Source organism: Ranitomeya variabilis, chromosome 1 (assembly GCF_051348905.1).
Source record: "Ranitomeya variabilis isolate aRanVar5 chromosome 1, aRanVar5.hap1, whole genome shotgun sequence".
Lineage (NCBI taxonomy): Eukaryota > Metazoa > Chordata > Amphibia > Anura > Dendrobatidae > Ranitomeya > Ranitomeya variabilis.
Window position 1 is genome coordinate 902,671,759 of NC_135232.1, and position 288,358 is coordinate 902,960,116.

Here is a 288,358-nt window from a genome sequence, read left to right on the forward strand (position 1 = left end):
TTATTTCTTTTTTTTAACAGGGATATGATGCCCACATTGCTATATACTACGTGGGCTGTGCTATATACTACATGGGCTGGGCAATATACTACGTGGCTGGGCAATATACTACATGGGCTGTGCTATATACTACGTGGCTGGGCAATATACTACATGGGCTGTGCTATATACTACATGGCTGGGCAATATACTACATGGGCTGGGCAATATACTACATGGGCTGTGCTATATGCTACGTGGCTGTGCTATATACTATGTGACTATACAACGTGGGCTGCACAATATACTACGTGGGCTGCGCAATATACAACGTGGGCTGCGCAATATACAACGTGGGCTGCGCAATATACAGTGTGGGCTGCGCAATATACAACATGGGCTGCGCAATATACTACGTGGGCTGCGCAATATACTATGTGGGCTGCGCAATATACTACGTGGGCTGCGCAATATACAACTTGGGCTGCGCAATGTACTACATGGGCTGCGCAATGTACTACATGGGCTGCGAAATATACTACGTGGGCTGCGCAATGTACTACTTGGGCTGCGCAATGTACTACGTGGGCTGCGCAATGTACAACGTGGGCTGCACAATGTACTACATGGGCTGCGCAATGTACTACGTGAGCTGCACAATGTACTACGTGGGCTGCGCAATATACTACGTGGGCTGCGCAATGTACTACGTGGGCTGCGCAATGTACAACATGGGCTGCGCAATGTACTACGTGGGCTGCGCAATGTACTACGTGGGCTGCGCAATATACAACGTGGGCTGTGGAATGTACTACGTGGGCTGCGCAATGTACTGCGTTGGCTGCGCAATGTACTGCGTTGGCTGCGCAATGTACTATGTGGGCTGCGCAATGTACTACGTGGGCTGCGCAATGTACTACGTGGGCTGCGCAATGTACTACGTGGGCTGCGCAATGTACTGCGTTGGCTGCGCAATGTACTGCGTTGGCTGCGCAATGTACTGCGTTGGCTGCACAATGTACTGCGTTGGCTTCGCAATGTACAACGTGGGCTGTGCAATGTACTACGTGGGCTGCGCAATGTACTGTGTGGCTGTGCAATATACTACGTGGGCTGTGCTATACACTATGCATACATATTCTAGAATACCCGATGCGTTAGAATCGGGCCACTATCTAGTGAAATTATAAAGGCTATGATGTCTGTCATGATCTCTGCAGGCAGAGATCATAGCAAGCCTATAGAGGGACAAGCTCTCGGAAGATGGAACTATACTGACCATGAACTAAGCCTGCCGCGCAACTAGAAATAGCCAGGTAGCATTTCCTATTTATCGCTAGATGCCCAGCTCTGGCCTAAGACCTAAATAGCTAGCAGAGGGAAATATAAGACCTGGCTCACCTCTAGAGAAATATTCAAAAGAAGACAGTAGCCACCCACATATAATGACGGTGAGTTCAGATGAAACTACAAACGCAGCAGGAAAATAGTCTTAGCAAATTTGAGGTCCGCTTACTAGATAGCAGAAGACAGATAGTATACTTTCATGGTCAGCAGAAAAACACTAACAAAACACCATCCAGAGATTACCTTAAACTCTGGCATTAACTCATAACGCCAGAGTAGCAATCCCTGATCAACGAGAGCTTTCCAGACACAGTAACAAAACTTCAGCTGTGAACTGGAACAAATAGGCAAAACAAAACATGGACAAAAGTCCAACTTATCTAGTAGTTGTCTAGAAGCAGGAACAAGCACTGAGAGGCATCAGATAACATTGTTGACCGGCAAGAAACCACCAGAGAAATGAGCTTAAATAGCGACACCCACTACTGATGGAACCAGGTGAAACAGGAAAGAGGATGACAAGTCCAATTCCACAAGCGGCCACCGGGGGAGCCCAGAATCCAAATTCACAACAGTACCCCCCCCTCAAGGAGGGGGCACCGAACCCTCACCAGATCCACCAGGGCGACCAGGATGAGCCCTATGGAAGGCACGAACAAGATCAGAAGCATGAACATCAGATGCATTGACCCAAGAATTATCCTCCTGGCCGTAACCCTTCCAGTTAACCAGATACTGGAGTTTCCGTCTGGAAACACGAGAGTCCAAAATTTTCTCCACAACGTACTCCAACTCACCCTCAACCAACACCGGAGCAGGAGGCTCAACTGAAGGTACAACAGGTACCTCATACCTGCGCAATAACGACCGATGAAAAACGTTATGAATGGAAAAGGACGCAGGGAGGTCCAAACGGAAAGAAACAGGATTAAGAATCTCCAATATTCTATAAGGGCCGATGAACCGAGGTTTAAACTTAGGAGAAGAGACCCTCATAGGGACAAAACGAGAAGACAACCACACTAAATCTCCAACACAAAGCCGAGAACCAACACGACGATGACGGTTGGTAAAACGCTGAGTCTTCTCCTGGGACAACTTCAAATTGTCCATAACCTGCCCCCAGATGTGATGCAATCTCTCCACCACCGCATCCACTCCAGGACAATCCGAGGATTCCACCTGACCGGAGGAAAATCGAGGGTGAAACCCCGAATTACAGAAAAACGGGGACACCAAGGTGGAAGAACTGGCCCGATTATTGAGGGCGAACTCTGCCAATGGCAAAAAAGCAACCCAATCATCCTGGTCAGCAGAGACAAAACACCTCAGATATGTCTCAAGGGTCTGATTAGTCCGCTCGGTCTGGCCATTAGTCTGAGGGTGAAAAGCAGATGAAAAAGACAAATCTATGCCCATCCTAGCACAGAATGCCCGCCAAAATCTAGACACAAATTGGGTACCTCTGTCAGAAACAATATTCTCAGGAATACCGTGCAATCGGACAACATTCTGAAAAAACAGAGGAACCAACTCAGAAGAAGAAGGCAACTTGGGCAGAGGAACCAAATGGACCATTTTAGAGAAACGGTCACAGACCACCCAGATGACAGACATCTTCTGGGAAACAGGCAGATCTGAAATAAAATCCATCGAGATGTGTGTCCAAGGCCTCTTAGGAACAGGCAAGGGCAACAGCAGTCCGCTAGCCCGAGAACTACAAGACTTGGCCCGAGCACAAACGTCACATGACTGCACAAAGACTCGCACATCTCGTGACAGGGAAGGCCACCAGAAGGATCTCGCCACCAAATCCCTGGTACCAAAAATTCCGGGATGACCTGCCAATGCAGAAGAATGTACCTCAGAGATGACTCTGCTGGTCCAATCATCCGGAACAAACAGTCTATCAGGTGGACAACGATCCGGTCTATCCGCCTGAAACTCTTGCAAGGACCGCCGCAGATCAGGAGAAACGGCCGACAAAATTACTCCCTCCCTAAGGATACCTGTGGGTTCAGAATTACCAGGAGAGTCCGGGTCAAAACTCCTAGAAAGGGCATCTGCCTTAACATTCTTAGAACCCGGTAGGTACGACACCACAAAATTAAAGCGAGAAAAAAAATAAAGACCAGCGCGCCTGTCTAGGATTCAGGCGTCTGGCAGTCTCAAGATAAATCAAATTTTTGTGGTCAGTCAATACCACCACCTGATGCCTAGCCCCCTCGAGCCAATGGCGCCACTCCTCAAACGCCCACTTCATGGCCAAAAGCTCCCGATTCCCAACATCATAATTCCGCTCTGCGGGCGAAAATTTGCGAGAAAAGAAGGCACAAGGCCTAATGACGGAGCAGTCGGAACCTTTCTGCGACAACACTGCCCCAGCTCCGATCTCCGAAGCGTCAACCTCAACCTGAAAAGGCAGATTCACATCAGGCTGACGCAACACAGGGGCAGAGGCAAAACGGCGCTTAAGCTCCTGAAAGGCCTCCACAGCATGAGGGGACCAATTAGCAACATCAGCGCCTTGTCTGGTCAAATCAGTCAGTGGTTTAACGACATCCGAAAAACCAGCAATAAATCGGCGGTAAAAGTTGGCAAAGCCCAAAAATCTCTGAAGACCCTTAAGAGAGGAGGGCTGAGTCCAGTCACAAATAGCTTGCACCTTGACGGGATCCATCTCAATGGAAGAGGGAGAAAAAATATACCCCAAAAAGGAAATTTTCTGGACCCCAAAAACGCACTTAGACCCCTTCACACATAAAGAATTAGACCGCAGAACCTGAAAAACTCTCCTGACCTGCTGGACATGAGAGTCCCAGTCATCAGAAAAAATCAGAATATCATCCAGATATATTATCATAAATTTATCCAGAAAATCGCGGAAAATATCATGCATAAAAGACTGGAAAACTGAAGGGGCATTAGAAAGACCAAAAGGCATGACCAAATACTCAAAGTGGCCCTCGGGCGTATTAAATGCGGTCTTCCACTCATCCCCCTGCCTAATCCGCACCAAATTATACGCCCCACGAAGATCAATTTTAGAGAACCACTTAGCACCCTCTATACGAGCAAACAAATCAGTAAGCAATGGCAATGGGTATTGATACTTAACAGTGATCTTATTCAGAAGCCGATAATCAATACATGGTCTCAAAGAGCCGTCTTTTTTTGAGACAAAGAAAAACCCAGCTCCCAAGGGAGAAGAAGATGGACGAATATGTCCCTTTTCCAAAGACTCCTTTATATATTCCCGCATAGCAGCATGTTCCGGCACAGACAAATTAAACAGACGACCCTTTGGATATTTACAACCCGGTATCAAATCTATGGCACAATCGCACTCACGGTGCGGAGGTAACGACCCAAGCTTGGGTTCGTCAAAGACGTCTTGATAATCAGAGAGGAACTCAGGGACTTCAGAGGGAATGGACGACGAAATAGAAACCAAAGGTACGTCCCCATGAATACCCTTACATCCCCAGCTCAACACAGACATTGCTCTCCAGTCCAAGACTGGGTTGTGAGACTGCAACCATGGCAATCCCAGTACCAAATCGTCATGTAAATTATACAGCACCAGGAAACGAATAATCTCCTGGTGATCCGGATTGATACGCATGGTTACTTGTGTCCAGTATTGTGGTTTATTATTAGCCAATGGGGTGGAGTCAATCCCCTTCAGAGGAATAAGAGTCTCCAAAGGCTCTAAACTAAAACCACAACGATTGGCAAAGGACCAATCCATAAGACTCAGAGCGGCGCCAGAGTCAACATAGGCGTCCGTGGCAATGGATGACAAAGAGCAAATCAGGGTTACAGACAAAATAAACTTAGACTGAATGGTGCCAATGGAAACAGACTTATCAAGCTTCTTTGTACGCCTAGAGCATGCTGATATAACATGAGTAGAATCCCCACAATAGAAACACAATCCATTCTTCCGTCTAAAATTCTGTCGCTCGCTCCTGGACAGAATTCTATCACACTGCATACTTTCTGGCGTCTTTTCCATAGACACCGCCAGATGGTGCACCGGTTTGCGCTCCCGCAGACGCCTATCAATCTGAATAGCCATTGTCATGGACTCATTCAGACCTGCAGGCAAAGGGAACCCCACCATAACATCCTTAACGGCATCAGAGAGACCCTCTCTGAAAGTTGCCGCCAAGGCGCACTCATTCCACTGAGTAAGCACAGACCATTTACGGAATTTTTGGCAGAAAACTTCAGCTTCGTCTTGCCCCTGAGATAGTGCCATCAAAGTTTTTTCTGCCTGAAGTTCCAAATGAGGTTCCTCATAAAGCAAGCCCAAGGCCAGAAAAAACGCATCCACATCGCGTAACGCAGGATCCCCTGCTGGCAATGAGAAGGCCCAATCTTGAGGGTCACCCCTGAGCAAGGAAATCACAATCCTAACCTGCTGAGCAGGGTCTCCAGCTGAACGAGACTTCAGGGACAAATAAAGCTTACAATTATTTCGGAAATTCTGGAAGCTAGCTCTATTCCCTGTGAAGAACTCCGGCAAAGGAATTCTCGGCTCAGATACCGGAGCATGTACCACAAAATCTTGTAAATTTTGTACTTTCGTGATGAGACTATTCAAACCCGCAGTTACACTCTGGAGATCCATTATTGTCAGGTGCACACAGAGATTAGGAGGAGAGAGAGAAAAAAGACTGCAGCAAGGCAGACTGGAGGGAAAAAAAAAAAAAAAAAAATTCCAGCAGACTTCTTATAACTCTCCTTTCTCAACCTGGGTCTTTAACACTTTATTGGCCGGTCAAACTGTCATGATCTCTGCAGGCAGAGATCATAGCAAGCCTATAGAGGGACAAGCTCTCGGAAGATGGAACTATACTGACCATGAACTAAGCCTGCCGCGCAACTAGAAATAGCCAGGTAGCATTTCCTATTTATCGCTAGATGCCCAGCTCTGGCCTAAGACCTAAATAGCTAGCAGAGGGAAATATAAGACCTGGCTCACCTCTAGAGAAATATTCAAAAGAAGACAGTAGCCCCCCACATATAATGACGGTGAGTTCAGATGAAACTACAAACGCAGCAGGAAAATAGTCTTAGCAAATTTGAGGTCCGCTTACTAGATAGCAGAAGACAGATAGTATACTTTCATGGTCAGCAGAAAAACACTAACAAAACACCATCCAGAGATTACCTTAAACTCTGGCATTAACTCATAACGCCAGAGTAGCAATCCCTGATCAACGAGAGCTTTCCAGACACAGTAACAAAACTTCAGCTGTGAACTGGAACAAATAGGCAAAACAAAACATGGACAAAAGTCCAACTTATCTAGTAGTTGTCTAGAAGCAGGAACAAGCACTGAGAGGCATCAGATAACATTGTTGACCGGCAAGAAACCACCAGAGAAATGAGCTTAAATAGCGACACCCACTACTGATGGAACCAGGTGAAACAGGAAAGAGGATGACAAGTCCAATTCCACAAGCGGCCACCGGGGGAGCCCAGAATCCAAATTCACAACAGATGTCACTATGGATGGTATAAATGGTGGCATGTATTAGTAAGTTTGTATTCGGCTGATGGAAGAGCTGGACTGGCTCTGTAACGCGTAGCTCAATAAATGATAACTTTTTTTTAATGAGAAAACTTCTTACGTATCTTTGGCAGAGCTTTTTCAAGCCCATATTTTAGTGTTTTTTTCCCCCTGAATTCTTAATCTGAAGCTCTATGGAGGTTCAGAGGGTGTAGCTGTGGCCATGGAGGATCTGTCCCAAAACTACCAGGGTTGTGCTTGAGTTGTACAACTGATCTAGGTGACTAGCAATCAATCAACTTCAAACCACACTATATCAGGTGACCTAAACAAGGAGCGCTTTCTATTTGTTTCTCCGTAGATGTAGCATGAAGCGGAGCTCAGAAAGCTAACCCTTCCCCTCACTACAGCTCTCTATGTACATTGTCTATTGACAGTGAGGTGCTTATCACAGCAGGGGCATGGTCAGTCTAGCTGTCACATGAGCTGTAGTTTGGGCACTGATTGTCTCCTGATGATAAAACCTTCATTGTAAGTAAACAACAGCACACAGCCTAATAAATGACACATCGCTGAAGTCGTCTGTGTTTCAGCCCCTATCTGTCTTCAGATTTCATAGCAAAAACCTGCTGACAGCTTTCCTTCAAAGGTTTGCAGAAATGACGCTGACGTACGTGCCTCATTTTTAAAGCACAAGACACTTTAGGAAAATTCCAGCAGTGTGTATATATTCTATATGTAAATCAGTGATGGCTTTCAAGCAGAAGCCGCCTGAAGAATGGTCAGGCCACTTCTTTTATTCTTTTAAAACTTGTAACTGTTAAAAAAATAGATAAAAAAGATGCAACATATGCACAGTAAGTTTTTTTTACATTGCTATGCATAAATTCATTTTTTGAGCTCTTATTCCAGGCAGAATCTACCTGAAAAAGACAATGTGTGCACTTAGCCTTAAAGGGGTTTCTCCTAGTGACTGATTCAATTTAGTTGAATTGCACTTGGGTTATCTAGAGTTCACTAAAAAAAAAATGGGTACAAAATGGGTATAAAAAAGTCTTAAAGTTTTCCAAGCATCAGCATCAACATCAATGTGCTGAGTATTCAGAAATATGTCTCATAAAAAGTCTACTGAACCCTTATCTCCAATAATGTACAATATATTTAGCTGCTCTGAGAAATGTTTTGCAAGCACATTTAGATTTCATTTTAACAAACTCGTGCTAGTGTCTTCTTTATATGATGACTCTCTAGTTTCTACAAATGGCATAAAACCCTAATGCAACTTAATCAATTGATATCCTTTTATAGCCCATTGTACGCTGCTGTTCTGCGAGCACATCTGACACAGGGACAGTTGGTTCCTGAAACATAATGCATAGCTAAGTGTTTTTGCTGCTACTATTAATAACGGCGTACTGTCTGTACTACATGTGTGCCATGTTCAAGATATCAAACTAGTCCCAGAGGACTTTTTTTTTATTATATTGTTACTAAAGTAGTAAGCAATCATTGCCACCTATAGGCAGTTACTATATTGTCTACCACAGTCACAGTTCTGAGCTTATTTCTTTTATCAAAACTTGGCTTCATCTAAACGGCTAACATAATTTTAGATTGATCAGTGCATTTTATTCGCTAAGAGACTTACAAGTGCTTATAAGTAGGGTTGAGCGACCTTTACATTTATAGGATCGGGTCGGGTTTCACGAAACGCGACTTTTTCAAAAGTCGGGTCGAGTGAAATCGGCCGATCCTATAAAAAAAGTCGGGGTCGGGGTCGGCCGAAACTCGAAACCCAATGCAGTGCATTGGGTTTCCAATGGTTCCCAGGGTCTGAAGGAGCGGAAACTCTCCTTCAGGCCCTGGGATCCATATTTAAGTGTAAAATAAAGAATTAAAATAAAAAATATCGCTATACTTACTCTCTGATGCGCCCTGGTACTAAGCGGGAACCTTCCTTCCTTAGAATCAGCCTTCCAGGACCTTGCGGTGACGTCGCGGCTTGTGATTGGTCGCGCGGCTGCCCATGTGACCACTCACGCGACCAATCACAAGCCGCGACGTCACCGTGACGTCACCGAAGGTCCTGGAAGGGCTGATTCTTAGGAAGGAAGGCTGCCGGAAAGAAGCCGAGGGTGAGTATATTCCTATTAGGTATATACTCACCCTCGGACGCGCCCTGCTTCTTTCCTGCAGCATCAGAGGGTAAGTATAGCGATATTTTTTATTTTAATTCTTTATTTTACACTTAAATCTGAATTCCGATACCAATTCCCGATATCTTAAACATATCGGGAATCGGTATCGGAATTCCGATTCCAGATTCAGAAGATCGCCGACTTCATGGCCGACCCCACACAGGGGTCGGGTCGGTTTCATGAAACCCGACTTTGCCAAAAGTCGGCGACTTCTGAAAATTGCCGACCCGTTTCGCTCAGCCCTACTTATAAGCATTGTCATAGCACCATTCATTGTACATCTATAACAGTATAAGCTAGTACCCCACAATAATTTAGTTATCGTAGCATAACTTGAAGAAACACATTTATTAACTTTTTTGTTAGATGACTTATTTTGTCTCTTGTATTTTTAGCCTGCTTAACCACTCACAACAACTTTTAATCACCATAATCCAAGTTTTATGAAAATGTCCATACATTATATGAAGTTATTGTACCAGGCTGTGGCTGCCAGGTAAAGTTCCAAAGTGTCAACTGTGGTTTCTGATGTCATCACTGAGCACATGATTAAAAGGTTGTCATAAATGGGAGCAACTGGCTTCCCCTGTAAGGTAGGCTAAATGTGCATATGTGAAGATGTCAAAGGTGCTTCTTCAGGCTCCTGGTAGCAGCAGATACTAAGATGGAATCTTTAAAACATGCTCTACCAAAGCCTGAGGAAGGGCTAACATTGGTCTGAAAAGTTTCAGTGCTAAAATATTACTGTTGACCTTATGCGTCATTTCATAGGTACGAATACCGCTGCACGAATAGTGAGGCCACAAGATGTTGAAAAGTTATTAAATTGGATGGCTGAGAGTGCCTCCACTTCCGTTGCATTATCTTCCACCCGGTCCAGTGCAGAAAGTACACAGTAGGCACTTGAGGACCATGGTCATCCAGCTTCCACCTCACCCCCTTGCAAGTCAGCCAAGCAGTCTGAGCCCCAAGTCATGCAGCAGTCTTTTCTGCTTTTTGATGACTCTGCTGGCTGGGTTCTTTGGCCCATCCACCTGCCCCTGCTCCAGACATGGAAGAGAATGAGTGCACTGATGCCCAACCACTTTTGTGGTTGGATGATGCGTACGTGGGAGGGCTAGTGCACACGGTCAGTGTACCGCCACAGCACATGTCAGATGATGCAGAGTCTTTATGCAGTCTGCAGACTGGCGAGGAGGGCAGGGTTATGGAGTCGGTGGAAGATGATGCGGGGGATGATGAGGTCCTAGACCCCACATGGAGCAGAGGCCATCCTAGTGACGTGCGCAGTTTGGACGAAGAAGAGGTGACCATTTGGCATAACAGCACAGCAAAAGAGGGAGCAGGGTGCAAAGGCACAATGGGCAGCTCCTAGCCAGTACATCAGATGCTACTGCACACCATTGTCTTAGTGTGAAATTCATTATTAGTTTCTGTGGAAAAAATTTGGAAACGTGCTCTGTTGGTGTAATTTTAAACTGGACTGCCGGTTACAAGCCTCACTGCGGACTGCCAGTTTGATCCAAGATCATACTACAAGCTTTTCATCGGTGCATATGATACTGGAGCAGACATTTTGGAGCTGTGGGGGTACTCTGCCCCATGCTCTTTGTAAACTGCTTTTTAGGGGGTACTCTTCCCCATTGTCTGTGGGTGAAATTTGTAAGCTGCTAATGTAGGGGTACTGTGCCCAATGCTCTGTGGGTGACATTTTTAACTGGACTGGAAGTAGCTAGCCTCAGTCTCTGTGAGGGCACTGTTAAAATTTTTATGTTCTTAATTTATTTCCTATGTTTCCAATGATTGTTATGGTGATAGAACCCATTTAAATAATTTCCCTATTTACATTTTTTCACCCTCTTGGCATTTTTGATGTTTTGCTACTTCACAACCTGAAATTTCCCCTTTTTTTAGGGTTTGCATCAGTTCATGCAAAGAACATGCCTACAACTGTGATCATTTTCAAGCAAACAATGAATAGGACAAAATAACTGAAAATGCCAGTGTGTGTAATACTATTGTAGGAACTCGAAGATTCTGATAGCGTGGGGCAATGACCAGACAGAGACGGGTTTCTTTGGTGCAAGTAGTGTATTTGTACAACAGCAATAACACCCAAAACAATATACTGATAACCCGCAGTGACCTGCAATGAAACAAGTCCTTGAAACATATACAGCAAATCAGCAGAGTTCTTAAGGCAGATTCCTCAGCAAGGTGATCAAAAGGTGAGTATGGATGTGGTGCAGATCCAAAACACTGTCGGTGCAGAAAGAGTCAAATCCAGGTATGAAGTAAACACAGGGAAGTCCAGAACAAGTCCACAAGTTAATCCCAGGTGTGGCATGAACACGGGTAAGTCCAGAAACTAGTTCACAAGTTGATCCCAGATGTGGCATAAACATGGGTAAGTCCTGAAACGGGTTCACATTAAAGTATTGTGCTGGTGTTGTTTCCAACAGCTCCCACAGGGGGGAGTAAATGAAGGATTAAGTAGCAACACGCAGTCCAGAACATAGTCCAGAAACATAGTTCAAAAACACAGTTCTTAACAGGAGGCGTGAACCAAGGGTTAAGACTAATGAACAGACTAATGATAACATGGAGAGTGTAGCTTACATATGCAAAGAATGTCCAGAGCCAGAGGTAGAGGCACACTCAGAACAAGCAGCTGAGCTGAAGGGGAACAGAAGCAGAATACTCCAGCAAGGAAGCTGACTCCTGAACCGGGTTCAAAAATGAATGAACAGGAAGTAGGGCAGACGAAAACAGCAAACACCATCTTAAAAAAGGGCAAGGTCATTAACAAGGTGATTTAGAAAACCCGGAATACTGACAGTGTGTATAATTATTCACGCAACTAAAGTCAGTACTTTGTAGAGCCTCCTTTTGTGGCAATTAAAGCTGCGCGCTTTCCACATCTTCCCAATGGGATTTTTGCCCATTCCTCAAGGTAAAACTGCTACAGCTCATTCAAGTTAGATGGTTTCCTCTTGTGAACGGCAATCTTCGAGTCTGACCACAGATTCTCAATTGGATTAAGGTCTGGGCTTTGACTAGGCCACTTCAAAACATTTCTACGTTTCCATTTAAAACACTCGAGAGTTACTTTGGCAGTATGTTTTGAGTCATTGTCTTGTTGGAAGGTAAACCTTCATTCCAGTTTCAAATCACTGACAGACTGAAACAGGTTTTGCTCAAGAATATCCCTGAATTTCACACCATTCATCTTCCCCTTGATTCGGACCATTTTCTCTGCTGCTGAAAAATCTCCCTTCACAATGATGTTGCCACCACCATGTTTCACTCTGGGGATGGTATTCTTGGGTTGATGAGCTAAAAAGTGGCCAAAAAGTTCAATTTTGGTCTCATCTGACCACAGCACCTTCTTCTATACATTTGGGGAGTCTCCCATGTCTTTTGGCAAATTCAAAATGAGCCTTACAATTTTTATGTTTAAGTAGAGGCTATTCTCTGCCCACCCTTCCATAAAGGCCACCTCTAAGGAGTGCACGGCTTATTGTGGTCATATGGACAGATACTCCAGTCTCTACTTGGGAACTCTGCAGCTCCTTAAGGGTTACCTTTGGTCTCTGTGCTGTCTCTCTGATTAATGCCCTTCTTACTGGGCCTGAGAGTTTTGGCTCTTGGCTGATTTGCTGTGGTACCAAAGTTACATAGGTTGAAAAAAGACCTAGGTCCATCAAGTTCAACCTTTCTCCACCAATTGTACATTTCATCACTAATTTTACTATAAATGTTATTTGTATCAAGAAAATCATCCGGCTCTTTCTAAAAGCTGTTATAGTGTTTGCCATTACTACCTCATGTTCTTTCCATTTGCTGATAATGGATTTGATAGTGATCTGGGGGATCATCAGATATTGGGATTTTTTATAACCCTACCCTGACTTGTATTTCTCAATAACTTTGTCCCTGACTGGTTTGGAGATCTTCACTAAGCATGTGACTTATGAAGGTAATTGTTTGCACCCAAAATTTTTAGGGGCTTCTTAGCAAAAGGGGTGAATACATATGCCAATTTTTAGTTATTTGATCCCATAATTTTAATTTATGCCTATATTTTTCTTACTTTCCTTCACCAACTTAAACTAATTAGTGCTGCTGATGCATCACAATCAAATCAGATTACAAAATATTTAAACATGGGTTGTAATTAGTGTTGAGCGATACCGTCCGATACTTGAAAGTATCGGTATCGGAAAGTATCGGCCGATACCGGCAAAGTATCGGATCTGATCCGATACCAATACCCGATACCAATACAAGTCAATGGGACTCAAGTATCGGAAGGTATCCCTGATGGTTCCCAGGGTCTGAAGGAGAGGAAACTCTCCTTCAGGCCCTGGGATCCATATTAATGTGTAAAATAAAGAATTAAAATAAAAAATATTGATATACTCACCTCTCCGACGCAGCCTGGACCTTACCGCTGTGAACCGGCAGCCTTCTTTGCTTAAAATGAGCACGTTCAGCACCTTCCATGACGTCACGGCTTCTGATTGGTCGCGTGCCGCTCATGTGACCGCCACGCGACCAATCAGAAGCCGCGACGTCATCCCTCAGGTCCTAAATTCCTAGAAGGGAATTTGGGACCTGAGGGATGACGTCGCGGCTTGTGATTGGTCGCGTGGTGGCCACATGAGCGGCACGCGACCAATCAGAAGCCGTGACGTCATGGAAGGTGCTGAACGCGCTCATTTTAAGCAAAGAAGGCTGCCGGTTACCAGCGGTGATGTCCAGGGGCCTCCGGACAGGTGAGTATATCAATATTTTTTATTTTAATTCTTTATTTTACACATTCATATGGATCCCAGGGCCTGAAGGAGAGTTTCCTCTCCTTCAGACCCTGGGAACCATACACTGGAAACTTCCGATTCCGATTCCCGATACCACAAAAGTATCGGATCTCGGTATCGGAATTCCGATACCGCAAGTATCGGCCGATACCCGATACTTGCGGTATCGGAATGCTCAACACTAGATGTAATGTAACAAAATAGGTAAAAAGCCAAGTGGTGAATTCTTTTGCAAGCCACTTCAGCTGCTAATGCTGCCCTTTTGTCTATATGGCATTTTCAGTTTCACATAACTAATTTCTCTGCAGCAGGCAACAAACCCTGCTCATTTAACCCCTTCACCCCCAAGGGTGGTTTGCACGTTAATGACCAGGCCAATTTTTACAATTCTGACCACTGTCCCTTTATGAGGTTATAACTCTGGAACTCTTCAACGGATCTTGGCGATTCTGACATTGTTTTCTCGTGACATATTGTACTTCATGTTAGTGGTAAAATTTATTCGATATAACTTGCGTTTATTTGTGAAAAAAACGGAAATTTGGCGAAAATTTAGAAAATTTCACAATTTTCCAACTTTGAATTTTTATGCCCTTAAATCACAGAGATATGTCACGCAAAATACTTAATAAGTAACATTCCCCACATGTCTACTTTACATCAGCACAAGTTTGGAAACAAAATTTTTTTTTGTTAGGGAGTTATAAGGGTTAAAAGTTGACCAGAAATTTCTCATTTTTACAACACAATTTTTTTTTAGGGACCACATCTCATTTGAAGTCATTTTGAGGGGTCAATATGATAGAAAATAACCAAGTGTGACACCATTCTAAAAACTGCACCTCTCAAGGTGCTCAAAACCACATTCAAGAAGTTTATTAACCCTTCAGGTGGTTCACAGGAAGTTTTGGAATGTTTAAATAAAAATGAACATTTAACTTTCTTTCACACAAAATTTATTTTTAGCTCCAATTTGTTTTATTTTACCAAGGGTAACAGGAGAAAATGGACCCCAAAAGTTGTTGTACAATTTGTCCTGAGTACGCTGATACCCAATATGTGGGGGTAAACCACTGTTTGGGCGCATGGCAGAGCTCGGAAGGAAAGGAGCGCCATTTTACTTTTCAATGCAAAATTGACTGGAATTGAGATGGGACGCCATGTTGCGTTTGGAGAGCCCCTGATGTGCCTAAACATTGAAACCCCCCACAAGTGACACCATTTTGGAAAGTAGACCCCCTAAGGAACTTATCTAGATGTGTGGTGAGCACTTTGACCTACCAAGTGCTTCACAGAAGATTATAATGCAGAGCCGTAAAAATAAAAAATCATATTTTATTCACAAAAATGATCTTTTTGCCCCCAATTTTTTATTTTCCCAAGGGTAAGAGAAGAAATTAGACCTCAAAAGTTGTTGTGCAATTTGTCCTGAGTACGACGATACCCCATATGTGGGGGTAAACCACTGTTTGGGTGCATAGCAGAGCTCGGAAGGGAAGGAGCGCCATTTTACTTTTCAATGCAAAATTGACTGGAATTGAGATGGGACGCCATGTTGGGTTTGGAGAGCCCCTCATGTGCCTAAACATTGAAACCCCCCACAAGTGACACCATTTTGGAAAGTAGACCCCTTAAGGAACTTATCTAGATGTGTGGTGAGCACTTTTACCCAACAAGTGCTTCACAGAAGTTTATAATGCAGAGCCGTAAAAATAAAAAATCATATTTTTTCACAAAAGTAATCTTTTTGTCCCCAATTTTTTGTTTTCCCAAGGGTAAGAGAAGAAATTAGACCACGGAAGTTGTTGTGCAATTTGTCCTGAGTACGACGATACCCCATATGTGGGGGTAAACCACTGTTTGGGCGCATAGCAGAGCTCGGAAGGGAAGGAGTGCCATTTTACTTTTCAATGCAAAATTGACTGGAATTAAGATGGGACGCCATGTTGCGTTTGGAGAGCCCCTGATGTGCCTATACATTGAAACCCCCCACAAGTGACACCATTTTGGAAAGTAGACCCCCTAAGGAACTTATCTAGATGTGTTTTTTTAGAGCTTTGATCCCCCAAGTGTTTCACTACAGTTTATAACGCAGAGCCATGAAAATAAAAATTCTTTTTTTTTTCACAAAAATTATTTTTTAGCCCCCAGTTTTGTATTTTCACAAGGGTAACAGGATAAATTGGACACCAAAAGTTGTTGTCCAATTTTTCCTGAGTACGCTGATACCCCATATGTGAGGGGGAACCACTGTTTGGGCGCATGGCAGAGCTCGGAAGGGAAGGAGCGCCATTTGGAATGCAGACTTAGATGGATTGGTCTGCAGGCGTCACGTTGCATTTGCAGAGCCTCTGATGTACCCAAACAGTAGAAACCCCCCACAAGTGACCCCATATTGGAAACTAGACCTCCTACGGAACTTATCTAGATGTGTTGTGAGAACTTTGAACCCCCAAGTGTTTCACTACAGTTTACAACGCAGAGCCGTGAAAATAAAAAATCTTTTTTTTCCCACAAAAATGATTTTTAGCCCCCCAAATTTTTATTTTCCCAAGGATAACAAGAGAAGTTCGACCCCAAAAGTTGTTATCCAATTTGTCCCGAGTACTCTGATACCCCATATGTTGGGGTAAACCCCTGTTTGGGTGCACGGGAGAGCTCGGAAGGGAAGGAGCACTGTTTTACTTTTTCAATGCGGAATTGGCTGGAATTGAGATCGGACGCCATGTCGCGTTTGGAGAGCCCCTGGTGTGCCTAAACAGTGGAAACCCCCCAATTCTACCTGAAACCCTAATCCAAACACACCCCTAACCCTAATCCCAACGGTAACCCTAACCACACCCCTAACCCTGACACACCCCTAACTCTAATCCCAACCCTAATCCCAACCGTAAATGTAATCCAAACCCTAACCCTAACTTTAGCCCCAACCCTAACCCTAACTTTAGCCCCAACCCTAACTTTAGCCCCAACCCTAGCCCTAACCCTAACCCTAGCTCTAACCCTAGCCCTAACCCTAGCTCTAACCCTAGCCCTAGCCCTAACCCTAGCCCTAACCCTAACCCTAGCTCTAACCCTAGCCCTAGCCCTAACCCTAGCCCTAACCCTAGCTCTAACCCTAACCCTAGCCCTAACCCTAGCCCTAACCCTAGCCCTAACCCTAGCCCTATCCCTGACCCTAGCCCTAATGGGAAAATGGAAATAAATACATTTTTTAAATTTTTTTATTTTTCGCTAACTAAGGGGGTGATGAAGAGGGGTTTGATTTACTTTTATAGCGGGTTTTTTAGCGGATTTTTATGATTGGCAGCCGTCACACACTGAAAGACGCTTTTTATTGCAAAAAATATTTTTTGCATTACCATATTTTGAGACCTATAATTTTTCTATATTTTGGTCCACAGAGTTATGTGAGGTCTTGTTTTTTGCGGGACGAGTTAACGTTTTTATTGGTAGCATTTTCGGACACGTGACAGTTTTTGATCACTTTTTATTTTGATTTTTGTGAGGCAGAATGACCAAAAACCAGCTATTCATGAATTTCTTTTGGGGGAGGCGTTTATACCGTTCCACGTTTGGTAAAATTGATAAAGCAGTTTTATTCGTTGGGTCAGTACGATTACAGCGATATCTCATTTATATCATTTTTTTATGTTTTGGCGCTTTTATACGATAAAAGCTATTTTATAGAAAAAATAATTATTTTGGCATCGCTTTATTCTGAGAACTATAACTTTTTTATTTTTTTGCTTATGATACTGTTTGGTGGCTCGTTTTTTGCAGGACAAGATGACGTTTTCAGCGGTACCATGCTTATTTATATCTGTCTTTTTGATCGCGTGTTATTCCACTTTTTGTTTGGCGGTATGATAATAAAGCGTTGTTTTTTGGTTCGTTTTTTTTTTTTTTCTTACGGTGTTCACTGAAGGGGTTAACTAGTGGGACAGTTTTATAGGTTGGGTCATTACGGACGCGGCGATACTAAATATGTGTACTTTTATTGTTTTTTTTTGGTTTTTTTAGATAAAGAAATGTATTTATGGGAATAATATATATATTTTTTTCTTTATTTAGGAATTTTTTTTTTTTTTTTTTTTACACTTGTGGAATTTTTTTTTTAAACTTTTTTACTTTGTCCCAGGGGGGGACATCACAGATCGCCCATCTGACAGTTTGCACAGCACTCTGTCAGCTGGGCGATCTTACTTTCATCGGAGCAGGCTGCTCTGCAGCCGGCTCCGGACCCTGACCCGGAAGTACTCCCTGCAGGACCCGGATGCAGCCCCGCGGCCATTTTGGATCCGGGGACTGCAGGGAGAAGACGCTCGGTACAAGGTGAGTACATCACCTTGTACCGATCGTCTCAGGGAAGCCCGCAGGGAGCCCCCCCCCCCTGCGCGATGCTTCCCTGTACCGCCGGTACACCGCGATCATGTTTGATCGCGGTGTGCCGGGGGTTAATGTGCCGGGGGCGGTCCGTGACCGCTCCTGGCACATAGTGCCGGATGTCAGCTGCGATAGGCAGCTGACACCCGGCCGCGATCGGCCGCGCTCCCCCCGTGAGCGCGGCCGATCGCATATGACGTACTATCCCATCGGTGGTCATACGGGCCCACCCCACCTCGACGGGATAGTACGTCAGATGTCAGAAAGGGGTTAATCTCAAGCCCTATATACAACCCCATTATTCTTTACATCACTCCTTTAAGACCCTGTATACAGAGCCTCATCATGCAGTACATCATTCCTTTCAGCCCCATTTTGCATTTCATCTCTCCTTTTAGTGCCTTTATATTGAGTCTCATCCAACAGTTTATCTCCCTTTTAAGCCACTTTATACACAGCACCATCCTGTAGTACATCACCCTTCATGCAAAATATGTCTCCTCTCATCTATATACAATAAAGAAGGGCAAGGCGCACAACTGTAAACCAGGTAGCAGGGAGGTGCCAGAAGGCCGGTAGTAAAAACTACATGGACAAAAAAGAAACAGACACTACCGTAAAGCCTGCACACTACACCAAATTTGAACAATGTATTAAATTTTATTGGATATACCAAAACAGCAGACAAAACACATAAAACATAAGTAAAAACAGAGCAATCGCCCCCCACTCCTAGGACCCCCTCAAGGCACTGTATCTATATATACTATGGTTAATAAAATGATGACAATAAATATGTGATAGCAAAAATGCCAATATAAATATACAATAATTATAATCAACATATGAAGCAATACCAATGTACCTAGATAGACAAAAGGGGAGGACCTCCTATAAAAATCATGCAATTTTCATGAGCATAGGCCACCACTGGTTTAGTGGCCAATGTGAGTCCTGCTTGGACTAATATGTCACTATGACAGGATTAAATTGAAATGGCCATGGTCTCAAATAGACTCATAAGCCAAACACCATGGCCCATGAAAGACAGGTAGCGAGGCCAGCACAAATGAATGGCTGTGGGTCACAAACCTGTCATATGTGCAAATAAAAGAACACAAAGCTAGATATATAGGCCATGATGTGAATCAAAGCCCGACCGGGCTAAAGGAGGATACCAACCAGAAGGGGGCCCCAGATGAAAATGAGAGCGGGGTGCGACCCAACGCGTATCGCCGTAACCCGTACGGCTTCGTCAGGGGAAGGTGGACTCGAATGAGCGCAACACCCATAAATACCTGTCCGCTGATAGGTGCATCGGGCGCTGGTGTGGGGCACAGGTGCACAGGAGAGGTACGGACCCAGGGGCCGGAAGTAAGCTGCATGAAGCGGCATAAGAATGCGCATGGGCATAGGAGTGCAGAAAAACAGCGCCTGCGTAGAACGGTCAAGAGCAAAAGCAGCCAAAATGCACTATGGGCAGTAGCGCAGGTCCGCGCATAAGCATAAGAGCCTAGAACCACAGCGCTTGCGTGGAAGGCTCAGAGACCTAAAATTATGCCCGGCCAATAAAGCCGTAATGCTATTGAAGTAATAGGTGCAAAGACAAGGGGCACACCTGGCCAGCCTGTATAGCATGGAACGGCGCCTGGTCAGTAAAATTATAGTGCAGTGGCACCAATAAAAAAGGCACAGATCTACCGATCTACACAGGTTAGCCAGAGAGCCTAGAATCACCGATATGAAGGGGCAGAAAGAGAAGAAAGTGTCACACAACGAGCCCGTTTAAAAAGTAGCAGCAAACATGATGCATATAAATGAAGAGAACCTGTTTAATAAATCATGCATGAACAAAACAAGACAAGGCGCCACAACATGAAAGAGACATACACAACCATAAACATGCAAACATGTACCACACATACCCATGTGAGCCCACATATATATATAATATCACAAAACTACAATAAAGAAAACAAAAGCAAATACAAAACACACACATATATAAAAAACATAATAACAAAAACCCGAAGAGGCCCAAAGAAACATGCCCTAAAAAGACCACCATAGATCAAGGAAATAAAAAGTAACAAGCACCGCTAGTAACATGACGGATGTATCACATATCGTTACTCTATATACCCTTGGATTTTATTATTTTTCTTGGAATCTCATGGAGGCATATATCTATTCACATTGGTCATTATTGTATCTTCTTTTGGACTGTTCATTTTGCTGTTCTCTTTGGATATGTTCTATTTTTCTACTAATGTCCTGGACAATTACTCACTACTGTTTAGGTCCCGCTTTTCTGGACCTAGCGGTGCTTGTTACTTTTTATTTCCTTGATCTATGGTGGTCTTTTTAGGGCATGTTTCTTTGGGCCTCTTCGGGTTTTTGTTATTATGTTTTTTATATATGTGTGTGTTTTGTATTTGCTTTTGTTTTCTTTATTGTAGTTTTGTGATATTATATATATATGTGGGCTCACATGGGTATGTGTGGTACATGTTTGCATGTTTATGGTTGTGTATGTCTCTTTCATGTTGTGGCGCCTTGTCTTGTTTTGTTCATGCATGATTTATTAAATAGGTTCTCTTCATTTATATGCATCATGTTTGCTGCTACTTTTTAAACGGGCTCGTTGTGTGACACTTTCTTCTCTTTCTGCCCCTTCATATCGGTGATTCTAGGCTCTCTGGCTAACCTGTGTAGATCGGTAGATCTGTGCCTTTTTTATTGGTGCCACTGCACTATAATTTTACTGACCAGGCGCCGTTCCATGCTATACAGGCTGGCCAGGTGTGCCCCTTGTCTTTGCACCTATTACTTCAATAGCATTACGGCTTTATTGGCCGGGCATAATTTTAGGTCTCTGAGCCTTCCACGCAAGCGCTGTGGTTCTAGGCTCTTATGCTTATGCGTGGACCTGCGCTACTGCCCATAGTGCATTTTGGCTGCTTTTGCTCTTGACCGTTCTACGCAGGCGCTGTTTTTCTGCACTCCTATGCCCATGCGCGTTCTTATGCCGCTTCATGCAGCTTACTTCCGGCCCCTGGGTCCGTACCTCTCCTGTGCACCTGTGCCCCACACCAGCGCCCGATGCACCTATCAGCGGACAGGTATTTATGGGTGTTGCGCTCATTCGAGTCCACCTTCCCCTGACGAAGCCGTACGGGTTACGGCGATACGCGTTGGGTCGCACCCCACTCTCATTTTCATCTGGGGCCCCCTTCTGGTTGGTATCCTCCTTTAGCCCGGTCGGGCTTTGATTCACATCATGGCCTATACATCTAGCTTTGTGTTCTTTTATTTGCACATATGACAGGTTTGTGACCCACAGCCATTCATTTGTGCTGGCCTCGCTACCTGTCTTTCATGGGCCATGGTGTTTGGCTTATGAGTCTATTTGAGACCATGGCCATTTCAATTTAATCCTGTCATAGTGACATATTAGTCCAAGCAGGACTCACATTGGCCACTAAACCAGTGGTGGCCTATGCTCATGAAAATTGCATGATTTTTATAGGAGGTCCTCCCCTTTTGTCTATCTAGGTACATTGGTATTGCTTCATATGTTGATTGTAATTATTGTATATTTATATTGGCATTTTTGCTATCACATATTTATTGTCATCATTTTATTAACCATAGTATATATAGATACAGTGCCTTGAGGGGGTCCTAGGAGTGGGGGGCGATTGCTCTGTTTTTACTTATGTTTTATGTGTTTTGTCTGCTGTTTTGGTATATCCAATAAAATTTAATACATTGTTCAAATTTGGTGTAGTGTGCAGGCTTTACGGTAGTGTCTGTTTCTTTTTTGTCCTCTCATCTATATACAGCCCCATTCTGCAGTACATTGCTCCCTAGTTGCCAGCATACAGTCACACTGTATGGCCATCACCGTGAGAAAAACTCTCACGGTTCTAGCGGAGATCTCACCGAGGTCATGGCAGTTCAGTCTGGCTGGGAGCTCAGCCTCAGTGACCAGAAGTAACCTCGATGACGTCATCGCCGGTCACCGAGGCTGTGCTCACAGTAGTTCAGTCACCAGTAGTTCTCAGCCTGGACGGTCACATTTTGGCCCCATCCAGGTTGAAAACTGTTTTTTCCCCAGACAAGGATTATTGCATAGGACAGAACAAAGGATAGGTGGGGGATATTGTTTTTTTATTTTTGTTTTATTACAGAAGATGAGGTCTTTGGTGGAATAGGTGTTAAGTGAGTATAACTGTGTTTGTTATTTTTAAATAAAAAAGTAAAAGTGTGTTTTGTTTTAATTCTAATAAAGGACTTTATTTTGTCTGTGTCTTTATTTACCATACAACTATAGGATTAGTAATGGATAGGTGTCTTATAGATGCCTCTCCATTACTAAGCCGTGAGCTTGATGTCACCTGACAATACAAAGGTGACATCAACCCCTCAAATATGAATCCCACTTGCCACCACTACAGTGCAAGTGGTAAGAGCCGGGTAAAGCACCAGAATTGGTGCATCTAATAGATGCGCCTTTTTTGGGCAGCTGCGGGCTGCTATTTTTAGGCTGGGGGCCTATATCAAAGGCCCCTTACCAGCCTGAGAATACCAGCCCACAGCTGTCGGCTTTAACATGGCCGGTTGTCAAAAATGGGGAGGACCACAAGCCATTTTTTTAAATTATTTATTTAAATAATTAAAAAAACAGCATGGGGGCCCCTGTATTCTTGATAACCGGCCTTGCTGAAACTGACAGCTGAGGGTTGCAGCCTACAGCTGTGACTTTTTCCTGGCTGGTAATCCAAAATAAAATAAGTAAATATCAAAATTATCTATTTACAGAGCAGGCGTCGGCTAATGAATACTCCCATCGGTGGCTCGTCCTCTTTCTGTTATTAGTGGCAGCAGGCATCGGATGATGGGAGCTGTAGTCTCATCAGCTGACACCAGTGACCGGAAATAAACTAAATACCTCTGATCACAGCTGAGCGCTCACACTGTCTTTTAACAGTGTGGGAACCGTGGCTCTCTGACCGGTGGGGATGATTTCACCGCCAATCAGAAGCGGTGTTAGCCAAACCCACAGTAACACAGATTTCCTGGTGAAGTCTTTGTTCGGTGTCCATGCCTGAAAAGTAGGTGTTCGGTACAGACGCCGAACTTTACTGTTCGGGTTTACCCATCTCTACTCAGCAGATATCCCAAGACTCAGTCCATCCTCTTTAATGGTACAACTAAATATCATCGCCATTACTATGGTCCTGGTGGCGGCAAGCTGGGGCTGCAGGGCCTGGAGAAGCTCCAGGTGCTAACTCCTGTCAGTAGAATCATACATGTAGAACATTAATGGGCACCTCTAACTATAAATACACCTCTGGCAAAATTTAAGAGACCACTGCAAAATGTTCAGTTTGTCTGATTTTTCTCTTTATAGGTATGTTTTTGAGTAAAATGTAAATTGTTAATTTCTTCTATAAACTTCTGACAACAAGTCTCCGAATTTTCGAAGAAATAAATTTTGTATTTTTTTCTGACAAAGAAAAATGATCAAAATTAAAAAAACAAACAAACAGTGCTTTCATACCTCAAATAATGCAAAGAAAACAAGTTCATAATCATTTAGAAACAACAATACTAGTGTTTTAACTCAGCAAGAGTTCAGAAATCAATATTTTGTGGAATAACCATGATTTTTAATCACAGCTTTCATGCGTCTTGGCATGCTTTCCACCAGTCTTTCACACTGCTTCTGGCGCAAACATTTATGCAGTTCTTTTTTGTTTGATGGCTTGTGACTATCCATCATCCTTTTGATTATATTCCAGATGTTTTCAATGGGGTTCAGGTCTGGAGATTGGGCTGCCCATGACAGGGTTTTGATGTGGTGGTCTCTTAATTTTTGACAGAGCTGTAAGTATTTTTCAGCAAACAAGTGCATTCAGTGTAACTGCAGGATTCTTTATATGTTTACCATATAACACATGAGAACAAGCAAACTGCAGCAGCAAAGCAGAACATAATTTCCAATCAGCAGTCCTATCTCACTTTCTTTAGCCCTAAACCCAATAAAATTGTATTCTGTCATCATACATAAATCGTTAAAATAACAAACAAAAACATTACTCTTTCAGTTTACCTATCTAAGCACTTTAGCATATTAGCACAATTTCTACTTTTAAGAGCTCACCACAATTCACTTGCAAAAAAACCTAAAAATACTTTGAAAACAACTTTTATTGAAAGTTGCAAGAGCAAATGAACCCACATAAATTATAGACTATGGTGTATTTTGCTGTGTTTTTAGGATCATTATTCATTTGTAGAAGACATCTTTCTATCAACTTCAGCTTTTTTTACTGATGGTGTTATGTTTACATCAAGAATTTGTTGTAATTTCTTTGAATCCATTCTTCCCATTCTGCAACACAACGTGAAAAGCATGATTTATCAACCCACATGCTTAATGGTTGGCGACTGGCGAGATGTTTTTTTCCTGAAATTGTGTGCCCTTTTTTCTCCACACATACCTTTGATCATTGTGGCCAAACAGTTCTATTTTAACCTCATCGGTCCACAGGACTTGTTTCCAAAATGCATCAGTCGTGTTTTGATGTTCTTTTGCATACTTTTGGCACTGACATTTGTGGTGAGAATGTAGGAGAGGTATTCTTCTGACAACTCTTCCATGAAGGCCATATTTGTACAGGTGTCTCTGAACAGTGCAACAATGTACCACAAATCCAGAGTCTGATCTTTCTAAAGGTCTTTTGCAGTCAAGCGTAGGTTCTGATTTGCTTCTCTTTCAAGCCTACGAGCGTTTCTCACTGAAACTTTGCTTGGTCTTCCAGACCAAATCTTGACCTCCACTGTTCCTGTTAACTGCTATTTCTTAAAGGGAACCTGTCATCAGTTTTGGCCGATATAAGTTTCGGCCATCACCTTTCAGGACTGATATACAGCATTCTATAATGCTGTATATCGGCCCCCAACCCAACCTGTAAGAGTAGAAAAATAACTTTTATTATACTCACCTGCAGGGCGATCCTGTCCAAGGTATGTCGCTCTTCTTGGTCCGGCGCCTCCCATCTTCATGCAATACCATCCTCCTGCTTGCGTCATGTCACGCTATTGTGCAGGCGTACTTCTATGTCTTATTGAGGGCAGAGCTAAGTACTTCAGTGTGCAGGAGCCAGGAAAGGTCAGAGAGGCCCAGCGCCTGCGCACGGCAGTACTTTGCTCTGCACTCAACAGGGCAGAGAATTACGCCAGCGCAGGAGTGCGATGCCGAGGAGACTGTGTAGGTGATGCAGGGATGCATCATCTACACGAAGCAAGAATGAAGGCAGCATTGCATGAAGATGGGAGGAGCCAGACCAGGACCAGCGACAGCCCTTGGACTGGACTACCCCGCAGGTGAGTATAATAAAAATTATTTTTATTCTCTTCCAGGTCAGGTTGGGGGCAGATATACAGCATTATAGAATGCTGTATATCAGTCCGGAAAGGTGATGGCCATAATTTATATCAGCCAAAACTGATGACAGGTTCCCTTTAATTAAATTTTGAACTGAGAAAAGGACAACTTGAAAACACTTGCTATGTTCTTATAGCCTTCTTCTGCTTTTTGGGCCTCCACCATTTTCATTTTCAGAGTGATAGACAGCTGCTTAGAAGAACCAATGGCTGCTTTTTTTGGGCACAAGGTTAGAGGAGGCTGAGTTATTATAAAGCTTGGAAGTTTGCATCTCCTGCCCTTTTCTAACAATGATAGTGAACAAGCCATAATCCTAACTGATGAAGGTTATCTGAACACACAAAAGGTGACCAAAGTTTTGCATCGACCCATTTTCTTTTTTGTAATTTTTAAAATATAAAAGATGACAATATACAGTACTACGTTTACCAATTGCTTGGCCTACTTTATTAATTATAGATTACTTTTTTGCTTCAGGAAGCAGACATTTTTGACTCACTGAGTCCAGATGAAGGCCTCGGAACATCTGGCAGGTGACAGGACGTAGTCTAGATTTTTCACAATTAATCAACCAGCCGAGCGCCTGTAAGGAAGAAACTATATCCCCTAGTCTTTGTTCACATTGAAGGTAAAAATTGCCTACTATTAGAAGGTCATCTAGGTATGGAATAATTAAGGCATCTTTAACCCTTAAATACGTTACCTCCAACATTAATTTAGTAAACACGTGGGGTGCCATAGATAAACCAAAGGGCAGATGGTAGTACGCATCTTTAAGATCTAATACCGCCATATAACAACCAGGAAATAACACCTTTATGCAGTGGCGTAACTACAAAGTTATGGGCCCCGATGCGAACTTCCAAATGGGCCCCCCCCCCGCCATAAAATTAAATGTAACCCCCATAGAATACAATGCAGCCCCCCTCATAGTATAATGCAGCCCCTCCATACAGGGGCAGTGAGAAAGACACGAGCAAATGGTGACGAGGGGGCAGGGGAGAGGGCACAAGGGGGCAAGGAAGACAGGCACAAGGGGACACATGGGGGCTAGGAGGCAGGGGAGAAGGTTACAAGGGGACTAGTGGGCAAGGGAGACTGACACAAGGGGACAATGGAGACTTGACACAAGGGGCACACGGGGACAAGGGAGACTGACACAAAGGGCACACGGGGACTAGTGGACAAGGGAGACTGACACACAGGGAATAGTGGGCAAGGGAGACTGATACAAGGGGACTAGTGGGCAATGGAGACTGACACAAGGGGACAAGGGACAAGCACAAGGGGACACACAGGGACTAGTGGGCAAGAGACTGACACAAGGGGACAAGGGATACAAGCACAAGGGGACACACAGGGACAAGTGGGAAAGGGAGACTGACACACAGGGACTAGTGGGCAAAGGAGACTGACACAAGCACAAGGGGACATAGGAGACATTCACATGGGGACACACAGGGACTAATGGGCAAGGGAGACTGGCACATGGGGACACAAGCATAAGGGAGACAGGCTCAAGGGGACACACGGCCCCCTGACCTGCCAGAGCCGCACGCCGCTGCCTCACACACACACATACTACAGATATCACACACACACATCAGTTGTCACACACACACTACAGATATCACACACGCACATCATACTACAGATATCACACACACACACACATCAGTTATCACACACACACTACAGATATCACACACGCACATCATACTACAGATATCACACACACACATCAGTTATCACACACACACTACAGATATCACACACACACATCATACTACAGATATCACACACACACATCAGTTATCACACACACACTACAGATATCACACACACACACACATACATACTACAGATATCACACACACACACTACAGATATCACACACACACACACATATTACAGATATCACACACATACTAGTCATCACACACACACTACAGATATCACACACACATCATACTACAGATATCACACACACATACTACAGTTATCACACACACACACACACATCATACTACAGATATCACACACACACACATACTACAGATATCACACACACACACACACACACACACACACACACACACACACACACACACACACACACACACACACACACACACACACCAGAGATACCAGCTCATATACACAACTCACAATCTCATCTCTGGTACAGGGGTGGCTGATGTACACCGGCTACAGCTCCTCAGCTTCTCCTGACTAAAGCGTCTCAGTCCCGCACCTCCCCCCTGCTCTCGCCTTCTGTCCCGGGGTTATTTTGGCTTTCTCTTAAATACGATCTCTTTCAGACGTACATGAGATGTATGAGGGGGGAAAAATACAGACTGAGAAGCTGTCTCATCGTGATGACTGGAGCTGCTTCCTGTCTGTCACGTGCCCCGGCTGCCCCCTTCCCCTAGATATGCCTCTGACTGTTGCCGTGCAGGAGGAATCTCCTGCACTGCAACATGGTGTTGGGTGCCAGCACAGCCCGCACAGTGGTCTATCCAGCACAGCCCGCACAGTGGTCTATCCAGCACAGCCCGCACAGTGGTCTATCCAGCACAGCCCGCACAGTGGTCTATCCAGCACAGCCCGCACAGTGGTCTATCCAGCACAGCCTGCACAGTGGTCTATCCAGCACAGCCCGCACAGTGGTATATACAGCACAGCCCGCACAGTGGTATATACAGCACAGCCCGCATCTCTCGCCCCCCCCGAGAATGCCCCCACAGTCCAGTAAAAAAAAAACACTCTCCTTACCTTTCCTCTTGCCAGCGTTGCTTCCTGCTCCGGTCTCAGGCTCGGCTGCAGTCTGCCCGGGACACAGCAGGTGCGCGATGTTATGACGTCATCGTGCACCCGCAGTGTCAGAGGCAGAGCGGGGAATGATGGGAGAGGGAGCGTCTGTAGACGCTCTCTCCTCCGTCATTGCATTCAACTGTACCGGCGTCACGCTGGTATAGTTGAATGCGGCGGCAGGGGGGTGAGTCGGCGGCGGCGGGGGGAGGCGGATCGAGTGGCCCATGACTGGCACCGGCTCTTCTGGCATTTGCCAGAAGTGCCCGATGGCCAATCCGGCCCTGCTCTGACCTGCCGGCCCCCTGACCTGCCAAGCCCGGTCGCAATGGCGACCGCTGCAACCGCGGTAGTTACGCCCCTGTCCATACTGTACAATGGCTACACATAGTGCTCTATACTGTACAATGGCCACACACATGATGCTCCACACTGTACAATGGCCACACATGATATTGCCTACAGTATAATGGCCACACATAGTTACTCCTACACATGCGGCTGAGCTCCGTACACATTGCACATGCGGCTCCCCTCCGTACACCTCGTACACACCCGGCTCCGCTCCGTACACCTTGCACACACGGCTCCGCTCCGTATACCTCGTACACACACGGCTACGCTCCGTACACCTCGTACACACGGCTCCGCTCCGTACACCTCAAACACACGCTGCTCCGGTCCGTACACATCGTACACACCCGGCTCCGCTCCGTACACCTCATACACACCTGGCTCCACTCCGTACACCTCATACACACCGAGCTCCGCTCCGTACACCTCGTACACACCCAGCTCCGCTCCGTACACCTCGTACACACCCAGCTCCGCTCCGTACACCTCGTACACACCCAGCTCCGCTCCGTACACCTCGTACACACCCAGCTCCGCTCCGTACACCTCGTACACACCCAGCTCCGCTCTGTACACCTCGTACACACCCAGCTCCGCTCCGTACACCTCGTACACACCCAGCTCCGCTCCGTACACCTCGTACACACCCAGCTCCGCCTTGTACACCTCATACACACACGGCTCTGCACCATACACCTCATACACACACGGCTCCGCTCCGTACACCTCATACACACACGGCTCTGCACCATACACCGCATACACACACGGCTCCGCTCCGTACACCTCGTACACACCCGGCTCCGCTCCGTACACCTCATACACACCCAGCTCCGCCTTGTACACCTCATACACACACGGCTCCGCTCTGTACACCTCATACACACCCAGCTCCGCCTTGTACACCTCATACACACACGGCTCCGCTCTGTACACCTCATACACACCCAGCTCCGCCTTGTACACCTCATACACACACGGCTCCGCTCCGTACACCTCATACACACACGGCTCTGCACCATACACCGCATACACACCCGGCTCCGCTCCGTACACCTCATACACACACGGCTCCGCTCCGTACACCTCATACACACACAGCTCCGCTCCGTACACCTCATACACACACGGCTCCGCTCTGTACACCTCATACACACACTGCTCCGCTACATCCACACAAACCCCTCCTGACCTCACACAAAAGCTTACCCTCCTCCGGCACGATGACAACCAGCACTGCACTACTGTCCTGCACTACACGGAAGCTCTTGATCATGTGACTCCGACTCCTCCCCTCCTGTGACCTCATCACAGGTCCTGTGCGCACAGAGCAGCTGCAGCCATAGTTGTGGTGTGCGGCTCTCTGCGGTGGAGGGGCTCTGCTGCGGGACAAGTGCAGTCCCACCCGTGATCGCGCATGCACTGAGAGAGTGCACGCGCACCAGGGCCTGTAAAGAAGATTTATTTAAAGGGCCGGCGGCCCATTTTGTAGCTCAGAGTTCTTAGGGGCCCCTAAGCACTGCGGGCCCCGTCGCAATTGCGACCCCTGCGACCGCGGTAGTTACGCCCCTGCCTTTATGGCTGAATGTACAGATTCCATTTTAAAGGTTTTTGATCTTAAAAAGGTATTTAATTTTCTTAGATTAATCATACCTCCCAACTTTTGAAGATGGGAAAGAGGGACAAAGTTAGCGGCGCGCAAAGCGCGCCGCGGCAAATTTTAGGCCACGCCTCTGACCACACCCATTCATAATTAGTCACACCCATATCCACGTCCCAACTACACCCATTTAGCACTGCTGATCACACTGTTTCATATACAATAGTTATAAACAAAAAAATATGGCCACACAGTGCTCCATACTGTATAATGACCGCACATGACGCTCCATACTGTATAATGGCCACACATGACGCTCCATACTGTATAATGGCCACACATGACGCTCCATACTGTATAATGGCTGCACATGATGCTCCAGACCGTATAATGACCACACATGATGCTCCATACTGTATAATGGCCACACATGACGCTCCATACTGTATAATGGCCACACATGATGCTCCATACTGTATAATGACCGCACATGATGCTCCGTATTGTATATTGACCGCACATGATGCTGCATACTGTATACTGGCTGCACATGATGCTCCATATTGTATAATGACTGCACATGATGCCCCATACTGTATAATGGCCACACATGACGCTCCATACTGTATAATGGCCGCACATGATGCTCCATACTGTATAATGACCGCACATGATGCTCCATACTGTATAATGGCCGCACATGATGCTCCATACTGTATAATGACCGCACATGATGCTCCGTATTGTATATTGACCGCACATGATGCTGCATACTGTATACTGGCTGCACATGATGCTCCATATTGTATAATGACTGCACATGATGCTCCATACTGTATAATGGCCGCACATGATGCTCCATACTGTATAATGACCGCACATGATGCTCCATACTGTATAATGACCGCACATGATGCCCCATACTGTATAATTGCCACACATGACGCTCCATACTGTATAATGACCGCACATGATGCCCCATACTGTATAATTGCCACACATGACGCTCCATACTGTATAATGAACACACATGACGCTCCATACTGTATAATGACGGCATGCATACCGTATAATGGCCCCACATGATGCTCCATACCGTATAATGGCCGCACATGACGCTCCATACTGTATAATGACCGCACATGATGCTCCATACTGTATGATGACCACACATGATGCTCCATACTGTATAATGACCGCACATGATGCTCCATACTGTATGATGACCACACATGATGCTCCATACTGTATGCTGGGTGCACATGATGCTTCATACTGTATAATGACCACACATGATGCTCCATACTGTATAATGACCGCACATGATGCTGCATACTGTATAATGACCGCACATGATGCTCCATACTGTATAATGGCCACAGTTCTCCATACTGTATAATGACATACAGGCACGCAGCTCACACACACACGCTCACACACATGCACACGCACACAGCTCACACACACGGCCCACACACACGCAGCACACACACAGCTCACACACGCACGCAGCTCACACACATGCAGCATCACACACACAGTATCACACATACACACGCAGCATCACAAACGCAGCTCACAAACACATGCAGCTTTGACACAAATGCATCACATACGCAGCCTTCACACACACACCCATCACACACACACGCAGTCATCACACACACACACGCAGTCATCACACACACACACGCAGCCATCACACACACACACACACACGCAGCCATCACACACACACACGCAGCCATCACACACACACACCCAGCCATCACACACACGCAGCCATCACACACACACACGCAGCCATCACACACACACACCCAGCCATCACACACACGCAGCCATCACACACACACACCCAGCCATCACACACACACACACCCAGCCATCACACACACACCCAGCCATCACACACACACCCAGCCATCACACACACACACCCACCCACAGCCAGGTTGGCACTAGGAGGGTGCTGGCTGGCACTGTTAGAGGTGTTACAGTGCTACCTGTGGATGGAGAGGTGCATGGACACACTGCACTATCTGGTTTGCAGGCTTCTCCCTGCCGCCCCTTATCCGCCATACACAATGCATGCCGGTGTGTGCCGGTAATGATGACCGCCTCCCTCCCCCTCACACGCCGCTGCCGCCTCCGAGTGACACAAGGACCAGACTCTGCGCCTCAGCATCGGGTACGTACCACAGATTCCCGCGCATGCGCGTTGCGGTGCGTGGTGGGGGAGACACCAGGCTGGAGTCGGCGCCGCGCACGCAGCTGGTCCCTCCTTCCCCGATCTCCTGGCCCAGATTTACTAAACAAAGGCTGCAGAGTGTGATCATGCCGGCCGCTTACGTCACTGACCCCGCCCGGAGTGCGGGACTAGTCCTAATCGTCTCTACGTCCCGGAAGTGGGCGGGGCTTCACCGGCGGCCGCAAATTCGGGATTTTAAATGCCCGAAGCGGGACAGCGGGACCCCGGTGCCAAAGCGGGACTGTCCCGCTGAAATCGGGACGGTTGGGAGGTATGGATTAATTATGGTTCCGAATGAACCATCAGGTTTGGGAATTAGAAACAAGGGAGAGTAAAACCCTTTCTCTTTTTGGTGTGCCGGAACTTCCACTAACACCTGGTTAGATAAAAGGTTCTTAATTTCCACCTCTAATGCTTCCTGCTGTGCTTGGAATTTTAATGAAGTCAATAGGAGTCCGGACAAAGTCTAAGAGTACCGTCACACAGTGCAATTTTGATCGCTACGACGGTACGATTCGTGACGTTCTAGCGATATCGTTACGATATCGCAGTGTCTGACACGCAGCAGCGATCAGGGACCCTGCTGAGAATCGTACGTCGTAGCAGATCGTTTGGAACTTTCTTTCGTCGCTGGATCACCCGCTGACATCGCTGGATCGTTGTGTGTGACAGCGATCCAGCGATGAGTTCGCTGGTAACCAGGGTAAACATCGGGTAACTAAGCGCAGGGCCGCGCTTAGTAACCCGATGTTTACCGTGGTTACCAGCGTAAAAGTAAAAAAAAAAAACCGTACATACTCACCATGTGATGTCCGTCAGGTCCCTTGCAGTCTGCTTCCCGCTCTGACTGTGAGCGCCGGCCGGAAAGTGAGAGCAGATCACAGCGGTGACGTCACCGCTGCGCTCTGCTCTCAGTGTACGGCCGGCACTGTCAGAGCAGGAAGCAGACTGCAAGGGACCTGACAGACATCAGATGGTGAGTATGTACGGTTTGTTTTTTTTTACTTTTACGCTGGTAACCACGGTAAACATCGGGTTACTAAGCGCGGCCCTGCGCTTAGTAACCCGATGTTTACCCTGGTTACCAGCGAACCTCGGCATCGCTCCAGCGCTGTGATTGCAAAGTGTGACCGCAGTCTACGACGCTGGAGCGATAGTCATACGACGCTGTGACGTCACGGATCGTGCCGTCGTAGCGATCGTAATTGCACGGTGTGACGGTACCCTAAGGATAGGCTCGATGTTATGATGTTAATGGCCCAAGAGTTAACAGTTATTTTCCTCCATTGATGACCCTACAGGTAAAGCGGAACTAGCGGAACCTATCCGCCGGCTTGAAGGGACGTCTGCTAAAGAGGTTTCCCTTCTGCCTGAAATCTTTATTATTCCAACGGTCCTTATAGTCCTTTTTCCTGCTAAATGTCGGCTTCCTGAATGTTCTTCTGTAGGAAGGAATGAACGGATTAAGAAACCCTTTTTTCCTTTCTCCCGCTTTAGTCAGGATATCATCTAATACTTTTCCAAATAAGTACTCACCCTGACAGGGTATAGAGCAGAGTTTAGATCGGATTGGGCATCACCCTTCCAATTCTTCAACCATAGAGCTCTGCGGGCTGTATTGTTTAAACTCGCCGTTCTAGCTGCCAGACGAAGAGAGTCTATAGAAGCGTCAGATAGAAATGCTGCTGCTCCTTAATTAAGGAAATGGAGGAATGTAACCTGTCCCTAGACATGCCATTTTTTATATTTTGGTCCAGCTGGTCCAGCCAAACAAGCATAGATCTCCTCGTGCAAGTGGCTGAAATTGCTGGTTTGAACACAGCTATGCAAGATTCCCAAGATCTTTTTAACAGTGCGTCTGATTTATGATCCATTGGATCAGATAGGGTTCAAGCGTCCTCTACCGGCAAGGAGGATCGACACGAGGTGGAGGCCACAGCTGCATCAACTTTGGGTACTTTAGCCCAGGAGGTTAGATCCTCATCATCAAAGGGGTATTGTCTTTTTGATGTTACGGGCACAAAACCTTTTTGTCCTTGTTTGCCCCACTCTTTTTCACAAGATCTTTAATTGTTTGTATGACTGGAAAAACTCTACCCTTCTGCTGGGAAAGACCCCCGAACATGATCTCTTGAGGAGTCTGAGGTTCTTTTGATTCTGATAGGCCCATCGTGTCTCTTACTGATTTAACTAAATTGTTGATACCATCAGTTGGAAAACATAGATATTCCTCCTCCTCTGAGGATACGGACCCCTGTGAAATATCCAAGTTAATTTTACCACTCTCAGAAGAGGATTCTGCTCTGGGAGAGGACATTTTCCTGCTGGATTTCCTATCTTACCACTTGAATGGCCTAAGGACTGTAGTTCTTCATGGATCATTAAGCGTATATCCTCCATCTTAACCGAACCTTCCTCCTGAAGGGTAGAACTGATACAAAATTGGCATAATCTTTTGACATAAGTATCTGGAAGGGGTTCAGAACACAAAGCACATTGTTTGCGCTTGGTTTTCCCACTTTTTTTAGCCTATAAATATATAAAACAAGAAAATAGGCTCTTATTAGCTTATAGAAATCTTATCAACCACTCACCCCGGTGAAAGATCATGAACAAAAAATAACGGCTGTAGGGATGGCTGCTCAGATTGAGGTGTGGAACGGGCTGATTTTCTTTCTTTTCCCTTCTTATCCATGGAAACACTCCGTTTAGAGTGTCCACTATCAACTTTCTTGCTGTTGTCATGAGTAGGTGACTCTAGCTCCTCCAGTGGGCGCACAATACTGTCACTAGGAGATGACATGGTAGCGCACACACCTATACTCCCTCAGTCTGTGTTTATATATAGCCTTAGATATTGGAGGCAGACCTCTACAAACCCCCTTTTTTTTGCAGCCAATGGAACTGTGAGCTGGTCGGAGCGCAGGAGGCAATTACTGCGTGTGTCATGTGACACCTAGCCGCCTCCTCCGGAATAGCAGCCTCTACAGGATGCGTCACCGCATTCCCCATACCGCCCCCGGAAGTATACACAACTACTTCTGGGGCGCTCCCACGACTGCGCATGCGCGTGATCACACGCAGCTACTCACCGCTGCGACTCCTGCAGCATCCCCCGGGCCTGCTGACAATTCAGGTAGGTGCTTGCGATCAATCCATACAGCGCACGCCTTACCTTCTGGCCCTCGATGCAGTGCTTCCATGGTAGGGTATACCCACAATCAGCGTCCCCACCGGGAACTGTTGCCTTAACGTGCCCATAAGGAATCTCCATTCCAGAGACTTTGGCAAGCAATGACTCCTGTCATTCAACCAGAGGAGGGGGGAGCCACACATGAACATTCCCCCGACCCTGTCACCCACACTGGAGCCCCTGACGCTCTTATAAGAGACTGCACAGGCGGCAATCCAGGCAGGCATTCCTCTTATTAGATCCAAACTTCAGAGAATAATCTCTGCAGGTTCCCGTCTAGGAACAGGAAACCAACTGAGGAGCGAGGGGGGCCGTCCCTTTTATCTCTCTGTAGGTTTCCTGCTCCTAGGGGCAGATCCCCTCTCAGTGGGTGCTGTCGTGGCGAAGAGAAAAAAATGCACATTTTTGATATTTTCATTAATAAACATAAATCATATCAACCAAAATTTACCACCAAACATGAGGTACAACAGGTCACAATTAAAAGCAATCTCAGACTCATTAGGATCCATTGAAGCATTTGAGAGTTATTATCTCATAAATTGACACTGATCATAATTAAGAAAATTGACCTGGTCAGGAAGGTGAAAACAAGCTTGGCGGTGAAGAGATTAAGGGATATATAATATTGTATAGCAATCAGGGTGATATCATTATTCATTCTCCTTTTGTATGTAATTTCAGTTGAAACCATGGGTGGCATTCACTTTTAAATGAAAAATGATTTAAAGTTTTTTTTTAATTGAGCAATCAAACTTTTTCCTCAGAAATACAGTATACTCAGTTTGTCAGCCATTATTTTCCATGATTATAGTTGAGTGTTTGCTTTGCTACTGATTGAAATACAGCAGAGGGAGCTCCAAGTCCTGTTAGGATTAGTTCTCTGAATACTGTACTACTAAGAAAGTCAAGAAGAAAGAACATATTGCAATTATTTTACTTGCAAGGTGCTATTTATTTCCACATCACTTTAGAGACATTATCTTTACTGTATTTTGTAAATTAATCTTTGGCTTTCAACAGTGCCTGAATCCTTCTGGGCATGTTCTCCATCAGATTCAAACATGTCTCACTCTCTACTGAAATCTGATTCCAGGTCTCTTCTACACATTCCCAAATTTGGTGCATACCGGTCGACTCACTTGGGCATGGGTTTGAGGCCTAGTGACTGTGGGGGCTAATCCAGCAAGTTGCCTCCATTGTCATTGACCCATTTCTTCACCAATCATGACGTATGCTACCAGTCATTGTCCTGCTGGAACACTATGTTGTCCTTTTCATACCTATAGTACTCGAGTGTAACATGCGACATGGACATAAACTTCTTTTATCTCACTGTTACAAAGCATGCAAGCCACCTCCACTGCCGTGTTTGTTGTGCCAGAACTGATACACTTTGTTATTAGCCAACTTGTTGACGCCGATATTTTGCCAGGACGTTCATCTCTTGGCTTTTGATGGTCTGACTTAATTTAGTATTCTTCCAACTGACTGGCACTACTATGAAGCAGTTTGGTAATTTTCTTGGCCAATAGACTGCTACCGATGAGCTGGATGAAGCTGTTTCTCTTTTCTTGGGAATCGTCTTCATGGCTTCTCCTTGATTCGAATCAGTGACCTTTCTCTTGGGAATCAACCTAATAACTCTGTGAGCTTTAGGTAATGTGAAAACAGGTTGTATTTTGTAGTATACAGAAAGAAAAAGATTTTTCCACCACCAGGAGCAAAACAGTAACATTGCAGTGACATGACAAGAATCTGCATAACTAATCAAATGCTAAATTTTTTCAAGTCAAATTTATGTATGAGATAGCCATGATGATTGTCTATAAAATGCTGGTAGTCTCACATTCGAAGCAGGAGTGGCTGGTGAGAAAAGGAGCCTGAAAGTCAAAAGGTAAAAATATTGTTACCCTTATTTTTTGGACACGCAGAATTGCATCAAATCCGTAGTGTAGTGCACAAGCAATGTTAGTCAATGGGAAATTGACAACTGGTGTGCACATGCTAAGGAAAAAAATGTGCGGATTTGCAGCGTTTTATTTTCTGCAGTATGTCAATTCTTTTTGCGGATCTGCAGTGTTTCTGCACCCATTGACTTCCATTGATTCAGTTAAATCTGCAGCAAAACCGCAGGTTTAAAAAGATCTGCAGTTTTGCTGCAGAGTTGGGTGTGAGAAACGCTGCAGATCAGGAGGAGGAAGAGTGTGTGGGCGGAGACTGTGTGTGTGGGCGGAGTCCGTGTGTGTGTGCAGAAAAGATGTGCCTGTCTGTGGGCTGGTGTTTGTGTGTATCTGTGTGTCTGTGTGTGTGCGGGGGTCTGTGGGTGTGTGCGGGGCTGTGTGTGTGTATGGGGTCTGCGGGTGTGTGCGGGGCTGTGTCTGTGTGTGTGTGCGGGTCTGTATGTAGGCAGGCATCGTCTGATGGGACTACTAGTCCCATTCGGCTATGCCTGCTACAGTGACAGCTAGCCAATGATGGGAGAGCAGTAGTCCCATCATCCGGCTACTGTGCTCAAGTGTTAAAAAAACCCAAAACACAAACACATATACAGTACATACATAGAGACATACAGTACATAGATATACATACAGTACATACATATACAGTACATACTCACCATACAACTAATCCCCGACGCCCTCAATCACCTGTAAAAAAATAAATAAACCAACAGTATACTCCCTGTTCCGACGTAATCCATTTAATAATGAGTGTCCCACAACGATCTCCGCCTCCAGTGATACAATAATGGAAGTTATACTCCCGCACTGTATCACTCCCCCGTCAGAGGTTGCTGTCACTTGCAGCACCGCTGCATGGGAAAATTCTCACATAGTGTTGCCGTAAAGTGAGAGTCTGAACTCAGGTAACCTGTTCAGTTATGCACTGCAGGAGCCATTACTTCCTGTCAATGCATCATGGGATGCCTATAGAGCAGTCACATCTCCTGATGTGACTGCTCTATAGGGGAGATCTTTGTGGGGTACTCGTTATTAAATGGGCTACATCATACCAGGGAGTATTTGTGTTGGTTTATTATTTTAATTTTTTTGCAGGAGATCGAGGGCGTCGCAGGAATTAGGCGTACAATAAAGATGGGAAAATGTGTAGAGTTTTATTTCATTAAAATACTTTTTTTCTGGCTGTGTCTTTATTTAACCCTTTAACATGTATAGGATTAGTAATGGATAGGTGTCTTATTGATGCCTCTCCATTACTAAGCAGGCTTGATGTCACCTTACAATACAAAGGTGACATCAACCCCACAAATATTACCCATATGCAACTGCTACAGGGTAGTGGGAAGAGAGAGGCTAAGTGCCGGAATTGGCGCATCTTAGACATGCGCCATTTCTGGGGTGGCTGTGAGCTAGTGTTTGTAGCCAGGGGGACCAATATCCATGGCCCCTTCCTAGGCTATGAATATCAGCCCCACAGCTGTCTGCATAGCCTTTTCTGGCTATTAATTATAGGGGGACCCCAAGTCATTTTTTTGAGGGGTCCCCCTATTTTAACAGCCAGTAAAGGCTAAATATACAGCTGTGGGCTGATATTTATAGCCTGGGTAGATCCATGGGTATTAACCCCTTCCTAGGCTATAAACATCGGCCCCCAGTCACTGGCTTTCCGTCTCTGGTGCAGAAAATTGCGCAGGAGCCCACGCCTTTTTTAATTTTTTTTTTAATTAAACAGATACTGCGCTTAAGGCCGGGGTTACACTTGCGAGAAACTCACACGAGTCTCTCGCATCAATACCCGGCATTGCTGCCGGAACTCAGGATCGGAGTGTGAGGCTGCATGTATTTCTATGCATCTGAATGCTCAGGTCCCAATTGCCGGCGGCAGTGCCGAGGAAATTGATGCACGAGACCCAGGCTAACGCAGATTTTGTGTGTGTATGTGTGTGTCTTTATTTAATTCTTTATGCACCATTTTATTATGTTTATTACGAAACATCGGGCTTGGTATTATCTATCTATCTATAGATATATCTATCCATCTATCTATAGATATATCTATCCATCTATCTATCTATAGATCTATTTTTCAATCTATAGATCTATCAATCAATCAATCAATCTATATATCTATCTATCTATAGATCTATCTATCTATCTATCTATCTATCTATCTATCTAAATCTAGAAAAATTGGAGGCAGCACACCGTTTTGTAGTGAAAATGAGCTATTTAATCAGCCCAGAAAGCGACGTTTTGGTCCCAACAGGAACCTTTCTCAAGCAGTGAACATGTGAAAGTGCCAGGTATATAAAGAGTATACATGATTATAATTATTTGCATTAATCATCATTGAAAGAGCATTTACATTTTAATTGACATGCATAAAGTGCAGACAGTGATGCAGGAATTATTCATCACATAAAGTGCAGTGCATAAATATAAATAGAGAAGGCATTGAAAAATATGCATTTAGACATCAATTGGTAATGCAACAACACCTAATAATATCCATGCATTAAAGCCATGAAGCAAAAAATCAGAAAAACACCAAGTAGTAAACTTCACACTAGGCAAATGTATATGAATATGAATAATTTTATTAAATACAAAAGAACATCTTTATAGTAGCAGTGAGGGCATACTCCCAAATACAGGAACATGGAGAGCTATCCAAACAGGATTTACCATCATTATAACAACATCATAATACAGACATAAGTATGACCACACAATAAGGTCACTGTGCCAGTGATCACATGTAATACCGCCAAATAGCAACATACATAGATATACACAAAGAGAAGTAATGGTATAGTTACCGATGGAAAAACACTGCAGGAAGGCCCACCAACACCCGACGCGCGTTTCGCACCGAAATGCTTCGTCTGGGGGATGGTTTGGGCACTGGCCGGATGGTATATAAGTATAAGGGACCCAATCAGAGACTGCCTGCTAACGGACTGATAGGAATCTGCTGTGCGCGCATGCGAAAAGGCACCAAAACAGCCCTGAAACAATCAACAGATACTCACATGTGCCACCGAACCGCATATAGCCAGTGGAAGGTACGGGAAGCCATTACGGCACTTACCCGCACACTACAGCATAACCGGAAAGAAGCCGGAAGTCATGTGAGTGTGTTCATCACAGGGTGCTAGCGTCACATCCGGCAAGTCCCGAGATGTAGTCAGGACAACCAACGACGCATGGAGCATGCGCAGAAGACCAAAAGACAAGGAAAACAAACGCCAGCAACAAATCGTGTAGGCCGACCAACGGTAACGTTACTGGTCTAATACACAAAAAAGTGAGTGACTAATGCAACACCGTGCACCAACAATATGGTACAAAAGAAGAAATTCCTTTATTATTAATAAGAAAAAAGTGAAATAGTGCGCAGTGAAAAACCGAAAATAACACCTAATGAAGAAAAATATTAATAGACAACAAAGAACAAGTATAATGCATACAATAATATACAACAAGCAAATTCATACCAATTACATTATATAATAACAACATACAAGAAGGACAAACATATAATAGAAGGGATGGAAATAACACATCCCGTATATAAAGGTGTAAACAGTAATATACATATTCAAAACGCCATGATAATAATATTTAATAGAAGGGATAAAAATAACACATCCCATATATAAAAATATAAATAGTGATATGTATATTCAAAATGCCATAAGAGTAGTATGAATAAATAGTTAATCAAAGGGATGGAAAAAATGCATCCCATATATAAAGTGTACACAGTGATAAGCATATTCAGAGTGCCATAAGAGCGGTGCTTAATACTGAACATTAAAATTGATATAAATATAAAATTAATACCAATATTATAACAATTCATAAAGACAAGACTGATAGTGAATATAAAACACTATACTACATACAATATAAAACAAGACAACATTAAGAAGAACAAACACCGAATTTATACATGGACACTATTTAGAATTGAGAGTCCTCAGTGGTTGATACCTTTTAATGGCTAACTGAAAAGATGGTAACAAATTGCAAGCTTTCGAGACTACATACGTCTCTTCATCAGGCAAAGACTAAAACAAATTCTGAAGAATCACATATTTATGCACAACATAGTATAGAGAAAAAAAAAAAAAAAGGGAGGGGAAAAAAACCCATGGATAAGCTAGGTGACATGAAGCAGAATTACCATGGGTGATAAACAGTTACGTCCATAAATATTGGGCCAATTCTTAGATAAGGATTGTTTTATTGTCCTGTGATTAGGGTCTCGTTCTGTTGTGATGACCCCACATGGTCTGAGGGGCAAGTTCATTAGTTGATGTAAAAAGACATAAATCCGTGTGACACATTCATTCCTGCAGTTAGAGTGTCAAAGGTCGTCATCAGTTTATACTCCCAGACTCTTCTGTCTCTCTGAGTTTTGAAGTTACTTTTCAATACAAGTAATTTCATGTCCATAATGCTATGATTTGGGAGACAGAAATGTATTGCCACAGGTATATCCATTCTTTTTTCTTTTATTGTATGGCGATGAGAGTTCATCCTTGTTCTCAGTTTCTGCCCTGTCTCCCCCACATACAGACCCCCAGTTGGACATTTAGTACAAATAATTAGGTACACCACATTAGAAGTGACGCAGCTGAATGTACCTGGTATCTTGTAGTCCTGGTGTGAATTGGGGATCTTTATCTTGTCCGTGGTCATTATAAATGGACAGGTTTTACATTTTTTCTGATTGCAGGGAAAGGTACCTGCAGCTGTTGGAGAGGACAGGGAGCTTCTGACAATGATGCTTCTTAGATTTGGGGGCTGCCGAAAACACAGTAGTGGGGGGTCTGGAAAAATGGATTGTAAGCGGGCATCTTTTTGCAGTAAAGGTTGTAATTTCCGTGCAGCTCCCCTTAGCGCCTCCAGATTTGGATTGTAGGTGACCACTAGAGGCACCCGGTTATTTTCTTCTTTAGTTTTGTAATGTAGCAGGTGATTCCTTGATATTCTGGTGGCTCTTGTAATCTGATTTTCAATTGTTCTTGGATGGTAGCCCTGATTCAAAAAGGTCTTTCTGAGGCGACCCAGGTGTTCATCTCTATCCATTGGATAGATTCAGAAAACACTCAGACTGAAGGAAAAGGGATTCTAACAACCAAAAAGAGGTCAGACTGGACACCTCCACCGGGACGCAACCCTCATTTGGATAACTATATAGACTCCTTCAGACATTTGATAAAATCCACCATCATAGATACTAACAGGACACAAGCATTCAACATCAGTGCCCAGGAGAGAAAGGCCATACAGTCTCTGAAAACCAACAAAGAAATCATCATCAAACCTGCTGACAAGGGAGGTGCAATAGTCATGATGAACACATCAGACTATATGAGGGAAGCAAACAGACAACTTATGGACACACGCTACTACAAAACATTGGAGTCGGATCCTACACAGGACTATTACAAGGAACTAAACAAGTTAGTATCTTGTCTGCCTGACGTATCCATAAGAGCCAATGACCTGATACCAGAAAGTCCAAGAACAGGGACATTCTACATGCTTCCCAAAATCCACAAATCTGGAAACCCAGGAAGACCAATTATTTCATGTGTGGGCACCCTTACTGAGCAGGTATCTGGATGGGTAGAGGGTGTTCTTAAACCCTTGGTAAAGGACACACCCAGCTTCATTCAGGACACAACTGACCTACTGAATAAACTATCAGCAATAGGTCCTCTACCAGAAGGAACCATCCTGGTCACCATGGATGTGGAATCTTTGTACTCCAATATCCCACATCAGGATGGATTAAATGCCTGCAAATTCTTCCTGGAAAACACAGGGACTGATGCAAATTCTGTGGTGAAACTTATAAAATTTATCCTCACCCACAATTACTTTGAGTTTGACAAGAAGATCTATCTACAGGAGACTGGCACAGCAATGGGAAGTAAAATGGCCTCACAGTATGCAAATCTGTTCATGGCCAAGCTTGAAAGCGACTTTTTGTCCTCATGTCCCATCAGGCCTCTGGCGTACTACCGCTACATTGATGACATTTTAATCATCTGGACGGAGTCTGAGCCACAGCTAAAGTCGTTCCATGAACAGTTTAATCAATTTCATCCTACCATCAACTTGACACTCAACTACTCCTGCACTGAAATTAACTTTCTGGACACCATCATTAAGCTGCAGAACAATAAAATAGAGACATCCCTGTATCAGAAGCCAATCGACCGTCCAACATACCTTAAATGGGACAGTTTCCATCCAAAACACATAAAAAACTCCATTGTCTACAGCCAAGCCATCAGATACAATACCTAATTATTTGTACTAAATGTCCAACTGGGGGTCTGTATGTGGGGGAGACAGGGCAGAAACTGAGAACAAGGATGAACTCTCATCGCCACACAATAAAAGAAAAAAGAATGGATATACCTGTGGCAATACATTTCTGTCTCCCAAATCATAGCATTATGGACATGAAATTACTTGTATTGAAAAGTAACTTCAAAACTCAGAGAGACAGAAGAGTCTGGGAGTATAAACTGATGACGACCTTTGACACTCTAACTGCAGGAATGAATGTGTCACACGGATTTATGTCTTTTTACATCAACTAATGAACTTGCCCCTCAGACCATGTGGGGTCATCACAACAGAACGAGACCCTAATCACAGGACAATAAAACAATCCTTATCTAAGAATTGGCCCAATATTTATGGACGTAACTGTTTATCACCCATGGTAATTCTGCTTCATGTCACCTAGCTTATCCATGGGTTTTTTTCCCCTCCCTTTTTTTTTTTTTTTTCTCTATACTATGTTGTGCATAAATATGTGATTCTTCAGAATTTGTTTTAGTCTTTGCCTGATGAAGAGACGTATGTAGTCTCGAAAGCTTGCAATTTGTTACCATCTTTTCAGTTAGCCATTAAAAGGTATCAACCACTGAGGACTCTCAATTCTAAATATTTTTCTATCTACTGGCTAACACGGTACCAAGATATATTTCTTTCCTGTATCTACATGGACACTGGCACAGTAACAACCACCACAGTAAGATTACAAAAGTCACTAAATCCAACAAAGATGATACAATAAAAACTTGTCCTTGGAAGATCACATGATGCACATCCAGATAAGAGAAAACACAGTCCTAAGGAGAAATATATAAACATATTATAAAAACAACCTAAAACCAGTTAAAACCAGAGCGTAACCAAACAATTACTATAAAAATTAAAAACAAAAAGACTGCACTGAATACTATGATATATAACCAAAAGAAAACCCCCCACACACACATGAGTGTGCCAAGCACGGGAACACTAGACCGGTAAGAATGGAATAAAACTATTGTGGTCATTAAGACCCATGGGGGCAATGGTATCCAACTTGAAAATCCATCTGGCCTCTCTCTGGGCCAGCAACCTCTTCCAATTGCCCCCCCTCGGTCCAATAAATACCCGGTCAATGCCCTTGACCAATAAACCCTTGGGGTCACATCCATGTAGGGCCTTGAAATGCCTAGGAATAGGTTTAAGCTTGTTCACATCAGTTTCCGTGGCTGCCCCTTCGATGTCAAGTACATGTTCCCGTATCCTCCTACGAAGCTCCCGTGTGGTCATTCCAATATAGATAAGACCACACGGGCAGGTAGCATGGTACACTACGGCCTTAGTAGTACAGGTGATAGTGTGTGTGATACGGTAAGTTCTATCTCCCTTTGAGTTGGGGAAGTCAGTGGCTGTTTGGATGTTACAACACGCAACACATTTGCCACAACTGGTACATCCCCATTTTGGTCTTTTAGCTCCGAAGATAAAACTGGGGCCAGGTCCTCTATGGTAGCTATGTACCAACTGGTCACGTAAATTTTGTGATCGCCTATAGGCGATAGAAGGGCATGATCCAACAAATTTAGCAATAGTTTGGTCCAGTTGAAGTATGGACCAATGTTTAGTGATGGCTCTCCTAATGTCCTCACTCCTAGAATTAAAATCTAGAATACAACGTACCTGGTCCGTATCATTATTTCTTTTCTGTTTTTGAAGGAGGGCATTCCGTTGACTATGACGAGCTCTTTGATAGGAACGACAGATGCTCTGATTAAAACCTTGTTAATCACATCCATGACTTGTCCCACTCTCTTAGCTAAAAGGCAAAAAGATCCAAGTAAACAGCATGTTACAAAGGAACGAAACCTCAGTGCTACTAAGTCACAGCGCGTTTTAAAAAAAAAATCTATATATAAACAGAAAAATGAATTGTTTTTAGCACGTGTTATAGCACGATTATAATTCAGTTTTCATCTTGTGTTAGTATAAAACACCATGGTCGTAAATCTATCATTTTCAAGCATGTTACAAAGGAACAAAACCTCAGCGCTACAATATATTCATATAATGACTGATATGCTACAACATCTTTATAAATATAAACAGAGAAACTAAATATACAGCACATAAAGTTTTAATGTAGTAGCACTTTTATATAATGACACAAATATTGTTCAATAAATATAATGCTCATAAAATCAAATCGCACCATACATATAAGAATCATTTTCAAGCATGTTTCAAATTGGATTCCCATTAAAATTAGATATTAGAAGGGCTGGGAAAAATCCATAAGGGTAAGAACACCCCCCATTAGCTGGGGCTGGCAACTCACCACACGAACAATGCGTGTCTTTAATTCTTTATGTACCATTTTAATATGTTTATTACTAAACATCGGGCATGGTAATATCTATCTATCTGTCTATAGATATATTTATCCATCTATCTACGTATAGATCTATCCATCTATCTATGGATATATCTATCTATCCATCTATCTATAGATATATCTATCCATCTATAGATCTATCTATCTATATTAGATCTACCGTATTTTTCTGACCATAAGACACACTTTTTTCCTCCAAATTTGGGAGGAAAGTGTGGGTGCGTCTTATGGTAGGGATGTAGCATGTTTGGAGAGGGGCAGCAGCGAGTGGGATCGCACTGTTATCCCACTTCAGGAGGCAGAAAAATGTCCCCACTGCCTGGAATCAGTGCTGGGGAAACCATGTGGTCCCGATGATTAAGTGCAGTGAATATTCATTAGCTACTCCCCGCCCACCTATCAGCTGAGCGGTGAGCCGGGAGCAGCAAATGAATACTGCACTTAAGCAGCAACACACATGGCTTCCTCAGCGCTGATTCCTGCAGCAGCTGGGGAGATCCATGTGTCCGGGGGAGGAGGAGGCAGCAGCAGCAGGGTCCGGGGGAGAGGAGATCGCTGGTACCTTCCTGGGCTGGAGCTGAGTGCTGTGCAGGAGGACCTGTGATGATGTCAGAAGTGGGCGGGCTGGAGCATCACATGGCAGCACAGAGCCCTCCCTCTTCTTGACATCATCACAGGTCCTTCAGACTCCAACACTAGAATCTGCTGGCTTCCATTACCTGTGCTGTGGAAAGGCAACAAGAGGGAGGGCTCTGTGTGCAGCCATGGGATGCTTTTCACCTCACCACAGGCTGGCTGGCTGCTACAATTAAGAGGTTAGTCTTTCCAAAACACAATAAAGCACTCTGCCACTCCTTTGGTGAACTATAACTCCCAGCATGCCATATGATCTGCAGGACATGCTGGGAGTTATAGTTCTCCCATGGGATTTTAAAGCAGCACTCCAGTGTTATTTTGCAGTGCTGGAGTGGTGCTTTCACTATAAGCCCTGCGCCCCCATTCTTATACTCACCCTCCAGCATCTTCATATAGTACTTCAGAGACACCACACTGGTCCCGCAGCTTCCAACATAATAACATACTATTATATATAATAACACCACATATAATAGTATGTTATTAAATATTTTACCACATTTTTTTGCTTCAAATATTTTTTTTCCTATTTTCCACCTCTAAAACCTGGGTGCGCCTTATAGTCCGGTGCGTCTTATAGTCTGAAAAATACGGTATCTACCAATCTATAGATCTATCAATCAATCTATCTATCTATAGATCTATCTATCTGTTATCTATCTATCTATCTGTTATCTATCTATCTATGTGTGTAAACATTATTCTTCAATGGAGTATGTAAATGAATTGGTTGGACAAGAAATGACATCAAAATTCTTTTTTTGTTGTTAAATAATTGATCTTTATTTAGCCTACAAAAATGCATAAAAATCCGCATGAAATTCCACATCAAAAACGCATAAAAACCACATTAAATCCGCACAGGTCTTTACCTGCATTTTCTGCCTGGAGGTGCAGAATCGCAGGTACGCAGAAAATTCCACAGGCAAATCTGCAACGTGTGCACATAGCCTTACGCTTGTCAGTGTATGTGGCACTATCCACCCTGAACTAAGTGTACACATAATACATGTAAAGTCAGCAAAATCTTCCATTACATTGCATTGAAGCAATGTACACAATACAGAGTTGAGACTGGAAATTAATATTTTGACTTAATATTTAACACACACAGTTCTGAAGGGAAATCAGTGTGGAGAGAAGACTGTCTGTAAGGATTCGCTCAAACACTAGCGTATAAATCGGACAAGTGCAATCCAGGAGAACATTACATTGCACCAATGTTACTAAATGAGTCAGTGCACTTCTGTTTTTCCTCAGCTCTAATCGGACTGGGGAAAAAATTTCAGCATGCTATGATTGACTGCATATATCTGATGAGACTCACCAATGCAAGGCTATGGATGTGAGAAAAAAATCGGACTGCACACGGACCATTCGTATGCCCCCAGATTTTTACGTACATATCTCAAAGGAATCCTGAAATTTCATCAGCCTAGTACAGTAAATTCACAGCCAGATCCATCAGGATAGAGTGGTGTGAAAAAGTGTTTGCCCCTTCCTGATTTCCTATTCTTTTGCATATTTGCCACATTTAAATGTTTCAGATCCACAAACACATTTAAATAATGGACAAACAAAACACAAGTAAACACAAAATGCAGTTTTTTATTGAAGGTCTTTATTATTAAGGGAAAAATAAATCCAAAAGTTCAGGACCCTGGGTGAAAAAATGATTGCACCCTAAACCTTATAACTGGTTGGGCCACACATAGTAGCAACAACTGCAATCAAGCATTTGTGATAACTGACAATCAGGGCCGGGTTTAGGGGCAGGCAGACCAGGCAGCTGCCTAGGGCCTTTGCTCCCTCTGGGGCCCCCAGCTAGCAGCACATCATGCAGCCGCTATGGGGCCACTATGAGGCAGAGGGGGCCCGCCTGCCACCAGTGCCGACTCCCCCGCTGCCACATTGAACTATACCGGTGTCTGCCGGTACAGTTCAAAGCAATGATGGAGGAGAGAGAGTCAGCTGATACTCCCTCTCCCATCATTCCCCGCTCTGCCTCTGACTCCGTGGGTGAGCGATGACGTCATCGTGCACTCACTGTGTGCCAAGCAATGCAGCCACTGAGACAGGAGCAGGGAGCAATGCGAGCACGAGGAGAGGTGAGGAGTGTGATTTTTTACTATAACAGTGAGTACTGGACTGTGGGACCATTCTCGAGGGGGGAGATGTGGGCTATGCTATATACTACGCAGGCTGTGCTATATACTATGCAGGCTGTGTTATATACTATGCGGGCTGTGTTATATACTATGCGGGCTGTGCTATATACTATGCGGGCTGTGCTCTATATTATGGGGGTATATTATATTCTATGGGGGAGGCTGTGTTATATACTACATGGCTGTGTTATATACTTTGGGGGTACATTATATTCTATGGGCAGGCTGCGCTGCATGCTATGGGGGTATATTATATTCTATGAGGGAGGCTGTGTTATATACTATGTGGCTGTGTTATATACTACTGGGGGTATATTATATTCTATGCGGGAGGCTGTGTTATATACTAGGGGGTATATTATATTCTATGGGGGAAGCTGTGTTATATACTATGTGGCTGTTATATACTATGGGGGGTACATTATACATTATATTCTATGGGGAGGCTGTGTTATATACTATGGGGGGTACATTATATTCTATGGGGGAGGCTGTGTTATATAATATGGGGGGCTACATTACATACTATGAGGAGGTGGGCTGTATTATATTCTATTCGGGGCTACATTATATTCTATGGGGCTGTATTATATTTATATTCTATGAGGGGGCTACATTATACTATATGAGGGGGGCTGCATTATATTCTATGGGGGAGTTACATTATATTCTATGGGGGTTACATTATTGGAGCGCCCCCAGACGCAGAGCCGCGGGGTACTCGGTACCGGGCTTCTCTGTCTCAGTCCTGGGGTTGTCACGGTGGCTAGACCTGGTCCGAGACCCTGTTAAGGGGCGTCCAATAAAAGGGGTGATGGTGCGTGGTGCAAGTTGCGATGAATAACGAGGACACAGGGTTGCAGTCTCTTTACATCTTTACTGAAGGCTTCGGGATCCGCAATCCAGAGCACTGTTAACAGGGCTGGCTGAGACCGGCCGGTCCGAAGGCACATCCAGAGTTCCCTTTTCAGGTGGAAATCAGTGCCTACCTACTAGCGCCTGGGTGTTGTAGTACTTCCCTGCTGAGCACCACGGGATAGTCCTCAAAACTGTCGTGTCTGTTTCTGATGTTGTTTCTCTCTCCGTCCCCCAGATGATATGGCTAGGACGCACCCGTATGATGGGGTAGGCCTGGAGTTATTTTATAGGGACCCTAGAGATGCCCCTCTCCCACAATTGCCTCCGTTGTCTGCTTAGGTGAATTAGGTGAGACAGCCAACCTAAAGTTAACTGTCCTGCCGTTGGTTTAAAGTAATGCTTGGAGCCCTATACTTCCTCGGCGTTCCGGCCACCGGCTACGCGCCTCAGTAGGATGTTGCCACAATCTTAGGGGCACGACTCCTACTGGTTCTATTCTCCTTTGTGCTGTGATCTCGTTTCTCACTTCTCCACCATAAACCTCGCTTTGTGTCCTTTCTTAAGATGCCACCACAATGAAGTGCAGGCGCGGCTCCGTAACGATCTGTCCTTTTCGCTAGGACACTGTCAGGATCCCACCCCTGACAGAGACCCCCCTGAATCTTCCCAGTAACTCCCTCTCTCACAGGATGTTGCCTGGGCAAAATCCAGTCAGCTTCTCCCTAACTTCCTATCCAACCCCCAGTTTTACCAGAGTGTGAGGAGTGGCCTAATACATAGAACCCTTTGCTCCCCCTGGTGGCCAGAGTGTGAAGTGTAATGTGTGACTGTGATACCTGGTCAGGTGAACTCCTTTAGTGCAATCAGACGTAGCATCACTCCCCTTAGTGGCAGAGCGACATTACTGCAACGACCAGGACTCTGGGGCGCTGCACTATACTCTGTGGGGTGGTTGCATTATACTCTGAGGGGTGGCTGCACTATGCCCTATGGGGTGGCTGCATTATGCTATATGTGGGCTGCATTATACTGTATCGAGGACTATAGGGAGTACATTATACGATATGAAGAACTATGGGTTGCATTATACTATGGAAAGTGAATTGTACTACATGGATGACTATGGCGGTACATTATACTATATGGAGCACTATGAGGAGTTTATTATACTATGTGGAGGACTGAGCAGTGTATTTTAATATATGGAGGACTATGAGGAGTGTGTTATACTTACATGGAGGACCGAGGAGTGTATTATAGGAGTGTATTATACTATAATTATAATTATTATAGGAGTGTATTATTCTATATGGAGGACTATGGGGCATATTATATTATATGGAGGACTATGGGGTGTGCATTTTACAATATGGAGGATTGTGGTGCACATTATAGTATATGGAGGACTATGGGGTGTATTATACTAAACAAGCAAAATGCTGCATATTCATCAAGTGATTGGATTGTTTATGCCGGAACAAAAATCATTGTTCTCAGCAGCACATCGCCGGTGTAAACTGTAGATGTGCTACTAATAACATGATACTGTATGGTGATCTGTTAGTGATCATTCTGTCCCCATCATTCTTTCTCAGACGGTGGAAAGAGGCCGGCAAACAAGCGGTGAATGATTTCAATATTGTCGATCACACTCATTTAGCGGCCTGAACTCAGTGTATGTAAATAGAACCGAAATGCTTCTGTGTGATGTGCAATATGTTAGCATTTGGGGCCCCATTTTAAACTTTGCCTAGGGCTCCACTTTGCATAAAACTGGCCATGCTGACAATGAGTCTTTTACAGCGCCCTGGAGGAATTTTGGGCCATTCATCTTTGCAGAATTGTTGCAATTCAGCTACATTTGGAGGGTTTCCAAGCATGAACAGCCTTTTTAAGGTCATGCCACAGCATTTCAGTCGGATTAAGGTCAAGAGTTTGATTAGGCCACTCCTAAGACTTAATTTTGTTTTTCTTAAGCCTTTCAGTGGTGGACTTGCTGGTGTGTTTTGGATCATTGTCCTGCTGCATAACCCAAGTGCGCTTCAGCTTGAGGTCAGGAACAGATGTCTGGACATTCTCCTTCAGTATGTTTTGTAGACTGTAGAATTCATGGTTCTACCACAGCAAGTCTTTCAGGTCCTGAAGAAGCAAAACAGCCCCAGGCCATCACACTACCACCACCATATTTTACTGTTGGTGTGATGTTCCTTTTCTGAAATGCTGTATTACTTCTATGCAAGATGTAATGGGACATACACCTTACAAAAAGATCAATTTTTGTCTCATCAGTCCACAGAGTATTCTCCCAAAAGTCTCTGTGATCAACAAGATGTTTTCTGACAAAATTAAGATGAGCCTTTATGTTCTTATTGCTTAGCAGTGGTTTTTGTCTTGGAATTCTGGCTTGCAAGCCATTTTTGCCTAGACTCTTTCTTATGGTGGAGTCATGAACATAATCCAGCTCTGAGGGACCTATATAAATATCACTAAAATATAATCTTTATTGATTACCATTAAAATTAGTTCTGGACCATCCACATAGGTGACACAAATAACCAATATATAAAGTGCGCGTGTTCAACAGTGCTCAATAAAAAATGGTTTGGTCTCACCAAGTCTCGTCCCATATCGAATCCATCATGAACAGGAGGAAAAATATGTACCTTCCTAAATTTAATAACCTGGGTGGAGGAGGTCTATTTTTCCCTGTCGTGCCCCTGCATTGCTCCCATCCTGACAAGGACAGTCCCCAGGTTTATGCTATTTGGGGTACACACCACCACTCAAAATATATATGTATATTTTCCCTACACATTTCCTCCCCAATAAGGGGGATTCATCAGGGGAATCTAATAATAAATATCAAAGAGCTCTCTATAAATAATTTTGCAGTTCAAACAAACTAAAAAATGATAGTGTTGGCCCCCTTAAAAATAGTCTGGGTGAAATGGTGGATGAGGATGAGGAAAAAGCCAATATGCTAAGTGACTTTTTTTCATCAGTATTTACACAAGAAAATTCCATGGCAGACAATATGATCAGTGATAACAAAAATTCCCCATTAAGTGTCACCTGCTTAACCCAGCAGGAATTACGTTGGTGTCTAAAAATCACTAAAATTGACAAATCTCCGGGCCCGGATGGGATACACCCCCGAGTACTGCAGGAATTAAGTTCAGTCATTGATAGACCATTATTTTTAATCTTTAAAGAGTCCATAATAACAGGGTCTGTACCACAGGACTGGCTTATAGCAAATGTGGTGCCAATATTCAAAAAGGGGACAAAAACTGAACTCGGAAATTATAGGTCAGTAAGCTTAAACTTCTACTGTGGGTAAAATCCTGGAGGGCATTCTAAGGGATGCTATACTGGAGTATCTGAAGAGGAATAACCTCATGACCCAATACCAACATGGGTTTACTAGGGACTGTTCCTGTCAGAGTAATCTCATCAATTTCTATGAAGAGGTAAGTTACGGACTGGACCAAGGGAACCCAATGGACGTAGTGTATATGGACTTTTCAAAAGCTTTTAGTACCACACAAAAGGTTGATACATAAAATGAGAATAATGGGGATAGGGGAAAATATGTGTAAGTGGGTTAAGAGCTGGCTCAGGGATAGGAAACAAAGGGTGGTTATTAATGGAGCACACTCGGACTGGGTCGCGGTTAACAGTGGGGTACCAGAGGGGTCAGTATTGGGCCCTCTTCTTTTTAACATATTTATTAATGATCTTGTAGGGGGCATACAGAGTGGAATTTCAATATTTGCAGATGACACTAAACTCTGCAGGGTAATCAATACAGAGGAGGACAATTTTATATTACAGGATGATTTATGTAAACTAGAAGCTTGGGCTGATAAATGGCAAATGAGCTTTAATGGGGATAAATGTAAGGTCATGCACTTGGGTAGAAGTAATAAGATGTATAACTATGTGCTTAATTCTAAAACTCTGGGCAAAATCGTCAATGAAAATGATCTGGGAGTATGGGTGGATGACAAACTCACATTTAGTGGCCAGTGTCAGGCAGCTGCTACAAAGGTAAATAAAATAATTGGATGCATTAAAAGAGGCATACATGCTCATGAGAAGAACATAACTTTACCTCTATACAAGTCACTAGTTCGACCACACTTAGAATACTATGCACAGTTCTGATCTTCAGTGTATAAGAAAGACATAGCTGAACTAGAGCGGGTGCAGAGAAGAGCGACCAAGGTTATTAGAGGACTGGGGGTCTGCAATACCAAGATAGGTTATTACACTTGGGGCTATTTAGTTTGGAAAAACGAAGGCTAAGGGGTGATTTTATGTTAATGTATAAATATATGAGGGGACAGTACAAAGACCTTTCTGATGATCTTTTTAATCATAGACCTGAGACAGGGACAAGGGGGCATCCTCCACGTCTGGAGGAAAGAAGGTTTAAGCATAATAACAGACGCAGATTCTTTACTGTAAGAGCAGTGAGACTATGAAACTCTCTGCCATATGATGTTGTAATGAGTGATTCATTACTTAAATTTAAGAGGGGACTGGATGCCTTTCTTGAAAAGTATAATGTTACAGGGTATATATACTAAATTCCTTGTTGGTGTGTTGATCCAGGGAACTAGTCTGATTGCCGTATGTGGAGTCGGGAAGGAATTTTTTTCCCCAATGTGGAGCTTACTCTTTGCCACATGGGTTTTTTTTGCCTTCCTCTGGATCAACATGATAGGGCATGTTAGGTTAGGCTATGGGTTGAACTAGATGGACTTAAAGTCTTCCTTCAACCTTAAAAACTATGTTACTATATAGAAGGGAGACCTGTGTGGCAGATATCCCCCTCTCATGGTGTGAGCGTTTGCATCACCAAACTTATTCTGAATGTGGCATAAGGCAGTTATTGAAGAGTCACTTTAAAGAGAAGGTCCTTCATTACTCCTCCCCCGGCATCTGAACTCATATCTGGTCATTCACCGGTCTGCCCCGTTGCTAAGTGTCCATATTAAAATATCAGCGTTATTTCCCCCATGACGTTCCTTGCGGTTCACAGTTTGGAACACATAGGGGGCGGAACTATAGGCAACATCTTTCCTACCTCACATCCACGTTTGCGATCAGCATTACATATGTATCCCCCCTATCGCGTTCCTTGCGGTTCAAGCCTGGGACGCACAGGGGGCGGAAATCCAGGTGCCATCTTTATTACCTCATATCCGGTTTAGCCACCCGTGGAACGCATGGGGGACGGAAGTATACCACCATCTTTATTTCATTACCTCCGGTTTTCTCGCCCGTGGAGCGCATATGGAGGTGGGAGTGTCTCAAGCGCTCGCTCCTGTACAGTCACATGACTGATTGGCAGGAGAGACATCATATCCCCATGCCCCAAGTGCCAGTTAGAGGTAAAGAATGTGCAGCGATCCCCCGTATATTGCAGATGCCCTCAGGTTATAGCTGCGTATACCCACCAATTACCGATCCTCAATATCTCAAATAATTTATCCTCTCTTATTTTATTGCAGAGACAAATCTTCACAAGTACTTATATAAGCAAAAAAGGGGGGGGGGGGGAAGAGGACCCTACAGACTCATACAAAATAATCATTAAATATTATAGATCCTTGATCTAAACAAAATAGGGGGAGGAAGGAAGGTTCCAGAAGCTCAGAAAAGAGGCAGATATCTCCCATTCCAAGTCAGTTCCTTACTCAGTGACCAATAGAGTGCCTCATATTTCTAATTAGGGAGAATAGTCCATGTATCCCTTCTCATTCATGGTGCTTATCTCGATAGATAAAAGCTTACATCTGCTTATTCGGTAGCCTCCAACGGCAGTAAATACTTACGACGTGACCTGCTTGTACCAAAAAACATACCCTCCAATAGTTCACCCCATTAGACATGTTACTCCTTAGAAATGAGAAGTGGGGGCTCAAAAAATGTGGGAGGGGGGAAGAGGGTTTAGCAGAGCGAGAGCCCCTTGGGAGACACCCAGAGGACCTGTGGAAAGGAGAGGGGAGACAAAAGAAACTACAAAACATATAAATACCACTTTATTGGTGCCAACAGCGGTACCTATCCAATATTTTTAGCCAGTTAAATAAATAACTATATTTAGAGAAACCGGGGGACATTGATCAATGTATGTGGAGAAAGGGGGGGGGGGGGAGAGAGAGACTGTGGCAAGGGGTATTTGTGCAGCAAGTGCACATATTGCACAAAGCACCCATAGTTTAACGAGTGCACATATTACAGAAAGCATCCATAGTTTAAGTATTCATTGAGTCCACAGGGGTGGCATGTGTCCAACCTAAAAATCCACCTAATTTCCCTTTGTATGATCATCATAGTTACCTCCCCTCTTCGGTACCTTATCTTTACCAATGCCCATGAATTTGACCACCCCTTCATTGCCACCATGAAACATGTTCACATGCCTGGCGAGTGGTGTGTCCCCCAGATGTCCCCCCACCCTTCTCCTTAATTCCCTTGTTGTCTTTCCAATATAGGTCATATTGCATTCACAAGTTATCTGGTATATTACCCCTTTAGTTTTGCAGTTAATAATGGAGCGCCCCCACACCGCCGCAGGGCCTAGGGGTACCCGGAGCCGGGCCTCTAGGTCTCAGTCCTGGGGTTGTCAGTCACGGTGGCTAGACCCGGTCCGTGGCCCTGTCTGTCAGTGGGGGACGTCTGGTGCAATAAGTGGTGTTGTAACGGTGCAGTTGTGGGGTGCAGGTCGCGGTAAATAATGAGGACACCAGGTTGCAGTCTCTTTACCTCTTTACTGAAGATCTCTGAGTCCTCAGTCCAGAATACGGTTCACCAGGCTGCGCAAGTCCGGCCGGTCCAATGGCACTTCCAGAGTTCTCTTCACAGGAGGAAATCTGTGCCTTCCCCCTAGCGCTATGTGTTGTAGTCCTTCCCTGCTGTGCTTACGGAAAGTACCCCACAACTGTTGTGTCTGTTTCTGATGTTCCCTCACAACTCGACTAGATGATGTTCTGCTAATCTTCCGTCCCTCCCTGAGGTTCGGGTAGGAACGGCACCCGTATGACGGGTAGGCCTGGAGTTCTTCCGGGACCCTAGAGACGCCCCTCTCCCGCAATTGCCTCCCAAGACTTCATAGGTGATTTGAGTTAGACAGCCCGCCTGAGACTGACTGTCCTGCCGCTGTTTGGAGTATTGCTTGAAGCTGAATGTTATTCTACTCCCTCAGCGTTCCGGCCACCGGTAGTGCGCCTCAGTAGGATGTTGCTTCGGTCTTAACAGCATGACTCCTACTGGTATTTCTCCTTTTGCGTGATCCCGTTTCTCACTCAGCACAATCTATCTCTCTTCTAATCCTTTCTTGGGCACCGCCGCTACCCGGAGCAGGCACGGTCCCGTTACGTTCGTTCTCGTTGCCAAGCCTCTGTCAGGATCCCACCCCTGACAGAGACCCTACTGTATCTTCCCCTACAACACCCTCTGCCACAAGGTGTTGCCTGGTTCCAACCCAGTCAGCTTTCTGATCTAACTTCCTGCCTGACCCCCAGTTTACCCACTATGGTGGGGAGTGGCCTAATGAATAGCACCCTTAGCTCCCCCCGGAGGCCCGGCTGTGAAATGTATTGGTGTCTGTGATACCTGATCAGATGAACTCCTTCAGTGCCATCGGACGCACCATAGCTCCCCATAGTGGCGGAGCCACAGTACTGCAACGACCAGGACTCTGGGGCGCTGCACTCCCCCCTGGTTAAACACAGTACTCCGGGACTGGGAAGAAAACAACAATACAAGTTTAGTAAAAAGACATACAGTTTTGTTTGAGTGCAAAAATAATAAGTATACTTGAACAGGCTTCCCTTTATGGGAGGTAAGGACACTTGAACGTTACAAACATGGTTAAATAACATAGCAACATGCTATAAATAACTCTTCTTACCCAACCGGGTATTCTACTAAGTGCAAAAATTGCTAAACAATACTTTAACGTTGCCTTTAAGGACATACACTCTGTATCCACTAAAGACCTTCCTATAATCACATTATAAGGTAATTTAACTTTTTCATTCTCCTTCTTTGAATCTGCAGGACCGCCTGTCCTATCGGCACCAGACCTACTGCCTCTCCTTTCGGTTACAGGACCGCCCCGTTCAACCAGGGCCTACTGCCTTTTCAACTTCTATACACAGTACAGATCATAACATTACTTTCAGTTTTAGAAGCACTGAGCCATCTACGTATGGCTCTTAGGAGGACTCTCTACCTAACCCCTACGGGTTCACTTTCTGTCCTCTGTAACACATTATTAACTCTTTCTTTACAATAACCAACTTACTATGGAGGACTCAGGGTTTACCTTCTATCCCCACTTTCTAGCAACATTATCAATCATTCCTTTTCTTCCGAGAAACATCATCATCATTTCTTCACAATTAACTGGTTGGATACATATAACTTTCTCATGTACACATTATCATTACTTTCTTTCATCAAACATTATTGCTACCCGTCTTAAAGCAATATCACCGTTTAAGTGCAACAATTGAACATCCCCTTTAAGAAGGGACCAAGTCTCTATGAGGTAGCATTTCTTCTCAAGCTACCAGTCCTTACTCAGCAAAGGTTCCAGTGTGGTATCTTCACAAAGAGTCCTTCTTTAAGTAAAACCAGTAGGAAGCGCCTTTAATAAGGTGCTAACTATATACAAAAAGTTCCCATCATGCACTGTTCATGATTGCGGCAGTTCTTGATAACAGGAAACAAAAAGTGGAAAAACAAACCAAACAATTGGGATCCCGGGTCAACAAAGGGATCCCTTTAAAAGTTAACCCTAGACGGGTTCAGCAGCAAAACAGGAACAAACAGTAAAAGGGAAGAACTATTTACATTATCATGGTTTCGAGGTTTATTCTTACTCAGGTGGCCTTGGCTCTGGGCCCCCGACTACTGTGGCACGGATACCAGCGGCAGGCCCCGCAGGGACCACCAGGTCACCCGGTGTCTGAATTTGAAGACTGACCCTACTGGCGAGTTCGGGAGCTACTACAAAGCACACAGTGGAGACAGTAACGAGATCTGGCAAATCTGGATCAACCATAATTGGGGCCACAGGTGACACTCCCTCAGGCTCACATCACTGAACATTCCGGGCACGCCATCCTTGTGCGTTCCAGTGACGGGTGTACGTCACCTGATCCCCTTCTCGCAATGGTTCGCCATCCCGATCACAGCAGGGAGTTTCCACGTCATAACTAGCAACGAAGACGTCAGTCGATAGACCCAGTTCCTGTATAGAGCCCCATCCTTTCCTTGGGTGGAAGGCCGACACCATTCCTCGCTTCACCACGTCTTTCCTGCCAGGCTCAGACTTCTTGCGTTGTGTCTCCCGTTGTTCAACTCCATCTCGCTGTTTCCAGTGCTGGAGCACGCATTGATTGTACTGGTCCCATGTAAGTATCGCGATGGTGAGACCATCCACCGGAACCCCATCCTGCTCAACCCAGGGGGTGTCCCACCGGAACATCACTCCGTCCGGGCCCATCTCTATGGGCTCCCCCCACCTGGTTGGTAGTGGCGGCAACAACTTCCCGATCGCGCTGGGGCCGAGGACCACCCGCTCGATGGTGAACGAAGGATTACTGCTGCGGGGAGGATCGGTCGCGGGAGCGGGATCGAGCGTGGGGGCAGGGGTACCTGTCGTACCTGCGCCTGATGTGGTTCCACTGGTGTCGATCCGGTCCGCTGACAAGAACGCTGGAGTCGGCTGCTGCTCGGACTGCGGCTCTTCCAATACGGTCCCCGGACGCGGCTCCGCTCGCTGTGGTTCCTCCTCCGCTGGCTCCGAGGTCGGGATTGGTGGACTCAGCTCCGCTATCTGTTCCAGGGGCTTCGAATCCTCCGGCTGCAGGGGACACGGGTCCGCCTCCGGTGAACGAGGGCAAACCGGGACTGCTCCTTCCCCGTTCCGGCACTCGCTGTTCTTCGTCATGGTCCGCTGATCGGTGGCAATGCATGCATCGGACTCTGCCATTTCTCCGGGGCCGAGCTTCATCTTCTGCTTCCCGCTGTTGCAAATCAGGGGGTCGTCCTCTGCTTGAGGGCAGGTCCTCACTCTGGTGGTCTCCTCCCATGGCACGCCCTCCTTCTTCTCTGGCGTAGCAATGGCGGCGGCTTTTGGCGGGAACTTCTCTGGTCAATGGCAATACACAATCTCTCAATAAAGTACAGTCCAAGCACAATAAATCACAGTTCCAAGGCACACATGACCTGATTCTTCAGGCTTAAGTAGATCCTGTTCGTGACGCCAAGTTTTGGAGCGCCCCCACACCGCCGCAGGGCCTAGGGGTACCCGGAGCCGGGCCTCTAGGTCTCAGTCCTGGGGTTGTCACGGTGGCTAGACCCGGTCCGTGGCCCTGTCTGTCAGTGGGGGACGTCCGGTGCAATAAGTGGTGTTGTAACGGTGCAGTTGTGGGGTGCAGGTCGCGGTAAATAATGAGGACACCAGGTTGCAGTCTCTTTACCTCTTTACTGAAGATCTCTGAGTCCTCAGTCCAGAATACGGTTCACCAGGCTGCGCAAGTCCGGCCGGTCCAATGGCACTTCCAGAGTTCTCTTCACAGGAGGAAATCTGTGCCTTCCCCCTAGCGCTATGTGTTGTAGTCCTTCCCTGCTGTGCTTACGGAAAGTACCCCACAACTGTTGTGTCTGTTTCTGATGTTCCCTCACAACTCGACTAGATGATGTTCTGCTAATCTTCCGTCCCTCCCTGAGGTTCGGGTAGGAACGGCACCCGTTTGACGGGTAGGCCTGGAGTTCTTCCGGGACCCTAGAGACGCCCCTCTCCCGCAATTGCCTCCCAAGACTTCATAGGTGATTTGAGTTAGACAGCCCGCCTGAGACTGACTGTCCTGCCGCTGTTTGGAGTATTGCGTGAAGCTGAATGTTATTCTACTCCCTCGGCGTTCCGGCCACCTGTAGTGCGCCTCAGTAGGATGTTGCTTCGGTCTTAACAGCACGACTCCTACTGGTATTTCTCCTTTTGTGTGATCCCGTTTCTCACTCAGCACAATCTATCTCTCTTCTAATCCTTTCTTGGGCACCGCCGCTACCCGGAGCAGGCACGGTCCCGTTACGTTCGTTCTCATTGCCAAGCCTCTGTCAGGATCCCACCCCTGACAGAGACCCTACTGTATCTTCCCCTACAACACCCTCTGCCACAAGGTGTTGCCTGGTTCCAACCCAGTCAGCTTTCTGATCTAACTTCCTGCCTGACCCCCAGTTTACCCACTATGGTGGGGAGTGGCCTAATGAATAGCACCCTTAGCTCCCCCCGGAGGCCCGGCTGTGAAATGTATTGGTGTCTGTGATACCTGATCAGATGAACTCCTTCAGTGCCATCGGACGCACCATAGCTCCCCATAGTGGCGAGCCACAGTACTGCAACGACCAGGACTCTGGGGCGCTGCAATAACACTACCATGAATTGCGGCAAATGAAGCCTGCAGTTCTTTGGATGTCATTGTTGGGTCTTTTGTGACCACTTGGATAAGTCATCGCTGCACTCTTGGGATAATTTTGGTCTGCCGGCCACTCCTGGGAAGGTTCACCAATGTTCCACGTTTTTGCCATTTGTGGATAATGGCACTCATTGTGGTTTGCTGGTGTCCCAAAGCTTTAGAAATGGCTTTATAACATTTTCCAGACTGAAAGATCTCAGTTCCTTTGTTCCTCATTTGTTCCAGAATTTAGTTGGATCGTGGCATGATGTCTAGCTTTTGATCAGGTAGGCACTATTTAAGTGATTTCTTGATTGAGAACAAGTGTGGCAGTAATCGGGCCTGGGTGTGGCTATGGAATTTTAACTCAGCTTCCCACAGATGTGATAAACCACAGTTAATTTATGTTTTAAGGAGGGGGGACACTTTTTCACACAGTGCCCTGTAGGTTTGGATTTTTTCCCCTTTATAATAAAGACCTTCTATTAAAAACTGCATTTTGTGTTTACGTGTGTTGTCTTTGTATAATATTTAAATTTGTTTTGTGATCTGCAACATTTAAGGGTGACAAACATGCAGGAGAACAGGAAATCAGGAAAGGGCAAACACTTTTTCACACCAGTGTAGACAGACAGACAGACAGTTAGAATAGCTAGATGTCCTATAGATATATAATGTCACAATACCCCTACATATAATAATTTTGCAACCTATAATGCCTTTCGTGTTGCTCTAAAGCAGTGTTCCCCAACTCCGGTCCTCAAGAGCCACCAACAGGTCATGTTTTCAGGATTTCCTTAGTATTGCACAGGTGATTGAATGCTTTCCTGTCCAGGTGATGCAATCATCACCTGTGCAATACAAAGAAAATCCTGAAAACATGACCTGTTGGTGGCTCTTGAGGACCGGAGTTGGGGAACACTGCTCTAAAGGGTGTTTGGCTTTATTTAAACTATTAAATAAATAATAAAATATGACCAGGGGTTAACTCTTTCTGGTAAGCAGTTGGCATTAGGCCTTAGGTAACGTTCACACAGGCAGGGAGGTTTTGGTCCAAACACATCAGCGAGACCCGGTGGCTCTAATGACCCTGTGAATAGAGATGGCAACTACCATTAACCCGATTTTCACCACTGCAGGGCAAGCACAACAGCGAGACCCAGTGGCTCTAATGACCCTGTGAATAGAGATGGCAACTACCATTAACCCGATTTTCACCACCGCAGGGCAAGCACAACAGCAAGACCCAGTGGCTCTAATGACCCTGTGAATAGAGATGGCAACTACCATTATCCCGATTGTCACCGCCCCAGGGCAAACGGGAAGAGCCAGGCAAGCTGCCAGAATTGGAGCATCTAATGTGATGCGCCAATTCTGGTATGGCTGCGGGCTTGTATTTTTAGGCTAGGAGGGGCCCAATAACCAGGGACCTTCCCAACCTTATAATATAAGCCCACAGCTGCCTGCTTTACCTTTGCTGGTTATCAAAAAATAGAGGGAACCCCTATAGAAGGTATCCGAAGCAAGAAAATGTTACGGAGCTTGGAAAATGGTGACACAAATTTATTTTTTTTACAAATTTCAGATTTTTTTTCAGTACTAAAATGATAAAAACACTGATTACATTTGCTATCACCGTAATTCTACTGATGAGGAAAATCATATTGCCAGGCCATATTTACCACACAATGCACAGCGTAAAACAATTTCCATAAAACAATGTTAGAATAGTGTTTTCTTTCGCAATTTCACTGCAGTTGGAACTTTTTCCCCCATTTTCCAGTACACTCTATGGTAAAATGAATAGCGTAATTTAAAATCACAGCTGATCCCAAGCTGAAAACAAATGAACTCGCACGGAATTGGTCATGTCGGGAACAGTTGAAAGGGCTGTTTTGGGCATTATTATTTCTTAACTATTTCATAATCTGGCAATTTTTTGTATTTCCTCTTTCATTTTTTCCTACTGTTCTCTCAAGGCCATTAACTTTTTATTTTACTTTTGAACTAGCATTGTGAGGGTTTATTTTTTGCAGGAGCAGTTGTAGTTTTGAATGAAACCATTCAATTCATCTTATAATGTACCGAAAACCAGAGCAAAAATACAAAATAAGACATAATGGTGAAAAAAAATCTTCAATTTTGCCATCATATTTTTTGTTTTTGTTTTTCCAAAATGAACTACTAATAATATTCTTCAGGTCTTCACCATTTTGGCAATTAGAAACTGTTAGGATTGGCAGATCGCACTAAATATAAATAATGATGAAGTGCGATCGCAACCTGGGGTCCACCATGCAGAGATGGACAACTGCAGCTAATGTGAATAATGACGTAACACACAGCGAGTGATAGCTAGCTCGCACTGAGTTAAACGCCACTCAGTGTATAGCACACGAGGCTGTGTCAGTCGCACACAGTAACGATAATGATGCTCTGCAGTAGAGCTGTGTCAGTCGCACACAGTAACAGAGCAGGTATGGCAGTATACACGATCCCTGTTAATCTCACAGGAGAACACACAGTCACAGGGGAAAGAGAACAAGTAGTGGACACAGACGCAGTGTATGCATGCACACAAACTCCTCTCCGGAGGTGCCAGAATTCTAAAGGCTATACACCTGCCCTGAATTCACTCAAACTCCTCTCCGGAGGTTCTGCAATTCTAAAGGCTATATGCCTGCCCTGAGCACACACAGACAAGTCCACACTACAGTTATGTTCACACACTCATAAGGTATAAATGATCTTAGCGCGCCGGCGTGTGCTCCAGGAAACCTTTTATACGTACCTGTTCAAGTTCAGTCAGACAGGACCTTGCTCGTGGACCAATTCGGAACTGCCACATCACTCGAGCAGCTGACGACCGACCACCAATAAGAGGCCGCTACCTCACGAGCATGCTCAGTAGGGAGATTTCTGGACTTAGCCTCTGGAAGGCCTATTCGCTGCTGCCTATTGCTAGTTACTATAGCTTTGGCTGGAGAGCCCACAGTAACCAAGCAAACAGCACTAGTCTGGGCAACATGCTGAGACCAACGTCTTTGCTGAGCAGCTCCCACTGTATCCAAACCAGGATGGGAGGCAGACAAGGCTTGGGATCTACCCCGTGCAATGGGAGAATCCTGGCGCCTAACAGAAACATTTTTATATTATAGTGGTAAAAACATTAATACAATAATACATACGGTACATAAAATACATTTTTTGTGTCCCCACAAACCAGAATCATTACAACTTTTTAATTGGCACAATAGTTCTCATTATTACTTTGTGGGGCCCAAAACATGACGCTTTTACTTTGTCATTCACAATATTGAACACTGTTTATCACTACTATTTTTCAGGGCATTGTCTGGTACTATATTTTATGAGTAATTATATGAATGACAACGATCATTCTGAAGTACATTATTTAGAACATTTTGTACCACAAGTAGAGCAGTATTAGGATATGCTTACACAAGCAAACTGAGTTTTCCAAGATGCTTCAGGAAACGTCAGTGCTTTTTTGTCCTGGAGTTTCATTGTTGGGTTTTTTTTTTAAAGCATTTTTCCAGTGTTTTTTGGTCTTTTTCTGCGCTAGCGTTTCAGTTGTTTTTTTCTCCATTCAACAATGACTGCCCTCACAAAGCTGTTATGAAGCTGAAAATCTATATCCCATAAATATCAGATCGATACAAACCCCAATATTCCTATCTGACCACTGGCACCGAACCATCTAGTTGCTGTTGTCCAGTTTCCTCTGAAGAGAACAAGAGTTACCTGTAAAGATGTTAGATTTTCCAGTTCTTTGCCTCTTGAATCTGCAAACTCCAGTTTTTCTGACTCTTCCCCACAATAGATATCCTCATATCCTGCTTTAACCATTTCGTCACCGCAGGAAGACCAAACTTCAAAAGAAGTTTGAATCTGGAGCTTCCTGCATTTAATTAGTATTCCTTACTACATCATATGTTCAATATTGTTCTATTTTAATAAAGTGTAAGCTCTTTTTACTTCTGGAGAGTTTAATTTTTCTATGACATGCCATTACTGGTATATCTTTACTTTACATTACAAAATTGCGTCGACAGGTTCTCTGTAATAAACAGCTACTTTTATAATAATTTAAAAATAATATTACATAAATATTCTACCACAAATTGATGAATATTGTGACTTTAGGATAGGGTTTATCCAGTTACTTACACAATAACGCTAACAATAAATGTAATGCCTTATTCTGCCTAGTACATACATACAATGCTTCTCCCAAATTTAGAATATCATCCAAAAGTTAATTTATTTCAGTTCTTCAATACAAAAAGTGAAACTCATATATTATATAGAGTCATTGCAAACAGAGTGATCTATTCCAAGTGTTTATTTCTGTTAATGTTGATGATTATGGCTTACAGCCAATGAAAACCCAAAAGACATTATCTCAGTAAATTAGAATAATTAACAAAAACACCTGCAACGGCTTCCTACGCATTTTAAAAAGTCCCTTAGTCTGTTTCAGTAGGCTCCACAATCATGGGGAAGACTGCTGACTTGACAGATGTCCAGAAGGCAGTCATTGACACATTCCACAAGGAGGGTAAGCCACAACAGGTCATTGCTAAAGAAGCTGACTGTTCACAGAGTGCTGTATCCAAGCATATTAATGGAAAGTTGAGTGGAAGGAAAAAGTATAGGACAAAAAGGTGCACAGGCAACTGGGATAACCTCAGCCTTGAAAGGATTGTTAAGAAAATGCTGATCAAAAATTTTTGGGAGATTCACAAGGAGTGGACTGCTGCTGGAGTCATTGCTTGAAGAGCCACCACACACAGACTTATTCAGGACATGGGCTACAAGTGTCGCAGCGCCAGAAGCGTCTTACCTCGGCTAAGGATAAAAACAACTGGACTGTTGTTCAGTGTTCCAAGGTGTTGTTTTCAGATTAAAGTAAATTTTGCATTTAATTTGGAAATCAAGATCCCAGAGTCTGGAGAAAGAGTGGAGAGGCCACAATCCAAGCTGCTTGAGGTTCAGTGTGAAGTTTCCACAATCAGTGATGGTTTGGGGAGCCATGTCATCTGCTGGTGTACGTCAACTGTGTCTTATCAAGACCGAAGTCAGCGCAGCCGTCTACCAGGAAATTTTAGAACACTTCATGCTTCTTTCTGCCGACAAGCTTTTTGGAGATGGAAATTTCATTCTCCAGCAGGACTTGGCACCTGTCCACACTGCCAAAAGTACACATATTTGGTTTAAAAACAACAGTATCACTGTGCTTTATTAGCCAGCAAACTCGACTGACCTTAACCCTGTAGAGAATCTGTGGGGTATTGTCAAGAGGAAGATGAGAGACACCAGACCCAACAATGCAGACGAGCTGAAGGCTGCTATCAAAACAATCTGGGCTTCCATAATACCTCAGCAGTGCAACAGTCCACGCCGCATTGATGCAGTAATTAATACAAAAGGAGCCCCGTCCAAATATTGAGTGCATTTACTGAACATACATTTCAGTAGGCCAACATTTTGGATTTTAAAATCTTTTTTCAAGCTGGTGTTATAACATATTCTAATTTATCGAGATAATGACTTTTGGGCTTTCATTGGCTGTAAGCCATAATCATCAACATTAACAGAAATAAACACTTGAAATAAATCACTGTTTGCAATGATTCTATTTAATGAGTTTCACTTTTTATATTGAAGAACTGAAATAAATTAACTTTTTGATGATATTCTAATTTTGTGAGAAGCACTTGTACATATCCAGGTTTATCTAGTTCATTAGATTCAAATATAGATATACTTTATATACTAGTGACACGCAATTCTAAATGAGTAAATTAGATTTAATGATATGATAATGCTACAAACCATTAACCCCTTAATGACCAGAGGTATTTTTGGTTTTGCATTTTCATTTTTTGCTCCCCTTCTTCCTAAAGCCATAACTTTTTTTTTTTAAATGGCCATGCGAAGGCTTGTTTTTTGCAAGACAAGCTGTGTTTTGAATGACATATCGTGTACTGGAAAACTGGAAAACATATCGTGTACTGGAAAACTGGAAAAAAATTCCAAGTGCAGTGAAATTGCAAAAAGTGCAATCCCACAGTTGTTTTTTTTTTTACCATGTTCACTAAATGCTAAAAATGACCTGCCATTATGATTCTCCAGGTCATTACGAGTTCATAGACACCAGAAATGTAAAGGTTCGTTTTTATTTAAGTGGTAAAAAAATCCAAAATATTGCGCCATTTTCTGATACCCATGGCGTCTCTTTTTTTCGTGACCTCAGGTTGGGTGAGGGCTTATTATTTGCGTGCCAAGCTGACGTTTTCAATGATACCATTTTGGTGCAGATACGATCTTTTGATCGCCCGTTATTGCATTTTAATGCAATGTTGCGGCGACCAAAAAAACGGAATTCTGACGATTCCACCCGTGGTTGTTAGAGGCACATGTCAGCTGTTCAAAACAGCTGACATGTGACAGGATAGATGTGGGCTCAGCGCCGGAGCCCACATCAAAGGGAGGGAGTCCAACATCGGAGTACTATTATGCCCGATGTCAGAAAGGGGTTAAATGGAGTCTTGTCAGCAGGATTTATACGCCATACAATTTATATGTGCATGTAGCGCTTTCAAAGACAAGTGTAGTAATTTCTTTACATGGCCACTCAGTTTCTCCATTACTGAAAAATCGGTGTTTGAATTGGGATGCAAATAACAATGAAGGACTGTTTGTAGATCTGAAGAGTTTGTCATTCCAGCTCTTTTCCTCACCCAGCACTTCCTTCTTCTGCTTGCTTGATTGACTACCTCTTTGCTGTGTGACTTTAAGTAAAGGAGCCATCAGTCAAACAGCAGGATTCACCAATGGGTGTGCCCAAGGAACAGCACAACTGAGTCGGCAGACGGGCACTTTGGAGTAGCTGAGTTTTGATCATCATTTAGACTTTGGTGATGGATTTCGTGAAGCACCTGTTTTGACATGTTTTTGGTCATTGTTGCAGTTGCTTCAACCCTGGCATGTTTTTTTTTAGTTGTATATATAAAATAGTGAGAGGCTTTTGGAAGCCACCAAAAGAATGATCAGGTCACTTCTTTTAGCCACTTCATGGCTTTTGAAACTTGAAGCAGTTAAAAGAAACACAGAAAGATTGAAGACATGCACAGCAAGTTGTTTTTACGTTGCTATGCGTATGTTCATTCTTTTTGACTTTTTTTAGCACTTTATCAGGTGGGTTCCTGGCAGTATCCACCTGAAAAAGACATCATATCCTAGGAGAGAACAAACACACAGTAGAAGGTACTATACTCAGGCTCCGAGCAGCTGCCTGCGAGGACCCTAAGAGGTTTTGGGAGAAAAAGTCAGGGATGTGCATGGGGTTATTATAGTAACATGACACGCACAAGAGCAGAGGGAAAATATGTAGACTGTTATTATGGTTCCAGTAAAAGTCTTAAAGACACTTTTGGTGAATTGAAAGTACTTCAAGAATCGGGCAAGGTGGTTATTGGTGGTTTTAGGTTCACATACAAAACTAAGAGTTCTCCCGATTGTTTTGTCATATTTTGGGGCCACTAGATGAATTTTCTGTGATAGCATGATACTTGTCTTAAATGCCTGGCAAGTTATGTATCACTGTACCTTTGTTGTTGGTGAATTGTTCAAGACGTTCTTTAGGAAAAACGAAATACTTTATGAAGTTTGGCTCAACAATGCCAGTGCTGGAAGATACTGAAAAATGAAGTGTGTCGAAAATTCCAGACATTGATGGATACACCAGTAAATGTAATTTGCTGTAAATTTTTACTTTAATCAGTTTTTTTTTATTGAGTTACAAATATTTCTGGAGAATATCCTTCAGGCAGATGAGTTATCTCCATAACAACTTTTTTGTTTTAAGATTTTCCAAATGTTACTTTATGATGGTAATAAATGCTTATCAAATTGAAGAAAGTTATTTATTACTTTAGAAATCGTAATTGCTGTTTATGCACAAATGTTTATGGTGGCCTTTTAATGTTTAATCTATTCAACATCAAATCTACATTAAAGATTATTTAAACAAGGGTAAAGAGTTTTTCCCTTGGACAATGACTATTTGAGTTTGATTCTAGAATTCAAGAGTGTTTAGAAATATTACATTCTCCATTGAAATCAATGGGTGTTCCATGTAAAGGAGGACCTTTAGTTTATTTAAAGGGATATTGCATCATCATAAATAGATATTGAAGTAAACAAAATGAAATAGCGGGCACCACATTAAATATCAAATAAGGGATCAACCATATGCATATAGGTAAGTAGTAAACAAAGGAAAGAGAAAAAGATATGCAGACTAATGGGATCAACCTTCAATAAATTTTATTAGATACAATGGTACAAAAAAAGGCAAAGCGAAACACACAATTAAAACCATTTAAAAGGCTAAAAGAGCCATGAGAAAATCCCCATTAGACAATAAACAGGACGGGTTGTGGAGTGTCAAGTAAATATATAAACATTGGTACACATCCAGTTGAAAAAGTATCAGCACTAACACCACATCTCACCCACCTCGAACCATAATACACCATTATATTCAGTTATATTCAGTTATACTGGACAGTAGGGGAGGACATCCACCACCACCAGTATAACTGAATATAATGGTGTATTATGGTTCGAGGCGGGTGAGATCGTTCTATATTATTATTATTTTTCCATACCAGCCATAACTGATGGATTCTTAAATGGGCCTAATAAGGTTGACGAACAGTCTCAGGTAGACTGAATATTATGCAATTTTGGCAAGTTTGAATTCATTGGTTTACCCCAGACTGCAGTGTATATGTGTATACGGTTTCCGCTGCTGTACTGGGACCACAAAATCTTCTAGTGGCGCTATGAGTTTAATGTTCCCAGTAGGCTATTTTAAAGTGGTTTTCCACACCTATGTTATAAGGTATCAGTAACCACTGCACCATGACCAGACGCCATATTACCACCACCTAGTGACCTATAATACCGCATACAAGGAACAAATACCGCCACACCATGTCCAGACCACATATTACCACCACAGTGACCGAATAATATCACATACAAGGAACAAATACTACCACACCTTGTCCAGACCATCTGTCCTATGATCCTGCCCTATCTGTCCCATGATCCTGCCCCATCTGCCCCATCGTATCCATCCTGTCCCATGATTCTTTACGATCTGTCTCCATCATGCCCCATGATCCTGCACCAGGTGTCTCCATCCTGCCCCATAAGGCTACTTTCACACTAGCGTCGTACGACACACGTCGCAATGCGACGTGCCGACGTACCGACGCATACTGTGACAAAAAAACACAACGGGGACAGCGGATGCAGTTTTACAACGCATCCGCTGCCCCATTGTAATGTCCAGGGAGGAGGGGGCGGAGATTTGGCCGCGCATGTGCGGTCGTAAATGGACGACATGACGCACAAAAAAAGTTACATGTAATGTTTTTCTGTGCCGACGGTCCGCAACGACACGATGCATCCGTCGCACGACGGATGCAACGTGTGGCAATCCGTCACAATGCGTCGCTAATGCAAGTGTATGGAGAAAAAACGCATCCTGCAGGCAATTTTGCAGGATGCGTTTTTTCTCCAAAACGACGCATTGCGACGTGCGTCGTACGATGCTAGTGTGAAAGTACCCTAATCCTGCTCCATCTGTCTCCATCCTGCCCCATGATCCTGCCCCATCTGTCCCCATTCTTGCCCCATGTCTCCATTCTTGCCTCCTGGGTTTCCATTCTTGCCCCCTGTGTTTCCAGTCTTGCCCCCTGTGTCTCCATTCTTGCCCCCTGTGTCTCCATTCTTTCCCCCTGTGTCTCCATTCTTGCCCTGTGTCTCCATTCTTGCCCCCTTCGTCTCCATTCTTGCCCCGTGTCTCCATTCTCCCTGTGTCTCCATTCTTGCCCCCTGTGTCTCCATTCTTGCCCCTGTCTCCATTCTTACCCCCTGTGTCTCTATTCTTGCCCCTGTCTCCATTCTTACCCCCTGTGTCTCTATTCTTGCCCCTGTGTCTCCATTCTTGCCCCTGTGTTTCCATTCTTGCCCCCTGTGTCTCCATTCTTGCCTCCTGTGTCTACATTCCTGCCCCCTGTGTCTCCATTCTTGCCCCTGTATCCCCATTCTTTCCCCCTGTGTCTCCATTCTTGCCCCTGTATCCCCATTCTTTCCCCCTGTGTCTCCATTCTTGCCCCGTGTCTCCATTTTTGTCCCTGTCTCCATTCTTGCCCCTGTGTCTCCATTCTTGCCCCTGTGTCTCCATTCTTGCCCCCTGTGTCTCTATTCTTCTCTCTGTGTCTCCATTCTTGCCCCCTGTGCCTCCATTCTAGCTCCCTGTGTCTCTATTCTTCCCCCCTTGTCTCCATTCTTGCCCCGTGTCTCTATTCTTCCCCCTGTGTCTCCATTCTTGCCCCCTGTGTCTCCATTCTTGCCCCTGTGTCTCCATTGTTGCCCCTGTGTCTCCATTCTTGCCCCTGTGTCTCCATTCTTGACTGAAAAGGCCGTTTATTTTCCTTTGCTTGTGGCATGGTTTATGAAGTAACAATAAATCAGCCTGAACATTTTAAGTGCAAACGGTTCCTCAACACGTGCCCAAGTGAATAGCATTCCCACAGTGTGCACATACCCTTAATCCTAAGAATGTGTGTGCCTTAGTGGGTCTTAAATAGGCATAGGAAGATTATGTCATTGAGCCATGCCAAGCAACTTGCTAAACTCGATGTGGAGCACAACAGATGACAGTGGACCCAGTTGAAAGAAGTGGAGCCTGTCACACCCGGGACAAAAATTATAAATTATTTATCTTCTGTTCTTTGGTTGACAGAATTCAATGTAAGCAAATATGTAAAAGTATATGTGGAAGTATATGAAACCATGTGGAAGTATCTGAAATTCTGAGAGTCCTACAAAGAAGTAATTAACCAACCAACCAGCTAATTTACAAAAAAAAAACAGTTTAATCTGTTGGGCTTGGTTCATCAAGGTGTTTACATCAGTGTTCTGCTGTAAAACAACTTGAAATGTAAAATGTTTGCACAACTCACACAACTTTGGGCCATGTTTGACACAGTGGTAGACTTGTGGATGAACAGGGTGTCGAAGCCTACCTGAAAAATACTTACAGTACAGTAGTGGTGTAAATTATGTCAAAAATATATGACAGTCTCGGACTGGAGTAACATTTCTGGTGACAGTGCACTGCTTTCTAGAATGTGGGTTAATTAAGATATACAGTACATGTGTCCAACAGATCCGATCCAGTGTTTTAAGATCCATAGATCAGAATTTTCAAACCTTATCTTAAAACAATTTCCTTTCCTATTGCTTTTCTAGATCTACCATTAAGTTAATAGCTCTAGTACCCATAATCAAGTTCTAGGAATCTCCTAGATTCCAAGGCACCCTTTTTTCAAAATACTACTATAGAGAGACTGAAAATGCAGCTACTGACCAGTCAGTATAATCTGCAGCTGATATGCTCCAATAACTAGGAAATGAAGTGGAAAACAATCCATTGTGCTTTTGCATGTCACAGTACAAAACAAATTCCAAAATATATTTTAAAACAATAAAAAGACAAAACCAAAGTATGTCTCATCTACCGTATTTTGCGGACTATAAGATGCACCCCAAATTTTGGGGTGGAAAATAGAAAAAAAATGTATAACAAAATTGTGGCGCATCTTATATTCCCTTTTAACAGTAGCTTACCTGGGGGGGCGGCTGCGGTGGAGTGGGGTCACAGGAGGCAGTGTCTCTGCTTTAGGAGGCCATCTCCCAAGATCTCACTCTGCAAATGCATTGCATTGGGCCGCCATTTTCCTGAAGCCTACTACAGGAATATCATAGGGAAAACAGACTCTGCTCACATACCTTCTGAGATCCCAGGCACTGCAGCAACCTGCTGGGTCCGCCATCCTCCTTAGCAGCAACCCTGCCTCCTGTGATCCTGCTCCCGGTAAGTTCACTTCGGATTATAAAACGCACCTCCATTTTAATCCCAAATTTGGAGAACAAAAAGTATGTTTTTAACCCCTTCACCCCCAAGGGTGGTTTGCACGTTATGGACCGGGCCAATTTTTACAATTCTGACCACTGTCCCTTTATGAGGTTATAACTCTGGAACGCTTCAACGGATCCTGGTGATTCTGACATTGTTTTCTCGTGACATATTGTACTTCATGATAGTGGTAAAATTTCTTTGATATTACCTGCGTTTATTTGTGAAAAAAATGGAAATTTGGTGAAAATTTTGAAAATTTCGCAATTTTCCAAATTTGAATTTTTATGCAATTAAATCAGTGATATGTCACACAAAATACTTAATAAGTAACATTTCCCACACGTCTACTTTACATCAGCATCATTTTGGAACCAAAATTTTTTTTTGTTAGGGAGTTATAAGGGTTAAAAGTTGACCAGCAATTTCTCATTTTTACAACACCATTTTTTTTTAGGGACCACATCTCATTTGAAGTCATTTTGAGGGGTCTATATGATAGAAAATACCCAAGTGTGACACCATTCTAAAAACTGCACCCCTCAAGGTGCTCAAAACCACATTCAAAAAGTTTATTAACCCTTCAGGTGTTTCACAGGAATTTTTGGAATGTTTAAATAAAAATGAACATTTAACTTTTTTTCACACAAAATTTAATTCAGCTCCAATTTGTTTTATTTTACCAAGGGTAACAGGAGAAAATGGACCCCAAAAGATGTTACGCAATTTGTCCTGAGTACGCCGATACCCCATATGTGTGGGTAAACCACTGTTTGGGCGCATGACAGAGCTCGGAAGCGAAGGAGCGCCATTTGACTTTTCAATGCAAAATTGACTGGAATTGAGATGGGACGCCATGTTGCGTTTGGAGAGCCACTGATGTGCCTAAACATTGAAACCCCCCACAAGTGACACCATTTTGGAAAGTAGACCCCCTAAGGAACTTATCTAGAGGTGTGGTGAGCACTTTGACCCATCAAGTGCTTCACAGAAGTTTATAATGCAGAACCGTAAAAATAAAAAATCATATTTTTTCACAAAAATGATCTTTTCGCCCCCAATTTTTTATTTTCCCAAGGGTAAGAGAAGAAATTGGACCACAAAAGTTGTTGTGCAATTTGTCCTGAGTACGCTGATACCCCATATGTGGGGGTAAACCACTGTTTGGGCGCATGGGAGAGCTCGGAAGGGAAGGAGCGCCGTTTGACTTTTCACTGCAAAATTGACAGGAATTGAGATGGGACGCCATGTTGCGTTTGGAGAGCCACTGATGTGCCTAAACATTGAAACCCCCCACAAGTGACACCATTTTGGAAAGTAGACCCCCTAAGAAACTTATCTAGATGTGTGGTGAGCACTTTGACCCACCAAGTGCTTCACAGAAGTTTATAATGCAGGACCGTAAAAATAAAAAATCATATTTTTTCACAAAAATGATCTTTTTGCCCCCAATTTTTTATTTTCCCAAGGGTAAGAGAAGAAATTGGACCACAAAAGTTGTTGTGCAATTTGTCCTGAGTACGCTGATACCCCATATGTGGGGGTAAACCACTGTTTGGGCGCATGGGAGAGCTCGGAAGGGAAGGAGCGCCGTTTGACTTTTCACTGCAAAATTGACAGGAATTGAGATGGGACGCCATGTTGCGTTTGGAGAGCCACTGATGTGCCTAAACATTGAAACCCCCCCACAAGTGACACCATTTTGGAAAGTAGACCCCCTAAGGAACTTATCTAGAGGTGTGGTGAGCATTTTGACCCACCAAGTGCTTCACAGAAGTTTATAATGCAGAGCCGTAAAAATAAAACAAAAATTTTTTCCCACAAAAATTATATTTTAGCCCCCAGTTTTGTATTTTCCCGAGGGTAACAGGAGAAATTGGACCCCAAAAGTTGTTGTCCAATTTGTCCTGAGTACGCTGATACCCCATATGTGGGGGGGAACCACCGTTTGGGCGCATGGGAGGGCTCGGAAGGGATGGAGCGCCATTTGGAATGCAGACTTAGATGGAATGGTCTGCAGGCGTCACATTGCGTTTGCAGAGCCCCTAATGTACCTAAACAGTAAAAAAAAAACCACAAGTGACACCATTTTGGAAAGTAGACCCCCTAAGGAACTCATCTAGATGTGTTGTGAGAGATTTGAACCCCTAAGTGTTTCACTACAGTTTATAACGCAGAGCCGTGCAAATAAAAAATATTTTTTTTTCCACAAAAATTATTTTTTAGCCCCCAGTTTTGTATTTTTCCAAGGGTAACAGGAGAAATTAGACCCTATATATTGTTGTCCAATTTGTCCTGAGTACGCTGATACCTGATATCTGGGGGGAAACCACCGTTTGAGCGCATGGCAGAGCTCGGAAGGGAAGGAGCATCATTTGCAATGCAGACTTAGATGGATTGGTCTGCAGGCGTCACATTGCGTTTGCAGAGCCCCTAATGTTCCTAAACAGTAGAAACCCCCCACAAGTGACCCAATATTGGAAACTATACCCCCCACGGAACTTATCTAGTTGTGTTATGAGAACTTTGAACCCCCAAGTGTTTCACTACAGTTTATAACGCAGAGCCGTGAAAATAAAAAAATAAAAAATTTCCCCCCAAAATTATTTTTTAGCCCCCAGTTTTGTATTTTCCCAATGGTAACAGGAGAAATTGGACCCCAAAAGTTGTTGTCCAATTTGTCTTGAGTACGCTGATACCCCATATGTTGGGGAGAACCACCGTTTGGGCGCATGGGAGGGCTCGGAAGGGAAGGAGCGCCATTTGGAATGCAGACTTAGATGGAATGGTCTGCAGGCGTCACATTGCGTTTGCAGAGCCCCTAATGTACCTAAACAGTAGAAACCCCCCACAAGTGACACCATTTTGGAAAGTAGACCCCCTAAGGAACTCATCTAGATGTGTTTTGAGAGCTTTGAACCCCCTAGTGTTTCACTACAGTTTATAACGCAGAGCCATGCAAATAAAAATTTTTTATTTTTTCCACAAAAATTATTTTTTAGCCCCAGTTTTGTATTTTCCCAAGGGTAACAGGAGAAATTGGACCCCAAAAGTTGTTCTCCAATGTGTTCCGAGTACGCTGATACCCCATATGTTGGGGTAAACCCCTGTTTGGGCGCACGGGAGAGCTTGGAAGGGAAGGAGCACTGTTTTACTTTTTCAACGCAGAATTGGCTGGAATTGAAATGGGACGCCATGTCACGTTTGGAGAGCCCCTGATGTGCCTAAACAGTGGAAATCCCCCAATTATAACTGAAACCCTAATCCACACACACCCCTAACCCTAATCCCAACGGTAACCCTAACCACACCTCTAACCCAGACACACCCCTAACCCTAATCCCAACCCTATTCGCAACCGTAAATGTAATCCAAACCCTAACCCTAACTTTAGCCCCAACCCTAACCCTAACTTTAGCCCCAACCCTAAATGTAGCCCTAACCCTAGCCCTAACCCTAGCCCTAACCCTAGCCCTAACCCTAGCCCTAACCCTAACCCTAACCCTAGCCCTAACCCTAACCCTAGCCCTAACCCTAATGGGAAAATGGAAATAAATAAATTTTTTAAATTTTTTTAATTTTTCCCTAACTAAGGCTACGTTCACATTAGCGTTCTGCGCCGCAGCATCGGGCGCCGCAGCGTCGCCGCATGCGTCACGCGCCCCTATATTTAACATGGGGGCGCATGGACATGCGTTGCACTTGCGTTTTGCGACGCATGCGTCACTGCGGCGCACGCGTCATGGCGCAGAGGACGCAGCAAGTTGCATTTTTTGTGCGTACAAAATCAAGCAAAAAAAGGACGCATGCGTCGCAAAACGCAGCGTTGTGCATGCGGTGTTCCTGCGTTGTGTGTTGCGTCGCCGACGCTGCGGCGCACAACGCAAATGTGAACGCAGCCTAAGCGGGTGATGAAGAGGGGTTTGATTTACTTTTATAGCGGGTTATTTAGCGGATTTTTATGATTGGCAGCCATCACACACTGAAAGACGCTTTTTATTGCAAATAATATTTTTTGCATTACCACATTTTGAGAGCTATAATTTTTCCATATTTGAGTCCACAGAGTCATGTGAGGTCTTGTTTTTTGCGGGACGAGTTGACGTTTTTATTGGTAACATGTTCGGGCACGGGAGATTTTTTGATCGCTTTTTATTCCGATTTTTGTGAGGCAGAATGACCAAAAACCAGCTATTCATTAATTTCTTTTGGGGGAGGCGTTTATACCGTTCCGCGTTTGGTAAAATTGATAAAGCAGTTTTATTCTTCGGGTCAGTACGATTACAGCGATATCTCATTTACATCATTTTTTTATGCTTTGGCGCTTTTATACGATAAAAGCTATTTTATAGAAAAAATAATTATTTTGGCATCGCTTTATTCTGAGGACTATAACTTTTTTATTTTTTCGCTGATGATGGTGTATGGCACCTCGTTTTTTGCGGGACAAGATGACGTTTTCAGCGGTACCATGGTTATTTATATCCGTCTTTTTGATCGCGTGTTATTCCACTTTTTGATTGGCGGTATGAGAATAAAGCGTTGTTTTTTGCCTCGTTTTTTTTTTTTTTTTTTACGGTGTTCACTGAAGGGGTTAACTAGTTATGTAGTTTTATAGATGGGGTCGTTACGGACGCGGCGATACTAAATATGTGTACTTTTATTGTTTGATTTTTTTTTTATTTAGATAAAGAAATGTATTTATGGGAATAATTTTTTTTTTAAATTTATTTATTTAGGAATTTTTTTTTTATTTTTTTTTTACACATGTGGACATTTTTTTTTTACTTTTTTACTTTGTCCCAGGGGGGGACATCACAGGTCGGTGATTTGACAGTGTGCACAGCACTCTGTCATATCACCGATCTCACTGACAGGGCTGCAGGCTTACCAGCGTCTGCACTGAGCAGACACTCGGTAAGCCACCTCCTTCCCTGCAGGACCCGGATGCCGCGGCCATCTTGGATCCGGGACCTGCAGCGAGGAAGGAGGTAGGAGACCCTCGGAGCAACGCGATCACATCGCGTTGCTCCGGGGGTCTCAGGGAAGCACGCAGGGAGCCCCTCCCTGCACGATGCTTCTCTATACCGCCGGTACACCACGATCAAATATGGTGTGCCGGGGGTTAATGTGCCGGGGGCGGTCCGTGACCGCTCCTGGCACATAGTGCCGGATGTCAGCTGCGATAGTCAGCTGACACCCGGCCGCGATCGGCCGCGCTCCCCCCGTGAGCGCGGCCGATCGTGCTGGACGTACTATTCCGTTCTTGGGAAGTAGGGCCCACCCCACATGGACGGAATAGTACGTCCAATGACAGAAAGGGGTTAATACAAAAAATACGGTGACCTTTTGGCAGTTTAGTGATCCTTTGTCGTGCACCTGACTTTTATGCAGGCTCACATGCCGAGCCTGCATCTTTCCCAGCACATGATGGCCGATTTACTCATCTAGGGTGGAGCCAAGTTCTGTCTGTGACTGTTAACCTGTTAAACACCTCTGTCAATCTCTGACAGTGGCATTTACCACGCACATAGTCTCTTAAAATGAAAGCATTACAGGTCATCGTAAAATGGCGAGACAAGTAAGGAATTTTTTCTACAAATTTTCTTTTTTTTTCACCACTTAAATTTAAAAAAAAACTATACATATTTTATATCTGCACAATTGTACTGATCTGGAGAATCATATTGCCAGGCTAGTTGTACAATATAATGAACCATGTAAATAATACTAAAAAAACCCCAAACTATTGTGAAATTGCACTTTTTTGCTATTTCAATGCACGGAATTTTCTTTCCTTCTTTAAAAGTACAATTTGTCCTGAAAAATCAAGCCCTCATATGATTATGTGGACAGAAAGCTAAAAAGTTATAGCTCTTGGAAGAAAAGGAGAAAAAAAAACGAAAAAAAAACAGAAACTGGTCGCAGTATTAAGAGGTTAATAATTTTACATTTTGTACAGATGCACTCATCTATACAAATCAGCTATAACATTAAAACCAATGTGGTGAAACAATTTACCGTACATTGATTATTGTTACAATGGCACCTTTCAATAGATATATTAAGCAGTAAATGAAACATCAATTCAAGAAAGGGATATGATAGAAGCAAGGATAAATTGGCAACCGTACAGATGTGAGTGAGTTTGGGGAAGGCCAAACTGTCATAACTAGATGACATCTTCAAATTGGCAGGTTATGGATTGTGTCATAAGAGATGAAGGGCTCAATGATAAGCATAGAGAGAAAATCAATTTGTTCCTAACTCACATAAGAGCCACTGTAGCACACATTTAATATTAGATGGACACCTTTAGAGGTCTTGTGGAGTCCATGCTTAGATGAGACCATAACTCTTTTGGCGGCACAGACGCATAAAGAGGACCTATTCAATATTAGACATAGTTTTAAAGTTGTGTCTGGTCTGTATATATCTCATGAACCTTTAACCCTAAGATTAATAAACGAGATTTATCTTTTTATTACAAAACTATGGGGCTGTAAACTACTTGATAATATACTTCCTCTTAACAAAGGTCACTTATTTGTGATAATTTTTATACTTTTATCAAGCACTAAAAGTGACTTACCTAACGTTCAGACAACATGTATAAGCAATGTTTTATTGATTAAAAAAAAGGCTAAATTCTAATGTGCTATTGTTCAAGCAGTAATAAGTTGGTTATACACATTAGATAGTCATGAGTTGAACTATTTTTCGTCTGACAGCTATCTCACCCAACTTTCCCCACCAAACAAAAGGATTGAGTGATTGATTTCCGACTGCCCAATCCTTCTCTCAGGGCAAAGAGGGGAGGCCTCAATTCACGTTAGATCAGTGATATCTAACCGTTCTTAGCTTGAAAGTGTCACATCTGTGTCTGAACATACTCTCGCAACCCCTGCTCTGGTCGCTAGGTGGTACCGCACTAATACCACGGTTACTGATGACCACGGTTACTGATGGCCATCGGCAGTGTTTGCCAGTACAGCTTTTAGATTGCTTAAACTAGTTATCCCTTTCTGCCCACTTGTATTTTGATGCAGTGAGCTGGTAAATGTAACTAGCTCTCTGCTGGGAGCCAAGGGGAGTAGTGATAAGCCGGGTTCGGGCAAACTTTTTAACAAGTCTGGTTAGGGACCAGAACTCGACCACGGACTCCGAACTCCATTCAAGTCAATGGGGACCCGAACTTCAATGCTCTAAAATGGCTGTAAAAAAATCAGAATAAGGGCTAAGGGGCTGCAAAAGGAAGCAAAATGGGGATAATAACAGGACAATTGATCTGCAAACAAATGTGGATAGGAAAATTATTTAAAGTGGTTCTGTCACCATAGCAATCATGATAAAATAAGAAGTAAATGAATAACAAACCTTTTAATAGTGCCCCCACAGAGATCGAGGTTTGCTACTGCCAGTCCAGTTAAAAAATTCACCCGCAAATCATGGGGCAGAGTACCCCTACAGAATCAGCTTACAAATTTCATCCACAGAGCCAAACTTTTATCTTCAGTAGAGTACAGTAGAGCAGCAGCAGATAAAAAAGCTTGTAGTTTAGTTCTGGATGCAGCTGGCGGTTTGCCATGAGGCTTGCTATCGCCAGTCTCAGCCCTTTTGCCTTGGGATGACTCCCCAATGCTGCTGTCTTAGGGTCCCAGTGCCCAAAATGTTTCTTTTGAAAAAATTAGGGTTCAAAGCAGGCAACCCTGCCTGAATACTTCAGCTAGGTATAATGGAATTGTTCTGTGTTTCTATTTTCATATTTGTTCGAACTGGGGCCATGATTAAGAGAGGACCCATTGGAACACAAAGTGAAGGAACTGGAAGCACTCTCAGTCATCCAATCTCAAACTACCCACAGATGGGGTTGCAGAGCAGACACGGGTAATGGAGAGTTAGGGTTCTCTTCCGGAGAGGTAACCTGATAAATGTGCACCACATCCAAGGAGGGCAGAAGGTAAGCAAACTAACCACTTCTCAAGTTAGTCAGCTGTTGATATAGTGAGATAGAATAGCCATCCATGACAAAGTAGAGGCTCTGTAATTGGAATGAGTAGTTAAATCCTACTCATTCTGATGCAATATATTTATTTTCTAAACTACTGGAAAACACACAGCAGTTCTGAAAAATTATTTCTTTGGCAACTAGACAACTAATGTCAATTATTTATTTCCCAAACTACTAAAAAACGCACACCAGTCGAGAAAAATTATTTTTTGGGCCCAGAAATGGCAACTAGACGGCTGATGCGATGTATTTATTTGCAAAACTACTAGAAAGCACACAGCGGGCCTGTCAAATTATTTCTTCGGCCTACTAGTGGCAATGAGGTGGCTGATGCCAATTATTTATTTTTTCAGACTACTAGAAAACATACAGTGGTTTAAAAGAACAGTACTCCTAGAGGCAGGGGGTGCAGAGTATACACATCAACAAAGGACAGTACTCCCAGAGGCGGGGTGTTGCAGAGTACACACAGTAGCTTAAAGGACACTACTACCTCAGGCGGGAGGTGCACATTTCACACATCGGCTTAAAAGACAGTACTCCCATAGGCATGGGGTTCAAAGTACACACAGTGGCAAAAAGGACAGTCCTCACATAGGTGGGTGCAGCGTACACACGACATCTTAAAGGAACAGTACTCCCACAGGTGGGAGTGGAGAGTACACACAGCGGCTTTTAGCACAATACTTTCACAGATGAGTTTGCAGAGTACAGACAGTGGCTTTTAGCACAGTACTAGCACATTACTACCACAAATATGTGTTGCAGAGTACACACAGTGTCTTTTTTGCAGAGAGTGCAGTCAGAATCTGTCTCTCACTTCAGCTGCATCCTATCATTACACTAATAAGAGCAGGCCGGGTCACGAGGTGCGCCGACCAATCACAGCTATGCCAATATTTGTCATGGCTGTGATGGCTCTGGAAGTACCCACAGTCTAAAAGTATGTTGATTGGCTGCACTGTAGCCTTTCAATAAGCTTTATTAGAGTGGCTAACCCAAACAGGAATCCAGACATACAGTATAAAGTCTGTGTTCGGGGTTCGGTACTGGACACTAGGTCTCCAGTACGGACCCTGACCTTTCCCGTTTGTGTTCGCTCATCCCTAATGGGGAAGGCTTCTTACTATACAAACCCCAGCAGACAATCTCTAGCTGTTAGTTATTCATCTCAGTTAAAATATGGTCATTTTGATTAATTGTTCCTGTGTGCTATTTTATATATCCTGTTTTCTGACCTTGGCCTGTATTTTGACCAACCTCTTGCTTTCTGATTTTGTTCCTGATGTGACCTCTTGGTATTGACCCCACTTGACAACTCCTATTGCCTTCTATTATTTTCCTGCACTATTGCTATTTATTTATTATGGGGTATTTGCTAATTTTGCGTTTATCTTAGGCTTTGCAAATTTTATCATTGTTGATCCACACAAGGAGCGCTCTTCTCTCTATCTTTCTAAGGCCGGGGTCACACACAATGTATAAAAAATCAGTCCGATTTTGTCTGCTGAGAATCGCACAAATGTTCTCGGTATGGTGATCTGTATCTCATCCGTGTGCAATGCCAGGATGCGTTTTTTTCTCAAAAAAGTATCTGTGTGTCATCCGTATGTCATCCGTATGGTGAGATTTTCTCACACACTTGCAAAATGAGCAAATAATGGCTGAGCCTTTCCTGTCACCTGCCCAATGCCTGAGAATTTCTCACAAGTCAAACTGATGGTCCGTGTGCTGTGCGATTTTTTTTTTCTCCCACCCATAGACTTGCATTGGCATTTCTAAGCTGAGATACGTGGACAATCGCAGCATGCTGCGATTTCACTTGCAAATGTAATAAGGACGAGAAAAAACGGATGATGTGAGCTGCCCCATAGATTAACATTGGTCCGCGTGCTATGCGATTTTTTTCTCGCTTAACACTCATTCGTATTACACTGTAGTGTGACCCCGGACTTATAATGAGAAATGACACAGGGAAAAAGTATTGAACGCATGAAGAAAGAGAGGTGCAAAAAGCCATGGAAAGTCATGCTGAAATCTATCAGTAATTAGAAAATAATTCTGCTATTTAATGAAAAATAATATCAGCTGGTTCAACTGATGGCCTATAAAAAGGTGTTTCATTACCAAGGTGCCACACAAGAAACATCTCATGGTGGGTAAAACCAGTGAGCTGTCTCAAGACCGTTGCAACTTTATTGTTGCAAAATATAGTGATGGCATTGGTTACAGGAGAATTTCTAGATTGCAAGGAATGTGATACACCAGCCTCCTACCAATACTTGGCTGCTTTATATAAATTATCTCTTTTCCCACAATGAAAACACAGAAACTTGTGTGGGATAAGTGGGCTGGTCACAGCTTTATTAAAAAACAAAAACTACAAAATTCCATTAATGCCATTTCCTTTCTTTCCAACAATCTCCTCATTTAACCCCCAAAGGGGAACCGCTGTATTACAGCAAGCCTTGCTGAATGCACATAATTGGGCATGGACGAGAAAAAAGGTCATGTTGTGAACATTTTTTAATTTATATATAGCATCATCTTATAAAAAAATATTTTATATATAAAACTTTTGCCAAATAAGTAACAAACATATTCAGAAACTTACAAATGTAACTAAATCCCTGGTCCTTTATGTATAGATCTGTAAACCATCCTTATCTGAATACATCAACATTCAAATGTATCAAAGAAAAAGATATAAAAGATGGGGCAGGGTGAGTGGGCACCAAGATAAAGGTGATGTAAATGACAAGCCCTTTGGCATCAAAACCATTATATATACTGTAAGAATCCCACCCCTTTTACACAGAGCAGCTGCAAAACTTTCCCACATTTCCCTTTAACCCTTTCCTACTCCCTTGCAGTCTCAGTGCCTTTCCTTATACAGTTCAGACCCTATAAGACTGCAAGGAGTGTGATACACCAGCCTTCCACAAAAACTTGCCTGCTTTATACAAATTACCTCTTTTCCCACAATGAAAACACAGAAACTTGTGTGGGATAAGAGGGCTGGTCACAGCTTTATTAAAAAATTAAACCAGAAAATTCCATCCATGCCCATTTCATTTCTTTCCAACGATCTCCTCATTTAACTCCCAGGGCCAACCACTGTATTACAGCGGGCCTTGATGAATGCACATAATTGGGCAAGGAGAACAAAAAAGGCCTTGGAGGAAACAACGTAAACCTACATTGTGCTCCAACCAGCCCCACCCAAAAGAATCAAAGCTTTTCCCAGCCCATCTTTTAACCCAGAGAGAAAAATGTCTGCCCCAATTTGATTTAAGTGTACCTCATCACTTTTAAGCAAATTGGTGTTGTTACCATCCAATTCCCTGTGCCATACCGCTACACCACCCAACGTGGCATGAACGTGTTTAGATACCTGCATGTATAACACCCATCTGGCTCTCTCTATTCCTGCAAGACTCCTGGCAGCATGAATTCAGACCACACTATTGTAGAGTTGCTGAAAAATTTGCCAAATCTAGATAAATCCTGTTTCATGAGTGACATCAGGTTTCCAACTTTTACCTTACCGAGTTTGTTACCGCCTGCTCTTATTATAATTATTGCATTACCTAAATATTGTCTACTACACTGGATAACTATTGGGAAAACTTGTGGAGACACGGGGGGTTGGCGGGCGCCTTGGTCCGCTTACCGAAACTGCGTGGAGCAGGGATCGTCCCACCAAATGTCTGCTCTCCTTTAAATGTGGGCGTAACGCTACTCAGACAACACAGGGTCAGGGTTAAAGAGTGTGGCAATACTTTTTTGAATAAAACAGGCAGATAACACCTAAAACAGTCTTCGTACAGTACCCAAGATGGTGCACATTACAGAGTATCATCCTTCCGCTGACTCACTGGGATAATAGCAGCTGTTACTTAAGATTTTCCAGGGCCGATTACCCCTCCTGTGGCACGCATACAGAGATGAAGTAATGACAATCATAGGAAGATGACAATCCATTCAGATACAAGGGCCAGTTGACTGGAGGGTCACAACCTGGCTTCATCTTCCAAGGTCGATTACCCCACCTGTGGCACACATACAAAGAGGAGATAATGACAAGCTTAGGAAGATGACAGTCCATTGAGATACAAAACCAGTTGACTGGAGGGTCACAACCTGGCTTCTCCGAACATCTCCATGGAGCCACCGGCAGGTCCCAATCCTGGTTTTCAGTAACATCATCTCCCAAGAGTTTATTTGCTTGTTTTTCATGCATATGTCATGGTCAGATCACAAGATTTTCCCCTTTGTCAGCAGGTTTGAATTGAACATCATTCCATGAACTGAAAACATGGATTGATGTTCAGTTTAAACCTGCTGACAAAGGGGGAATTTTTTCTATCTGGCCATCACATGCAATACCTTGTTAAAGTATTTGGCCCCCTGGAGCTTTTCAACCTTTTCCCACATATCATGCTTCAAACATAAAGATACCAAATGTAAATTTTTGGTGAAGAATCAACAACAAGTGGAACACAATTGTGAAGTTGAACGAAATGTATTGGTTATTTCAAAATTTTGTGGAAATTCAAAAACTGAAAAGTGGGGCGTGCAATATTATTCGGCCTTTTTTACTTTTAGTGCAGCAAACTCACTCCAGAAGTTCATTGTGGATCTCTGAATGATCCAATGTTTTGCTAAATGCCTAATGATGATAAATATAATCCACCTGTGTGTAATCAAGTCTCCGTATAAATGCACCTGTTCTGTGATAGTCTCAGGGTTCTGTTTGAAGCACAGAGAGCATCATGAAGACCAAGGAACATAACAGGCAGGTCCGTGATACTGTTGTGGAGAAGTTTAAAGCCGCTTTTGGATACAAAATGATTTCCAAAACTTTAAACATCCCAAGGAGCACTGTGCAAGCGATCATATTGAAATGAAAGGAGTATCATACCACTGCAAATCTACCAAGACCCGGCTGTCTCTCTAAACTTTCATCTCAAACAAGGAGAAGACTGATCAGAGATTCAGCCAAGAGGCCCATGATCACTCTGGATGAACTACAGAGATCTACAGCTGAGGTGAGGCAGTCTGCCCATAAGACAACAATCAATCGTACACTGAACAAATCTGGCCTTTATGGAAGAGTAGCAAGAAGAAAGCCATTTCTCAAAGATATCCATAAAAAGTGTTGTTTAAAGTTAGCAAAAAGCCACCTGGGAGACTCACCAAACATGTGGAAGATGGTGCTCTGGTCAGATGAAACCAAAATCGAACATTTTGGCAACACTGCCAAACAATATGTTTGGCGTAAAGGCAACACAGCTCATCACCCTGAACACACCATCCCCACTGTCAAACATGGTGGTGTCAGCATCATGGTTTGGGCCTGCTTTTCTTCAGCAGGAACAGGGAAGATGGTTAAATTTGATCGAAGATGGATGGAGCCAAATACAGGACCATTCTTGAAGAAAAACTGTTGGAGTCTGCAACAGATCTGAGACTGGGACAGAGATTTGTCTTCCAACAAGACAATGATCCCACACATAAAGCAAAATTTACAATGGAATGGTTCACAAATAAACGTATCCAGGTGTTAGAATGGCCAAGTCAAAGTCCAGACCTCAATCCAATCGAGAATCTGTGGAAACAGCTGAAAACTGCTGTTCACAACCTATCTCCATCAAACCTCCCTGAGCTCGAGCTGTTTACCAAGGAAGAATGGGCAAGAATTTCAGTCTCTCGATGTACAAAACTGATAGAGACATACCCCAAGCGACTTGCAGCTGTAATCGCAACAAAAGGTGGCGCAACAAAGTATTAAGTTAAAGGGGCCGAATAATATTGTACGCCCCATTTTTCAGTTTTTGAATTTCCACAAAAATTTAAAACAACCAATAAATTTCATTCAACTTCACAATTGTGTTCCACTTGTTGTTGATTCTTCACCAAAAATGTACATTTGGAATCTTTATGTTTGAAGCATGATGTATGGGAAAAGGTTGAAAATTTCCAGGGAGCCGAATACTTTCGCAAGGCACTGTATATAGAGATGTTACCCTCAAACCGGGTCTAGAGCTCCCCCTTCTGGCATGGATCAGAACAGTGTTGTCTGTACTTGTTACCTGTTAAAGAGATCCTTGTCGCTTCCAGGCATGGAATCAACCGGTTTCCTGGAGTGTTACATGGATACATTACAATTCTTTAACATAGGAAACTTGTTCTGGTCTTTTACATTTCAATGACTGCTGAAGTAAGAAAAGGGATGTTATATGGATTGCATACAGATGACAATATAGATAACAACATAGATGAAAAGCGCCCATTTTTTCTGGATGAAAAGCGAACAATTTTTTTTATATGCTCATGTGAACGTAGCCTTATTGAGAGAAATCCAACTCTTTATAGCACAAGAATGGTGCAAAGAAATAAGGTGTATGGAGGTTATTGGACCACAAAAAATAGGTGAGGGTCCCAGAACATATTAAGCATTTATAAGATATCCTGTGAACAAAGACCTTTATGTAGTAAACTAGATGGTGGCCCGATTCTAACGCATCGGGTATTTTAGAATATGTATGTAGTTTATTTATGAAGATTTAAGTATAATGCAATGAATACACAGGATTTTCCGGGTAAAATATATACATTATCAGTGAAGCGGTGTTTAAATCCCGTGCCAATATCGCTGATTGGTCGCGGCCGGCGGGCACGACCAGTCAGCGAAGCACCAATTTGCGGTCGGACTGTGCCTGTCGCTGATTAGTCGCGGGCAGCTGGTGAGACCAATCAGCGACGCGGTATTTCAGTTACAGACAGACAGAATTAGATGATTATATAGTAGATACCCGATGCGTTAGAATCGGGCCACCATCTAGTATTCATATAAACATTGGTGCTTACATTTATGTTTTATCCCATTGGACACACTGCCATTGTTTTCCTCCTGTCTCTATTTTAAGAGTCAAAACTTTATTAGTCATCTATCGCTATATGACAGCTTGGTTTCTACAGGATGACTTATAGTTTTCAAAGACACCATTTATTTTACCATAAGATAAACTTAAAAGTGGTTAAAATTTTTATTCTCTCCCTTACACACTGTCCTCCATGTTTTTCTCTCCCTCACAGACTGTCCTCCATGTTCTTCTCTCTCTCACAGACTGTCCTCCATGTTATTCTCTCCTCACACTGTCCTCCATGTTATTCTCTCCCTCACAGACTGTCCTCCATGTTATTCTCTCCCTCACAGACTGTCCTCCATGTTATTCTCTCCCTCACAGACTGTCCTCCAAGTTATTCTGTCCCTCACAGACTGTCCTCCATGTTATTGTCTCCCTCACACACTGTCCTCCATGTTTTTCTCTCCCTCACAGACTATCCTTCATTTTATTCTCTCCCTCACACACTGTCCTCCATGTTATTCTCGCCCTCACAGACTGACCTCCATGTTATTCTCTCCCTCACAGACTGTCCTCCATGTTATTCTCGCCCTCACAGACTGACCTCCATGTTATTCTCTCCCTCACAGACTGTCCTCCATGTAATTCTCTCCCTCACAGACTGTCCTCCATGTTATTCTCACCCTCACACACTGACCTCCATGTTGTGTATCAACCAGACTTCTGCACAACACAACTGATGGTCCCAACCCCATTTATAAGGCAAGAAATCCCACTTATTAAACCTGACAGGGCACACCTGTGAATTGAAAACCATTCCCGGTGACTACCTCTTGAAGGTCATCTAGAGAATGCCAAGAGTGTGCAAAGCAGTTTTCAAAGCAAAAGGTGGCTACTTTGAAGAACCTAGAATATAAGACATAATTTCAGTTGTTTCACACTTTTTTGTTAAGTATATAATTCCACATGTATTAATTCATAGTTTTGATGCATTCAGTGTGAATGTACAATTTTCATAGTCATGAAAATACAGAAAAATCTTTAAATGAGAACGTGTGTCCAAACTTTTGGTCTGTACTGTATATATATTATATCAAGTGTCTGGTCAATGAGGTTAATCCTTTCCGTGTGCTCTTAGAAGTCTATCTCAACACTTCACTGTCAATGTATAAATATCTGGTATTTACAATAATGATTCTAGAACTAGAAAGTCATAAAGTCATATAAATGTAGATGATTTAATAATGTACAATAAACTGGTATTGCAGTAATGATACATAGAGGGTAATGGTCAAGTTCTCCTGCAAAGTAAACAGTTCTCAATTAACTTTTATTAGTGAAAAAGCATTTACCGTACAGTTCATCATCCTGTAATAGTCATGTGCTGCTAGATTCCTATGCATTATCATCTCTAGAAATAAAAAATTCACAATGTAAAAATATCTAAAAGTGTATTTACCGAGCAAATAGGGCAACATATTCTTGAGAAAAAGATGAATATGTCATGTTCACACTGATAAACGAGTCAGATCTTGGAAGAAAAGGGTGTTTCTAGCCAAAAGAAACTGACTCTTCAGCATTCTACATGCTGTTGTATTTTTCAGCAATTCTTCTAGATACATGACATAATAACATTATATACACCTGTGAAGATGATACAAAGTATGGTTCATGGCCAATGTGTGTTCAAGCACAAATATGCCAGAATGCACAAGTGCTTGTTAATCAATGTCAGCGATGTCTTTGTAACTGCATTGGTCCATTGCAGTACAATTAGGAGGTCTTGATTCATTGTTATGGTGATCAAGTCCTCACAATGGTCTCCAGGTCTGCCAACTATGAAAACCTATTGGGCCTTGCCAGAGTCTAATAGCTTACCTGTCAGTAGAATTTTCACAATCAGATACAATACACTGCACTACATTAGTAATGCAGTGGATTATACAGCATATGTGATAAAAAATGTATGTTCAAGTTCCCTTGTGAGACTAACAACTAGAGATGAGCAAATATTTCAATGTTCGGTTCGAATTACAATCGCCGATTGTGCTATATTCGCCGGATTATTCCTCAAATATTCGCTTAACATATCTGAATGTCATTGGAGTCAATGGGAGGCAAAAACAAACGCATACACAACACCTTCAAATGGGCCCCAAAGATGCCAAAACACATCAAATTAGGGGCAGACACCAGGAAAGTAACCTCAAATTTTAGAATGGCATGGAAGCAATCGGCCATGCATGAGGTATCAGGGTCTGGGCCAGCATTTACAGCTTTAAATTGAACTTCAAATTAAGGCGAGGTGGGTGAGGCATCGGTGTAGGCCTGCTTTGCTGGGAATCCTGATACCACACGCAGCAGCTCAACCTGCTTTGATGCTCAGCCACACTCAGGTGGCACAAATATCAGTTTTGTTGACTACTATTGTTAGAAAAATGTAAGAATAGTAACACGGGTAGTTGACTCAAAGCGGGTGGAAGCCTGCCATTCTCGGAGGCCTACTGTTACAGGCAACACACATGAACAAGACCCAACCAGGAGTCTACACATTTCCAAAAATTAGTGGCAGACACCAACAAATTGGCATCAATTTCATCAGAGTACAAGTAGTATAATAGGGACCAACAACTCTTCCATTACAACCAACCCAGTAGATGGAGAGACCCAATCAAGAGTCTCCACATTTCCCAAAATAGTGGCAGACACCAACAAAGTGGCATCAATTTCACCAGAGTAGAAAAAGTGTAATAGGCACTGGCCCCTCTTCGACGACAGCCAACTCAGCTGAAGGAGAGACCCAAACAGGAGTCTCCACATTTCCAAAAATTAGTGGCAGACACCAACAAAGTGGCATCAATTTCACCAAAGTAGAAATTTTATAATAGGGATCGACACAACACCTCTTCTACTACGGCCAACCCAGCAGATAGAGACGCAACCAGGAGTGTTCAAATTTCCAAAAATTAGTGGAAGACAACAACATAGTGGCATCAATTTCACCAGAGAAGAAATTTTATAATAGGGACCGACACCTCTTCTATTACAGCAAACCCAGCAGATGGAGACGCAAGCAGGAGTGTTTAAATTTCCAAAAATTAGTGGCAGACACCAACAATGTGGCATCAATTTCACCAGAGTAGAAATTTTATAATAGGGACTGACACAACACCTCTTCTACTACGGCCAACCCAGCAGATAGAGACGCAACCAGAAGTGTTCAAATTTCCACAAATTAGTGGCAGACACCAACAATGTGGCATCAATTTCACCAGAGCAGAAATAGTATAATGGGGAGTGACATCTCTTCCATTACAGCCAACCCATCAGATGGAGAGACCCTATCAGGAGTCTCCACATTTCCAAAAATGTGTGGACAGGCACCAACAAAGTGGCATCAATTTCAGCAGAGTACAAATAGTATAATAGGAACTGACACCTCTTCCACTACAACCAACCCAGCAGATAGAGACCCAACCAGGAGTGTTCACATTTCTAAAAATTAGTGGAAGACACAAACAAAGTGGCATCAATTTCACAAGAGTAGAAATAGTATAATAGGGACTGATACGTCTTCCACTACAGCCAACCCAGCAGATGGAGACCCAACCCGGAGTGTTCACATTTCCACAAATTAGTGTTAACATCTGCAGCAGCAGCAACAGCAGGCACAAAAACCCCCTAAAGATATCACAGACTGCAATTACGTGACATTAATGCATCACACTAAAACTACAACATCAGTCTAGTCTTTACTCTCTGTGATTGGGGTGTAAATGTGCCTTGGAGATCCATGACTTGTTCATCTTGATGAAAGTTAGGTGGTCTAAACTTTCAGGGGACAGATGGCTGCTCTTATCCATCAGTAGTCCACCATCAGCGCTGAAGACACGTTCTGAGAGAACGCTGGCTGCCGGGCATGATAAAACCTCCAAGGTTTGAGAGGCGAGCTCGGGCCACTCGTCCATTTTTGAAGACCAAAATGTAAAATGGTCCAAACACTCCCTGATGGTATTGATATTGAGTTCTAGATACTCCTGCATCATCCTCTCCAGTCGTTCGCCACGTGTCAGACTTGGACTCTGTTGTGCTGGTGCACGAGCTGGTCTAAAAAAATTGTCAAAGAACTCACAGAAATTGCTTCTGCCACTTACTATTATTATTTATTTATATAGCACCATTGATTCCATGGCGCTGTACATGAGAAGGGGTACATACAAATTACAGATATCACTTACAGTAAACAAACTAACAATGACAGACTGATACATAGGGGCGAGTACCCTGCCCTTCCGGGCTTACATTCTACAGGATGGTGGGGAAGGAGACAGCAGGTTGGGGGGGTTGCAGCAGCTCCAGTGTTGGTGAGGCGGTATAGTGGTGAGGAGGCAGTGAGGTCAGTGCGGGCTGTAAGCTTTCCTGAAGAGGTGGGTTTTCAGGTTCCGTCTGAAGGATCCAAATGTGGTTGATATTTGGATGTGTTCGGTCAAAGAATTCCAGAGGATGGGGGATATTCGGGAGAAGTCTTGGAGGTGGTCGGGTGAGGAGCGAATAAGTGTGAAGGAGAAAAAGACGTCTTGGGAGGACCGGAGATTACGTGAGGAAAGATATCGGGAGATTAGTTCAGAGATATATGGAGGAGACAGGTTACGGATGGCTTTGTAGGTCAGTATTAGTAATTTGAACTGGATACGCTGAGGGAATGAGAGCCATTGAAGAGATTTGCAGAGGCGAGAAGCAGAGGAGTAGGAAGGAGAGAGATGAATTAGTTGGGCAGCAGAGTTAAAGGGACTCTGTCACCTGAATTTGGAGGGAACAATTTTCAGCCATAGGGGCGGGGTTTTCGGGTGTTTGATTCACCCTTTCCTTACCCGCTGGCTGCATGCTGGCTGCAATATTGGATTGAAGTTCATTCTCTGTCCTCCATAGTACATGCCTGCGTAAGGCAAGATTGCCTTGTGCAGGCATGTACTACGGAGGACAGAGAATGAACTTCAATCCAATATTGCAGCCAGCATGCAGCCAGCGGGTAAGGAAAGGGTGAATCAAACACCCGAAAACCCCGCCCCTATGGCTGAAAATTGTTCCCTCCAAATTCAGGTGACAGAGTCCCTTTAAAGATGGACTGGAGAGGTACGAAGGTGTTAGCAGGGAGACCACAGAAAAGGATGTTGCAGTAGTTGAGGCGGGAGATGATGAGAGCATGCAGAAGCATTTTAGTAGATTGAGGGTTGACACTACTGCAACTGCTGCTAATGTTTAGGCATTGACAGATTGACGTGCCAGAGGTTGGAAGTCTAGAGGTGCAGTGCTTCACTGCTGTCTTAGGAAAAACCTCTATTAAGGTTGTGTAAAAGCATGTTTCGATACTCCAACACTCGCAGGTCCCTTTCCAGGGCAGGAAGCATCTGGCTAAATTTTTATCTTATAACTTGGATCTAACAGAGTAGCAACCCAGTAGTCAGCACTATTTTGCATCATAACTATACGGGGATCATGTTCCAGATATTGCAGCAAGAAGGCAATCATATGTCAGGCTCTTCCATGTGGTGCAAGCCCATGCTGTGTTGGTGACTGGGTAACACTGATGCTTGTTTCCTCCATCCCCTCCTGCCAACCACGAACAACAGAGAGGGGATGATTATCCTCTTCATCTCCTGACAGTTGCTCACCCATCACCTCTTCTTCCTCAATTTGTTCCTCTGATCTTGCACCTTCACTAACAGTTTGTCTGTTATCACCAGCCCCCCTCGATTGCAATAATCCACCCTCCCTTGGCCCCTGCCTGTATGACGATAGTCTGGAGCTTTGAGACAATGTTATCCCTTCCGCATCCTACTCTGCTTCCTCCTCTTCTTCTGAGACCACCACATCCTCCCGAAGGCTATTCAAAGTCTGCTCCAGCATATAGATGCCTGGAATAATATACTGATAATGTCATCATCAGTGCTAACCATCTTAGTAGCCATTTCAATACTGTGCAGAAGGGTGCAGACGTCAGTAATCTGTGCCCACTCCGTAAACATGATATGCACCATTTTCGTACTGCTTTGGCCCAGGCTATATGACATGGCATACTGCATCAGGGCTCCTTGCTGCTGCATATGCAGAGTGGAGAAATCACTGTACCACTAGGCTGAGGATGTGAGCAATGCAAGGCATGTGTGTGAGCTTGTCTCGGCGTAGGGCTGCCACCAGATTCGCACCGTTATCGGACACTGCCTTCCTGGATCTAGGTTCAGCAAAGACAGCCATTCCTCAAACTTGGCCTGGAAAGCTGTCCACAACTCTTCAGCTGCATGACTGCAATCTCCAAGGCATATCAATTTTAACACTGCCTGATTGTGGTGAGCCCTGGCGTGGAGCAGAGGTGGTGGCGATTCATTCTGCACTGTTGGAATGCGTGTATTATTGAGGCAGAGGGTGAGAGTGCAGCTGGAGGCCCTAGAGGATGTGCAGGAGGCAGAAGCAGTGGAGGAAGTGTGAAATACAGAGGTTTGTCCTGCAAGCTTTGGAGATGCCAAGACTTGTGGAGCAACCCCTTTCCCACATGCCCCCACAGCCACCAGAGTCACCCAGTGCTCAGTCAGTGGGATGTAACGCCCTTGGCCACGCTTACTCGTCCAAGTGTCTGTAGTGAAATGCACCCTTGTAGATATAGATTTAGTCAAGAACTGGGTGATGTCTGTGAAACGCTGTTGTAGCACAGGCACAGCTTTCTTAGAAAAGTAATGGCGACTGGCCAACTGGTACTGGGGAACTGTGATGCTTTCATAAACCGTCTGTATATACCAGGCAAAAAAGCTGCATTTTTTGGGCCAACAGATTAGAGATGGTGGAGTACAACCTCTTATCTTTGTCATGTGTAGGAGGAAACAATCTTTTGCATGACCACAACTGTAGGACCGAGACCTGGCTGCAGTGCTGAGAGAAGGCAGAGTACGGTGAACCAGACAAACTGCTGGACCGTGAGTAGGTGGAGGCGGAGATGTTACGATGAATTGATAAAGTTGTGATGTGCTTGTTCTCTGAGATAGGTCAAAAAAAGCTAGCGTGTCCGATTCCATTTCAGGCTCTCACTCACCCTGACTGGAGCGGGTAAAGAACTGGAGGTTCTGCAGTCAGAGACCTGCATGACAGTACTTGGCATGGCAACAGAGGAGAAGGAAGAAGCAACAGATGTGATTGATGGGGCGGCTGATGGTTGCTGAGGTCCGCTGGTCCACATTTTATCACAGTGGGATTGCCAGAGTAACACATGTTGATTGAACATGTGAAGGTTCATGCATGTAGTAGTCAAATTATTGCACTTTTTCACTCTACTCAGTTTGTTTTTTTTCCAAAGTTGGCAGATAACGGGAATTGTCTCATCCTTCATGCTGTCAAAAAGGCCCACTAGGCAACCCCTGCTGCCCCTGCGAGCTGCTGACTCATGAATGCTGGCCACAGCCACAGTTGTGGCTGAGGATGCAGTCTCATCATGGTTGAAACACTCCGTGTCTGTGCCATATGACGCAATGTAATCTTCCTCCTTCACCTCCACAGATGACCTACTCAGCTATGTGCCTCTGTGTTCATGCCAAGTGGGATCTACAACCTCATCATCATCCTCTGTGTTATCCCATACCTTGCCCTGAAAGTCACACTCCTCCTCTTCCTGCACTGAAAGTACAATACAGTCCATGTTAGCCTCAGTTTTCTGTGTCTCATCAGGAACACCTCCCCCCAGGGTTACCATCTGGTGAAGAGGATAAGGATGCTGCTCAGACCCTACTTCGTCCTGCCTCGTATCCAAGCTAAATAAAATTTGGGCATTGGTGCAGATGACTTCCTCCTCTTGACTCTGTGAATCTTTGGAGTACACTTCTGATGGCCATGGCAAAGAATGCGTGAGTAGCTTTGCAGACTCACCCATCTGTGGTTCCCTACAGTCAGTTGGGTAACTGGAGAGCTGTGACGCGGGGGGAAGCAAGGATAATTGGGGTGCCACCTCTGTGGACTGTGCTGTGTGTGATGTTGAGGTGGAAGAAGAGGTGGCACCACTTGAAGCTGCACTTGCCATCCACTCGAGCACATGCTTTTTCTGTCCCTCATCTAAAAGGCATACAACTGTGCAGTTGCCAAAAAAAGGTAGTGGAGTAGCTCGTCCAGTAACAGAAGTTGTCAGTTGTGTTTGGATAGGATGTGACGGTGTTGGTTGACTAGTGCTTTCACTAACATTACCACCTTACCTATGTACATCTTGAACACCAAGCCTATTCCCCCTTCCACCACGACCTCTTTTTTCCTGTCATGTTGCTCAGATAGTGTGATAGCAGCACACTATAAGCAATAAAAAATAGATTTTTTACTCTGCACCAGCTCTGCACACAGCTTAATTTCAGCACCACTAAATGACAATGTGAAATATGGCATGCTGAATCACGTTAGCAACTAAAATATTTTTATTTTGCAACAGCTCTGCACACAGCTGAATTTCACTGGCAGTAAAAGACAAGGTGAAATATGGCATGCTGAATCATGTTAGTAACACAAGAAATTGTTTTATTGTGTTTATATTGTGTATGAGGCCTGTATAACATAGAAGATATGCTCCACACAATTTCAAAGTGAGATGTCCCCTACTGTATCACATTAGTAACAGAAGAAAGAATTGTTTCAGTGTGGATGAGGCCTGTATAACGTAGAGTATATGCTCCAAACAATTTCAAAGTGAGATCTCCATTACTGTATCACGTTAGTAACAGAAGAAAGAATTGTTTCAGTGTGAATGAGGCCTGTATAACATAGAAAATATGCTACAAACAATTTCAAACTGAGATCTCCCCTACTGTATCATGTTAGTAACAGAAGAAAGTATTTTTTTAGTGTGGATGATGCCTGTATACAATAGAATATATGCTGCAAACAATTTCAAACTTAGATCTAGCCTGTTGTTTGTCACAGGAATTGTTTGTTTACTCTGCATGAGCTCTGCATGCAGCTGAATCTCAGTGCCACAAAATGAGATGGTGGGATATGGCGTGCTGTATCACATTTGTAACAGAAAAATATAGTTTCTTTACTATGCAACAGCTCTGCACAAAGATGAATTTCACCGCCACTAAATGACAAATTGGGATATGGCATGCTGAATTATGCTAGCAACTTAATATAATAGTTTTTTTAACTATGTAACACCTCTGCACGCAGATTAAGTTTTGCAGTACTAAATGACAAGGTGACATACAGTATGCTGTGCTGAATCACGTTTAGCTGAACAAAATTGATTTTGAAAGATCTACTTGTACATGGAGCACGATAGAAACAGCAGACAACACACTTCTATAAAATGTGCCCTGCTGTCTTTGTCTGTGGACCTCACTAATGGCACAAGAAAAAAAATCTGTTGGAAGGTCGATTTCACAGGCACACAGGACACTTGCTATCTAAACTATCTGGTGCTAAAATCTATCAGCACCCAGGACCAGCATCAGGAGCAGCCTCTCCGGGCTGTTATAGTGACTAAATGGCGATAAAACAAGATGTCCACTCTTTACATAGAGAGGGACATGCGATTTCAGCAGCCAATGGCACAAGCCATTTTGTCTGGACATTGTGGATGTTTCTTGCTCCTTGATTGGCTATCTGCAATATGCATGCATAAAGTTAGAAGAAATTTTTTTTTTACAAGCAAGTCACTCCCCTGAGCTCCCTCAACCCCTCCCCTCATCAAACATATGCCTTACGCTCATCATACACCACCATTATCATAGTCAAAGCGCTAAAAATACTTTAGTGGCATAGAAAATATTTTACCGCACTTTTACCAAATGTTACCGAGTTATCCTGATTTTATAAAAAATTGCTCCGAATGTGCCATATTTGTCCTTAATTTATATTTGGCGATCATTTTCCAAACATATTTACTCATCTCTACTAACAACCTTCAGGCTCCTATTAAAACCTGGATTTAACAGTCGGATGCCACCACTGCTGCCGCTACTTCATATGGTGGGCTACATTTTTCTCATACCTCCAGACCAGTATACAGACAAGGATAAGGTGTTGGCCTGCTTCTTTCTTCACAATGTGCTTTTCAGGTTATTCCCTTTTATTCCACTCTTTTGTTTAGAGATCCACTCTGTCAGATGCTTCCACCGAGTGGCAGTTGTATAATGCCTTCTGCGCCAACCACATTGGTTCTGGGATCACTTTGCAATCATATTTGACAGAAGACTTCATGCACTATAAGTTTATACTCAAAAACATATAGCTCTGTTTTTCACTCTGCCAAAAAAGCTTACTTCACTGCTCTCTTCACTTCACTAACCAATAATCTAAAATTATGCTTTGACACTTTTCATTCCAACTTAAGTTTTAAACTGCAGGCCCCCAAAAGGAATGACAATGAGCAGAAACTGCCCTTAATAACTTAACTAATTATAAATCTAATGGTCATTACTCTCTTATGATTCTTCTAGCTTTCTCTGCATTTGACACTGTAGATCACCAACTCCTCATCACTATGCTTCTCTCTATTGGTCTTAAGGATATTGCTCTGTTTTGTTTCTATTCCTACATCTGACTGCTTCTTCTGTGTATCTTTTGCTGAACTTTTCCACTGTTTAGGCACAGGAGGGCTTTTCAAAGGCGACATGGTGTCCTCTATCAATTTCAGCCAATTTTGTAGTCAAAAGGTGCTCCTTCCCTTCCGAGCCCTGCTGTGCACTCATATAGTAGTTTTCCCCCATATGGGGTATCGGTGTACTCAGGAGAAATTGTGCAACAACTTTTGTGGTTCACTTTCTCCTTTTACCCTTGTCAAAATAAAAAATCATTGCTAGAAGATCATTTTTGGGGAAAATATGTGATTTATTATTTTCACGGCTCTACGTTCTAAACTTCTGATGCACCTAGGGGTTTAAAGTGCTCACCACACAGCTAGATAAGTTCCTTTAAGGGTATAGTTTCCAAAATGGGGTCACTTGGGGGAAGGTTGCACTGTTTAGGCACATCAGGGGCTCTTCAAACATGACATGGCGTCTGCTCTCAATTCCAGCCAAATTTTGCGTTCAAAAAGTCAAAAGGTGCTCCTTCTCTTCCGAGCCCTGCCGTGCACCCAAACAGTAGTTTTTCCCTACACATGGAGTGTTGGTGTACTCAAGAGAAATTGCACAACTTTCGCATTCCATTTTCTCCTGTTACCCTTGTGAAAATAAAACCAATTTTTGCTAAAAGATCATTTTTTGGGAAAAAAATTAGATTTTTTATTTTCACGGCTCTGCATTATAAACTTCTGTGAAGCACCTGGTTGTTCAAAGTGCTCATCACATAGCTAGATAAGTTCCTTGAAGAATCTACTTTCCAAAATGGGGTCACTTGTGGTGGTTTTCTTCTGATTAAGTATATCAGGGGCTCTTCAAACGCAACATGGTTTTCGCTCTTAATTAAAGCCAATTTTGCATTCAAAAAGTTAAAAGGTGCTCCTTCCTTTCCGAGCCCTGTTGTGCGCACAAACAGTGGTTTACCCCACATATGGAGTATCTGCGCACTTAGGAGAATTTGCGCAACATCTGTTGTGGTCCACAAGGCTGAAAGATCATTTTTGTGACTAAATAGTTAAATGTTCATTTTTTCCTTCCACATTGCTTCAGCTCCTGTGAAGCACCTGAAGGGTTAATAAACTTCTGGAATGTGGCTTTGAGCACCTTGAATGGTGCAGGTTTAAGAATGGTGTCACTTTTGGGTATTTTCTTTCATATAGACCTCTCAAAGTGACTTCAAATGTGATGTGGTCCTTAAAAAAATGGTTTTGTAAATTTTGTTGAAAAATTACTAGTAAACTTTTAACCCTTATAACTTCCTAAGAAAAACAAATGTGGTTCCAAAATTGTGCTGATGTAAAGTAGACATGTGAAAAATGTTATTTATCAAATATTTTGTGGGACATAATTGACTGATTTGAGGATATAAAAATTCAAAATTCAAAAATTGCAAAATTTTAATTTTTTTTGACAAATTTCCATTTTTTTCCCAAATAAATGCAAGTCATATCAAATAACTTTTGCCACTATCATAAAGTACAATATGTCATGAGAAAATATTCTCAGAATCAGTGGGATCCATTGAAGCGTTCCAGAGTTATTACCTCATAAAGTGATAGTAGTCAGAATTGAAAATAATGGCCTGGTCAGGAAGGTGAAAACAGGCTTCGGGGTGAAGGGGTTAATAACATATAATTGCAGCAGAATGGGCAGAGATCACTGACAAGGTGTTCTTAGGTCTTCACTTTAGGGATGCCTTCTGTGACATCTCGCCATCATCTATTGCTGATTAACACAGAGTTATTTTCAGCTACACTGTCCTGTGAGAGGCGGGAGAAGGGTGAGGAGGTGGAGGAGGAAGGGGGAGCTGATACAAGTATGCTTCAAGTAGTGAAGTGAGTCTCACATCAGCTTGGGCTCAGGAGCAGCGAACAGAGGAGCAGAAAAGCTCATTGCCCTTAAAACATAATGGGCAGCGATGTAGAAGACATGGGCATGTACGAGAAGGGGGGTTCTAAGAAGTATTGCATCAGCGGAAAGCATGCAGCATTTATTGTAGCAGCAGTGGTGGTGGTGGGATTGGCTGTGGGTCTGGGAGTAGGACTTACTTATCCAGAGCCATGTAAAAGCACCAATGGAGAGACCACCAAACCACCTACACTCAGCTCCAAGACCACCACACTTTTGCCAAGCCCAACGGCTCCTCCTACTGTCCCACCGACACCAGACTCTGAAGTCTGCCCAGTTGAAAATAATGACAGTGGGGACTGGAGTGAGTTTAGACTCCCAAATGACATTTATCCCTTGCACTATGACCTGGATCTTCAACCTGAGATGGATAAAGATACATACAACGGTACTGTGACCATCTGGCTGAAAGTGACTCGGTCGGGAAGCAAGCATCTGTGGCTGCACATCAGGGAGACCAAGATTATAGGGAAACCCAGCCTAAGAGATCGAGATAACCAAGAGATCCCCATCAATCATTGCTTTGAATTTCAACTGCATGAGTACGTTGTTTTCGAAGCCAACCAAGTTCTACAACCTAATGCCAACAATGATGTACTGGATGATACCTATCGTCTGACACTGCAATTTGCAGGACTGTTGAATGGATCACTAGTAGGCTTCTACAGGACTACCTACCAAGAAAATGGAGTGACCAAGTAATGTATTTATGACTTTTTTAATTATATGCATATATGTAAATATATGTTTTGTTCTCTACAGTAGGTGCGTATAATCTTTATTTATATAGCGTTATCTTATATCGCAGTGCTAGGATTCATAGGGTAGATGTACAAAGAAAATCTTAACATCTAAACAACAATCAACTCTTCTTGCTTGTTGCAGCAACAGATAAATTGTTATTTTGCATGCTACATTGCACACTGCACAATCATGATGATCCTGATATCATTCAGCAAATACATTTTCAGGAGAAGTTATTTGTGCTTATTGATTAAACAAAACTTGTCAGCTTAAAAGCTGGTCCTATAGCATCACCATAAATTTATATAAGCCAATTCTTAGATCATGTGGTGGTCCTTTATGTGACATACACTTATATCTACGTTTGTTATATCAAGTTCTAAATAATAAACATAGCTAATAATGTAAATTAGGCATGACTAGAACAGTGGGGCATTGATTCCTTTAGACTAATGCTGTCTCTGAAATTGTAATCATGCCCTGGGGGACGTGATAGACACCACTGTACAGGTGACATCACTATCAGGGCTCTGCAACACTCGAGCATGAGCATGACATTCTACTATCCTGGCCATGTGTTATGAAGTAGGAGATGCTCACCGGCTTCATCAGTGCACTGCGCATGCCCAGTGAGGTGTTTGTGATGCCAATTCCGCTTTGTAGTCAGCCTTCCAGGTTTCATTGCACATGTCAGAGAAGGCAAAATGTCACGCTCATGCTTAAGAGTTTAATAGCCCTGATAGTGCATGTGTGGTGCATGTCAATCACAACTCCCCCCCCCCACCAGGGCATAATTTCAAGATTTGAGGGAGGACTAGTCTGGGGTAATCAATGCCCTGCTGGACCAGTCCTGACTAATTTGCTTACCGCAAGCCATATTTAGAACCTGATTTTTCAAATATAGAAATATGTATATGGCACAAAAGGGATCTTCTTCTAACTGTGGAATAGGCTTATATAAAATGCATGGTGATAGTTTAGGAAGGGATGGGGAGCTGACAGATTCTCTTTAAATTATAGAGGGTAGATAAGGTGCAGTTGCATCTGGGGCTATGAAGCCCCACAGGTCCTCATTTGGATATTGTATTTCTGCCAATGGTCCCTCAATGATGATCTTTCTGCAGGATATCATTGTGAATATGGTATAGTATGTAAATAGTAATGACAAAAAGTTTTTCTACCAGATTAGAATCATTTTGCTCTAATATTTGTTCCAATCATAGTGAATTATTTCAGTATATGTTTCTATATCTACATGTATTGACAAGAACTGCAATAAAGACAACACCTTGATAACAGCGTTTTGGACCCAATGCGTTAGCACTGCATCCAAAATGCTATGTTTTACATTACAAGCACAGTGGATTGGATTTTTAGAAATCCCATGCCCATTGTGCTTCTATTTAACACTGCGTACACTCACCCACAGTGCGGGTTTACAAGCAGCCACATGTCAATTATCTGCAACAGAGATGCTAGCCTCCGCTGCGTAGTTTCCCCAATAGCCAATCATTAGATGCGTTAAATCTGCATGGTTTGCTAAGAACATGTGGATTTAACTGCGTGATTAGAACGCAGCATTTTGGAGGCAGTGAAAATACACTGTGCCAAAACGCTGCTATTCCTGATCATGGGCGCATAGCCTAAAACAAATAACAGATAAGTATTACATTTTATTTAATTTTATTTACATTTTATATAAAATTTGTATCGGTGACAATAATGGTAGGATAAAGTGTTTGCTAGAAATAAATACAAGAGTGCAGTTAAAAATGTTGATGCTTTAAAAACAGCAGTTTTTTTGGGTGCTATTCTGGACCGTTGCTCATTGAACTGGAGTAGGAGCTAAGAATTTTTCACACCTTCTCTGCTAAATTATGGTCATATTTTTGTCAAGTGTCCAGGGTAATTTACACTTACAGCTGGCACACATATCTACAATACTGTCAGTAACTAATGTTACTTAAGAAGTAATGCATGTCCAAGGCGCCTTAGCTGGCTTTAATTGTAGAGAAGTTGTCAATGAAATCTCTTTGCAAACAATAGAATTAGTTTTACAGTGCCAAATAACTTTACCCGTGCCAGGTTATCCATTTATATTTTGATTCTGAGAGTTCAAGTGGCTTATAGCTGTAACATTTTCCACTAGTTTTTTTAAAGAAATGCTCAATATTAAATGCATGTGTTCAGTTATAAGTTAAAGTTTAGCATTGTAGAGCCCATTGTTTATGCAGGTCAATGCATGGCATAATAGAAAAGAAAAAACTGTTGTCAATAGCGTAGTGTATTTTTTAGCCCAAAGAGCCTTTGTTGTGCCCATCTCTTACAATATTCATAACAATACACCTAAACTATTGTCTAGGTTTATAACTTAGGGCGCACTGTTGCGCCAGAAATGTGTAAGGTTGTTTTTATTGTTTTAGTTTTATGGCCAAATAAACTTTTTCATTTTAACTGGTCAGTGTGCCAGAAGCATATCCTTTCCCTACGTTTGCTGAATGCACCAGCAGTATCGGCACCCACCAGACACATGCTAGCAAACTCGCTTGGATTCCAGCTGGATACTACTCAAGTTGAGACTTCCTGTCCTTCTTCCCTACCTTTTGTCTGGGTCACTAGTGTTTTAAGTTAATGCAGGTCACTCCATTCTGGTCTAGTCTGAAATATAGTTACCTTTCTCTGTTTTGTATGTTTGTATGAAAAGTTGGAGATGAAAATGGATGTAAAACTGGGATGCCAAGAATTCAATGTACAATAGGAGACCAAATGCGGTATGGATGCAGTTTAATTTGTCAACACCTTTCAAGGAGATCATACCTGTTCATCAGGACAAACCACAATGGATCACCTTGAAACTCATTGACAAATAAAACCACGTTCATAGCGCATCTGGTCTCCTATTGTATATTGGATTCTCAGCAGCGCAGTTTATCATCCACTTTCATCTCGAAGTTTGTTACTATCTGTTTGGTGGATCTGCAGCAGCCGTCTTTGCCTACAAGCTAACAAAAGGGTTGTGACTTTCACAATACCCCCAGGTGAGCAAACCCTGTTTTTGCCATACTGCTGCAGTGCAGCATAGCACAACCTCCACCAGAGGGAGCTCGATAGGGAATTGAGACTGCGTACACAGAGAAGCACCACAGAGCAGCAGCACAGGCGCCACCAAGTGGCGAGAGTGGTCAGACATGCCGAGACACAAAACAATTAGAGGGAGAAGTACCAAAGGGATCAGCAGTACACATGGTCAAGAACAAGCCAGGAGGTTCAGCAATGGTCAGAAGCGGATAAGACAAAGTCAGGAGGCAGAAGCGAGTCTGAATACAAGCCAAGTCAGAAACCAGAAAATCAAACCGACAAACAGGGAAACGCTGGGAAAAGGGCAGACAGAGGGAGTCAACAGACATGGGGCAAGTCAGAGATCACAGCAGGACAAATCAAGAGCTACCAGAGTCAGGTTCACAAGCCGAAGGCAGAACTATAGCTGACACCGCCAGCAGGATGCATAGGAGCTAATCAGCAAACCTGAACCCAGAATGAGGCAGAGCAAAGTTAGCACTTGACATGATCTGCTCGGAAAAAGGGCAGACAGGATTAAACCCTGGAAAGGATCATGACAGTACCCTTCTCTCAAGGGGGGCCACTGGACCCCCACACTTCCCAGGATAATGTGCGTGAAATGCCCGAACCAATCGATCAGCATGAATAGATCAAGCCGGGACCCAAGATCAATCCTCAGAACCATAACCCCTCCAATGGACCAAATACTGATGTGAACTACGGACCATGCGAGAATCCACAATTCATTCCACTTCATACTCGGTCTGACCATCCAGAGACAGGAGGCAGAGGGGATGGAGGAATAGCGGAGGATGGTACAAATGACTTAAGAAGGGATTTATGGAACACATTGGGGATCCAAAGCGACAGAGGAAGGCGTAAGCAAAAGGCAACTGGATTGACCACCTCAATGATTTCGTAAGGACCAATAAACCTGGGACAGGGCTTAGCAGAAGGAATCTTAAAATGAATGTTCTTGGTAGACAACCACACTTTATCTCCTACCAGGAATATAGGTCCTACAGTCCGTCGCTTATCCTCAAAAAGTTTATGTTTGCTCTGACCCTCCCCAATGTTCTTCTGGACCTCCCTCCACACCTCCCCCAATCATTGCACTGCCGTATCAGCCCTTGGACATCCTGAATTCAGCCTAGAAAATACGCCAAAATGGGCGTGAAAACCGTAGTTACAGAAGAATGGAGAGGTGGACTGGTTAATCCGATTGTTAAATGCAAACTCAGCCACGGGCAACGAAGAACACCAATCATCCTGCTGAGATGTAGCAAGACACCTCAAAATCTGTTCAAGTGACAGATTGGTCCTCTCCGTCTGACCGTTGGTCTCAGGATGGTAAGCAGAGGAGAAGGTCAAGCAAATACCCAATCTTTTACAAAATACCCTCCAAAATTTGGACACAAATTGTACCCCTCTGTCAGAAACCACATTCAAAGGCACGTCATGCAGCCATGCAACGTGCTCAACAAACAGCTTAGATAGTGTTTCAGCATTAGGCAATCCTGCCAGAGGTACAAAATGCGCCTGTTAACTGAATCTGTCAACCACTACTCAGACTACAATTTTGCCATTGGAAGGAGGGAGATCCGTGATAAAATCCATGGATAAATGAGTCCAAGGTCTATCTGTAATTGGCAATGGTACCAATTCCCCGTCCGGAAGGTTATGGGAGCTCTTAGCATGCGCACAGGTATCACAAGCAGACACAAGCACAGTGATATCAGAGGTCATGGAGGGTCACCAAAACAGCCTAGCAATGGCTTTCCGGGTGGCTGAGATCCCCGGGTGTCCACTGAGAGCAGAATCATGGAATTCCCGGAGAAACTTCAACCGGTACTGAAGCGGGACAATGAGCTTATTATTAGGCAAATAGGGAGGAGCAAGAGAATGAGCCTTCCAAATCTCCTGCTCCAATTCAGAGGATACCCATGCAACAACCACCCATGCAGAACAATGGAGGAAGGAGGTTGGGTGGGAGGGTGATATCGGATCAAAACTGGGAGATAAGACATCAGCCTTGACATTCTTGGAACCAGGTCGAAAAGTGATTGAAAAATGAAAACGAGAAAAAAAAGCGACCACCCAGCCTGTCTAGGAGTTAACCGTTTGGCAGATTCAATATAAGACAAGTTCTTGTGGTCCATAATCACTGTGATCCGATGAACCGCCCCCTGCAAAAAATGCCTCCATTCTTCAAAAGCCAATTTTATGGCCAATAACTCCCAGTTAACAACATCATAGTTCCTCTCTGCAGAAAAAAACTTCCGGGAGAAAAAGGCACATGGTCTTAAATTGGTCAAAGTAACGGGTCCCTGAGACAACACCGCCCCTATTCCCACCACTGATGCGCCCACCTCTACAATGAATGGTTCAGATGGATCACGCTGAACCAATACAGGAGCAGACATAAAACACTTTTTTAATGTAAGAAATGCTTCAACTGCCAAGGGTAACCAAACATTTAGATCAGCCCCTTTGCGAGTGAGAACGGTGAGTGGCTTGACCACCCGAGAAAAGCCCTTGATGAATTTTCGATAATAATTGGCAAAACCCAGAAAACGCTGCAACCCCTTGAGGTCTCTGGGTTGCACCCAATCAATAATGGCCTGTACCTTTCCGGAATCCATCCGAAACCCATTGGCAGAAAGGATGATCCCCAGAAAAGAAAGCTCCTGGACACAAAACCAACATTTCTCGGGTTTAGCGAACAGAGAATTTCCCCTTAACCTGTGGAGAACAGCACGTAAATGACCAATATGGGATTCCTTTTCAGGCGAGAAAACAAGGATATCATCCAGTAAACAGGAGAAACAGGAGTCAAAAATAGCCAAAAAATTAACAAACTCACATATTTTTATTGAAAATTCTATCACTAATTATCACATAGAGCAAAATGTTACCAAATAGTATATAGTAGATAGTTTAAAAATTTGTGACTACATCCATGGATACAAACAATGATCCAAGTTCACAGAACGGGACAATAGTAAATACTGAATATATTTTCAAGTAGGCAGCAAATGTGCTGCTAACACATGAATGCTAATGTCTCAAATATATAGAGATCCAACCTAGCAATACAGTCACATTAGTGGTGTTAGTGAGGTCACCATATGTCTCTATACAAAAAGTGCAACATGTGAAATTAAATAGGGGAATTAATTACCCATATGTGCAGAAGTTCCCGTCTGGATCCCGGTCACGTACCCCAACGCGCATTTCGCGTGCAATTTTTACCGCTCCCTCAGGGGGCGTGGCTTAATCAGGATCTCAGTCCGGTTTAAATAGTGATCACATCCGATCATGTGATAATACAAAAAAGTGCAAGTGCGCATGTGTGAAGCGTAAGCAAGCTTCCTCCCTGCGCCCTAACGCTCAGCCCCAACCAGCAAGTCCCGATCACATGAGTGGGTCGGCGCCGCGCCACACACCACGCGACATAGGACCGCCACTGGGTAAGAGGCAAAAGCGCAGGAAGCTCACAGTGACTCACCGGCACCTCACAGAAGATCCCTGAATACAGTACCCACAGAAGGAAGTAAGAGGTATGAATTTTTGAGGGAGTGCAGGGCGCAGGCTCAGGATTCTGGGGCCATAACTGACATGGATGGGAGGGGGGTAGTATTACAATGAGGACAGAGGGCAGGGATTTCTTACAGCACCGCATGCCTCAGAGCCTGGAAGAAATCATTAGCATAAGAAAAGAATATAACATTTCTCAACAACAAGACCATTAATATGAGGCATACAGGTAGGACTAGTGTAACATTTCTATCACCTGTATGCCCATATTAATAGGTCATATACGTCCCGGGGGTGACAGAATCCGTTTAATTTATGGACGTCTATGGTTTGCTTTCTCTACCTATGTGAATTGGTTAGTTGTTGCTGACATCTGATGAGAATTTCATGTCAATGTCACCTTTAAAAATATAATTAGAAAATTGGTCACGTGTTCAATACTTATTTCACCAGCTGTTTAAGATGTCTCCAAACGAGGCTTCATTGTAGATGCTACATGAAGTTTAAAACTCTTCTGTCTCCTTTATGTCTCTTGTCTCTTAGACATAAAAATGCCATTTTATACATTAGTACATGTAAGAAGCAGTTTTTCAGAAAGAGAACATCCTCAAATCCTCTTCTGCAGAAAGATGGCTGCTCTTTATTGCAGAATGTACAGTCCCTTTCATTCTGACGTTAAAATATATCATCTTGACTTGACTGTATATAGTTGAATGGTGGATTTCCAAATTAAAGATAAACACAATAAACTGAAATAAGGTGCTGCAAAATTCTTTAAAAGGAAAGTTTTCCTTTGACATTTCTCTTAAAACAATCTTTTCTTGGCTCAGCCAAGTGTACATGTGTTTTCAATGGGGAAAGAGGAATTAACCACTGCCAGACTCTTCTGGATGTGTTTTATGTCCCATGAGAACGAAAGATCTATAACAATGTTGCAGGACTGTTTACTTTTCATTGGAATCTGTAAGTTCTGTCATTTTAACTAAGAAGATGGCACTAAACCTCAGTCAGAAGTTTTGGACCAGATCAGGTCAGCATTATGATATTATTCAGACTGTTGTGATGTTAGTCATTAAAGTGGCAAACAAAGCAATATATCTGCATTAATAAGACTTTTTGAACATTGTTCCCACTATTGAACTGCTGCACATATATTCAGGAGAATACATAAAAGTAAAGATGCCCCGTGCTTTTACTGTTATATAGGTAACCACTATGAAAAAACATAACATGGCTCCTGGGCTCCAATTCCAACATTGTACTAGGGCTCCTCATTTGCCATTTACCAATTATTATTATTATTTATTTATATAGCACTATTCATTCCATGGTGCTGTACATGAGAAGGGGTTACATACAAATTACAGATATAACTTACAGTAAGCAAACTAACAATTACAGACTGATACAGAGGGGCGAGGACCCTGCCCTTGCGGGCTTACATTCTACAGGATGGTGGGGAAGGAGACAATAGGTTGAGGGTTGCAGGAGCTCCGGTGTTGGTAAGGCGGTAGTTGGAGCGCCCCCAGATGCAGGGCCGCGGGGTACTCGGTACCGGGCCTCTCGGTTCTGGGGTTGTCACGGTGGCTAGACCCGGTCCATGACCCTGCTAAGGGGCGTCCAATGAAAGATGTGATGATGGTGCGTGGTGCAGGTCGCAACAAATAACGAGGACACAGGGTTGCAGTCTCTTTACCTCTTTACTGAAGGCTTCAGGATCCGCAATCCAGAGCACAGCTAACAGGGCTGGCTGAGACCGGCCGGTCCGAAGGCACATCCAGAGTTTCCTTTGCAGGTGGAAATCAGTGCCTACCTTCTAGCGCCTGTGTGTTGTAGTACCTCCCTGCTGAGCACCACGGGATAGTCCTCACAACTGTTGTGTCTGTTTCTGATGTTCTTCTTTCTCACAACTCGTATCTATTCTGATGTTCTTCTCCGTCCCCCAGATGATATGGATAGGACGCACCCGTATGACGGGTAGGCCTGGAGTTCTTCCGGGACCCTAGCATCGCCCCTCTCCCACAATTGCCCCCTATGTCTTCTTAGGTGATTTAGGTGAGACAGCCAACCTAAAATTAACTGTCCTGCCGCTGTTTGAAGTATTGCTTGGAGCCTAATACTTCCTCGGTGTTCCGGCCACCGGCTACGCGCCTCAGTAGGATGTTGCCTCGATCTTACGGCACGACTCCTACTGGCTTTATCTCCTTTTTGCTGCAATCTCATTTCTCACTTCTCCACAATAAACCTCGCTTCTTTTCCTTTCTTAGGATGCCACCGCATTCGAGTGCAGGCGCAGCTCCGTAACGTTCTGTTCGGTTTGCTAGGCCACTGTCAGGATCCCACCCCTGACACAGACCCCCCTGAATCTTCCACCCGCAACACCCTCTGCCACAGGATGTTGCCTGGATCCAACACAGTCAGCTTCTGACTAACTTCCTATCCAGCCCCCAGTTTTACCAGATTGTGAGGAGTGGCCTAATACATAGAACCCTTTGCTCCCCCTGGTGGCCAGAATGTGAAGTGTAAAGTGTGACTATGATACCTGGTCAGGTGGACTCCTTAAGTGCCATCAGACGTACCATCACTCCCCTTAGCGGCGGAGCGTCAGTACTGCAACGACCAGGACTCTGGGGCGCTGCAGTAGCTTCGGTATTGGTGAGGAGGCAGCGAGGTCAGTGCAGCTGTAGGCTTTCCTGAAGAGGTGGGTTTTTTGTCTGAAGGATCCAAATGTGGTTGATGGTCGAATGTGTTGGGGCCAAGAATTCCAGAGGATGGGGGATATTTGGGAGAAGTCTTGGAGGCGGTTGGGCGAGGAGCGAATAAGTGTTTTAGGAGAGAAGGAGGTCTTGGGAGGACCAGAGATTACGTGAGGGAAGATATCGGGAGATTATTTCAGAGATATATGGAGGAGACAGATTATGGATGGCTTTATAGGTTAGTATTAGTCATTTGAACTGGATACGCTGAGGGAATGGGAGTCAGTGAAGAGATTTGCAGAGGGGAAAGCAGAGGAGTAGCTAGAAGAATGATGAATTAGTCGGGCAGCAGAGTTAAGGATGGACTGGAGAGATGCAAGGGTGTTAGCAGGGAGGCCACAGAAAAGGATGTTGCAGTAGTCAAGGCGGGAGATGATGAGGGCATGCACAAGTATTTTAGTAGATTGACGGTTGAGGAAAGGACGGATTCTGGAGATATTTTTGAGTTGGAGGCAACAGGAGGTGGAAAGAGCTTGGATGTGCGGTTTGAAAGACAGGGCAGAGTCAAGGGTTACTCTGAGGCAGCTGACTTCCGGTACGGGGGAAAGCGTGATGTCGTTAATTGCGATAGATAGGTCAGGTAAGGAAGATCTATGAGATGGAGGAAAGATGATGAGTTCAGATTTGTCCACATTAAGTTTCAGGAAGCGAGAGGAGAAGAAGGAGGATATGGCTGATAGACACTCCGGATTCTGGACAGCAGAGAGGTGACATCTGGGCCAGAAAGGTAGATCTGAGTGTCAACAGCATAAAGGTGGTACTGGAATCCATGGGACTTTATGAGTTGTCCCAGGCCAAGAGTAAATTGTCCAAGGCCAAGAGTATAGATTGAGAAGAGTAGGGGTCCTAGAACACAGCCTTGGAGGACTCCAACAGAGAAAGGTGGGATGTGAAGGTAGTGTGGGAGTGGGAGACACTGAATGTGTGGTTGGAAAGGTATGAGGAGATCCACGATAGGGCGAGGTCTTTGATGCCAAAGGAGGAGAGGATCTGTAGTAGGAGGCAGTGGTCATCTGTGCCGAAAGCAGAGGACAGGTCTAGAAGGAGGTGTACAGAGTATTGTCCGTTAGCTTTGGCTGTAAGTAGGTCGTTACGTTAGTAATTTTGGTCAGGGCTGTCACAGTTCAGTGATGGTGGCAGAAACCAGATTATAGATTGTCAAAGAGCAAGTTAGATGAGAGGTTGGAGGAAAGTTCATGGTGGACGTGCTGCTCCAAGAGTTTAGAAGCGAATGGGAGCAGCGATATTGGGCGATAGCTGGACATAGCAGTTGGATCGAGGGTTGGCTTTTTAAGAATAGGCGTGATTGTGGCATGTTTGAAAGCAGAAGGGAAGGTGCCAGAAGTCAGTGAAAAGTTGTAGGGGTGGGTTAGGGATGGGATAAGAGTGGTGGTAAGGTTGGGGAGGAGGTGGGATGGGGTCGAGCGCACAGGTGGTGAGGTGCGATTTGGAGAGGAGACAGTTAAGCCTCCCTTCAGTGATGTTGGATAGGGAGGTTAAGGGGTTTGGGCATTGGTCTGGTGTACAAAGGGGTTGTGGTGGTTGAACAATGAAGACTTGCCTTGTTTGGTTGATCATATTTTTAAAGTGTGTGGCAAAGTCCTCAGCAGAAATGGGGGAGGTTGGAGGGGGCAGTGGGGGGTGGAGGAGGAAGTTAAAGGTTTTGAATAACTGTTTGGGGTTGTAGGATAGGGCAGTGGCACCGCTATAATGAGGCAAGTTGAGCACTTCACCTCAAGCGGCATCCAGTCCCTCAAAACAGGGGGCGGCAGCGCGGCACCGCCCCCTGCAGTCAGATGTGCTGGGTACTAACCATGAGCATGAGGTTGTGTCACCAGGAAGCGGCGGGGATGCCGGGCGCGGTGCTGCCTCCTCACACTAACTCTTCCAGTTATTAGTCAAGACCTGTGGGACGTGGTGGGGAAGGGGTGAGCGGCCCCACCCAGGGAAGATGAGCTACTTGTGATTGAAGCACAGCCTGTGGGCGGGGACTGTGGCTGCTTGCCTGGGTAGCTACTGGGGGGGCAGAGGGGGCCATCGCCCCGGGCCCTGTCACATCAAGGGGCCCACCGGGAGCCAGGGCCACTCCTGTGTCGAGGCAGAACATAGCATAGGAGCAGAGGAGTATAATGTCTGCTCCTAGCTGATGGAGACTCTGCAAGCTGGCTACTAGCACAGTGGCCGGCTGCAGTCTCCCTCCTGCAGTGAATGGTTTCGCCTGTCTGACCTGATCATGAAGCTTTTCTCTGGCTGCAGTTTTCTTCACTCTGTGCACGCTGGGATAGGCTCAGGCATGCTGGGTCCTAGTGTCCACAACTTGCATTTCACCTAGACACTTCCTGGTCCTGCCTGCAAACTTTATCAGTAAGTGGGGATGGAACATTTTAGGTTTATTAAATTCAGGTATGTCACTGTGAGGTGAATGTGAGACCATTGGGGTATTGTGGGCGCTGAAAGTGGATGAGGGGGGACAGGGTACTGAGAGGGTGGATGTGAGATGATGGGGGTATTGTGGGGGAGGGGAGACACGGCACTGGGGGGTGAATGTAAGACCATGGGGGTGTTGTGGGGGCTGAAGGTGGGTGAAGTGGGACAGGGCACTGAGGGGGTGGATGTGAGTTGATGGGGCATTGGGGCTGAAGTGGGGGAGGGGGGACAGGTCACTGGGGGCTGAATATTATAATGTTTTGTTATGATATTATATGTGATCCATCACATCTAATATTTGCTGTCTGGGGAGGCTGGACATTTACAGCACCACTCCAGCATTTTTTTTTATTTCACTGCTGGAGCGGTGCTGAAAATCCACGTCCCCTGCCCTCTGTCTGATACTCGCCTTCTGGCGTCTTCATCTGTTTTAGTCTCTGCTCGGCTCCGTCTCCTCCAGTTTTTTTTTTACCTGTCCGCTGCTCCATTGTTTCATGGAGCAGCGCAGAGGTCACTAATCAATGTGAGTGTATGGGAGCCTCGTTCTGGCCTCTTTCTCACTCTCAGGGTATGTGCACACATTGTGGATTTGGCTGCGGATTCACAGCAGTTTTCCATGCGTTGTACAGTACCATGTAAACCTATGGAAAACCAAATCCGCTGTGCACATGGTGTGGAAAATACAGTGCAGAAACGCTGCGTTGTATTTTCCGCAGCATGTCAATTCTTTGTGCGGATTCTGCAGCGTTTTACACCTGCTCCTGTATAGGAATCCGGAGGTGTAAAAATGCAGGAAAAATCCTCACAAAAAACGCAGGAAATCCTCGGTAAATCCACAGGTAAAACGCAGCACGTTTTACCTGTGGATTTTGCAAAAACGGTGCGGAAAAATCCGCACACAAATCCTCAACGTGTGCACATAGCCTCATAGTCTTACATTGAGCGCTTGTGACATAGCTTCTCACTTTTGGCCAGTCAGAAGCTGCGCTCACAAGTTTGAGCCGTGGGACTGCAGCAGTGCCACAAAATAGTGAATACGCCGGAGGATGAGTAAATGACCAGGGCAGGGGACTTGCGCTTAAAACACCACTCCAACAGTGGAAAAAAAAACCCTGCTGGGGTTGTGCTTTAATAATTTAAAAATAAGCAATTTAATACTATAAAGTTGATAAAGGCTTGGAATAAATGTCTGCAGTCACTTTATATGACTGCAGACTGCCAAATCATGACAGAGCTGCGGGTCCATCATACTGTGTATAAGGGAGCTGCGGGCCCATCATACTGTGTATAAGGGAGCTGCGGGCCCATCATACTGTGTATAAGGGAGCTGCGGATCCATCATACTGTGTATAAGGGAGATGCAGGCCCATCATACTGTGTATAAGGGAGCTGCGGGCCCATCATACTGTGTATAAGGGAGCTGCGGGCCCATCATACTGTGTATAAGGGAGCTGCGGGCCCATCATACTGTGTATAAGGGAGCTGCGGGCCCATCATACTGTGTATAAGGGAGCTGCGGATCCATCATACTGTGTATAAGGGAGATGCAGGCCCATCATACTGTGTATAAGGGAGCTGCGGGCCCATCATACTGTGTATAAGGGAGCTGCGGGCCCATCATACTGTGTATAAGGGAGCTGCGGGCCCATCATACTGTGATAAGGGAGCTGTGGGCCCATCATACTGTGTATAAGGAAGCTGAGGGCCCATCATACTGTGATAAGGGAGCTGCGGGCTCATCATACTGTGTATAAGGGAGCTGCAGGCCCATCATACTGTGTATAAGGGAGCTGCGGGCTCACCATACTGTGTATAAGGGAGCTGCAGGCCCATCACACTGTGTATAAGGGAGCTGCGGACCCATCATTCTGTGTATAAGGGAGCTGCAGGCCCATCATACTGTGTATAAGGGAGCTGCGGGCCCATCATACTGTGTATAAGGGAGCTGCGGGCTCATCATACTGTCTATAAGGGAGCTGCGGGCCCATCATACTGTGTATAAGGGAGCTGCGGGCTCATCATACTGTGTATAAGGGAGCTGCGGACCCATCATACTGTGTATAAGGGAGCTGCGGGCCCATCATACTGTGTATAAAGAAGCTGCGGGCCCATCATACTGTGATAAGGGAGCTGCGGGCCCATGATACTGTGTATAAGGGAGCTGCGGGTTCATCATACTGTGTATAAGGAAGCTATGGCCCCATCATACTGTGTACAGGGGAACTGTGAGGCCCATCATACTGTGTATAAGGGAGCTGCGGGCCCATCATACTGTGTATAAGGGAGCTGCGGGCTCATCATACTGTCTATAAGGGAGCTGCGGGCCCATCATACTGTGTATAAGGGAGCTGCGGGCTCATCATACTGTGTATAAGGGAGCTGCGGACCCATCATACTGTGTATAAGGGAGCTGCGGGCCCATCATACTGTGTATAAAGAAGCTGCGGGCCCATCATACTGTGATAAGGGAGCTGCGGGCCCATGATACTGTGTATAAAGGAGCTGCGGGTTCATCATACTGTGTATAAGGAAGCTGTGGCCCCATCATACTGTTTGACGGAAGCTGCGGGCCCATCATACTGTTTATAAGGGAGCTGCGGACCCACCATACTGTGTATAGGGAACTGTGAAGGCATATTGTGCATATGGGAGCTGTTGGCCCATTACACTGTATATAGGGGAGCTCTGGGGGGCATTATACTCTCTATAGTGGAGCTCTGTCAGCATTATACTGTGTATAGGGGAGCAGTGGGCTCATACTGTGTAAAGGGGAGCAGTGAGAACATCATACGGTGTATCGGGGAGTTATAGAATCATCATACTGTGTATAGGGGAGCTGTGTGTCATAAATTCCTTCCTTAATATGACAATGGTACCAGTCACCCCTGACTGCCTGTCGTGTGCCCTCTTTGGTATACACCAGGTAAGCACAGGAACCACAGGCAGCAAGAAACTGTGTGACCATGAAGGTAAATAGAAGAGGATGTGTTATGTTTGTATTGTGTCCTGCCTGGCATTAAAGGGGTTATCTGAGATGGGGAAAATATACAGTATATACATACTAGTTAATTTAAAATAAATCCTATACAGAGAGATATTGCCCTCCTGTCACCCTCAGGAATTCAGCCACAGACCTCCCTGGTGGTCAACAGCAGCTTTGGAAGTGATGACTGCACCATCTGGATGTCACAGAACAGATAAAACCTGTTATTAACTGTAGCGGTCAGGTGACTGTGAGGCTATGTGCACACGTATTTTTGAGGGCTGCGGACTTTTCCGCAGCGGATTTCAGAAATCCGCAGGTAAAAGGCACTGCGTTTTACCGTGGATTTACCATGTTTTTTTGCGTATTTTGTGCAGATTCCACCTGCGGTTCTACACCTGAGGATTCCTATTATGGAGCAGGTGTAAACCACTGCGGAAACCGCACAAAGAATTGACATGCTGCGGAATGTAACCCGCTGCGTTTCCGCGTGATTTTTTCCGCAGCATGTGCACAGCGGATTCTGTTTTCCATAGGTTTACATGGTAATGTAAACGCATGGAAAGCTGCTGTGGACCCACAGCGGCGGATCCGCAATGTGTGCACATAGCCTTAGACGTTTCTCTGAAGGGGGGCCTGTGCCAGTCACCTGACAGTTGTAGGCTTTAATTTTCTCTTATTTTGCCAAATTTTCAAAAGCGTAAGGGATGGTCTTAAAAAATAAAATTAAAAACCCCCTATTACATTACTTAGTGATTCTCATTCGTGTCGGTGTTCCCCTCTGGTACCAAAAGTGATGTCGACCTGTGCATTATTTACATGACCGCTGCAGCCAATCACTGACCTCACAGTCACAGTCATTTGCTGTACATAATAGTACGACCACTGCAGCCTGTGATTAGTGGGGGTCAAATGGTGAAGGCCCCTGCAATCATTATTATTTATCGTACATCTGAATACAGATCTACAGTACGTAGCAATTAAAGGGCTGTTCAGGGCTGTAGACATATTTCTGCACTCTATGTGACTTGAAACTACTGAATGCATGTAAAGAGTAAATGTAATGTAAATTGAATGTAAATAAAGAGTAAACCAGTTTTATTTATACTGATTTTACTATGGGGGGGGCGCCGTTTAGCACTTCGCCTTAGGCAGCATGGAGGCTAGGTTCACCCATGGGATAGGGAAGATATGAGGGTTGCGAAGTAGGCCTGTTTAGCTGAGGTGTGAGCAGATTTAAAAGCTAGTGTTACCTGTTTGAATGCAGTGAAGTCATCTTGCGAATGTGTTTTCTTCCAATGCCGCTCTGCAGCCCTGGACACTTGCCGGAGCTTTTTAGTGGTGTTATTGTGCCAAGGTTGTCTATTGATATGTTGCACTCTGCCATGAACGAGAGGGGCACCCGTGTCAATAGCTGATGCGAGAGTGGCATTGTAGAAAGCAGTGGCACTGTCTGTGTCGTGGAGTGAGGATATGGATGCCAGTGGTAGGATAGAGTCAGAGAGTGTGTGGGCATCTAGATGTGCAAGGTTTCTGCGGGGGTGCGCATGTTGATGGACATGAGTGACCGGTGAGGAGGACAGGGATGAGAAAGTGAGCAGATGGTGGTCGGATAGAGGGAGAGGGGAGGTGGTGAAGTTAGATAGAGAGCAGTGACAGGTGAAGACCAGGTCTAGTGTATGTCCGTCTGTGTGGGTGGCTGCGGAGGACCACTGAGTAAGTCCAAAAGATGAAGTAAGGGACAGAAGTTTGGAGGCTGTTGACTGAAGGGTATTAGTGGGGATGTTGAAGTCACCCATGATGATGGTGGGAATGTCAGCAGAGAGAAAGTGAAGAAGCCAGGTGGAGAATTGGTCAATAAAGGCAGTGGCCGGGGCCCGAGGTCGGTATATGATGGCCACTTAGAGGTTGGAGGGAGAGTAGATGTGGACAGAGTGGACTTGAAAAGAGGGGAGGATAAGGGAGGATAGAGGAGGGATTGGGTTAAAGGTGCACTTTGAAGAAAGGAGAAGACCCACTCCTCCACCATGTCTGTTGCCGGGGCGAGGGGTGTGGATGAAGTGGAGGCTGCCGTAACACAGCGCAGCAGGGGAGACGGTGTCAGAGGGTGTTAGCCATGTTTCTGTGAGGCCGAGGAAGGCAAGCTCGTGAGAGAGAGAAAAATGTCATGAATTACATGAAGCTTATTGCAGATTGAGCGGGCATTCCAGAGTGCTCCAGAGAGGAAGTAGGGGGTGGGAGTCAGGGGCATGGGTTTTATGTTGGAAAGATTGCAGTAGTTCATATTAGATAGGGAGCGGTAGGAGGGGGTAGTAATGGGAGGTATGAGCTGTGGGGGTCCAGGGTTGGGAAATATGTCACCAGCAGTGAGGAGAAGTAGAGAAAGGGAGAGCAGGTGGGAGAAGGAAAGTGACTGTCTTGTTTTATGTTTTATTAGGACAGATTTGAGGTTGAGGAGCAGCTCAGCAGAGGACAGGTGGGTAGGTAAGAGGGAAGGGGAGATGATTATTTGGTTAGAGGGTGCTGGGGTTTGTGGATAGCAAAAGAGAGTGAGGATTAGTGGAGAAAACACTTTAAGGGCATATGAAACCATGGTGAAGGAGTAAGATGGGTTAATAGAAAAGCTAGGTCCAAGTAATAGGAAGTGCTTACTCTGCAGACATACCCAAAAGAGACAGATACATAGTGTGGAGTCCTGACTCCTGCCGTGACTAACTGCTGTTGAAATAACTGCACTTCACAATACCTAGCTGCCGTGATACTTTGCTGCCAGGAGACACGTGCCTGACCCGCACGCTTGCCCCCCTAGAATACTACTAAATTTATAGAACTAAAGGTACCTTCACACGAAACGACGCTGCAGCGATAGCGACAACGATGCCGATCGCTGCAGCGTCGCTGTTTGATCGCTGGAGAGCTGTCACACAGACCGCTCTCCAGCGACCAACGATGCCGAGGTCCCCGGGTAACCAGGGTAACCATCGGGTTGCTAAGCGCAGGTCCGCGCTTAGTAACCCGATGTTTACCCTGGTTACCAGCGTAAAATGTAAAAAAAACAAACAGTACATACTTACATTCGCGTCCCCCGGCGTCCGCTTCCTGCACTGACTGACTGACTGAGCGCCGGCAGTAGCAGGGCACAGCGGTGACGTCACCGCTGTGCTGTGCTTTCACTTTCACTTTGCGGCGCTCAGTCAGTGTGGGAAGCAGACGGCGGGGGATGCGAATGTAAGTATGTACTGTTTGTTTTTTTTACATTTTACGCTGGTAACCAGGGTAAACATCGGGTTACTAAGCATGGCCCTGCGCTTAGTAACCCGATGTTTACCCTGGTTACCAGTGTAAAATATCGCTGGTATCGTTGCTTTTGCTGTCAAACACAACGATACACGGCGATCGAACGACCAAATAAAGTTCTGAACTTTATTCAGCGACCAGCGACATCACAGCAGGATCCTGATCGCTGCTGCGTGTCAAACTAAACGATATCGCTAGCCAGGACGCTGCAACGTCACGGATCGCTAGCGATATCGTTACAAAGTCGTTTCGTGTGAAGGTACCTTAAGTAGAGGATCAGGTGAGAGGGATTGTGGGACCTAGTCTGGGATAAATTAGCAATTGGCCAACACACCAAGGGAGGTTACATGATCAAAGGCACTGGGCCTGGCTACAACCATATGCAGTAACACCTTGCACAGATAGTATCTCCTGTGACCCCAGCATGGATGTACAGCAGTAAGTATTGAATGCAATGCAACAAATGAATTTAGCAAACATTCAGCAGGCACTGTTATATACCATTAAAGGAAATGTTGCAGGATGCAAGGCAGCAGATGACAGCAAGCAGAGATTGTACCATTAAAGGAATTGTTGCAGGATAATAGGCAGCAGATGACAGCAGGCAGAGATTGTATCATTAAAGGAATTTGTTGCAGGATGATAGGCAGCAGATGACAGCAAGCAGAGATTGTACCTGTGTGAAGAGAGGAGATGGATGATTATTATTAATTAATTATTATTATTTATTATAGCGCCATTTGTTCCATGATGCTTTACCAATTATAAAAATCTTCACTAGGGACAAAGGTCCCTTTGGCAACCATTGGCACTAGGTTTGGTTTACAACTGCTAGTTCTGCTTTTTTCTTTTATTAGCCTTTCCGATGCATGTACGTTATTGTAAATAGATAATTGAATGCTATTATAACTCTTGAATTGGGAACTGCCAAGAAACTTTGATACTTGTTATCTTCAGTGGAATACAATTCCATTGTTAAGAATCAATATTTTTAAGACTATTATTGATGATTAATTAATAATAATTATGACATCTATAGACACCAATGTTATATATTAGCATAACAGTACATTTATACTACAAGTTCTACTTTCTTCAGCCTCCATAAACAATCTCAGCAGGTTTATTCTACAGGAAATCAGAAAGGTTTTTATTTCCAAAATCTGCAATGCTAACCTGTTTTCAAACCACCTCAGCATATATATTAGAATGCCATTATTATCTCACCAGAAAATAGAAACATGGCTTTATTTTTACAATATCATGTGACTTAAAAGAAACATATGGGATGAGATATAAGACATTTCCACTGTTAACATCTGTGTGTATTAGAGAAACTCTTTGACCTCACTGACCTTTTTTGTAAAATAGAGTTTTTGTACAGAAGAGAGCTGTGGAAAGGTCGGCATGTTAGACTTCTCATGAGCTCTGGTGACTTTAGCTTTTACAACACATCGGGTACTCATGGAAGTTCAGCATGTGATCACACTTTTGGTACTGGTAATCTAGTTTTACAACTGAGTGTCAGAGATAAGATTAGTGACAATAGTTTAGAGATAGCAAGTGAAGTTGGTAAAGTTTTCCAAGCAATACAAGATCAAAGGTAAACTGGTCACACATGCACAGATCCAGTCAGTAAATCATTCCTAGAGTAGAGATAATGGTCTTTGGTAATGTACAGTGGCTGTCCAATGAATCAGGATGTTGATTTAATTTTGTGGAAACTTATGAAATATATATTTTCTGAAGATGATCAAAATAAATTTGCGCACACTGCGAGAGTTTGAACAGAACCAGAAACTGTATACAATAAAATGGTAGTGCAATGATATGATTCTAAATCCAAAAGAACAATTTGCAATAGTATCAATGAAATTTATATGCAGTTGTCCAACCTAATGACAATACATATAGATATAAATACCCACGAATATGAAATAAAAAACATATATTATAGTAACCACCCACCAGTGTTGATAGATGAAACCAAATAATGAGATTGTATCCAGGAATGGCAACCTGTGCAGGGAAATAGCTGGACTTATTTGCATAGAATGCTAGTCACTGGAAGATCGGAGTCTGATTAGTCGAGAAGTATATATATGATTCCCACTTATAGAAAAGTCTCCACGATAGGATGGGAAGCTTATAATTCTCGTTTTCTAGAACATGCATGAAAAAAGTAAAAAATGCTGTGAAAGAACTACGATACGTGAAATATATATTTTCACAGTATATGTTTCCAGTTTAAATGAATGTAAGAGACAGCAGAATAACACTTTGCTTCCCTTACTCCAATACATATACAATACATATAATTTGAGAACAGTATGGAAATATTACAGATCAAAAGCAAAATATGTTGTATTCAGCATTTAAATACATCATTATCTGATGGCGGAACACTTGCTACTCTTCAACTCCCCCATACTCAAACATTATTATTAACGGCCTTCAGCTCAATCTAGAGCCATGGCGACTTGATGGATGAACGCTCTGTAGGAAGATCGATCTAGTTCAAGCCAAAATAGGTCCACCAGGGTCTTCTCTGCCATTATATTGATTGTATCAGGCCATCAGGTTGCTGGTCTCCCTCTTCGCCTTGTTCCTTCTATTCTTCCGACCACGATGTCCTTCTCCAGTGAGTGCTCTCTTTGTATGATGTATCCAAAGTAGGCAAGTCATAGCTTGGTGATCCTTGCATCAAGTGACATGTCTGGCTTGATTTGTTCCAAAATTGATTTGTTTTTTCTTCTTTCTTGGTATAGATAGCATCCTTCTCGATCACCACATTTCAAAGGTGTTGATTCTTCTTCTGTCTTTTTGTCTTTTCTGTCTTCTGTCTTCTTTATCGTCCAGGTTTCCTATCCATTAGTTATTACTGAAAGACCAAACTATGTATGAGTTGTGTCTTCATCACCATTGAAATGTTCCTCAATTTGAAGACCTTGTTCAGTGACTTCATTGTTCATTTTCCCGTAGCTAGTCTCCTATTGACTTCCGGTGTCGTTGAGGCATCTTGAATGATCATTGATCCAAGTAGATTGAAGTCCTTTACAACTTCCAGCTCATGGCCATCCATCTCAAATGTGTCCCGATCATACCTGGCAGTACTCAAATAGGCATGTGTTTTTGATAGAAAAAGAGGAATTAGCTGCTGGCAGAGGCTCGCCTGAAGTAATAACCAATGATTGGGAATGTTAAAATTCAACATTCTTGATTCTTTACTACTACAACGTGTAATTAGGGGACACAAACCAATCCGAAAGGAACGGAAGCAAATGCCAGTATAAAATTTTAAACACTTTATTGTAAACAGTTTTTATAAAAAAAATAAATAAATACAATTAGGTTAAAAAATGAAGATACTAGTGCACAATATAGCCGCCCAACTGGGTAGTACACCCCTTATGTATCCTAAGTATCACCATAGGTTAATGCCCATTTGGCTGAACACCACATATATACTAAGGGCTCCTATAAATACATATGATGCCCCACTATGTAAGTGCTATTGTTCAAAGTGGCTTATCTGAGCCTACAGATCTCCCATGGGTATAATCCCAGGAGGATATAAGATTCATTTAGCTATAAAAGACTTATCAAAAAAGCTATATGTGATGCCAGTAATGTACATAAGTAGTTGCTAATAAACTAATACCACAAGATAAAGTGCATAGTGCTAGTATGGGGTCTGTCACAAGTCATATATGATTTTTTAACAGGGCAAGAAACCTCAATATAATTACAATGTGGCAGACGACGATGTATCTAAAGGGTCAAATTGACATAAGTGTATTAGCAGCAACCACAAATGCTCACAGGAAATCAGTCTAAATCAACATAAGAGTAGAAGGGTATACAACCTAGTTTGGCAGCATGGGTCCCCGACGCGCATTTCGCGTTCTGCTTCTTCCTCCCTGCTCTCCCCCCACATGCCAGAATGTCAGTTACACTACTGTGGGCATGCTCCCACTACACAGTGGCATTAATTGACAATGGTCTCAGGCTTATCTAGTGACCACAAGCAGGGAAAGCAGGGACAATTAAAGTTATTTTTAAAATACTTTGATTTAGCATTTCCTAGTAACACAGGCATCATAAAAAAAGGGTATTAGAGGGTGGATAAAGCTCTCCTAATCCCTTCTAGGGGTAAATCCTGATGACCTGTTCCCTTTAAAGAGGACTTGTCCTTACTCCTGACCTGTCACTACTTTCTGTTAACAATTCTACAGCATCTTTTTTGAACTCTGCATTCTACAATTATTCTGTTATTCCTCATGGAAATGCTTGACTAAATTGACAACTGGACATCACCATTTCCATGTTAAATAGGCGATATTTGTTGTGTGATTAATTATCTTATGTGTATGGGGTCCTTTTTGCTCTCTCCTAGCAAACTATGTCAGAGAACGATTGATGGTTGGTGGTTTTGTAAGGAGGAAGACTGGGCTGCAGGTGCCTGCATCATGCTGGGTCCGGAACTGCTGAGGCTGTGTCCCATGTTGCCCATTGGAAAGAATAGGGGACAAGACAGGCCCAATGACCCAGGAAGAGGGGGCATGACTAAGCCAGGCAGTGAGGAGAAAGCGTGCAAAGAAACAGAAAATTTCCCGCCGGCAGCGAGGGCACAGGCAGGCATGTGGCATGCTCCGCAGTATGAGAGACAGCACATGGCAGAACTGTGGCAGAGCTTTCATGCACAGGCCACTGAGCGAGTGAGAGCGCCGATCACTAAGCAGAGTGCAGCGCTTGTGCGGAGGAGCAAGAGCCCGGTGCGATCCCATTGCTGACAGACGCACAGCACCACCCATATGGGACAGACTGCTGCAGCGTCCTCACTTCAGCTGGCACATAGAGGAGCGCACGCTGAGCAGAGTCGTGCAGAGCAGCCATTCAGGTGACGGCAGCTGCTCAGAGAGACACGTTCCATGAGGAACCTCGCGGAGGGCTTTACTCTTTTGCTCCACAGTTAAATGAACAGAAGCAAGATGGTGTGTTGGGCGGGGAAGCCGGAAGACGCAGTGTTGGACTCCGCCGGCACTACAACCTTCATCGGACCACCAGCGACTAAAGGACTGCGGAGTCACGATAAGTTGATAGCAAGACTGTTGTGTGGTATCACAATTACCCTGTTTTCACCTGATTTTCCCCTTTTCTGTTTTATTCCCTGATATCTCCCTGCAAGGAGTTTATTACTGTAGATTAAAGCACATTCTTGTTGACCCCTGCTCTGCTTTACTGCATCCGTTTAACCTGCTTACAGTGGTAGAGATAGAGAAAGGAGAAAAATGTAAGTCAGTTTAGCTTGGACGTTTGACCCCACAAAAGCTGTCTGGTATAGGCTTTCTCATCTCTCATTGAAAACACATGAATGTTCAGCTAACAACTATGGCATGCGTATGGCCATCTTAACAATACCAGCATGGATTAGACAGTGTCATTGTGTAGGATCAATGGATAAGAGATTACGCATGGAATTATGGATTTTTCAAAATGTAGATGTCAGGTCATGTCTTCTTTTCTAGGAGTATTACAGGAATTTTTTCAATGGAAGAGGCTAAACCAATATGCTGAAATTCTGTTCAATATTAATATTAACATACTTGTATTATGTTAATATTGATAAACTTATTATTACTTATTTTTCAGCAGATCACAAAGGTATAATTCATATTGTTCCTGTTATTCAATCCTTGTACCATGATCAACAAATACAGCAAATAAAGCTCCCAAAAAAACAGCATACTGTCACCACAGCCCTCTCACACATTACGACACCTTGACAGTCCCCAATACATTATAATGGTTGCACAGATCCCCAGACAGAATGCTGGACCACTCAGTCACCACACACCTAAGTTGCCATCACACTCAATATGATGCCCCACTGCATTCCTAAACAGTATGATGATCACATCAGCCCCCCAAAATAGCCCCCACAGCTCCATATACACAATATGATATGATGGTCCTCATGGTCTCCTACACTGTATAATCCCTCACAGTCCCAAACACAGAATGACCCTTGCAATATTATCCCCACACAGTATGATCACTCCCACAACTCCCAAAAGAGAATGAAGGCTCCCACAGCCCCCACAACACAGTATAATCCCCACACCCCAACTCAATATTATCCCCTGCCGATCTCCAACATATTATAATCCCCACACAAACCCCCCAAACAGTATGAAAGCTCCACATAACTTCCCCAACACAGTATGCTCTCCCACAGTTGCCCTGTACAGTATGGTGGACTTACATATATTCTCCAACATTGAATGACCATAAAAAAAAACACTACTCACGTCACTCTCCTTTTCTCAGCATACTGCTCCTGTCTTTGCTTTGTGCAGATTAAGGATCCACAACAGGCCCAATTTAGTGACGTCATCGCAGCTGCTCCACTGAGATACTCAGTCTTGCAGACTGAATGGCGAAAGAGGGTGCTGTCCTTTACCATTATATTCACTGGTATAGGATGCAAATACCAGTTAAATCAGAACTTCGGAAGGGGGAGGGGACAGCGGGCTCAGTGGTTTTGTTGTAATGGTCCACAGCCCAGATAGGAAAGCCTAAGGCCCAGATGTGGCCCATGGGCCATAGTGTGCCCAGGTCTGATCTAGCCAAACTACACTGCTCAAAAAAATAAAGGGAACTCTTAAACAACATAATGTAACTCCAAGTAAATCAAACTTCTGTGAATCAACCTGTACAGTTATCAAGCAACACTGATTGTGAATCAGTTTCTCCTGCTGTTGTGCAAATGGAACAGACAACAGGTAAAAATGATAGGCAATAATAGGCAATTAGCAAGACAGCTCTTGGAGGAAATCCCTCAGGAAAACATGTGCCGTCTCATCAGGAGCATGCCCAGGCGTTGAAGAGAAATCATACAGGCACGTAGAGACCACACACACTACTGAGCATCACTTCCTTGTCTTGAGGCATTTCCAATGAAGTTGGATCAACCTGTAATTTAATTTTACACTTTGATTTTGAGTATCATTCCAAATCCAGACCTCCATGGGAGATTAATTTTGATTTACATTGATCATTTGTATGTTTTATTGTTCTCAACACATTCCACTATATAATGAATAAAGATTTGCAACTGGAATATTTTTTGCAGTGATATCTAGTATATGGTATTTTAGTGTTCCCTTTATTTTTTGAGCAGTGTATTTATATCTTGATAATAGGATCTTGAATAGATTAAATTTACTGAATAGACTGATGATTCTTATACATAATGGATTCAACTAGTCTGAGGCTGAGCCCATGACTTTCAGTGATGTCCGTTGTCTACAGTTCTAGCAGTGGTCAGCATGGCCAAATACATACATAACATACATACATAACTCTCACAAGAATGACACTTGAATTATTCTGAAATAAATGAGTGCTCCACGACTATACCTGAATATTCTTGTAGGATTATGTGCTATATAAATACAACTTGCAATACATGTATATGTCAATGAAACATACTAATAATACCTAATAATTAGGTGCAACTCTCAGTATACTTTCAGTATAATGTTTTACAATTACAGAATCATGATTATGACAAATATTTGGTAGATATATTTAATCCTAAAATTAAAACATCATGATATGTGACTACAAAAACTGCCTGAAAAATCTTCAAGACTAGAATAGTAGTAACTTGTTGTTTTCCATATCTAAGGGAAGATACCAACGTGATTTATTGTGTTTTCAAGAATAACATTTGAAGAGGGGAGAGCAGGTCTTGTTATTGTCAGCACAAATAAACTCAACATAGTTGAGATTCCTTAATAATTAATTCTGCGAGGGGGTGAGTAAATTTACATGTAAATTATCAGCACACAATGGGCAGGCCACACAATTTTGCTCTATATGTGCTGCATGTTTCTCTGTTTTATTAGGCTGTAACATCTTGATATTATTACATAATGTGTACGAGCTACAAATATCACCTTATATAACCCTATACTACTTATAAACATCCAAGATGAAATGTAATCAACTCATATGTTGAAAATAAAAACCCATTGAATATTATCATTTCCTTCTCAAGGAGCATCGCCGCTACAGATCATGAACCCACAGATGCACGCAAGTCATTCCCATGTTTTGATGAACCCAATAAAAAAGCAACTTACAGCATTTCCATTACTCACACAAGCGACTATAATGCGCTCTCCAATATGCCTATGGAGGTAACTATGTCATTTGTTTGTCTTTCTGCCTGTTGTCTATCATATTAACTTTTTGCCATGCTATTAAAATTTTGAGCAGAAAAATCATCCTCCAGCAAATTTTGTCCAGTCAGTTTTTCAGACGAGTCTTCTTGAATGCATTGACTGCTTGCATGATGAGTGTCCTTGAAAGTCTGCTCTATGTTGCTGTAAAATATTCCTGCTAAAGAAGGAGAAGAGTGAGTAAATATCTGCTGTGATGTAAAGGATTTCTACTGAGTAACTCATTTTCGTTCTTTGAAATGTTTTTGCATGCCTCCTAACTGGTGAGCTTCCTAATGGAAAAACAGATGATTGGTTTACTTGTCGAATAATGGAGAGATGCCCAAAATTGGCTCCAAGTTTAAGGGGGTGTCTCACCACAGCTCTTAACATCCCAACAGCCGAACAGACAGCCAGGCACTTCAAGCATAATAGTCAATGCTGAGAAAATAGTTACTACCTATTGATCACTGAGAAAAATGGTTGTCGATAGAATCCACATACCACTCAAGTTTGTCAGAGCAGGAGCTGATCTTCCAGAGCTGTTTTACATTGTGGATTAAATAGGAGGCTTCAGAGAGCCAATCTCCCCTCAGTGACATCCACACAGAAAACCCGCTGAGTCATCCATAATGTACACAGGGATAAGGGCTAATGTACCCACATCGGTGATTTTCTTGTATACGAAAACTGGTCTAATTTCCAGCTGTATTTTTGATCAGAGTTTCATCAGAGTTTGTCTGAGTTTCAGCAATTTTTCTTTGAAAAAAATGGTTCTCCACCTTCTCCTATAAGTCCATAAAAAATGGACAACATTCGGATGGCATCTGACTTATTCAACGGGCCGTGAACTTTCATTACTGAGTTTGTTCCGACATAACATCAGACATGTCTCAGTGATTTTTCACAACCACACGGTCTGCAAAAAAAAAAACAGATATGTGAACAGTGCCATAGAATATCATACAGATAACATAGGGGACAAGGAAAGTCAGCTCACCAAATTCAGATGCACAATGGTTAGACAGAGATCATCACACGGAGCCGCCCCAGTCTAGGACGCAATAGCAGCATACAAAAGTGTGTGTTCTCCAGCTAAGGCAAATCCAATTAAAAGTGAAAAAAACCTTCTTTATTAATGTGGTAACTAATGAAAAATTGCACTGGTCACTGTAAATGTCCGTAATACATGACCGACGCGTTTCAGCTTATAAGCCTTAATCTTGATTATGGTTGGTTATGTATTATGGACATTTACAGTGACCAGTGCAATTTTTCATTAGTTACCACATTAATAAAGAAGGTTTTTTTCACTTTTAATTGGATTTGCCTTCACAGAAGAACCACCCTCTTTCTTTTGCATATAGAATATCATAAAAAATGTAGTGATATATTAAAGCATACAGCAGAAAGACTTTATTCAAGTACCTAAATATATGAACTGAAAAAAATCAGCATGATTAAGATATGCATGTGTGTGCAACACGGAAAAGACATTGATTTCAAGTAGCAACAGCATCTCTATCTCTATTTCTATTTCTTTTCAGAGCACTGAAGACCTGAGAAATGGGTGGAAACAAACACGTTTCATTAAATCAGTACCTATGAGTACATACTTGGTTGCATTTGCAATCCACCAATTTGACTATGTGGAAAGAATATCAAATCGAGGCATTCCTGTGAGTTTTAATCTTTGAAAAATTAAAAACACAATTTTTTTCTTCTCGAAACAACAGGCTAATGTGGCATCCTGCAAAGACAGGCATCACAAATGTATGTGACCTCTGATGGTGTTAGAAGCCAGCTCTTCAGCCATTTTTACACACACATGTAATTAGTGTAAGGGTCATTGTGAAGTCTGGGGGTAGCAGCCAAAACAGGAGAACTACTAAGCCCAGGAGGTGCAACCCTGTGCCCTGGGATTGAGTGGTGCTGGAGATTGAGGAGGCCAGCCAATGCCTTTGCTGTAGTCATGGTCGGGACCAGCTAAATCTGAGTAAAATATTTTAGGTTGCATCTACCACTAGATCCTTATTTATCCTCAGAGGAAGCCACGTTGTGTGGCGATATGCGTGGGGTTTCTCTCCCTCCTCTATGATGTGACTGAGTAAGGCTACGTTCACATTTGCGTTGTGCGCCGCAGCGTCGGCGCCGCAGCGCACAACGCAAACAAAAACGCGGCAAAACGCACGCTAAAACGCTGCGTTTTGCGCCGCATGCGTCCTTTTTGGCCGAAAGTTGGACGCAAAAAAAATGCAACTTGATGCGTTTCTTGCGTCCAACGCTTGCGGCCATGCGGCGCAAAACGCAGCACAACGCATGTCCATGCGCCCCCATGTTAAATATAGGGGCGCATGACGCATGCGGCGGCGCCCGACGCTGCGGCGCTGACCGCAAATGTGAACGTAGCCTTACTCTCTTTCTCCAGGATCCAACAGGTCTTATGCAGCCTTACTCTTTCTTTTCCCTCCTTTAACCCTTTGTTTATTTCCCAGAGGGTCATTTATCTTTTTTGACCATCTCTCAGGATTACTGAATTGCTCTTAGGGTGGTTATAAGCCTTATTTACTTAATCATTATTATCATTTTACTACATTTTGTGAGTCTGCAGGCCTTGTCCTGTTAAGTTATTTTTATCTTTGGTACCACGATTGGATTTTGTCATCACAGTTGCTGCTATCTGCTAATTTGGATTTATCCTGGTGAGCCTCATTAGCTCTGGTTACCATCCTGAGTAGCCTAGTGTGTTTTATCATAACACACTCCCGGTGCACATAGTGGAGGAAGGTCTCTTTGTGTGTATGGGGCACTTACAAGGCCCTCCACACTGTTGTTCATTTGTTAACCTTGTGTTTTTTTTAATTGTTTTTAACTTGTTTGCGGCTTGTCTAACTTTAATTGTCTTAATAAAATTAATATTGTTATTTGTTTTATTGTTTGTGGTGATCCTTACCTTTACACACTACTTTCTTCTCTTTGGACTCACAGCTCTGGTGGTGGGGAGGCGGCAGCTCGGGTAGTGGTGAGGCGGCAGCTCGGGTGGTGGTGAGGTGACAGCTCGGGTGGTGGTGAGGCGGCAGCTCGGGTGGTGGTGAGGCAGCAGAATGGTTATTGCAGGCTGTAGGCTTTCCTGAAGAGATGGGTTTTCAGGTTCCGTCTGAAGTAACTGAGGGTGGTGGATAATTGGATGTGTTGAGGCGTGGAATTCCAGAGGATGGGGGATATTTGGGAAAAATCTTGCAGGCGGTTGTGTGAGGAATAGTGTTGAGCGATACCTTCCGATATGCAAAGATATCGGTATCGGATTGGATCGGCCGATATCCAAAAAATATCGGATATCGCCGATACCGATACCCGATACCAATGCATATCAATGGGACACAAAATATCGGAATGGTTCCCAGGGTCTGAAGGAGAGGAAACTCTCCTTCAGGCCCTGGGATCCATATTCATGTATAAAATAAAGAATAAAAATAAAAAATATTGATATACTCACCCCTCCGATGGCCCCGGCTCTCACCAGTCCAAGCGTCTGCCTCCGTTCCTAAGAATGCAGAGTGAAGGACCTTCGATGACGTCGCGGCTTGTGATTGGTCGCGTGACCGCTCATGTGACCGCTCACGCGACCAATCACAAGCCGCGACGTCATCGAAGGTCCTTCACTCCCTGCATTCTTAGGAACGGAGGCACCGCTAAGAGCCAGGGTCCGCCGGAGGGGTGAGTATATCAATATTTTTTTTTTTTATTATTTATTTTTTACATGAATATGGATCCCAGGGCCTGAAGGAGAGTCTCCTCTCCTCCAGACCCTGGGAACCATACGCACCGCACACTTCCGATTCCGATTTCTGATATCGCAAAAATATCGGTACTCGGTATCGGAATTCCGATACAGCAAATATCGGCCGATACCCGATATTTGCAGTATCGGAATGCTCAACACTAGTGAGGAACGAAGAAGTGTGGAGGAGATTAGGAAGTCTTGGGAGGATCAAAGATTACATGAGGGAAGATATTGGGAGATTAGTTCAGAGATATAGGGAGGGTACAGGTTGTGGATGGCTTTGTAGATCAGTGTTAGTAGTTTGAACTGGATTCGTTGGGGAATTGGGAGCCAGTGGAGGAATTTACAGAGGGGAGAAACAGGGGAGTAGCGAGGAGAGAGGTGGATTAGCCAGGTAACAGAGTTGAGGACAGACTAGAGTGGCACAAGCGAGTTAGCGGGGAGGCCACAGAGGAGGGTGTTGCAGTAATCGAGGCGGGAGATGATGAGGGCATGCACAAGAGTTTTAGTAGATTGTGGGCTGAGGAAGGGACGGATTCTGGCAATATTTTTGATTTGGAGGTAACAGGAGGTGCCAAGTGTTTGGACGTGCGGTTTGAAGGACAGAGCAGAGTTGAGAGTTACCCCGAGGCAGCAGATTTCAGGTGCAGGAAAAAACATGATGCCGTTTACCATAATAGACATATCAGGTAGGGGGGATACGCGAGATGGGGGAAAGATGATGAGTTCGGTTTTGTCTACATTGAGTTTTAGGAAGCGAGAGGTGAAGAAGGAGGAGGATTTTATGTCTAACAAAAGAGGGGACTATGTAATAAAGAGGGCGCTGTGAATAACAAAAATAACAAGAATACACTATGTAAGAAACAGCACTGTACATAACAGCAGAGGAAGCTATATAATAAGGGACGGCATCATATATAACTAGAGTGGAAGATACATAATAAGGAACAGTGATATACATAATAAAAGAGGAAACTATGTAACTAAGGATGGTGTTATAGATAATAAGTGGGTACACTATATACTAAGGGACTCTGCTATACATATTAAGTGAGTACACTATATACTAAGGGACTCTGCTAAACATAATAAGTGAGTACACTATATACTAAGGGACTGTACTATACATAATAAGTGAGTACACTATAAACTAAGGGACTGTGCTATACAAAATAGGAGCGTACACTATATACTAAGACTGTGCTATACTGTACATAATAAGGCTACATTCCTGTATCTGGGTGCAGTGTCAGTGTGCTGTGAGCTTTTACAAACGCACTGAGCAAGTTCTGTGTGATCTTCAAAATTGGATCAGAAAAGAACATTCTCTGTTATTCACGGATCTCATTCTCAGATCTGTGATTTTCATGTATGTGTGAATGGACCTACAAAACTCTACAAGCCTGTGTGCCATCCGATAAAATAACCTGGAAGCACGCATACATTTCACACAAAATGTAAGAATGCAGAATAAGGGATTTTACAAATAGCATTATCACTCCAAATCACACAGTGTGGATACAGAATAATATTTACATCCAGGCACTTACCGCTGAGGTCTCGTCTGATTAGAGATACTTTCTCCTGTTTCTTCCCCATCTGGTCAGACCTTCATGTCGACATCTCCCAGCCACGACTCGTCTTGTCACGATGATCATCGCAGCCCTGACAATCATAAAGTCACATACATTGTATACAAACATGTGTCTTCCCCCTGAATGCAGATGTGTATCCCACCATTAATATACTATTATATTATTATACTCCTTAAACATATAAAGTGATAAGCAGCACTGTGTCCCTCATTAACTATAATCTTTGATTCCCAATAATATAAATGATTTAGTCTGTGACTCTCCCCATTTAATGGTAAGGCTATGTGCACATGGAAAATATGCAAGGTTTTATAGTACAAGTGAAGTGAATGAGATCCCTGAAGTCTCATGCACACGCTGCTTATTTTTTTCCTTGCAGATTTGCAGCAGATTAAAATCAGCATAATGTCAATTCTTGCAGCATATTTCACCTGTACAGATTTGCAAAATTACGTAACAAAAGCATGGCAAAAACATGGAAAAAAAATAAATGTATTTTACGCAACTTTCTTCCTTCCAACACATTAGGATATGCAGCAGAATTTTCTCCTGCAAATCCTGAACGTGTGCACATAGTCTTAGTCCTTGTCCTTGTGGGACATTCATTATAAGTCCTTGATAGCATTATAATGAATTTGGGGTGGGAGAAGACACTATCAGGTACTGAGCATCCTTTGCCACCTCTCAATTCATTACTAGTGCCTGACAGCGTCCCACATTTCAATTCATTACAAAGGGTCCTTTGCACCTTATTGTCTTCTCTCCCACTCCCCAATAAATTTGAAGTCCCTGATAGCATCACAATGAGTTGTAAGATGGAGGAGGACACTATCAGGGGTGTAGCACCCTCCTCCACCACCCAATTCATTTTACATCGATATCTAAAGTCCTCATACCCCTGTTAGTAAGTCCATTATAAGCCCCCTTCCTCCCATCCTAATCTCCCACATCCCTCATTGTCCTCTTCTCAGCCTGCATTACATAATTGTCCATCATTGCCCTCTAAACCACCCTCATCATTGCCCTCTCCACCACCTTCATCATTGCCTTCTCCACCAACCCCATCATTGCCCTCTCCACCATCCTCCTCATTGCCCTCTCCACCACCTCATCATTGCCCTCTACACCACCCACATCATTGCCCTCTCCACCACCCTCATCATTGCCCTCTCCACCACCTTCATCATTGCCCTCTCCACCAACCCCATCATTGCCCTCTCCACTACCCCATCATTGCCCTCCCACATCACCTCCATCATTGCCCTTCCCATCACCTCCATCATTGCCCTCTCCACCACCCCATTGTTCTCGTTCACTAACCACATCATTGCCCTCTCCTCACCTCCATCGTTACCCTCTTCACCACCCCAATCATTGTTCTCCCCACCACCTGCATCATTGCCTTCTCCCCACCTCCATCATTGCCTTCTCCCCACCTCCATCATTGCCTTCTCCCCCACCTCCATCATTGCCTTCTCACCCACCTCCATCATTGCTCTCTCCACCACCCCAATCATTGTTCTCCCCCACCACCTCCACCATTGCCTTCTCCCCACCTCCATCATTGCCTTCTCCACCACCACCCCCAACATTGCCTACGCACACACACCACCACCACCACTCCCCACTGCACCTTACCCACAGCATCTTTGTCGCAGCAGATTCCTATCTGAAAAAGTCACGTTCTGAATGCTGACATCATCCAGCCGTGCCGCTGTGTCAGACAGGAAGCACCCGGCAGGAAGCAAAGGACAGATACCTGCAGCTCCGCTCCACTGCCATTTTGTACTCTAGGCAGCGGAGCTGCAGGGATCGCTCCCTACCTGCCGCACATGAGGGCAATCTGGCCAGGGGCCCCCCAGAGCCTTGGGGCTGGAGAAACAGGCTAGATTGCCCTCAATGTTAGCCACCTGGCAGGGGACCCCTCCACCTCCCGGCCCTGATGAGGCTGCACATGCGGAATGTCGGCCCCTGCATACAGTGTGAAGAGTCTTGTACAGAGCACTGATTTAATATAATGAAAAAATATAAAAATTAATGAAATTGTGATAAACTTTGTAATGCGTATAATTTGTTATACTATCTCACAAGCCTCATTCTTATAGAATGACTTTTTGATTTTTTTATCCAGCTCAGGATCTATGTGCAGCCACTACAGAAAGAAACAGCAGTGTATGCGGCCGACACTACAAAAACCGTATTTGATTTTTTTGAAGAATACTTTAATATGAGCTATTCTCTTCCAAAGCTTGGTATGTATGTTCCTCTAGTATAGTTAGGGTATGCACTAAAGTGCATATTATTATAGAATTATCATTATTGCCCAAAGTGCCATAATTAGGTTTTGTACATCTTGCCTGCTACATGACATATTGATAGGGATGGATCCTTAAAGGGGTTATCCAGTCTTCTGATGAAAGTCTGCAGTTACACACTGTAACCGCAGACTTCTGAATCTTTATACGTGTGCATAGCACATCTCTGGTATTGCCAGCAAGAGCAGGCGGACACGTGACCGCAAGTATGCCATTTTGATATTTGTCAGCCAAATTCTAACAAGACGTTCTTGGCCTCACTCAATTCACTTGTATTGAGCGAGGCCAAGAATCTCTAGTTGGTACGTGACGGCATGTATACAAATCGCATACTTCATGTGACCACCCGCTCTTACCTGCAAAACCAGAAATTTATAACAGCATGCATTGTGTATTCTGTAAGGATTCAGAAGTCTATAGTCATTTAGTGACTACCTACTTTCATCAGAAGACCGGACAACACTTTGAACTGGGTCAGTAAGTGGAATTGAAATTTTTCTCACTGCAAAGTTGCTTTTCGCTGTTAGATTATTAAAATTTAGAAATTGTCTGGAACAGAACATCCCTATGTTAAGGGAATGGTGGAACGTTTTTGACAAATAGCCGTTTATAAAAGAATCTGGTTCTGGAGCAGAGGTCGCTCAAAAATCAGGGAAAATATGGTATGTCTCTAAATATAGAGGTGAGCTTAAACCTTTTCTGATGTTGTGAGTAATAATACACCCATGTCGGACTCCCCTGTTTGGTGCGAGCTGCGGCGCTGAGCCTGCACCTTTCTGGGCACATGTTAGCTGATCTATACAGCTGACATTTGCCTACAACAGCCACGGATGGAATCGCGATCCACCCGCACTGTTACCTAGTTAAATGCCGCTGTAAATTTTTGACAGTGGCATTTAATGCGCACTTATCGGAAGAGCGTCATAAATCCGCACATTGGTGATACCGTAACATAATCGTGGGTCACCGATGGGATCTGAGCATCGTGCGTGTGTGTGTAGCAAAGGCAATCGAAGTAGTGCAGCTTCTAAACTCCCATCGAGACTATTGAAGCATGCAAAAAGTAAAAAATAAATAAATTTTTAAATGTAAAATAAAAATAAAACAATAAAAAAATCAAATATATACATAGCGCTGCATTCAGAACTGCTCGATCTATCAATGTAAAAAAACATTAACCCATTCGCTAAACGGTGTAACGAGAAAAAAAGTCAAAATGCCAGAATTACGCTTTTTTGGTCGCCGCAACATTGCATTAACATGCAATAACAGATGATCAAAAGATTGTATCTGCACCAAAATGGTGTCAATAAAAACATCAGCTTGTTGCACAAAAAAAAGCCCTCACGCAGCTCTTGAAAATTGCGCAATTTTTTTTTAATCAAACTTTATCAAGCTTTGACATTTTTTTTCACCACTGAAAGAAAAAAGAACCTAGACATGTTTGGTGTCTGTGAACTCGTAATGACCTGGATAATCATAATGGCTGCCAGTTTTAGCATTTAGTGAACATGGTAAGAAAGAACAACTGTGGAACTGCATTTTTTTTTGCAATTTCACCACACTTGGAATTTTTTTTCCCTTTTTCCAGTACATGAAATGATAAAACTAATGGTGTTGTTCAAAGGTACAACATGTCCCGCAAAAAACAAGCCCTCACATGGCCATTTTGACTGAAAAATAAAAAAGTTATGGCTCTGAGAAGAATAGGAGCAAAAAATGAAAACTCAAAAACTGAAATACTCCCCCTTAAGGGGTTAAACAATCCTCCTTATTACATGTACAGTATAATACAGTAACTTTTTTTTTCCTATTCTATCTTGCTGTGGATTAGGTTGTGGAGGAATTAGATTGGTTATCTTTCCAATATTATAATTGTACTACGTATTATGAAATGGCATGCCATTGTCAGGTATTATTTTTTTTTTTTCAATAATGTTTTTATTAAACTTTTTTAACAATACACATATAAAATGTAGACAAAAAAAAAAGGGGGGGGGGTCAAGGAAAAACTGAAACAAGATATAATTTGCACATTGTCGTATCAATCAGTCAATGTTACGTCACATCTCGAGCAATACGATGTGAGTAAATAAAATAATTTGCATAAACATGACAAATAAGCAAAATGACTAATTTTGAAAGGTCTGTTCTTGGGGGGGGGGGGGAGGAGAACACCTGGGGGAAATGGGAGTAGGGGGAGGGGGGGAGGGGGAAGGGGGGAGAGCACACGGCTTCCACCTCTACATCCTCAGATTTGCATGCCCCAATCCGCGAATCATCCTCACAGAGGCGGACGACCTGCTATTGTCTGTTCCAAGAACCAAGTAGTCATCTTAAAACAATCTCTGATTCCTTGCTTAGTGTGAGTCGGAAGAATCGCTATAAATGGTTCCCATGTGTTAAAGAATGTCTGAGTCCGTCTCTCTTTCTGAAGAGAAGCATCTATCCAGTCCATTCTAAACAGAAAAGCAAGTTTCTCTAGGAAAAGTCGCAATGTGGGCACTTTAGGCGCCAACCAGTTTTGTAGAATTGTTTTACGAGCTGCAGCTGAGATAATAAAAAGGAATTTTTTACCATGGTATGGAATATGGACGTCGTTATCTGTAACATGACCAAAGAGAGCCCAGGCCGGAGTAAGTGTGATGTTATATAAGGTGTGCGTCAACACAAAGGTATGTATACGCTGCCAGAACAATTGAATTTGTGGACAAGCCCAGAAGCAGTGAAAGTGGTCCGCCTCAGGTTCCCCACATCTAGAGCAGGCCGGGCTCGCCAGATTCCCCATCAGATAACTACGTTTTGGTGAAACATAGGTCTTGTGTAGGATCTGTAATGCCATTTCCCAATAAGAGATAGAAGGTATATATTTAAGTGCTTTCTGTAATGCCCGCAAGATAAGAGATGGCGCAAAGGAGACATCATCCACCTGCCATTTTGTAATTCCCACCCCTACGGTATCATACTGTAGCAAAGGACGAAGGAATGTATAGTACTCCGAGACCAGGCCCCTATTCTGAGTGCATGTATTCAATTTGTTCAGTAATTTGTCCTGCCAGTCATTGTCATTGAAAGTGTGTATGACACTATGTGCGTAGCTTTGCAGCTGCATGTAGTGGAAAGGGTGTGCGCGTATATAATCAAACAAAGTGCATGCCTGAGCAAATGAAATGACGGTCCTTGTCTGTATGTCAACTATGTCTCCAATGGACCGTAAACCCTCTCTCTGCCATCTAGAGAAGATGGGGTGTGCCTTTCCATCATGGAAACTAGGATTATTGGAAAATGATTGTGCAAGTGAAACACCACTGGATAAATGCAGCCTCCTACGCACCACCACCCACGTCCTCCACATTGACATGAATAAGGGGTTATTTTTGTGGTCTGATGTTAACGAGGGATAAGGGGAATGCAACAAGCTTACCAGGGACCCACTACCTATCAGAGGTGATTCTACGGCATTGGATGAATAAGTGGATGTACCGTTCAGCCAGTCTTTAAGGATCCGCATATTGGCTGCCAGATTATATAATTTAACATCTGGGAAATTGATTCCCCCATTAGTCTTAGGCTGTTGGAGGATGTACAGTCCAATTCTAGGTCTCCTTCCCTGCCATATGAAATTGCGGAATAGTCGATTGATGTTGCGTTCATCTACGGGTCTTAGATAGAACGGTAAGACATTAAACAGGTATAGCAGCCGCGGGAAGGAGATCATTTTTATTAGGTTTGCCCGACCTATAAAAGAGAGGGTGAATTTGCTCCACGCATTTAAGTCGTCCTGTAATGATTTGATAAATGCCTGCAGGTTAGTCCGCTGCAGTTCTGTTGGAGATCTAGTAATTTGAACACCCAAGTATGTAATAGATTGGGTTTTCCACTGGATAGGGTAACCTTGAGTCCACGTAGGTTTTGCAGGTCCCGTGAGCATCAGAGCTTCAGATTTTGTCACATTTATTGAGAAACCTATTATTGCTCCCTTTTGCTCTACTATTGAAAGCAAAGGGCCCAAATTGACCCGAGGTCTTGACATAAAGATTAAAAGGTCATCTGCGAAAGCCATCGTTTTAATTTCAGTATTCCCAAATTGTAATCCCTGAAGACCTGGCCACTTCTGCAAGTACCTTAATAGTGGGTCCAGTGCCAGATTAAAAAGTATCGGTGAGATTGGGCATCCCTGTCTTGCTCCCCTTTCCAAAGTGATTGGAGGAGATAGTAAATTATTTATGGATAGTTTAGTGGTTGCGTTATGTTGTATGATGTGGAGAAATCTAAGAAAAATATCGCCAAAGCCTCTGTACCTTAAAACCGTGCTCAGAAAGCTCCATGATATTGAGTCAAATGCCTTCTCAGCATCAAGGCTGAGTAGCAGTGAGGGAGGACAGTTTTGTTGTTTAGCAAGAACTGTTGCGGCCACAGCCGTCCTAACTCCCAGGGCAGAGTGGCGGCCTCTTGTAAAACCCAGTTGTGAGGGTATGAGTAAACCTGGTAAAAACTCTTGCAAGCGATCCGCCAGGATTTTAGTGAGTATTTTGTAGTCTACATTTAGTAGGGATATCGGGCGATATGAGCCTACCTCAAGAGGGTCTTTATTTGGTTTGGGTATTAGAATTGTATGGGCTTCATGAAAGCCTTCCACTTGTTCCCCCTGTGCGTATATGGTATTGAGCAAATCCACCATCATGGGGGTGATATCTGGCTGCAGCATCTTGTAATACTCAGCAGTTAGACCATCAGGTCCTGGTGACTTGTTATTGTGTAGGGACTTGATCGTCGACTGCACCTCCTCAATAGTTATTGGAGCTGACAACTGTTCCCTTTGGTCTCCCGTTATTTTTGGTAGTGCAGTCGAGGATATAAGATCCCACGTGTCCTGCGAGCTATATGGTCGTTCTCTGTATAGTTCAGTATAGTACTTTAGGAAGGCCTGTTGTTTATCCCTTTCTGATGTGACCACTTGATGGTTCTCTGGGTGTCTCACCTGTACAACTGTGCGTCTAGAGTGGAACGGCCTAGTCAGGCGTGCCAGTAAGCTGCCCGTCTTTCCGCCCCACCTATAATAATGTTTTTTTGTGAAATCTATACTTCTTGTAGCTTGGGCAATAGTGAAAGTATCAATGAGTCGTTTGGCTTCTAGGTAATTTTGTTTTTTAAGTATGTCTGTAGGATCAGTCAGATAGGCCTGGTGGGTAGTCAATAGGTCCGTATGCAAAAGTTGGTATTTTGCCCTTTTTTCCCTCTTTTGATGTATCAGGTAGGAAGTAATATGGCCTCTCATCACTGCCTTAGAGGTGCGCCACAATAAGGACGTGTCCGAGGAGGATGACATGTTATCGTCTAGGAAGTTGTTCCAGTGTGTCTGAAGGAATCCCCTAAAATCCTCTGAATTAAACAAATATGATGGAAATCTCCAATGCCTCAAGGGATATCTCGGCGGGTTCAGAAAGAGCCGTAATGTAATTGGCGCATGATCCGACACCTCAATGGTTTCTATTGTTGTGTTTTCCACCTTTTCAAACAAGGTATCAGTAAGTAGAAAATAATCTATTCTTGAATGCACATCATGCACCCGTGAATAGAACGTATAGTCTTTTTCCGTGGTGTGGAGCACGCGCCAAGGATCGCACAAACCAGTGTGCTGCATCATTTTTACAATAATTTGAGCAGTCTGATTGTCATGGGGTGAGTTGGAAGACCTGTCCAGATGTGGGGAAAGAGCAGCATTAAAATCTCCACCCAGAATAAGGTTGTCTATACGTTTGGATAATAAAAACTGATATAGATTAGAGAAAAAAGTGCTGTTAGGGCTGTTTGGAGCATAGATATTGAGCAGTGTATAAACAGTGTCTCCAATCTGGAGCAGGAGATATAGAAATCTTCCCTCTGCGTCAGAGTGTTCCTCTAGCAGCGTGTAAGATAATGAAGTCCCCAGCAAAATGGCCACGCCCCTTGATTTAGTGGTATGTGTGGCCGTGTAGCACTTTTGAATCCAAGGAGCTCGTAGAGAATTATCTTCTCCCTGCTTCCAGTGGGTTTCCTGAAGGAAAACAACATCGGGCTTAAATCTATTCAAATGGGTTAGAACACGCCTGCGTTTCACTGGGGAGTTCAATCCCGCCACGTTCCAAGAAATAAATGTATGTGGTTGTGCATGTACTGATGTAATTTGTGTGGATGCGGTACTCATCCTACTCCAGCTCTGGGCATCTCGAATATTGGAAACATTTGCTTCTGGGTCTTTCGGGTCCTGTCCCAGCGAGCAGGTCCCTCAAGGTAGGCCGGATAGGGTAAGAAGCCGTGCGCCCTCAGGGGGAAGGGGGTAGGTTGAAGCTGGTGGGAAAAAAGCAACAGATTAACTTTCCCAGGATGGGAGACATAAACCTGTAAACATATAAACATTAACATGGATAATTGACAGGCAAAGTAACGTTCTGCCATAACACAAATGAGAGGATCAGTATCATCCTAATTGACTCTCCTAGTCAGCATCATTTTGAGGAAGGAAGTGCGCTTTTGCTGCATCCGGGTCTGTATATACGGTTGTTCGGCCATTCTCTGTCACCTTGAGTTTGGCCGGAAATAGCAGCTGGAACCTGATGTTCTTCTCTACCAGTTGACTGCAGATTGGGGTAAACAACTTTCTCCTGGCAGTTACTGTTGGTGAGAAGTCCTGAAATATTAGGACCCGAAAGTCTCTGATGACAAGTGAACGCCGCTGCCTATATGCTCTAAGAATGGCCTCTTTAGCCGTGTAGTATAGAAATTTAGCGATCGCTGGTCTTGGTCTCCTTTTCTCATCAGGGATCTGGTCTCCCAATCGGTGTGCTCTTTCGATCAAAGGAGGATTCTGTGGGAAGGATAAGTCCAGGGCCTTAGGCAGGTCCCTGGTTAACAAAGTGATGAGATCCTCTCCCTTGATCGATTCGGGTATGCCCACAAACCGTAGGTTGCTCCTTCGGCTCCGGTTCTCTAAGTCGTCGACCTTGTCCTTCAAGTAGTCAATGGTGGTTTGTTGGTGTGTAAGGATTGAGCGGATATCGGAGGTGGAGGTCTCGCAGTCCACCACACGATTCTCCAGTTCCCCCATTTTTTGTGTTAGGGTGGTAACTTGCGTGAGCACTGAATTAATAGAGGTTTGCAGTTGGTTAAATTTTGAGTCAAACATTGGCATGAGGATCTTAGAGACCTTTATTGCTAGTGCCTCCACCTGGGTATCATCAAAGTCCCACTGGGTAGCTGAGTCATCAGACTTATTCGGAGACGGTGAGCCTTTCCCGGCTTGTATTGTTGGTGCCGAAGGGGTCTTATTTATATTTTTATCTTTATTTGCTCCCATTGTCTTTTTGGGAGGATGTTTGTTGGCCATATTTGTTTCAGGCGCGATGAGATATTTTTTCATCAGGAATTGTCAGGTATTATAATTTAAAGAGTAAAACAATTTTCCAGACCGGAGATTCACTTTTGACCAATTTAAGAGAAATCAGTGAATTATACTATAAGGACCGAGAAACTGGTCATTGAGGAGAAATAATTTGCTCATTTCAAATTGTTAACCCTTTAATGACAACCAACGTGCCTATTTCAAGATGGAAATACATAGGCATGTTTTTGGGCTGCTCTAAAAAATACCAACTGCATAGATGATCATGCAGCCATGGATGAGGTGCCTTGCTATTTTCTGTCCAAAAGAGAGTGCTGAATTAAGATTTCACATTTTCTGACTTCCTGATTTTCTTATATGCAGCTCCTATATGAGCACTGTGCATACAGTGGAGGCATTGGCACTGCTTCCCGGTCCATTGGTCTCAAAAAATAAATAAAATCATAATAAATACTGAAAAAATAACTAAATAAAAAAATGCCCACCAGTTATAATCAAACTACTGGCCAGATGCAATAACCTTGACTATGACATGTCATTTATCAAGATAACCATCTCCCAATGGTTTAAAAAGGTACCATTTTTTCATTCAGGATGTTTAACTTCCATAAAAAATCAGTTTGAACGTGCAAAAAAATTTTTTTTTTTACTTTATTTTACACAATGGTAAAATAATATTGCTAAAAAGCAACAGTTCTAAGTTTTAAAATAGTAAAATAATTCCATGCTTGTCAAAAAAAGATCCTGTCATCAGGTGAAAAGTGCCCAGTTTATTTCATTTTATTCCCTCTGCTCCGTTGAGTATTTTTTTATTTTATTTTATTTTTTTAAATCAGCCATAAATTTTCAGAGACATTGGCTATATTATATAGTGAATTTGTTATTCTTATATTTGTCTTTCCAAGAGAATGTGACAAACAGGATTCCCTGGGGGCGGTGCTCACAAGATTCATTGGGGGCATGTCTTTAGGCTATTCTGCATAATTACTCTATGAGACACACCCCCTTGGTGAAGACCATAAAAATTAGCACACAAAAAATGCCTTTATCTCTGGAACCGTATGGAGGGTTTTAAAAAGGAAAATTTGGAATACTCAGGGGAGCAACATTAATAAAGTTAGCAAAAACTGGCAACTTTTCACCTGGTGATAGGTCCTCTTTAAAAACTGAATTAAAGTCAAAAAAGTATTTGCCAGTACATGGCTAAAAAATGGAGAAATTTGTAATGGTCAGTAAGGCCAAAAATTCTTCCGTGAGAATTTAATTGTATATGACATTGTTTGAGATATGAGAAAGCGTAACTCATTTATAAGATGGCTGATCTTTGGCTCGGACCAATTTGTCTCTTTTCTGTAAACTCTGAATTTGTTGATTTAAACTGAAGGTAACATAACATCTTTCACTGGAAATAATCACGTCTTAGGGTACCGTCTCACAGTGGCACTTTGGTCGCTACGACGGCACGATCCGTGACGCTCCAGCGTCGCTCAATTATCGCTCCAGCGTCGTAGACTGCGGTCACACTTCGCAATGCACGGCGCTGGAGCGATAATTTTATGACGTACTTGTGATGACAATATCATCATGACAATGACAATATCGTGCACACCTTTGTTACACGATGCGATCATGACGCCCCAGCGGGACACTTGACGACGAAAGAAAGTTTCAAACGATCTGCTACGACGTACGATTCTCAGCGGGGTCCCTGATCGCTGCTGCGTGTCAGACACAGCGAGATCGTAAGTATATCGCTGGAACGTCACGGATCGTACCGTCGTAGCGACCAAAGTGCCACTGTGAGACGGTACCCTTTTTTTTGAGAGTCTGAAATGCAATCCAGATTAACTTTGACATAACAGGCTAAAATATGAAACCAAACGCTTATATCTATGTAGTATTTCAGATTTCTAGATAAATTATTGCAAATATTTTCTAGCTTTATATGTAAAAAGACTTGAATGTGGGAACTAATGCACTTATTTATCTATGAAGTAAGATATAAAGTATAATGAACAAAAGAACATTTTACAGTCCTAAAATCACTTGGCCTGAAGCACAAACTGACAGCAGTCAAGGAACCAACATTTCATGACTTTATTCAAGATGTAGCACATCTTGACATCACCTCTTAGGTTTCTTGCCGCTATATGTAACCTTGGAGTATGCAGATGGATGACAGGACAAAAAGTAAAAGTCTGGGTTTGTGCCTATGTGGCTGTGTTTCCTCTGCTTGTTTTCCTTCATTGGTGGGCTGTTGATTTACATATCATTATTGTGAAGACCTTATAAAATCAAACAATGCCACTGACACTATGAGCTCGTGCAGAGGACCGTTTAAATCAGACGAGTGCTTATCCATGATTTTGATAGATAGCACTTGTACCCATGTCATTCTATGGGGCTATGGATATGTCCAATTTGTTCCTCGGTCCGAGTGGTCTGAGGAAAAAGTAATTGACATGTCAGATTCTGATCTGAGTGTTGGATCAAAATTGGCAATGCAAGCCTGTGGGTCCGTGGAAAACATCGGACCGCACTAAGGCTGTGTGCACACTTTGCGGCGTGCTCTGCGGGTTCTCCCGCAGTGGAATTGATAAATCTGCAGGGCAAAACTGCTGCGGTTATCCCTGCAGATTTATCGCGGTTTGTTCCACGGTTTCCGCTGCGGGATTACTCCTATACTATTGATGCTGCATATGCAGCAATATGCAGCATCAATAGTAATGATAAAAATAATAAAAATTGGTTATACTCACTCTCTGATGTCTGGATCTCCTCGGCGCTGCACGCGGCGCTCCGGTTCCAAAGATGCTGTGCCGAGAAGGACCTTCGTGACGTCACGGTCATGTGACCGCGGCGTCATCACGGTCATGTGACCGCGACATCACCACTGGTCCTGCTCGCACAGCAATTGAGACCGGACGGCTGCGTGCAGCGCTGAGAGGTGAGTATAGCATCATTTTTTATTTTAATTCTTTTTTTTTTACACTATTTATGCTTCCCAGGGCCTGGAGGAGAGTCTCCTCTCCTCCACCCCGGGTAGCAACCGCACATTATCCGCTTACTTCCCGCATCGTGGGCACAGCCCCATGCGGGAAGTAAGCGGATCAATGCATTTCTATGGGTGCAGAATTGCTGCGATTCTGCACAAAGACGTGACATGCTGCGGGTTGTAAACCGCTACGTTTCTGCACGGTTTTTCCCGCAGCATGTGCACTGCGGTTTGCGGTTTCCATAGGGTTTACATGTTAATGTAAACGCTATGGAAACTGCTGCGGACCCGCAGCATCAAAATCGCCGCGGATCCGCGGTAAAAACCGCAAAGTGTGAACATGGCCTAAGATGACAACCGAGTGCAGTCAGATTTTCACAAACAGACTGAATGACTGTGTACAGTTTTGGGCACCGGTGCTCAGGAAGGATATAACAGAACTAGAGCGAGTACAAAGGAGGGCTACAAAATTAATAAAGATGATGGGGAAACTACAATACCCAGAGAGATTAGCAAAATTAGGATTATTTAGTCTAGAAGAAAGACAACTGAGGGGTGATCTAATAACCATGTATAAGTATATAAGGGGAAAATACAAATATCTCTCCGAGGATCTGTTTATACCAAGGAAGGTGACGGGCACAAGGGGGCATTCTCTGCATCTGGAGGAGAGAAGGTTTTTCCACCAACATAGAAGAGGATTCTTTAGGCCACGTGCCCACATTCAGGAAAGTAGAACAACAAAGAACCCCATTTATGGAAGTCAGCAAATATGCGCCTTACATATGGAAGGTAAAGAAATATATTTATACATATTAACCAAATTAAAATGAGACAAAATAAACATGTAGTAGAATATAAAAATGCCTTTATTGAAATATAATGGGCAAGAATGGCACATACAAAAAGTGTGCCTGTACCTGGAGGTAAGTATAAACTATATGCTAAATATATATATATATATATATATATATATATATATATATATATATATATATATATATATATATATATATATATATATATACATATGTATATCAAAATATATATATTCGAAAATACACTAGCACCAATAAAACGGACACAAAAAAGGCCAGGTATGTATACAAAAGAAATACCTAAAATTCATTTGCTCGAACCCCGAGGCACACAAAGGTGCATCAAGAAGTATATATAAAGTGCAACACACTATATAAAAAGTACATAAATACAACTGCAAAAAAAGTGCATATATAAAAAATAAAATAAAAAACTAGAAAATGTGTGTGCAAAAGGTGCAAATAAAGTGCACTAGTGCAAAACAATTATATGTGAAGTATGTTATAGGAAAGAAATATAAATAAATAATGTGGATAGCAGTACATGCGCCAAAAAATAATATGTGAATATATATAAGTGATATAATGAGTGCCAGGTTCGATCAGCAAAAGTAAATGAAATGTATACCTTATCCTTTAAGGGGTCCGATCCTCCAGGTACATCGCACCCCGACGCGCGTTTCGGACTTTAATCCTTCGTTCAGGAAAGTGTGCAGAATTTTCCTGAGCAAATCCGGACTATTTACGCAGGAAATCTGTGGGGTTTTTTGCAATTTTTGCGCATTTCTTGGGCGTTTAATTTTTTTTGCGGATTTTCCACGTTTTTTTTTTTCCGGAGCTTCCCAATGCAATAATATAGTGGGAAATCCGCAAAAAAAAAAATGAACATGCTGCGTTTTTTTCCACAATGCATTTTTTTATCGCGAAAAATACGCAACATGTGCACAAAAATTGCGGAATGCATTAAAAATGATAGGATGCTTAATGTAAGCTTTTTTAAGCGTTTTTGCAGCGGAAAAACGCCAAAAAAATGCGAAAAAACACGAAAAAATCCACAACGTGTGCACATAGCCTTACTGTTAGGGCAGTGAGAATCTGGAATTCCTTGCCTGAGGAGGTGGTGATGACAAACTCAGTCGAGGGGTTCAGGAGAGGCCTGGATGTTTTCCTGGAGCGTAGCAATATTGTATCTTACAGTTATTAGGTTCTTTAGAAGGACGTAGATCTGGAGAATTATTCTGACGGAATATAGGCTGAACTGGATGGACAAATGTCTTTTTTCGGCCTTGCTAGCAATCTTACTATGTTACTATGAGAAACTTTTTTTCTTTCTTTCCACATCAGAGAAAAATGGATCCCACTCTGATTAGAGTGTGATTAGCATAAGCAGACTGTATTTATCGGCTGGAGAGAAAACAGACATGTGACCCTAGCTTATCTGTGAACAGATGGTCACAATGATTATTCTCTAGAGATGGGCGATCATAAACTTAAAAGTTTGGGGTTTATACCGGACATTTGGTGTCCGGTGCTAAATTCCAAACACGGACTTCTCCCGGAAGTCCGTTTTAGGCTATGTGCACCTGTCAGGATTTCTTGCAGAAATTTCCTGAACAAAACCTTTTCTGCATTTCCGCGTTTTTTCGCGTTTTTTGTGGTTTTTTTCCGGAGCTTCCCAATGCATTAAATAGCGGCTAAAACGCAAAAAAAAACGGAAAATTAATGAACATGCTGCGTTTTTTACCGCGATGCGTTTTTTTTTGCGGAAAAAAAACGCATCATGTGCACAAAAATTGCAGAATGCATTAAAAATGATGGGATGTTTATGTATGCAGAAAACAGCCGAAAAAATGCGAAAAAAAAACGCGAAAAATCCTGAACGTATGCACATAGCCTTAATGTTCAGGTTTCCGTGGGAAAGTCTGGGAGGAGAGAGAGAATTTTCCAGCTCCAAAGCTGTTTCCAGTGGTGTTCGAGGTTCAAGTTTGGGTACTGTTCTGGAACCTGAACAGAACTTTGCACTAAAGTTCGGGTCTGTACCAGAACCTGAAATTCCATGGGTCTGCTCATCCCTATTGTTCTCTTATCATTCCCAAAAAGCATTGTATTTTAGTGCATTTCTAATTGACATCCTTCTGTCTCTACTTCTATTAGCCATTTTTGTGCCCAGGACTGTCTGAGATGAGTTTGCGTTCGGATCCTCCATTGCAGCATTATTTAGGTTTCTGTTAGGAAATCTGGGGTCTGTTGTCACTGTATAAGTTATACGCCAAATCGGCTTCAGTTGCATGGTTTACTTTCTAAAAATATAAATTTCCCTAAGCTTCTTTGCAGAGGATACAGTCATAACATTTGATAAATTTTTTTTATTTTAGCTTTAAAATCAGGCTGTTTTGCAGCAATGAAAGGAATGTGTGGCATATTTATTTTGCCATGGATTTAGAGGTATTATTGCACACAGTAGTTTCAATGGTAATGTAGGACAACTGACCCTCTTTTTCCATCCGGCATGATTTTCGCCTCATGTTTCATCTTCAAACAAGGTTGATAAGACATTATTGTTAAAATCTTTTGCTGCAAAAAAGGACACAACTCATTCCAAATAACATTACAATAAGCTGCTTCCAATTTTTATATAAAAAGTCTGAGCCCTGGGTACAAGTCAACATTTTTCTGTGATGATCTGCACGATTTCAAAGTCTTTTTTTCTGTTGAGGCGAGATACCTTAGTGTTTTCTGTTTCTCAGAATTTCTTGAATACTTTGATATTAATGTGACACTGGTTCTGTGCAGACATCTCACTATTGCATTTACTATGCTGCAAATTTATCTTTTCTCTCTAGATCAAATAGCAATACCTGATTTTGGCACTGGAGCCATGGAAAACTGGGGATTGATCACATATCGGGAGACTAACCTGCTATATGATCCTAATGAATCTGCAACAGTCAATAAGCAGAGAGTGGCGGCTGTAATTGCTCATGAGCTTGTTCATCAGGTATGAAACTTCATAAAATGCATAACTATTATTCATTAGACGTCTTTTCATACAGCAATGAGCAAACCTGCTCCAAGACAAACCCAAGGAAGATTGCATTTTTAAAAAATGCAAAACTTTTATAGTCCTGTACATTTTGTAATTTTGTTAAGGACCTTATCGAGATAATCAAATACCCTTAAATGGGTCGTGTGTGTCATAAAGACTTTCCATATGTCTCATATAGGCATTTCTTCTATTTGCCTAAATGCCTTAAAACATATGGAGGACCTGGCACATCTATATATTACCGAGTCTAAATGTGGAGTAGAGAAATAAAGACTGTAACAATCAGCTGGGCACCGGGACAATTTCTACTTATACAGTATCATTGTAAACTTGTCAGGTCTTATCATCAAATTATCATCTTACATTAATAATCTCTTCTATAAATTGCCAGCTTTTTGGCTGCTGCCATGGTACTTTTATGCTAACATCCATATTGCCTTGATCTTCCTGGACCCGTATGTCCTGTTTCCCCCGTTTACACAAAGTCACTTACAATTATTGCTATATTTTCTTACATGGGGAACTGTCAATTATGCTATGGGTAGAGGTGGAACTCATAGGGTATGGCTCCAAGGTCCGGAGGGGCGGCGGTATCGCCGCAGCGGCGAAGCCGCTCGGCGCTAAGCCCCGCCCCCTTTCTGGGACGCGATGGAGCCGGATGTGTACAGTACACATCCGGGATCATCGCACCCCTCGCCATAGGGCCCTGTGATATGCCTTGCGGGGACGCTGCGTCCCCGCAAGGTGTACGGACATGCTGCGATCTGAAAAGACGCGCAGCATGTCCGGAGTCGCAGGGCCGCCGCGTGCGGGTTTCCACGCATAGTGGAGACGGGATTTCATAAAATCCCCTCCACTATGCTGGAACATCTGGACGCTGCTTGATTGACGCTGCAGCGTCAAACAAGCAGCGTTTACTTACCGTGGAAACATACCCTTAGGGTATGTTTCCACGTTCAGGAAATGCTGCGTTTTTGACGCAGCAGCATAAAAAAAGCAGCGTCCAGATGTTAGAGCATAGTGGAGGGGATTTCATGAAATCCCATCTCCACTATGCAGTAAAAGACACATGCGGCACACCCGAGAAAACGCACATGCGGCGCGTCTTTTAAGAACGCAGCATGTCCTTACATTGCAGAAAAAACGCAGGTGACCTGCCAGTGACCTCAGGTGCAGATTTGGTCAGGATTTTACCTGCATAAAATCCTGACCAAATCCTGAAGCAATCCTGAAAGTGGACACATACCCATAGGCTTTCTAGCAGCTTGTTTAAAGAAGACCTGGCATCAGGTCAAAAGTACTCAGTTTTTGCTTTTATTTGTTTCCCATAGCTCCCTTGACCATTCCATTTACTTTAGTATAAACTGTTATGGTCTTTACCAAGGGGTTGATGATCTCAAGGTAATTTTGCAAGCAACCTAGAGAATGCTGTGAGCAACATTCCCTTTTGTAAAGGCCATAAACATTAACAAAGGCCCATATCTGTGGAACCTTATGGGGAATTTAAAGAAAAACACTCAGAAAGCATCAGAAATAAAAGAGCAGATTCTATTTAACTGTTTCTGGACTGTCCATAGAGTATACAAGTCTGGACAGGTCACACTTTGCATGGGAATGTGCAGCTGTGAGGATGGGGAGCTGGCTGACAGACACAGCCAGACTCCTCACTGAAAGGATAAACATAGTTTATTACCATGTTTACCCCTTAACCGGGGATAATATACCAGCCCTATTTATAAGGGAGATCAGCAATAAAAATAATGCATTAATATGACCCGAAAAGGTCTTTTAAGACTTCAAGAGAGGCACAGTGTGTGAAATAAATGAAAAAAAAAACAAATAGAAAAAAGTCAACTTAAAACAAAAGTAAGAGATAAAAGAGACACTCTCAGTCTGAGGCCGGCGTCACACTCGGCGTAAGACAATACGCCACGTATTTTACGGCCGTAATACGGCCGAAATACGGTGAAATGTTCCCAAAATAGTGATCCGTAGGCAGGGTGTGTCAGCGTATTTTGCGCATGGCATCCTCCGTATGTAATCCGTATGGCATCCGTACTGCGAGATTTTTGCGCAGGCTTGCAAAACCGACATCTAATGGATTTATGTGCTCAAATGTTCATTAAAACATATATACAGTATATATATATATATATATATATGTCATTGAGACACATATATATATATATTCTGTATTTAGATTTCATTCAGCGCGATATCTGTGAACAGCCGGTAATTCAATTGCCGGCTTTTCATTTCTCCTGCACAAACCCGACAGGATATGAGACATGGTTTACATATAGTAAACCATCTCATATCCCCTTTTTTTTTGCATATTCCACACTACTAATGTTAGTAGTGTGCATGTGCAAAATTTCAGCGCTGTAGCTGCTAAAATAAAGGGTTAAATGGCGGAAAAAATTGGCGTGGGCTCCCGCGCAATTTTCTCCGCCAGAGCGGTAAAGCCAGTGACTGACGGCAGATATTAATAGCCTAGAGAGGGTCCATGGTTATTGGCCCCCCCGTGGCTAAAAACATCTGCCCCCAGCCACCCCAGAAAAGGCACATCTGGAAGATGCGCCTATTCTGGCACTTGGCCACTCTCTTCCCACTCCCTGTAGCGGTGGGATATGGGGTAATGAAGGGTTAATGCCACCTTGCTATTGGAAGGTGACATTAAGCCAGATTAATGATGGAGAGGCGTCAATTATGACACCTATCCATTATTAATCCAATTGTAGGAAAGGGTTAAAAAACACACACACACATGATTGAAATGTATTTTAATGAAATAAACACAGCGGTTGTTGTAATAATTTATTGTTCTCTCAAATCCATTTGCAGTCCCTCGCTTGGCAACATAATAAACGCACAAGATACATACCTTCTGCTGTCAGATCAGGTCCCACGATGTAATCCATCTGAAGGGGTTAACTAATATTACAAGCAGGAGCCCTGCAAATGCAGCTGTGCTCCGTGCTTGTAATTCCCCTGCGAATGAATGAAATGTAGGTCATTGACCTACATTTCATTCATTCGCGGTGAGGCGCCCTCTGGTGGATGTTCTCATGAACTGCAGCCTTGGAACTTTTTCCCACGCTCCAGGTCATATGAGGACATCCACCAGGGGGCGCATCACCGCGACTGAAGGAAATGTAGGTCAATGACCTACATTTCATTCATTCGCAGGGGAATTACAAGCACGGAGCACAGCTGCATTTGCAGGGCTCCTGCTTGTAATATTAGTTAACCCCTTCAGATGGATTACATCGTGGGACCTGATCTGACAGCAGAAGGTATGTATCTTGTGCGTTTATTATGTTGCCAAGCGAGGGACTGCAAATGGATTTGAGAGAACAATAAATTATTACAACAACCGCTGTGTTTATTTCATTAAAATACTTTTCAATCATGTGTGTGTGTGTTTTTTAACCCTTTCCTACAATTGGATTAATAATGGATAGGTGTCATAATTGACGCCTCTCCATCATTAATCTGGCTTAATGTCACCTTCCAATAGCAAGGTGGCATTAACCCTTCATTACCCCATATCCCACCACTACAGGGAGTGGGAAGAGAGTGGCCAAGTGCCAGAATAGGCGCATCTTCCAGATGTGCCTTTTCTGGGGTGGCTGGGGGCAGATGTTTTTAGCCACGGGGGGGCCAATAACCATGGACCCTCTCCTGGCTATTAATATCTGCCGTCAGTCACTGGCTTTACCGCTCTGGCGGAGAAAATTGCGCGGGAGCCCACGCCAATTTTTTCCGCCATTTAACCCTTTATTTGAGCAGCTACAGCGCTGAAATTTTGCACATACACACTACTAACATTAGTAGTGTGGAATATGCAAAAAAAAGGGGGATATGAGATGGTTTACTGTATGTAAACCATGTCTCATATCCTGTCGGGTTTGTGCAGGAGAAATGAAAAGCCGGCAATTGAATTACCGACTTTTCACTAACAGCGCTGCGTATTTCTCGCAAGTCACACTGCTGGTCCGTGTGGAATCCGTATTTTTCTCGCCCCCATAGACTTTCATTGGTGATTTTTTTGCGCAGTACGCTGACAAACGCAGCATGCTGCGATTTTGTACGGCCGTAGAAAGCCGTATAATACTGAACCGTAATATACGGCTAATAGGAGCAGCCCCATTGAGAATAATTGTGCCGTATGTTATGCGAGTTTTACGGACGTAGTTTCTGCGCTCTTACGTCCGTAAAACTCGCCAGTGTGACGCCGGCCTGAATCTCTGTTTCTAGCATAGCCCCAATTGGGAAAAAATATGTCCAATATAGAAAAATAATTTGTATGCGATAAAGGAATGCAATTTAGAATGTTTTTAGCAGTCCTCTGTGATCGTAAAGAAAATAAATAAATAAAAGAATGTGGAAAATAGACACATATTTGCCATTTATAATAAAAAATTAAGCCACATCTATCTCTAGAAAGAAAAATTGAATATCTTAATGAGACTTTTTTAGAGCCATGAAAAGTGCATGTACGGTAAACCTAAAATGTTTCTGATCAGGAACAGGGTAAAATGGCTCAGTTCTGAACTGGTTAAAGCAACCTTTTCAAACAGTTGTTGTGTACTTTGCCCCTTCCATTTTATAGAACAGGCTGCATCAGATAATAGATATACTGTAAGAATATATTTTTCCAATTCCTTTCATCTGCACCTTAAGGCCTCAATCATACATCAGTAATTTAGCATCAGTATTTCATCAGTATTTGCATGACAAAACCAGGAGTGTCTCCAAAAGACAGAACAGGTGTCAGTCTTTCAATTATAGTTTTTCCCTAAGTTCCACTCCTTGCTTTGGCTTACAAACACAGATGCAAAATCCCGACATGTGAATGAGACCTTATAGTTACACCACTGAGATAAGTATAGAGTCGAGATTACTAAATGGAAGTTGCTTTTAACTAAAGAACAGAATGGTTACAAGTTTACTATGGAATGTAGATTTTAATTGACAGAATGTCTAATATGCAATGTATATTTTACTAAAATTTCTATGTTTACAGTATATCATAAATTATATATTTTATAATCGGGTATCTGATAGCACGTACAGATTTGCAGCAGTTACTATGTAATTAAGTACTGATTCTCTGCAGGATTGATAATAATCATGTTGCATTTTATTTCAGTGGTTTGGAAACATAGTGACGATGGACTGGTGGGATGACTTATGGCTTAATGAAGGCTTTGCCAGCTACTTTGAGTATTCTGGGGTTAATTCAGCGGAACCAACATGGAATATGGTAATTTATTTTTTTTAAAGAAAATATATAAAAATGTATTGTATATGTATAGCATGTGTTCACATATGCTATTTCTACATTCTTCCCAACTATGAGAAATAAAGTGGGACAAAATAGCGGAACATGAAAATCAAACATGGGAAGTATTACATTTGGATGGTCACGTGAAAAGTTTAAGGGGTTAAGGGTGCTAGATTTCTGAAACTTAACTTGGACAAAACAGAATTCATCATCTTTCCCCATCTCACGCGACCCCCCCAACAAACCTATCCATTACAGTAAATGGCTGCTCACTCTCCCCAGTCCCACAAGCTCGCTGCCTTGGGGTAATCCTTGACGCTGATCTCTCCTTCAAACCACGTATCCAAGCCCTTTCCACTTCCTGCCGACTTCAACTCAAAAATATTTCACGAATCCGTACATTCCTCAACCAAGAATCTGCAAAAACCCTAGTCCATGCCCTCATCATCTCTCGCCTTGACTACTGCAACCTCCTGATCTGTGGCCTCCCCTCTAACACTCTCGTACCCCTCCAATCTATTCTAAACTCTGCTGCCCGACTAATTCACCTGTCCCCCCGCTATTCCCCGGCTTCTCCCCTCTGTCAATCCCTTCACTGGCTCCCCATTGCCCAGAGACTCCAGTACAAAACCCTAACCATGACGTACAAAGCCATCCACAACCTGTCTCCTCCATACATCTGTGACCTCGTCTCCCGGTACTTACCTACACGCAACCTCCGATCCTCACAAGATCTCCTTCTCTACTCCCCTCTTATCTCCTCTTCCCACAATCGTATACAAGATTTCTCTCGCGTATCACCCCTACTCTGGAACCCTCTACCACAACACATCAGACTCTTGCCTACCATCGAAACCTTCAAAAAGAGCCTGAAGACCCACCTCTTCCGAGAAGCCTACAACCTGCAGTAACCAGCTCTATTTTCACCTACTGTATTCTCACCCATCCCTTGTAGATTGTGAGCCTTCGCTGGCAGGGTCTTCTCTCCTCCTGTACCAGTTATGACTTGTATTGTTTAAGATTATTGTACTTGTTTTTATTATGTATACCCCTCCTCACATGTAAAGCGCCATGGAATAAATGGCGCTATAACAATAAATAATAATAATAATAAAGGGGTTATACTCCACACAGTATAATACACCCCATAGTCCATACAGTATAAGGCATCCCATAGTCATTTGTATAGTATAATGCACCCCATAGTCCTCCATACGATATTTTAGCCACCACAATGTTCTAAAAAAATACAATACTCACCTTTCATCCTCATTGCCCCTCTGCTCAGTCTCTGCAGCAAGTGCTCTAAATCTCAGTGTAGCGGGCGCCATGTAGTGACGTCATCTGCTTCGCTGAGATGTCAGATGCCGAGAAAGAATGATGAGGGAGGAAGTGTCACACTTAAAGTTGCGATGACGAGCGGTGGGCCTGGTGCTGGTGCTGGCACCAGGGCCCCCCCAACTCACGGGGCCCCTTAGGGGCAGTGCAGGAAGATCATGTCTCCTTGCTCTGACGGAAAAAGTTTAACCGGTACAGTTAACCCTGCTGTTCTGTTTAGATTTCACATAAAAAAATTGTACCAAATAAAGTAAACAAAAATTAAAAAAAAAAAAAATTCCCACAGAGAGTACCCCCCTAATGACGAAAAGTCAGGGACCCTCAAGTCTCAGAATCACACGCTGAATTTTTATAACATTATAGAATTTCAAAAACGGTCATTTTTGACCAACAGAACAGCAGGGTTTTAAAGGTAGCTTAGAGCCCAGGCAGCCGCACCCTCTGCTCCATGCATGAGTCTATTTAAAAAATAAATACATTTTTATGACACTTAAATCCAATATGCGCAATAACTTGGAACACATTGTATGTATATAGAGCTGTTATATAGCATTTTTATGGTTAGTGCTGTTTTTATGTTTGTTGCATATACAGAAATGATAAGCTTTTATTTAACATAACAATTTATACACTATAAACTTTTTTTTTTACAGCTTGACCAAATTTTAATAGATGACCTCTTACCTGTAATGAAAGATGATGCACTGCTGTCTTCCCATCCAATTATTGTCAGCGTCTCAACCCCAGCTGAAATTACATCTGTCTTTGATTCCATCTCATATAACAAGGTTGGAAATTAATTTATTTATAAAACTAATCTAAAACAGAATATATTTTATTTATTTACTATGGAAAGAAGAATTTTTCACTTCTTCTTTCTATCATTTTGATTAGTTTCTTGGTCCCTCTTTTCTGAATTATGTTCTGCCGCATTTGCTTTAGTTTGTTTCCTGTAGCTTTTTTTTGTCAATTTGGCAATATTATATAATCCCATAATATAATCAGACAGTTTACAAGCAGGAGCAATTTAGCTAATAAGACTGCAGGTTGTCAAACTTGTTGCCTTTCAGGTGCCAATTGTCCCCGATTCCGGAAGATGCCAGCACACCTACTACATTTGCTAACAATGAGGCAGAGTTATTAGTGCCTTTACACCAGTTTTCTAGCATAAGTACATTTAAGAAGGTATGGCACTTGTGGTATTCACTGACGCATTTTGTGTCAAATTCTTTAAAATAACGCGCACTGTCTATAAATTTAACGAAAAATCCAAAGTGCTATTAATTTTAGTCCTTAACCATTTTTTGTGTGACTATTCAGCACCGAAGCCGCAAATCCTTAAGAAAATGAATATGCCAAATTAAAAACAGTTCCAGACTCATCACTCTAAACTGCAGTGAGATGCACCAAAAAATGCAACATTTGGTAAAAGTCATGTGTCATGAACATGTCTAAAACATCGATAAGCAAAGTTGTGGTAGAAATAAAAAAAAATTAAATAAAAAAAGGGAAAGGGCAAAAAAAAACATTGGCGTAAAATATGTAGAGAATAAGACGCACAAACTAAAGCCATAACCAAAAAATTGAGCTAGAGTATATGTTGGTATAAATGCAATGCAGATGTGCACATTCACACTGTGGACATTTAACAAGCAGAACATAATAATAATAAATACTCAAATAAATAGTAATAGTACATGTAATTACGTAGGGTGCTTAGTTAATAGTGTTTTGATCAAAAAAGCAGAAAAGTCTTCCCACCGCAACAAGGTGAACCCCAATCGGGATGGGACCTAACTCTTGTTGATTAATAATAGGTAAATAAATAGTAAGGGTACAAGTAGGGAATAAGACACAAAAACTAAAGCCAGTAGAAAGGAGTAAATGACTCTGGACAACTGGAAAATAGCAATGATGAATGGAGTCCGTATAGTTTATACCAAATGCCATATTTATAAATTTACCTTTCTGACACCATGCATTTAATAAAATGAACAGAAATCACCCAAATTCACCATTTTTTTTTTATATAAAATCAGTCAGATCTTCACCTGTCTGCCATATTGCTGAGGTCTTTTACATTGATAGCAACACTTCTAGATGAGAATATTCTACTGTACAGACATGTAGGCTCTTCCTGTGCCACTGTAAAGTCTCAGTGCATCAGCACCAGGGATGTGAGAAATTTCAAGTTATTCCGATTTTTGAATTATTAATGCCATTTATTCAACTTCGTCATATAGAAGAAGATAACTTGGATTTACATAGAAATCTTACCATAATTTGAATAAGTATATAAGCTATATAAGTATATAAGCTGAAAGGTAAAAATGCACAGAAAATACTTACCGTATATTTCTTTTACAGGGAGCATCCATTTTAAGAATGCTTGAAGATTGGATTACGCCAGAGAAATTCCAGTTAGGATGTCAGGTATCGTGTTAGTCTATTTATCCTTTTTTATGGCAAGTTATTACATTTATGTGATTCAACTTAATTTGTCCCATTTCATAAAGTAAAAATAAGCCAATTAATAACATAGACCTTTTTAGTCTATTTTTTATTATACTGTATGTAACGTTTATTTTTAATTAAGGGTTTGTTCACTACTTGAAAAAACCATTCTCAATTACCATATTCCCCCAAGGAAAATATTAACAACCTATACTCACCTCCGGTGACAGCGCTGTCCCAGTATTTTCAGCAATGGGTCTCCCGGGGCTCACCTGACATTCTTATGTCTCGGGAGCCCTGCAGCCTATCAGTGGACACTGATGAGCCATTTCACTCTCATCTCCTTCTCATAATTGATGTAGTATCCATAGGATGTCTGAAAGCAGCAGATGCTCTCACTTATCCCAGATGTCAGTTTGATATGAAGGAAATGAGAGTGAAACTGCCCACCAGTGGCTACAGAGTTACTGCAGGGCTCACATATAATACCAAATACTTAAAAAAAAAAAATTGCACATCCTTCATGGGCATTTTAAGTATTAAAGGGAATCTGTCACCGTGTTTTTTGCCATCTAATCTGAAAACAGTATAATTTACATTGCTGGAATCAGGGTCTCTGCCCTTACATCATGCTGATCTCAGATGGGGTTGCTAAAATCTGGTAACAGATTCCCTCTAATTTAAATGGGCATGTTAATGTAAGCATTGGGTAACATAGAGCAAACACAGATTAACGACATAGGAGTTTCTGCTGAAAGTTGATGTCCCAGTATCAATAAATAAATATCTGAGAATGTAATTGAAACTATACTACTTAAGGGTTACAAGGGTTATAATGTCCTTTATGCTTCTTATCATTTTCTTGTTTGTGTAGGCAACATATTATAGCTATATTTTTCCTATACTAGAATTACCTTAAGAACTATCATTTCAAGAATGCCAAAACAGATGACTTCTGGGGTGCCCTGGCTGAGGTGAGCAAGGTTTTTAATCTTTATTTTTATATAGCGCTAACATATTCCGCAGCGAATAGTGTTTTCCCACTAAAGTAAGTGATACCATATCACTAGGATATAACATTACTTAGTGACAGATATGGGTGTAGTTGTTGCATTTTCCTACACACCATATGGTTAAAAGGGTCAAAATGGAACCACGGAAACCTTGTTGCATTGTTCTCATAGGTGAGGTGCCATAGGCCAAACCCCACTAATAACATTTTAGAGTGATGTGCCATAGCATTATATGATTGCAACAGTGAGGATCTAGATTAACATCCAGAAGTCCATCCATGTGAAGTTTATACTTTCTCATTGTGGACAATCCGATTATTTTTCCTTTAAAATCATATTGTGCCTGAATTTTATCTGAGAAATGAAAATGTGAAGCAGAGTTTGAGATTGATTTTTGTACATTGCTACAGAATGAATTGCCACTCTATAAATTGACAAGTAATAAACAGGAAATATACATATAATGGTTTTGCAACCCAGGTTCATTGTCATTACTTTCTTCAGGCAAGTAACAAACCAGTTAAAGATGTTATGGATACCTGGACCAGACAGATGGGTTACCCCGTTCTCAATGTACAATCTGGAAATACTGTTGAACAGCAAAGATTTCTTTTGGATCCAAATGCAGATGCCTCCACCCCAGAGTCACCATACAAGTATGTGATTTGTGTGTGTTCCAGTTTGCGTGAGTGTTATAATATATTTATCTATGTCTTGTAGGACTACACCTCTCTTAACAATTAAATAGCAGCTTATAGAACTAGTCACCATGGTAACACATAATATAACAGCAATCCGTACCACTAGTGACAAAGACCCACAGGGCCTATCATCAAATACATATAACTACTTTCAAGAGAACGATGAAATAACGGTCCAAAAAGGTAATATACAAAAAATATATAAACTTTATTGATAATGAACATGACCAAAGTGAGAGGAAGGAAAATGACACTGCCAAGAAAATGCTGGATGAAAAAGCAGGAGGCACGTGCCCAGGACCAAGTCCCAAAGAAGAATAATTACCTAGTTATATAAGGTTTAGCCATAGAAAAAATTAGCAAAAATACAAAATCAAAAAATAAAAACTAAAAATACATAACGCAAAAACCTGAATAGAAAATAATGCAAGTGCGGTGAAACAATAACACAGCAATCTGCAGCAATCAGCAAACAACCACCAATGCAGTACATAGAGGCAAATGGAAATAACAGACCAGAAAAATGGCCATAGATACGGCACTTCAAACCATATTACCCCTCCTGTAAAATACCGAAAATGTGGTTGCTGCCGACTACTTACCGCACAAGGGACAAGTCTTCCTGGGACCGCTCCTCCGCCCCAACGCGCGTTTCGGCGAACACACCTTCGTCAGGGGGCAGAGATAACGAGTGCACAATGAGTTTAAAAAGCACCCGCACCGGAAATGCAGGTTGCCGATAACCGGAAGTGACGATGCGGTACCATAGAAACCATAGCGCCGGCTGCGCCCGAGTATAGCCGAAGGATGCCGAGATCACAGGGGCCCCACGTGACCCGGAACACCCAACAGCAGCCACGGGGGCGCGCAGGCGCACAGGGATCCACGGCAGCCGCACCATCGCTAAGAACGGTAATTATTAAGAATGCTGGCTAGGAAAATATAGCATTAAATATACAAGCACTAACTATAGCTGACAAATAGTAATCAAATGGATGGCAATATACCTTATACTCTGACACAGAATAATAACGCATCCTAAGAAGAAATAACAGAAGACTGCCGTACATACGCTACAGGGCACAATAATAGAAAGGTGCTTAATAATTAAGTAGTGAGCCCATAATAAAATATAATAACCAACTACTTGGCCAGATTATAACATTGTAGCACAATACAGCGCAATAGCAACACACAATTATAAATTGCAGCCATAATTAAACTCCATTTATCACAACAGAGATTATACAATCAAAAACCGAGCTAGAGAGATGAATTATTCAATAAACAAATATAGTCCATATGTGCACTTAGTCTTCAATAACTCTTCACAGGGAAATCTTCTTATTAGGAGTGTCCTTGCAGGCAGATGTAGATAGGCAAAATGCTGCAATTTAGTAAGGATATTTTTTCACTAGAACCGTCTTCATATTGGCAATAAAGTTCAGTCTTGTTGTAAAAGGGATAGAGATGGACATCCATACACAGCATTCCGGTGACGTAAAGTGCTAAAAACAAATACAATAATAAAAAATTAATTAAAAACAAAACAGCATAGTCCCGGCAGCGTCACTGCCAGGCCAACAACCACAGACTAAACAGGATGGGGAATGATAATGCAGCAAAATAAAAAGAATAATAAAATATACAAAAAGGATTACTGTAACCAAAAATTAATAATTAAAGAAAAGGGGCATAACTGATGTTTTCATTCAATCCAGCCAGCTGGACCGTGCCCAGTGTCCAAATCCACTTAGACTCGACACGGGCCAGCCGCTGGAATGTGCCCCCTCCACGAATCCCAACCTCCAAGAGATCGATTCCCCTGGCCCTGAGCAGACCAGCATTGCAGTCATGGAACATCTTGAAATGGCGTGGGAGTGTTTTCAGGGTGGAGATGTCATCCACTGCCGCCGCCGCGTCAATGCCCAAAACATGCTCGCGGATGCGTGTTTTCAGATAGCGAGTAGTCATGCCCACATACATCTTGGCACATGGGCACGTTACAACGTAGATTACGTTTTTACTTGTGCATGTGATTCTTTTCCTAATTTTAAATTCACGTGACCCATCAAAATTATGGAACACGCCGATTCTCTCAATGTTAGGGCAAGCGACGCAGCGGCCACAGGGGACGCATCCCACCCTCACAGCCATGGAATCCAGAAATGTGGGAACTCTCCCTCCAGTGTAATGACTATGGACTAAAAAGTCTCTAAGATTCCTAGACCTTCTGACTGCAATGCCGGCCCTCTCCGGCAGATACCGTGCAATGACTGGATCCGCTCTCAGTACATGCCAGGATTTTTGTAGAATATCTTTCATCCTTGGAAATTGGGAGTGGTATTTTGTAATAAAACGGACTATCTCATGATTTGGTCTATTATTGCTTTTGTACAATAGAGAATCTCTTGAAGAATGTTTTGCTCTATTGAATGCCTTCTTGATGCTACGTTTACTATGGCCACGAACTAATAACCGGTTTTTAAGATCCTCAGCCTGACAAAGAAAATCAGCCTCTGTGGAACATAGTCTACGCAGACGGAGGAATTGGCCAGTTGGTATAGCCTGAATAACGTGGCCCGGGGCTCGGTTGACGGTCTGAGGACCTTCATGACATCTTTAAATAACAATGACAGCAATATAACATTGACATACAAGTTTGACGGTAATGCAATCGAATTCTTGGATGTCATGTTGAAACGTGACGTATGTGGTGATTTACAGACCATTTTATATAGGAAACCGACTTCCACTAACCTTTTGTTGCACGCCTCCTCCTCACACCCGGGCCACGTTATTCAGGCTATACCAACTGGCCAATTCCTCCGTCTGCGTAGACTATGTTCCACAGAGGCTGATTTTCTTTGTCAGGCTGAGGATCTTAAAAACCGGTTATTAGTTCGTGGCCATAGTAAACGTAGCATCAAGAAGGCATTCAATAGAGCAAAACATTCTTCAAGAGATTCTCTATTGTACAAAAGCAATAATAGACCAAATCATGAGATAGTCCGTTTTATTACAAAATACCACTCCCAATTTCCAAGGATGAAAGATATTCTACAAAAATCCTGGCATGTACTGAGAGCGGATCCAGTCATTGCACGGTATCTGCCGGAGAGGGCCGGCATTGCAGTCAGAAGGTCTAGGAATCTTAGAGACTTTTTAGTCCATAGTCATTACACTGGAGGGAGAGTTCCCACATTTCTGGATTCCATGGCTGTCAGGGTGGGATGCGTCCCCTGTGGCCGCTGCGTCGCTTGCCCTAACATTGAGAGAATCGGCGTGTTCCATCATTTTGATGGGTCACGTGAATTTAAAATTAGGAAAAGAATCACATGCACAAGTAAAAACGTAATCTACGTTGTAACGTGCCCATGTGCCAAGATGTATGTGGGCATGACTACTCGCTATCTGAAAACACGCATCCGCGAGCATGTTTTGGGCATTGACGCGGCGGCGGCAGTGGACAACATCTCCACCCTGAAAACACTCCCACGCCATTTCAAGATGTTCCATGACTGCAATGCTGGTCTGCTCAGGGCCAGGGGAATCGATCTCTTGGAGGTTGGGATTCGTGGAGGGGGCACATTCCAGCGGCTGGCCCGTGTCGAGTCTAAGTGGATTTGGACACTGGGCACGGTCCAGCCGGCTGGATTGAATGAAAACATCAGTTATGCCCCTTTTCTTTAATTATTAATTTTTGGTTACAGTAATCCTTTTTGTATATTTTATTATTCTTTTTATTTTGCTGCATTATCATTCCCCATCCTGTTTAGTCTGTGGTTGTTGGCCTGGCAGTGACGCTGCCGGGACTATGCTGTTTTGTTTTTAATTAATTTTTTATTATTGTATTTGTTTTTAGCACTTTACGTCACCGGAATGCTGTGTATGGATGTCCATCTCTATCCCTTTTACAACAAGACTGAACTTTATTGCCAATATGAAGACGGTTCTAGTGAAAAAATATCCTTACTAAATTGCAGCATTTTGCCTATCTACATCTGCCTGCAAGGACACTCCTAATAAGAAGATTTCCCTGTGAAGAGTTATTGAAGACTAAGTGCACATATGGACTATATTTGTTTATTGAATAATTCATCTCTCTAGCTCGGTTTTTGATTGTATAATCTCTGTTGTGATAAATGGAGTTGAATTATGGCTGCAATTTATAATTGTGTGTTGCTATTGCGCTGTATTGTGCTACAATGTTATAATCTGGCCAAGTAGTTGGTTATTATATTTTATTATGGGCTCACTACTTAATTATTAAGCACCTTTCTATTATTGTGCCCTGTAGCGTATGTACGGCAGTCTTCTGTTATTTCTTCTTAGGATGTGTTATTATTCTGTGTCAGAGTATAAGGTATATTGCCATCCATTTGATTACTATTTGTCAGCTATAGTTAGTGCTTGTATATTTAATGCTATATTTTCCTAGCCAGCATTCTTAATAATTACCGTTCTTAGCGATGGTGCGGCTGCCGTGGATCCCTGTGCGCCTGCGCGCCCCCGTGGCTGCTGTTGGGTGTTCCGGGTCACGTGGGGCCCCTGTGATCTCGGCGTCCTTCGGCTATACTCGGGCGCAGCCGGCGCTATGGTTTCTATGGTACCGCATCGTCACTTCCGGTTATCGGCAACCTGCATTTCCGGTGCGGGTGCTTTTTAAACTCATTGTGCACTCGTTATCTCTGCCCCTGACGAAGGTGTGTTCGCCGAAACGCGCGTTGGGGCGGAGGCGCGGTCCCAGGAAGACTTGTCCCTTGTGCGGTAAGTAGTCGGCAGCAACCACATTTTCGGTATTTTACAGGAGGGGTAATATGGTTTGAAGTGCCGTATCTATGGCCATTTTTCTGGTCTGTTATTTCCATTTGCCTCTATGTACTGCATTGGTGGTTGTTTGCTGATTGCTGCAGATTGCTGTGTTATTGTTTCACCGCACTTGCATTATTTTCTATTCAGGTTTTTGCGTTATGTATTTTTAGTTTTTATTTTTTGATTTTGTATTTTTGCTAATTTTTTCTATGGCTAAACCTTATATAACTAGATAATTATTCTTCTTTGGGACTTGGTCCTGGGCACGTGCCTCCTGCTTTTTCATCCAGCATTTTCTTGGCAGTGTCATTTTCCTTCCTCTCACTTTGGTCATGTTCATTATCAATAAAGTTTATATATTTTTTGTATATTACCTTTTTGGACCGTTATTTCATCGTTCTCTTGAAAGTAGTTATACCTCTCTTAACAATTGAATGATCAAACCTTTACATTAATTATAAACCACAAAATTCAGAGAGATGTGTCTGATCAGTGCATCGGTCATGCATGCCAAAATACAGGGTGGGCCATTTATATGGATACACCTAAATGAAATGGGAATGGTTGGTGACCCAAATCGGCACACTGAATTTGCAGAATGGGCAAAACAAAAATTGGAACAGGACCCTCAGTTTGCACAGAACATTATGTTCAGTGATGAGGCAAACTTTTTTTGGTGGGCCATTTATATGGATACACCTAAATAACATGGGAATGGTGACAGTTTTCTTGCGTAGGGTGTCTTCCATTGAAATCTGCTGCAATGACCCGGGTACTGCATTCACCAGACATCAACACAATTTCTCTCCGATCCTCATGTGTTAACCTTCTGCGACATGTCAATGGCTGTAAACAAGAGAAACTTGTAAATAACTCATGAAAGAATAAAGTTATGTTAAAATCAAGCACACCATTGTTTTTCTTGTGAAATTCTCAATAAGTTTGATGTGTCACATGACTCTCTTCCTATTGAAAAAAATAAAGTTGGATCCAAAATGGCTGACTTCAAAATGGCCGCCATGGTCACCACTAGGGTTGAGCGACTTTCATTTTTTTAAGATCGAGTAGGGTTTTGGGAAACCCGATTTTGTCCAGAGTCGAGTCGAGTGCAGTCGGCCGATTATCGCTAAAAGTCGGGGATCGACCGAAACACGAAACCCAATGCAAGTCAATGGGGAAGCATAGTCGGCAGTGAGTGGAGGCCAGGAAAACACCTACAGTGCCCATTTTAATGCCAAAAACATCCATTCTTGTTTCTGAAGCTTGTCAATCTTAATTAACTTTATAATAATAGTTGGGCATAGGGAATTGGGGGTCATTTGGCAAAAGTTGTGGGGGGAGTAGGGCCGGCTCAAGTTTTTCGTGGGCCCAGGAAATGCGGACTACGTCACGGCGGTGTTGCAGGGAAAGGTAATTATTTAAAAGTTGCAAGTGCTGTGATCCTGAGCAAGCAGGGGGGGGGCCCACTCGTTCGCATTGCCACTGGCACAGGGCCCCTCAAAGTACGGCGGTGTGTTTGCATGGCGGGGGCGCCTCCCACCAGCAGCGACACTTTTGCGTACTCTGAGGGGCCCTGTGCCAGTGACGTCGCCAACGAGTATGCCCCCCCACCTGATGAAGGAACCTGCACTTTCATCTGCACCTTCCTCTTTGTCCCTGTGTAAGGTGGTATAACATGCGGGAAGGGGAACCTTACTTTCAGCAGGGACAGATTCTGGCTGTGTAGAGTACAAGGGGAATGTAGTGGTCTCGGTCAATGTACCAGCAGACTCATTTAGCAGTGGCTGGGCAATGGGCAGGATGAGGAGGAAACAGATATAGGGCCAAAGAATAAAGTAGGCTACATGCAGTTCAAAATTGGTAACAGGACTAAACAGGCGGCATTGCTTTGTTCAGTGGAGTAGCAAACCCAAGAGCAGCAGACACTGTTTCAAGGGCCTAACCACACTAGTAGGCCAAATGCAGTTTAATATCTGATAGTATAGGGCGAAAGCCAGAATGTGGAAGCTCAGCTTTGTTCAGTTGAGGACAACACCAGGGAGGGGCAGACACCTTTAGTAGGCCGGAAAAGCCTATTGCATTTTTTAAAATGGTAATTTGGAGCAGAAGGTTGAAGCTCAGCTTTATTTAGTTGAGGGCAACACCAGGGAGGGGCAGAAGCCGTTAGTAGGCCCTAACCACCTTTTTTTTTTTTAAAACCACATAATGAGAGCCGGAAGGTTGAAGCTCAGCTTTATTTAGTTGAGGACAACACCAGGGAGGGGCAGAAGCCGTTAGTAGGCCCTAACCACCTTTTTTTTTTTTAAAACCACATAATGAGAGCCGGAAGGTTGAAGCTCAGCTTTATTTAGTTGAGGACAACACCAGGGAGGGGCAGAAGCCGTTAGTAGGCCCTAACCACCTTTTTTTTTTTTAAAACCACATAATGAGAGCCGGAAGGTTGAAGCTCAGCTTTATTTAGTTGAGGACAACACCAGGGAGGGGCAGAAGCCGTTAGTAGGCCCTAACCACCTTTTTTTTTTTTAAAACCACATAATGAGAGCCGGAAGGTTGAAGCTCAGCTTTATTTAGTTGAGGACAACACCAGGGAGGGGCAGAAGCCGTTAGTAGGCCCTAACCACCTTTTTTTTTTTTAAAACCACATAATGAGAGCCGGAAGGTTGAAGCTCAGCTTTATTTAGTTGAGGACAACACCAGGGAGGGGCAGAAGCCGTTAGTAGGCCCTAACCACCTTTTTTTTTTTTAAAACCACATAATGAGAGCCGGAAGGTTGAAGCTCAGCTTTATTTAGTTGAGGACAACACCAGGGAGGGGCAGAAGCCGTTAGTAGGCCCTAACCACCTTTTTTTTTTTTAAAACCACATAATGAGAGCCGGAAGGTTGAAGCTCAGCTTTATTTAGTTGAGGACAACACCAGGGAGGGGCAGAAGCCGTTAGTAGGCCCTAACCACCTTTTTTTTTTTAAAACCACATAATGAGAGCCGGAAGGTTGAAGCTCAGCTTTATTTAGTTGAGGACAACACCAGGGAGGGGCAGAAGCCGTTAGTAGGCCCTAACCACCTTTTTTTTTTTTAAAACCACATAATGAGAGCCGGAAGGTTGAAGCTCAGCTTTATTTAGTTGAGGACAACACCAGGGAGGGGCAGAAGCCGTTAGTAGGCCCTAACCACCTTTTTTTTTTTTAAAACCACATAATGAGAGCCGGAAGGTTGAAGCTCAGCTTTATTTAGTTGAGGACAACACCAGGGAGGGGCAGAAGCCGTTAGTAGGCCCTAACCACCTTTTTTTTTTTTAAAACCACATAATGAGAGCCGGAAGGTTGAAGCTCAGCTTTATTTAGTTGAGGACAACACCAGGGAGGGGCAGAAGCCGTTAGTAGGCCCTAACCACCTTTTTTTTTTTTAAAACCACATAATGAGAGCCGGAAGGTTGAAGCTCAGCTTTATTTAGTTGAGGACAACACCAGGGAGGGGCAGAAGCCGTTAGTAGGCCCTAACCACCTTTTTTTTTTTTAAAACCACATAATGAGAGCCGGAAGGTTGAAGCTCAGCTTTATTTAGTTGAGGACAACACCAGGGAGGGGCAGAAGCCGTTAGTAGGCCCTAACCACCTTTTTTTTTTTTAAAACCACATAATGAGAGCCGGAAGGTTGAAGCTCAGCTTTATTTAGTTGAGGACAACACCAGGGAGGGGCAGAAGCCGTTAGTAGGCCCTAACCACCTTTTTTTTTTTTAAAACCACATAATGAGAGCCGGAAGGTTGAAGCTCAGCTTTATTTAGTTGAGGACAACACCAGGGAGGGGCAGAAGCCGTTAGTAGGCCCTAACCACCTTTTTTTTTTTTAAAACCACATAATGAGAGCCGGAAGGTTGAAGCTCAGCTTTATTTAGTTGAGGACAACACCAGGGAGGGGCAGAAGCCGTTAGTAGGCCCTAACCACCTTTTTTTTTTTTAAAACCACATAATGAGAGCCGGAAGGTTGAAGCTCAGCTTTATTTAGTTGAGGACAACACCAGGGAGGGGCAGAAGCCGTTAGTAGGCCCTAACCACCTTTTTTTTTTTTAAAACCACATAATGAGAGCCGGAAGGTTGAAGCTCAGCTTTATTTAGTTGAGGACAACACCAGGGAGGGGCAGAAGCCGTTAGTAGGCCCTAACCACCTTTTTTTTTTTTAAAACCACATAATGAGAGCCGGAAGGTTGAAGCTCAGCTTTATTTAGTTGAGGACAACACCAGGGAGGGGCACACAGACAGACTCCTTTAGTAGGCCTGAAAAGCCTATTGCATTTTTCAAAATGGTAATTTGGAGCAGAAGGTTGAAGCTCAGCTTTATTTAGTTGAGGGCAACACCAGGGAGGGGCAGAAGCCGTTAGTAGGCCCTAACCAAAGTTGAAGGCCAAATGCAGTTTAATTTCTGATACTATAGGCCGAAAGCCAGAAGGTGGAAGTTCCGATTTAGACAGTGGAGCACAATTTGAATTAGGGACTGCAGACAGACTTAGTAGGCTGTCCCCTGTGGACCATGCATCCACCACATTAACCCATTGCGCCGTAATGGACACGTAATCTTCCGTGGCCATGCCTACAGGTCCATGCGTCTGTTGTCAGGTGCACCTTTGTACTCACAGATTGCCAGAGTGCATGGACAATGCGGTCTTCTACATGCTGGTGGAGGGTTGGGATGGCTTTTCTCGCAAAAGAAGTGTCGACTGGTTAGCTTGTAGCGTGGTACAGCGTAGTCCATCATGGCCTTATTAATAGTAAATAAAATATATAACTAGGCTCTATGAACTTTTAAATAGGTTCCAGGGGTACACGGGCAGCATTGGTGTGGTCAGTGGAGGAGTATTGCAAGTAGGGGCTGCAGACAGGCTATCAAAGGCCTAAAATAACAAACAGTAGGCAGTCATGGCAGTTTTACATCGGTTACATGGATACACAGGCAGGCACTCCAGGCAGCATTGTGGTCAGTGGAGGAGTATTGCAAGTAGGGGCCGCAGACAGGCTATCAAAGGCCTAAAATAACAAACAATAGGCTCATTGCAGTTTTACAGCGGTTACATGGATAGACGGGCAGGCAGCTTGGTGGTGGTGAGTGGAGGAGTATTTAAAGTAGGGACCGCAGACAGGCTTCAAAGGCCTAACATAAGAAAATGGGCTGGCTGTAGGCACTTTATAATTGGTTCCAGGGGTACACGGGCAGCAGTGGTCTGGTCAGTGGAGGAGTATTTAAAGTAGGGACCGCAGACAGGCTTCAAAGGCCTAACATAAGAAAATGGGCTGGCTGTAGGCACTTTATAATTGGTTCCAGGGGTACACGGGCAGCAGTGGTCTGGTCAGTGGAGGAGTATTTAAAGTAGGGACCGCAGACAGGCTTCAAAGGCCTAACATAAGAAAATGGGCTGGCTGTAGGCACTTTATAATTGGTTCCAGGGGTACACGGGCAGCAGTGGTCTGGTCAGTGGAGGAGTATTTAAAGTAGGGACCGCAGACAGGCTTCAAAGGCCTAACATAAGAAAATGGGCTGGCTGTAGGCACTTTATAATTGGTTCCAGGGGTACACGGGCAGCAGTGGTCTGGTCAGTGGAGGAGTATTTAAAGTAGGGACCGCAGACAGGCTATCAAAGGCCTAAAATAACAAACAATAGGCTCATGGCAGTTTCACAGCGGTTACATGGATACACGGGCAGGCAGCTTGGTGGTGGTGAGTGGAGGAGTATTTAAAGTAGGGACCGCAGACAGGCTTCAAAGGCCTAACATAAGAAAATGGGCTGGCTGTAGGCACTTTATAATTGGTTCCAGGGGTACACGGGCAGCAGTGGTCTGGTCAGTGGAGGAGTATTTAAAGTAGGGACCGCAGACAGGCTATCAAAGGCCTAACATAACAAACAATAGGCTCATGGCAGTTTCACAGCGGTTACATGGATACACGGGCAGGCAGCTTGGTGGTCAGTGGAGGAGTATTTAAAGTAGGGACCGCAGACAGGCTATCAAAGGCCTAAAATAACAAACAATAGGCTCATGGCAGTTTTACAGCGGTTACATGGATACACAGGCAGCTTGGTGGTGAGTGGAGGAGTAGTGCAAGGAGTGTCTGTCCCAGTACTCCCAAAATATAAATAGATGTTAATGTCTCGCAAAACAACCAAAACAAAAAAAAAAGGTGGCATACTTAGGTACAGGGGTGGGCTCATCTACTGAGTTTCTGACATTGTAATTTGGCAGTAACTATTTAATGGTGCCAATATAGGACACAGACACAGACTACTTTAAGTTGCATCATAGATGTCTACAAATTTGTATTGTCAGTGCCAGACATTGAATGATGTCAGCGAATAGACTAAAGATTGGTGGAGCTGTGCGACATAATTTTGCACGTGGTAGAGCACATTTTGAGCTGGGGTAGGGGGGAACTCTCTTGAGGCCGGCGGGACCGCCCCAGGGCCCCTCATGTTACAACGGTGTGTCTGACGTTGGGTGCGCACCACCACCGCCAGAGACACTACATTGTACTATGAGGGACCCAGTAGCAATGCCGTCAACCAAAAGCGAGCACACCCACCTCTTCAGACAAACAGCAGTCTCACGGGTGCTTGCGCCAAGTCGCGATACCACGGCCCCGTGTGGGGAGTTTTGCCATTTAGGGAGGTGTAAACATGTCGTATGCTGTACAATCAGCTGCAGCAAATTAGACATTAGAAAAGTAATTCACAGGCAAGAGCTTTTCATAGGAAAGCTAGGTGTCGGCCGGGCAAGGTGGGGCAAAAGATTTCGAAATCCAGTTGTGGTTCATTTTAATGAATGTTAGATCGTCAACATTTTGGGTAGCCAGACGAGTCCTTTTTTCGGTTAATATTGAACCTGCAGCACTGAATACTCTTTCTGATAGGACACTTGCTGCCGGGCAAGCAAGCTCCTGCAATGCATATTCTGCCAATTCTGGCCAGGTGTCTAATTTGGAGGCCCAGTAATCAAATGGGAATGACGGTTGAGGGAGAACATCGATAAGGGATGAAAAATAGTTAGTAACCATACTGGACAAATGTTGTCTCCTGTCACTTTCAATTGATGCAGCAGTACCTGTCCTGTCTGCGGTCATAGCAAAATCACTCCACAACCTGGTCAGAAAACCCCTCTGTCCAACGCCACTTCTGATGTGTGCACCCCTAACACTCCTAGTCTGCTGCCCCCTGGAGCTTGTGTGAGAACGATCACGTGCGCTGTGTGCTGGGAATGCCTGAAGCAAACGGTCAACAAGAGTTGATTGTTTGGTTGCTAATATTAGTTCCAAGTTCTCATGTGGCATAATATTTTGCAATTTGCCTTTATAGCGTGGATCAAGGAGGCAGGCCAACCAGTAATCGTCATCGTTCATCATTTTCGTAATGCGTGTGTCCCTTTTTAGGATACGTAAGGCATAATCCGCCATGTGGGCCAAAGTTCCAGTTGTCAAATCTCCGGTTGTGATTGGTTGAGGGGCAGTTGCAGGCAAATCTACGTCACTTGTGTCCCTCAAAAAACCAGAACCCGGCCGTGACACGCAACCAATTTCCTGTGCCCCCGTGAAAGTTTCCGCATTAAAAATATACTCATCCCCATCATCCTCCTCGTCCTCCACCTCCTCTTCGCCCGCTACCTCGTCCTGTACACTGCCCTGACCAGACAATGGCTGACTGTCATCAAGGCTTCCCTCTTCCTCTGGTGCAGACGCCTGCTCCTTTATGTGCGTCAAACTTTGCATCAGCAGACGCATTAGGGGGATGCTCATGCTTATTACGGCGTTGTCTGCACTAACCAGCCGTGTGCATTCCTCAAAACACTGAAGGACTTGACACATGTCTTGTATCTTCGACCACTGCACACCTGACAACTCCATGTCTGCCATCCTACTGCCTGCCCGTGTATCCTCCCACAAATAAATAACAGCACGCCTCTGTTCGCACAGTCTCTGAAGCATGTGCAGTGTTGAGTTCCACCTTGTTGCAACGTCTATGATTAGGCGATGCTGGGGAAGGTTCAAAGACCGCTGATAGGTCTGCATACGGCTGGCGTGTACAGGCGAACGTCGGATATGTGAGCAAAGTGCACGCACTTTGAGGAGCAGGTCGGAGAACCCAGGATAAGTTTTCAATAAGCACTGCACCACCAGGTTTAAGGTGTGAGCCAGGCAAGGAATGTGTTTCAGTTGGGAAAGGGAGATGGCAGCCATGAAATTCCTTCCGTTATCACTCACTACCTTGCCTGCCTCAAGATCTACTGTGCCCAGCCACGACTGCGTTTCTTGTTGCAAGAACTCGGACAGAACTTCCGCGGTGTGTCTGTTGTCGCCCAAACACTTCATAGCCAATACAGCCTGCTGACGCTTGGCAGTAGCTGGCCCATAATGGGACAACTGGTGTGCAACAGTGTCATCTGCCGATGGAGTGGTTGGCCGACTGCGTTCTGTGGAAGAGCTGTAGCTTCTGCAGGAGGACGAGGAGGAGGAGGAGGGGGTGCGAACGCCTACAGCCAACTGTTTCCTAGACCGTGGGCTAGGCACAACTGTCCCTAAATTGATGTCGCCTGTGGACCCTGCATCCACCACATTCACCCAGTGTGCCGTGATGGACACATAACGTCCCTGGCCATGCCTACTGGTCCATGCATCTGTAGTCAGGTGCACCTTTGTACTCACAGATTGCCTAAGTGCATGGACGATGCGCTGTTTAACATGCTGGTGCAGGGCTGGGATGGCTTTTCTGGAAAAAAAGTGTCGACTAGGTAGCTCGTATCGTGGTTCAGCGTACTCCATCAGGGCTTTAAAAGCTTCGCTTTCAACTAAACGGTAGGGCATCATCTCTAACGAGATTAGTCTAGCTATGTGGGCGTTAAAACCCTGTGTACGCGGATGCGAGGATAAGTACTTCCTTTTTCTAACCAGAGTCTCATGTAGGGTGAGCTGGACTGGAGAGCAGGAGATCGTGGAACTTTCGGGTGTGCCGGTGTACATGGCAGACTGAGAGACGGTTGGAGACGGTATTGTTTCCGCCGGTGCCCTAGATGCAATATTTCCTCCTACTAAACTGGTGATTCCCTGACCCTGACTGCTTTTGGCTGGCAAAGAAACCTGCACAGATACTGCCGGTGGTGCGGAAAATGGTGGCCTTACAGTGACGGAAGGGATGTTGCGTTGCTGACTAGCTTCATTGGCCGAGGGTGCTACAACCTTAAGGGACGTTTGGTAGTTAGTCCAGGCTTGAAAATGCATGGTGGTTAAGTGTCTATGCATGCAACTAGTATTTAGACTTTTCAGATTCTGACCTCTGCTTAAGCTAGTTGAACATTTTTGACAGATGACTTTGCGCTGATCAGTTGGATGTTGTTTAAAAAAATGCCAGACTGCACTCTTCCTAGACTCGGATCCCTTTTCAGGGATTGCAGACTGAGCTTTAACCGGATGGCCACGCTGTCCTCCAACAGGTTTTGGCTTTGACACGCGTTTTGGGCCAGATACGGGCCCGGCAGATGGAACCTGTTGCGATGTTGATGCCTGCTGCGGCCCCTCCTCCACCTCCGCTTCTGAACTACTGCCGCCTGCACCCTGTTCCCCCAATGGCTGCCAATCGGGGTCAATAACTGGGTCATCTATTACCTCCTCTTCGAGCTCGTGTGCAACTTCGTCTGTGTCACTGTGTCGGTCGGTGGTATAGCGTTCGTGGCGGGGCAACATAGTCTCATCAGGGTCTGATTGTGGATCTGTACCCTGAGAGGGCAATGTGGTGGTCTGAGTCAAAGGAGCAGCATAGTACTCTGGCTGTGGCTGTGCATCAGTGCACTCCATGTCAGAATCTACTTGTAATGGGCATGGCCTGTTAAATGTTTCACTTTCTAAGCCAGGGACGGTATGTGTAAAGAGCTCCATGGAGTGACCCGTTGTGTCGCCTGCTGCATCCTTCTCTCTTGTTGTAGTTTTTGCTGAGGAGGACAAGGAAGCGACTTGTCCCTGACCGTGAACATCCACAAGCGACGCGCTGCTTTTACATTTACCAGTTTCGGAAGAGGAGGCAAAAGAGCTAGAGGCTGAGTCTGCAATGTAAGCCAAAACTTGCTGTTGCTGCTCAGCCTTTAAAAGCGGTTTTCCTACTCCCAGAAAAGAGAGCGTTCGAGGCCTTGTGTAGCCTGACGACGAAACTGGCTCCACAGCTCCAGACTTAGGTGGAATATTTTTATCCCCACGACCACCTGATGCTCCACTACCACTACCATCATTACCAGCTGACAATGAACGCCCACGACGACCTCTTGCACCAGACTTCCTCATTGTTTAAAAATCGTAACCAAACTAACTTTATTTGTTGCTGTCAAACAACTTACACGGTGAGCTATAACTTCAGTATGATTTCAATATCCCTTAACAGGTTGGTGAGACCACAAGGAAAATCAGGCACAATGTTACACACTCTGTTTTCTGTGACACCAAATCACAGAGATGACACACACGCAGGACTGTCACTCAAGCACTAATGTCAATATTAATCTCCCACCTAATTTATTTTTTTTTTTTTCTCTGTGAGACTTTAGAAACCAAATAATATTTAAAAAAAAAACAAAAAAACAAGGCTTTCTATGGCCCACTGAATGAGAGATGGCACGCACAGGAGTGGCACACAAGCCCTGACTGAGGCCAATATTTTTCTCCCACTGATTGATGTAGTGTTTTTGTGTTGAGGTTGATTTTAAAACACAAATGAAGGAAAAAAATAAAAAGGCTTTCTATGGCCCACAATTAGAGAGAGAGGTGGCACACCCAGGAGTCAAGACTGGCACACAAGCTGAAATGGCAATATTACTCTCCCACTGTTTTTTTATGTATTTTTTTTTTATTTTCAGGGAGACTTTAGAAACCAAATAATATTAAAAAAACCAAAAAATAAATAGGCTTTCTATGGCCCACTGAATGAAAGGGAGAGAGGTGGCACACCCAGGAGTCAAGACTGGCACACAAGCTGAAAGGGCAATATTACTCTCCCACTGTTTTTTTATGTATTTTTTTTTTTTATTTTCAGGGAGACTTTAGAAACCAAATAATATTAAAAAAACCAAAAAATAAATAGGCTTTCTATGGCCCACTGAATGAAAGGGAGAGAGGTGGCACACCCAGGAGTCAAGACTGGCACACAAGCTGAAAGGGCAATATTACTCTCCCACTGTTTTTTTATGTATTTTTTTTTTTTATTTTCAGGGAGACTTTAGAAACCAAATAATATTAAAAAAACCAAAAAATAAATAGGCTTTCTATGGCCCACAATTAGAGAGAGAGGTGGCACACCCAGGAGTCAAGACTGGCACACAAGCTGAAATGGCAATATTACTCTCCCACTGTTTTTTTATGTTTTTTTTTTTTATTTTCAGGGAGACTTTAGAAACCAAATAATATTAAAAAAAAAACAAAAAAACAAGGCTTTCTATGGCCCACTGAATGAGAGGGAGAGAGGTGGCACACCCAGGAGTCAAGACTGGCACACAAGCTGAAATGGCAATATTACTCTCCCACTGTTTTTTTATGTATTTTTTTTTTTTATTTTCAGGGAGACTTTAGAAACCAAATAATATTAAAAAAACCAAAAAATAAATAGGCTTTCTATGGCCCACTGAATGAAAGGGAGAGAGGTGGCACACCCAGGAGTCAAGACTGGCACACAAGCTGAAAGGGCAATATTACTCTCCCACTGTTTTTTTATGTATTTTTTTTTTTTATTTTCAGGGAGACTTTAGAAACCAAATAATATTAAAAAAACCAAAAAATAAATAGGCTTTCTATGGCCCACAATTAGAGAGAGAGGTGGCACACCCAGGAGTCAAGACTGGCACACAAGCTGAAATGGCAATATTACTCTCCCACTGTTTTTTTATGTTTTTTTTTTTTATTTTCAGGGAGACTTTAGAAACCAAATAATATTAAAAAAAAAACAAAAAAACAAGGCTTTCTATGGCCCACTGAATGAGAGGGAGAGAGGTGGCACACCCAGGAGTCAAGACTGGCACACAAGCTGAAATGGCAATATTACTCTCCCACTGTTTTTTTATGTATTTTTTTTTTTTATTTTCAGGGAGACTTTAGAAACCAAATAATATTAAAAAAACCAAAAAATAAATAGGCTTTCTATGGCCCACTGAATGAAAGGGAGAGAGGTGGCACACCCAGGAGTCAAGACTGGCACACAAGCTGAAAGGGCAATATTACTCTCCCACTGTTTTTTTATGTATTTTTTTTTTTTATTTTCAGGGAGACTTTAGAAACCAAATAATATTAAAAAAACCAAAAAATAAATAGGCTTTCTATGGCCCACAATTAGAGAGAGAGGTGGCACACCCAGGAGTCAAGACTGGCACACAAGCTGAAATGGCAATATTACTCTCCCACTGTTTTTTTATGTATTTTTTTTTTTTATTTTCAGGGAGACTTTAGAAACCAAATAATATTAAAAAAACCAAAAAATAAATAGGCTTTCTATGGCCCACTGAATGAAAGGGAGAGAGGTGGCACACCCAGGAGTCAAGACTGGCACACAAGCTGAAAGGGCAATATTACTCTCCCACTGTTTTTTTATGTTTTTTTTTTTTTTCAGGGAGACTTTAGAAACCAAATAATATTAAAAAAAAAAAAAAAAAAAAAAATAGGCTTGCTATAGCCCACTGAATGAGAGATAGCACACACAGCAGTGGCACACAAGCCCTGACTGAGGCCAATATTTTTCTCCCACTGATTGATGTAGTGTTTTTGTGTTGAGGTAGATTTTAGAACACAAATCACGGAAAAAATAAATAGGCTTTCTATGGCCCACTGAATGAAAGGGAGAGAGGTGGCACACCCAGGAGTCAAGACTGGCACACAAGCTGAAAGGGCAATATTACTCTCCCACTGTTTTTTTATGTTTTTTTTTTTTTTTCAGGGAGACTTTAGAAACCAAATAATATTAAAAAAAAAAAAAAAAAAAAAAATAGGCTTGCTATAGCCCACTGAATGAGAGATAGCACACACAGCAGTGGCACACAAGCCCTGACTGAGGCCAATATTTTTCTCCCACTGATTGATGTAGTGTTTTTGTGTTGAGGTAGATTTTAGAACACAAATCACGGAAAAAATAAATAGGCTTTCTATGGCCCACTGAATGAAAGGGAGAGAGGTGGCACACCCAGGAGTCAAGACTGGCACACAAGCTGAAAGGGCAATATTACTCTCCCACTGTTTTTTTATGTATTTTTTGTTTTTTCAGGGAGACTTTAGAAACCCAATAATATTTAAAAAAAAAAATAAATAGGCTTTCTATGGCCCACTGAATGAGAGGGAGAGAGGTGGCACACCCAGGAGTCAAGACTGGCACACAAGCTGAAAGGGCAATATTATTCTCCCACTGGTTTTTTAGGTTTTTTTTTTTTTTTTCAGGGAGAATTAGAAACCAAATAATATTAAAAAAAAAAAAAAAAAATAGGCTTGCTATAGCCCACTGAATGAGAATTAGCACACACAGCAGTGGCACACAAGCCCTGACTGAGGCCAATATTTTTCTCCCACTGATTGATGTACTGTTTTTGTGTTGAGGTAGATTTTAGAACACAAATCACGGAAAAAATAAATAGGCTTTCTATGGCCCACTCAGTGAGAGATGGCACACACAGGGATGGCACTGTAGCAGAAATGCCAATCTTAATCTCCCACAAAAAAAAAAAACAAAAAAAAAAAAAAAACTGTCCTACAATTACTATCTCCCTGCAGTAATGTAAGCCAGGTATGGCAGGCAGCAATAGGAGTGGACTGATGCACAAATTAAATAAAAAGTGTGGAAAAACAGAAAAGATAGCTGTGCAGAAAGGAAGGAACAAGAGGATATGTGCTTTGAAAAAAGCAGTTGGTTTCCACAGTGGCGTACACACAGCAATACAGCTATCACGGAGCCTTCTAGGGCAGCCCAATGAGCTACAGCGCTGAGGGGAAAAAAAAAAAAAAATAGCTTCCACAGTCCCTGCACACCGAAGGTGGTGTTGGACAGTGGAAATCGCTGCAGCACAAGCGGTTTGGTGGTTAGTGGACCCTGCCTAACGCTCTCCCTGCTTCTGATGAAGCGGCAGCAACCTGTCCCTAAGCTCAGATCAGCAGCAGTAAGATGGCGGTCGGCGGGAACGCCCCTTTATAGCCCCTGTGACGCCGCAGACAGCAAGCCAATCACTGCAATGCCCTTCTCTAAGATGGTGGGGACCAGGATCTATGTCATCACGCTGCCCACACTCTGCGTTCACCTTCATTGGCTGAGAAATGGCGCTTTTCGCGTCATTGAAACGCGACTTTGGCGCGAAAGTCGCGTACCGCATGGCCGACAAGCACAGGGGTCGGATCGGGTTTCATGAGACGCCGACTTAGCCAAAAGTCGGCGACTTTTGAAAATGATCGACCCGTTTCGCTCAACCCTAGTCACCACCCATCTTGAAAAGTTTTCCCCCTCCCATATACTATTGTGCCACAAACTGGAAGTAGATATCACCAACCATTCCCATTTTATTTAGGTGTTTCCATATAAATGGCCCACCCTGTAGTGTTAAACATATAACATTAGTTGCCTTGAAACAGGTTTGAAGAACAAACAGCAATTTTGATATAATTTGCAGATTGAAGGGGATCAACATAAAACTATAAGATCATATAAAGACGTGAGAGGCTTTTTAATTGTATCCAAATAAAACTAATTTATCAGATACATGAAAAGGTATTCAACTTTGCAATGTAATTCTTTCTAATTTTCAAGACCTTTTTTGTTTTCAGTAAATGGGAAAATTCCTCTTTACATTCAGAGGCTGAAAACATGTATAAATCTAATATGCTCAGAAGTGAAATATTGTTCCAATTGTATCCAGTCTAAGCAATGGATACAGTCTGCATATGTTCTGTTCATACTTGATTATTTTTATTCACTTCCATTTCAACAACTTTGCATAAATATATAGTTCAAGTGAATATAAGAGACTTTGTAATATGTATGAAACTCTTTCTGGACAAATAAGCCACTTCTTTCCCACCTCCTGAATTCACCATTCTATCGAGAGAAAAAAAGCAAATCCATCTTTGCAAAAAAACAAAACGGACTGCCAGTTCATGGAGGTGTCAGGTTACACTTTCTATAATACTCTATAGACAAGGGAAACAGCAGTAACAAGTATTGAATTCCGTGAGACCACCCGTATGGTGCAACGGTTATATATCACAGCTGTGCTGGATTCACAAACACACAGCTCAGTCCTGCTGCATATTATCCTTCATACTCCATGCTGTAACAGTTTTTGATCATGTACTACAACAGAAAAATAACAGCAGGAATCCATCTGTGTCTGTGCACTGTATATGTGAGGCATTGCGGCATTACCTGAAATGAGCGGAACCTTGCAAAAAGCTATAGTACTGGTGAATATTTGAAACTTTGTAATTTATCTTATCAGTAAAATATTTTTCTTTTTCCACTTATGAACTACTTAGTAACATAGTAACATAGTTAGTAAGGCCGAAAAAATACATTTGTCCATCCAGTTCAGCCTATATTCCTATACTTGATCCCTTCCATTCTGCCTCCTGGACCAGAGGCATTTTGCTAGTGGTTCAGCACATAAAGGACAAAACATCCTTGTTTGGTCCCCTAATTCAAGTAATCATCATTACAATTACTGAGACATAACAGAATTATAATGGGTATAGTGGGCACCTCAACAGATGACAATGTAGTTACTGAATAAATACCTCTATACGAACACCGAGACCTTTATTACTCTTAGACAGTGACCATTTAGCAATAGATGTTAGTTTAGTAGACCATATAATATAGTTGATTACAGCCAGGGTCGGGACAAACTATTTTCATACCCAAGACAGATGAAGCCAATACGGCCTCCCTCCTTCCCAGCTACGGACTGGGGCTGAAATTCAGTCCTGGCATTTGAAATCACACAGGCCCATGTTATCCCCGTTCCCAAGAACCAGATGGAATATATTACCCTTGATGAAGGAAAGTAAAATTTTCTGCAAGACCAATATTTCTAATGATACCCGTGGCCTGCTGGGGTAAGTAACGGAGTCAGCAACTTTGTGCTCCTTCATAACTCTTAACAGTATGGGTATCTTGAGAACACCAATTCTGTTAACAACGTAGCAGACAAGGCAGCCCATGATTAGACAGGCCCTTCTGGCATTTGCCAGAATTGCCAGATGGCCAGTCCAGCCCTGCTCCTTCCCCACACCCCTAATGTACCTCCCCCTTCAATGGGTTAGGTAACAAGCTCTGATGACCACTTCCACTAAAATTGTTACCTTTTTCACAAAAAAGGCTTCAAAAGTAAGGATAAAGTGGTGTACTTTTGGGAAGTGACTTAACAAACAGTGCAATTTCAAAGTTAGATACAGAATCAATAATTTTTTGCTGACCATTTACACAATACATGGAAAAATAGCGATATCCATCCTTGACATCCTATATTTTAAGGATAGTTATGAAAACCAATAAAGCATAATTATAATCGGGAACATTTGATTTCAATTTTAGGTGTCCAGCATTTGGCAAATGGCCTAATGGAAAATAAACAGAGCCACATTATAAATAAAAGCATAAGTCTGATGGTTTTTGTGTTCGTTATGCAACATATACAGCTTGCACAAAACTGATGGTGTTTCTGGTGATGTGTTCTGGTGACATTCATGTAGTGATGGTTGTTCTGGTACTGTGTTTATGTAGTGATGATGATTCTGGTGACATAGTCATCACCAGAACCATCATCAGTATATGAATGTGGAGCCAAAATCATCATCAGTACATAATTAGAGCACCAGAGGCATCACTAGTACATGAATATGTGTGTGGTGTGCTGGCCCCAGCTGCCAAATTATCCCCACCCTGGTCCCATAATCCATCTCTTCTGACCCATCACTGGACTATAAATGTAGAACAATCCTTAGGGGGGCACGCTAGTGGGGGTGCACGCGTCACATAAGCAAAGCGTCACGGAAGATAAGCGTCGTGATACCGCAGTTATTCCATGGCAGTTAGTCAGGGCAGGAGTCAGGTAAACCACTCTCTCTTTTCCCTTCTCACCATGTGCTTTATTCCTATCCTCCTATGCTCCCTTGCAATCCACATTCACCGCCCAATCCCCCCTCCACCACGACTCATACACATCAGCTCCTCACTGCTTCCCTCTCCCATGTACAGCTCCCATGCACTTCTCACCTTCCTGAAAAACCTCAGCCCATCTTACCCAAACACACTGCACAAAAAAACTACAAACACTTCAAAAAACTACTTGCTTTTTATCTTGTTACTCCTACTGATTTCGGGGGACATATCCCCCAACCCCGGTCCCCCATCCCCCAACCTCAACTGCTACCCTATCTCATATAAAAACCATACTAACCTTATTAATATTACTTGCACTCCCTCACCTCTCCCTTTCAATTGTGCCCTTTGGAATCCACGGTCTGTATGTAACAAGCTCCCTTTCCTGCACAACTACTTTCTGAACAACTCTCTCAATCTGTTGGCCCTCACTGAAACCTGGATCCAAGACTCTGACACTGTCTCCCCTGCTGCCATTTCCCATGGTGGCTTACAATTCTCCCATTCCCCAAGACCCACTAACAGACCTGGTGGTGGAGTCGGCATACTCTTGTCCCCCCAATGCACGTTCCAGGTTATACCCCCAGTTGTTTCACTTTCATTCCCTTCTTTTGAGGTCCACACCATCAGGCTCTTCCGTCCCCTCTCCCTCAGAGTAGCGGTCATATACCGGCCCCCAGGCTCACCTACCCACTTCCTGGACGACTTCTCAGCCTGGCTGCCGCACTTCATGTCCTCAGAATTACCAACCCTTATCCTGGGAGACTTCAACATTCCCATTAACAGCCCCACGTCCACATCTGCATCCCAGCTTCTATCACTAACCACTTCTCTCGGCCTCTCACAGCTCTCAACCTCTGAAACACACAAAGACAGTAACACCCTGGACCTGGTCTTTGTCCGGCTCTGTTCAATTCCCCACCTCGATAACTCACCACTTCCCCTCTCTGACCACAACATTCTATCCTTCACACTCACAATTCCTCGCCCACCCCAGCACTCTCCTACCTACCACACATTCAGAAATCTACATGCTATTAATCCTCACACACTTTCAGACTCCTTACACTCATCACTGTCCCCAGTCTCCTCTTGTCCCTGTCCTGATCTGGCTGTACATTACTTCAATGACACTCTTAGAAGCACCCTAGACCAAGTAGCTCCCCTCACCTTCAGAACCTCCAAACACAGAGTGAAACAGCCCTGGCTCACATCGCAAACCCGATTCCTCCAGCGATGCTCCAGGTGTGCTGAATGCTTATGGAGGAAAACTCGCACCCCAGAAGACTTCTTGCACTTCAAATTTATGTTAAGGACCTATAACTCTGCCCTTCACCTTGCCAAACAGACCTACTTCACCACCCTGATCTCCTCACTATCCAACAACCCCAAGAAACTTTTTGACACATTTCACTCCCTCCTCAGGCCAAAAGCACAAGACCCTATCACAGACATTTGTGCTGATGACCTGGCCTCCCACTTTATAGAGAAAATAGATAACATCCGTCAGGAAATCCGCTCCCAGACACCAAGTGCAATGACTCCCATTCCTCCCTGCATCTCCCCTGGCTCACTCTCCACATTCGATCCCATCACAGAAGAAGAAGTCTCCAAGCTCCTCTCCTCTTCTCGTCCGACTACATGCACCACCGACCCCATTCCCTCACACCTCCTCCAGTCTCTCTCTCCAGTCGTCACAACTCACCTAACTGCAATCTTTAATCTCTCCCTCTCCTCTGGCATTTTCCCCTCCTCCTTCAAACACTCTATCATTACTCCATTACTAAAAAAACCCACCCTTGACCCATCATGCGCAAACAACTACAGACCGGTCTCCAATCTACCCTTCATCTCAAAACTCCTGGAGCGCCTAGTCTACTCCCGTCTTACCCGTTACCTCTCCACTCATTCCCTCCTAGACCCTTCACAGTCCGGGTTCCGCCCCCTACATTCAACAGAAACTGCACTCATCAAGGTGACCAATGACCTTCTGACAGCAAAATGTAACGGTGACCACTCTCTGCTCATTCTCCTCGATCTTTCTGCAGCTTTCGACACTGTTGACCACCCTCTCCTACTCTCTAGGCTCCAGTCACTAGGCATTAAGGACACTGCTCTCTCCTGGTTCTCTTCCTATCTTTCTGAACGCTCCTTCAGTGTTCTGTTCTCCGGCTCCACTTCATCTCCTCTTCCTCTCACTGTCGGGGTACCTCAGGGCTCAGTCCTTGGCCCCCTTCTCTTCTCCCTCTACACGGCCCCAATTGGACAGACCATCAGCAGATTTGGCTTTCAGTACCATCTTTATGCTGATGACACACAACTATACACGTCAGCCCCTGACCTTACCCCCGCTGTACTACAGAATGCCACTGACTGTCTGTCTGCAGTCTCTAACATCATGTCCGCTCTCTATCTGAAGCTCAACCTCTCCAAAACTGAACTTCTTCTGCTCCCGCCTTCTACTAACCTCCCTAAATCTGACATTTCCCTCTCTGTGGGTGGCACCATAATAACACCCCGGCAGCAGGCACGCTGTCTGGGTGTCATGTTTGACTCCGATCTCTCCTTCACCTCCCACATACAATCTCTTGCCCGCTCGTGCCGCTTACACCTAAAGAACATCTCTAGAATCCGCCCTTTTCTCACCATGGAGACAACAAAAACTCTCACTGTCGCCCTAATCCACTCCCGTCTGGACTACTGTAACTCTCTTTTAATTGGCCTCCCCCTCACGCGACTTTCCCCTCTCCAGTCTATCCTTAATGCAGCAGCCAGGGTCGTCCATCTGGCTAATCGTTACTCGGACGTGTCCGCTCTTCGCCAGTCATTACACTGGCTGCCCATTCATTACAGGATACAATTCAAAGTACTTGTTCTCACCCACAAAGCTCTCCACAGTGCGGCACCCCCTTACATCTCCTCCCTCATTTCTGTCTATCGGCCTAACCGACCTCTGCGCTCTGCAAACGACTTTCGACTAACCTCTGCACTAATCCGTACCTCCCACTCCCGACTCCAAGACTTCTCCCGTGCTGCGCCAATCCTCTGGAATGCTCTACCCCAAGATATTAGGACCATCCACAACTTGCATAGCTTTAGGCGCTCACTCAAAACTCATTTGTTCAGAGCGGCCTATCGCGTTCCCTAATCAGTCATTTTATGTTTGTGTGTGTGTGTAGCCCATTCACTATCTCACCTACCCCCCACCCCCTGAAGATGGCTGGACCATCATTGTAAATACACACCTGTACTTTGTATCTCCCCACCTCATTGTAGATTGTAAGCTCTCACGAGCAGGGTCGTCTTATTTTGCTTTATTGCTGTATTGTTAACATTGTTACCTATGACTGTTGTGTTTGAAACTGTTAAACTGTAAAGCGCTGCGGAATATGTTGGCGCTATATAAATAAAGATTATTATTATTATTATTATGAATATGGCACCAGAACCACCATCAGAACATGAATACATCATCAGAACCACTATCACTACTTGACTACATCACCAGAACCACCATCAGTAAATTAATGTCACCAGAACTTGCATCAGTACATGAATACATGACCAGAACCAAGAGTACTTGATTACAAGAACCAAGCTTAGTACAAGGATCAATTGTAATATTAAGTCAGCTCCATAAACAATTGTATTGTATGAAACTACAACCCTACAACTCCCAGTATGTCCTTAACAATTGTGAGGAGATACTGGGAGTTGTTATTAACAGCCATCAACACATTGCAGACCATACAGGAACCACAGTACTGATGAGAATTATTCAGTATCACAAATAAACATTTACATCCAGGTACCTTATAGATGATACCTTTTCTGGAGTCGTCTCTTTCTTTTCATCTCTATCTTGTAGATTGTGAGCCCTCACAGGCAGGGTCCTCTCTCCTCCTGTACTAGTCAGTTAGGGTACTGTCACACTCTGCAACTTTCCAACGATCACGACCAGCGATACGACCTGGCCATGATCGTTGGAAAGTCGTTGTGTGGTCGCTGGAGAGCTGTCACACAGACAGCTCTCCAGCGACCAACGATGCCGAGGGCCCCGGGTAACCAGGGTAAACATCGGGTTACTAAGCGCAGGGCCGCGCTTAGTAACCCGATGTTTACCCTGGTTACCATCGTAAAAGTAAAAAAAAAACAAACCGTACATACTCACATTCCAGTGTCCGTCAGGGTCCCTCGCAGTCTGCTTCCCGCTCTGACTGAGTGCCGGCCGTAAAGTGAAAGCAGAGCACAGCGGTGACGTCACCGCTGTGCTCTGCTTACTTTCCGGCCGGCAGTCAGTCAGAGCGGGAAGCAGACTGCGAGGGACCCTGACGGACACCGGAATGTGAGTATGTACAGTTTTTTATTTTTTACTTTTACTATGGTAACCAGGGTAAACATCGGGTTACTAAGCGCGGCCCTGCGCTTAGTAACCCGATGTTTACCCTGGTTACAAGCGAACGCATCGTTGGATCGGTGTCACACACACTGATCCAACGATGACAGCGGGAGATCCAGCGACGAAAGAAAGTTCCAAACGATCTGCTACGACGTACGATTCTCAGCAGGGTCCCTGATCGCAGTAGCGTGTCAGACACAGCGATATCGTATGGATATCGCTGGAACGTCACGGATCGTACCGTCGTAGTGACAAAAGTGCCACTGTGAGACAGTACCCTTACTCGTTTTGTTCAAGATTATTGTACCTGTTTTATGTTATGTATTCCCCTTTTCACATGTAAAGCGCCATGGAATAAATGGTGCTATAATAATAAATAATAATAATAATCTTGTCTAGATGCCACAGTGACTTTTCACAACCACAGCTGTCCTGCAGACCTCTCTCTTCTTCGGTATTTTGCAGCACATCCTGACACAGTGCCCTTAAAAATAACAGCGTCTGTATAAAAATATCTTTTCATATTGTAACCTAAATAAGCCTCCTATGGTATATGACCTCCACACTATCTACTAATATCAGCTATAACCGCCATACTATACGCTCTTATGAACCATGGCCTATACCGTTGCTATTCACTCTATAATTTACCTTTACACTTTTTATATCTCCACACTGTCCCTCCACCATGCTAACTCCTCTCCATATTGTGCCTCCATTTCATGCTGTCCTCTCTCCATAACCATTCTGTGCCCCTTTTCACACTATGCCCTCATGCTGATCATCAAACGGCCCTCTTCCAATTGTAACTACTCTTTACATTGCCCCACTACACAGTATGATGGTCAACACAGCCACCCATATGATATGATTTCTACAACAACCCCCAATATATAGTATGGTCACCACCACAGCCCCCCATATATTGTATGATGTCCACCACAGACACCTATAAATAGTATGATGTCTAAAACAGCCCCCATTTATACTCTGATGGCCCCCACAGCACCCATTACAGCAGAGGTGTCAAACTGCATTCCTCGAGGGCCGCAAACAGGTCATGTTTTCAGGATTTCCTTGTATTGCACAGGTGATAATTTAATCACCTGCACAGAATGATTCCAGCACCTTGTGGAATGCTAAGGAAATCTTGAAAACACTCATGGTTTGCGGCCCTTGAGGAATGCAGTTTGACACCTCTGCATTACAGTATTATGGCCCGAAAAAAACCCAAAGAGTAAAACAGTATGATATTCACCACAACCATAGTAACATAGTAACATAGTTAGTAAGGCCGAAAAAAGACATTTGTCCATCCAGTTCAGCCTATATTCCTATATTCCATCATAATAAATCCCCTGATCTACATCCTTCTACAGAACCTAATAATTGTATGATACAATATTGTTCTGCTCCAGGAAGACATCCAGGCCTCTCTTGAACCCCTCGACTGAGTTCGCCATCACCACCTCCTCAGGCAAGCAATTCCAGATTCTCACTGCCCTAACAGTAAAGAATCCTCTTCTATGTTGGTGGAAAAACCTTCTCTCCTCCAGACGCAAAGAATGCCCCCTTGTGCCCGTCACCTTCCTTGGTATAAACAGATCCTCAGCGAGATATTTGTATTGTCCCCTTATATACTTATACATGGTTATTAGATCGCCCCTCAGTCGTCTTTTTTCTAGACTAAATAATCCTAATTTCGCTAATCTATCTGGGTATTGTAGTTCTCCCATCCCCTTTATTAACTTTGTTGCCCTCCTTTGTACTCTCTCTAGTTCCATTATATCCTTCCTGAGCACCGGTGCCCAAAACTGGACACAGTACTCCATGTGCGGTCTAACTAGGGATTTGTACAGAGGCAGTATAATGCTCTCATCATGTGTATCCAGACCTCTTTTAATGCACCCCATGATCCTGTTTGCCTTGGCAGCTGCTGCTTGGCACTGGCTGCTCCAGGTAAGTTTATCATTAACTAGGATCCCCAAGTCCTTCTCCCTGTCAGATTTACCCAGTGGTTTCCCGTTCAGTGTGGAATCAATATCACCATTACACACTGAACGGGAAACCACTGGGTAAATCTGACAGATAAAACCCCCAATATAATGACCTCCACAACCCCATATACAGTATGGTTACCACAGATCCTCATATAGTTTGCTGTCCCCCCTTCACAGCCCCTCATTTCATGGCCCAAATTCACATCCCCTCATTTCATGGTCTCCCCGCACTGCCTCTCATTTCATGCCCCGCTGCACAATCTTTCGGTTTATTCTCCCAATCTGCACAATCCCTCAATTATTCCCCCCATCACCCCCTGTTTATTTCTCCCTCTGCACAGCCTCTCAGTTTGTTCCCCCTTTGCACAGCCCCTTAGTTTTTCCCCCCTCTGCACAGCCCCTACGTTTATTCCTCCCTCTGTACAGCCCTTCTGTTTATTCTCCACCAGCACAGCCTCTCTGTTTATTACACCCCTCTGCACAGCCCCTCAGCTTATTTCCCCATCTATACAGCCCCTCAGTTTATTCCTTCCACCTGTAAAGCCCTTCAGTTTCCTCCCCTCTCTACATAGCCTCTCAGTTTGTTCCCCCATCAGCACAGCCCCTATCCTCATATTAGCCCCTATCTGAACAGACCCTCAGATTATCCACCATCTGCACAGCCCCTCAATTTATTCCCCCCTGTGCACAGCCCTCAGTTTATTCACATTCACCCAATCTACACAGCCTCTCAGTTTATTCCTCCAACTGCACAACTCCTCATTTTATTTCCCACCATCATCACAGCCCCTTCCCTTATTTTATCTCCTCCATCTGCAAAGACCCTCATTTTATTCCCACAATCAGCAAAGCCCCTCCCCTCATTTCATGCCACTCAGCAGAGTAATATAAGAATTTGAAAAAAAAGTTCATTTTCACATAATCCGAGCTCCAGTACACTGTATCCTCTTCTGTGAAGTGCAGCAGTGGATGCTGGACAGCCTGATGATGTCATTCCATCACGTTGCCTGATGTCCCCTGTGTGAGCTTTCTCCAACAAGGCGCAGGCCGGAAGTGGCCTGCGTCCACTACCTGCACCTTGCTGGAGATTGCAGTAGAGCAAGGAAGATGACAACTCCTCTGCTCTTGTCCCTGTCTGACAGACGTAAATACAATTGAGTGCAGCACAGACAGAGAGATGAGCGGTGTCAGTGACTGACATCGCTCACCTTTATACCTAAGCCCGGCTGTCACTGTGCTGCATGTCTGCTACCACAAGAAGAATTTTTATTTTCAAAGTGCATCCCCCTTGGGTAGGCAGGGTAGGCTCCCTGGGCAGGGACCTATCCTGTCTACCCCTTGTCCCAGCCGTAATTACAGTGTGTGTGTGTGTGTGTGTGTGTGTGTGTGTGTGTGTGTGTGTGTGTGTGTGTGTGTGTGTGTGCGCTTCTCACAAAATTAGAATATCATCAAAAAGTTAATTTATTTCAGTTCTTCAATACGAAAAGTGAAACTCGTATAGAGTCATTACAAACAGAGTGATCTATTTCAAGTGTTTATTTCTGTTAATATTGATGATTATGGCTTACAGCCAATGAAAACCCAAAAGTCATTATCTCAGTAAATTAGAATATAATAACATATAATATAATTATAACACCAGCTTGAGAATTGATTTTACAATCCGAAATGGAAATGTTGGCCTACTGAAATGTATGTTCAGTAAATGCACTCAATACGTGGTCAGGGCTCCTTTTATTATTATTATTTATTATTATAGCGCCATTTTTTCCATGGCGCTTTACATGTGAGGAGGGGTGTACATAATAAAAACAGGTACAATAATCTTGAACAATACAAGTCACAACTGGAACAGGAGGAGAGAGGACCCTGCCCGCGAGGGCTCACAATCTACAAGGGATGAGTGAGGATACAGTAGGTGAGGATAGAGCTGGTCGTGCAGTGGTTTGGTCGATCTGTGGTTACTGCAGGTTGTAGGCTTGTCGGAAGAGGTGGGTCTTCAGGCTCTTTTTGAAGGTTTCGATGGTAGGTGAGAGTCTGATATGTTGTGGTAGAGAGTTCCAGAGTAGGAGGGATGCACGAGAGAAATCTTGTATGCGATTGTGTGAAGAGGAGATAAGAGGGGAGTAGTGAAGGAGATCTTGTGAGGATCGGAGGTTGCGTGCAGGAAAGTACCGGGAGACGAGGTCACAGATGTATGGAGGAGACAGGTTGTGGATGGCTTTGTATGTCATGGTTAGGCTTTTGTACTGGAGTCTCTGGGTAATGGGGAGCCAGTGAAGGGATTGACAGAGGGGAGAGGCCGGGGAATAGCGGGGGGACAGGTGGATTAGTCGGGCAGCAGAGTTTAGAATAGATTGGAGGGGTGCGAGAGTGTTAGATGGGAGGCCACAGAGCAGGAGGTTACAGTAGTCGAGGCGGGAGATGATGAGGGCATGGACTAGGGTTTTTGCAGATTCTTGGTTTAGGAATGTACGGATCCATGAAATATTTTTGAGTTGGAGGCGGCAGGAAGTGGAAAGGGTTTGGATATGTGGTTTGAAGGAGAGATCAGTGTCAAGGATTACCCCAAGACAGCGGGCTTGTGGGTCTGGGGAGAGTGGGCAGCCATTTACTGTAATGGATAGGTTCGTTGGGGAGGTCGTGTGAAATGGGGGAAAGACGATGAATTCTGTTTTGTCCATGTTAAGTTTTAGAAATCCAGCAGAAAAGAAGGATGAAATAGCGGATAGACATTGAGGGATTCTGGTTAGAAAGGTGGTGATATCTGGTCCAGAGATGTAGATCTGTGTGTCATCAGCATAGAGATGATACTGAAAGCTGTGAGATTCTATGAGCTGTCCCAGGCCAAAGGTGTAAATGGAGAAGAGCAGGGGCCCTAGAACTGAACCTTGCGGGACTCCGACAGATAGGGGGTGAGGTGAGGAGGTGGTGTGTGAGTGGGAGACGCTGAATGTCCGGTCAGGTATGACGAGATCCAGGATAGGGCCAAGTCTGTGATGCCAAGGGATGAGAGGGTCTGCAGCAACAGGGAATGGTCCACTGTGTCAAAGGCAGAGGACAGGTCCAGGAGGAGGAGGATAGAGTAGTGCCGCTTGCTCTTGGCGGTTAATAGGTCATTGGTGACCTTAGTTAGGGCAGTTTCAGTGGAGTGGTGTGACCGGAAGCCAGATTGAAAGCGGTCGAAGAGGGAGCAGGAAGATAGATGGGAGGACAGTTCAAGATGGACGTGTTGTTCCAGTAGTTTTGAGGCATAGGGGAGAAGTGATATAGGGCGATAGCTAGATACAGAGAATGGGTCAAGAGAGGGCTTTTTGAGGATAGGTGTGATTGAGGCATGTTTAAAGCTTGAGGGGAAAACACCAGTTGTTAGTGAAGAGATGGGTTAGGGTTGGGATGAAGACTGTGGCGAGGTTTGGGATGAAGTGGGATGGGATCGGATCAAGTGCACAGGTGGTGAGATGCGATCTTGAGAGTAGAGTGGAGAGTCTGTCTTCTGTAATGGTGGAGAAGTTGGTTTTGGAGGTGGAGGGCTGGGTAGTTGGGAGGAAGGGTTCTGGGGGTTGTCGACTAAAACTGTCTCTGATGTTCTCAATCTTCTGCTTGAAAATTGAGGCAAAGTCTTCAGCAGAGATGAGTGGGGAGGGAGGAGGCGCTGGGGGGTGGAGGAGATAATTGAAGGTGTTGAATAACTGTTTGGGGTTGTGAGACAGGGAGGAAATAAGAGATGAGAAGTAGGTTTGTTTTGCTGTGGCGAGTGTGGTCTTGAAAGTAGTGAGGGACTGTTTGAATGCGATTAAGTGGTCATTGGCGTGGGTTCTTTTCCATCTCCGCTCTGCAGCCCTGGAAGCTCGCCTCAGTTCTTTGGTCAGGCGGGTGTGCCAGGGCTGTCTGTTGATTTTGCGAGCTTTGGTATGTGTGAGAGGGGCAAGAGATTCCAAAGCTACAGCTATTGTGGTGTTGTATAGAGCGGCGGCGTCATCCGCATTGTGTAGGGAGCTTATGTCTGTGAGAGGGAGGAGGGATTCAGAGAGTGAGTGTAGATCAAGGTGTTTAAGATTTCTGCGAGGGTGTGCAAGTTTGTGGGGTGGGGATTGTAGGCAAGGAGTGGAGAGGGAAGAGAATGTGAGTAGGTTGTGGTCAGAAAGAGGAAGAAGTGAGTTAGAGAGCTTAGATAGGGAGCAGAGGCGGGTGAAGATGAGATCCAGTGTGTGACCATCTTTGTGAGTGGCTGTAAAAGACCATTGAGCAAGGCCAAAGGAGGAAGTGAGAGATAGAAGTTTAGTGGCAGCTGAGAGGGGAGTGTCAATGGGGATGTTGAAGTCGCCCATGATGATAGTGGGGATGTCAGCGGCGAGGAAATGGAGTAGCCAGGTGGTGAAGTGGTCAAAGAAGGTGGTGGCTGGCCCTGGGGGACGGTAGATGACAGCCAGTTGGAGGTTGGAGGGGGAGTAGATGCGCACGGAGTGCACCTCAAAAGAAGGGAGGGTAACAGAGGGTGGCAGTGGGATTGGGGCGAAGGAGCAGTTATCTGACAGGAGAAAACCAACTCCTCCGCCATGCTTGCTGTTGGGGCGAGAGGTGTGAGAGAGGTGAAATCCACCATAGGAAAGCGCGGCTGGAGAGGCTGAGTCAGAGTGGGTGAGCCAGGTTTCAGTGATGCCGAGGAAGGAGAGTTTGTTATTGATAAAGAGGTCGTGGATAAATGACAGTTTATTGCAGACAGAGCGTGCGTTCCATAGTGCTCCAGATAGGGAAATTGGGGGAGTGGGGGCTGGATGAATGGGTATGAGGTTATTGTTGTTGCGAAGACGTGTAGAGGATCGTGGCAGGGGATTAGAAATGAGTGTGGGGATGTGATGAGGAGGGCCAGGATTTGGGGATATGTCACCAGCAATGAGGAGCAGCAGACAGAGCGTTAGAAGGTGTGAGCTGGATAGGTCATGATGTGGCCGTGTGTGCCTGGAGAGAAAGGATTGTATGTGGAGGAACAGTTCTGTGGAGGAGGTGAGGTGGCTGGGGAGGATGGAGGAAGAAATGACTAGTTCCTTACTGGGTGGAGGGATTACAGGAGATATGAAGAAAGAGAGTAGTATGTGGGTGAATGTTAAAAGAAACTGGAACATTATAGTAGTTTTCTATTCCTTAACCTTCCAGTCAATTCCAGTCCAATTCTAGTCTAATTCATAGCAATTAAAAATCTGCAATTTAAAAGATGCAATTTCTAAGATGGTCAGACATGTCTGGTCACACTCATGGCTTTGAATTTATGTGCACCTAAGGGCTCACAGCTGAGAGAGGATGTGGGCGTGTGTGTCCAGAGCACATGTTCACAGTTAAGCCAGGTCATAAAGAGGGGGTGGGGTAGATTGGCCACTCAGGTATGCAAGGAAGACGCAAGAGGAGTGAAGTACATATGGATAGAAAAAATGGGTAAGCAAAGCATACCAGGTGGGAATTATATGCACTTCATATGGAAAGACATCGCAGGGAAAGCTGAGCAGAATAGCAGCATACCTGTGGGTAGACAAAACAACTCGATTAGATGATACAGGTGGTGATGAGGATGATGAAAGTACAGCAGAGATGAATGGGTAAATGCTTCATGGAATTCTAGTCTAATTCATAGCAATTAAAAATCTGCAATTTAAAAGATGCAATTTCTAAGATGGTCAGACACGTCTGGTCAGACTCATGGCTTTGAATTTGCATCAGTTACTGCATCAATGTGGCGTGGCATGGAGGTGATCAGCCTGTGGCACTGTGTAGATGTTGTGGACATTCAGGTTGCTTTGATAGCAGCCTTCCGCTCATCTGCATTGTTGGGTCTGATGTCACTCATCTTCCTCTTGACAATATCCCATAGATTCTCTATGGGGTTTAGGTCAGGCAAGTTTGCTGGCCAATTAAGCACAGTGGTTCTGTTGTTTTTAAACCAGGTATTTGTACTTTTGCCAGTGTGAACAGGCACCAAGTCCTTCTGGAGAATGAAATTTCCATCTCCCAAAAACTTGTCGGCAGAGGGAAGCAGGACGAAGGCACAGCTGTATGACCTCGGGTTAATGAAGCTGCACACACACCAGGGATTACAGGTGCCACTTCCAAAGAAAAAGAATCTGTGTTTCTATTACAAAAAGAAAGCGGATAGGCACATACCGTCCCGTGCAACAAAATCCTTTAGTGTGGCATCATCATACCAACAGCAGGCAGATAAAACGATGGAGCAAATACAGACGACGATCGTTTCGCGCTTACATTGGTCATGACCTGTTGAAGCACAATGTAAGCGCAAAATGATCATCTCCTGTATTTGCTCCATCGTTTTATCTGCCTGCTGTTGGTTTGATGATGCCACAATAAAGCATTTTGTTGCACGGGACGATATGTGCCTATCCGCTTTCTTTTCAATGGAAAAGAAGACTGAAGCATGAAGTGGTCTAAAATTTCCTGGTAGATGGCTGTGCTGACTTAGGCTGACAGTGCACCTACTCCAGCAGATGACATGACATCACTCTAGACCTCAAGCAGTTGGATTGTGTGCCTCTCCACTCTTCCTCCAGACTCTGGGACCTTGACTTCCAAATGAAATGCAGAATTTACTTTCATTTGAAAACAACACCTTGGACCACTGAACAACAGTCCAGTTCTTTTTCTCCTTGCCCCAGGTAAGATGCTTCTGGCGTTGTCTAGAGGTCATGAGTGGCTTCATACAAGGAATGCGACACTTGTAGCCCATGTGCTGGATAGGTCTGGTTGTGGTGACTCTTGAAGCAATGACTCCAGCAGCAGTCCACTCCTTGTGAATGTCCTCCAAATTTTTGAATAGCCTTTTCTGAACAATCCTTTCAAGACTGCGGTTATCCGGTTGCATATGCACCTTTTTCTACCACACTTTTTCCTTCCACACAACTTTCCATTAATATGCTTGGATACAGCACTCTGTGAACAGCCAGCTTCTTTAGCAATGACCTTTTGTGGCTTACCCACCTTGTGGATTGTGTCAATGACTGCCTTTTGGATTTCTGTTCAGTCAGCAGTCTTCCCCATGATTATGGAGCCTACTGAAACAGACTAAGGGACCTTTTTAAATGCTTAGATAGCCTTTGCAGGTGTTTTTTGTTAAATATTCTAATTTACTGAGATAATGACTTTTGGGTTTTCATTGTCTGTAAGCCATAATCATCAATGAGTTTTACCTTTTGTACTGAAGAACCGAAATAAATTAACTTTTTGATGATATTCCAATTTAGTGAGAAGCACTTGTATGTAATGGCCATGGTCATGTGGTAACTCACACAAAGAAGATGACACGTGATGTTTCTATCGTTTCAGCTACCTATGGAATATCCCAGTGACGTATTATGCTACTGACAACTCAACAGTCAAACACATCAGTATTTACAACAAATCAGGTAAAATAGAAAGCGGAGCATTATCCTTAGCAGCAAAATTAGTTCTTTATGCATGGGCACAATGGCAACTAGAATGCAAAAAAATGTTCAAATTGGGTCAAATGTATCAGACTTGAGGCTCCCGTACACATTAAATGCCTGCTGTCTGCCGCCGATTTCAGAGGGAAAGGCTAACTATCTAATGTGTATGGGGTCTTCCTAACTCTCCCTCGACAGATGATGATGGGGAAGAGAAGAATCAAACAATTTTGATTCCAAAGCCACATACATTTGTTGTCCCAATACACGGTGTGCACAGTTATTAGGCAATTTGTGTTTTTGATGAATAATATTATTTTTGAACAACTATAGCATTGTCTGTCAATTCAAAAGGTTAATAAACCTGAAACTTGAATATTTAAGAAAGTAAAAATGAGAATATCTAAACGAAAAATAGACATTTTCCCATCTCAATTGTTTATTTTCATCTGTAAAAGTGAGAATAATAACCAAACAGTTTAAAATCTACAAAAATGCATTTCTGACATAAAAAAAAATCGACCAACATCGCCCCCACTTTTTTCAATTCTAGTCATAAGCCTTTCATTTATGGAGTCTGTTTGTTTCTTAAGCTCTTAAACCCTTAACGATCACCGATACGCCTTTTATGTATGACAGTTAAGGGTACTTAAACCACAGCTCTGCTTTTTAACGGCTCTGAGGAATAAGTCGGAATTTCTCCACTGTTGCCATCATCATTATTAATGGTATAACAGCGACCGCAAAAAAAGTCTGATTTTCCATTCAAATTCTCTCTCCTCTGATGTTATCGCAAATCAGAGGAGAGAGAAATAGGGTTCCCTGATTCCCCCCGGTACCTCTGTTGTCCCTACAACCCCTCATGAAGTCCCTTGGGCCGCTGGCATTTTCTTTCAGAAGAAAAAGGCGAGCGCATGCGCAGTGCACTCACCGAGATCTGCCGGCCGGCACCCGGCAAAAATAGGAAATTTTTCCTATTGGTTCATTTTTGTTATAGACCCTATCACAGTGATAAAAAAAAGTAAATCAAACCCCCCTTTATCACTCCGTTAGTTAGCTAAACAATAATAAAATAAAAAATGTTTTTTTTTCCATTTTTCCATTATGGTTAGAGTTGGGCAAAAGTGAGTTGGGCTAATGTTAGGGTTAGGGTTGGGATAAAGTGAGTTGGGCTAAAGATAGGGTTAGGGTTATGGTTGGGATTACAGTTAGGGTTGGGATTAGGGTTAGGGGTGTGTTAGGGTTAGTTTTGTGGTTAGGGTTATGGTTAGGGTTGGGATTAGGGTTAGGAGTGTGTTGGGGTTAGGTTTGTGGTTAGGGTTATGGTTAGGGTTGGGATTAGGGTTAGGGGTGTGTTGGGGTTAGGTTTGTGGTTAGGGTTATGGTTAGGGTTGGGATTAGGGTTAGGGGTGTGTTGGGTTAGGGTTGGAGTTAAAATTGGGGTCTCCAAACGTGACATGGCGCCACCATTGATTCCAACAAATTTTGAATTCAAAAAGTCAAACGGTGCTCCTCCCTTCTGAACCCTTCTCTGCACCCAAACAGTGGCTTTTCCCCACATATGGGGTATCAGCATACTCAGGAGAAATTGCCCAACAAATTTTGTGGTCCATTTTCTCCTGATACCCTTGTGAAAATAAAAAAAAATTGGTTCCAACGTAAATTTTTGTGAAAAATAGTAAAATGTTCATTTTTTCCTTCCACATTGCTTTAGTTCTCATGAAGCACCTGAAGGGTTAATAAACATCTTGAATGTGGTTTTGCACACCTTGAGGGGTGCAGTTTTTAGAATGGTGTTACGTTTGTTTTTTTTATGTTATATTGACCCCCTAAACTCACTTCAAATGTGAGGTGGTCCGTAAAAGAATGGTTTTGTAAATTTTGTTGGAAAACTGAGAAATCGTTGGTCAATTTAAACCCTTATAACTTTCTAACAAAAAAAAAAAGTTTCCAAAATTGTGCTGATGTAAAGTAGACATGTGGAAAATGTTATGTATTAAGTATTTTTTGTGACATATCTCTCTGATTTAAGGGCATAAAAATTGCAAAATGTTAAAAGTTTTCACCATATTTCCACTTTTTTCATAAATAAAAGCAAGTCATATTGAAGAAATTTTACCACTAACATGAAGTACAATATGTCACAAAAAACATTCTCAGAATCAGGGGGATCTGTTAAAGCTTTCTAGAGTTATAACCGCATAAATTGACAGTGATCAGAATTGTAAAAATTAGCTCTTAGCTTGGTCATTAAGTACCAAATTGGCTCTATCACTAAGGGGTTAAGGACCAGGGGTATTACCATTTTCGCTTCTCCGCATTTTGCTCTCCTTCTTCCCAGAACCATAACTTTTTTATTTTTCTGCCAATATGGCCATATGAGGGCTTCTTTTTTGTGGGATGAGTTGTACTTGTACTGGCGGTGACATTGCAAAAAAATTCTACAATTGTTTTTTGTTTGTTTTTTTATGATGTTCACTAAATGCTAAAACTGTCCTGCAATTATGATTCTGCAGATCATTACGAGTTTGTAGATTCCAAACATGTATAGTTTTTTTCTATTTAAAGGGAACCTGTCAGCAAGATTGTGCAAAGTAACCTACACATAGTGTCAGGTCAGCGCTGTTATACTGAATAAAATGATGCCTTGGTTGTTTCTTAATCTTTGTTTTCAGTTTTGCGTTAACGAGATTCTCGTGCCCTAAGGTGGGGTTGGTGCATGTGGTGCTCTGATTAGGTATTCATAATGCAGACTCCTGACAGGTCACTGATCCCTCTCGGAAATCGCCGATAGCTGCTATTGCACCAGTGTGGACAGCGCCATCTTGGAGGAGGAAATCTTTTTTATCTTCTCCAGCAAGATGGCTACTCTGGCACCAGCGCAATAGCAGTTATCGGATATCTATACACACCGATAGCTGCTGCTGCACAGGCGTGAAGAGCGCCATTTTCATATTGACTTTTTTTTCTCACTCAAATAAGCAAAAGGCATCATTTTATTCAGTATAACGGCACTGATCTGACACTATGAGTAGGTTACTATGCACGATTCCGATGACAGGTTACCTTTAAGTGGTAAAAAAAAATCAAAATATTGTAAAAAAAAAAGCAAAGTTACCATTTTCCGAGACCCGCTGCGTCTCCGTTTTTGTGATCTGAGGCTGGGTGAGGGCTTATTTTTTACATGCCGAGCTGATGTTTTTAATGACACCATTTGTGGTTAGATATCATATTTTGATCACCCGTTATTGCATTTTATTGCGATGTTGCGGCAACAAAAAAACATATTTGTGGCATTTTTTTTTTTTGTGTTATGCGGTTTACCAATCGGATTAATTCTTTTTATGTACTGATAGATCGGGCGTTTCTGAATGCGGTGATAGTAAATATGCGCATTTTTTTTAAATTGTTTTATTTTGAATGGGGTGAACGGGAGGATGATTTAAACTTCTAAGTGTTTTAATTTTTTTATATTTTTAAAACAGCTTTTTTTGTATTTTACTTGCCTCAATTGTCTCCAGATTTGAAGCTGCGATCATCCAATCGCCTGTGCTGCAGCCCTGCTGTGTGTAGACGAAATACTCACTTGCTAGGAGTGCTGACCAAAGAGTGGCGATCATAGCTATCTGGTATTGACAACCACAGTGATCTCCTGCAGAACCCAGATTGCTATGCCAACCTGCAGTCATGTGACACGGGCGCCAATGGGCGTGGTCTGCGACTCGCATCCAGCATAGTAATGCTAAATGCCGCTGTCAGAGCTTGACAGTGGCATTTAACATGTTAACAGCAGTCGGTGGATTACAATTCCACCCGCGGCTGTTAGGGGCCCATAAAAGCTGATCAGATCACATGTCATGTGCCGGAAAACAGGGGGAGGCCCCCTCTAACAGACACTACACATCATTGTGTGTTAAAGGGTTAATCTGTTGACGATCAACTTTTTAGGCAGCACCAACCACAGCCTTCCAGATACTGTTCAGTGAGGGAGTACTTTTTTGTAAATCTTCTTTTTAAGAAGGGCCTACACATTTTCAATATTGTTTAGGTCAGGTGAGGAAGAAGCCATGCCATCATTATTTTATCTTTAAAGCTTTTTTTGTGTAGCCAAGCAATGAAGCACTTTAATTCATGTGTTGGAGCATTGTCCTACATAAAAACTATGGTTTTCTTGAAAGATGCAGACGTTTTCCAGTACCACTGCTGGAAGAAAGTGTCTTCTAAAACTGGCAGTAGGTCTGGGAATTGATTTTGAGTCCATCTTCAACCTGAAATGGGAGAGATGGCTGTCGATCGTTTGAAACATCATTGGCCAACAGCCATCTAATGTGCATGGGGGCCATAATATATCGCTGCTTGCAATCAGATCTATAATCATTATGGCACTAAAATTGCTGTTATGTGATGAATGACTGGGAACAGTCCCATAGTAAACTATCGTATCAATATTGTTATCAGTTTTCACCTGATGTTTCTGTACTAAAAGGACAGCAAATTGTAATTGAGTCGGTATGAAAAAGGAAGTTGAGTCTGGACTGCTTGCATACATAAAAATGACTCTTCAGCATTATTAAAAAAAAAAGGAAAAAATAAAATCCGGGACAGACCAGAACAAGGAATTGTAACTCATTTTGAACACAGAGTGTTCTTAGTCATACTAAATCATGAATTATAAAATTATACAACAATATTTCATATAAAATAGTCAAGAACAAGTGAAAAGACAATCTCATGATTTGTTAGGCAAAAAAAGGAGAATGTCAAACAGGTGAATACGTAACCATTTCATGACCATTCTTAACATTATATAAGAAACTAGTTGGCCCATGCAAAATTTTCGCACATTGGTTGTCGGGGGCGCAGGCAATTTCAGGAAAATCAAGCTGGTCAAATATAAATGTATTTAATGAGATGATGAACACAGAGAGGTATGTGTCTTACTGATATATATCATTTAATAATAATAATTTTATTTATATGGCGCCAACATATTCCGCAGCGCTTTACATTTATAGAGGGGATTTGTACAGACAATAGACATTACAGCATAACAAAAATCACAGTTCAAAACAAATACCAAGAGGAGTGAGGGCCCTGCTTGCAAGCTTAGAAACTATGAGGAAAAAGGGAAACACGAGAGGTGGATGGTAACAATTGCTTTCATTGTTCGGACCAGCCATAATGTAAGGATTGGGTGTTCATGTAAAGCTGCATGAACCAGTTAACTGCCTAAGTATGTAACAGTACAGACACAGAGGGCTATTAACTGTATAAAGTGTATGAGAACATGATGTGAGGAACCTGATTATGGTTTAAGTTTTTTGAATAGGCCACACAGGGATAGTTAGACTACTGCATTGAGGCGGTAGGCCAGTCTGAACAAATGCGTGTTTAGGGAACGCTTAAAACTGTGGGGATTGGGGATTAATCGTATTAACCTGGGTAGTGCATTCCAAAAAATTTGTGCAGCACGTGAAAAGTCTTGGAGATGGGAGTGGGAGGTTCTGACTATTGAGGATGTTAACCTCAGGTCATTAGCAGAAAGGAGAGCACGGGTAGGGTGGTAGACTGAGACCAGGGAGGAGATGTAGGGAGGTGCTGAGCCATGGAGTGCTTTGTGGATGAGGGTAATAGTTTTGTGAGGAATATGATCCTGGCAGCAGCATTTAGGACAGATAGGAGAGGGGAGAGTTTGGTAAGAGGGAGACCGATTAGTAGAGAGTTACATTAGTCCAGACGAAAATGAATAAGTGAAACAGTAAGACTTTTTGCAGAGTCGAAAGTAAGGAAAGGGCGAATTCTAGAAATGTTTTTGAGATGCATATATGTTTTCACGAATATTTGAGCCCATGGATCCATTATATGTCCATTTTGCAAACCGGCGAGAAAATCTTGCCATACAGATGTCATAAGGATGCTTACATGCGAAAAAATCGCATCCTCGCACTGCACATGGATGACATACGGATCTCTGTTCAGGCAACATTTCTGCGATTCTCATCAGTGTAAAACAGACCAATTTTTTTTATATTGTGTGTGACTCCAGCCTAAAGGAGATCCCCCAACATTAAACATAATGGTATTTTACTTACTGATCAGAAGGGGTCTGATTGTCAGGACCTTGCAAAAGAAAAGGGGCAGCATTTTTTCCCCTCCACAGCAGCACTGCCATCTATCTGCAGTGTAGGGAAGTGCAACACAGCCCTATGAATGTGAACGGAGCAGCTCCCTGTACAGCAGTGCCACTTTGACAGTAAAAATTATGATGGAGAATTGACCCTATAACTGAGCGTATTTACACCTTTGTATAATAATTGGGAATATCCCTTTAAAAAAAAGTAATATCTGCAGATTATTTTACCTTTTTTTTCCCTACGGTTGGATTTTTTTTTTCAATTTTTGCAAGGTTGTGGAGCAGCCCCCCAAACGCAGGGCAGCGAGGTACTCGGTACCAAGTCTCTCGGTTCTGGGGATGTCACGGGGGCCTGACCCGGTCCGTGGCCCTGCTAAGGGTGCACCCAATTAACGATGTAGGTGACGGTGTAGGTCGCAGTAAATAACGAGGACACAGGGTTGCAGTCTCTTTACCTTTTTACTGAAGGCTTCGGCATCCACAATCCAGAGCACTGCTAACAGGGCTGGCTGAGACCGGACGGTCCAAAGGCACATCCATAGTTCCCTTTGCAGGTGGAAATCAGTGGCCTTCCTACCAGTGCCTGTGTGTTGTAGTACCTCCCTGCTGAGCACCACGGGATAGTCCTCACAACTGTCGTGTATGTTTCTGTTCTCTCTCTCTCTCCGTCCCCCAGATGACATGGATAGGACACACCCGAATGACGGGGTAAGCCTGGAGTTATTTTATAGGGACCCTAGAGACGCCCCTCTCCCACAATTGCTTCCGTTGTCTTCATTAGGTGAAAAGGTGAGACAGCCAACCTAGAGTTAACTGCCCTGCCGTAGTTCAAAGTAATGCGTAGAGCCTATTACTTCCTCGGCGTTCCGGCCACCGGCTACGCGCCTCAGAAGGATATTGCCGATCTTGGGGCACGACTCCTTCTGGTTCTATTGCCTTTGTGCTGTGATCTCGTTTCTCACTTCTCCACAATATACTTCACTTCGTGTCCTTTCTTAAGATGCCGCCGCAATGAGGTGCAGGCACAGCTCTGTAACGATCTGTCCTGTGCTAGGCCACTGTCAGGATCCCACCCCTGACAGGACCTCTCCCGAACTCTCCCAGACTGCTTTCTCCCTAATTTCCTATCCAACCCCCAGTTTTACCCATGTGTGAGGAGTGGCCTAGTAGATAGGACCTTTGGCTCCCCCTGGTGGCCGGAGTGTGAAGTGTAATGTGTGACTGTGATACCTGGTCAGGTGAACTCTTTTAGTGCCATCAGACGTACCATCACTCCCCTTAGCGGCAGAGCGACGTTACTGCAACGACCAGGACTCTGGGGCGCTGCACTTGTTTCTACCAATCTCTCCCATCGGGAAACAATGTACAGTCTGAGTTATGTAAACGCTGCAGTTTTTTACTTGGAATCAGAGGTGAAACTAGGTCACCAAAAAGCCGCAACCTTAGAAGGAAGATAGACTTTCAATGACTGTCCAATATTAGGGAAAATCTGATGGTTCAGATTCTGTCTGGTACCTTTTAGGCTGCATTCATTTATATCTTCAGTATTAAAGCTGAAGTCTTAAACAGGTAAAGTTTTACTTTTATTCTACTTCCACATATGTAGCAAATATTTTATATGTACCTGCCTGAAATCGGCTCGGCAAGCTGGAAAGCCCCCAAGGCAAATGTTAGGATTTGTTTCAGCTTTGTGGTATTGTGCTTTGGGGTAGTGTGGTGCCACATGCAGGTCACATTTCCTTACTTCAGTTTTATGAAAATTATTGTTTAAAATGTATTTTATGATCATATCGTGGATGTGTGGTTTGTTTAGCTATTTTCTTGCTGAAGGGGGCAAGTTTGCCTTTCAAATGGTATATCATTTGTGTGTGTGGGTGCAGTATGAACGGAGATACAAAGGAATCACCGAAAAAGAGTGTATTGAAATAATACTGTATAGAAGGATAGATACAACATATGACAATACATGGGACAGAAACACTTAGAACTCCAATGGAAATTGTGCAGCTTCAAGATAGGAAATCCAGTTGTCAGAGATACCTGGACACCCCCCCATAGACAAGTTAGAAAAGGTTCATCACCATCCCTGTCTTCTTGATCTTTGAGTACATGGCGCTCAATAAGCAGCACAGGCCATGGCTATGCTACTTACTGATGCAGTCGCCAATGTTTTCATTTTTACAGGACTGATGTAATGGCTCTCTCTGTTCATCTGAAGTAAAGAGAGCTATGTTTATATGTGTACTACGTCTTCCTTAACATTTTTTGGACCCATGATTTGAGAATTGGATCCTGCCTATTGGGACACCCTAGCAATTATACTTTTATCACTTATGCTTTTGGATAAGTTATAAATAATGTTAATGGAACAACTTATTTTAAGAATCCAATTTTATATTAATGTATTTATAGCTTTTATAAAAATAATACAATCCTAGTAATCCAATGTATATTTTTATACTTTAGCATCTTCCATAACCTTGGAACCTTATGATAATACCACTGTGGAGTTCTTAAAAATTAATGACGTGCACATTGGATTTTTCCGGGTAAATTATGAAATTCCAGTATGGAATAATCTAGCAACTTTGTTGGAGCAAAAACATGAGGTATGTACAATGATAAAAAATAGAAACATTGGAGGCAATTCATTTATATTTTTACTTTAGAATTCTGGTTTAAAACACCTTAACTACTCATAACATTTTTATGCAAGGCTGGAGTTGCGTAAAAAGAATATTGCTATATTTGGCATTTACACGACAGTCCCAGCCAACTACATGGCCGTATTATTTGCAGGACATGGGTCAGGATGGGGCGTGTCTATACCTGCCCCTCAAATTTATGAAAAGCTACATTACACTAGTGGTGTGTCTTACTGGAGAAATCTATTCCATTCCCTCACTGGAGTGCATTTCTGGCAGTTGCGCACACCGGTTAACAGATGTGCTCCTCTGCTCTCCAGTGCATCCCTTCATCAAGACTGATGTGCACAACACCAGTATTAATTGGCCTAATTTTCTTTTCATATAATAATCAATGCCCATTGGCAATAAAATATTAAGCACTTGAATGTGCAGCCTCCACTCCACTGCAGTAACTGTTTCTACGGTCATGTATAATTATATTTGTGCTGTTAATATTTTCACAATTTGACTGATGTTTTAGGTTTTTACGCCTGGAGACAGAGCTGGATTGATTGATGATGTTTTTGCCTTAGCAAGGTGAGCAAGGTGCTCTACATTCTCCATTTAATGCATGTTCACATATAGCTCTCAGGTGCAAATTTGAAAGCTTACAGCTGTAGGGGTGCTGTTTTATGTATTTATAAATTCACATAAGTTACATCCAGAGAGAGTAATGGTTGTATCACAACCATAGCGCCTCTTCATCTACAAGAACAGTAAAATCTATCTCAGATATGGGTATGATGCGTTATTAACATTCACTGAGAAATCTCAGGCAACAATATAGTTGGAACAGGTCTCAGAAAACAGGCAAAAGTTATACAATGCCAAAGACCAATATTTGGATAAGGGCCCTAGGGAATCAGAAAGACTCATTACACCCACAATGGCATGTCTGTAGTTAGAAAGCGCAGCGTACGTCCTGGCATTTTTGTCGTCACTTCTGATATATAAATATGAAAACAGGCTGAATTGTCACATTTTAAATTCAGAAATTGTTTGTACGCCTTCCTTATTCAGATCACTAAAGCAGCCCTTCCGTCAGGCATGACTTAACAAAAAATAAGTCTTTATGCAAACATCTAAATGACTAATAATCCATTTGCTTCCAAGGTCTGCTACTCAAATGGCCGATTGAATCTCGATTACTGCTTTTGGACCTCTTAAATTGGCCGTATGTAAGGCGGCCAGGGTGGTAGTCGTTCATGTGCACATTACGCAGCAACACATTCACAGTTATTGTCATGTCAGCTCCGCATTCATGAGCTCTGCAAATCACTTCAGAGACGGGATCTTTTTCCAACAGTTGAACTTTACTAAACAACATCATATTCATCTCACAGGCAGCATAGTTCAAACACAGAGACATCTTCTTATCTTTCCCTGACGTCCGGGCAGCTCCTATCCTCTCCATCCTCTCCCTTTTCCTGGCAATCCCTGCCGTATCTCTAGACAGTTCATGTCCCATCAGTACCTTCAGCGTCACCAGCTCCCTGTCAGCCTCTCATCCAGTTCCATTAGGGAAAGGAGCGGGGAACACAATCTCAGCTGCTCCCGCCCCAGTCTTAGACCCCCAATCCTTCTTGGGGATGGTCCTCTTGAGCTGGTGCCCGACTGCATTGTTCTCCGCCTGGGGGCCACTTACTGCCATTGCAGCTTTATCCCCCATGGCTGTCTATTGGCTGTGTCACTATTCAGCACATCTCACCCTGGGCAAGACTGCCCGGGCTTCTGCCACTAATCAGGAAGTGCATGTCCTATACCTCCCTGCTCTGTGCTGCTCTTCTCTGTAACTCCTCCCATCTGCTTAACCCCCCCCTAGCTATTCTATGCTATCCTGTCTCTATGATGCCTCCCTCTATTCTAATCCCCCTACAGTCCTATACTGTCCCTAAACTTACACAACACATACCAAGTGCATCAAATTACAGTATAATAACCTTAGTAAACCACACATTACATTAGTAAAACAACAGGATGCTTCATGTGACACATGTGAACAGAGTCCAGGAGAGAGAAGTCACGTGATGCTTAGGCTGAAGGTTTGGCCAACAGCCATGTCAGTCGACTTTCACATGCACAGAAGCGCTCATTTGTCCAATCACTTCTGTGTTTTCTACGAGATAGCTGTTGACTGACATGTCAGAAGGCAGCATATCTCTGGGAAAACAATGCGATCACAGCCTGAAATCAGACATGCATCTTTCCTGACCATCAGTTGGCCGGAGCTCACATACACATTAGACCTTTGGCTGAACCCGTCAATATCACTGGGTTTGGACGACATTAGCCCAATGTGTATGGAGGCTATGTCATATGTACAATTAAAGTGCACCCTGCAGTACATATTTGAAAAATGTGTAGCATAAGAACGTACACTATATATTACTATGTATTACAGGAGGATTCCATGGATTGGGTTATATTATGTAATGTATGAATGCCATGCTTTCTGCAAGAAGTTATGATTATAGAATGCATTTTTATCACTCCTAAGTGAATTGTTAAAAAGCTAGCTATGATAAGGATAGTATCTCATAATCATCATGTAAGAAAAGTTTGCAAGTACATGGTAGATTGGTGGTCATACCAAAGTATTCTATAATCTGTGCACAGCTTTATATGATAGGTGTAAGGAGGTGGACGTACTGCCCCGTTCCCCCTTGATGACCTCAGTTCTGTGTATAATGTGATGTGTAATCTGAATAATGTCCTACTTCTTGTGTACGTATTGTGTGAAGTAAAAAGTGTAAGAGGTTTGCCTATGTATATGTACAGTATAGGATGTGATTATAGTATAGGATAAGCATTATAAGTGTAATAGGCTTAGTTTATAGAGATGTTTGACATTAATAACCCTAGAATACCCGGTAGCCTTACTTTTTTGCTATTTTCTGCAAAATTACTTTAGTGCATTTTTCATATCTTACTTTGCAATTCTGAAATAAACTTGTAAAATTTATTTATTTGAGTTTCTCCTTATGATTTGCACAAGGGCCTAATATGAAGTTGTAGTCTGCCCAGCGACAGGTAGCTGGCAGAGACAAGAAGAGTTATGATACCTTTAATGTTTGGGAATAGCCCACAGCGGGAAGGGATAGTGCCAGGGAAGGCAGATTACTGAATAGAGGGAGTGAGGAGTTGGAGAGGAACAACCGTGCAGTGCTTCTAAAGTGTGATCCACAGCTAGGAGACATGAACTGACAGAAAAGTACTGAGACTGTGGGACTAGTGAGGGTCCTGAGCGGTGGATACAGGGTGCCCATAGTGACAATCTGCAGCACTTTACATTATATTACACTGTGTCTACAACACATTATAATGTATTTTATTGTTTTTTTCCCAGTGCTGAAAAACTGGATTACAACATTTCTCTTGATTTAACAAAATATCTTGATAAAGAGACAGACTATCTTCCCTGGGTAAGAGTGAGCTCTGCAATCTCCTATTTAAAAGACATGTTGGAAGATGATGATACTATCTACCCACAGTTTCAGGTACCTTGATATACTTTATTGTGTGCAAGAAATAATCAGTCTTTGAATGTTATATAGTACTTATTGTACCATTTATTTGGACTGTTCCTCCATTTTAAAAGGAGACCTGGGACCATTGTTCTTGTCACTGGTTGTAAAAACCCCTAGAAATAAGTCACATATAACCTGACCCCTTTGGAGAAGATCACATGCCTGCTACTGGGACACTTAGGCCAGCGTCACAATAAACGTATGGAAAATAGGTCCGAGTCTCCCTGCTGAGAGTCGCACAAGTGTAATGCAAGTGTCAAGAGACTGTCATGCGAGTACAATCCGATTTTTTTACACCTAGCATCCGATTTATATCCGAATGCAGTGCGATTGCTATCTGATTGCAATGGGAATTTAACATGAGCTTTTACATACAGCATTTTTCTGTCATTTACACATTGTTTTCAACGGAAATATTCGTCAAAACACACATACTGTATATATACAGCTCTGGCAAAAATTAAGAGACCACTGTAAAATGTTCAGTTTGTCTGATTTTTCTCTTCATAGATATATTTTTGAGTAAAATGTAAATTGTTCATTTATTCTATAAACTTCTGACAACATGTCTCCGAATTTCCAAGCAATAAATTTTGTATTTTTTTCTGAAAAGGAGAAATGGTAAAAAAACAAACAAAAAAAAAACCCAGTGCTTTCAGGCATCAAATAATGCAAAGAAAACAAGTTCATAATAATTAATAAACAACTATACTAATATTTTAACTCAGGAAGAATCCAGAAATCAACATTTTGTGGAATAACCATGATTTTTAATCACAGCTGTCATGCGTCTTGGCATGCTTTCCACCAGTCTTCCACACTGCTTCTGGGGCAAAAATTTAAGCAGCTCTTCTTTGTTTGATGGCTTGTGAGTATCCATCATCCTCTTGATTACATTCCAGAGGTTTTCAATGGGGTTCAGGTCTGGAGATTGGGCTGCCCATGACAGGGTTTCGATGTGGTGGTCTCTTAATTTTTGCCAGAGCTGTATATATATATTAGATGGATGTGTAGCGCCCCCACTGCCGCAGGGCCGAGGGGTACCCGGTACCGGGCCTCTGAGTCTCTGCTCTGGGGTTGTCACGGTGGCTAGACCCGGTCCGTGACCCTGCTGAGGGGCGCACAATGATAGATGTAGATAGTGGTGGTGGTGCGGTGCAGTAAATAACGAGGACACCAGGTTGCAGTCTCTTTACCTCTTTACTGAAGGTCTCTGGGTCCTCAGTCCGGAATACGGTTCACCAGGCTGCGCAAGTCCGGCCGGTCCGATGGCACCTCCAGAGTTCTCCTTGCAGGTGGAAATCTGTGCCTTCCTGCTAGCGCTATGTGTTGTGGTCCTCCCCTGCTGTGCTTACGGGATAGTCCCCACAACTGTTGTGTCTGTTTCTCGTGTTCCCTCACAACAACTCGATTAGATGATGTTCTGCTAATCCTCCGTCCCTCCCGGTGTTATGGTTGGGACGCACCCGTATGATGGGTAGGCTCGGAGCTCTTCCGTGACCCTAGAGTCGCCCCTCTCCACAGGTTGCCCCCCAAGTCTGCATAGGTGATTTAGGTGAGACAGCCCGCCTGTGACTGACTGTCCTGCCATTGGTTTGAAGTATTGCTTGGAGCTAGATATATGAATACTTCCTCGGCGTTCCGACCGCCGGTTGTGCGCCTCAGTAGGATGTTGCCTCGGTCTTACAGCACGACTCCTACTGGTATTCTCCTTCTTGCTTTGATCTCGTTTCTCACTCAGCACAATATATCTCGCTTCTGATCCTTTCTTAGGGCACCGCCGCTATGCTGAGCAGGCACGGTCCCGTGACGTTCTTTCTTGTAGCCAGGCCTCTGTCAGGGTCCCAAACCTGACAGGGACCGTACCGAATCTTCCCCACAACACCCCCTGCCACAAGGTGTTGTCTGGTTCCAACCCAGTCAGCTTTCTGTCTAACTTCCTGCCTGACCCCCAGTTTACCCACACAGTGAGGAGTGGCCTAATAAATAGCACCCTTAGCTCCCCCTGGAGGCCCGACTGTGAAATGTATTGGTGTATGTGATACCTGGTCAGATGAACTCCTTCAGTGCCATCAGACGTACCATAGCCCCCCTTAGCGGTGGAGCCACAGTACTGCAACGACCAGGACTCTGGGGCGCTGCACTCCCCCCCGGTTAAATCCAGTACTCCGGGACTGGGAAGAAAACAACAATACATGTCAGCAAAAAGACATACAATTTTTGTGAGTGCAATAACAATAAGCATATTTAAACAGGGCTTCCCTTTATGGGAGGTGAGGACACTTGAACGTTACAAAACATGGTTAATTATTATAGCAACATGCTATAGATAACTTTCTTTTACCCAACCGGGTATTCTACTTAGTGCAAAATTGTTGAACAATAATTTAACATTGCCTTTAAGGATGTACACTCTAAATCCACTAAAGACCTTCTTATAACACATTATAAGGCTTAAGCAACTTTGCTACATTCTCCTACTTTATGTCTGCAGGACCGCCTGTCCTAACGGCTCCAGACCTACTGCCTCTCCTTTCTATTACAGGACCGCTCCTTTCAGCCCGAGCCTTCTGTCCTTCCACTACTATACACAGTATAGAACATAACATTTTTCTTTCAGTTTGAGATTACTGAGCCATCTCTATATGGCTCCTAAGAGGACTCACCACTAACCCCTACGGGTTTACTTCCTGTCCTCATCCTTCTATTAACAATATTGAACATTTCTTACAATTAACTAATTGGTTACATTTAACTTTCACATATCAATATTATTACTTCTTCCTTCAAAGCATCATCATTCCTTAAGTGCTATCGATGAACATCCCCTTTAAGAGGGGACCAAGTCTCTATGAGGTAGTGCAACTTTTCAAGCTGCAAGTCCGTATGCAGCAAGGACTCCAGTACAAGTTCCAATAACCGTATCTTCGCAAAGAGTCCGTCTTTTACATAAAACCAGTAGGGAGCACCTTTAAGAAGGTGCAAACTATATACAAGAAGTTTGTATCATGCACTGTTCATGATTCCAGCAGTTTCTTAGTAACGGAGCAAAAGGTAGAAAAACAAACAAAAGGCAATAGGGATCCCGGGTCAACAAAGGGATCCCTTTAAGAGTAACCCTAGACGGGTTTTAGCAAAATAGCAGAGAAACAGTTAACGATGTACATTCATTAAAACTCATTCACTACTCAGTTTCTGGCAGCCCCCACCGAGGCTTTACCTGGCAGGTGGCCCTCGGCGGCCCGGATAAGCTGGACTCCAAGTTTACTCCCGCGGCCAGGTGTACCCCGTGGGTCCGGGTCTTCTGCACGACCAGGTCATGCGCTGCGATGAGGGTCTGCATGGGCCGATGGATGATGCTGGCGGCGGCGGCAGCGGCAGCAGCGGCTTCAGCGGCAAGCTCCTCCCCCTCGGTTCGGGATACCACCAGAACGGCGGTGCAGCGCTGCATATCCCGGGCCCACCAGCTGCTCCCCTTTAGGTGCCGGCGATATGTGACCACATTCCCTGGCTTCAGGAAGGACTTGGCGCCGTCTCCGCACAGGCAGGGCTCCACTTCATCCCGGGTGATGCGGACTCTCAGGGCTGTCCCAATCTCCTCCACGAAGCCCTTTCCTGTCTGAGGCAGGTAAACAATCATGACGCCCCACTTCGGCAGGGAGCCCTCCAGCAGCTCACCACACGCCTCCCGCTCCACTTCCCGCTGGAACTCCGCAATCAGGTGATTCCTGTACTCTTCCCAAGGGAAGGGCCCCATGTCTGGCCCCCCCGGTTCTTTGGGAGCAGGCAGCAGGAATGCTGGAGCGCCAGTGGCCGCAGCGGCGGCCGGGTCTGGTGCAGAGGTGAGGCGATCTCCCTGGGGGTCGCGGCACTCAGTACCCCTACCTGGGGTGACTCCTCCAGCGTCACTCCTTTCCCCTGGGGGAGGAACACGGGCTGGGGATTGCGCAGGCAAAGGGTGCCCCATCGACAGCTCCCTCGGATCCAGATCCTCCAGCGGGGGCATATCCGAATAATCCTCCGGTGACGGGGGTCGATGCGGGGCCATCCTTTTCTGCAGGCCTTCTCCAGTTTCCAGTCCCACCTCATCTGAGTCATAGTTTCGTTTCTTCGGTCTCCGCCCGCCATAGAAGATCAGGAGGCGGATCTCCCCTGTTGACGGGCCCGCCCTTAGGATGCAACAATATTTAGACTGGGCGGCCATTGACTTTCGCGCTCTCCAGCTTGCCTATGCCCACTCCACGCCCTTCTTCTTCTCCTGCGCTCTCCTCAGCGCTGTAATGGCGGCGGATTTTGGCGGCAAGTGGCACAGCACAGTCTTTGCAATAAAGTACAGTCCAAGCACAATAAATCACAGTTCCAAGGCACACATGACCTGATTCTTCAGGCTTAAGTAGATCCTGTTCGTGACGCCAAGTTGTAGCGCCCCCACTGCCGCAGGGCCGAGGGGTACCCGGTACCGGGCCTCTGAGTCTCTGCTCTGGGGTTGTCACGGTGGCTAGACCCGGTCCGTGACCCTGCTGAGGGGCGCACAATGATAGATGTAGATAGTGGTGGTGGTGCGGTGCAGTAAATAACGAGGACACCAGGTTGCAGTCTCTTTACCTCCTTACTGAAGGCCTCTGGGTCCTCAGTCCGGAATACGGTTCACCAGGCTGCGCAAGTCCGGCCGGTCCGATGGCACCTCCAGAGTTCTCCTTGCAGGTGGAAATCTGTGCCTTCCTGCTAGCGCTATGTGTTGTGGTCCTCCCCTGCTGTGCTTACGGGATAGTCCCCACAACTGTTGTGTCTCTTTCTTGTGTTCCCTCACAACTCGATTAGATGATGTTCTGCTAATCCTCCGTCCCTCCCGGTGTTATGGTTGGGACGCACCCGTATGACGGGTAGGCTCGGAGCTCTTCCGGGACCCTAGAGTCGCCCCTCTCCACAGGTTGCCCCCAGAGTCTGCATAGGTGATTTAGGTGAGACAGCCCGCCTGTGACTGACTGTCCTGCCGTTGGTTTGAAGTATTGCTTGGAGCTAGATATATGAATACTTCCTCGGCGTTCTGGCCGCCAGTTGTGCGCCTCAGTAGGATGTTGCCTCGGTCTTACAGCACGACTCCTACTGGTATTCTCCTTATTGCTTTGATCTCGTTTCTCACTCAGCACAATATATCTCGCTTCTGATCCTTTCTTAGGGCACCGCCACTATGCTGAGCAGGCACAGTCCCGTGACGTTCTTTCTTGTAGCCAGGCCTCTGTCAGGGTCCCAAACCTGACAGGGACCGTACCGAATCTTCCCCACAACACCCCCTGCCACAAGGTGTTGTCTGGTTCCAACACAGTCAGCTTTCTGTCTAACTTCCTGCCTGACCCCCAGTTTACCCACACGGTGAGGAGTGGCCTAATAAATAGCACCCTTAGCTCCCCCTGGAGGCCCGACTGTGAAATGTATTGGTGTATGTGATACCTAGTCAGATGAACTCCTTCAGTGCCATCAGACGTACCATAGCCCCCCTTAGCGGCGGAGCCACAGTACTGCAACGACCAGGACTCTGGGGCGCTGCAGATGGATAGTTAGATATATACAGTGCCTTGCGAAAGTGTTCGGCTCCCTGGAACTTTTCAACCTTTTACCACATATCATGCTTCAATCATAAAGATACCAAATATAAATTTTTGGTGAAGAATCAACAACTGGAACACAACTGTGAAGTTGAACGAAATTTATTGGTTATTTTAAATTTTTTTGGAAATTCAAAAACTGAAAATTGGGGCGTGCAATATTATTTGGCCACTTTACTTTCAGTGCAGCAAACTCACTCCAGAACTTCTTTGTGGATCTCTGAATGATCCAATATTGTCCTAAATGCCTAATGATGATAAATATAATCCACCTGTGTGTAATCAAGTCTCCGTATAAATGCCACTGCTCTGTGATAGTCTCAGGGTTCTGTTTGAAGCACAGAGAGCATCATGAAGACCAAGGAACACAACAGGCAGGTCCGTGATACTGTTGTGAAGAAGTTTAAAGCTGGATTTGGATACAAAATGATTTCCAAAACTTTAAACATCCCAAGGAGCACTGTGCAAGCGATCATATTGAAATGGAAGGAGTATCATACCACTGCAAATCTACCAAGACCCGGACGTCACTCTAAACTTTCATCTCAAACAAGGAGAACACTGATCAGAGATGCAGCCAAGAGGCCCATGATCAAAAGGTGGCGCAACAAAGTATTAAGTTAAAGGGGCCGAATAATATTGCACGCCCCACTTTTCAGTTTTTGAATTTCCACAAAAATGTAAAATAACCAATAAATTTCGTTCAACTTCACAATTGTGTTCCACTTGTTGTTGATTCTTCACCAAAAATTTACATTTGGCATCTTTATGTTTGAAGCATGATATGTGGGAAAAGGCTTAAAAGTTCCAGGGAGCCGAATACTTTCGCAAGGCACTGTGTATATATATATATATATATATATATATATATATATATATATATATATATATATATATATATATATATGTGTGTATTTATATTGAGAAGATAGAAAGATATAAGAAAAGCCGCCAATTCATGTGCTGTGTACTGTAAAATCACTTCAGGAGTCGACAGTATAGAAGAGATTTATTACATACAGGAAACACATATAGAATAGATAGATATATATATATGTCTGTGACAAATACAATTAGTACAGTGTGTGCAGCTTACTGTACATGTATTTAATTAATAAAAGATAATTTTTCAGAAAAAAATTGTGTGGGCTTCCGCACAATTTTCATAACCAGCAGAGGGAAAGCCGTCGGCTGGGGTCAATGTTGATAGCCTGGGAAGGGAGTAATACACATAGAGGTTCCCAGACTATTAATATCAATTCTCTGGCTGTTAAAATTACGTGAGGTCCCTCTATAATTAATAACCAGCAAAGGCTATGCAGACAACTGTGGGCTGATATTAATAGCCTAGGAAGGGGCCATGGATAATGGCACCCCAGCCTAAAAGCATCATCTCTCAGCCGCCCCAGAAAAGGCGGAATGTAACGCGGAGATCCTGGGAGCTGGCTCACCAGCTGCACAGGCTGCCAACATTGCCCATCATTATGGCCACCTGTTCAAATTGCTGATTATCGGAGACAGCGGTGTTGGGAAAAGTAGTTTACTCCTAAGGTTTGCTGATAATAACTTTTCAGGCAGCTACATCACAACAATCGGAGTTGATTTTAAAATCCGGGCAGTTGAAATTAATGGGGAAAAAGTGAAGCTCCAGATTTGGGACACAGCAGGGCAGAAACAATTTCGGACTATAACATCGACATACTACAGAGGGACGCATGGCGTCATTGTTGTTTATGACGTTACCAGTGCTTAGTCTTTTGTAAATGTAAAAAGTTGGTTACGTGAAATAAACCAGACTGTAATGATGTGTGCTGGATATTAGTGGGAAATATATGTATATGTATATATATATATATATATATATATATATATATATATATATATATATATATATAAATATATATATATATACTGTATATGTGTGTCACTGACATCTATATTTATCTATGTATTCTATAAGTATATATCTATCCTATCTATTCTATTGTAACTTGTGATTTGATTGTACATGGCACATGAACTGTTGGTTTTCAAAGGACACCGCTGCGTAAAAATCGTACAGCACTCGCATGGTCTGAGTGCTGTGCGATTTTTTTCTCGCACACATAGGCTTGCATTGGCAAGTCTCAGCTGAGTCTCGGTGACAATCGCAGCATGCTGTGATTTTACATGCACCCTGAATACGCCCGAGAAAATAAATGGTGATGTGAGCTGCCCCATAGATTAACACTGGGCCAAGTGCTATGCGATGTTTTCTACGGTAGTGTGACGCTGGCTTTAATCATATACTTTTAGGTCCATTTAGTTAAACATATAACCTAGCATATTAATCCATAAGAAGCAAAAATCCCATGGGGCAGATGGTAATAGCTTCATATTAGAACCAAAACCTCATAAAGAGGAATTAAAATTGCCCTCAAATTTTAAAAACCCATCAATGTTGGCCTTGTAAACTAGGGTGTCTGTCCTCATGGGGTGCACTTATATAATGCTGGGCAGCCCCCCTAATCAGTACAGTCGTCACTAGTAGGCTGTAAGCCAGACACTGTGCACTACATTTGTGTGACCAGCGTCCTATACAAGCCTTTTTTGGATGCAATTTTAATTCTAACCAATCAACCCCTCCATGAATTGGTAGGTTATGAGTGGATTTGCTGCATCCTGAAAGTGCATTAGTTTCTGATATCTGGGCAGGTAAATACTGCTGACTTTTTTTGCTGTGTTAAATGAGAAAATTTCCTCCCCGACTCCACATATGGCAATCAGACTAGTTCTCTGGATCAATGCCATATCACAGAATTTAGTACCCGCAACCTGTAATATTATATTTTTCAAGAAAAGCATCCAGGCCCTCCATGTACTTTTGTAGTGAATCAACCATTACAATCATGTGGCAGAAGGTTCCATAGTCTCACTGCTCTTACAGAAACGAATCACCGTCTGTGATCATGATTAAACCTTCTTTCCTCTAGATGTGGAGGATTCCCCCTTGGTCAGCTCTCAGCTGTATTCTGTGAGCAAAAGTGCTCCATTTCCCTACATTACAACAAAAAGGAAATAAAAATGAAGCCTTACACAGTTCTCAGTAAAATGAATCCCATTAGCAATATGCCCCTGCCTACTTTGATCCATGTCGCGGATCAGACTCGATAATGCAAGTCAATGGTCCCATGTAAAAGAGAATAGGATAGCTCACAGATGTCATCTATGGGCCGTCCGTATTTTACTGTTTAATCGGTAAGAGAAGCTAAGAATTTTTATTTCATACTAGCTGTACTACCCGGCTTCGCCCGGGTTAATGACTGCTGTTAGCAAAATAGAATGTGTTAACAAAAATTTATTCTGCACACAAAAACCACAAAACAAATAGATAGAAATGTAATTATTAAAAGGCAAAAACTAAGCTAATAGAAGAATTTCACAACATATATTAGCTTTGTTATACTGAGAATGTCTTTGTTGCCTATATTAACCAATCAGAGCTCAGGTTAATTAACTGTAGCAAAATAGAAGCTGAGCTGTGATTGGTTGCTATTGGCAGCCTGATAAATCCCCAGCCAACAGGAAGCCCTCCCCCCTGGCAGTATATATTAGCTCACACATACACATAATAGACAGGCCATGTGACTGACAGCTGCCGTATTTCCTATATGGTACATTTGTTGCTCTTGTAGTTTGTCTGCTTATTAATCAGATTTTTATTTTTGAAGGACAATACCAGACTTGTGTGTGTTTTAGGGTGAGTTTCATGTGTCAAGTTGTGTGTGTTGAGTTGCGTGTGGCGACATGCATGTAGCGACTTTTGTGAGATGAGTTTTGTGTGGTGACATGCGTGTAGCAACATTTTGTGTGTCGAGTTGCATGTGACAGGTTAGTGTAGCAAGTTGTGTGCAGCAAGATTTGTGCATGGCGAGTTTTGCGCGTGGCGAGTTTTATGTGTGGTGCGTTTTGAGTATGTGCAAGTTTTATGTGAGGCAACTTTTGCATGTGGTGCAACTTTTGTACATGTGGCAATTTTTCTGTGTGTGCAAGTTTTGCATGAGGTGAGTTTTCCATGAGGTGAGTTTTGCACGTGTGGCGAGTTTTGCGTGAGCCTAGTTTTGCATATGGCGAGTTTTGCATGTAGCGAGTTTTGCGCGTTGCGAGTTTTGAGTGGTGACTTTTGTGTTTCGACTTTTATGTGGCGAGGTTGGTGTGTGTGTGGTGAAATGTGTGCTGAGGGTGGTATATGTGTTCAAGCACGTGGTAGTGTGTGGCGCATTTTGTGTTTGTGTTCACATCCCAGTGTGTGGTGAGTATCCCATGTCGGGGCCCCACCTTAGCAACTGTACGGTATATACTCTTTGGCACCATCGCTCTCATTCTTTAAGTCCTCATTGTTCACATCTGGCAGCTGTCAATTTTCCTCCAACACTTTTCCCTTCACTTTTTCCCCATTATGTAGATAGGGGCAAAATTGTTTGGTGAATTGGAATGCGCGGGGTTAAAATTTCACCTCACAACATAGCCTATGACGCTCTCGGGGTCCAGACGTGTGACTGTGCAAAATTTTGTGGCTGTAGCTGCGACGGTGCAGATGCCAATCCCGGACATACACACATACATACATACACACATTCAGCTTTATATATTAGATATACCTGTATGTAATCTCCTGTATATAGTATATACCTGTGTGTCATCTCACCTATATATAGTATATATCTGTGTGTCATCTCCTTCTGTATATAGTATATACCTGTATGTCATCTCCTCCTATACATAGCATATACCTGTATGTCATCTCCTCCTGTATATACTATATACCTGTAGGTAATCTGCTCCTGTATATAGTATATACCTGTGTGTCATCTCCTCCTGTATATAGTATATACCTGTATGTCATCTCCTCCTGTATGTAGTATGTACCTGTATGTCATCTCCTCCTCTATATAGTATATACCTGTGTGTCATCTCTCCTGTATATAGTATATATCTGTGTGTCATCTCCTCCTGTATATAGCATATACCTGTGTGTCATCTCCCCTGTAAATAGTATATACCTGTGTGTCATCTCCTCCTGTATATAGTATATAACTGTATGTCATCTCCTCCTGTATTAGCCCTCGTTCACACGTTATTTGGTCAGTATTTTTACCTCAGTATTTGTAAGCTAAAATGGCAGCCTGATAAATCCCCAGCCAACAGTAAGCCCTCCCCCTGGCAGTATATATTAGCTCACACATACACATAATAGACTGGTCATGTGACTGACAGCTGCCGGATTCCTATATGGTACATTTGTTGCTCTTGTAGTTTGTCTGCTTATTAATCAGATTTTTATTTTTGAAGGATAATACCAGACTTGTGTGTGTTTTAGGGCGAGTTTCGTGTGTCAAGTTGTGTGTGTTGAGTTGCGTGTGGCGACATGCATGTAGGGACTTTTGTGAGATGAGTTTTGTGTGGCGACATGTGTGTAGCAACTTTTTGTGTGTCGAGTTGCATGTGACAGGTTAGTGTAGCAAGTTGTGTGCAGCAAGTTTTGCGCATGGCGAGTTTTGCGCGTGGCGAGTTTTATGTGTGGTGCCTTTTGAGTATGTGCAAGTTTTGTGTGAGGCAACTTTTGCATGTGTTGCAACTTTTGTGTATGTGGCAATTTTTCTGCGTGTGGCAATTTTTCTGCGTGTGCAAGTTTTGCGTGTGGCGAGTTTTCCATGAGGTGAGTTTTGCACGTGTGGCGAATTTTGCATGTGGAGATTTTTGCGCGTGGCGAGTTTTGAGCGGCGACTTTTGTGTTTCTACTTTTATGTGGTGAGGTTGGTGTATGTGTGGTGAAATGTGCGCTGAGGGTGGTATATGTGTTCGAGCACGTGGTAGTGTGTGGCGCATTTTGTGTGTGTGTTCATATCCCCGTGGTGGTGTGGTGATTATCCCATGTCGGGGCCCCACCTTAGCAACTGTACAGTATATACTCTTTGGCGCCATCACTCTCATTCTTTAAGTCCCCCTTGTTCACATCTGGCAGCTGTTAATTTGCCTCCAACACTTTTCCTTTCATATTTTCCCCATTATGTAGATAGGGGCAAAAATGTTTGGTGAATTGGAAAGCGCGGGGTTAAAATTTCACCTCACAACATAGCCTATGACGCTCTCGGGGTCCAGACGTGTGACTGTGCAAATTTTTGTGCCTGTAGCTGCGACGCCTCCAACACTTTTCCTTTCACTTTTTCCCCATTATGTAGATAGGGGCAAAATTGTTTGGTGAATTGGAAAGCGCGGGGTTAAAATTTCACCTCACAACATAGCCTATGACGCTCTCGGGGTCCAGACGTGTGACTGTGCAAAATTTTGTGGCTGTAGCTGCGACGGTTCAGATGCCAATCCCGGACATACATACATACATACATACATACACACACACACACATTCAGCTTTATATATTAGATGAGAGAAATGGATGCAATAAGGGTTGCAAAGCCTGATGCATGCTCCAAAAATGGATCCAGCACATTGAAAAAACAAGAACTGTTTTTCAAATATGAGGAAGAACAAACTGATGCGTGGAGGCGGACAATCAGATGTAGTAGACTGTGTATGGTGTCCGTCTCCAGTAGGCGTACATGTCTCAAATCGATGCATGTCACAGCACACGTTCGATCTCTCGGCACCATTATATTCTATGGCCCTGTCGGCGCATACGCCCGAATCCCGTTTTGTGGGGGGTTCGAACATAAGCCCCGATGAGACCAACGAAAAATCAACATAATGCTAAATAGGATTATCAAGGTGACATTGCTGTGCACGTGTTCACTATTTTGTTACTTCTTTTAACTACTTTGCAATTCAAAAATCTGTTTATTCTTCCACTATCAAGGAAAGTCCAGAGAAAAGACACAAAAGACAATGGTGAAACTGCGTCATAAAAAATACAGTTTTTTTCCTGCGTCATTAAAAGTACAATTTTTTTCTTAAGTGTCATTCCCGATAAAAACTGTCATGTGTACATACCCTTAGGGGCATGTAAGATCATAATGTAATATAAATGAGAGGTAAAGGAGTTGCCCATAGCATGTAATCAGGTCTAGATTTTAATTTGATTAGAATCTGATTCATTGCTATGGTCTACTCCTTTTCATTGGATTAGTTTTGACAAATCTTTCATAATAGTTATTAAAGCTCCAGGATAAGCACATCCCTGTATAATTTCAAGTTTTTAATAAAGAATTACAAAATAAGTGCCCTGAAAACTCCAGTCATTTCAGTTTAAATGTATCAATGTAAAAGAAGACCAAAACATTGCAAATATTTACCTCCTCGTAACTAAGAGATAAACATTAATATAGAGGCAGACATACTATTGGTGGCATCCGTGCAGCCACCCAGGGGGCTCAAGAGGTAAATAGGTGGAATTGTGCATTATGATAAGTTATTGGGCTTCAAATGACCCATATATTGTTCCTGCACAGGGCCTTCTTCTGCAATGATATGGAGCTAAAGTGAGTTGGATGTCTTACTCACATATGGAAGGTGGTCATATATCTTGGATTGTTGTCACTGTACTGCTTGTTTAACCAACAATGATGCTTCTTTAAATGATACCTTTTAGAAGGGGTTTATAAAAGAAACTTGCTAGTTAATAAAGCCATGTGTTCACAGCAACTTTTTCTCTATGTAGTGCAAGAGGGATGTAATTGGCAGTCTGAGAGACAAAGTACACTGTAGGTCTGTTATGTGTTCAGCATATCTCATAATGATAACGATTTTTAATTAGTAGAAGAACACCAGAACGAAACAAATGTGGGGACTAATCCCATATTATTTTATAAGATTGTTGCCATTCATCGAATATATCTGTTATTACGCTGGTTTGGTTTTAAAGCTTGATCAGAAAATGTAGTATGCAGCGTTTTTTGATCTGGCTATGAATGCCAGCCACAACTTTGAAATCAGTGTTGTCCAGCTTAGACTTAAGGGGAACCTACCAATTGTCAACAAAAATGTGTTTAAATCAGAATTCTTGTAAAAACACCTTAATAAATTGAGCTTAAAGACTTTTGACTACTTGTCAAATTATTAGTGCAAAGAAGAATCTAGCACTCGGGTAGATAATGAAGAAAATCTTTATTCGTGTCATCCAATACACAGTGTGACGTTTCGATCCCAATGACCTTCATGAAATATACATTGGTGAGGTGATGGAAAGGACAGTTTGAGAAAGATTGTTCCAAAAGTGCTAGGAGAATGGTAACAGCCATTGTTAGCTAATGTGCACAACTTGCCAAACTAGTTTAGACAATGTGTAGATTAGAATATGAAGAAGCTTTTCAAGATACAGTTGTGTAGAACGTAATGGTCATAAACAATAATTAAGAAAAATGTATTACAGGAATATTTACAGAAAAAAGTTAAACCAATTGCAAATAATCTTGGATGGCTTGATGAAGGCAGTGACATTCAGAAGTAAGTGCATGGTGCCATCAAAACGAAATAATTGGCACATATATCCTGTCAGGATAACTGTTTTTCTGTGGCTTTTAGGCTCCTTCGAACTTCAGTACTGGCTCTTGCTTGTGGGATTGGAGATCCTGATGCACTAAACAATTCCTTAAACATTTTCAAACAATGGAAGGCTGGGACAGGGTAATGGAAACTTCTTGCAATGCTATTCTAGATGTATTTTTCCAAATAATGATATTTACTTCATAACATGTTTATATTCACATAATATGAAGTTCATCATCGTCATGCTTCAGTATAGTGACTCTCCTGAGATGTATGAGATTTTTTCTTTTGTTGCAATAAAGTAACAGCACAGAAATGTTAAAAGCGTTCAAACATCTAAGCTGCTCCACATTCAAATACTTTTGATGGATGGTGTAATCAGGGCCGCCTCCAGATTTTCTTGGGCCCTGGGCGAAAGAGTATGAGTGGGCCCCTTAAACACATAGCACGATTCATGATGCACAGATGTGGCAGAGAAGTATAGGTAAAGTACAATGCCAAATAATTCACTTACTTCTTACATTACATTATTGTAAATTGTACAGTAGATCAGAAACCGGATAGTATAGTCCTCCATACAGTATAATGGGCCCATTTATTGCTTCATACAAAATAAAGAACCCCACATAAACCTCCACACAATATAATGGACCCTGTATATTTCTCCATACATAATGAGCACCATATAATGCTCCATACAGTATATGATGGGCCCCATACAGTATAATGAACCCCATATATTGCTCCATACAGTATAATGAGCCCCATATAATTCTCCAACCAGTATAATGAGCCAAACAAAATGCTCCATACAGTATAATGAGAACCATATATTGCTCTACACATAATGAGCCCCATATAATGCTCCATATTTGTAGATTGTGAGCCCTCATGGGCAGTGTCCTCTCTCCTTCTGTACCAGTCGTGACTTGTATTGTTTAAGATTACTATACTTGTTTTTTATTATATATACCCCTCCTCACATGTAAAGCGCCATGGAATAAATGGCGCTATAATAATAAATAATAATAATAATAATATAGTATATGATGGGCCCCATATATTGCTCCATAAAGAATATGCCCCATACAAGGCTCCATACAGTATATTATGGGCCCCATATATTGCTCCATATATAATGGGCCCATGTAATGCTCCATACAGTATAAGATGGGCACCATACAGTATAATGAGCCCCATATATTGCTCCATAAAGTATAACGAGTAACATATATTGCTCCATACAGTATAATAAGCCCCATATAATTCTCCATACAGTATAATTAGCCCCATATATTGCTCCATATATGATGAGCCCCATATATAATGCTCCGTACAGTATAAGATGGGCCCCATATATTGCTCCAAACAGAATAGGCCCCATATAATGCTCCATCCAACAGGTAAAAATTCCTACAACACTCTAAAATCTCGTAAAAAGCCAGAATAGTTGGAGTTGTTTTAGTTGCAAAGAGTGGACCAGCTCCATATTAATGCCTATAGATTCAGAATGGGATGTCTTAAAAGTTCTTGTAGGTGTAAAGTGTAGGTGTTCCAATACTTGTATCCATATAGTATACACATGACTACGCAAACATGCATATATTGTACAGCATCGTATAGAGTTGTAAAAGTCTGCAAAATTAATACAACGGTTCCTTTTCCTCTTAATATTTCCGCTAACCAAATACTATACAGAGCAGAATAAGCAATAGCATTAGTGTGCAATTTAGCTAATACATTGTTTGTACATTGTTTTTCTAGGATCCCCGTGAACCTCAGACAGCTGGTGTATCGTTATGGGATGTTGCAGTCTGGTGAAGAGGAATACTGGAATTTTATGTTTCAGGAGTATCTAAAAACATCATTAGCTCAGGAGAAAGAAAAACTTCTACAGGGACTAGCATCAGTGAACAGCATCCCACTTCTGGACAGGTCTTCTAAAAGTTTTTCCTTTTTTTTAGATTAGTTTTTAAACAATACATTGTCTGACAATCACTTACATTCACATTATACAGGGTGGATGTTCTATAGCAGGAGAACTCAACGTGGCTCATGGTCCCATGATCTGCGGTCCACAGCAGTATGCCAGCTTAGTGCATTAGCATTAGGTGTAGCAAACAGCTATGAGAAGGACTCTAGATGGTGAATTTGTGATGAGTAGCCCTGTACACAAGAGCAGATCTGAGGGTTGAGGGGTACGATCATGGGTAGTACATATTGGAGATTGGATGATACTGTCATTTAGAGGGGTGCGTGAAGCTGGATGCAATAGTGTGGTGGGTGTGCTTGATGCAAGAATACCAAAGGGTGGTATAGTGACAACTCCTAGATTTCAGTGGACTGCCTATAAGGACGGGTGGCACAATGTCTTGATGTGCTCCCTATCGGAAAGCTTTGGGAGTCATTATACTGGTGCTGCGGGGCTCTGGGAGTCACTACTATCAGGAGAGAGGGGTGTTGAATGGGGCTCTAGAGCATGGCTCAGACCTAAAGGTGGCATTCAAGGTAAGAAAGGTTGGGGACCACATCTCTATAGAGATACTAAAGATTGCAGACTACGGAGATTGATTAGTAATGCATGAGGTTTGCAGCTCTATCAATTTTTTCATATTGAGTCTATATACTATATTTCTAATGACTGAGATTAAACAAATCAGTGTATTCTCAGTAACTTAGATAGCTACATGGGGGTACATTGACAAAATAACTGTTTCTACATACATGTATTAATGTTTGTATTCCTTTTTACCCAAAGTGCACTATACCCAATACGTCTGTCTGAACATAGGCATGTAAGGTGAATAAATGTTTATTTTCTTTTTCTCATTAGATTACTCAGAAGCATCTATGACACCAGTCTTATTAAGAGCCAAGATGCGCTGAATGTCATATATTATATATCCGCATACAGCAAGCTTGGAAAACAAATGGCTTGGGACTGGGTGAGAATAAATTGGGACTTTTTAGTAAACAGGTAACTTTAAGACTAATCAGTACAAACATATCAAAGCTTTGTTCCAAAATCACAACAAGGCGTTTTTATTTTCATATCAGGTACACCATCAATGATCGAAACCTTGGACGGATAATTACAAGAATATCTACAACATTTAACACAGAGACTCAACTGTGGCAAGTAGGTGCTCTTGTGCATTGAGTTTATCTTAGCCATCAAATCCCGACTTTTTTTGTGGAATATTTTTATGTGTTAATAAACAATAAATAATTAGTTGATTAACAATCAAACAGCTTTAATCAGGAGTTAGTTTTATACACTGGTTCTTGGCCTGACCAATTCTCTTAAAGAAGGTTTCCCAAGAACACAGTTAAATTTAACCAACATTTTAATCAATAGATCTTGGAATAATAATAATTTCCACAATTAGATGTGTTTAAAAAAAAGTCCCTGTGCTGAGATAATCTTATAACTGTGCCCCTGCTGTGTACTGTGTAATGGCTGTGTCTGACCGTGCAGGGACATGGTCTGATCATACCACATCTCCTGGGCAGGGGGGGACGTAAAAGAGATTATACACATAGGACAGCAGGGGATCACAGCAAACAGGTAGTGATATGTTTTGCCTCAGAAAAAAGAATCAGCAGTGATCCCCTGCTGTCCTATCTGTATACTCTGTTGCTTCCCCCCCTGCCCAGGAGCTGTTGTGTGCTCAGACCATGTTCCTGTACGGTCAGACACGGCCATTACACAGTAGCAGCACATTTACAGGGTTATCTCAGCACAGGAAAAAAAAAAGTTGACACATCCAATCCTGGAATTTATTTTTATCCTAACATCTATTAATTAAAATATACTTTATTTGTAAGAAAAACTATTTAAGGATTCTAGATAAATATTTTATCTTATCCCCGTGGCAGTGTTTCAATTATTTTTCTATTAATGAAAGGTGAAATATACATTTTTAATAATATGTTGCTTGTGAGTTTATCAAAGAAACATCTCATGATGCGCTGCTCTAATCACCTGACCGCTGCAGCCAATCTCAGGCCTCAGAAGCCTTGTGACTAGAACAGTGACATCAGTGCAGTCTGCCATGGATCCGTGAGGGTAATAGCAGGTGAGAATAAATCTTGTTATTTCCCCCGCATCCATGGCACCTTTACAATGTTTAGTTAGACAAGACCACTCTTTTAGTTTGTCTAAGCAAGATTGTGGAAACTATTATTTATAATACACAGCATTTATTAATGAAAGTGGATTATGTATAGCTGTAGAGCTGACTTTTCTCATTCTACATTTTCTAGATGGAAAATTTTTTTGAGACAAATCCAAATGCAGGGGCAGGAGAAACCCCGAGGAAGCAAGCACTGGAAACTGTAAAAAATAACATTGAATGGGTTGCAGCTAACAAAAATGGTATCAAGGCCTGGCTGGAAGCAAATGCTTGAACACTTGAATATAGATCACAATTCTGAATGGACAAATTTATTGTGAATGAGTAAACCAAAAAAAAGGGAAAGTCTGGACCATATATGCCGTGTCCCTGCTAGGCCTGTTTTCCATAATCAATATTCCGGACCCATAAAGGTGCCTTTAACAATGTTCAGTGTGTTTGTTTTATATTTATTATCTGAAACAAGTGAAAAATAAATATCTCCATATATTGTTTTTAAGGGTTCAGTAAAGTCCTGTACTGTGGGGTTTTGTCACTCTAAATGTCACTCTGGTTTAGATTGTATTCTTCATCAAATAATAATTCTGTTGCATTTTTCCTTATAATCCTGTACTTTGCTGTCCCTCTATTAGGCTAGGCTCTGACAGGTGTATGTCAAGGTCTGTAAACAGGTTTCAATGCCTGGACTAAACACAGGTCCCCTGCTCTGAACTTGTAGCATCATATGTGTCTATGAGGCTGTAAGTCCAGGTTGGCAGACCGGTGGTCAGTCCAGGCATTGAGGTCTAGATACAGACAGTGAAAAACACCTGTCTGGACCGGGCCACAAACTGATCGTTAAAGGGATATTACCATCTCCCAGAATTTATCACAATATGTAGTAGATGTTATTATAATAATATTAGCAAATACTTCCAATTAGAAATCTAGTGTAGTTCTTCTGATTTGCTATGTCATTTACCCCATGTGCAGGGCATTGCAGTAGCTTACATATCCATGGTTACGACCACTAACAACTGACTAACTTACTGTCACTATATGAGTGGTCATATGTTTAGCCATGCATACCTAAGCAACTGCAATACCCTTTACAGTGCGTAAGAGACATAGCGAATCAGAAGAACTATACTGAATTTGTAAGGATGAGATTATTACACGTACTACATATCCGTATAGGAGTTTGGAGATGGGAATACCTCTTTAATGCACTGCCATTCCTCATTTTTAATGGGCCATATGTCTACACAGCCTGACACTGTCAGCAATTGATGGATAATAAAGTTGGGTTATGATCAAACATCAGGTACATGCAATAGAAAAGGGGTTATATAAATTTGTAAAATAGAGTCCCTTTGCTTTTTTTACTAGTAGCATGCCATCCTTATCCTTGTGTCATGTCAGATATTGCAGATTAGCGTTACTTAAATTATGCAATACTATATTTTTTCATGAATCTACAAGACATGTAAAGATAAGAAACGTAATATATCTTAGTAGGAAAATATGCTTTTCTTCTCCAAATATCAGTCACTTTTTGTCTTCTGTACTGATCATTCACTCTCAAAAACTGCTCGGGTAGATCTACAAATCTGTCTTCAGTAGCTGCCTATAGAAGTCTATGGAGAGGACAGGTCAGAGAAGCTGCTGGGTGACAGAAGCAGAATGAAAGAAAAAGAAACTGCTGAGATTTCATGTGCAGAGGGAGAAACTGCTAAAATGCAGGATACAAATCATATACTGGCCACATATAGTCCTCAAGTACACATTCCTCACAGTGTGATCTTTGGCTGTGCCTAATGTACAATCTCACTGTGCACCACTCTGTAGATGATTATTAACCCAAAGTTAAAGGAGTTATAAGGATTCTGAAGTCTGCAATCACAAAAAGTTACTGCAGACCTTAAGCAGGAGGCCGGACAAACCCTTTAAATATAAAATTGAGATGTTCATTGCTTAAAGTGAAATTCTCAAAACTGAAAATACATATTTTACTAATCTTGCTATCAGATAATTTACATGTTAGATCTTATTCATTAATTTGATGATTTTTTTGTACAAATTATTTGAACATAATAAATTATTAGCACGTATAATTTTTATTAGAAATATTTTTTGTAAATGAAATGTATTCTTTTTTATTTGTCAGATTTACAATTTAATTAAATTTAATATTTTCACCATACACAGTTTGACGTGATCTTATTGTTTTCAGAAAAATGTTAAATAATCATTTACATGATGATCATGTTACGTTATTATGATAAAAACTTGGTAAAGCGTTTCGCATTATAGTTATTAGGTTATACCCTATCGATACGGGCTATGGCAGAAAGTACTAGGGTACCGACTGCTGGGACCCCCCAGGGTTTCCAAAAATGAGGCTTTGCAGAATGGAGTGGAGATCAAACATGCGTGCGCTGATCCACTGATTTTCTATGGGACTGCTGAAGATAGCTGATTACATCGCTTGGATATTTCTGGCAGAATGAATGGAGCAGAGGCGGGCATGCTCAATCTCCACTCCATTCACAATGGGTGTGTAGAGCCTCGTTCTTTAGATCACTGGGGATCTCAGCACTTGGACTCCCTCAATCAGTAAGGCTGGTTTCACACTTGCGTTTTTATCTGCATGCGTTTTTTAAAAACGCATGTGTGAAAAACGCATGTAAACGCGGTAAAACGCATGCGTTTTTTAGACGCATGCGTTTTTATAGAAAAACACAAGAAAACACAAGAAAACACAAGAAAACCCTAACCCTAACCCTACCCCTAACCCTAACCCTAAACGTGACTGAAATACGTGGCACTGAAATACGTGCAACTGAAATACGTGGTACTTAAATACGTGGCACTTAAATACGTGGCACGTGGCACTTAAATACGTGGCATGTGGCACTTAAATACGTGGCACGTGGCACTTAAATACGTGGCACGTGGCACTTAAATACGTGGCACGTGGCACTTAAATACGTGGCACTTAAATACGTGGCACGTGGCACTTAAATATGTGGTACTTAAATACGTGGCACTTAAATACGTGGCACGTGGCACTTTAATATGTGGCACGTGGCACTTAAATACGTGGCACGTGGCATACGTGGCACTGAAATACGTTGATACGTGGCACTTAAATACGTGGCACTTAAATACGTGGCACGTGGCACTTAAATATGTGGCACGCGGCACTTAAATACGTGGCACGTGGCATACGTGGCACTGAAATACGTGATACGTGGCACTTAAATACGTGGCAATATGACTGTCAGAAAATGTTCATTAAACGGTTAGGGGTGAGGTTAGGGGTAGAGTTAGGGTTAGGGTTTGGATCCCTTTATCACCTTGATGGTGGTGGGTGGCTTTTCAGTGTGTTTTCTGTTTTTTTTCTATAAAAACGCATGCGTTTTTAGCGCAAACAAACGCATGTGCTTAAAAACGCATGCGTTTACATAGACAGCAATGCATTTTTTTGCCGCGAAAAAACGCGCAAGAAAATACTGCAGGTAGCATTTTTGAAAATGAACGCATGCAGACAAAAAACGCATGCGTTTGAAAACGCGACCAAACGCATGTGCAAAAAAACGCATGCGTTTTCAATGTTAAATATAGGAAAAAAAACGCATGCGTTTTTTGTGCAAAAAACGCTGCAGACAAAAACGCAAGTGTGAAACCAGCCTAAGTCAACTTTTTTTCTTATCTTTAGAAGACAACTTAAGGTACCGTCACATTAAGCGACGCTGCAGCGATAGCGACAGCGATGCCGATCGCTGCAGCGTCGCTGTTTGGTCGCTGGAGAGCTGTCACACAGACCGCTCTCCAGCGACCAACGATGCCGAGGTCCCCGGGTAACCAGGGTAAGCATCGGGTTGCTAAGCGCACGGCCGCGCTTAGTAACCCGATGTTTACCCTGGTTACCAGCGTAAAAGTTAAAAAAACAAACAGTACATGCTCACCTGCGCGTCCCCCAGCCTCTGCTTCCTGACACTGACTGAGCTCCGGCCCTAACAGCAGAGCGGTGACGTCACCGCTGTGCTTTCACTTTCAGTTTAGGGCCGGCGCTCAGTCAGTGTCAGGAAGCAGAGGCTGGGGGACGCGCTGGTGAGTATGTGCTGTTTGTTTTTTTAACTTTTACGCTGGTAACCAGGGTAAACATCGGGTTACTAAGCGCGGCCCTGCGCTTGGTAACCCGATGTTTACCCTGGTTACCAGTGTAAAATATCGCTGGTATCCTTGCTTTTGCTGTCAAACACGGCGATACACGGCGACCTAGCGACCAAATATAGTGCAGACCTTCTAGCAGCGACCAGCAATTTCACAGCGGGATCCAGATCGCTGCTGCGTGTCAAATACAGCGATATCGCTATCCAGGTCGCTGCAACGTCACGGATCGCTGGCGATATCGCCTAGTGTGACGGTACCTTTAGAAACTTGGTACAATCTTTGTAAGGAAGCAGAATTTTTTTTCATTGGCACATTCCAAAGTCTAAAACGTTTTTATTTTTTCATTATCATAACTGTAGAAGGGTTTTTCCTTTTGAAGCATTGGCTGTAATTTTAATGACACCATTTTTGGATTCATATAACTTATTGATTCACTTTGCTAACTCTGTAATAAAGTAACGACTCTGCCATTGTGGTTTTTTTTTTTACTTTTAAAATGTGCACCGTTCACTATACAGGATAAATAACATGTTATGTTACCATTATTTTGAAATTCAGTATAATTAGAATTAACTTGCCTCTAACAAGTCATAAAACATGAACTAAGATAGCAGTTCTGGATGCTAGACTGTGCCAGAAGACATACATGGGTATTTCAAGAAGCTTTTGGAGGTAGAAGAGCAGGAATTGGTAGAATATGTCAGTTCCGCAGAAGTACCAGTGGAATCACCAAAGAGCAGTTCTTAAGAGCAAGGGCATTGAAGATGAAACAAGGATGGGTCTTTCAGCATGATAATGATCCCAAGCACACCGCCAGGGCAAAGAAGGAGTGGCTTCGTAAGAAGAATATGAAGGTCCTGGAGTGGACTAGTCAGTCTCCAGATCTCAACCCCATAGAAAACCTTTGGAGGCAGTTGAAAGTCCGTGTTGCCCAGCAACAGGCCCAAAACATCACTGCTCTAGAGGAGATCTGCATGAAGGAATGGGGCAACATACCACCGACAGTGTGTGCCAACCTTGTGAAGACTTAAGGTACCTTCACACTAAGCGACGCTGCAGCGATACAGACAACGATGCCGATCGCTGCAGCGTCGCTGTTTAGTCGTTGTGTGGTCGCTGGAGAGCTGTCACACAGACGGCTCTCCAGCGACCAACGATGCCGAAGTCCCCTGGTAACCAGGGTAAACATTGGGTTACTAAGCGCAGGGCCGCGCTTAGTAACCCGATGTTTACCCTGGTTACCATTGTAAAAGTAAAAAAAAAAACACATACTCACATTCCGGTGCCCGGCGTCCGCTTCCCTGCACTCCTCCTGCATCCTGTGTCAGCGCCGAACATCTCCGGCATCTCCCACAGAGCAGAGCGGTGACGTCACCGCTCTGCTTTACGGCCGACACTTACAGGATGCAGGAGGAGTGCAGGGAAGCGGACGCCGGGCACCGGAATGTGAGTATGTGTTTTTTTTTTTTACTTTTACAATGGTAACCAGGGTAAACATCGGGTTACTAAGCGCGGCCCTGCACTTAGTAACCCGATGTTTACCCTGGTTACCAGTGAAGACATCGCTGGATCAGTGTCACACACGCCGATTCAGCGATGTCAGCGGGAGATCCAGCGACGAAATAAAGTTCTGGACTTTCAGCAACTACCAGCGATCTCACAGCGGGATCCTGATCGCTGCTGCGTGTCAAACACAACGATATCGCTATCCAGGACGCTGCAACGTCACGAATCACTAGCGATATCGTTGTAAAGTCGCTTAGTGTGAAGGTACCTTTACAGAAAACGTTTGACCTCCGTCATTGCCAGCAAAGGATACATAACAAAATATTGAGATTAACTTTTGTTAATGACCAAATACTTAGTTTCCACCATAACTTGCAAAAAAAATCCAAGTGTTTTTCTTGGAATGCTGAGTTTTTTTGCCGCCATGCATAACGCCTTTTTGTATGACCAAACAACTCAATCTTGGTTTCATCAGTCCACAGGACCTTCTTCCAAAAAGAAATTGGCTTCTCCAAATGTGCTTTTGCATACCTCAGCCAACTCTGTTTGTGGCGTGCTTGCAGAAATGGCTTCTTTCGCATCACTCTCCCATACAGCTTCTCCTTGTGCAAAGTGCGTTGTATAGTTGACCGATGCACAGTGACACCATCTGCAGCAAGTTGATGCTGCAGCTCTCTGGAGATGGTCTGAGGATTGTCCTTGACTGATCTCACCATTCTTCTTCTCTGCCTTTCTGATGTTTTTCTTGGCCTGCCACTTCTGGCCTTAACAAGAACTGTACCTGTGTTCTTTCATTTCCTTACTATGTTCCTCACAGTGGAAATTGACAGGTTACATCTCTTAGACAGCTTTTTGTATCCTTCCCCTGAACAACTATGTTGAATAATCTTTGTTTTCAGATCATTTGACAGTTGTTTTGAAGTGAAGAGCCCATAATGCCACTTTTCAGTGGAGATTCAAACAGGAGAACAACTTGCAAGTGGCCACTTTAAGTAGCTTTTCTCATGATTGCATACACCTGGCTATGAAGTTCAAAGCTCAATGAGGTTACAAAACCAAAAAAAGCGCTTTAGTAAGTCAGTAAAAAGTAGGTAGGAGTATTTAAAACAAGAAAATGATAAGGGTGCCCATACTTATGCACCTGTCAAATTTTGTTTGAATGCAGATTGCACATTTTCTGTTAGTACAATAAACCTCATTTCAAGGCAGAAACATTACTGTGTCCAACAGTTATTAGATATATGAAACTGAAATAGCCGTTGCAAAAAAAAACAATTTTTATAAAACATTAAGCTTAAGATTAAGGGCTTGTGCACACGCTGCGGATTCCATTGAGGAGTTTTCAGCAGCGGAATTGATAAATCCGCAGTGCAAAAACGCTGCGGTTTTTACTGCGGATTTATCGCGGTTTCTATTGCGGTTTCCGCAGTGGGTTTACACCTGCAGTTTTCTATTGGAGCAGGTGTAAAACCGCAGCGGAATCCGCACAAAGAATTGACATGCTGCGGAATATAAACCGCTGCGTTTCTGCACGTTTTTTTCCGCAGCATGTGCACTGCGGATTTTGTTTCCCATAGGTTTACATTGTACTGTAAACTTATGGGAAACCGCTGTGGACCGTCAGCTGCGGAAACGCTGCGGTTCCGCAGCAAAATCTGCAGCGTGTGCACATACCCTAATAGGGGTGCCCAAAGTTTTTCATATAACTGTATAGGAGAAGCTTTGTCATTTATTTATCCATCTGTGAAAACCACTAGTAACAACTGATGGTAAAAACGGACGCACAAACCATACACTGATTACACCGGTAAAAGTTTTTAAACACGATTGTGTGAATGAGGCCTAAAGGTGCCAATTCCCTATAGTTAGTAGCTAAGGTCCCCATGCAAATTAGACTAAGGTCTGCCAAAGCCGCCAATATCAACGTGTTCTAATTAGCAAATTGGATCAGAATAACACTTGGCCTGAATCACACAAATCTCAAACATGGATCTGTAATTTAACAAAAGTGTGGATACATCCATTGTACTCTATGGGCCTGTGTTTTCTATGAAAAAAAAATCAGAACATTACTCAGACATGAATGTGTGAATGCAGCCCAAGGCTAAGTTCCCTCTATGAGTATTTCGTGAATTTTGATGCTGCAAATTTTATGCAACATTTTTACACCAATTAAATAAATTAGGTCACTTGCATTTTTTATTGCATTTTTAGTGCATTTTTATTACATGTGTTTAAAGCATGTTTTTCCAGCTGCAGTTTATGCAGCATAAAAGGAAAGCACAAGGGGAATGAGATTTACATAAATACCATACACACTGCTGAAACTATAAGATGCTGAGTTTTTTGCAGACGAAAATATGAAGCAAAGTAAAGGCATCAATTTTAGTTATGTTTTAAAATCTTTTATTCTGAACAGATTTGTTGATGTCTCAGGACCCCAATCTCGACATCTCCTCAGAATGAAAGAGCTTAAAACAAATAAAAAAATCTCCAAAAGATTAGTAAGGCTATTTTCACATAGTATTTGCGCCTATGTTCTGTGGCTCCATTGGGGGTTATGTCCAAAGCCATGCAAAACAGGATTCAGGAGAATGTACTTGTCACGATAATGTATAAAATGGAGTAGGATTTTTCATTTTCCCTGTTATCATGCACGATGTGGGCTCTGACCCACCCTTCTCTCTTTGCTTCTGTGTGTGTGTGAGAAGCTATTCTTCTCAATGCTCTGCCCTGCCCCCAAGCCAGGAATGTTTATTGCGCTTGCAGCTGCACAAATCTCCCTCCAGCTGAAACTGGTCTGATATCCCTCTCAAGACATGAGGTTCTTTGTTCTATTATAGTAATATATTGGGCCACCGTTTTGGGCTAGAAAAATAATAAGTATATATTGCTAACTTCCATCTGTAGATCTGTCCAACACTGTAAGCGCGAGCAGCTAAACACAACAGGTACAAAGTGCGGATTTCTCCGGAACCGTGTGGAACAACTAGGACGAATTTGGTACCAATTGAAAGCTAATTTTAATACAAGATGGATGAGGTGTGTGTTATGATTCTGCCAGATTCTCGAGCGAAGATATGAGAGTTATAAGAATTGTTGGAGAAAACTGTACAGCTGAGGAGAGGGGATGGGGATGTTAACTCAACCCCTTCAGTGATGCCACAAGGCTGCAGGTATAAGTGACTGCACTTAACCCAGCCTTGAGTCGTGCCTGAGGAGCTGTTGCTGCCAGACCTTCTCATAAATTGGGATATTTGGCTCCGCCTACCAGCATGGTTTTGCCTGCAATGATCTGAGCACATGCGAGTTTTATCTTTCTTCTTTAATCCATGTTATTTTATAATTGCTTTGTACATACATACTTTGTCTCATATTGTAACATCTTTATATACCTTTTTATAAACACTGCCTGATCTTTATGGAGTAAAATATTTAAAATACCAGCTTCGTTCTCCTGCTCCAAAATGTACCCTAAGTCTTCGGACCCATTAATCGAAGCTGGTGGCGGCATACCTTGTCCTGCGCTCTTGGGAGTCGTAGCGACAGCGGCATTGATAATTATTGTTCCTGCCTGAGTGGGAGTAGTTATATCGCCCTCGCTGCTGCGTGCCCAATAGCCAGTACAGAGCAGGCAGCCTTTCTGGCGACTAATTACCCTAGGTGCAGTACCTAATCTAACCTGAGTGTAAGGGGGGGGGGGGCGCCGGAGAGCTGCAAGTTTTAAAGCGGAACTGTAAAGCGGGATATACATAAATCCCTGCAGTTAGTGTTATATTGCAGAGCAGTGGGATAACTAAAATAAGCCCCTGCGGTGAATTGAGAGGTCAATAGCCTTGTTTGTGTTTTCATCACATTGGAGCAGTGGAGAGATAACTAAGATAAGCCCCCTGCACATGTGATAGCCATGGGCAGGCCAAAGGTCACCCCGATCGTGACGTACTGTTGACAGTCACGGTGTGAATCCGTGACATATTGGTGACAGCGGTGTGAATCCGTGACAGTACTGACAGGCCCATTCACAGTACTGATGCAGATGGACTCCCAGTGTACTCTGTCGAACATCATTTTCGGTCATATCCCTTTAGTTGAGGCAGGCAGCAAGACCTAGACTTTAGGTGACTGCAGACTGCCTAATCGTACCTGCCTACAAACACACATAGGCAGAGACTTGTCAGTCACTGTCAGCCGGTGAGGAGACGATGCCGGGACTCATATGCACGACTTGTGCACAGCGTGGTCCCTGACAGCTGGCATCGCGGTCTCTGGCAGCTATTAAGCCACGTTCACACATTCAGTGTTTGGTCAATATTTTACATCAGTATTTGTAAGTCAATATTAGGAGTGCAACAGTCAGAGAAAAAGTATAATAGAAACCAGTTCTGCATTTTTCAGCCACTCCTGGTTTTGGCTTACAAATACTGATATAAAATACTGATCAAATACTGAATGTGTGAATGTGGACTTGAAAGTATGTTTTTATCTCCTATACCACAGTGTTTCAGAGACAAACATACATGGCTGTGATCGTACAGCCAGTGGTTGATACCTGCTGCCACAATTTAGGCAGCATGCATCACCTGTAAGGTTTCCTTTAAAGGTGGTGATTGTCCAATATAAATGTAACGGGGTGGTAATCATGGGCAAGTCCACTAGGTCACAGTCAGTGAGCAACCCGGCCCCTTGCACATGAAAAGACAGTTCAAGTCCCAGCCCTATGGCACAGTTAGTTACCGCTGGCACACGGTTTCTCTCCATACTGGAGCGGCGTCCTATGAATGCACCACACGTCACACTTCGGTTCCAACAGTAGCAAAACTTTAACGATGAAACAGAGGAGATAATACTTCCTGCCCTGTCCCTATCCAGATATTCTGTCCCAACAGCTCCCGTGCGGTTCCAAGGAGCAGACAGTCCTTTACTGGGCACTCGCACAGTCCTAATGCCTGTTCCAGCTGCCCAGCAGTCCTTTGGCAGCACTTTCTCTGCTCCGGGGGTATATTATGCTCTCATCAGAGGAGCACGTCCTGCCGTGGGCAAGCCTGCCCGGGCTCTGAACGGGAGATAGGAACTTCCTCTGTCTCTGAGACTGCCAATTCAGCCCCCCGTTTAACCCTTACTGTCCCTGAACTATTCTTGTCCAATACAGTGCAATATAATGCAAAGACAGGAAATAAGGTAAACATCACACAGTACACATACAACAATCAAACAGTATTTCATAACAGTAATACTTAACCAAACTATCAGGACACCGCATGGGGACACATGCCCGACATAAAGGAGAGAGGGAGTAACTGAGGGTCCTCGCCACCTCCTTACATAAATGCACCCTTTGATCCAGGTACCTTATAGGTTCACATCTGATTGGAATTGTTCTCATCCAATTATTCTTCAAATAGTCCAGAAATCATTATGACTTTGAACATCCACAGATTGTCTCTGCAGACTTCTCTTCTTCGGTTTTCTGCAGCATATTCCCAACTTTGCCGTTAAAAATAACAGTGTCATTACAATATCACCTAAATAAAAAATATCCGCACATGCTGTGCACTAAATAAGCCATATGCTGTGCACCTGAATAAATATTTGCCCAACTGTGCTCCCTGCCCAAAAAGTGACCCCCCACACTGTCCCTCTATGAAACATAGTCTCCACACCACCCCCCTTATATACTATAAACATCATAACTCCCCCCATGAATTATGGCCACTGCACTGTCTTACCTTATGAATAATGATGGGCGAACCCCTGGATATTTGGGTCCAGCGGATTCGGCCAAACATTTTTAAAAAGTTTGGGTACCAAAACAGTATGGACCCCATTCAGATGAGTGGGGGAGCCCAAACTTTTGTTGTTTACCGCACTGTCATATGCATGTCAGCACGGCAAACATTACCTCTGATCTGCAGTAAGATTATTACTGGCAGTCAGAGAGCTTCGGCTCCCACGCTGTCAGATGACAGCATGAGCCAGCAGCTGTGACCGAGGGTAAAAAGTTTACCTCCGGTCACAGAAATGTCAGCTGATGAGAGAGTGCTTCTCCTATCAGCCTACGCTTGCTGAAGCTAATAACAGCGAGAGCAGGTGCGGCCGATGGGAGTAATCACCAGCCGGCACCTATAAAATAAATTAAAAAATTACGTGGGGCCTCTTATATTTGTGATAACCAGCATGGCAAAACTGACAGCTGCAGGCTGCAACCCTCAGCTGTCAGCTTTATCATGGCTGGTTATTAAGAATAGAGAGGTCCCCACACCATTTAAAAAAATTATTTAAATAAATAGTTTAAAAAAAACAGCGTGGGTTCCCCACATTTTTGACAACCAGCCAAGTTAAGACTTAGCACTTCGGGCTGGTATTCTCAGGCTGGTAAGGGACCTTGGATATTGCCCCCACCCAGCCTAAAAATAGCAGCCGACAGCCACCCCAGAAGAGGCGCATCTATTAGATGTTGCAATTCGGGTGCTTTGCCAGGCTCTTCCCACTTGCCCTGTTGCGGTGGCCAGTGGGGTTAATATTTGCTCCCACATTCTTCCCTCACGACTGTAACATATCCAAAGTACCAAATATTGTAGAGACTGGTGTGCCAAGCGAGAATCGATAATTTTAGCTATCTGGAATTCCAGATTCCCATTAACAATGACTTGGGAAGGTGGTGGTGGAAATGGTTCAGAGGAAGCAATATGTATTTTTTTAGAAGACATCGGTGAAACACATTATTTTCTTGAAGCCACTGTGTGAACTCTGCACCCCCATCTGTGGGAATTCTGTTCTTTATGTCGCTGTGTGCTTTCTATTAGGCCGACGTCACCCTAGGCATAGGGAAATATGGCCCGTATTTTACATGCGCAATACGCAGAAATGATCCCAAAACAGTGATCCGTATGTCATCCGTAGGCTTGGTGTGGCTGCGTATTTTGCACATGTAAACCTCCGTATGTAATCCCTATGGCATCCGTACGGCGAGATTTTCTCACCGGCTTGCAAAATGGACGTAGAATGGATCCATGGGCTCAAATATTCGTGAAAACATATATACAGTCTATACATATATATATATGTATATATGTCAGTGAGACACACATATATATATATATATATTTAAATTTAATACAGCGCTAGATAGCAGAAAAGCCGGTAATTCAATTGCCGGCTTTTGCTATCTCCTTCCCAAACCTGACAGGATATGAGACATGGTTTACATACAGTAAACCATTTCATATCCCTTATATTTGTACATATTCCTCACTACTAATGTTAGTAGAGTGTGTGTGCATACGAGCGTGGGAAAATTTTCAGAAAAAATCCCACGCTACAGTTCATATGAGGTTATGCCAGCAGGGGGCGCAGCACCGCAAGTCTAGGTAGCTACGTTCCTCTGCTTCCCATTCATTCCCCAGTTTTTACAGGCAGGGGCGGCTGCATTAGCAGGCTCCTGCTTGTAAAATTATGTAACCCCTTCAGATGGATTTACAGCGTGGGACATGACTGTAATGGTGGAAAGGTATGGGATATTGTTGTTTTTTTATTTTTCTTTTTTTACAGAACGAAGGTCATCATTTGGATTGAGAGTATAATAAACTATTACAACACCCTGTGTATTTATTTCAATAAAATACTTTTTTCCTAATGTGTGTGTGTGTGTTTTATTAACCATTTACTACTATTGGATTAATAATGGATAGGTGACATAATTGACGCCTCTCCAGGGGCGTAACTACCGCGGTCGCAGGGGTCGCAATTGCGACGGGGCCCCAGTGCTTAGGGGCCCGCCCAGTCCAGCAGACTGGGCGGGCCCCTAAGAACTCTGAGCTACAAAATGGGCCGCCGCGCCGGCCCTTTAAATAAATCTTCTTTACAGGCCCTGGTGCGCGTGCACTCTCTCAGTGCATGCGCGTGCACTCTCTCAGTGCATGCGCGTGCACTCTCTCAGTGCATGCGCGTGCACTCTCTCAGTGCATGCGCGTGCACTCTCTCAGTGCATGCGCGTGCACTCTCTCAGTGCATGCGCGTGCACTCTCTCAGTGCATGCGCGTGCACTCTCTCAGTGCATGCGCGTGCACTCTCTCAGTGCATGCGCGATCACGGGTGGGACTGCACTTGTCCCGCAGCAGAGCCCCTCCACCGCAGAGAGCCGCACACCACAACTATGGCTGCAGCTGCTCTGTGCGCACAGGACCTGTGATGAGGTCACAGGAGGGGAGGAGTCGGAGTCACATGATCAAGGGCTTCCGTGTAGTGCAGGACAGTAGTGCAGTGCTGGTTGTCATCGTGCTGGAGGAGGGTAAGCTTTTGTGTGAGGTCAGGAGGGGTTTGTGTGGATGTAGCAGAGCAGTGTGTGTATAAGGTGTACAGAGCGGAGCCGTGTGTGTATGAGGTGTACGGAGCGGAGCCGGGTGTGTACGAGGTGTACGGAGCAGAGCCGGGTGTGTACGAAGTGTACGGAGCGGATCCGGGTGTGTACGAGGTGTACGGAGCAGAGCCGGGTGTGTACGAGGTGTACGGAGCGGAGCTGGGTGTGTATGAGGTGTATGGAGCGGAGCTGGGTGTGTATGCGGTGTATGGAGCGGAGCCGTGTGTGTATGAGGTGTATGGTGCGGAGCCGTGTGTGTATGAGGTGTACAAGGCGGAGCCGTGTGTGTACGAGGTGTACAAGGTGGAGCTGGGTGTGTACGAGGTGTACGGAGCGGAGCCGGGTGTGTACGAGGTGTACGGAGCGGAGCCGGGTGTGTACGAGGTGTACGGAGCGGAGCCGGGTGTGTACGAGGTGTACGGAGCGGAGCTGGGTGTGTATGCGGCGTATGGAGCAGAGCGTGTGTGTATGAGGTGTATGGTGCGGAGCCGTGTGTGCACGAGGTGTACAAGGCGGAGCCGGGTGTGTATGAGGTGTACGGAGCAGAGCCGGGTGTGTACGAGGTGTACGGAGCGGAGCCGGGTGTGTACGAGGTGTACAGAGCGGAGCCGGGTGTGTACGAGGTGTACGGAGCGGAGCCGGGTGTGTACGAGGTGTACGGAGCGGAGCCGGGTGTGTACGAGGTGTACGGAGCGGAGCCGGGTGTGTACGAGGTGTACGGAGCGGAGCTGGGTGTGTATGCGGCGTATGGAGCAGAGCGTGTGTGTATGAGGTGTATGGTGCGGAGCCGTGTGTGCACGAGGTGTACAAGGCAGAGCCGGGTGTGTATGAGGTGTACGGAGCGGAGCCGGGTGTGTACGAGGTGTACGGAGCGGAGCCGGGTGTGTACGAGGTGTACGGAGCGGAGCCGGGTGTGTATGAGGTGTACGGAGCGGAGCCGGGTGTGTACGAGGTGTACAGAGGGGAGCCGCATGTGCAATGTGTACGGAGCTCAGCCGCGTGTGTAGGAGTAACTATGTGTGGCCATTATACTGTAGGCAATATCATGTGTGGCCATTGTACAGTATAGAGCACTATGTGTGGCCATTGTACAGTGTGGACAGGGGCGTAACTACCGTGGTCGCCATTGCGACCAGGCCCGGCAGGTCAGGGGCCCGGGGCCGGCAGGTCAGAGCAGGGCCGGACTGGCCATCGGGCACTTCTGGCAAATGCCAGAAGAGCCGGTGCCAGTCATGGGCCGCTCGATCCGCCTCCCCCCGCCGCCGCCGACTCAGCCCCCATGCCGTCGCATTCAACTATACCGGCGTCTATGATGGGCTGTGCTGGATAGACCACTGTGCGGGCTGTGCTGGATAGACCACTGTGCGGGCTGTGCTGGATAGACCACTGTGCGGGCTGTGCTGGATAGACCACTGTGCGGGCTGTGCTGGATAGACCACTGTGCGGGCTGTGCTGGATAGACCACTGTGTGGACTGTGCTGGCACCCAACACCATGTTGCAGTGCAGGAGATTCCTCCTGCACGGCAACAGTCCGAGGCGTATCTAGGGGAAGGGGGCAGCCGGGGCACGTGAGAGACAGGAAGCAGCTCCAGTCATCACGATGAGACAGCTTCTCAGTCTGTATTTTTCCCCCCTCATACATCTCATGTACTTCTGAATGAGATCGTATTTAAGAGAAAGCCAAAATAACCCCGGGACAGAAGGCGAGAGCAGGGGGGAGGTGCGGGACAAAGCCGCTTTAGTCAGGAGAAGCTGAGGAGCTGCAGCCGGTTTACATCAGCCACCCCTGTACCAGAGAGGAGATTGTGAGTTGTGTATATGAGCTGGTATCTCTGGTGTGTGTGTGTGTGTGTGTGTGTGTGTGTGTGTGTGATATCTGTAGTATGTGTGTGTGTGTGATATCTGTAGTATGTGTGTGTGTGTGTGATAACTGTAGTATGTGTGTGTGTGATATCTGTAGTATGTCTGTGTGTGTGTGATATCTGTAGTGTGTGTGTAATATGATGTGTGTGTGTGTGATATCTGTAGTGTGTGTGTGATATCTCTAGTATGTCTGTGTGTGTGATATCTGTAGTGTGTGTGTAATATGATGTGTGTGTGTGTGATATCTGTAGTGTGTGTGTGATATCTGTAGTATGTGTGTGTGATATCTGTAGTGTGTGTGTGCGTGTGTGATCTGTAGTGTGTGTGTGATAACTGATGTGTGTGTGATATCTGTAGTATGATGTGTGTGTGTGATATCTGTAGTGTGTGTGTGATATCTGTAGTATGTGTGTGTGTGTGAGGCAGCGGCGTAACTACCACGGTCGCAGCTGCAAGCGGCTCTGGCAGGTCAAGGGGCCGTGTGTCCCCTTGAGCCTGTCTCCCTTATGCTTGTGTCCCCTTGTGCCTGTCTTCCTTGACCCCTTGTGCCCTCTCCCCTGCCCCCTCGTCACCATTTGCTCGTGTCTTTCTCACTGCCCCTGTATGGAGGGGCTGCATTATACTATGAGGGGGGCTGCATTGTATTCTATGGGGGTTACATTGAATTTTATGGCGGGGGGGGGCCCATTTGGAAGTTCGCACCGGGGCCCATAACTTTGTAGTTACGCCACTGCGCCTCTCCATTATTAATCTGGCTTAATGTCACCTTACAATAGCAAGGTGGCATTAACCCTTTATTACCCCATTTCCCACCGCTACTCGGGAGTGGGAAGAGAGAGGCTAAGTGCCAGAATAGGCGCATCTTACAGATGTGCCTTTTCTGGGGTGGCTGGGGGCAGATGTTTTTAGTCGGGGAGGGGCCAATAACCATGATCCCTCTCTAGGCTATTAATATCTGCCCTCAGTCACTGGCTTTACCACTCTGGCGGAGAAAATTGCGCGGGAGCCCACGCCAGTTTTTTCCATGATTTAACCCTGTATTTTAACAGCTAGAGCCCCAAAATTTTGCACACACACTCTACTAACATTAGTAGTGAGAAATATGTAAAAATATAAGGGATATGAAATGGTTTACTGTATGTAAACCATGTCTCATATCCTGTCGGGTTTGGGAAGGAGATAGCAAAAGCCGGCAATTGAATTACCGGCTTTTCTGCTATCTAGCGCTGTATGAAATATATATATATATATATATATATATATATATATATATATATATATATATATATATGTGTCTCACTGACATATATATATACAGTATATATTTATATACCCCTATACTATGTGTAGACATTTATTTTCTCTATTCTATTCTAACCTGTCAGTGTGATTTTACTGTACACCGCACTGAATTACCGGCTTTTCTATAGAACACCGGTGCGTATTTCTCGCAAGTCACACTCATGGTCCATGTGTAATCCATATTTTTCTCGCCCCCATAGTCTTTCATTGGTGGATTTTTTGCGCAATACGCTGACAAACGCAGTATGCTGCGATTTTCTACGCCCGTAAAATACAGCTGCGAAATATACGGCAGATAGGAGCTACCCCATAGAGAAACATTGGTCCGTGTGCAATGCGTTGTTTTTGCGCCTCTCATACATCCGTAAAACTCTCTAGTGTGACCCCGGGCTCAGTTTGAGAAAAAAATAATTGGCATGAGTCGTCTAATTGCTATTAGTGGGCCCCAAAAATACTTTTTCAGGCCTGGTGTGTAGTAGTTTTGCAAATCAATATATTGCATCAGCCTTCTCATTGCCATTTCTAGGCCACAAAAATACTTTTTCAGCACTGCTGTGTTTTCTAGTGCTTTTGCAAATTAATATATTGCATTAGCCATGTCGTTGCTATTTCTAGGCCCCAAAAATAATTTTTAAGGCCTGAAGTGTGTTTTGTAGTACTTTTGCAAACCAATATATCGAATCAGCTGTGTCGTTGCCATTTCTAGGCCCAAAAAATACTTTTTCAGGCATGGTGTTTGTTTTGTAGTACTTTGGCAAATCAATATATCACAGCAGCCGTGTCATTGTCATTTCTAGGCCCCAAAAATACTTTTTCAGGCCTGGTGTGTGTTATCTAGCACTTTTGAAAATCAATATAACATTTCTATGCCCCAAAACAAATTTTTCTGGGCTGGTGTGTGGTTTTTACTATTCTGGGAAATAAATATTTGGTATCAGCCATCTACTTGCCATTTTTAGGTCAAAGGTATAAGTTTTCAGGACCACTGTGTTATTTCTAATACTGTTTCAAATAAATAAATACTGTATACTCTTTGCAAGTAGGGTGACAAATAGTGTTGAGCATTCCGATACCGCAAGTATCGGGTATCGGCCGATACTTGCGGTATCGGAATTCCGATACCGGGATTCCGATACTTGGCGCGTATCGGATACCGGAATCGGAAGTTCCATGATTCAAAATTCAGAAATTCAGCCAATGAGAAAGATTCCAAGTGTGGGCACATCCTGTTTAGCATGGAGGGCATGAAACTACTGGCAAGGCTGTGATTGGCTGCTTAAATGATGTCATGATGCAGTTTAAAAGTCGCTGGCGCCATTTTGCGATCACTCTGCTGTGAATTCAGTTAGTGACAGGACGCTGTTTGCTGACTGAGGGACAGTTTAGAGATAGCGATTTGCTTCTTTGTGCTTTCCAAAGGCTAATTTAGCAACCGCTGTGTTCACCTACTAATCACCTTCCTTTTGCCTTGTAGCGCTGTTTTCACAGCGATCTGCAAGGTCTCTCTGTGTGTGTGTGTGAGTGCAGCCCACTCTCTAGTCTGAGTGCAGCCACATAGGCCATCCATAGCTGGTTGTATTCAGTTCAGGGAGGGTGGTTCATTGCCTCATACTGTCCTTTTTTTTTTTTTTTTTGAAGTAGTGCAGGCTGCTGCACATTTTTTCCAAAAATTCCTATTAGTGTCTTTCCACCCGTCTCCAGCTAATTTGTGGAAAAACACTACATAGGATAAAGTAGAGGAGGGTTTTTGGGCCTTGCAGCGCCGTTTACGGCTGTCTGCACGGTCTCCGTGTGACTGCAGCTCGCCCTGTAGTCTGTGAGCAGCCGTAGCTTGGTTGTCTCCAGCTCAGGGTTGTTCACTGCGTCATACCGCCAAATCAATTTTCATTTTGTTTTCAAGTAGTGTAGTCTGCTGCTAATTAATTTAAAAAAATCCTATTAGTGTCTTTCCACCCGTCTCCAGCTAATTTGTGGAAAAACACTACATAGGATAAAGTAGAGGAGGGTTTTTGGGCCTTGCAGCGCCGTTTACGGCTGTCTGCACGGTCTCCGTGTGACTGCAGCTCGCCCTGTAGTCTGTGAGCAGCCGTAGCTTGGTTGTCTCCAGCTCAGGGTTGTTCACTGCGTCATACCGCCAAATCAATTTTCATTTTGTTTTCAAGTAGTGTAGTCTGCTGCTAATTAATTTAAAAAAATCCTATTAGTGTCTTTCCACCCGTCTCCAGCTAATTTGTGGAAAAACACTACATAGGATAAAGTAGAGGAGGGTTTTTGGGCCTTGCAGCGCCGTTTACGGCTGTCTGCACGGTCTCCGTGTGACTGCAGCTCGCCCTGTAGCCTGTGAGCAGCCGTAGCTTGGTTGTCTCCAGCTCAGGGTTGTTCACTGCGTCATACCGCCAAATCAATTTTCATTTTGTTTTCAAGTAGTGTAGTCTGCTGCTAATTAATTTAAAAAAATCCTATTAGTGTCTTTCCACCCGTCTCCAGCTAATTTGTGGAAAAACACTACATAGGATAAAGTAGAGGAGGGTTTTTGGGCCTTGCAGCGCCGTTTACGTCTGTCTGCACGGTCTCCGTGTGACTGCAGCTCTATCCGTTGTCAGTTCAGCCCCAAAAAAATAAATAAATAATAAAGTTCACCAAACACACCAGTTACACCACTTTACATTTGTGTAGGCCACATTAGCTCATATTCAAGTCTAGTCCACACTTTAGAAAATTAGTGTGTCTTATACCTGTTAGGAGGAGTTGCTCAGGAATAAGCACACAAAGCCGTTAGTACTTTTCTGCTTATCTTTATCAGTCAACCAAGATGAAGAAGGCAGTGAGTAAGGCACGTGGGCGTGGGCGTGGGCGCGGAGCAGGGAGGGGACGTGGGGATTCTGTGCCTGCTGCGGGCACCGGTGAGTCATCAGCACCCACTTTCACAAGGGAACAGTCGTTCATGCGCAGCTTTGTCGCCGAGCGCCGTACACCGCTGCTGCGTCAAGACCAAATTGAAGCCGTTGTGGGATGGATGGCAGCTAATGCATCAACTTCCATTAGTGCCACATCCTCTCAGACACAGAGCACTGGAGAGCAGCCATCTGTCTCTTCACCACCTGCAAAATTGCCCAGGCAGACAGAGATCCCAGGACAGGAGCAGTCTCTACTTCTGTTCTCTGAATCATCTCTTGGCTTGGAAACAGGGGGCCAGCCAAGCAGCATTGGAGAAATGGAAGAAGAGGCAGGGTGCAGTGATGCCCAACCGCTTTTTCTGTCTTCCTCTGAAGAGGCGGGTGGGCCAGTGGCTCCGGTCACCACCTCGCAGGCCGCATCAGCTGATGATGACACTCAGGTGCCACTTACTGGTGCGTGCTCTGCTGCTGAGACTACCCAGGAGGAGCAGTTGGGGGCAGAGGGTAGTGTAGATGATGAGGTCCTTGACCCATCTTGGCGTCAGGGACAGGAAGGTGGTGGGAGCAGCTCTGAGGAAGAGATTCCCCGTACGGCCCAAAGAGGGAGAGGGAGGGGGAAGACTGCGGATCCTGCAGCCTCCGCTTTGGCACCCGTAAGGAGCATGTCTCTTCCAAAAGTCAAAAGGGGGGCTCCCAAGACTTGCAGTGCCTGGTCCTTTTTTGACACAGTTGCAGATGACATTTGCTATGTCAGATGCAAGGTGTGTCATCAAAAAATCAAAAGAGGTCAAAAAGTCGCCAACCTCAATACCTCCAACATGTGGAAACATGTGCGCAACAGGCACCCGGCGGAGTTAGACAAACACACTGAAGAGCTAGGCCAACCAACAGCGGCAGCTACCACCTCTTCAGCTCGTGTTGCCTCTTCCTCTAGCTCACACGCAGCTGGTTCGGCTTCCTCCCAGGATCGCCGTGGAAGAACCTCTGGCCCTGTTGTCCAGAGACCCGCTGTCATTCCACCCGCAGCACCACTTTCCCAGTCAACCACACACTCCCAGCCCAGTCTACAGCCATCGGTAGTACAGGCATGGGAGAAAAGGCGGCCTTTCTCGTCAAACCACCCACGAGCACAGGCTCTGACTGCAGGCATTGCCAAACTTCTGTCACTGGAAATGCTGTCATTCAGGCTGGTGGAGACTGACAGCTTCCGTGACTTGATGTCATTGGCAGTCCCACAGTACAGTGTGCCCAGCCGCTTTTACTTCAGCAGGCAAGCCGTCCCTGCCCTGCACAAGCATGTGGAGGGACACATAAAACACGCGCTACTGAACGCCGTCAGTAGCAAGGTCCACCTCACCACCGATGCGTGGACCAGTCAACATGGACAGGGGCGATACCTTTCCCTCACTGCCCATTGGGTTAATGTAGTTGAGCCGGGTACAGACCGTGCGAGTGGCGCAGGACGTGTCCTGCCCACTCCAAGGATTGCAGGAATCCATTCTGTACGCATTGACTCCTCCTCTTACACCAGTTCCTCAGAATCATCGCTGCAGGAGCCGTCACAGTCCACCTCCACATGGACCCGTGATGAACGTGTACCTGTTACGACCGACATGATCACAGCCGTGGCCAAACGTCAACAGGCCGTCTTGAAATTAATTTTTTTGGGGAATCGTAGCCACACAGCGCAGGAGCTCTGGAATGCCATCAAGCAGGAGAGCGATGTGTGGTTTGAGCCAGCGAATCTCCAGCCAGGCATGGTAGTGTGTGATAATGGCCGAAATCTGGTGGCAGCCCTGGGCCTCGGCAACCTCACTCACATCCCATGTCTGGCACATGTGCTCAATTTGGTCGTGCAGAGTTTTTTGAGGGACTATCCGGATCTTGATGCACTGCTGCACAAGGTCCGCCTAGAGTGTGCTCACTTGCGGCGTTCCAGCACGGCAAAAGCGCGCATTGCGGCTCTGCAGCGCCGACACCGCCTGCCGGAACATCGCATCATATGTGACCTACCTACCAGGTGGAATTCCACGTTACATATGTTGGAGCGGTTGTGTGAGCAGCAGCAAGCTGTAATGGAGTACCAGCTGTATCAGGCGCAAAAAAGTCGCAGTCAGCGCCGTACAGACTTCACAACCACAGAGTGGGCCACTATGAAGGATGTCTGCCAGGTTTTGCGTCCCTTTGATTATTCCACGCGGATGGCGAGTGCAGATGATGCACTAGTCAGCATGACTGTCCCCCTTATCTGCCTGCTTGAAAAATCACTGCAAGCGCTAAGGGATGATGTTGTGGAAGAGGTGGAGGATGAGGATTCACCACTTCCATCATCTTCTGGACAGTCAGCGCCACGTGGTTCCTCACAAACGCGTAGGCAGGGGACAGTTTGTGAGGAGGATGAGGAGGAGTCAATGGAGGAGGAAGACATCCGTCCAGAGGAGGGAGTTCCCGAATTGTCCAGTACTCAGTGTGTACAGCGAGGGTGGGGTGATGACGAGCGGGCAGAGATCACGCCTCCAGCTGGGGACAGCGTTTCTTGGGCAGTTGGCAGTCTGCAGCACATGGTGGATTACATGCTGCAGTGCCTGAGAAACGACCGCCGCATCGACCACATTCTCAACATGTCTGATTATTGGGTGTTCACCCTCCTCGATCCTCGCTACCGGGACAACGTAGAAAGCCTCATCACACCGTTGAACCGGGAGCGAAAAATGCGGGAGTACCAAGACACACTGGTCAGTTCCATCATCTTCTCCATTCCAACTGAGAGAAGTGCTGCTACTGCATTCCAAAGCAGCTCAGTGCGTCCAGGCAGTGGTGGAGGCTCTGCACAAAGAGGGAGCAGAAGCAGTGCCTCTGCCCAAGGCAAGACCAGTATGGCCCAACTGTGGCACAGTTTTGTGTGCCCCCCACAAAAGTCTACACCATCACAGACGGCTCCAGTCAGCAGGAGGCAACGGTTCCGTCAGATGGTGACAGACTACATGTCTTGCCCTCTTGCTGTACTCCCAGACGGCTCTTCCCCTTTCAAGTTTTGGGTCTCAAAGCTGGATACATGGCCAGAGCTAAGCCAGTATGCATTGGAGGTGCTGTCTTGCCCTGCGGCCAGTGTATTATCGGAACGTGTCTTTAGTGCTGCAGGTGGTGTACTAACTGACCGTCGCATGCGACTATCCTCCGATAACGTTGACCGGCTTACTTTCCTGAAAATGAACAAGGCCTGGATCTCGCAGGAATTTGCCACTCCTCCTCCTGATTAAATAATTAGGTCACTGTATACGTTATCCAGGTCTCCTGTTGTGTTCATCTTTCTACCACCTGAACTTAAATTCCTGGGCTCCAACACCGCCAGTTGAGGCTCAGAAGTGCCGTCTGCACAGTCAAAACATACGACCCAGTGTTATTGGGTTTCAGTAACGTCAGCTGATCCCCAGCTGTGTAGCCGGCAATGTGTCATGCGACCGCCACGCTGACACAACAACTGAAATGTAAGGGAATCTGTCCCCCCCCCCCCCAAGGCGTTTGTTACTGAAAGAGCCACCTTGTGCAGCAGTAATGCTGCACAAGGAAAAAGGTAGCTATTTTGGTTTTGCTCCTTGCACACGCAAAACTTAACACTTATAAAATGTGTCCACTGATACCGTAAAACCGTCCCGGAGGTGGGACTTTCCTTCGTAATATGACGCAGCACAGCCGTCATTCCTACCCCCCCGGCGCCGCGCCCCGGCTCCTCAGCGTTGTTTGATTCCGTCCCGGAGCCTGCGCTGTTATGTTATCCCGTGGCCAGGCACACTTAGCGCTGCCCGTCTTCTGGCATCATTTGGTGTCAGGTTGGCTGCGCCTGTGCGGCCACGCTGGCCGAGAGCCCGCCTCGCAGTGTCTTCTGATTTAATCCCACTGGGGGCCTGGGATCTATGGACATGCGCAGTGCATATCTGAACCTCCACCTCTCACTCATCTCCCTATGGCTTCTTCAGACTGTTCGGTGTCAGCTGGTCCCTAATAGCATGCCACGGCCGTGACACCGCACAGTCTGGAAAAGAAGCCGTAGGGAGGGGAGTGAGAGGCGAGGATATGCACTGCGCATGGCCATGGATCCCAGGCCCCCAGTGGGATTACATCAGAAGACACTGCGAGGCGGGCTCTCGGCCAGCGCGGCCGCACAGGCGCAGCCAGCCTGACACCAAATGATGTCAGAAGATGGGCAGCGCTAAGTGTGCCTGGCCACGGGATAACATAACAGCGCAGGCTCCGGGACAGAATCAAACAACGCTGAGGAGCCGGGGCACGGCGGCGGGGGGGTAGTAATGATGGCTGTGCTGCGTCATATTACGAAGGAAAGTCCCACCTCCGGGACGGTTTCACGGCTTCAGGGGACACATTTTATAAGTGTTTAGTTCTGTGTTTGCAAGGAGCATGATGAAAAGAGCCACCTTTTCCTTTTGCATCTTTTGTGCTGCACAAGCTGGCTCTTTCAGCTACAAACGCCTTGGGGGGGGGGGTTAAAGGTTCCCTTTCGACTTTCTCAGGCTTCGGCCTACATTGTGTTCCTCTGCTTTTCCACCTGCCCCTGGGCTCCAACACCGCTAGTTGCCGTCCAGAAGTGCTGTATGCACAGTCAACAGTCGCTCCTCTGTTATTGGGGTTCAGTAACGTCAGCTGTTCCCCTGCTGTGTGTGTGGCAATCCCTCCTACCTCCTCCAACCTCCTCCTCCTCCACCTGTCCCTGGGCTCCAACACCGCCAGTTGCCGTCCAGAAGTGCTGTACGCACAGTCAACAGTCCCTCCTCTGTTATTGGGGTTCAGTAACGTCAGCTGTTCCCCTGCTGTGTGTGTGGCAATCCCTCCTACCTCCTCCAACCTCCTCCTCCTCCACCTGTCCCTGGGCTCCAACACCGCCAGTTGCCGTCCAGAAGTGCTGTACGCACAGTCAACAGTCCCTCCTCTGTTATTGGGGTTCAGTAACGTCAGCTGTTCCCCTGCTGTGTGTGTGGCAATCCCTCCTACCTCCTCCAACCTCCTCCTCCTCCACCTGTCCCTGGGCTCCAACACCGCCAGTTGCCGTCCAGAAGTGCTGTACGCACAGTCAACAGTCCCTCCTCTGTTATTGGGGTTCAGTAACGTCAGCTGTTCCCCTGCTGTGTGTGTGGCAATCCCTCCTACCTCCTCCAACCTCCTCCAACCTCCTCCTCCTCCACCTGTCCCTGGGCTCCAACACCGCCAGTTGCCGTCCAGAAGTGCTGTACGCACAGTCAACAGTCCCTCCTCTGTTATTGGGGTTCAGTAACGTCAGCTGTTCCCCTGCTGTGTGTGTGGCAATCCCTCCTACCTCCTCCAACCTCCTCCAACCTCCTCCTCCTCCACCTGTCCCTGGGCTCCAACACCGCCAGTTGCCGTCCAGAAGTGCTGTACGCACAGTCAACAGTCCCTCCTCTGTTATTGGGGTTCAGTAACGTCAGCTGTTCCCCTGCTGTGTGTGTGGCAATCCCTCCTACCTCCTCCAACCTCCTCCTCCTCCACCTGTCCCTGGGCTCCAACACCGCCAGTTGCCGTCCAGAAGTGCTGTACGCACAGTCAACAGTCCCTCCTCTGTTATTGGGGTTCAGTAACGTCAGCTGTTCCCCTGCTGTGTGTGTGGCAATCCCTCCTACCTCCTCCAACCTCCTCCTCCTCCACCTGTCCCTGGGCTCCAACACCGCCAGTTGCCGTCCAGAAGTGCTGTACGCACAGTCAACAGTCCCTCCTCTGTTATTGGGGTTCAGTAACGTCAGCTGTTCCCCTGCTGTGTGTGTGGCAATCCCTCCTACCTCCTCCAACCTCCTCCAACCTCCTCCTCCTCCACCTGTCCCTGGGCTCCAACACCGCCAGTTGCCGTCCAGAAGTGCTGTACGCACAGTCAACAGTCCCTCCTCTGTTATTGGGGTTCAGTAACGTCAGCTGTTCCCCTGCTGTGTGTGTGGCAATCCCTCCTACCTCCTCCAACCTCCTCCTCCTCCACCTGTCCCTGGGCTCCAACACCGCCAGTTGCCGTCCAGAAGTGCTGTACGCACAGTCAACAGTCCCTCCTCTGTTATTGGGGTTCAGTAACGTCAGCTGTTCCCCTGCTGTGTGTGTGGCAATCCCTCCTACCTCCTCCAACCTCCTCCTCCTCCACCTGTCCCTGGGCTCCAACACCGCCAGTTGCCGTCCAGAAGTGCTGTACGCACAGTCAACAGTCCCTCCTCTGTTATTGGGGTTCAGTAACGTCAGCTGTTCCCCTGCTGTGTGTGTGGCAATCCCTCCTACCTCCTCCAACCTCCTCCTCCTCCACCTGTCCCTGGGCTCCAACACCGCCAGTTGCCGTCCAGAAGTGCTGTACGCACAGTCAACAGTCCCTCCTCTGTTATTGGGGTTCAGTAACGTCAGCTGTTCCCCTGCTGTGTGTGTGGCAATCCCTCCTACCTCCTCCAACCTCCTCCTCCTCCACCTGTCCCTGGGCTCCAACACCGCCAGTTGCCGTCCAGAAGTGCTGTACGCACAGTCAACAGTCCCTCCTCTGTTATTGGGGTTCAGTAACGTCAGCTGTTCCCCTGCTGTGTGTGTGGCAATCCCTCCTACCTCCTCCAACCTCCTCCTCCTCCACCTGTCCCTGGGCTCCAACACCGCCAGTTGCCGTCCAGAAGTGCTGTACGCACAGTCAACAGTCCCTCCTCTGTTATTGGGGTTCAGTAACGTCAGCTGTTCCCCTGCTGTGTGTGTGGCAATCCCTCCTACCTCCTCCAACCTCCTCCTCCTCCACCTGTCCCTGGGCTCCAACACCGCCAGTTGCCGTCCAGAAGTGCTGTACGCACAGTCAACAGTCCCTCCTCTGTTATTGGGGTTCAGTAACGTCAGCTGTTCCCCTGCTGTGTGTGTGGCAATCCCTCCTACCTCCTCCAACCTCCTCCAACCTCCTCCTCCTCCACCTGTCCCTGGGCTCCAACACCGCCAGTTGCCGTCCAGAAGTGCTGTACGCACAGTCAACAGTCCCTCCTCTGTTATTGGGGTTCAGTAACGTCAGCTGTTCCCCTGCTGTGTGTGTGGCAATCCCTCCTACCTCCTCCAACCTCCTCCTCCTCCACCTGTCCCTGGGCTCCAACACCGCCAGTTGCCGTCCAGAAGTGCTGTACGCACAGTCAACAGTCCCTCCTCTGTTATTGGGGTTCAGTAACGTCAGCTGTTCCCCTGCTGTGTGTGTGGCAATCCCTCCTACCTCCTCCAACCTCCTCCTCCTCCACCTGTCCCTGGGCTCCAACACCGCCAGTTGCCGTCCAGAAGTGCTGTACGCACAGTCAACAGTCCCTCCTCTGTTATTGGGGTTCAGTAACGTCAGCTGTTCCCCTGCTGTGTGTGTGGCAATCCCTCCTACCTCCTCCAACCTCCTCCAACCTCCTCCTCCTCCACCTGTCCCTGGGCTCCAACACCGCTAGTTGCCGTCCAGAAGTGCTGTACGCACAGTCAACAGTCCCTCCTCTGTTATTGGGGTTCAGTAACGTCAGCTGTTCCCCTGCTGTGTGTGTGGCAATCCCTCCTACCTCCTCCAACCTCCTCCTCCTCCACCTGTCCCTGGGCTCCAACACCGCCAGTTGCCGTCCAGAAGTGCTGTACGCACAGTCAACAGTCCCTCCTCTGTTATTGGGGTTCAGTAACGTCAGCTGTTCCCCTGCTGTGTGTGTGGCAATCCCTCCTACCTCCTCCAACCTCCTCCAACCTCCTCCTCCTCCACCTGTCCCTGGGCTCCAACACCGCTAGTTGCCGTCCAGAAGTGCTGTACGCACAGAGCCAAACACCTCGCCAATGTGTTAGTGGGGTTCAGCACCGCCAGCTGTTCCCCTGCTGTGTATACGGCAACGTGTACTGCGACCGCCACGCAGACACAACAAGTTAAATGTAAGGGAATCTGACCCCCCCCCCCCCCAGGCGTTTGTTACTGAAGGAGCCACCTTGTGCAGCAGTAATGATGCAAAGGGAAAAAGTGCCTCTTTTCGTGATGCTCCTTGCACATGCTGAACCTAACACTTATGAAATGTGTCCCCACACAGCGTTAAACCGTCCGGTAGGTGGAACTTTCCTTTGTCGTGTGACGCAGCACAGCCATCATTTTTACCCCCTTGGCGCCGTGCGCCCCCTCCTCAGCGTTGTTTGAATCTGTCCCGGAGCCTGCGCTGTTAGGTTAGCCCTTGGCCATGCACACATGTTGCGCTGCCCGTCTTCTGACCTCATTTGGTGTCAGGCTGGCTGCGCCTGTGCGGGTGCGCTGGCCGAGATCCCGCCTCGCAGTGTCGTCTAATGTAATCCCACCGCGGGCCTGTGATCCGTGCCCGTGCGCAGTGCATATCCTCTCCTCTCACTCCCCTCCCTACGGCTTCTTCAGACTGTGCGATGTCAGCTGGTCCCTAATAGCATGCCACGGCCGTGACACCGCACAGTCTGAAAAAGCCGTAGGGAGGGGAGTGAGAGGAGAGGATATGCACTGCGCACGGGCACGGATCACAGGCCCGCGGTGGGATTACATTAGACGACACTGCGAGGCGGGATCTCGGCCAGCGCACCCGCACAGGCGCAGCCAGCCTGACACCAAATGAGGTCAGAAGACGGGCAGCGCAACATGTGTGCATGGCCAAGGGCTAACCTAACAGCGCAGGCTCCGGGACAGATTCAAACAACGCTGAGGAGGCGGCGCACGGCGCCAAGGGGGTAAAAATGATGGCTGTGCTGCGTCACACGACAAAGGAAAGTTCCACCTACCGGACGGTTTAACGCTGTGAGGAGACACATTTCATAAATGTTAGGTTCCGCATGTACAAGGACCATAATTAAAAGAGCTAAGTTTACCTTTTCCAGCATTAGTGCTGTACACAATGGCTCTTTCAGCTACAAACGCCTGGGGGGGGGGGGGGTTAAAGGTTTCCTTTCAACTTGCTCGAGTGCAGGCTTCGGCCTACACTCCGCTCCCCCTGCTCCTCCTGCTGACCCTGGGCTCTAACACCGCCAGTTTTTGCCCAGATGTGCTAGCTGCACAGAGAAAAACACCAGCCAATGTGTCAGTGGGGTTCAGCACCGCCAGCTGTTCCCCTGCTGTGCAGCCGGCAACGTGTCCTGCAAAAGCCACGCAGACACAAGAACTGAAATTGAAGGGAACCTGTCCCCCCTCCCCCAGGCGTTTTTACGTTATCCAGCCACCTTGTACAGCGGTAATGCTGCATGTGTGCAAGGTGGCTCAGAAACGTATTCTCCTCGCACATGTGGAACTGAAAACACGTCTGAAATGTGTCCTCTGTGTGACCATTTAACCGTCCCGGTGGTGTGACTTTCCTTTGTAATGACACGCTGCAACCCCCTTGGTAGCGCTGCCCGTCTTCTGGCATCATTGTTTGGCTGCCTGCGCCTCTGCGGCCGCCCTGACCCACACAACGCCCCTCGGTGTCTTATTTATTGGGACTGCGAGGGTGTGATTCATGGGCAGGATCAGTGCATCAGTTCGCCTGTCCCTCCTCTCCTTCCGCCTTCTTCGGACTGTGCGGCTTCATGGCCGTGGCATGCGATAAGGGATCAGATGACGCCGCACAGTCTGAAGCGGGTGTAAGGACCCGAGTGTGAGAGGCCAACATATGTGCTGCGCCAGGCCCTGAATCCCAGCCCCGCAGTGTTTTAACAATGTTAAGACACTGCGGGGCTGGGATTCATGGGCATCGCGAACCGCACCGGCCGACATTACATGATGCCAGAAGATGGGCAGCGCTAACGGCGCTAGGCCAGGGGATAACACGACAGCGCAGACTCCTGTACAGCAAATAACAACGCTCGGGAGGCTGCACCCAGCACCAAGGTGGGATTCTTGACATCTGTGCTGCGTCTCATTACAAAGGGAACTCGCGCCTCCAACACAGTTTGACTGTATAAAGGGCTAAATGTTATACGTGTTTCATTCAGCGTGTGCAAGGAGAAAAATTAAAAGAGCAACCTTTGACTTGTGCAGCACTACTGCTGCATAAGCTGTGGCTCTTCTACTTTCTAACCCCTGAGGGGGGGTTAAAGGTGACTTTTGAAATCGGTTCAATTAGGCTTCGGCCTACACTCTGCTCCACCTGCAGAGCCCGGGCTCCAACAACGCTAGTTGCTGTCCGGAAGTGCTGGCTGCACAGAGCCAAACACCTCGCCAATGTGTCAGTGGGGTCCAGCACCGCCAGCTGTTCCCCTGCTGTGTAGCCGGCAACGTGTCCTGCAAAAGCCACGCAGACACAACAGACCCAAAGCTGCCGCCAGTGCAGGCTTCGGCCTACACTCCCCTCCCCCTGCTCCTCCTCCTCCTGCTCCTCCTCCTGCTGTCCCTGGGCTCTAACACACCGCCAGTTGGGGCCCAGATGTGCTAGCTGCACAGAGAAAAACACCAGCCAATGTGTCAGTGGGGTCCAGCACCGCCAGCTGTTCCCCTGCTGTGCAGCCGGCAACGTGTCCTGCAAAAGCCACGCAGACACAAGAACTGAAATTGAAGGGAACCTGTCCCCCCTCCCCCAGGCGTTTTTACGTTATCCAGCCACCTTGTACAGCGGTAATGCTGCATGTGTGCAAGGTGGCTCAGAAACGTATTCTCCTCGCACATGTGGAACTGAAAACACGTCTGAAATGTGTCCTCTGTGTGACCATTTAACCGTCCCGGTGGTGTGACTTTCCTTTGTAATGACACGCTGCAACCCCCTTGGTAGCGCTGCCCGTCTTCTGGCATCATTGTTTGGCTGCCTGCGCCTCTGCGGCCGCCCTGACCCACACAACGCCCCTCGGTGTCTTATTTATTGGGACTGCGAGGGTGTGATTCATGGGCAGGATCAGTGCATCAGTTCGCCTGTCCCTCCTCTCCTTCCGCCTTCTTCGGACTGTGCGGCTTCATGGCCGTGGCATGCGATAAGGGATCAGATGACGCCGCACAGTCTGAAGCGGGTGTAAGGACCCGAGTGTGAGAGGCCAACATATGTGCTGCGCCAGGCCCTGAATCCCAGCCCCGCAGTGTTTTAACAATGTTAAGACACTGCGGGGCTGGGATTCATGGGCATCGCGAACCGCACCGGCCGACATTACATGATGCCAGAAGATGGGCAGCGCTAACGGCGCTAGGCCAGGGGATAACACGACAGCGCAGACTCCTGTACAGCAAATAACAACGCTCGGGAGGCTGCACCCAGCACCAAGGTGGGATTCTTGACATCTGTGCTGCGTCTCATTACAAAGGGAACTCGCGCCTCCAACACAGTTTGACTGTATAAAGGGCTAAATGTTATACGTGTTTCATTCAGCGTGTGCAAGGAGAAAAATTAAAAGAGCAACCTTTGACTTGTGCAGCACTACTGCTGCATAAGCTGTGGCTCTTCTACTTTCTAACCCCTGAGGGGGGGTTAAAGGTGACTTTTGAAATCGGTTCAATTAGGCTTCGGCCTACACTCTGCTCCACCTGCAGAGCCCGGGCTCCAACAACGCTAGTTGCTGTCCGGAAGTGCTGGCTGCACAGAGCCAAACACCTCGCCAATGTGTCAGTGGGGTCCAGCACCGCCAGCTGTTCCCCTGCTGTGTAGCCGGCAACGTGTCCTGCAAAAGCCACGCAGACACAACAGACCCAAAGCTGCCGCCAGTGCAGGCTTCGGCCTACACTCCCCTCCCCCTGCTCCTCCTCCTCCTGCTCCTCCTCCTGCTGTCCCTGGGCTCTAACACACCGCCAGTTGGGGCCCAGATGTGCTAGCTGCACAGAGAAAAACACCAGCCAATGTGTCAGTGGGGTCCAGCACCGCCAGCTGTTCCCCTGCTGTGCAGCCGGCAACGTGTCCTGCAAAAGCCACGCAGACACAAGAACTGAAATTGAAGGGAACCTGTCCCCCCTCCCCCAGGCGTTTTTACGTTATCCAGCCACCTTGTACAGCGGTAATGCTGCATGTGTGCAAGGTGGCTCAGAAACGTATTCTCCTCGCACATGTGGAACTGAAAACACGTCTGAAATGTGTCCTCTGTGTGACCATTTAACCGTCCCGGTGGTGTGACTTTCCTTTGTAATGACACGCTGCAACCCCCTTGGTAGCGCTGCCCGTCTTCTGGCATCATTGTTTGGCTGCCTGCGCCTCTGCGGCCGCCCTGACCCACACAACGCCCCTCGGTGTCTTATTTATTGGGACTGCGAGGGTGTGATTCATGGGCAGGATCAGTGCATCAGTTCGCCTGTCCCTCCTCTCCTTCCGCCTTCTTCGGACTGTGCGGCTTCATGGCCGTGGCATGCGATAAGGGATCAGATGACGCCGCACAGTCTGAAGCGGGTGTAAGGACCCGAGTGTGAGAGGCCAACATATGTGCTGCGCCAGGCCCTGAATCCCAGCCCCGCAGTGTTTTAACAATGTTAAGACACTGCGGGGCTGGGATTCATGGGCATCGCGAACCGCACCGGCCGACATTACATGATGCCAGAAGATGGGCAGCGCTAACGGCGCTAGGCCAGGGGATAACACGACAGCGCAGACTCCTGTACAGCAAATAACAACGCTCGGGAGGCTGCACCCAGCACCAAGGTGGGATTCTTGACATCTGTGCTGCGTCTCATTACAAAGGGAACTCGCGCCTCCAACACAGTTTGACTGTATAAAGGGCTAAATGTTATACGTGTTTCATTCAGCGTGTGCAAGGAGAAAAATTAAAAGAGCAACCTTTGACTTGTGCAGCACTACTGCTGCATAAGCTGTGGCTCTTCTACTTTCTAACCCCTGAGGGGGGGTTAAAGGTGACTTTTGAAATCGGTTCAATTAGGCTTCGGCCTACACTCTGCTCCACCTGCAGAGCCCGGGCTCCAACAACGCTAGTTGCTGTCCGGAAGTGCTGGCTGCACAGAGCCAAACACCTCGCCAATGTGTCAGTGGGGTCCAGCACCGCCAGCTGTTCCCCTGCTGTGTAGCCGGCAACGTGTCCTGCAAAAGCCACGCAGACACAACAGACCCAAAGCTGCCGCCAGTGCAGGCTTCGGCCTACACTCCCCTCCCCCTGCTCCTCCTCCTCCTGCTCCTCCTCCTGCTGTCCCTGGGCTCTAACACACCGCCAGTTGGGGCCCAGATGTGCTAGCTGCACAGAGAAAAACACCAGCCAATGTGTCAGTGGGGTCCAGCACCGCCAGCTGTTCCCCTGCTGTGCAGCCGGCAACGTGTCCTGCAAAAGCCACGCAGACACAAGAACTGAAATTGAAGGGAACCTGTCCCCCCTCCCCCAGGCGTTTTTACGTTATCCAGCCACCTTGTACAGCGGTAATGCTGCATGTGTGCAAGGTGGCTCAGAAACGTATTCTCCTCGCACATGTGGAACTGAAAACACGTCTGAAATGTGTCCTCTGTGTGACCATTTAACCGTCCCGGTGGTGTGACTTTCCTTTGTAATGACACGCTGCAACCCCCTTGGTAGCGCTGCCCGTCTTCTGGCATCATTGTTTGGCTGCCTGCGCCTCTGCGGCCGCCCTGACCCACACAACGCCCCTCGGTGTCTTATTTATTGGGACTGCGAGGGTGTGATTCATGGGCAGGATCAGTGCATCAGTTCGCCTGTCCCTCCTCTCCTTCCGCCTTCTTCGGACTGTGCGGCTTCATGGCCGTGGCATGCGATAAGGGATCAGATGACGCCGCACAGTCTGAAGCGGGTGTAAGGACCCGAGTGTGAGAGGCCAACATATGTGCTGCGCCAGGCCCTGAATCCCAGCCCCGCAGTGTTTTAACAATGTTAAGACACTGCGGGGCTGGGATTCATGGGCATCGCGAACCGCACCGGCCGACATTACATGATGCCAGAAGATGGGCAGCGCTAACGGCGCTAGGCCAGGGGATAACACGACAGCGCAGACTCCTGTACAGCAAATAACAACGCTCGGGAGGCTGCACCCAGCACCAAGGTGGGATTCTTGACATCTGTGCTGCGTCTCATTACAAAGGGAACTCGCGCCTCCAACACAGTTTGACTGTATAAAGGGCTAAATGTTATACGTGTTTCATTCAGCGTGTGCAAGGAGAAAAATTAAAAGAGCAACCTTTGACTTGTGCAGCACTACTGCTGCATAAGCTGTGGCTCTTCTACTTTCTAACCCCTGAGGGGGGGTTAAAGGTGACTTTTGAAATCGGTTCAATTAGGCTTCGGCCTACACTCTGCTCCACCTGCAGAGCCCGGGCTCCAACAACGCTAGTTGCTGTCCGGAAGTGCTGGCTGCACAGAGCCAAACACCTCGCCAATGTGTCAGTGGGGTCCAGCACCGCCAGCTGTTCCCCTGCTGTGTAGCCGGCAACGTGTCCTGCAAAAGCCACGCAGACACAACAGACCCAAAGCTGCCGCCAGTGCAGGCTTCGGCCTACACTCCCCTCCCCCTGCTCCTCCTCCTCCTGCTCCTCCTCCTGCTGACCCTGGGCTCTAACAAACCGCCAGTTGGGGCCCAGATGTGCTAGCTGCACAGAGAAAAACACCTCGCCAATGTGTCAGTGGGGTCCAGCACCGCCAGCTGTTCCCCTGCTGTGCAGCCGGCATCGTGTCCTGCAAAAGCCACGCAGACACTTGCTCTTGTACCTTCTGCTCCCCATCCTGGTTCCAGTACCGTCAGCTGGTTCCGGGCAGAGCCTTTGGCTTAGGTGCCTCCCTTTGGTATCCGAGTTCCACCAACGTCAGGTGGTCCTTGGTAGTGCTTTCAGGCACGGGTACCTCCTGCTTAGTAACCGGGTTCCAGTAACGTCAGCTGGTCCTCGGTAGTTCCATTGGCTCTTGGACCTTCGGCTACCCATCCGGGTTCCAGCACCGTCAGCTGGTTCTCGGCAGTGTCTTTTGCTCTTGTACCTTCTGCTCCCCATCCTGGTTCCAGTACCGTCAGCTGGTTCCGGGCAGAGCCTTTGGCTTAGGTGCCTCCCTCTGGGTATCCGAGTTCCACCAACGTCAGGTGGTCCTTGGTAGTGCTTTCAGCACAGGTACCTCCTGCTTAGTAACCGGGTTCCAGTAACGTCAGCTGGTCCTCGGTAGTTCCATTGGCTCTTGGACCTTCGGGTAGCCATCCGAGTTCCAGTTCCATCAGCTGGTTCTCGGCATTTTCTCAGCCTTCTTGTACCTTCTGCTACATTTCCAAGTTCAAGAGACTAAACACAATGACCCAGAAGACCACCCCTAAGATGACGACGACACCAGAGACGACAACCACCGTGATGACGACGACCCTGGAGACGATGACCCCGAAGACCACCCCGATGACGACGACCCCGGAGACGACGACCCTGAAGACCACCCCGATGACGACGACCCCGGAGACGACGACCCTGGAGACGACGACGACCTGGAAGACCGAGAAGCAGAAGAACAAGAGGCTGCAGAACAAAGAGCAGAAGGACATTAAGCATAACACAAAATATCAGAGCAAAAAATATTATGTAAATTATAAGCAGAAGAAGACTAAGCAGTGTATGGGGGTGAGTCCGTTCCTCCTCGTGGTGCCCCTGGATAAAGCCTGATGCTGCAGGCCAAACTGAACGCGGACAAATGTAACTGTTTTGTGACAGGCAGAACGGAAGGTGTAATCTTCAAACTTTTATAGATAACAACTACGGGAATGCCTGTCACAAATAAGAATATGATGAAGAAGTTGAATATGATGAAGATAATAGTAAAATAAAAAGAATATGAACAATGTAACCCAAAAAATAATAGGTAGAAGATGAAGAAGAAGATGAATAAGGTGAAGAAGTTGATGTCAAAGAAGCTGATGATGAGGATAATTAAGAAGAAAGCGTGGGAGAAGTAAAAAAGAAGGTGAAGGGCGTGGAAGTAGTGAAACATCAATATCTGACATAAAAAAAAAAAAAAAAAACATAGTCAAATTCTTTCTAACGCCGAACTTCATAAAAAAAAAAAAAAATCCTGCTATTCTATTACATTGGGCTAAACCTCTGTCCCTTTAATATCTCCGCCACGTCCCCCAATACATCCTACAATATTCTTAGTTGTTTTCCTGCATGTAGAATGAACCTACAAGTGTATAAAGGGTTTATTTTAATTCCGATATTTTCGTCCCATTGACTTGCATTGGGATCGGGTATCGGTATCGGATTGGATTCCGATACTGTGACGGTATCGGCCGATACTTTCCGATACCGATACTTTCCGATATCGGAAAGTATCGCTCAACACTAGTGACAAATAAAGAACATGAACGTGGCCTTGGTGCTGCTGGTGTAGCTGCTGATGGTGGTGATGATGCAGTGAGAGGACGTGGTCATTCTATACCTACTACTTGCACAATGAGGGACATTGCGGCATTTCCGCTGTTCCCTGACTGCTGGGCCTCTACATGGCTACCCCCGGTCTCCCACAGGGTGACGGCGCTGCTGATTGGAGGCCGCGTCGCCAGGGGGCGTGGCCTCATTTGAAAGAAGCCGGGCGCGCTTCCCACGGGCTTCCGGACCCCTCACTTGAACCCGGACCTGGTTGGGGCTGCCGGCAACATGGACCCGCTCCAGGAGGCGGTGAGAGATAAAATTAGCAGGGAGGGCAGCAAATGGCTGACGGCTTTACTGGCCGGGAGTGGCTCCCTCCCTGTGATGGGCCAGGCGATGCCGTTGGGCGGGCGGTGATCTGGCAGAGCCTCGCGGCCGCCGGCTCGCCTGAGCCCGCCAAACCATTTGAAGAGGAGCGGCGCGGTTCAAGCGCGCGCGCTTCCTCACACGTGGTCGGCAGACAGTGCGTCTCAGCAGCGGCGGTCGGGCAGGCACAGGAGGGGGCTTTTCTGAAACCTACCGGCGTCGCTCTCCCGGCGGGTATTATTGCTTGGGGAAGGGGTTCACAGCAACAGCCGCTGGGCACTATAGCTGGGTCAGGGCTGATACCTGCGGCTGGCATGGGAGGAGCTCAAGGGTCATCTGCGTCGTCGCAGGAGGCTGAGGGAGTAGGAGAGTCACAGGAGATGGTTTCCCTGACTCCACAACCAATGGGGGAAAGTAGCAATAATACGGGGAGGGGGTGGGAGGCTTTAATAGTGGCCCAACAGCAGATACGCTCTGCCTCATTATTCGAGCAGCAAACTGTAGCTGGCTATGCGGGGGTTAGAGTGGAATCCCCTTTCCCCTCATGCCCTTTGATTTTTACAACTCCTCCTTCACAAATTCCTGGGGGGCAAGTAGTTCCATCACAATTGGCAACAGGAGAACATCAGAACGCCCCAGCAGTCGCATCGCTAGTGGCAACCGATGTTGGACCTCCCGCACAGGGTGCTGGCACCCCGGCTCTGGTTAGCGGTCAGAGTGCGGGTAACCGCTCCGCGCGCAGCCTCTCCTCTTCATCGCTGTCCGGACACTATCGCCGATGCTGTAAAAGGCGTGCGGAGCAGTACGGTAGTAGGAGGCATGCCCATAGATCCAGATCCAGCTGTCGCAGCAGGCGGTCTAGGGCGTCAAGGTGGCGTTCTCCATCCTCGTCGGATAGTTCATCCAGCCGGTCTCGTCGACACGTTTCATCACGACACAGGTCCACATCCCGAGTGGAACGACGGCGTGATACCAACCACGAAACTCAAGAGCAGAGTCGTCCGGAACCTAGTATGCAACCCGGTGAGTACGCCTTTACTGGGGATTGGGGTGGTGATAGGGGTAATACCGTGAATTTAGCGGACGCAATCCCGTTTAGCACTGGCGGCGGCAGGATTTTTGTAAATCCCCGGTTGCTGCAACCGGCGGCGCCGCCTAAACCATCCCTCCCCCCTCCTCGCCAGGACATTTACAAAGACGGACTTTTTTGCGGTGTTCCACCCCTTGGGTCACATCTAGACATTAGCGTGAAGGATCAGATTTGGGCTAACGAGTTCATCGACATTTGGTCCCTCGTATCCACCGAGCAGCACTCGGTGGATAAGGAGAGACGGGTGGGTGAAAAAGTATACGACAGGAAGCCGAAAGTAGCCAAAACTATCAACAATTGGCTGCAGGCTTTCACGGTATTAGGTTGCGTGATGGGGGAAAAGCACCCGGAACGCTGTTCCGAGCTGTTCATTTATTTAGACAGCATCTACAGTTCGTACAAGTCCCACGGCGGTTCATCATGGTGGAAATATGACGAGGATTTCCGCCGCCTGCTAGCCGTTAACCCACACTTGGGGTGGGGGGTCAAAGCCACTGATTCCTGGTTGCGATTAACCCCTTCATGACCGTGGGATTTTCCGTTTTTCCGTATTCGTTTTTCACTCCCCTCCTTCCCAGAGCCATAACTTTTTTATTTTTCCGTCAATTTGGCCATGTGAGGGCTTATTTTTTGCGGGACGAGTTGTACTTTTGAACGACATCATTGGTTTTACCATGTCGTGTACTAGAAAAAGGGAAAAAAATTCCAAGTGCGGTGAAATTGCAAAAAAAGTGCAATCCCACACTTGTTTTTTGTTTGGCTTTTTTGCTAGGTTCACTAAATGCTAAAACTGACCTGCCATTGTGATTCTCCAGGTCATTACGAGTTCATAGACACCTAACATGACTAGGTTGTTTTTTACCTAAGTGGTGAAAAAAAATTCCAAACTTTGCAAAAAAATAAATAAATAAAATTGCGCCATTTTCCAATACCCGTAGCGTCTCCATTTTTCGTGATCTGGGGTCGGGTGAGGGCTTATTTTTTGCGTGCCGAGCTGGCATTTTTAATGATAGCATTTTGGTGCAGATACGTTCTTTTGATCGCCCGTTATTGCATTTTAATGCAATGTCGTGGCGACCAAAAAAACGTAAATCTGGCGTTTCGATTTTTTTTTTCATTACGCCGTTTAGCGATCAGGTTAATGCTTTTTTTTTATTGATAGATCGGGCGATTCTGAACGCGGCGATACCAAATATGTGTAGGTTGGGGGTTTTTTTTATTGATTTATTTTGATTGGGGCGAAAGGGGGGTGATTTAAACTTTTATATTTTTTTTATTTTTTTCACATTTTTTTTTACTTTTTTTTTTAACTTTTACCATGCTTCTATAGCCTCCATGGGAGGCTAGAAGCAGGCACAGCACGATCGCCTCTGCTACATAACAGCGATCATCAGATCGCTGTTATGTAGCTAAAATGCAGGTGTGCTGTGAGCGCCGACCACAGGGGGGCGCTCACAGCCACCGGCGATCAGTAACCATAGAGGTCTCCAGGACCTCTATGGTTACCTTCCTGATGCATCGCCGACCCCCGATCATGTGACGGGGGTCGGCGATGCGCTCATATCCGGCCGCACGGCCGGATGCGGTAGTTAAATGCCGCTGTCTGAGTTTGACAGCGGCATTTAACTAGTTAATAGCGGCGGGTGATCGCGATTTCACCCGCCGCTATTGCGCGCACATGTCAGCTGTAAAAAACAGCTGACATGTCGCGACTTTGATGTGCGCTCACCGCCGGAGCGCACATCAAAGCGGGGGTCCCGACATGTGACGTACTATCCCGTCACATGTCGGGAAGGGGTTAATGATGGCCCAGAAAACCCTGCAGCCCTTTCCCGGGTCGCCCGCCGGCCCGGCTAACTGCTGGATCGGCGGTTATACGAAGACCTGGCACTTGTTGGCTGTTCAACGAGGGCCACTGCAAATTCTACGGTTTATGCAAATATAAGCACGAATGTTCCGGGTGCGGAGGAACCCATTCTGCATCAAAATGCACAAGACCCCCTCAAAAAGCAAATAGCAACAAGACACCCGCAGGAGGTGAACCATTTGACACCGGTGAGCGTAAAAAACATGGAACCGTGGCTGGGCAGGTACCCCAATAAACCGGCCGTGGCACAACTCAGTTTCAGTTTTGCTTTCGGTTTTTTCATCCCTTTCGTTTTTTCGGATAAACCCCAGTCGTCCCCCAATTTAAAATCTGCCAGGGACTTCCCGGTTATTTTGTTCGAAAAATTGAAGAAGAAAATTCAAGCAGGACGCTTTCGGGGCCCATTCGGCGCCCCTCCCTTTTATAATTTACGGGTCTCCCCTTTGGGCATAGTTCCCAAGAAAGAGCCGGGAAAATACAGGCTAATTCACCATTTGTCTTACCCAAAAGGCAGATCGGTTAACGACGGCATTCCAGGAGACGACACCGCGGTGACGTATATACCCTTTGACAGAGCCGTTGAAATGGTCAGAAAAGCTGGGCCAGGTGCCCTTATGGCCAAATCAGATATCGAATCCGCATTCCAGCTGCTCCCGGTTCACCCGGCCTGCTATCACTTGTTGGGTGCCATGTTCGAAGGCCGATACTACTACGACACATGCCTCCCTATGGGTTGCTCAATTTCCTGCCATTATTTCGAAATGTTTAGCACATTTCTGGAATGGGTCGCCCGTAAAGTGACGCGTTTGTCATCTATTACGCACTACCTCGATGACTTTTTGCTCGTGGGCCCGGCGAATTCGAATTCGTGTTCCCAAGCTCTGGCCCAATTTAAGGAGTTCATGTCCCATTTCGGTGTTCCCCTGTCTCCGGAAAAAACAGTCGGTCCTGTCCCCGTAATCACCTTCCTCGGGATCGAAATTGATTCGATTGCCATGGAATTTAGGTTGCCACAGGACAAGATTGCAAAGCTGTTAGACCTAATCGCAGGGTGCTTATCGGTCGGCAAGGTTTCCCTAGTACAAATGCAATCCCTGCTCGGCTCCCTGAATTTTGCTTGTAAGATAATGCCGATGGGCAGAATATTTTCTCGCAGGTTGATTCTGGCCACGAGAGGCGCGAGGCAACATCACCACAGGATTAGGATCACTACCCAACTGCACAGTGATCTGATCATATGGCAGCGTTTTCTTAATACATACAACGGCAAAACGTGTTTTCAGGAGGAGGAATGCGACAGCATCAGTCTGGGCCTAACGTTCGGACCAACGGGTCCGGCAGGTTTCAGCGTTAGTTTTAGGGACCAGAAGTGCATTGGAACATGGCCTGAATCTTGGGTTGGCAGAGCATGGCCCCGGGACCCGATTTTAACGGAGTTGTTTCCTCTGGCGGCTGCCATGGAACTTTGGGGTCAGTTTTTCCGCAACAAGCGTATCCGACTACAGTTCGGAACGGACAGCGCTACACACGCCATTAATTGCCTGTCATCTTCCTTTTTACCTGTCATAAAGGTCATCGGTTTCATTGTTTTGAAATGTTTGGAGTTTAACGTGTGGATAAAAGCGAGCACTGGAACCAGTGTTAATGACAGTCTTACGAATGTCAAACATCGGTCTGATTCTCAGGCATGGTGTGGTCGGCAGCCGAGGGAATAGCAGCGAATTCTGGAATGCCCTCCTTTGGTTTTGGATGTCCTGTAGAATTAATCCCCCTGATAAGGTCATCCGTCCACCTGGAGAGCATACGGTAAGGCGTGGGATGAGTGGTGTGGCTTGGCAGCAGATAAACCGGTAGGTCATTCGGACACCCTGAGGGTTCAGGTCACTCTGGCTTTCCTGGCCCGATTGCAGGCCTCTGGGGTTTCAGGAGCGGTAGCTCGTAACCGCATATCGGGCGTGGCGTTCCATTTTAAATTACGCGGGTGGTCCGATTCAACCAAGCATTTTTTGATCGGGCAAGTCCTGAAAGGCTGGTGTCGAGCAAGCGCGAGGAACGATCAAAGGAGGCCTATTTCCTTCCCGCTCCTGTCCAGTCTGGTCAAGGCTTCGGGCAATGTTTGCGACTCCGTTTACGAAGCCACTTTGATCTCGGCGGTTTTCGGTCTGGCGTTTTTCGGGGCCATGCAGGTCAGCGAGATGCTCCCCTCGTCCCGCTGCAGGGCAGGCGGACTGCAGCTGGACAACATAGTGATTTGTGACGACGGTTTGAGGGTTAGAGTGCGCAGATCCAAAATAGACCAGGAAGACAGGGGCACTTGGTTCCCTCTGTTTGCCATAAAAGGGGCGATTTGCCCACTAGCGTTAATCAACAGCTACATGCAGGTCAGGAGCAGCGGGCCTCAATTGTTCGTTCACGAAAACAGCTCTCCCCTTTTTCGTGCCAGTTTTTGGCGGTCCTCAGGCACGCGCTGTCTTTCTTAGGTCTGCCTGCGGCAGACTTCAGTACCCATTCTTTTAGGATCGGCCCGGCTACAGAGGCCTCCAGGGCGGGTCTTTTTGAATCGGATATCCAGAGGGTTGGTAGATGGAGGTCACGTTGTTTCACCAGGTATATCAGGCCCGAATTAGTCCTGTAAGAATTTTTCAGGGATACACTTTTATGTTAGTTTTTTCTGATGCTTTTGTTCCCTGGATCGCATTTCGTTTTGCTTAACAACTTCCTTTGATTTGTTTCAGATGGTATGCGGCCCAGCATATGGCTGGTGGGTCATTCGTACATATATTGGGCAGCCCGGCGTGATGATCTATGCCCAGGAGGTCGATCGCTCGGTTTTACAGGAGTGGACGTTATCTGGTGTGGCACGAGGGGTCTTACCTGGTCTCAAGTCCTTCCGGAAGTCGTGCGTATCGCAAGAGTTGCGTCTTCCCCGACAGTGGTGGTTATTCATGCAGGAGGGAACGACCTGGCTTCTTTTCCTCTCGCTGAACTATTGACCCTGATGAGAGCTGATTTGGACAAATTTCCTGGTTTCTTTCCAGTGATGCGTTTGGTTTGGTCGGAGTTGATTGGTTTGGCGGAGCTCCAGGGAGCTGAGCGCCATGGAAAGATCTAGACGCACTTTAATCCAACGAATTTCTCGCTTCATCAGGTTTAAGAATGGTGTTGTGGTGAGGCACCACATATTAGAGGGGGATAATTTGGGTTTTCTCCTACCAGATGGGGTCCATCTTAATGACGCGGGTCTGGATATTTTTCTGGATGGTCTTCGGGAAGGGGTGGTTCAGGCGCTCCATTCTTTGGGGGGGGTCGTAGCTCGAGTCATGGGCTACTCCGTGGCGGAATGGGTGGAGATTCTGGTGGTGAAGATACCTGCACCGGGAGACCGGAAGGCAGACAATCTCCCTACACTCGATTGGTTGGCAAATTTTGCCGGTTTTAAGCTGCGACCATAATTTTAAGCCAAAGTTATATGAATAAGTTGTTTCATAAAGTAAACAAGTTATATTTAAATAGTCATGTGTGGCGTCACTTTGTGGGAGAAGAATTTCCTGGGTCGCGGCAGTCTGAGGGACACTGCGGCATTTCCGCTGTCCCCTGACTGCCAGGCCTCTACATGGCTAACCCTGGTCTCCGACAGGGTGACGGCGCTGCTGATTGGAGGCCGCGCCGCCGGGGGGCATGGCCTCATTTGAAAGAAGGCGGGCGCGCTTCCCGCGGGCTTCCGGACCCCTCACTTGAACCCGGACCTGATTCTCGCCCTCCCTCCCTCCATCCCTTGTGTTTTTGGTTGGTTTGTTTTTTCCAGTCGCAACTGCGGAATGGGTGGAGATTCTGGTGGTGAAGATACCTGCACCGGGAGACCGGAAGGGAGACAATCTCCCTACACCCGATTGGTTGGCAAATTTTACCGGTTTTAAGCTGCGACCATAATTTTAAGCCAAAAGAAAAAGATGGAAGTTATATGAATAAGTTGTTTCATAAAGTAAACAAGTTATATTTAATGTAAATCCAAAAAGAAAGAAAAAAATGGCACAACTCCCGACAGAGGATACAAAGGGTGTGTGACGGTTTAACCCCAGACGTAAATCCTGGAGGTGCTAGCGTTAAGATAAAACAGTCTTCAATAGCAGGAAAATAGAACAAATCACGCAGCACTCACCGGCACCGTGGTCAGCAGTCTTCTTTATTGCAACATGAGAAAATGTACAGCTTCACGGCACGGGGGAGTCTCCAAGGTGAGGAGTGTGAGAGGCGGGACGACGGCCGTTTCACGCTGAACAATAGCGCTTCTACGGGTTGGACCCGTAGAAGCGCTATTGTTCAGCGTGAAACGGCCGTCGTCCCGCCTCTCACACTCCTCACCTTGGAGACTCCCCCGTGCCGTGAAGCTGTACATTTTCTCATGTTGCAATAAAGAAGACTGCTGACCACGGTGCCGGCAAGTTATATTTAAATAGTCATGTGTGGCATCACTTTGTGGGAGAAGAGTTTCCTGGGTCGCGGCAGTCTTCTAAAACCTTCTTCTGGTGCATGCATTTGACAACACGTTTTGCATCCTTTCGTAGGACCGAATACCGCTGCATGAATGGTGAGGCCATAAGATGTTGAAAAGGTGTTAGGTTGGATGGCTGAGAGTGGCTCCAGTTCTTTCTCATTATCTTCCACCTGGTCCAGTGCAGAAAGTGCACAGTTAACACCTGAGAACCATGGTCATCCAGCTTCCATCTCATCCCCTTGCAAATGAGCAAATTATTCTGAGCCCCAAGTCATGACTGCTGTAAAAGGGCCCATCCACCTGCCTTTGTTCCAGAAGTGTAAGAGAATGAGTTCACTGATACCCAACCTAGTGCACACGTGCCAGATGATGACGAAACTCAGTTGCCAACTGCAGAGTCTTTATGGAGTGTGCAGACTGGCATGGAGGGCAGGGTTAAGGACTCGGTGGAAGATGTTGCAGGGGATGATGAGGTCCTAGGCCCCACATAGAGTGGTGGCCATCCTAGTGACATGCACAGTTCGGAGGAAGAGGAGGTGGCCATGGTGCCACAACAGTACAGCAAAAGAGGGAGCAGGGTGCAAAGACACAGTGGGCATCCCCTAGCCAGTACATTGGCTGCTACTGCCCATCGTGCCGCTGCTATAAGTACACCAAAGCGAGCTCAAAAGAGTTCCCTGGCGTGGCATTTTTCAGGGCATGTGCTGCCAACAAGCATCTGGTGTTTTGACTTCAGACTCTGAAGCGCAATAGTAATCATGTCACTCCTGTGGATGGTGCTACAGTAGGATCCTATCCCATATAAATTTTCCAGAAAATGTGGCACTCAGGTAAATGTTGTAAGAAGATAATTTTATTGTGTGCAGGCAATCCAAAAATAAAGAAGATGTTTCGGTCATATAATGACCTTCATCAGTCAGACAGATTGCAATGTTCAAAAAATACAGGTAATAACGAATGCTCTGGATCAGCAGCATGTGCTGCAGCTGTGATTGGCGTTCATCCAGAGCTACTGCTACTGTTAACTATATTGGTGTGAGCAGCTAACCGATATAGTTAATCTCTGTGGTAGAGCACGGATACACGATCTCCCTGCGCTAATGCTCTCTGTTCTGTAGACTGCAGGTGACCGCAGGCCTGCGGTCTACTGAACAGCAGGTGATGCGCCTGCCCACGTACAGGACTTCAGAGTCCTGGTGCAGTGATGTCATAACACTTTGCTGGGACTCTGATGCACTGTGTGTGCAATGACAGCGCATTGATCCGCCCACGCTTTGCCAGAGAACCCATCAGGATCCTGTATTAGGTGAGTATAAGATGTTTTTTTATTTTATTTACAATATGTGTTGGGACTGTGGGGCATCATAATGCATGGCGGCCCCTCATATAATGTGGGGGCTCCTTAAAACAGCATGGGAACTAAAGCGGGGGGCATTATACAGCATGGGAGCTAATCCAGGTGTCCTTATACAACATGGGGAGCGAATGGCGGGGCCCTTATACAGCATGGGAGCTAATTGGGGGCTATTATACAGCATGGGACCAAATGCCGGGGCCCTTATAAACCGTGAGACCAAATGGCGGGGCTCTTATACAAAATAGGAACTAATGGAGAGGGCCCTTATACAGTGTGAAAACTAATGCTGTAGGATCTTATACAGCATGGGAGCTAATGCTAGCTGCCCTTATACAGAGTGGGAACTAATGCTGGAGCCATTATACATTATAGGAGCTAATGTAGGGGCCATTATACAGAGTGGGAGCTAATGATGGAGCCATTATTTAGCGAGGGAGCTAATGTTGAGGCTGTTATACCATGGGAGAGCTAATGCGGGAGCCCTTATACAGTATTGGAACTAATCCACGGGTCTTTATAGAGAGTGGGAGCTAATGCCAGGGCAATTGTACAGAGTGTGAGCTGATGTGGGAGCCAATATCAGTGTAGGAGCTAATGAGGGAGCCATTATACATTGTGGGAGCTCATGTGGGACCATTATACAGTTTGAGGGCTACTGTGGGGGCATCATACAATATGGGAGCTTTTATACAGTGTGGGTGCTACTGTGGGGGCCATCATACAGTGAGGGGACTCTTGTGAGGGCCATCATACACTGTGGGGGCCTTTATACAATGTGGTAGCTACTATGGGGTGCTGCCATAAACTGTGGGGGCCATTATCCAGTGTGGAGACTATTGTGGGAGCTACTGTGGGGGCAGTCATAAACTGTAAGGACAACTTTAGGGGCTATTATACAGTGTGGGAGCTAATATGAGGGATGTTATACAGTTTGGGGGCTACTGTAGGGGCCATCATAAAGTGTGGTGGCCCTCAAGGTCTAAGGGCTACTGTGGGGGCCATTATACAGTGCTTTTGTGGGGACCAATAATCCATGTGGAGTCTACTGTGAGGGTCATTATACAGTGTGAGGCCATCATACAGTCTATGGACCATTATGCTGTATTTTGGGGAGCTCTGGTGACAACATACTGTTTATAGGGGAGCTGTGGGCCCAATATACTTTAAATAGGGGAGTTGTTTGAGCATTATACTGTGTATAGGGAAGCTGTGGGACAATCATACTGTAAATAGGGGAGCCATGGCTCCACAATGCTGTGTATAGAGAAGCTGTAGGTGCATTATACTTTGTATAGGGGAGCTGTTATGGCATTATACTGTGTATAAAGAGCTGTGGGACCATTATACTATGCATAGATGAGCTGTGGGTGCATCATACTGTGTATAGGGGAGGTGTAGGGGCGTCATACGGTGTATAGGGGAGTTGTACATGGGGATCTCAGTGGACATTATTAAAAGTTAAGTGGACACTTAAGCATTATTGTTGAACAGGGTATTAACATTTTCTAGGGAGCAATTTTACCATGTAGAGGGCAGAAAGGGTGTATTTTGCTATGTAAGGCCGGGTTCACATTAGCGTTTCTGTGCGCAGCGTATTATCCGCATAGATCCGCATGAGTCATGCGTACATATCTTTAACATGGTGTACGCAGGGACACTCGTTTGCATGCGTTCACATGCGGATACGTACACATGCGTCATTTCACGGTGTGTGGCGAACACAATTTGTTGCATTTTTGAGGCGTCAATTATGCACAGACATACGCATGCGGATGAGTGCATCAAAACAACGCATTACTGTCTATGGGAACACATTGATACGCAAGGGCATGTGGACGCATGCGTTCCATACGCATGAGTACTTCTCACTAATTATCTTCAGGAAATGAAGTAACCACATGCAAAATGCCTGCTGCATAAAAAGGGGATCTGGAAACAGGAACTCCATTACTCTTAAGACTCTGGATGCGGGCACAAGACTCTGGATGTGGGCACAAGACTCTAGATGCGGGCACAAGACGCTAGACACGGGCACAAGACTATGCATGCGAGCACAAGACTCTAGATGTAAGTATAGAAGCTTTGAAAATGTCTGTCTCTCTGCATTCTGTACTCTGTACTTATGTTTTTTTTCCTGTTCCTTCTAAACTGTTTTCTGCTCCATTCCCGGACTACTCCTGTTGAGGCCCTTAGTTCTCCTGTCTAGGATTTCTCAGTTACGGAGGTGTAGTTCTCGGTTCTCCTGTCCAGGATTTCTCTGTTCCGCTGGTGTGGTGCCGTTCTGCTGTCCTGGTTCTGTGCTGCCTGACTGCTGTGCTGTTGGACTACTGACTGTAATGTAAGTATCGGCCTTCAATTTTTTTTGGGGGGGGGGCCTTTGCCTATATTGTGTTTTGCTCAACTTGAATTTTTCTTTTCTGTTCTTTTTTTAGTGTTTCACATGTGTTAAATCATGTATTTTCTTTACAGGTACCTTCCAGTGAAGAAGAGCAGGAGCAGTCAAGTGGAAATCAAGCTTCCCAGGGGGGAGGGGTTTGGGGGTGTGTGTAAGTATTCTTTTCATTCTCAGACTTGTAATTGGATTTTTTGGCAGGTTTGTATCTTTAACACTATATGGTTATTAATTTTTTTCCTTATTTTATTTGATCTATAGGTTCGCCAACGTGAGGATGCTCAATATAAAATTGACAATGACCTACTCATTCCCCTAGTGCAAGAGCGAGTAGTATTGTGGGACCACCATGATCAGAACCATTCCAACTGTTTTTTTCTGAGGCCTGTGGTTGCTCAGTGAACGTGTGTATTTTTTCTGTTGTCTATTATATAAACTGTTACATTTTTTTACTAATGTTTTTCTTTTATTTTCCAAACAGAACCTGGAGCAGCACTCTACAACCTGGATCTTCCTCAGTTGGATCGGCCCTTCATCGACCAACCACCGAACTTTCCCAATTATCCACCAGCGAAGAAGCAACCACGCAGGCTTCGCAGGCTGGGGAACAGGCAGCCGGTCCATCAGGTTTTCCCCTCTCCCAGCCCTCTGCCACTGCTTTCGTTGGGACTTCTCTTCAGCTGCAGAGGGCCTGTGAGAGGTCAGTAATGCCCGAGTTTATTCACTTAAGCTCGGTCTTCCAGGATGGGATGAAGGTGATTGGAGTTAGACTGGACAGTGGGTTAACTCAGGTGAACACCCTTTTCTAGGGTGGGTTCACTCAGACGAACTCACTTTTCCAGGATGTCCGCAAACGCCTTGACCGCCTGGAATCTGACCTTTATAGACCGGCACAACATTTTTTTTTCAGCAATAGAGCGGGGCGTATCGGAAAACCTTACGCCTGAACTCCAGCTGAATGTCATGCAGGCCTGCCAGGCTGCTTACAGCCAGGCATTACAGCAGCAGCAGTCCAGAAGCTATCATCTATCATCCAGAAACTACCACCAACCACAAGCACAGCATCAGTGGGCTGTTCCCCCAGTTCACAGCTACACCACCACGCTGCTGAGTGCAGCACTCCTGCAGCAGGCAGCATCCACCATGCTCCAGAGTGCACCACCCCAGCAGCAAGCAGCATCCACAACTCTCCAGAGTGCAGCAACCCTGCAGCAAGCAGCATCCACTACGCCGCCAAGTGCAGCACCCCTGCAGCAATCAACATCCACTGCTACAGAGGCCACCATTCCCACTCTGCCCACAAAAAAAGGAAAAAGACTGCCACTAGTGCCTCATCACCACACCGAAAAAGGAAGACACGGGGCAAGAAAAGCCACCCTAAAATGGATTTGCCACCTCCACCCTCACCTCCCAGTGTGTCTTTGTTGTCACGGCCTTCCCTCCCTTCAAATTTTTCTATCCATTCCGACGATTCCTATCCTAATGTGTCATCTACTCCCAATGTGTCCAGTCCCATCCAGGAGCCAATCCTACAATTTACCTCCCCTTCCCCTGTAACCCCTTCATCATCAATCGCCACCCAATCCTCCCAGCGCCACACCCCAAGGTGCACACCATCTCACCGCCATTCAGACCCAGACCCCGAAAATAAATCTAATTTATTATTGTTAAATAAAAGTTTTATTCTGTTTTCGCAATCTCTGTGTTTTCTTTGTTTCTTTAGGTGAAAACACACACATGTGTGTGTGTGTATAGTATGGTTGACTGAAGTTGTAACAGGTGTGTAACTTGAGGTGTTTTATTAGTAGTAAAATCAACAAACATTAAAGGTACATTTACTTACAAGTGTATTAAACCATATTGTCTTGCTATGACACACGTCCAATATCAGAAACAAAGTAATCAGCAAACTTATCCCTCATATAGGCAAATTCCAAAGTTGTCCTCAGAGGGTGATCATGGTAATCCTGCAAAGCGGTATCAACAGGTCCGTCAAGTTCTAATTGTTGTCGCTTTTTTGCCAGGATGTAATTGTGCATAACAACACATGCTTTGACAACATCATCAATTGTCTCAAGTTTTAGATTGATTGGTGTTCCCAAAATGCGCCATTTAGCTGCCAGCAAACCAAAGGCACACTTCACAGTTCTTCGTGCCCTTGTCAGTCGGTAGGTGAAAATCCTTTTGGTGTGATTCAAGTCCCGACTTGAGTACGGTTTTAGGAGGTTGGCACACATTTGAAACGCCTCATCCCCAACCACAACAAACAGCATTGGCGGTCATTCAGTGTTTGGAAGAGGTTGTGGCAGTGGAATATTGAAATCATTAGCATGCAAACGTTGTCCCATGTCACAGTTTTTGAAGGTCTGTGAGTCATTTCCTCGTCCAAATGAGCCAACATCCACAGCGACAAATGTACATTCAGCATCTGCAATCGCCATGAGAACAATAGAAAAGTATTTTTTTTCTAATTAAAATACTCGGATCCACTTCCAGCCGGTTTCATAATCTGAATGTGCTTGCCGTCCACAGCCCCCAAACAGTTTGGAAAATTACAAATTTCTTGGAATTTGGCAGCATTTTCCAGCCAGAGTTCAGTTGTGGGATAGGGGAGGAATTATTCCTGCAGAACTTCACATAAAGCACAGCAGGTGTCTCCAACAATCCCAGAAAGGTTGGACACTCCAATCCGGAATTGAAAATGTAGAGATTTTAAGGTCTCTCTGGTAGCCAGGAATCAGCGTAACAGACATAGGAAAAAAATATCATTACATGGCTTCTCTAACAATAATAGTAACAACAGGTGTTTGTTTTTCAAAATTACTTACCTCAGGGTCACCAACAGACGTTCCTCAGCAGGAATTGCACTACGTACTTGGGTGTCCTGCCTGGTGATGGATCCTCCGACACGTTGCAGTCAACAAAGCTCTGGTACGACATCCTGGTGTAGTCGTAAAACTTCTCCGGATTTTCCCGCAGCTCACTGTACAAAGAGTAGTAGGCTCCACGGGTCTCTCAGACTTCAACGATGGGGTGTTGCCAGTAGCGACGATGACGTCTTCTCCATATTTTTCTCCTTCTTTCTTCTTCACAAGCCACAGCAAATGAAAAAGCCAATTTTCCACGCCACGTAGGCGTCATGAAAACCCGTGCCAATCCGACCCATGACGCCTATGTGGCGTCATGGAATGATCGCGTCCCTGCAGATCGGGTGAAAGGGTTAACTCCAATTTCACCCGATCTGCAGGGACAGGGGGAGTGGTGCTTCAGCCCAGGGGGGGTGGCTTCACCCCCCCGTGGCTACGATCGCTCTGATTGGCTGTTGAAAGTGAAACTGCCAATCAGAGCGATTTGTAATATTTCACCTAAAAAACTGGTGAAATATTACAATCCAGCCATGGCCGATGCTGTAATATCATCGGCCATGGCTGGAAACACTGATGTGAGCCCCACCCACCCCACCGATCGCCCCCCCCACCCCACCGATCGCCCCCCCAAGCCACTGATCTGTCCCGTAGTCCCCTCCGTCCTGTGCTCCGCTCCCCCGTCCTCCTGTCCGCTCCCCCCCTGCTCCTATGCCACCCCCCAGTGCTCCGACGCCCCCCCGTGCCCCGATCTCCCCCCCCCTTATACTTACCGAGGCTCCCGGTGCCCGTCCGTCTTCTCCATGGGCGCCGCCATCTTCCAAAATGGCGGGCGCATGCTCAGTGCGCCCGCCGAATCTGCCGGCCGGCAGATTCATTACAAGTACATTTTGATCGCTGTGGTAGGTTCTATCACAGCGATCAAAATAAAAAAAAAATAAATAAACCCCCCCCTTTATCACCCCCATAGGTAGGGACAATAATAAAATAAAGAAATTTTTTTTTTTCTTTTTCCACTAGGGTTAGGGTTAGAACTAGGGTTAGAACTAGGGGTAGGGTTAGGGGTAGGGGTAGGGTTAGGGGTAGGGTTAGGGGTATGGCATGTGCACACAGTGCGGATTTGGCTGCGGATCCGCAGCGGATTGGCCGCGGATCCGCAGCGGATTGGCCGCGGATCCGCAGCGGATGGGCCGCTGCGAATTCGTAGCAGTTTTCCATCAGGTTTACAGTACCATATACACCTATGGAAAACCAAATCCGCTGTGCCCATGGTGCGGAAAATTCCGTGTAGAAACACTGCGTTGTATTTTCCGCAGCATGTCAATTCTTTGTGCGGATTCCACAGCGTTTTACACCTGTTCCTCAATAGGAATCCGCAGGTGAAATCCGCACAAAAAAACACTGGAAATCTGCTGTAAATCCGCAGGTAAAACGCAGTGCCTTTTACCTGCAGATTTTTCAAAAATAGTGCGGAAAAATCTCACACGAATCTGCAACGTGGGCACATAGCCTTAGAGTTAGGGTTGCAATTAGGGCTAGGGTTGGAAATAGGGTTAAGATTAGGCTTGTGGTTAGGGTTACGGATAGGGTTAGGGGTGTGTTGGGGTTACAGTTGTGGTCAGGGTTGGGATTAGGGTTAGGGTTGGGATTAGGGTTAGGATTAGGGTTAGGGTTGGAATTAGGGTTACGGGTGTGTTGGGGTTAGGGTTGTGGTTAGGGGTGTGTTGGGGTTAGGGTTTTGATTAGGGTTATGGCTACAGTTGGGATTAGGGGTGTTTTGGGGTTAGTGTTGAAGTTAGAATTGAGGGGTTTCCACTGTTTAGGCACATCAGGGGTCTCCAAACGCGACATGGCGCCACCATTGATTCCAGCCAATCTTGCGTTCAAAAAGTCAAATGGTGCTCCCTCTCTTCCAAGCCCCGACGTGCGCCCAAACAGTCGTTTACCCCCACATTTGGGGTACCAGCATACTCAGGACAAACTGGGCAACAACTGTTGGGGTCCAATTTCTCCTGTTACCCTTGCAAAAATAAAAAATTACTTGCTAAAACATAATTTTTGAAGAAAGAACAATTATTTTTTATTTTCACGGCTCTGCGTTATAAACTTCTGTGAAGCACTTGGGGGTTGAAAGTGCTCACCACACATCTAGATAAGTTCCTTCGGGGGTCTAGTTTCCACAATGGGGTCACTTGTGGGGTGTTTCTACTGTTTAGGCACATCAGGGGCTCTGCAAATGCAACGTGATGCCCGCAGACCATTCCATCAAAGTCTGCATTTCAAATGTCACTACTTCCCTTCCAAGCCCTGACGTGCGCCCAAACAGTGGTTTACCCCCACATATGGGGTGCCAGCATACTCACAACAAACTGGGCAACAACTATTGGGGCCCAATTTCTCTGTTTCCCTTGTGAAAATAAAAAATTGCTTGCTAAAACGTCTTTTTTGAGGAAAGAAAAATGATTTTTTATTTTCACGGCTCTGCGTTGTAAACTTCTGTGAAGCACTTGGGGGTTGAACGTGCTCACCACACATCTAGATAAGTTCCTTGGGGGGTCTAGTTTCCAAAATGGGGTCACTTGTGGGGTGTTTCTACTGTTTAGGCACATCAGGGGCTCTGCAAATGCAATGTGACGCCCGCAGACCATTCCATCAAAGTCTGCATTTCAAATGTCACTACTTCCCTTCCGAGCCCTGACGTGTGCCCAAACAGTAGTTTACCACCCCATATGGGGTATCAGCGTACTCACAACAAACTGGGCAACAAATATTGGGGTCCAATTTCTCCTGTTACCCTTGTGAAAATAAAAAATTGCTTTCTAAAACATCTTTTTTGAGGAAAGAAAAATGATTTTTTATTTTCACGGCTCTGCGTTGTAAACTTCTGTGAAGCACTTGGGGGTTGAACGTGCTCACCACACATCTAGATAAGTTCCTTGGGGGGTCTAGTTTCCAAAATGGGGTCACTTGTGGGGGGTTTCTACTGTTTAGGCATATCAGGGGCTCTGCAAACGTAACATGATGCCCGCAGACCATTCCATCAAAGTCTGCATTCCAAAACGTCACTACTTCCCTTCCGAGCCCCGGCATGTGCCCAAACCGTGGTTTACCCCCACATATGGGGTATCAGCGTACTCAGGAGAAACTGGACAACAACTATTGGGGTCAAATTTCTCCTGTTACCCTTGCAAAAATAAAAAATTCTGGGCTAAAAAAATATTTTTGAGGAAAGGAAACACATTTATTATTTTCACGGCTCTGCGTTATAAACTTCTGTGAAGCACTTAGGGGTTCAAAGTGCTCACCACACATCTAGATAAGTTCCCTTGGGGGTCTAGTTTCCAAAATGGAGTCACTTGTGGGGAGTTCCTTCTGTTTAGGCACATCAGGGGCTCTGCAAACGCAACCTGACGCCCGCAGAGCATTCCATCAAAGTCTGCATTTCAAAACGTCACTACTTCCCTTCCGAACCCCGACGTGTGCCAAAACAGTGGTTTACCCCCATATATGGGGTATCAGCGTACTCAGGAGAAACTGGACAACAACTTTTGGGGTCCAATTTCTCCTGTTACCCTTGGGAAAATAAAAAATTGTGGGCTAAAAAATCATTTTTGAGAAAAGAAAAATTATTTTTTATTTTCATGGCTCTGCGTTATAAACTTCTGTGAAGCACTTGGGGGTTCAAAGTGCTCACCACACATCTAGATTAGTTCCTTGTGAGGTCTAGTTTCCAAAATGGGGTCACTTGTGCGGGAGCTCCAATGTTTAGGCACACAGGGGCTCTCCAAACGCAACATGGTGTCCGCTAATGATTGGAGCTAATTTTCCATTCAAAAAGCCAAATGGCGTGCCTTCCATTCCGAGCCCTGCCGTGCGCCCAAACAGTGGTTTACCCCCACATGTGAGGTATCGGTGTACTCAGGAGAAATTGTCCAACAAATTTTAGGATCCATTTTATCCTGTTGCCCATGTAAAAATGAAAAAATTGAGGCTAAAAGTAATTTTGTGTGAAAAAAAAGTACTTTTTCATTTTTACGGATCAATTTGTGAAGCACCTGAGGGTTTAAAGTGCTCACTATGCTTCTAGATAAGTTCCTTGGGGGGTCTAGTTTCCAAAATGGGGTCACTTGTGGGGGAGCTCCAATGTTTAGGCACACAGGGGCTCTCCAAACGTGACATGGTGTCTGCTAGCGATGGAGATAATTTTTCATTCAAAAAGTCAAATGGCGCTCCTTCCCTTCCGAGCCTTACCATGTGCCCAAACAGTGGTTTACCCCCACATGTGAGGTATCAGTGTACTCAGGAGAAATTGTCCAACAAATTTTAGGATCCATTTTATCCTGTTGCCCATGTGAAAATGAAAAAATTGAGGCTAAAATAATTTTTTTGTGAAAAAAAAGTATTGTTTCATTTTTACGGATCAATTTGTGAAGCACCTGGGGGTTTAAAGTGTTCACTATGCATCTAGATAAGTTCCTTGGGGGGGTCTAGTTTCCAAAATGTGGTCACTTGTGGGGGAGCTTCAATGTTTAGGCACACGGGGGCTCTCCAAACGCGACATGGTGTCCGCTAAAGATTGGAGCCAATTTTTCATTGAAAAAGTCAAATGGCGCTCCTTCCCTTCCGAGCCCTGCCGTGCGCCCAAACAGCGGTTTACCCCCACATATGAGGTATCAGCATACTCAGGACAAATTGGACAACAACCTTCGTGGTCCCGTTTCTCTTTTTACCCTTGGGAAATTAAAAAAAATTGTTGCTAAAAGATCATTTTTGTGACTAAAAAGTTAAATGTTCATTTTTTACTTCCATGTTGCTTCTGCTGCTGTGAAACACCTGAAGGGTTAATAAACTTCTTGAATGTGGTTTTGAGCACCTTGAGGGGTGCAGTTTTTAGAATGGTGTCACATTTGGGTATTTTCAGCCATATAGAACCCTGAAACTGACTTCAAATGTGAGGTGGTCCCTAAAAAAAATGGTTTTGTAAATTTTGTTGTAAAAATGAGAAATCACTGGTCAAATTTTAACCCTTATAACTTCCTAGCAAAAAAAAAATTTGTTTCCAAAATTGTGCTGATGTAAAGTAGACATGTGGGAAATGTTATTTATTAACTATTTTGTGTCACATAACTCTGGTTTAACAGAATAAAAATTCAAAATGTAAAAATTGCGAAATTTTCAAAATTTTTGCCAAATTTCCATTTTTTTCACAAATAAACTCAGAAATTATCGACCTAAATTTACCACTAACATGAAGCCCAATATGTCACGAAAAAACATTCTCAGAATCGCTAGGATCCGTTGAAGCGTTCCTGAGTTATTTCCTCATAAAGGGACACTGGTCAGAATTGCAAAAAACGGCAAGGTCATTAAGGCCAAAATAGGCTGGGTCATGAAGGGGTTAAGGACAAATCCAGATTCCGATAGAAGCTCTCCATACCAAGATCCATCTTGCAGCAGTATACAGTAGCAAAAGATGAGGATTTCATCTGTGTAGGGTTTATATACAGAATCCCCATGAGACACGCCCATTGTGTGTGTCTTGTGTCAAGAAAATTCTCCTGGAAATATCGAATGCATGCGCTGAAAAAACGCAAACGCATGCCAAAACGCATACAAACGCATGCAAAAGCAGCGTTTTTTGCGCCATGCATTTGCATGCGCTTTGGCATGCATTTCCGCATACAGACGAAACGCTGCGCACACATACGCTAATGTGTACTTAGCCTAAGGGGCACAGTGATGGGCATTATTATATAGGGCAGTAAGAGCAACATGGTTTTTGTACAACACAGCATGCGCAGTAATAGGGGAACATATGGCAGCAGTGACCCAGCATTGGGTTGACAGCAGGATGAGAAGTTTGTGCAGGCTGGGAATAGGTGGGGACGGTGCTGTAATATGAGAAGTCAAATATGTCTTTGTTATAATCTCTGCAGATTAGTCCTAGATGGAAAAAGTTGTCATTTTGAACTCGACCAGATCGAAAAGGTAGGAAAAGTGAATGAGAATGACAGCTGTAAGTCACTATATATACAGTAACTGTACTATAATCACCTATATGATCTGCAGGACTGATATCTACTACTATATGATCTCCATATGACAGTAATATCGGTGTTGTTCTTTATGTGGAGATTAATTTTCAGTAACAACATAGTGCTTTGGTGAGGTTCCCTGATACTAGCAATTAAGGTGCAACACCGTTGTTGAAATCAGGGTTACCTTATTAGGCCGGGGTCACACTTGCGAGTGCAATGCAAGAAACTCGCACAAGTGTCTCGCATCAATATCCGACACTGCCGCCGACACTCGGGACCGGAGCATTCAGCTGCATAGAAACACATGCAGCCGCATGCTCCAATCCCGAGTGCCAGCGGCAGTCCCGGGTATTGATGAGAGAGACTTGCACGAGTTTCTCGCATTGCACTCGCAAGTGTGACCCCCGCTTTAGAGGCTCACTCAGATGCTTCTCCCACCTGAGCTGAACCACTAGCTACACCTCTGATTTATATATAGATATACTGTACATATATATATATGTATATACAGTATGTATATATATATACATATATATATATACACAGTTTAAAGTATGATGGAAGAAAAGTCGCATGACCTACAATTATAACGTCAGGTCACACGGCTATTTTTATGCCATAATCAACTTGGCAATGGGTAATAGTTCACATTTTATATTATATTCATGAAAACTGTTACATAGATGCTACATAAATCAGTAAAACTACATCTCCACAATAACATTTCCTCCCGCAGCAGGAGTCCACTTCTTTACTTTCCCAGTCATTGTTTTACAGACATTCAATCTGTTGATTTACAAAATGAAATGAAGCTTGGGATTCTTGTTCAAATATTACTTAAAGGAAACCTGTCAGCTGATTCATGCTGCCTGAAGCACGGACAGTATGAATCAGAGCCTGGCTGTATAAATGCATCCCAGTATATATTTCTTAGAAACACTCCTGCATTTCATATAAAATATAGTTAAAATACCCATCCATGGACATTAGCCAGAGAGATGACCAGAATAGTACCACCTCCAGCCAGCTTTTCCCAGCACTGCAAAAAGTGATTGACAAATCTCTCCCATATCAAGAAAATGTTAGTTAGACCCCTTTAGAGATGAGCGGTGTTTGAGTCGAACTATTCGCCAATTTCAAATTCGAGCTGTTTTGAGCGGTGTTCGAGTCATTCGATGAACCCGAACAATTTGCTTAAAATTTGGCTGTTCGAGTTTCTGTTCGATAACTGTTCGTTCATCAAAAGTCTAGCCTGATTTGCACATTAAAACTGTTTATCATTGTTAATGGACTGTCTCAGTGTATAGTGGGGGGGCGGGGGATAGATCTGTGCTGAAATAATGCCGATCTCCATTTTTTTTTTCTTTCCCGCATTTACAGAGGGGCGGTGCAGTCTCTCAGCCTATCAGCAGTGCACACACACACAGCAATGTGCATGTGATGCACACAAGCAAGGGCATGTGTCATTGGCTGTGTATGTCACATGTCCTTGCCCTATAAGAACCAGCCATTTGCCCCGTCGCCACCATTTCCTCACTGCTGCAGCTTAGTGCTAGACGGCACCGCTGCTGCTGAGGGTGCTATACAGACTAAAAGTGTTTTTTGGAGCGAATTGTCGGAGAGATAGGTTTAGGGAGTCGGAAGGAGTCGGGACTAGTTGTCAGATAGTCATCTGAGTAGCCCACCTGTGAAGCTAGCTACACCGCCTGTGTATCTCAATTTTTACTGCATCTAACCCAGTAAATCGTTTTGAGGTTTTGGGCTTAGTAGCAGTGTCTGCACGTCAGCAGAGTAGCCCGCCTGTGAAACTAACTACACCGCCTGTGTATCTCTATTTTCACTGCATCTATTCCAGTTAATAGTTTTGGGCCTAGGAGCAGTGTCTGCACTTCAGCAGAGTAGCCAGCCTGTGAAACAAACTATACCGCCTCTGTATCTCAATTTTTACTGCATCTAATCCAGTTAATAGTTTTGGGCCTAGGAGCAGTGTCTGCACGTCAACAGAGTAGCCCGCCTGTGAAACTAACTACACCGCCTGTGTATCTCTATTTTCACTGCATCTAATCCAGTTAACAGTTTTGGGCCTAGGAGCAGTGTCTGCACGTCAGCAGAGTAGCCCGCCTGTGAAACTAACTACACCGCCTGTGTATCTCTATTTTCACTGCATCTAATCCAGTTAACAGTTTTGGGCCTAGGAGCAGTGTCTGCACGTCAGCAGAGTAGCAAGCCTGTGAAACAAACTTTACCGCCTGTGTATCTCAATTTTTACTGCATCTAATCCAGTTAATAGTTTAGGGCCTAGGAGCAGTGTCTGCACGTCAGCAGAGTAGCCCGCCTGTGAAACTAACTACACCGCCTGTGTATCTCTATTTTCACTGCATCTAATCCAGTTAATAGTTTTGGGCCTAGGAGCAGTGTCTGCACGTCAGCAGAGTAGCCAGCCTGTGAAACTAACTACACTGCCTGTGTATCTCTATTTTCACTGCATCTAATCCAGTTAATAGTTTTGGGCCTAGGAGCAGTGTCTGCACTTCAGCAGAGTAGCCAGCCTGTGAAACAAACTATACCGCCTCTGTATCTCAATTTTTACTGCATCTAATCCAGTTAATAGTTTTGGGCCTAGGAGCAGTGTCTGCACATCAACAGAGTAGCCCGCCTGTGAAACTAACTACACCGCCTGTGTATCTCTATTTTCACTGCATCTAATCCAGTTAACAGTTTTGGGCCTAGGAGCAGTGTCTGCACGTCAGCAGAGTAGCCAGCCTGTGAAACAAACCATACCGCCTGTGTATCTCTATTTTTACTGCATCTAATCCAATTAATAGTTTTGGGCCTAGGAGCAGTGTCTGCACGTCAGCAGAGTAGCCCGCCTGTGAAACTAACTACACCGCCTGTGTATCTCTATTTTCACTGCATCTAATCCAGTTAATAGTTTTGGGCCTAGGAGCAGTGTCTGCACGTCAGCAGAGTAGCCCGCCTGTGAAACTAACTACACTGCCTGTGTTTCTCTATTTTCACTGCATCTAATCCAGTTAATAGTTTTGGGCCTAGGAGCAGTGTCTGCACGTCAGCAGAGTAGCCCGCCTGTGAAACTAACTACACCGCCTGTGTATCTCTATTTTCACTGCATCTAATCCAGTTAATAGTTTTGGGCCTAGGAGCAGTGTCTGCACTTCAGCAGAGTAGCCAGCCTGTGAAACAAACTATACCGCCTCTGTATCTCAATTTTTACTGCATCTAATCCAGTTAATAGTTTTGGGCCTAGGAGCAGTGTCTGCACATCAACAGAGTAGCCCGCCTGTGAAACTAACTACACCGCCTGTGTATCTCTATTTTCACTGCATCTAATCCAGTTAACAGTTTTGGGCCTAGGAGCAGTGTCTGCACGTCAGCAGAGTAGCCCGCCTGTGAAACTAACTACACTGCCTGTGTTTCTCTATTTTCACTGCATCTAATCCAGTTAATAGTTTTGGGCCTAGGAGCAGTGTCTGCACGTCAGCAGAGTAGCCCGCCTGTGAAACTAACTACACCGCCTGTGTATCTCTATTTTCACTGCATCTAATCCAGTTAATAGTTTTGGGCCTAGGAGCAGTGTCTGCACGTCAGCAGAGTAGCCAGCCTGTGAAACTAACTACACTGCCTGTGTATCTCTATTTTCACTGCATCTAATCCAGTTAATAGTTTTGGGCCTAGGAGCAGTGTCTGCACTTCAGCAGAGTAGCCAGCCTGTGAAACAAACTATACCGCCTCTGTATCTCAATTTTTACTGCATCTAATCCAGTTAATAGTTTTGGGCCTAGGAGCAGTGTCTGCACATCAACAGAGTAGCCCGCCTGTGAAACTAACTACACCGCCTGTGTATCTCTATTTTCACTGCATCTAATCCAGTTAACAGTTTTGGGCCTAGGAGCAGTGTCTGCACGTCAGCAGAGTAGCCAGCCTGTGAAACAAACCATACCGCCTGTGTATCTCTATTTTTACTGCATCTAATCCAATTAATAGTTTTGGGCCTAGGAGCAGTGTCAGCACGTCAGCAGAGTAGCCCGCCTGTGAAACTAACTACACCGCCTGTGTATCTCTATTTTCACTGCATCTAATCCAGTTAATAGTTTTGGGCCTAGGAGCAGTGTCTGCACGTCAGCAGAGTAGCCCGCCTGTGAAACTAACTACACTGCCTGTGTTTCTCTATTTTCACTGCATCTAATCCAGTTAATAGTTTTGGGCCTAGGAGCAGTGTCTGCACGTCAGCAGAGTAGCCCGCCTGTGAAACAAACTATACCGCCTGTGTATCTCAATTTTCACTGCATCTAATCCAGTTAATAGTTTTGG

The 288,358-nt window shown here is 44.5% G+C and overlaps 1 protein-coding gene across 1 annotated transcript; it reads left to right on the forward strand.

Annotated features, from left to right (window-relative positions):
• The first annotated feature begins 101,099 nt into the window (after positions 1–101,099).
• On the forward strand, positions 101,100–229,446 carry ENPEP (glutamyl aminopeptidase). Its single transcript, XM_077278968.1, has 20 exons — positions 101,100–101,859; positions 128,031–128,172; positions 129,741–129,872; positions 135,704–135,824; positions 149,925–150,079; positions 155,283–155,396; positions 157,409–157,543; positions 159,123–159,188; positions 160,118–160,183; positions 160,727–160,878; positions 196,599–196,678; positions 205,296–205,438; positions 205,998–206,053; positions 208,863–209,013; positions 223,015–223,088; positions 223,167–223,268; positions 224,895–225,065; positions 225,964–226,107; positions 226,188–226,269; positions 227,397–229,446. Exons 1-20 carry the CDS (start codon positions 101,162–101,164, stop codon positions 227,538–227,540), a joined length of 2,928 nt encoding a protein of 975 aa, XP_077135083.1. The 5' UTR covers positions 101,100–101,161; the 3' UTR covers positions 227,541–229,446.
• The last annotated feature ends 58,912 nt before the right edge of the window (positions 229,447–288,358 follow it).

What these genes read in the sequence shown, in the direction of transcription:
- ENPEP (XM_077278968.1), top strand. Translation starts at nt 101,162, where the DNA reads ATGGGCAGCGATGTAGAAGACATGGGCATGTACGAGAAGGGGGGTTCT. An exon ending in ATTCCATCTCATATAACAAG is followed by an intron (nt 157,544 to 159,122) that starts GTTGGAAATTAA and finishes TTTCTTTTACAG; the next exon opens with GGAGCATCCATTTTAAGAAT. An exon ending in CTATCTACCCACAGTTTCAG is followed by an intron (nt 209,014 to 223,014) that starts GTACCTTGATAT and finishes AATGTATTACAG; the next exon opens with GAATATTTACAGAAAAAAGT.